Raw genomic sequence first — 258,277 nt, 5'->3', positions numbered from 1 at the left:
AGGAACACAACAGACAATGGTGCTGACTCCCTTGAATATGAAATCCTCCCAGTACGCCAAGAGGAGGAGTTTCATCAGGAATCTGAACACCTCGGCCAAGTACAGCCCAGGGGCTTCTGCAGACACAGAGACCTATCTGCAGACAGTGCACTTCCAGCAAGCCACTGTGTCAGGATGGCACTACAAGAAAGAAGAGAAGCCACTTAGTACTGTATTCGTGAATATTGGTCAGCCAGAGAAGAACTCGGAGTAGCAAATGGCGCTCCCTAGAAAGGCAGTAGGGTCAAAATGCCTAAAGACACAGACATTGACTTTTGTTTTTGCAGGTGGGTGTTTTCCACCTTTCAGTTTCACTGTGTGCCATGTACATGCTCCTGCCACCTACTGGTGGCTCGTGGGTGCTGAACAGCTCTGGTTTATTTATTTTTGTGGTGGGTGTTTGAGCCCCGGAGCACCCACAGAGTTGGCCCCTATGCCTAAAGACCTGCATCCCGAAATGCTCACTCCAGACTTAGTTGTACTGAAGCAAGGCTAGGGAGAGCCCTGTATTGGCCCAACGTGAGCAGTGAGGAGAGCGACTTCATAAGCCAGTGCAGTCTCTGCAATGAATTCCTTGCAAATCAGCAAGAGGAGTTACTCGTGATGCACGAAATACCTGCTCCGGCTAGGTGTGGAGTGCTGTACAGTGGGAGATCACGTCTCCCTGCTGACGGCTGATCGCCGTTCGGGTTATTGGGAGACAGATCCCTTCCGCTACACACAGCTGCATCCTGCTCTGCGTGCAGCACAGCTGCGCTTGCCTAGTGTGGACCCCCCGAGGCTGTTTGCCTGTTGGGAATGTGCACAGTTTGTAGCCTCAGCAGAACGGAACAGATCACGCGCTCCCTGCATCACAACCAGTCTAATGGCAAAGCAGGAGTGGCTCTCATAAAAAGGCATGATAGAGAGCCCTGGCCAGCGTTACTGGACTGCAGAAATACCCGCAGAGCAGGCCTGGGCCCGCTCTGTGCAGCGCCTCACGTCACGTGGCACACGCACTGCACAGCAGCTGCAGGAATGGCGACCAAACAAATCAAACCACGGTGACAGCAAACCACATCCTGCTGTGAGAGAGGCTCCAGAGAACCCCTGCGACAGCTGATGGCAGTCACTCAGCTCCAGCCAGCATCTAGTGACACAGACAAGAGAGGGGGCAGGGACACGGGCACACCAAGGTCAGAGACGGTAGAAACACAAACACACCAATACAAACACACACTAATACTTCTGTTAGTCTTAAAGGTGCCACAGGACCCTCTGTTGCTTTTTACAGATTCAGACTAACACGGCTACCCCCCTGATACAAACACACCAGTGCCCCTGCAACCGTTCGCTCCCAAGAACAGCTAAGGAAGAGTTGCCCGCATGGATGCAGGAGTCCCCACACAGATGCAGGATGGTGTGTGCCTGATTTCTGTGCTTTCTGGCATCCAGAGTTTAAGTTTAGCCAACTCTACATTCTGGGGTGAGGCCAGGAAGGGGGGAATCTGCCCCCCAGGGTACAGACAGGGGGTGGAGGGTGGGTGGCCTCTTGGGAACGTTCAGCCTCCTGGAGGTTTCTCCGCTGGAGCTCAGCCACTGGGGAGGGCTCTGGCGGTGGAAAGCGAGGTGTCTGTCAGGCAGTGGGGCTAGTACTTGGGCAGCGAACATGAAGGTGAGTCCGGTCACTGGGGAGCCTGCGTAGGGAGCAGTGAATTGGGGTGATGTGTTCCTAGGAACCTATTAGTGAACAGACGAGCCGCAGCGCTCTGGACCAGCTGTAGCTTCCGCTGGGATCTGGCTCTGGTCGAGCCTAGAAGCTGGATCAGCACAGCCAGATCTGTGTGTGATGGACAGGCTACGCCGTGTGGCCAGCCACAGATGGCTTTGGGTACTCCGTGTGACGGGTGCTGATTGGCTGTCCAGATTCGGGTAGTCTGGGGCAAAAATATGATTAATGGTCATTTTTTGCTGTTATTCTTCATAACTGAATGTTTCGTCGTCAGCAGGGACTAGTGAGCGGTGTTCTTGTTCAGAGAAACCCACCGGTTTTCCACCATCTCCCATTGTTTTCAGGGGGTTTGAGGCCCAGTGTTGCTGACTCTCACAATGCCAGTCTCACAATATTTATTTTTGTTTTTTTTCCCAAGCCCCAGGTCCAGGAGTCAGATGATTGCAGGTGAGAATCTCTACTTGCATTTTGCTTAAAGTGAGTTCTGCCACCTGAAGGCTAGAAAATTAGCTTGCAAACATCACCCCAGTGTAACCCTCTAGGAACTGAAATCAGGCGGCCAATGAAAAGAGCCCAATTTTTGTTATTTTTAAAATTCTCTTGATTTTTAAGCCAGACTTACAGTTTTTGGGGTCTAACTTGTGCTTTTGGAGTTTGCAATACTGCTCCCTTAGCAAAGACAGTCGCTGCCTCTACTCTCTTGCTCCGCCTAGTGCTTCCTGACAGCATATGAATACCAGCATTGTTATTTATTTGTAGTACCATAGCATCTAGGTGCCCTAGTCACGGACCAGGGCTCCATTGTGCTAGGCGCAGTACAAACACAGAACAAAAGGCGGTCCCTGCCCCTGGGATCACTTTCTTCCCTGAGGGCAGCTTGGTTTCACTGCTATTGGGAAGATTAGGGGACAGTGGCCATCTTTTGGAAAGGCAATGTGTGGCCTTAGTCCTCTCCCTTAACAACACCGTGAAGGAAAAGAAATGAAGCAAACTGTGTGTAACCCTCAGTTTGTTCTAATCTAGGCCCACAGGCAGTGATATCCTGTCATTCTACGACTAGTGCATGGTGGGGCAGAGTTAAGGGTACTGGAGTGCATTTACATCCTTCACATGGTTTCTTGAAGATTACCCAGAACTGAATTCCCTGGGGTTGTAATGCTTGTTTGGGATCATTACAAATCCTCCCCCCCCCCCCCCCCCCCCCCAGTGTACCTAAGTCACAGGCATGGGCTCTCGACCTTACCTCCCAGCTAAGATAGTTTGTCTGGGAACATAGCTGTTGAGTGAGTGGGCCGGATGAAGGCTGGCCTGCACAAGCAGGGATGTTTGCTGATCAGCGGAGTCAAACGCTGCAGAATGGTCCAGCAGCATGAGGGGGACGTGGACGACCTCCCATTGTCATGGCCACCTACCTACATGCCAAGTGCCATGCCCTGATCCAAGGCATGGCTGGGCTGGGAGTCTGGCAGCAGAAAAGTGGCCTTTGGTAGCTTCTTGGGGTCTTTGCTGAGGAAAGGAGGGCAGGACCCTAGGCAGGAGGGCACAGCAAGGAGCGGCTTAACACATAGCTAACTGTGCACCTGCTTCGCACGGAGGGGAGCTGCGGGACCAGGCTGGAGGCGGGGCTGGGACAGGAGCTGAGGGCCGTTGGGGTGAGCAGCTACTGGGGATCAGGGAGCAGGAACACCTGCCACTTTCAAAGGTCTTCAGACCCTTCTGTGGCAGGATGACTCCGGGGATCTCTAGGGAAATCTCTTCTGATTGGCTGCGCTTCCCCATTTCCCCACTTCCTGAGGAAAAGCAGCCAATCAGAGATGCTCCATGTGCCAAGGGACCGCCTGTCTGGCCAAACTCCTGCTTTCCCAGTGGATGGGCAAGAGACGCCACTCAGAGCTGCAGCCGGTCCGGAGGAGGCTCCTTGGAGTGTGGGAGAAGAGCCTGCCTGTACTGCCCCCACCATGAGGGGGAGAGATGGGACTTTTAGGAAGCCCACAGAAAAGCCCTTGCCATCCAAGTGCAGATAGTCCCTAGTGCAAGCCCCAGCTATTGGGCCTGCTCTGTCCCTGGGGCGCAGGGTGGGCGTTCCCCAAGGCGGGAATTGCTGGGTGGACTCTGGCCTGTGGGATCTGGCCTTAACACCAGTGGGTTGATGCGCAAGAGCCAGGGGTCATCCCCAGGAATGCAGAACGCCTGCCACTTCCACAGTTTGCCTGCAGCCCAGGGCACGGCTAATTCCTGCTCCGCCCCGCGTGGCCCCTGCGTCCCAGGCTCATTAGGGATGTTTTCGGCCCGTGCTGCGGATGTTCTGCGGGGAGGAGTGGGTTCGGGGAAGACATTAATGCAGTAACGAGGGAGGCGGCCCCAGGCCTGCACTGAAAGCTTTTTAATCTGCGGGAGAAACGTCCACTCGATGCACTTCCCCGGCATCAGTAACGAGCTAAATGAGCCTCCACCTGCGCTCCAGTCGCTTCCAGGAAAAGCAGCCCCAGAGAGCGGGGACAGCGCCGGCTTTGTCAACACAGCCTGTTTTTCTGAAAGCCAGTGGGAAGGGAAGGGGAGGCCCATGGTGACCCCACGCAGCAACGTTTCCCCATGGTCTCTGCTCCCAGCTGTGTCCCCAGGGCTCCTCACAGGGCCCTGCTGTGCCAGCACTGCCCTCTGCCCTGCTGCCCCCTGCCTGCAGCAGCTCCAGGGAGCAGAGCGCTGGGCGGGAGCTACGCCCGCTCCAGGCACAGCTGGGAGGTCCCCTGACTCATACCAGCACTGCAACATGGAGCTGAGTGCCAGGGCTGGTTGGCACCATCACATACGCCCCCTGCCCCCGGTAGCCTCACGGCCCCGTCACCACCGGCCTCCCCTTGGGAGTTCTTCTCTCGGACGCCGGCTCCAGGCTGCGCTGACTCTCTCATGCCCTCGCTCCTGGGGCTTAGAGTTGCCACCTGTCTGGATTTTACCTGGGCAGTCTGGTTTTGGCTTCTGTGTCTGGTGCCATTGAGGGTTGCCAGGTGCCCGGGTTTTGACCGGACTTTCTGGTAGAAACCCAGGCATCGGGTAGCCCGAAATAGCTCCTAAACCAAAGATCTGGTTACCGCAGGGTGGGGGAAGGCGCTGGGTCATTAGCCCATGTCAGCCCCTGCTCAGTTGGAGCTGCCTCCTACCTGCAGGCGGGCTCCTTGAGATGATCCAGTGAGTGATGATCCAGTGCATGATGGGGAGAGTAGCTAACGATGGGGCGGGGCCTTGGGGGCAAGAGGTGAGGCAGGAGGTGGGGCCTCAGGGGTCCAGTTACCAGCAATGAGAAAGGTGGCAACCCTACTGTTGCTGTGGACCTTAACCTTCCTCACCATCACCTTCTTAGCCTGCTCTCCCCTTGTTCATTGCCTCTCGCTTCTCGGCATCCCCTGGCCCGTCTCCTGCAATGCCCCTCCCCCAACTCTGCTCCCTCTCCCGGCAGCATCCTTGCTTCTCTGCCCTGCCCTGTCCTCCACCCTTCTCTCCCCACTGGAGAGCGAGACCTTTAGCGCATGAAGCCGACACAACACTGCACAAATGTGATCATGTGCCTGCCCAGGTTTGACCCTGTGTGATGGGGCATCCGTCCCACATTGGCATGCAAGGGGTTAATAGGCCCTAGAGAGGCTGTGCAGGAAGCAGCCAATAGGAGAAGGGCTGCAAGAACAGCCAATCAGGGCTCAACTGGCCCATACACGAAGAGCCGCAGGGCAGAGCAGAGGCAGTTACTCCCTGGAGCTCAAGGAGGGAGACCTGGGTACCTGGCAGGCAGAAAGAAGCTAGCACCCTGGACAGAACAGTGCTGCTAGCAGGGACCGGGGGAGCTAGAGAAGAGCTTCTGGCTGGCTGCTGGGATTTGCAGGCTGAGGCCCTGAGGCAAGGGTGAAGAGGGTGCTGGGGCTACAGGGAAGTGGTGGGACAGTTGGCCTGCAACACTCACCTCTGGAAGGGGGGAGCACAGATCCCAACACGACCACAGGGTTGTGTTGTGAAGAGAACACCACACTCCTTGGAGTGACGTGGGTCCAGAAGCAGAAGTGACAGTGGAAGAGGCACCATTGGGAGTGGGCGTACCGACCTGCAGAGCTAATCCCCAAGACCAGCAGGAGGCACCAGCGTGATGAGTGGAGCTAGACGTGGTGGAGAGCACGGGTACATGGTCACCCCTGCTATAAGGGGAGGACTGTGCGGACGATTGCCCGTTACAGGAATTTGAGAGACTGAGGGACACTGAAGGTTGAGACAATGGAGCCTGGGTATGCAGAGGCCGTCTTTGCTGAGGGTTCTTGTGCATTCCCAGGCTGGACTCCAGAGCTGGTGGCCCTGCAGAAAGGGGCTGACAAGCAGCAAAGGCGGCTTCAGGCCTTGCTGCTTCAGGTACTCGAAACCCAACAGAGACAGTGGGAGGCACAGGAGTACTTGCGGGCCTATATGGCACAGCTATCTGAGCAGCGGCTGTATCTACTCAAACTCTTGCAGGAAGGGGTCCCTAGAAGCCACAGAGAGCGAGAGGAGAAGCAAAGCCCCAGACTAGGGCCATGTTGTGCCTAGGGGCAACACAGACCGGGATGGTGGATAGAAGCCCCACCCAGAGAGCGGGAAGGAGCAAGAGCCCAAGAGAATCCCACCTGTGAGGAGAACAGGGAGGGGACGGGCATGTGGGCAACCGGGGCACTTGCAGAGACAGTGCCCTTACATGAGTTGTAGGGCCAAGGCTAGCCCAGGGGAAAGGGTTGAGCAAGGGAAGGACAATGGGAGTCCCATGGCCAAAGAGAGGCAAAAAGTTGGCTTTCGGTGCCTCAGTTTCCCTGGTGTGTTGCGTGGTGGTGGGAAAAGGTCGTTTACTCTTTTCAGAGACCTAGAGATACAGGTATGACCGACCCCTAGAGTCTGAGGCCTGGGCCCCATGTCCATGGACAGTCTGAGAAGACAATGCAACTAATCACCATGGATGGCCTACCCTTCTGCAGGAAGCCAGCCATGTTTGCCCAGGAACAAGAACAAAGGACTGAGGAGGAGCTAGGTAGGAGGGTGTTAAATGTGGGCTGATGGAAGCTGGAGACTCTCCTGAATTGGGACAAAAGAGGGCTCTTGGCTGAACAAGATGGCCCATGCTGTAACTTTGTTCTCTTTGCTAACCAAGGACTTTCTACCCTTTGTTCCAGACATCTAATAAACCCTACTGCTTTTACAATGCCATCTGAGAGTCACGGCAGATGCAGAAGGTGGGGGTGCATGGCTCTCTTGGGGTGTACACGTCTCTTTCAGGTCTCCAACTCAGGTGGACTTGCTGAAGGGAGCTCATGGTGTGAAGTAGGGATGCTGAAGGTGCCAAGGTTTGGTGCAAGGCGCTGGTGAAGCCAAGTGGCTAGCCCTAGCGAAAGAGTGAGCCCCTAAGGGTGGTCTGTCACTCCTCCAAGGGCTGTTCCAGAGCACTGGGCCTGTGGGTCCCTGACAGAAGTAAACAACCTTTCCCCACCACCTCGTTAGCCACACAGTTTTAATACAAAATATTACAGAAAATTCCCATTTTGTTCGAAAAAAATCTCTTCTCTTTCCTACCAGATCGCCAAGTTTGGTTTCTAATCGGTGTCTTCATTTTGTTGGCTTCAGGTGATCGTTTGCTAATGTTACTGCACAGGACACACATTAAAGCCGAATTTCTCTGTTAACTGCAATGGAAGTGAAATCAAAATCAGAGAATCTCCGGGTTGGAAGGGACCTCAGGAGGTTCTAGTCCCACCCCCTGCTCAGAGCAGGCCCAATCCCCAACTCAATCAAAGCACATGCATAGCAGAGGATGGTTCCAAATCCAAATATGCTTCATCGTATTTTCTTGGTTTTGCAGAGTTTTTTCTCTGTATTGACTTGAGTCGTTTCAGCCTCTGCCGTTCGGTTCAGAACACGACCATCTTTTGGCAACAAGGACCGATCCATTTTATCACCACATGATTTGAAGACGTAGCAAAACGCCAGCGGAACAACACTGCGCTGTTTGTGGAAGGACAGGACGGGAGATACTGAACCGGAAGGGGGGGGAAGGAAGCTGTTGCTCTGGAAATGGTTGTGGGTTCCACCACAATTTTGTCAGCTGCGATTTTGTGAGCTCCCACTATCAGCCCCGGTGGCTGCGGGTCCCCCCCCCGAATGTTCCTCCACGCAGGGCCGGCTTTAGGGGAAATGGCACCCTGGGTGAACTGGTACTTTGGCGCCCCCCCGAATCACTCCTGGCCCTTCCAGTCTTTAATTTGTATTGAAAGAGATGCCAGAGGCTAGAGCTCAGCCCTGTCATAAATTAAGCCCTGGCCGGGCAGCCTGATACTGGCGGGGGCTGGCCGGGCACCCAGCTCTGAAGACAGCACCACCGCCAGCAGCAGTGCAGAAGTCAGGGTGGCCTGGCACATGGTGTATTGCCACCTTTCTGCGCTGCTGCTGCGGTTTGTGATGCCTGATGCTCGGCCTGTGGCTCAGGGCTTCGCGCTGTCCCGTGGAGGCTGCATCTTGCCAGAGCCCACGGCCTCCTGGCTCACCCCGGGCGCCACTTCAGAGTTTGGGGTGGGGGAGTGCCGGGGAGAGAGGAAAGTTTAACCATGATTCCATGGACTACTTAGGCACATGAAAACTCAGGTTTTTGCGTATAACAACTTAGGAATTAGCTGACAGGAGCACTGTATCTAATTGTTATTTTTTCTTTCTTTATATATGTACAAACTCCAATTAAAGCCACATTTAAAGTTGATATGTAAATTTAGAACAATCAGGAAATACAGCAAGATAGTACCCATCCCAAGCCTTGAGGGATCAGTTCTAGATCTCAGAGCACAGATCTCAGAAACACACGTTTGATCCATTGTACACTATCTTTATTAGAGATACAGTAAAATATCAGATCTGCTTAAAATCTGTGTTACTGCCATTATCTACTTTAGTCAATTGTTTTTCACTAAAAACATAATTTTAACATATGTGACTAAGGTTTTTTTTTTTCCTCTTTTAAGAAAGGGAATTTATTTTTCTAATTATTTTGGCATTTATGTTTGCCAGTCACAATCATGTATGTGACTCACTAACATTTGACTCCAATGTTGCTATCAGCATTTATTTTCATGCAAATCTTAAGATATTTTCACAGCTATAATTAAAAATACAATTTGAAAATAAGCGACTTTCATCTGCCCAGTGTCTAAAGTTGTGTTTGGCTAACAGTTTTTAAACTGGCACTGCTCAGGTTAGTACACGCTAACGTTACATTCTAGAAGGACACTATTATTTGATTGTACCACTTTAAATAATGAATGACAAAGTGCAATAGGTAATAATGATAATTACTCCCGCCAGGACAGGTTAGGCATTTCAGAACTCACTACTCAAAGAATTAAATGTAAGCATGAGAAAGAAATAACATTAGGAAATGCACAGACACAGCCTTGTCGCTAAAAGCTGTGTGGTGTAGACAAGCCCTCAGAAGAGTCAAGAGAACATTCTGCAAAGAGCAGGCAGCCAGCAGGACCATGCGTTATCTTCTTGGAACAAAGCTACAAGACACGTTCTAAGACCAGATGGGCCTCTGAAGTCAGTGGGCAAGGATCCCTTGGTGATGGTTCGTATGGGCACTAACGACCCCGTGTCACAGAACATCACCCAGATAATAGAGGACGTCAGGGAAGCGGGAAGGGTGTGGCAGGAGAAGAATGTCGAACCTATCAGCTCTGAGATGCAGCCTGTCCTGCGAGCAAAGACAGACGATTCTAGAAGGAATCGCTGGCTAGGTACATGGTGTAGAGTAGAAGGCGCTGGTTTTGTGTAATGTTGGTCAAAGTTCTGTGGGGAGCAGGGCTTGTATAGTTTGGATGGCCTCCATCTGAGGAGAAGAGGGGCCAATCTCCCTGGGGACCGGCTGGCTAGACTAGTCATGAGGGTGTTAAAGGAATAACTAAAGGGGAGGATGTGATCGGGTGTACTCCCCACGCTGGCCCTGCAAGAGTCTGGGAGGAAAGCCCTAATTAGGGGATGCTCACCTGTGTGAGAACAGGTGGGCTTGGAGAAAGTCAGGAAATTTGAAGCAGAGGGGTCTTGGGGGGGAGGGGGTGTGATGAACTGGGCCTGTTCTCACTGTGGTCTGTGAATGCTGACAGGGGAGTGTGCTGGGATAGTCTGCATTGGAGGATGGGATCTGCCCGAGGGCGCCCGAGGGCGCATACCTGAGTGTGTAACATGAGAACCCAGGAAGGGGTTGAAGGCGAGGCGACTCCTTAGCCCGGGAAACTGAACAAAAGCGGTGGGAGGTGTCGCTGAAGGGAGTGTGCTGGAAGCAGGCGGGAGAGAGGGCTGGGGGCAGAGATGGCTCTGACCTCCCAAGGGGGGCTGGGCTGGGATGCCCGGGGACCCCAAGATGGACCTAACTGAGGGGGTCCCTGTTGTCTGTGCCTGCAAGACCTGTCTTGGACTGTATTCCTGTCATCCAAATAAACCTTCTGCTTTACTGGCTGGCTGAGAGTCATGGTGAATCGCAGGAAGCCGGGGGTGCAGGGCCCTGAGTTCCCCAATACTCCGTGACAACTGGTGGCAGCGGTGGGATCTACTGCACCCCGTGGACGGCGCTTCCTGCAGTAAGTGACTGGGGAGCAGTAAAACGAAGGGGGATTGACGGGGACCAGGCCTGCTGAAGAGTGGGAGAGAGACGGTTATTACCCCTGGGAGTGTGTGACCAGCGAGAAGGACTTTTGCAGTAACAGGGTCCCCCGGGGGGATCGCAGCGAGTGGTCCCAGGGGCGGAGGAGTCTGCAGCTCGACCCTGGCAGAGAGGCGGTGACCTCGAGAAGGGCTGGCACACTAGGGGTCCCCCTGGGAACTGTGGGGAGCTGTGAGCACACAGGCCGGTGAGTGGCCAGCAGGAAGATGTATGCCAAGCGGCTTAAGAGCGACCTGGTGGAGCTGTGCAAGCAGAGGCGGCTGCGCATTGGGAGGCTCACCAAAGAACAGCTCATTGCCCAGCTGGAGGCGGAAGATCGCGCGAATGAACTGATCCCTGTGTCTCAGGGAAGCAGCCTGGCAAATGCAGCGCAGGCACCAGTGTCTGTCCCAGCTGGGAGTGGTCAGCCGGCTGCTGAGGGCTTCCCGAGACCCCTCCTTCCTATGCCTAGGGGAAGGGTGGGGAGGAGCCCAGCAAATACCGAAGGCGCCGTGGCCCCCCCGGCCAGCAGGGGACCCTCCCGGCGAAGCTCGCCGGCCAGCAGAGGATCCTCCCGGCGACGTTCGGCATCCGTGGAGCGGAATTGGCTGGAATGGGAGAAAGAGCTAAAACTGAGAGAGCTGGAGGATCGTGAACAACAGAGACAGCATGAAGAGAGACAGCGTCAGCATGAACGGGAGGAGAAAGAGAGACAGCATCAGCGTGAACGGGAGGAGAAAGAGAGACAGAGACAGGAGAATGAGAGACAGCGTCAGCATGAAGAGAGACAGAGACAGGAGAATGAGAGACAGCGTCAGCATGACCTGGAACTGGCGAGATTGAAGGGCAGCGAACCCCCGGCTGCGGTGAGTGAGGGGGGACCCAGGACTGCACGGAGCTTTGATAAGTGCATCATGGCCCCATACAAGGAGGGGGAGGACATGGATGACTTCCTGGAGGCCTTTGAGACGGCCTGCGAGCTGCACCGGGTTGATCCCGCGGACAGACTCCGGGTCCTTACCCCCTTACTGGACCCCAAAGCCGTGGCATTGTACCGCCAACTGGAAGAGGCAGAGAAAGGGGACTACAGACTATTCAAAAAGGCCCTGCTACGTGAGTTTGGGCTGACTCCTGAGATGTACCGGGAAAGGTTCCGGAGTCAGGATAAAACCCCTGAGATCTCATATCTGCAACTAGCCGCCCGCATGGAAGGATACGCCAGCAAGTGGGCTGATGGGGCCCAGACGAAGGAGGACCTGGTCAAACTGCTGGTACTGGAGCAACTGTATGAGCGGTGCCCATCTGACCTGAGGCTGTGGTTGGTGGACAGAAAGCCAGAGAACCCGCGACAGGCAGGCCGGCTGGCCGATGAGTTCGTAAAGAGCCGGTCAGGAGATAAAAGGGAGGAGTCCCAAAGGAGCAATCCCACCACAACGCAGAGAGAGAGTCACCATGGGACCTCCCCGTGGGAAAATACAGAAAAACCCCATCAGAGGGGAACATTCGGCATCAGGACCATCCGACCCACTCAAGGGGACCCATGGGACATGGGCTGCTACCACTGTGGCCAAAAGGGCCACATACGGGCCCAGTGCCCCAGGCTCAGGGACAGACTGAGCAGGCCGAACCCACAGAGGGTTGACTGGGTAGAGACCCAGCCCGGCGAGAGGCAGCATTCCCAGGGAAGGGGGGCTGGCAGAGTACCACCTGCTAAGGAGGGAGGAGAGCCCCAGGCCAGCTTCTCTGGGGGGCCAGATGCTCTGGATTCAAAGTTCTCCGTTTACAGGGTTGGCGCGGGGCTGTCCCTGCGGAGCGAGTGCCTTGTTCCCCTGGAGGTGGATGGGAAGAAAGTTTATGGTTACTGGGACACGGGCGCAGAGGTGACACTGGCCCGGCCCGAGGTGGTGGCCCCAGATCGGGTGGTGCCCAACACCTTCCTGACCCTGACCGGGGTGGGCGGGACCCCATTCAAGGTTCCCGTAGCGAGGGTACACCTGAAATGGGGGGCCAAGGAGGGCCCCAAGGACGTGGGAGTGCACCACCATTTGCCCACTGAGGTGTTGATGGGGGGGGACCTAGAGGACTGGCCAAGCAGCCCCCAGACCGCCTTAGTTGTGACCCGCGGTCAGAGCCGGCGAGGGGCACTGCGCCCTGGCCTTGGGGGGGGTGCCTTGCCTGAGGCGCAGGACCCTAACCTGGTGGGGAGGGAACGCCCAGGGACGCGGCTCAGGGAGGCTGCAGCTTCGGACCCAGCGGGCGAGAAAGAGCAGGTGGCCATCCCCATCCCAGCTGCTGAGTTCCAGGCCGAGTTACAGAGAGATCCCTCCTTGCGGAAGATAAGGGACCTGGCCGACCTCAATGCAGTACAGACCATGGGACGAGGTGGCCGGAAAAGGTTCCTGTGGGAGAAGGGGTTCCTGTACCGAGAATGGGCTCCCCCAGGGAAAATGGAGTCAGGGGGGATCAGGAGGCAGCTGGTGGTACCCCAGAAGTATCGCCGCCAGCTGCTGTGCCGGGCCCATGACATTCCCCTCGCAGGGCACCAGGGAACCTGGCGTACCCAGCAGAGGCTGCTACGGAGCTTTTACTGGCCTGGGGTCTTTGTTACTGTCCGACAGTACTGCGGATCCTGTGACCCCTGTCAGAGGGGGAGGAAGGCCTGGGACAAGGGGAAAACAGCTTTAGGACCCTTGCCCAGCATAGAGGAGCCTTTTCGGAGGGTGGCCAAGGTAAAAAGGGCGGCTCTAAACCAAGAGAGCCCAAAGCACAGACCTCCAGACTGGAGCGCTGGGAGAAGACCACAGCCCAGTTGGAGCCCCAGAGGTATGGGGGTGGGAAAAGGGCACAGGCCGCATAAACCTTCCCACATGCGAACGGCGAGTGCCATCAAGCACCCCCGACCTAAGGGGGGGCGTGAAACTGGAGGGACCTGGTGTAATTCTCACCAAGGAATGGGAGGGATGCGGGGGCATCCATGGGAACGGGGGTAGGTTCGAACTTCCCCGGGTCACTGGCTAAAGTGACCCTGCTCAGTTCGGTCTCGAAGGGGGGAGAGATGTGACGAACTGGGCCTGTTCTCACTGTGGTCTGTGAATGCTGACAGGGGAGTGTGCTGGGATAGTCTGCATTGGAGGATGGGATCTGCCCGAGGGTGCCCGAGGGCGCATACCTGAGTGTGTAACATGAGAACCCAGGAAGGGGTTGAAGGCGAGGCGACTCCTTAGCCCGGGAAACTGAACAAAGGTGGTGGGAGGTGTCGCTGAAGGGAGTGTGCGGGAAGCAGGCGGGAGAGAGGGCTGGGGGCAGAGATGGCTCTGACCTCCCAAGGGGGGCTGGGCTGGGATGCCTGGGGACCCCAAGATGGACCTAACTGAGGGGGTCCCTGTTGTCTGTGCCTGCAAGACCTGTCTTGGACTGTATTCCTGTCATCCAAATAAACCTTCTGCTTTACTGGCTGGCTGAGAGTCATGGTGAATCGCAGGAAGCCGGGGGTGCAGGGCCCTGAGTTCCCCAATACTCCGTGACAGGGGGCTATAGAGATAAGTAGCCCATGGTTATTCCCTGGCAGGGGGGAGCTGAAAGGCTGGCAGATCCCGAGGAGGGGGGAGGGCCAAGAGGTAAGGAAGATGCAGCAAGTGCAGAGGGTCCCTGAGCCAGAACCCAGAGGAGACGACAGGCCCAGGTTTCTGTGTGAGTGGCACCACAGGGCACCGAAAGGGAGCCCGCTGGGGAGCAGGGACTTTGATACATGCCCCTGGAGGGGAAACCACACAGTGACCTGCCCGGAGGGTCCTGGACGAGAGGGGGGCCGCAGGATGAGGGAATGGCGGAGTGTAACCGCTGGAAGGGGCGACGGCCTGGGAGAGCTAATCCCTGGAACAGCCAGGAGGAGGCGTCATCCTGCGGCGAGCAACACCCCGCCACACAGGGTAAAAAGGGGAAAGATACGAACACGCATTTAACAAAATCAGGATGTTGTTGAGAATAAAATTAATTATGGAACCAAAGGCCACGGAGAGGAAATTCTTTAATCGCCTACACACCAGTGCTAGGTAGGAGCCTGGGTAACAAACCAGAGGAATTGGAATTGCTCATTTATTAGCATAACTTTGATCTAGTTGGTACTGCTGTAACCTGGGGGGGGAGGCGCGGAGGGTGATTCACTTGATTGGAATGTGACAATCAGTGGAAGGATCAAGGGGGCAAAGGGGAAGGGCAGTGGCACTCTGTCAAAAATGGCATTACCTGTTTCTAAGTCACGGACAACTCAGAAGAAAATGATCTTGAATCTGTATCGATCAAAGTCCTAACAGATAAAGCACAAGATGGGGTGTTAGTTGGTGTCTGCTAATAACATGGTGGGACTCACCTTTGCAGCATCTCCTGCTGGCCGTCCTGGGAATTAGCTCTTGTTTCGCCGGAGCACCCTCATTTAGTGGTGTCTCACTCATGGTCACTCTCACCTCCACCTCTAGGACCCACATCGCTCCCCAGACTGTGGCATCCTCTTCTGGACACCATCCTCTCCCTATGCCCCACTCAGTTCTCTCCCCCCATTCCGGGGGATCCGACAGTCCTCAGTCCAGCCACTCAGTCCATCCGGCAAACTCTGGGTTAGCCACTTGCCTGGGTGGCAAACTGCAGTCCATGCACTGGCCACTCCCCTTGGTGGCAAGTGGGGAGGGGGTGAAGTAAAGGGGGGGGAGGCCTGGGCCCACCCGCTACTCCAGACCCCGGCCCAGGGACACTATAGCTGGTAGCCACGTACTGCCCCTCCTCCTACTCCACTGTCTGTTTCCCTGAGCCACTTCCCCACAGCCCCAGCACCTTCTCTGCCCTTGTATCAGGGCATCAGTCTGGCAGCCATCAGTCTGGAGCTCCCTCTTGCTCCCCTGACCCTGACCTTGCCCAGTACGTATGTCTGTCTGTCTGTCCGTCCGTCCGTCCGTCCGTCCGTCCGTCTCTTCTCCCCCTCCCCACAGGGCAGCCAGTCCTCCTCCCTTGCCCTCCAGGGAGAGACTGCCTCTGTTCTGCTCAGCAGCCCGTCTTATATGGGCCAGCCTAACCCTGATTGGCTACTCCACTAAGCCTTCTCCCTATTGGCTGGCTCAATAAGCCCTCTTCTAATTGGCTGGGTTCTGCGCAGCCTCCCCAAGGCTGCTTTCACCCTTCTTCTGCCTGTGTGGGGTATCTGCCCCACCACACTGCTACAGACCCCCAAATCACCCTAGAGAATAGGGTGACTGGCTCCTTGCACAGCTTCCTCTAATGTGCAGGAACAAAAGCTGTGTGATCATGGGAGACTTCAATTGGAGTAACACACACTGGAAGTCTCATGCTGCCAGTATTAAAACATCCTTGCAGTTTCTCAATGACAATTTCCTAACTCAGAAAGAGTTGCATCCTATCAGGGGGTTTGTGTCCGAGCCCGTGGCCACATTGCCCAGCAGCGAGAGTCTGTGGGGCTGACGGTAGGGGAACCTGGGCCATCCCTGATCGTCCAGGTTCCCACCCAGAGCCCCGTGCCTGGCAGGTTGGGTATGCAGCCTGGTGCAGCCTGCTCCCAGAGTCACTTCCTACTGTGGCCTCTGCCCCTCCAAAGGACTCACCAAATGAGGCGTTCTCCCTGACCGTGATCCGGAGGCTCTTCTCCATCAGTCGCAGGCTGCTGCTCCCTGTCTCCACAGGGCCCTTCGGTGGCTCAGCACCAGGTTCTGGTCCCGGTGGTGTTGTTGCCGGCACAGAGTGCCCAAGGAAAGCAACAGCGGGTTCGCTGCCCGGTGTGCGTCGCGCCAATGAGCATACCAGGGTGGAGAAGCAAACAAAGTTTATTTGAGATCTCAAAGCGGTGCAAGGAGTCTTGGCACGTCTCAGATCAAGCACACCAACATAAGCAAGTTTTCTCTTTTTATACTTTACTGTAACTAAGCTCTTCCCTTCCCACCCTTCCTTCTTCCCCCTCCCTCTCTCCTATAGTAGTTACATTAAGCAGTAGCAATTACATTTAAGCAGTTAAGTCATCTTGGCGGCTATAAGTCTAGCTCGTTAGTAACTCTTCTTTGAACCGTTATCTTGTCCTTTTCCCTTGGATCTGTTATCTTGCCTCTCAGCCAGAAGCATGCAGGCCTTATTACTACTGCTTTATACCGGTTTGAGCGGTGCTGCAACTGATAACTGCCTGTTACACATTCCATTCTCTGTTGCTGGCTTGTTAGGTCGATTAAAGTTCAAACATGGAGGAGCTTTGGTTCATTTAGGCCTAGTGCAGGAAGGCTTCATCGACACTCGTGGTCTTCCACCCTCCCGAGTTGCCTAGTGACACCAACAACTCCCTCCTTTGAGAATACTCAACAAGCCTTTGGCTGAGTTTTCTCATATTCTGTGGATGAGATACGATTGAGTGCCATGGAGCTGGGGTTATCAATGAGAGGGTATGTCGGGATTTTTGGGGAACGGGGGGCACAAAGCTTACGGAGGAGCAACAAGCAATCAGGAGGAGGGTGACCAGGCACAGTACCACACCTGTGAGGAGGAGATGCACAAGGCCACCCCCCAGTCCTCCCAGGTTGGGCAACCAATTCCAAAGGGAATCAAAAACCGTGGGTTCCCTTTCCTGGGCCTTCCACTGCTCGAAAGCCTGTTCGGCCGACAGGACATGCTTGTTAATGTCCTGTGAGTTTTCCGGAACATAAGTACAACATTCACTCCCAATAAGGGCACACACCTCTGCAAAAGATCTGACCTATCTCTTAACAACATAAACAACTGTGCATACATATGTTCGTTCCATTTACCCGTTCGCTGACAAAACAAAAGTAATTGAAGGATCGTATTATAATTAAGTGATCCCTCCGTGGTCACCTTTCCTGGTCCTCTAGTTGGTACTGAGGCCAGTCTATTGTACAAAACCTTTTCAGTTTACTTTTAGTCAATGGATCCGATTCAAACACTTTCCAGTTCACCAGAATGCATTCTAAGGGTGTACACCGTGCCCTGACTGTAGTACTCTGTCCCTGCCCCATACTCTAGGGAGACTCTGGGCGTCCCCAGGTCCTAACAGGCAAAAGTCCAGACTACTGGACTGTTCCTACCTTATCCATGGGACCGGTTCCTCACCGTCGCCCGCAGCCGCTTCTCCACTACTCGAGCGCATTGCACCGTTGTGCCCTCCGGGGTCGACCAAACAGCATCTTTGCCAAGGCCCCCGATGAAGTCACCAGTGCGTGCTGGGCATTGGTCATCGCTGCAATCCGTCGACCTCCGAGAGGGGTCCGGGCAAGGCTAAATTTCAGCCTCGAGCCCACCCAGGGACCCCAAGACTGTTGCCGGCACAGAGTACCCAAGGAAAGCAGCAGCGGGGTTCGTTGCCCAGTGTGCGTCGCGCCAATGAGCACACCAGAGTGGAGAAGCAATCAAAGTTTATTTGAGATCTCAAAGCGGTGCAAGGAGACTTGGCACGTCTCAGATCAAGGACACCAACATAAGCAAGTTTTCTCTTTTTATACTTTACTGTAACTAAGCTCTTCCCTTCCCCCCTTCCCCATTTCCCCCTCCCTCCCTCCCTCCTATAGTAGTTACATTAAGTAGTAGCAATTACATTTAAGCAGTTAAGTCATCTTGGCGGCTATAAGTCTAGCTCGTTAGTAACTCTTCTTTGAACCGTTATCTTGTCCTTTTCCCTTTGATCTGTTATCTTGCCTCTCAGCCAGAAGCATGCAGGCCTTATTACTACTGCTTTATACTGGTTTGAGCGGTGCTGCAACTGATAACTGCCTGTTACACATTCCACTCTCTGTTGCTGGCTTGTTAGGTCGATTAAAGTTCAAACATGGAGGAGCTTTGGTTCATTTAGGCCTAGTGCAGGAAGGCTTCATCGACACTCGTGGTCTTCCACCCTCCCGAGTTACCTAGGGTTCTGCCTAGTGACACCAACCGTGTGGAGCTCCTGCAGCCTCTCTACAGGAGCAAACACTGTAGGACTGCTCTCTTGCTCTGTCCACCCTGGGTGGCTCCATTGCGAGCACTCCCAGGAGGTGCAGCCGGGCAGGGTGTTCAGAGCCCAAAGCTGCTTGCCCTTGCTGTTCACCAGTATGCTGCTCGCACTGATCAACATGTCACGAGTGGCAGTGGAGTTATTCCTTAAACTGATGTAAGCAGAGCCAGGATGAGCTCTACCCTGACATCTGGTGGTGAATTATGGCGAGCGTGGAAAAGAACTCCAGGGGCTGATCTTGTTTGCATAGGCACACCCACTCGCCTGGCATGAAACAACAGCAACTCAAAGTGGTTACTTTGGCTGGTGTGGCATCCCCAGTTTCTCTGTTATTGGGGCAGGAAGAATAAAGTTTTGTTACCCTGATTCTGTGAATCAAGGCCAGTGAAACTGTTGTATGACAAAAGGACTGAGTGAGTCCTTCACCATTACCTAAGTAGCACTTGCTTGACAAGGGGCATGGGTTACAAAACCTAGTGAATTGAGAGAGGATGGGGACAGGTATTTGTACCTGATGGTATGGGTGCCATCTGAGGGCTTGAAACACCAATTGCAACACCTCCTCTCTCCAGTGTTGAATGTCAGAGCTAACCTTGATTCCATTATGAGTCTAGTTACAAGCTGCTAAGCTGAATTCACTTTGGGCCAAGGGTGCACCAGCACTGGGGCTCCCCTACTCTGAGCTGAACTCACTAAGAGCTGAAATCACAAAAGAGTTAAAGTTATTAAGTGCTGTGTTAACTAGTGGGGGAGCCTGAAGCTATATTGCAATTTGTGGGGATGACTGGAGGAGCAGCGAGCGGCGCGGAGCCTTGTGGGGACAGTTGGAGCGGCCCAAGGAATGGTGAGTGGAGCTGTTTGCGGGGGCGGCTGGAGCAGCTCACAGGTTGCGGAGTGGAGCAGCTTGTAGAGCGGAGCGGTTCGTGGGACGGTAGGAAGTGGACTGGCTTTTGGTGAAGGCTGCGGTGGAACCCCATGGAGAGACGGCCAGCCTCAGATCACGTAAGATGTCCCTTAACACCCTGCATGCCCCCTTTTTATTCTGGGGCTGCACTGACCAGGGACAGAGACTTTGGGGGTTGTTGGACTTTTGGGACTTTGGGTGGTTGCTGGACCCAAGAGACTTTGGGGTGTTGGACTTTGGGGACTCTGGGTGATTTTTGGGTTGCTGGATTCAAGAACCAAAGGGAAAGGACACAGCCCAGTTTGCTGGGGTGGGTTTTTTTGCTCATGGTTTGTGTTATGAATCCTGTTTGTGGTGTTTTTCCAATTTAATGCTGATGTTGTTTACCTCATGTTATTAAACATTTTCTGCTACACTCAGACTCCGTGCTTGTGAGAGGGGAAGTATTGCCTCTTAGAGGCACCCAGGGGGTGGTATGTAATTGTCCCAGGTCGCTGGGTGGGGGCTCAAGCCGGTTTTGCATTGCGCTATTGAAACGGAACCCCTAGATACAGAACCCGGCCCTTGTTGCTGCCAACTTAGATGGGCAGAGGGTTACACTACAAAGGCAAGAGGAGTGCGACATTGATCTCGCCACATGTAATAGCTATGACACAAGATTGCTTGTAGCACTCATGGAGGTGCTGACCACAGTGGAATGCTGCTTTTGGGCTCAGGAAACAAGCACTGAGTGGTTGGATCACATCGTCATGCACGTCTGGGATGATGAGCAGTGGCTGCAGAACTTTCGGATGAGGAAAGCCACGTTCATGGGATTGTGTGATGAGCTCACCCCAGCCCTGCGGCGTGAAGACACGAGAATGAGATCTGCCCTGTTGCTGGAGAAGCATGTGACGATTGCACTGTGAAAGCTGGCTACTCCAGACTGCTACCGATCGGTCACTAACCAGTTCTGAGTGGGAAAGTCGACCGTTGGACTTGTGTTGATGGAAGTGTGCAGGGCCATTAATCGCATCCTGCTCCGAAAGACCGGGACTCTGGGCAACATGCGTGATGTTGTGGATGACTTTGCACAAATGGGCTTCCCTAACTGCGGAGGGGCAATAGATGACACACACATTACAATTCTGGCACCAGGCCACCTAGCCTCCGAGTACATTAATCACAAGAGTATTTCTCAGTGGTTCTTCAGGCGCTTGTGCATCACCATGAGTGTTTCACAGACATTAACGCAGGCTGGTCTGGAAAGGTGCATGACGCACGCATCTTTCGGAACACTGGCCTGTTCAGGAAGCTGCAAGCCGGGGCTTTCTTCCCTGATCAGAAGATCACCATAGGGGAAGTCGAAATGCCCATTGTGATCCTGGGAGACCCTGCCTACCCCTTAATGCCATGGCTCATGAAGCCATACACAGGGCAACTTGACAGCAGCAAGGAGCGGTTCAACAACAGGCTGAGCAAGTGCAGAATGACTGTGGAGTGTGCATTCGGCCGTTTAAAAGCCTGCTGGCGCTGCCTCTATGGGAAGCTGGACATGGCCGATGACAATATTCCTATGCTTATAGCTGTGTGCTGTATGCTTCATAATATTTGTGAAGGGAAGGGTGAAAGCTTCACTCAGGGCTAGATCGTAGAGGCTCAGCACCTGGAAGCTGAGTTTGAACAGCCAGAGACCAGGGCTATTCGAGGGGTGCAGCGCGGGGTCATAAGGATCAGGGATGCCTTGTGGCAGCAATTTGAAGCTGAAAGTCACTAATATTTGTTGCTATGCTCGGGATTGCAGTGCTTGTAATGCTAGGAGGTGATTGATGCACATGATGCAAGAAGGGGCCTTAACATAATTGTATGTTGCTTTGCAGTGCTCTTTTTGCTTTCACTTAATAGAATAAAGATTACTTTCACACAAACACAATTTTTTTATTGAAAGACAACAACCAGAGGAGAGAATCAAATGAAGAAAATCATCAGCAGGGAGGGGGATGGCAGATGGGAAGGTCTCAAGAGGAGGAGGGGTCCTGGGACGGCTACAGATTTGTGTATGTCCAGGGATCATACCCAACCTTCTCCTTTGGAGTACAATGCAGCGGGTGCTTTAATTCAGCAGGGCCAAACTGCAGAGGGACGGGTGTTGAGTGCAGTGAGTAGTGGGAGTCCGCAGTGCTGGACTGTGAGGGTGGAGGAGTGGAATGCAGCGGGTACAGACTGGAGCCAGGAGGTTGATAAGAGTGGGTTGGTGGTGTCTGGGGGGTGCATGGGAAAGAGTTTTGTAACAGCGGCTGCAGGGGAGGGCAGGCACGGAGCTGCTCGGATTGGAGAGCTAGTATCACCTGGAGCATGTCCGCTTGGCGCTCCATAACTGTTAAGTGCCGCTCTGTGGCTTCTTTCTGGTGTGCCGCGTTCTCCTTTCGGTCCCTCTTCTCGCTGTCCCGCCACTCTTTCAATTCCTGTTTCTTGCTGGCGGAGTGCATCATAACCTCACGCAGAAAGTCCTCCTTAGTTCTTCTTGGAGGCTTCCTAATTCTTCACAACCGTTCAGCTGCCGAAAACGAAGAGGGAGGCTGGGCTCCCAAGGTCATCTCTGTGACATTTCAATGCAACATTTTACAGAAGCAGTATTGTTTGCAACCCAGACAACACTGTTTCAGTGCTTTAAAACACAGCCAGCACTCACACACCTGTCACTAACTGGCTGACCCCAGGCAAGCACACATGAGCCACAAGACCCCCAAAATGGTGAGTAGCTGCAGGGGCAGGGGAAATTCTGTTCCCGGACCCTGTTGTACACTGGGCACGTGGCTCTTGGGCACTTGGGGAGAGCCAGCACTGTAGGGTGGGCAGGATAATCATTCCTGTCCCCACACTTTCCACAGGCTGTGTTCATTATGGAAGATATCTCGCTGCTGAGGGTGAGCAGGGAATCAAGGGAGGGTCTTCTCCAAGCCTGCGGCTTCTGCCCTGGCCCTTATGCGGCTCGCCTGTGAGCAGCAATGGTGTCTCCCCTCCCCCCACCCTTCACGGCAAAGTGGCGTGGGAAAGTTACCATTAATGGGGTAAGAAGCAAAGCAGCTCTGTGGAGGAACCTGCGGGAGCGGATTACCCAGTTTCTCCAGGAGAGTTTCCTGGCGATCTCTGAGGGAGACGACCGGGAAGTGAGGGAGTCAATCAACAGCCTGTTCCGTCACTCAGACTAGGCATGATGTGGGAGACAAGCCTGCTTTCTGCAACCCTCCTGCCCCCAACAACTCGCTTCAGCAATTCCGAGAATCAGACCCACTTACCAGGGGCCTCCTCTCCTGTTTGCGCTTCACCATGATCCGACAGCTGTGACTGGCTAGGCTCCTGTGGGGTAGAGAAGAGCTCCTGGTTGCGTGCATCTCTGGCCTCCGAGTCATCCTCTGCCTCTGGGTCCCCTCCCCCTCTTCGTCCAAGATTGCCTCCTCCTGGCTCGGTCCACTCTCCACTGGCATGCAAGCCAATGAAGTATCCACAGTGGCCTTTGCAGTGAGGTGGGGTCGCCACCGAGTATCGCGTCCAGCTCTTTGTAGAACCGGCAGCTTGTGGGCACAGCACCAGAGCGGCAGTTTGCCTCCCGCGCCTTGTGGTAAGCGCTCCGCAGCTCCTTCACTTTGACCCTGCACTGCAGTGTGTCCTGGTCATGGTCCCTTTCCATCATGCATCGTGAAATCTGTCCATAGGTATCATAATTCCTATGGCTGGAACGCAGCTGGGATTGCACAGCCTCCTCTCCCCAAATGTCGATGAGGTCCAACAGCTCGGCATTGCTCCAAGAGGGGGATCGCCTGGTGCGTGGAACAGGCATGGTCACCTGGAAAGATGCGCTGAGACCACTGCACTCATCACTGAGCAAACAGGAAGGGGACTTTCAAATTTGCAAAGGAATGTATGAGGTGAGGCTGACGGTTGGTCACCTGAGGGCAGGACAGTAGAGTTCAAACCGATGGCCAGAGAGGCAAGAACAGGCATTGTGGGACACCTCCCGGAGGCCAATCGCAGCGCTATAATCACCACGGTGTCTACACTGGCACCGCAGCGCTGTAGCCCCAGCACAGAAAGCTCTACAGCTCTCATCGGGGTGTTTTTTTAAGAGCGCTGCATCTGTGCAGTTTCTGCGCACTAAGCGGCTTGGCAGCGTGTACACCTCGGGAGTTACAGCGCTCAGAGCTGCTTTACCGCGCAGAAACTTGCTAGTGTAGACGGGGCCTTAGATACAAGAGATTCATAGATTCTAAGGCCAGAAGGCACCACTGTGATCATCTAGTCTGATTTCCCGAATACCACAGGACATAGAACTTCCCCAGCAGAATTCCTAGAGCAGAGCTTTTCAAAGAACATCCGTCTTGATTTAAAAATTGTCGGTGATGGAGAATCCACCACACCCCTTACTAAATTGTTCCAGTGGTTAATTACTCTCACCATTAACAATTTACACCTTATTTCCAGTATGAATTTGTTTAATTTCAATTTCCAGCCATGAGATTGTGTTAGACCTTTCTCTGCTAGACTGAAGAGTCCATTGTGACGTTACACTCCATATTTTTCATAGAAATATGGTTATGATCTGAATATGGAGCAGGAGGGGCTCAGTGAAACCCCAGTACATTAGGTGGCATCCCAAAAGGGGGGGTCAAACCCGTCACAGTGGCGTAGTCAGCAGGATCCGAACCTACGCAGGGAACCCCAATGGATTTCCAATCTACTGTGATGGGTTGGACCCCCCTTTTGAAATGCCAAATGATGGGGTTTCACTGAGCCCCTCCTGATCCACCAGCCTGGATTCCTTCTCCCGGTTATGCTGAATTAGGCTCTCTGGCCTCTTGCAGCACATACACAGATAGGGCCACACCCAGCTGGGGACACAGACTGAAGTCAGCTTTGTGTGAGAGGCTCCCCCAGCACTCACATGCACACCCCCTTTGGGGAATAAACCCCAAATAATCCTGTCTTGCGCTTATAGAAAGATCTGCACAGCGCAAGCTCATAAAAATTCGCCCACTCCCTCAACGTGAAGAGAGATATGCACAGCTTCTTGCCCCCTCCCAGTTAGAAATTGCACAAACTGGGTTTAATAATAAACAAAACAAGTTTATTAACTATAAAAGGCAGGTTTTAAGTGATTGTAAGGGACAGCAAACAGAACAAAGCAGATTACTGAGCAAATAAAACAAAACATGCATACAAACTTAAGATCTTAAAGAGACTGGTTTCAAGAAATAATTTCTCCCCCTAAATGTTATTTTAGGCAAGCTGCAGAGTTTCTGTAGCTTAGAGTTCCAGTTATTTCTTCTTACAGAGTGGACCCCATCTCAGTCTGGACTCACCCCTGCCTTTCCCCTCAGGTTAGTTCCTTTGTCTCTTCGGGTACTTTGAGCCATCCTTCTTCTTGAGTAGGCAATGGAGGAGAGTCCAGATCAACCCCCTCCCCCAGCCTAAAAAAGGATTTACCTAAGGCGGGAAACCTTTGTTTGATCCCCATCCTCTTACAGAGGAAAAGTGTCCAAGGTGGTATTTTGTAGCAGGTGATTTTATCACCTGACCTTGTAGTGTCACAGCTAGGTCCCAGGGCACCTCTCAGGAAGGAGAGAGATTAGTATCTTCACAGTCTTGTTGTTTCTTCCTAATGGCTCATCAAGGCTGAGGGCCGGTTGTCTCATGGGTGTCTCCCAAATACACACCCAGTTGTAATTGTTACATAGTCAATATTCCTATATTTAGATACAGAAATGATACAGGCATACAAATTGGATAATCACATTCAGTAAATTATAACCTTTCCAATGACACCTTACAAGACCCATCTTGCAAAAAATATATCTTAGCTAGGCCAGAAATAAAATAAGTAAATGGAGATATCCTATCTCCTAGAACTGGAAGGGACCTTGAAAGGTCCTTGAGTCCAGCCCCCTGCCTTCACTAGCAGGACCAAGTACTGATTTTGCCCCAGATCCCTAAGTGGCCCCCTCAAGGATTGAACTCACAACCCTGGGTTTAACAGGCCAATGCTCAAACCACTGAGCTACCCCTTCCCCCTTCATATCATAACCATATTTCCATGAAGAATGTGGGGTGTAACATCACACCCATTATTAAGTGTTTGTTTCCCATGAAGGAACTTACAGACTGTGATCAAATCACCCCTTAACTTTCCCCTTGTTAAGATAAATAGACTGAGCAATTTGAGTCTATCACTATGAGGCAGGTTTCTAATCCTTTAATCATTCTTGTGGCTCTTCTCTGAACCCCCTTCAATTTATCAACATCCTTCTTGAATTGTAGGCCCCAGAACTGGACACAGGACTCCAGCAGCGGTCGCACCAGGGCCAAATACAGAAGTAAAATAACCTCTCTGCTCCTACTCAGGATTCCTCTGTTGATGCATCCCTGTAACATCCTGAGTCTTGACCCCAGCCCTGGGTATCTCCCGATAGCTGCCACATCCTGGCTTGCACCCAATCTCTGCTGAAACCTGGTGGGCTGAGAAGCTACAAGGACTATAGTCCCAGCCAAGGCATTTCCCACGGGAGCTCTGATTGGAGGATCGCCTTGCTCCACTGATTTGTCTAACCGCGCTATGCAAGCCAGGAGGCCGAGGAAGTTCGTTTGAGCAACAAAGTGGTTTCCTGTTGTGGCTGCATTGGCCCCTGCTTGTGCCTGCCCCCAGCCCTGTTCCTGATTCCTGCCTTCGCTCCTGTTCCCCGTGTGCTCCTGCTCCATGCTCGATCCTTGCGTCTCCTCCAGCCCTTACACCTCGCCTGCAATCTCAGTTACCAGTCCTGTCTCCTACCTCGGCCTCCAGCTTCTGACTCTGGCTCTGGTAACTGGCAGCTGACTCTGGTGCGGACCCTTGGCTTTGTTCATCAACCTGGCTGCCTGCCTCCCGCTCTGACTCCTAGGCCAGACTGCCTACATCCCAGTCCATAACAATCCCAGGGTCGCGTTAGTTCTTTTGGCTGCAGTGTCACACTGGGCGCTCATGTTCAGCTGATCATCCACCACGACCCCCAAATCCTTGTCAGAGTCACTGCTTCTCAAGGTAGAGTCTCCCATCCTGTAAGTATGGATGACATTCATTGTTCCCAGATGTACACGTTTACATTTAACTGTACTAAAAGGCATTTATACTATCTGCTCGCACCCACTTTAACAAGTGATCTAGATCAGGCTGAATCAGTGACCTGTCCTCTGCATTATTTACCATTTCCCCAATTGTTGTGTCGTCTGCAAACTTTATCAGTGATGTTGTTTTCTGCCAGGTCATTGTAAAAATGTTACATAGTGTAGGGCCATGGACAGATTGCTGCAGGAGCCCCCTAGAAAGAGACCTGCTCAATCACAATTCCCCAGTTTTTAATCTGGCTACTCTGTGCCATGTACATTTTATATTATTCTAGTTTTTTAATCAAAATGGCATGCACTACCAAGTCAAATGCCTTACCGAAGTCTAAGTATATTACATCAACACTGTGATCTTTACAACCTAACTTCTAATCCCATCAGAAAGATATCAAGCTAGTCTGACAGGACCTATTTTCCATAAATCCATGTCAACTTGCTCTAACTACATTACCCTCCTTTAGTTCTTTATTAATCAAGTCCCATATCAGCCACTCCATTATCTTCCTTGGGATTGATATAGGCCAGTCAGCCTGACAATTACCGTGGTTATCCTGTTTACCCTTTTTAAAAATAGGCACAATATTAACTTTCTTCCAGAGCTTCCCCAGTGCTCCAAGACTTACTGACAATCAACATTAATGTCCACCAAACTCATAAGCCAGCTCTTTTAAAACTCTTGGTTACAAATTATCTGGATCTGCTGACTTAAAAATGTCTAACGTTAGTAGTTTCTGTTTAACATCTTCCAGAGATACTAGTGAAATGGACAAATGTTATCATCCTGTTTGGTGAACCACATCATCTGTTTCCCCACCCCAAATATAGAACAGAAATATTTATTTTATTTGCGGGAGGGAGAGCTCAGTGGTTTGAGCATTGGCCTCCTAAACCCAAGGTTGTGAGTTCAATCCTTGAGGGGGCCACTTAGGGATCCAGGGTAAAATCAGTACTTGGCTCTGCTAATGAAGGCAGGGGGCTAGACTCAATGACCTTTCAAGGTCTCATCCAGTTCTAGGAGCTAGGATATCTCCATTAATTTATTTATATTGAACACTTCTGCCTTTTTCTGTATTATTATTGATAATTCTACCACTTCCATATAGTAATGGACCAATACCATTGTCAGGATTCTTTTTGTTCCTAATCTACTTAAAAAAACCCTCCTTATTGTCCTTAACTCTGCTGGCCATAGATTTCTCCTTGTGTCCTTTTGCATCCCTTATCAATTTTCTACAATTCCTAACTTCTGATTTATATTCATTGCTGTCAACTTTCCCTTTCTTCCATTTCTTATGTTTTATTTTTTAGAGCTGCCTTCAGTTCCCCTCTCAACCAGATTGTTTTTTTAACCAGCTCAGCCTTCTTCCTCATTTGTGGGATTGTGGCTTTTTGGGGCATCTAGTCAAATGTTCTTAAACCACTCCCAGTTACCATTCACAGTTTTCTGGTTAAATTCTTCATCACATCTATGATGTGCAAACTGAATTAAAGTTCCAACCAGCAGTAAAAAGACACTTGGCGCTTTTACAAGGCCCAATTTCCCAAAGCTGAAAACAATTATGAGCCAAATCAGCTGAGAGGAAGAATCTAAACAGAAAACTCTGAATGATAATGGCGAATGGTTTGACTAGATGCCCAGAAAGCCACAACCCCTCCATCAAGAAAGAAGGCCACACTGGTTTGCAAAGCGTGTGTTACCATTTGAGTGCCTCCTTGTAGCTGGGCATACCATAGTGGCTCTCTCCACCTGGTGCACCCGAGGGTCACTCTGGTCTTCCAGCAGTTTGCCTCTTCCTGTGACTTGGCCCTCTGGCTAGGTCACAATTCAAGTCCACTGCTTCCACGGTAACAAAGTCCAATAATCACAAATAAATAGTCCAATGCCCTTATAATAAGCTTTCAGCTCCCCCGCTCCAGGACCTGCTGTCTTCACAACCTTCTCTCAGGGCTCTCTGTCGTCCTTGCCCCCTTCTCTGGACTCATGCCACCTCGCCAGTGGGGGGTAGGGGAACCCAGGCCCTCCCACTACACCGGGTTCCAGCCCAGTGACCATAGAACCAGCCTCCAAGGCCTGCTCCTTGCTGCCGCTTCCCTGGGCGTCTTCCTGCTGTGGCCTTCTCACGCCTGTCCATAGCATCTCCAATCATACCCTTTGTGTGGAGCTCTCCCATGGAAACTGCCCACTCTCCTGAACTCCGTTTTCCCTTAGATTTTCTTCCCATGGGACCTTACCTACCAGGACTCCGAGTTTGTTAAAGAATGGGGGACTGTATCCTGGAAAGCAGTGACTCTGAAAAAGTTTTAGGGGTCCTAGTGGTCAAGAAACTCAGCACGAGCTCCTTGTATGAGTCTGTGGCAAAAAGGTCTCATGTAGACATAAGACCAGCCATACTGGGTCAGACCAAAGGTCCATCTAGCCCAGTATCCTGTCTTCTGATAGTGGCCAATGACAGGTGTCCCGGAGGGAATGAACAGAACAGGTAATCATCAAGTGATCCATCCCGTTGCCCATTCCCAGCTTCTGGCAAACAGAGGCTAGGGACACCATCCCTGCCCATCCTGGCTAATAGCCATTGATGGACCTATGATGGTTGGATCCACCTGTTGATGGGTCCTTGGATGTATAGACAGGGAGCAGTCAGTAGGACTAGAGGGAGGTAATTTGACCTCTGTATACGGCATTGGTAAGACCCATGCTGGCATACTGTGTACCGTTTGGGGGGTTATGTTTTACAAAGGATGTTGAAAATGGGAGACAGTGCCGAAAACAAACACAAAAATCATTTGCGGGCTGGAGAAAATGCCTCAGAGTAAGAGGCTTAAAATGTACAGCAAAGATTGATTTTTTTCCAGGGGCTAAACTGAAAAATCGGGGAGGGGGGAATGGTTTTGATTGAACCAAAACTGGAATTTTTCTGGATTCTCACCAAAACCAGACCCTCTCCCCCCAAGTTAATTTTGGAAACATCACCACATGGTGTTTAGAAAATGAAATTTGTTCAACAGCACCAGCATGTGCCTTGGATTCTCTGAAAGTTCAAACCAAGGTATTTCAGGCGAAATATTTCAGGCTTGATACATCGGCATTTTCCAACTCAACTTTCCAACCATCTCTATTAAAGTGCTCAGTCTGTTTAGTTTATTACATAGATGATTGAGAGGTGACTGGTTAAAGTGTATAAACACCTTCCCAGGGAGAAAACAGTGGGTACTGAAGGGTTCTTTAATCTAGCAGAGAAAGGCATAAGAAGAACCTATGGCCGGAAGAGAAGGCCAGACAAAGTCCAGTTAAAAATAAGACAAAGATTTTTAACAGTGAGGGGTGATTAACCCTTGAAAGAAATCAAACCACCAAGGGAAGTGGTGGATTCTCCATCTTTTGATGTCTTCAGATCAAGAAGGGATGCCCTCCGGAAGACACTTTAATTGAACACAAGTTATTAGGCTCAATACCTGGGTAGCTGGGTGAAATTCTCTGGCCTCTGCTGACAGCAGGTCAGAGTAGATGATCTAACGGTCCGTGCTGGTCTTCAATTCTCTGAATCGAGGAAGGGTGTGATGTGCGGTGCTGGGGTGTCGGGTCGGCGAACAGCGACGATGCGCTGCTGATTCCTGTAGTACTTCTGCAGCGTTGGGGAAGGGGCACTGCAGGAGATGGGCCAGGGCAATGTGGAGAAGGGGGGAGAGCGGCTAAGAGGGCGATGCTGAACAATGTTAAGGTCCCCAGCTCCAGGAGCGAGGGCATGAGAGAGTCAGCGCAGCCTGGAGCCGGCGTCTGAGAGAAGAACTCCCCAGGGGAGGCCGGTGGTGACGGGGCCATGAGGCTACTGGGGGCAGGGGGCGTATGTGATGGTGCCAACCAGCCCTGGCACTCAGCTCCATGTTGCAGTGCTGGCATGAGTCAGGGGACCTCCCAGCTGTGCCTGGAGCGGGCGTAGCTCCCGCCCAGCGCTCTGCTCCCTGGAGCTGCTGCAGGCAGGGGGCAGCAGGGCAGAGGGCAGTGCTGGCACAGCAGGGCCCTGTGAGGAGCCCTGGGGACACAGCTGGGAGCAGAGACCATGGGGAAGCGTTGCTGCATGGGGTCACCATGGGCCTCCCCTCCCCTTCCCACTGGCTTTCAGAAAAACAGGCTGTGTTGACAAAGCCGGCGCTGTCCCCGCTCTCTGGGGCTGCTTTTCCTGGAAGCGACTGGAGAGCAGGTGGAGGCTCATTTAGCTCGTTACCGATGCCGGGGAAGTGCATCGAGTGGACGTTTCTCCCGCAGATTAAAAAGCTTTCAGTGCAGGCCTGGGGCCGCCTCCCTCGTTACTGCATTAATGTCTTCCCCGAACCCACTCCTCCCCGCAGAACATCCGCAGCACGGGCCGAAAACATCCCTAATGAGCCTGGGACGCAGGGGCCGCGCAGGGCGGAGCAGGAATTAGCCGTGCCCTGGGCTGCAGGCAAACTGTGGAAGTGGCAGGCGTTCTGCATTCCTGGGGATGACCCCTGGCTCTTGCACATCGACCCACTGGTGTTAAGGCCAGATCCCACAGGCCAGAGTCCACCCAGCGATTCCCGCCTTGGGGGACGCCCACCCTGCGCCCCAGGGACAGAGCAGGCCCAATAGCTGGGGCTTGCACTGGGGACTATCTGCACTTGGACGGCAAGGGCTTTTCTGTGGGCATGTGGGGTTCCTGGCAGCCCCTCGTCCCTCCTGGGGGCAGGGCCCTTAGTCCTCCTACCTACCTCCTCAATCCTATTTCCTCACAGAAACAACTGCCCTGGCACATCACCAGGTTGTTACGTCAGAGCAGAGTGGCCCGGGGAATCTCTGTCCTCAATCACAAGGCGTTTAGTAAGGAAACCAGCCATGGCCACAAACAGGCTTTTGCCCCGCTTGGGAATTAGGAGGGTTAGGGTTGCCACTTTTCTAATTGCTGGTAAGTGGACCCCCGAGGCCCCGCCCCCTGCCCCGCCTCTTCCCCTACGGCCTCACCCCTGTTGCTCCCTTCTCTCCCCCCCTCCCTGTCACTCGCTGGATCATCCCAAGGAGCCTGCCTGGATGTAGGAGGCGGCCCCTGGCTGGGCAGGAGCTGGTGCATGTTAATGACCCGGCACCTCCCCCGTCTCCGCGGTAACCGGGCTTTCGGGTCGGGTGCCATTTAGGGTTGCTTAGCGCCCCAAACCAGACACCGCCCGCTTAGGAACTCAATGCAGCAAACCAAGCCGTGCAAGCCGCGATTTCCCACCCTGCGGAAGGAATTCAGCTGCCTAATTTTTATCAATCGAGTCATTGATTTTTAAGGCCCAAATAGCCTCTTTAGACCATCTAGAGTAGACTGACCTCCTGCATAACGCAGGCCAGACCATTTCATCCAGGGACTCCTGCTTTTCATATATTAAGAGCAGCTCGTTTAGAAAGGAATATTTCATCTCAGTCTGAAAAGACTTCACATGATGCCGAATCCTCTGCATCCCAGGTCATGGGTCTAAAGGTTAATTGCTCTTATTCTTAAACATTTGCACCTTCTTTCCAGTTTGAATTTGTGCAGCATAAGCTTCCAGCCACTGGCTCTCCTTCTGCCTTAGCTAGATTTGAGAGCCATCCGCTCTCAGAAATCTTCTCTCCATGTAGGTACTAACAGACGGTGGTCAAGTCATTTCTTAAACTTCTATTACGTAAGCTGAACGGATAAAACTTCTTGCATCCCTCCCCGTAAGGCAGGTTTCCCAGACCTCAGATCATTCTTGTAGAACTTCTCTGAGCCCTTTCTCATTTTTAACATCTTTTTTGAAGTGTGGACACCCAAAGTGTATACACTTCAGTAACTGTCTCTCACCAACGCTGTGTACAGAGGTAACACTACCTCCCTCCTCCTACTTGATATTCCCCTGTGAATACGTGCAAAGATTGCATTTGCCCTCTTAGCTACAGTGTGGCCTTGGGAGCTCATGTTTAGGTGCTTCCGTACCACGTCCTTGTCAGAGTCACTGCGTTGCAGGATATAGCGCCCCCTCCTGTATATGTGACTGAACTACATTCTTTGCTCTCAGTTGTATGACTTTGCATTTGGCTGTATTAAAATCCATAGATTGTGAATAAGCCCAGCTTATCAAGTGATCCACATCGCTCTGTAGAACAGACCTATTCGTTATCATCATTTGCCACTCCGTCGGTTTTGATGTCATCTGCAAATGTTACTAGCAGTGATTTTATATTTACTTCCAAATCGTTGATAAAGGTGTTGAATAGCTTTGTAGAGACCCTACTCAAACCCTCCCCTCCCTGGATGGTCATTCCTTTTAAACAGTTACTTTCTAGCTATCAATTACCAATCTCTAATCCATTTCACATGGGCTACATTGATTTTAAAAACAGTATTTTAATGGCATTTCTGCATTTTAATCCCCTACGTAGCTTTGAAAAGATCCACCTTACTGGCTCAGTAAAATATCAAGATCAAAGACATCACATCTTCCTCCTTTGGGATTTGAACTCACTACAGATGCTAGGGAGATGGGTGGACCTTAATGAGACAGACAAGGTAGGTGAGGAATATCTTTTATTGGACTAACTTCTGCTGTGTAGCTTTCAAGCTACACGGACCAATTGTTAAGCAGAAGGGGTAACACGTGGAGGCAGTCACTTGAAATGAAGTGGGCAGCGGGGATTAGAGTGTTATACTTAAAGGGCTTGAAATGGGCAATTAAGGGTAGCAGGCTATGGGGCGTGTTACAACTTGTTGTCATGAGCCATAAAACAAGCGTCTTTGTTAAGTCTGTGGCTTTTGATGTCTAGCAGAGTTATGAACTGATGTTCCCAGGCTCATCTTTTGAAGGTGTTGTGCAGGTTTCCCTTGAAGACAAGTACTGAAAGATCAGATATGGAGTGATCATTCTGTGAAAAGTGTCTGTGGATGGTTGGTAGGGTGTTTTTGTCTTTTATCATTTTCCTGTGTGAGTTCATTCAATAGCGTAGTGACTGTCTGGTTTCACCCACGTAGTTATTGTTGGGTCAATTGATGTACTGGATGAGGTACCCCACGTGTTGTGATAAGCATCTGTAGGAGCCTGGATCTTGACAGGTGTGTTGTGGGGGATCATTGTAGCAGTGGAGGTATGTCTGCAGGTTTTGCAACTATTGGACTTAAGAGGGACACTGATTTTTATGGCTCATGACAACTTGTAACACGCCCCACAACCTGCTACCCTTAATTGCCCACTTCAAACCCTTTATGCATAACAATCTAACCCTCAATTGCCCACTTCATTTCAAGTGACCATCTGCCACTGTTACCCCATTGGTCCCAACTTGTATGTAGCTCAGACACTCTGCTTCCTTCCCCAGCAGTGGTGGATTAACCACTGGGCCAATGGGGCCCATGCCCAGGGTCCCTGGCCAATTGGGGGCGCCCCTGGAAAAATGTGCACCCCCATACTCCGACCTGCTCTGCCCGCCCAGCACTCCTGCCAGGGAGCAGGGGAAGCCCCCATGCCACGACCCCACTCCCCAGCAGGAGCACTGGGCAAGCGGGACAGGCCAAGCCCCCGCACCCTGACCCCGCTCCCCGGCAGGAGCATGGGGGGACTGCAGGCTGAAGGGGTGGGGAGGGGCCCCCACTTGCTCTGGCCCAGGGCCCCACAAACACCTAATCTGCCTCTGTTCCCCAGACCTAAAGAAGAGCTCTGTGTAACTCAAAAACTTATATGTCTCATCAACTGAAGTTGGTCCAATATAAGCTATTACCTCACCCACCTTGTCTCTCTCATATCCTGGGAGCAACGCGGCTACAACACCACTGCAAAGCACGTGCCTTAGTAACAGCTGTGGGAGCACCCTACCCTTTTCAAGGTTTATTATCCATGTCACCCAGTTGCTTCTGTGCCATTCAAGTTTTCCTTTCAATCCTTCCATGTGCAATTTCTACAGTAGGGTCCAGGGCCAGCTCCAGGGTTTTGGCCGCCCCAAGCAGCCAAAACAAAAAAAAAAAAGCCGCGATCGCGATCTGCGGCGGCAATTCGGCGGGAGGTCCTTCACTCCCAGGCGGAGTGAGGGACCGTCCACCGAATTGCCGCCGAATACCTGGACGTGCCGCCCTTCTCCGGAGCGGCCGCCCCAAGCACCTGCTTGAAAAGCTGGTGCCTGGAGCCGGCCCTGGTAGGGTCAGAGGCTGCACAGCCACAAATGCTCTCTGGCTGCTGGGATCCGGCCCCGCTGGGCTAGCAGACTGCCGCTGGTTGTAGCACTGGGAGAGCAGACTGCCACTGGTTGTAGCACTGGGAGAGCAGACTGCCACTGGGTGTAGCACTGGGAGAGCAGACTGCCACTGGGTGTAGCACTGGGAGAGCAGACTGCCGCTGGGTGTAGGCACCGGGCTAGCAGACTGCCGCTGGGTGTAGCACTGGGAGAGCAGACTGCCGCTGGGTGTAGGCACTGGGTTAGCAGACTGCCGCTGGATGTAGCACTGGGAGAGCAGACTGCCGCTGGGTGTAGGCACTGGGCTAGCAGACTGCCACTGGGTGTAGGCACTGGGCTAGCAGACTGCCGCTGGGTGTAGGCACCGGGCTAGCAGACTGCCGCTGGGTGTAGGCACCGGCTAGCAGACTGCCGCTGGTTGTAGCACTGGGAGAGCAGACTGCCGCTGGGTGTAGGCACCGGCTAGCAGACTGCCGCTGGGTGTAGCACTGGGAGAGCAGACTGCCGCTGGGTGTAGCACTGGGCTAGCAGACTGCCGCTGGCTGTAGGCACTGGGCTAGCAGACTGCCGCTGGGTGTAGCACTGGGAGAGCAGACTGCCGCTGGGTGTAGGCACCGGGCTAGCAGACTGCCGCTGGATGTAGCACTGGGAGAGCAGACTGCCGCTGGTAGTAGCACTGGGCGAGCAGACTGCCGCTGGGTGTAGGCACCGGCTAGCAGACTGCCGCTGGGTGTAGCACTGGGCTAGCAGACTGCCGCTGGGTGTAGGCACTGGGCTAGCAGACTGCCGCTGGTTGTAGCACTGGGCGAGCAGACTGCCGCTGGGTGTAGGCACCGGGCTAGCAGACTGCCGCTGGGTGTAGCACTGGGCTAGCAGACTGCCGCTGGGTGTAGCACTGGGCTAGCAGACTGCCGCTGGGTGTAGGCACCGGGCTAGCAGACTGCCGCTGGGTGTAGGCACTGGGCTAGCAGACTGCCGCTGGTTGTAGCACTGGGCGAGCAGACTGCCGCTGGGTGTAGGCACCGGGCTAGCAGACTGCCGCTGGGTGAAGGCACTGGGCTAGCAGACTGCCGCTGGGTGTAGCACTGGGAGAGCAGACTGCCGCTGGGTGTAGGCACTGGGCTAGCAGACTGCCGCTGGGTGTAGGCACCGGCTAGCAGACTGCCGCTGGGTGTAGGCACCGGGCTAGCAGACTGCCGCTGGGTGTAGGCACCGGGCTAGCAGACTGCCGCTGGGTGTAGGCACCGGCTAGCAGACTGCCGCTGGGTGTAGGCACCGGGCTAGCAGACTGCCGCTGGGTGTAGGCACTGGGCTAGCAGACTGCCGCTGGGTGTAGGCACCGGCTAGCAGACTGCCGCTGGGTGTAGGCACCGGGCTAGCAGACTGCCGCTGGGTGTAGGCACTGGGCTAGCAGACTGCCACTGGGTGTAGCACTGGGAGAGCAGACTGCCGCTGGGTGTAGGCACTGGGCTAGCAGACTGCCGCTGGGTGTAGCACTGGGAGAGCAGACTGCCGCTGGGTGTAGGCACTAGGCTAGCAGACTGCCGCTGGGTGTAGCACTGGGAGAGCAGACTGCCGCTGGGTGTAGGCACCGGGCTAGCAGACTGCCGCTGGGTGTAGGCACTGGGCTAGCAGAGTGCCGCTGGGTGTAGGCACTGGGCTAGCAGACTGCCGCTGGGTGTAGGCACTGGGCTAGCAGACTGCCGCTGGGTGTAGGCACTGGGCTAGCAGAGTGCCGCTGGGTGTAGGCACTGGGCTAGCAGACTGCCGCTGGGTGTAGGTACTGGGCTAGCAGACTGCCGCTGGGTGTAGCACTGGGCTAGCAGACTGCCGCTGGGTGTAGGCACCGGCTAGCAGACTGCCGCTGGGTGTAGGCACCGGGCTAGCAGACTGCCGCTGGGTGTAGGCACTGGGCTAGCAGACTGCCGCTGGGTGTAGGCACCGGCTAGCAGACTGCCGCTGGGTGTAGGCACCGGCTAGCAGACTGCCGCTGGGTGTAGGCACCGGGCTAGCAGACTGCCGCTGGGTGTAGGCACTGGGCTAGCAGACTGCCACTGGGTGTAGCACTGGGAGAGCAGACTGCCGCTGGGTGTAGGCACTGGGCTAGCAGACTGCCGCTGGGTGTAGCACTGGGAGAGCAGACTGCCGCTGGGTGTAGGCACTGGGCTAGCAGACTGCCGCTGGGTGTAGCACTGGTAGAGCAGACTGCCGCTGGGTGTAGGCACCGGGCTAGCAGACTGCCGCTGGGTGTAGGCACTGGGCTAGCAGACTGCCGCTGGGTGTAGGCACTGGGCTAGCAGACTGCCGCTGGGTGTAGGCACTGGGCTAGCAGACTGCCGCTGGGTGTAGCACTGGGCTAGCAGACTGCCGCTGGGTGTAGGCACTGGGCTAGCAGACTGCCGCTGGGTGTAGGCACTGGGCTAGCAGACTGCCGCTGGGTGTAGGCCCTGGGCTAGCAGACTGCCGCTGGGTGTAGGCACTGGGCTAGCAGACTGCCGCTGGGTGTAGCACTGGGAGAGCAGACTGCCGCTGGGTGTAGGCACTGGGCTAGCAGACTATCACTAGAGCCAGGCCAGTTTTTGTTCGTTGCTCAGTGGATATTTTCAGTATCCCCGTGCCAAAGAAGCCTTGCGTATCTCCAATCCCTCTTTACAGTGCGCTGGTCACTCTGTGTCCAGCAGGATCGCAATGAATTCCTCTTCTCTCTCGCTGCAGCTGAACTCGCCCGTCCTGTCTCTCCATCCAGTTCAGCTTCTACTGCCTCTTCCAAATGCCAACACCCCTCCAGTGTAGGGACTGGAGCCCTCGTCCGTCTGCCCATCACCACTGAGATGGGGCTGCGTTAGCCAGCACTGTCAGAAGAGCTCTGCTGGTTAATAAAGCTAAGACATGGTCTTCCTGACGCAGGATTCCCTTTCTTGCCCGCCCGGCTCTTTCAGCGTCTCCCTGTGCTTGAGGGCAGTGCGGGAACTGTGGTGTGACTGTATCTTACCAGGAAAGCCTCACAATCCCGCATGAGATGTGGGGCAGCATCTGTGAGCAGCTCCACCCAGACCCCCCAAAGAACGAACACAGACTTCACCTTCCCGGTGACGTGCTGGCAAACGCGCGGTCCCCAAGTAGGTCGAGTAACAGTCAATGACCATGGGCGATGGGTGACTAAGTCACACATCTCTGGAGCTGGGCAGGTAAGGGCGTTTGTGATGGGGCGCACAAGCCCTGCACCAGCCAGGGGAGAGTTAAGGAAGAGCTGTAGGCTCAGACAGCCCTGCCCTGCCATACTCACAAGGCGGATCAGGCCTGGAGGGAAACACTACAAGAGGCAAAGCCCAGCTCAGTTAGCAGCAGCCCTGGGAGGAGAACAGAGGGGAAGGAGGAGAACCTCCGTTCCTCAGAGCCCAGAGGAGAGCACGGCTGAGAGCAGGGAAAGCCCGTCAGAGCCCCCCAAGGGGCGGGTGGGTCTGAGTCTGAGGACTGCTTTGGAACCCTTGCCAGCCCCACCAGCGGGTGCTGGGCGGGACCCAGCCTGACAGAGGGCCCTTGAAGGAAGGGAGGGAGTCCCCCAGTGGACTCGCATCAGTTTGTTTGTTTTCAGATGGCTCCTGCTGGACTCAGCTGAAGGGCTGAGTCTCCCCAGCCAGGACCTGCTTTCTGTCTGCCCAGACACTGAGGACCGAAGGCAGGGTGAGTACAGGACACTGTCGTATCACAAGGGGGCGCGGTGGGAGACCATGCCCCAACAGTGCCGCTATCCCAGCATGCTCCAGTGAGCCGGCAGGACACGGACGGTCACTACTCTCCGAGTGGCTCTGCTTATTCCTGGCCAGCATCCGGTCAACCTAGCTCATTCATTGCACTGGCTAATTCCCTGTATTCTACTCAAATGCAGTCCCTTGGTGCTGAAGGCTTTATTGTCCTGTTCCCCGCAGTGACAAACCCCCGAACTCGGTTAACCAGTCTCTTGGTCGGGCTCCAAGTTGCAGTGAGGAGACGAGTAGCAGGATGGGGCTGAGCCGGCAGGATGCCAAGGAGTCAGGGTCCGGCACCAGGTTACAGACAGCGAGCAAGTTGTAGAGTCAGGGACAAACCAGAGTCAGAAGCCGGGGTCTAGGGTCCATGGCAAGACATGGTCTGGAGCAGAAGCAAGCAGCCATGTGCATCATTGTTCAGACAGCTCCCCAGGCTGGCTTCCTGGTTTGTAGAGCAGTATGAGCCAATTGATGGGTTGCAGGGGGCTACCACTCAAACACTGCTGGGCGGTACTTCCTGCAGTGCCTAGCTTCACAGGACCCTCCAGCAGAAACCCAGCCTAAGCTTCCAGTGGTGATGTGGAAGTGTCTATGGTGCACAAGCCCCATGGTCCCAGGTTCCAGTCCTGCAGGTTCTTACATTGTTCTGCCCGTCAGGGTGGTGCTGGTCCGGGTGAGTCTGGTGGAATTTCCCCAGCACGGCAGGGGCATGGGACGCAGGTTTCCAAGTGTGCTTCTTGGGGCTGTAACCTTCTCAATCCACCAGACAGTACAGGCATCCATTGGGAATTCAGGACTGCATGAGCATTGGCCTGCTAAACCCAGGGTTGTGAGTTCAATCCTTGAGGGGGCCACTTGGGGATCTGGGGCAAAATCAGTACTTGGTCCTGCTAGTGAAGGCAGGGGGCTGGACTTGATGACCTTTCAAGGTCCCTTCCAGTTCTAGGAGATGGGGTATCTCAATTTGTACTCCTTGTTACCCTGGATTTGAGAGGAGGGTGTGGTTCAGTCAGGGAAGGGGTTCTCAGCTCAGGACTTCAGAAGAGAAGCCTGAAAAAACTGGCTGTGTTTGGAGACGGGGGAAGCTGTGGTTTAAAGGTAACTGGGGGTTGATCTGCTGGCGTATTGGACTGATAGTCCAATTTCCGGGAGGGCTGACTGCTCTGGAGATGCTTGTCAGCAAACCACACCTACTGTGCACACAGAAACTTCTTGTCCCTGATGGTCTGCATGCTTCTTAGCCTCTTCTAGGACTCAGTTGTGGTGGCTGGGTTTGGGGAGGCTGCTGCTAATGCCAGGTGAAAACTGGGCTGGAACCCATAATTAGCGAATGGCTCCGACCTGTAGAGGCATGGTCAGTATTATATGAAAACTCTGCATATGGCAGGAACATGGACAAGTTATCTTGGTGCTAATTTACAAAACACTTCAAGCTCTGCTTCCGTATTAGGTTCACCCTTTCGGTTTCTCCATCTGTTTGTGGGTGAGGCCTGTGGTGGTGGTGGATATGTGGATGTCCAGTCATCTGAATGCTTCATGCCAAAAACAAGAGGTGGACTGCAGGCGTGGGTCCGAAACTATGGTCTGTGAGTCTGTGGAGCTGGACCAGGTTTTGCACCAGGGGTTGGGCAGTAGTCTCAGCAGAGGGCAGGTGGTTGCAGGGATGAAACGGGCCATTTTAGTCAGATGATCCATGACTGTGGTGTGGCCAAGTCTAGGCTGATGGCAGACCCAGGCCTAGCTGGACTCTCCTGAGGCACTAAGGTGCCGAGCGGTCTGGTCTGGGGTGACTTGGTTCATGCACAGCACTTGCAGGAGTCCACATAAGCTTGGACCTCAGCCTACATGCAGGACCACCAGAAAACATGGGCGACCATGTGGGAGGTCTTCTGGCAGCCAAAGTGACCCAGGCATTATGACACAGCCATAGGTCCTCCAGTCTGGGGCATCAAGGTGGGACATATATGTGCTGCAAGTATGTGATCCCACACAGAAAGGTGCATCTCAGCCCCTAAGGGCACAGACTGTGTTCCTTGGGCAAGTGGGTCTTCTTTCAAGACAGACAGGGTGAGGGAGAGCAGATCTTGCTGGATTGCGGCATTGACACAATTACTAGGCTTGAGGAGGTAGGGGAGCTCGGAAGAAGGTTCCTCATTTTCCCTGTAATCATCCCTCTTTAGCAATAGCACGTTGGCTTTCCCATTTTGGTTTCCTGTAATCGTAAACTTGAATTGAGAAAAAACAGGGCCCACCTTATCTGCCTCTGGCTCAGAGCTTGGGCCTTGTGGAGGTACTCAAGGTTTTATGTCAGTGAAAACCGGCACTGGAGGCCAAGCTCCCTCAAGGTGGTGATGCTATTCTTCAAATTCAGTTTTGATGGTGAGCATCTCCTTGTCCAGTATTCCATAGGGCATCACTGCAGTGGTGAGATTCCAAAAGTAGAATGCATGAGGGTGCAGAATGGACTGAGGTCACTGCGAGAGTACTGACCTGCAGCCCAGGCTGGATGCATCTGCTTCCATTACAAATGGGTGAGTCGGGTCAGGGTGTGCCAGAATCAGGGCTGTGGTGAAGGTGGCCTTGAGCTGGTCAAAAGCGAGCTGGGCTTCAGGCAACCAAATGAATCAAATGGCTTTATGCAGAAGGGAAGTCAGCAAGCTGGTTGTTCAGAGAAGTGGTGATGAATCGCCTATAAAAATTTACAAAGTCCAGGAAGCTCTGAAGTTCTCAGAAGGTCCAGGGTGCTGTTCAGTTGCAGATGGTGCCCATCTTCTGCAGGTCCATCTGAATGCCTTTCGGGGAGATCATGTAACCTAAAAATTCAATGGTGGCCTGGTGGATGGTGTACTTCTCTAGTTTGGTGAACAAACCGTGCTTCCGTAGTCTGCCTAGGCCTGATGACAGTGCTGGTCAGAGTTCTCAGAAAACACCAGTATATCAAGGTAGTACTTGTGTACTGCTCCAGGATGTCCTTGAACACATCATTTATGAAATGTTGAATGTTGTGGGGGGATTGGTTACGCCAAATGGCATAACTATGTATTCAAAGTGCCAATATCAGGTACGAAAAGTGGTCTTTCTTTCGCTCCTTGGCCTTACGTGCACTAGATTGTATGCCCCCCAAAGAGCTAGTCTAGTGAAGATCCTGGCAGTCCTCAGGCATCGAACAATTCCAGGATGAGGGGTAGGGGGTACAGGTTATGAATAGTCACTTGGTTCAATGCATGATAGTCTACGCCAAGACATAGTGGCCCGACTTTTTTTCACACAAAGAGGAATGGTGCCTCCGCTGGGGAGGTGGATCTTCAAATGAAGCCCTTTGACAGATTTTCCTGGGTATACATACATAGTGCCACCAGCTCTCGTTCAGACATGGTGTATATCTGACCACTGGGTTTCTTTGCCAGGACTGTAGGTCATAGTCCCTGTGTGGAGGTAGTGAATCTATGTATTTCTTTTCTAATTCAAGTAGTCTCAGTACCTGTTGGGAAGCCGAGGTTCTGGTCTGGAGCTGCTTCCTTCTGGTTAGTCCCCGCCGTCTGGGGTCTCATTTCCGAGCATCTTATCCAGTCCTGGGGCCTGTGGTGCAGATCATCAGGCTGGTTTGTTGGTTTGTTTGAGGCAAGCTTTCTGGGAATATTTGGAGGGGAAGCTAATGATCCTCCACCACCAAGAGAAAATAGGTCATGCTGCTCCAACCAAGCAGTGCCAAGAATGATTGGGAAGAACGGAGAGTGAATCACATCAAAGCATATTATTTCCTAGTGCCTTCCACTACGGCCTCTAAGGGGATGGTTTCTTGGGTCACTAGTCCTGATGATAGGGCTGATCCATCAATCATCTCCACCAGGCCTGGGATGGATTTTGGCAAGATTGGGATCAGGAGGGATTGGACTGCCTCAGACTCTGGGGCTACTGCCAACTTTATAGATGCTATCATCACCATTTACAGGGGGATCTGCTGCACCTGCCCCAAGACCCACAACCACAGCAGCAATTGGTGAGAAGGCTGACAACTGGCCCCACCTTTGTTTAGATTGTGGGGTACTGTAGTGGGACAGAGTGGGAAGAGCAATCCGCATTAGTTCAGAATTTCCCCCGAGGACTGGAGAAGGGCACACATAGCACCTGTCTTTAAAAAGGGGAACAAAGGGGACTGGGGAATTATAGGCCAGTCAGCCTTACTTCAGTTACTGGACAGATACTGGCATAAATTATTAAACAATCAGTTGGGGAGCACCTAAAGGATGATGGGGTTATAAGGAATAGTCAGCATGGATTTGTCAGGAACAAATCATGCCAAACCAACCTAATTTCCTTCTTTGACATGGTTTCTAGCCTAGCGGATAGGGGGAAGCAGTAGACATGTAGACCCCCATTTTGGAAGGGGTGCTCCTGAAATACCACTTGGATCATCTTGGGGAGTCATCCCTGGACTACAGCAACAATGGTAGCAGAGGTTTAGGACTCCATTTCCCAGATAGCCTAGGGTCCAGGGCGGAGACAGAACTGGACCCATCATGAGCTGGAACTCAGAGACAAATGGGTTTGATTTTCCTTTCGGTTCTGGCTGTGTGTGGAGCATAGCAAGGAAAGAAGCATCACAGCCAGAGAGGATCCTTCTCCCCTCCACATTCCTACCCCAGGGAAGACTCTGGGTCCTTTTAGGATTTCTGGGACATTGAACAGTTTCATCATAGCAGAGACCAGAACCCCAGGAGGCTGAGGAGAGTAATAATCAGGCTACCATGAGCCAGGCTAACTACACATTGGACTCCAGACCAGAGAGCCCCAAGGATGACCTTACAATCCTTGGTGGGAATACTTTGTAAGAACACCCTTGTTTATTTTCATATTTTGTCCTAAGTCCGCCACCAACTCCAGTGCTGCACCACCCACCAAAACCCGAGCCTAAGTTCACTATTTGCCTGGGCAGGTACTAGGAGGGAGCCCAGCATGGTTGGTACTGGCTGTAATTGTTGGGAGGGGTAGAGTTTATGTATTGTTGTTTTTATCTTTTCTTATCCTGATTCTTTTTTCCCCATTGTCCTGTATCCTGAATTCCCCATACCTAATAAAGCTCTGGATACGGTTTTATTACTCTGGAAATTGTGATAGCTGTTTTATTCACGTGTGCTCCGACTGACACTCCTCTGTATGAGATTGTATGTTAAATATTTTCTCCAGGGACAAGACCTTTGTGTTCTATGCACAAGGAGGGGTTTCCATGGGTGGAGGCACCAGGTGCCTTTATAGAGGAACTCAGGACCCGTACCCCTGAGGAGAAAAGGGGTAAGGCTGCAGCCATGATTCAGGGATGGGTTACATGTGATATATATTGATTTTAGTGAGGCTTGTGACACAGTCCCACATGACAATCTCATAAACAAACTAGGGAAAATGGTCTAGATGCAATTACTATAAGGTGGGTGCACACTTGGTTGGAAGACTGAACACAAAGAGTAGTTATCAATGGTTCAGTGTCAGACTGGGGGGGTGTATCTAGTGGGGTCCCGCAGGGGTCTATCCTGGGTCTGGTACTATTCAATATTTTCATTAATGACTTGGATGATGGAGTGGAGAGTGTGCTTAAAAAAATTGTGGATGATGACACCAAGTTGGGAGGAATTGAAAGTACTTTGGAAGACAGGATTAGAATTCAAAATGATCCTGACAAATGGAAGAAGTGGTCTGACACCAACAAGATAAAATTTAATAAAGACAAACTGGAACAAGTGCAGAGAAGGGCTACTAGGATGATCAGAGGAATGGAGAACCTACCTTATGAGAGGAGACTTAAGGATCTTGGTTTATTTAACCCAACAAAATGGGAGGGGGAGATATGATTGTGCTCTATAAATACATCACAGGGATAAACACCAGGCAGGGAGATAAGCTATTTAAGTGTTGACGCAAGAGCTAATGGCTATAAACTGGCCATCAACATGTTTAGACTTGAAATTAGATGAAGGTTTCTAACCATCGGAGGAGTGAAGTTCTGGAACACCCTTCCAAGGGGAGTAGATAGTGAGGGCAAAAACCCTATCTTGTTTCAAGACTGGGCTTGATAAGTTTATGGAGGGGATGGTATGATGAGGTTGCCTACAATGGCATATGGCCCATAGTGTGACTGCTTTTAGCAAATATCTCCAATGGCCAGAAATGAGACATTAGATGGGGAAGGCTCTGAGTTACTGCAGAGAATTTTTTCCCAGGTGTCTGGATCTTGCCCACATGCTCAGGGTCTAATTGATCACCATATTTGGGATTGGGAAAGAATTTCCCTCCTGTTCAGATTGGCAGAGACCCTGGCCATTTTTTGCCTTCCTCTGCAGTGTGGGGCCAGGGTCAGTTGCTGTTTTGAAACTAAAGTAAATGGATTCCCTGTAACTTGAAGTCTTTAAATCAAGATTTGAGGACGTCAGTATCTCAGCCAGAGATGAGGGTATCTATTATAGGAATGAGCAGGTGAGGTTCTGTGGCTTGCTATGTGCAGGAGATCACACTAGATCAGTGATTCTCAAACTTTTTTTTCCGCGGACCACTTGAAAATTGCTGAGGGTCTCGGCGGACCACTTAATGCTCTTTCCAAATGTTGTTTGTACTATTAGCTAACTATTGTCAAGTGCTTTGGGTAAAAGCTTTCTATAAAAAAAACTTAATAATAATTAACATTTTTTTGGTCTACAAATAAAAACACACAACTCATCTTATAATATCAATAGTCTTATCTTTCTAATACGATGGATGTGTCCTCTCTCCTCTGCCGTGGCAGCCCCCGAGCTGGGGATAGGAAGGAGGGGGATCTCTCCCTCACCACAGCAGCCATAGAGCTGAGGCTGGGAGGGAGGGCCATCTCTCCCTGGCAGCCGCAGCCCTGGAGTTGGAGAAAGTCGCCTCTTTCTCTGACCACCACAGCCCTGCACATCCCAAATTCCCCCCACCCCCTCTTCTCACCCCACTGCCCCCTCCTACCTGCCCCCTATTCCCCCTAAGGCCACCACCTCACCTTACATGTGCCTCTTCTCCAGGGTCCAGGCACCTAATTAGCGCAGGCGCGGCTCCACTAATTAAGTGGGTGGCCCTTCATTGTTTCATGTGCAGCCGCCCAGGCACACACCTTAGAGGGAACTATCCGCAGACCACCTGAATGGAGCTCACGGACCGCTGGTGGTCCATGGACCACAGTTTGAGAACCTCTGCACTAGATGATCATGATGGTCCCTTCTGACCTTAAAGTCTAGGAGTCTAGGAGTCTAAATGCCAGATCCCTAGTTGGTGTAAATGGAGGTCTCTCCTTTGGAGTCAATGGGACCAGTCACCATTGGAGTTAGTGGAGCACCACTGATTATACCAATTGAGGTCTGGCCCTTAGCTCTTTAGATGTTCCTTCACACTGTCAATTTCTGTTGCTCTTCTTAACTCCCTGTGGATGACCCCGTATTTCTGGTTAGGTGGTGCCCAGAAACAAATGCAGGATTCCCAGCAGGGTCATGGCAGGGATAATGCCTGCCTTTGGCATTGTGTGGACCATGCTTCTGGGATTGCAGTATATCCATACATGTAGCAGCTGGTGCCGAGACAGGGCTTGTTTGCATCAATGAGAGTCTGTGATTGAATTTGGTGCGTATGGCAGTGAGGGAGCCAGTCACCCTCCTTGGACCCAGAGCCTGGCAGGGTGTAGAGAAGTATACAATTCTCTGCCTCCCCATCCCCCCACCCCCACCTCCCACCCCCCAGCCCTTCCCCCAGCTGTAGAAGGATATGGACATAGATCTATTTGCAGAGAAGCCCACCTACCTGGTAGGTTAGCACAGTCATGTGGCTGGAGTACTTAATTACAGAAAGCCAATATAAACCCCACTCAACTAGCGGAGGGGAAATCTAGACACAAAGGCACAGCATCTTTCCCAGAGAGATCAGCAGAGTGGAGCACGGTAAGCCCCGTGACCATGTTAAAAAGCCTGTGTTGTGCTATGTCTCGGTTTTGTGGCATGTGCGGATTATGTGTGAAGGTGTATGCAAACGCACGGTGACCGTGCTGCGGGCGCGGTGGTGTTACACGCCTGGGGAGATGGCACGCGGGTGTGCATGTGTATTTCATAGGGGTTTGCGTACCGGTCTCTGACGTCTCTCGAGTGGAGGTTTCCTGGAAGCAGGGCAGGGCTCTGGGAGTTCTACAGTGAATGGGATGGGGGAAATTCTGCTGGGAATGGAAACGTTACAAGAGAACAAGTGAATTTGCTCTCAGACAGCTGGACTGGAGAGAGCCGCGGGCTCTGTGTGATTCCCACTCCAGTGCTGATTACACAGCTTTTAAAACCACCCCGATCTGCCACAGCAACGGAGAACTACCCTGTTTCCCCGAAAATAAGACATCCTCCGAAAATAAGGCCTACTTACAGTTTTGCCTCTCGTTGTAATATAAGGCATCCCCCCGATAATAAGACCTCCCCGATAATAAGGCATCCACCGATAATAAGGCATTTTTCATTTCTGAAAAATAAGACATCCCCTGAAAATAAGACCTAGCGCATCTTTGGGAGCAAAAATTAATATAAGACACTGTCTTATTTTCGGGGAAACAGGGTAGTTCCATGATACTTGGATGCAGGGGTCAAAGAAGTGAAGGAGAGGTCGGGTCAGTCCTGTCTGGTGCCCTTTCATCCACCCAGGGGCCAGCCCAGCGTCCTGCCACTGGAGAGATTTTGTAGTGTTCTCTTTGCCATGCAGTACTACCCAAAGGGACTGGTCCAGGGGCTGGAGCCCATTGTGCTGGGAGCTGCACAGACACCCAGGGAAAAGCCAGTTCCTGCCCCAAAGAGCTTCTGGTCCAGATCACGACAAGAGGCAAGAGGGGACTGAGATGCACCCACAGGCGGGGAGGGGAATGGGAGCCAGAGGGCTTTGCCTAGGCTTGGTTTAGACATGCCAAGCGACTAGACTTCCACCACTTCCCTGAGGAGACGATTCACCGGCTCAGTACGGTGCCCTGGCGGGAAGGTTCCCCCGCATTCCGTGTCTGTTTTGTTCACCTTAATTCCCTCCCATTTCTTCGCCTCACTTCCTGCCATTCTCCTGGGTTCTTCCCTCACTTCCAGTCTTAGAAATTCCTCCTGCACCTCTGGGCTGATTTACCTGCTCAGAAACGTGCCTGTCCCTAGTGCTCTGCTACCGACGCTGCCGAGCTTTACTCAGTTTCCTCTTTAAATAAATCCGTTCCGGCCCCTCGTCACTGCTTGGCGCCCCACGGAGCTTTCCCCACGCTGTTTCTGACACTCAGGCGCAGAGGCAAGCCCAGCCTCGTCTGCACCTGCACAGAGCCTTTTACCCGGCCTTGCCTCAGAGCACGTGAGACGTGAGAGACGGGCTGCGGGGAACCAGGGACACCGTGAGGGGCGGGTCATGGGGAATCATGGACGACACAAAGGGCAGGCCACAGGATATCAGGACGATGTGGAGGGAAGGCCGTGGGGAATCAGGGACAATCTGAGTGGTGGGCTGTGGGGAATCAAGGATGACGTGATGGGTGGGACAGGCTGCGGGGAATCACCCCATAGTCTGCCCCATGCCCCCCCTCTGCCCTGCTCCACAGCCTGCCCCATATCCCTCCCTGCCCAGTCCCACAGCCTATCCTATACCCCTCCTTGTCTGGTCCCACAGCCTGTCCCATGCCCCCTCTCTGCCCTGCCCCACAGCCTGTCCCCTTCCCCTCCCTGCCCAGTCCCACAGCCTGCCCCCACCCGTGCAGTCCCACAGCCTATCCTCTCCTTGTCTGGTCTCACAGCCTGCCCCATACCTGCTCTCTGCCATACCCCACAGCCTGCCCCCTCCCTTGCCCTGTCCTGCCCCACAGCCTGCCCCTCCCCCTCCCTGCCCAGTCCCACAGCCTATCCTATACCCCACCTTGTCTGGTCCCACAGCCTTTCCCGTACACCCTTCTCTGCCCTGCCCCACAGCCTGCCCATGGAAGATGATGTGTTTAATTTATGGGAGTCTGAGGGGTCTCTGAGGGGTCAGCACTGAGCTCGGGGGCTGGGCAATTGCACCATGGGGTCTCCGCTCTCAGGAGGGGGTGCAAGACAGGTAGTGAGAGGGACAAAGGCCGTGAAGCAGCACGAGCACTCTCCATGGCTCTACTCCTCTTGGGGATGGGATGAATGCCCCAATACTGAACCAACTGGGCCCTCTGGAGCAAAGCCGGGCATGTGTCTGGGAAGGGCGAGAACCCACTTGTGAAACAGCCAAAGTGGGCAAGAACTCTAGGGACTGCCCCAGATGAACAACCCCCCTCCCCCATTTATCGGCACTAGAACAGACCCGATGGGAGGACACCACTCGGCCAAGTCCCCTGGGGAGAGGCAATTTTTCCCTGCAATGTGGTGCAAACAGGCAGAGAGGAGGCCTGTCACTGGCTGGCCACCAACTCATTGTGGCTTCTGGGGGAAGCGGTGCTTGTAGCCTGCCCCGCAGTTGTACCTTGGCAGGAAACAACCCCCTTGCGTTCCTCACTGAGCAACTGGAGGGCAAGATCAGTGCCCTCACGGAAGGCTGGTGCTGGGGGTCTCCCACCAAATGCAGCTGTGAGGTCCTGGCTACTGGACTTGCAGTCGGTATCCCAGGTATGGAGCCAAGTGTTCCTCTTCACAGCATCAGGGGAGAGCAGCTTGAGACACAGGGAACATCACATGAGATGTCCTAAAAAAGAGGCACCACGAACCAGAGCTGTCGCTATTGTGAGCGAGTCGAGGTGTCTGCATTTGTCCTATGAACTTGAGTCAATGCCTGGTGACCCCAGTTGGTCAGGAAAATAGGGAGGAAAGGGTGCCTACTCCAAGGTGACTCTAGGGACAGTGGCCTTAGAAGTGGCCACATCAATGGAGTGGCTCTGAGAGCTGGATTGGAGGCCTCATAATCCCTCTTCAACAGCAGGTCTGTTTGCTTGTCCCTTAGAGCTTTCTGGCCTACCAGGACAATAGGTTCCCTAATGAGGCAACCAGCAAACATCTCAGATGTGTCCTGTGAGAACATGGTGTGACCGAATGCACCCCGTAGTCACTCCTGACACACTATTGTACTAACCTTTGCACAAAGGATGCATTGTAAGGTATCATTTGAAAACTCATAATTTGCTGCTCAGTATCGTCCCGGGAAAATATGTGTGGCAAGATTATATGTGAAGTTGTAAGATTCCACTGTACGGTGTTATTAACACATGAGGTTGGCAAACAGGTCTGTTGCAAACAAAGGAACGTGTGCTCTGCTTAGTATGCATTTAAGCAGTAAACTGAGTCATCAGGCAGGAAGGGGAGACAAAAGAAGCTCAAGGAGGTGAGAACAAAGCTGCAGGGAACATCCTTCCACACAGACTTTTTGTCTCCTGGTTCTCAGATGAAAATGTTTTTCAAAAGGGGGACTGAAACTATACAAATGAGGGACAAACACCCCAAGAGACACCCCTCTCTCCCCCTGCCCATTGATTCACTGCCCCTGAAGGGATATGAAGGAAGCAGCCATTGGACTCAGGGTGGGGTCCTGCCCTAAGAAGTTTGGTCAGTAACGCTGCTAAAAGCATTTGGTGAGAAAATTTTGCTTTGAATTTAACATACACCTCTACCCCGATATAACGCGGTCCTCCGGAGCCAAAAAATCTTACCGCGCTATAGGTGAGACCGTGTTATATCGAACTTCTTGTCCCCTGACTGTCCCCTCCAGAGACCCCCGTCCCTAATCATCCCCAAGACCCCACCCTCTACCCAACCCTTCTGCTCCCTCTCTCCTGACTGCCCCGACCCCTATCCACACTCCCCACCCCCTGACAGGCACTCACCGGCAGCAGCGGTGAGTGCCTGTCAGGCACTCCGCTGCCGGTGAGTGCGGGGAGGTTGGGGAAAGGACGCTCCCCGTACTCACCTGCGGCAGGAAGCGGAGCGCCGTGGCCCCAGCCTACTCCGCTTTCCTTGCCCGGCCCCAGCCGTGTCGCTGGCGGCGGGGGTGGGGTTGGGGAAAGGTCCCACACTCACCGGCAGCGGTGGAAGCTGAGCAGCCCGGCTGTAGCCCGTTCCACTCTGCCAGCTCCCAGCCGCGGTTCTCCGCTTCCCGCCTCAGGTGAGTATGGGGGGCGTCCTTTCCCCAACCTCCCCGCACTCACCGGCGGTGGGAAGTGGAGCACCGTGGCTGGGAGCTGATGTGCCGATGCACCCGAGCGCTGCTTTACCGCGTTGTATGCGAACCCGTGTTATATCGGGTCGAGTTATCAGGGGAGAGGTTTAGTTTTTCAGTTAAGCACCAGTAGAGTTTTATCTTTATAACCATTTCTGACTTTTATGCCTCATTACTTGTACTCATGTAAAATCTCTCTCTCTAGTTAATACACTTGTTTTATTGTTGTATCTAATCCAGTGTGTTTAAATTGAAAGGTCTGGGACACTCCATTTGGAGTGGCAAGTTGTGTGCATAGTATTCCTTTTAAAGAAATAACAGACCTAACATAGCTTGTATTGTCCAGGAGAGGGCTGGGCAGTACAGGACATACATTTCTGGAGGAAGATCTAAGACTGGGGGTGTATTGGGGTGACCCGACAGTAGAACCAAGGCTGGTGAGAGCCGGAGTGTAGCCCAAGTGTGGCTGGCAGGCTGCAGTCACACACAGACACTCAGGGTGTGGCTTGCACGCTAGAAGACTGTTTGTGAGCGGCCCGGGTGAGATCTATTACAGCAAGGCATTCTGAGGCACCCAAGGGTGCAGGGCAGGGGTGCCACAGCTGCTCATTAGTCTGGATTGGACCCTGGTACGTTACACATGCTGGGTGAGCTGCACATCTTCACAGACGCAGCTCAGGCTGCATTGTTCTCTGAGAGGGCTCCCCTGAATCTAAGAAATAGAGGCCGTCACGAGTCCCCTAGACCAATGCTTGTTTTCTCTAGAGAGTCAGGGCTGGGGTGCCCAGGCCCTCTATTTCTATTTCTCTTCGTTCAAGTGAATAAACGTGTTGAGCGACTCTAGGACTTGCCTGTTTGCAGCCAGCCAGCCACCTTTCCCCTCGGTACGGCGTCCACCTGAGATGATCGGTTTAGTGATTCATTTAGCAGGGAATGGAGCTTGTGTTTAATCCATGTCCTATCATTCTGCCTGCAGAGCAGACGTTTTGAACTTCGGCCTTTGTGCCCAGCCCCGATCCTCCCCCCGTGGTGCAGGTTCTGGGGGATCATGCTGAATATGCTGTTGCTGAGTTGGGGGGTGCTGCAGGGAATCCAGGCCATCCTCTCCTCTGACCTCGGCAGCAGTCACCTGTCAGAGATGCGCCCCAGTCTGGATGGGGCAGACAGGTCCAGCTACCCCAGCCTTCTGCGGAAACTCAAGGAGGCCCCCGTGGGGCCCGCAGGTGAGTGTTTCCCTCCTGCAGGCTGCCCTGTCTCCCCGATGAGAGCAACGACCCGTGAGCAGCGGCCACAAGCAGCGCTGCCACGTTGTTCCAGTTTGCAAGCAGGAGGTCAGACTAGATGATCGTGATGGTCCCGTCTGGCTGTAAAGTCTATGAGCCTAGGAAAAGAGAAACCATTTAAAGAAACGCAGCCCCTCACCCTGGGCGAGCCCAGCTTCCCTCGAGGGGCGTGATGTTCAGAACCGCACCCAGGGTCTGCTGTGTCAGGAGAAAAGGCTCACCCCTCCGCTCCAGCCCCAGCTAGGGGAATGTCTCACTCACACAGGGCAGGAACACAGTCGGTCCCTGGTTGGCACAGCATCCCTCACAAGCGTAGTCATTCCCATGGCAACATTGCATCCCCTAATTACCATAGCCACGCCCAGACTTGTAATTTAATACCTGGCTGACTCTGACAACTTACTGCATGTTATCCTATGGGGTAAATACGGACCCTCCTGCCCTGCAGGGTCTCCCCTATCCCCCGTGCCCGGGGATCTGCAGGGAGTACTGGGCGGTGATGGAGATCCCCTCCTGCCCTGCAGGATCTCCTCATTGCAGCTGTGACTGACAATAACTAAGAGTGTAACAATATTGGACTCTTTCTCCCTTGTTCGGATCTGTCTCTCCCAAGCCTGTTGGGCAGGAGAAGTGCCACCAGCTCCCAGCTAACACAGGAAGGGCATGATAGAGATCTGGGGGGCTTCTTTCCCATTAGACTCAGCTGGGGGCATTGAGATCTGCAGGCCGCACCCAGTGAAGGTGGTGGGCAGATGGGAGCCGTTCTGTGTGTGTTTAGGCACATCTCAGATTGGTGAGTCCTTTGCACCTCTGAGGCACATCATTGTTTAGTGACTTTTGTGACCATTTAATCTCTCCCTGTCCCCCTTCACTCTGGATTGTAGAGAAGTGTGTGTGTGTGTGTGTGTGTGTGTGTGCGGGGTGGGGTTGGAGTGGAGCTCTGGCTCGACCAGTCCCCAGGAGCCAATCAGCAGCATCCTTCACCCTGTCTGTATTCCACAGGGACTTTACCAAGGCCTGGGTTTGACAGGATGGCTATGGAGCTCCGCGTAGCTGATGAGGACCTCATGCAGGAAGCCAGTGTACTGGAGCCAGAGGTAACTTCCTATGACCCCTGTGATCATCTAGTCTGACTTCCTGCAGAGCACAGGCAGTGTTCTACCGCTGAGCAATTCACTTCTTGCCCCACTTTTATGCTCCAGAAGCTGAGATTTCATTGCTACTTTTCATGGTTGTGAAGAAAATCTTATACATGATTCTAGTGTAACAGGTGCAGTATTGTCTGCCTAAGTCTGTAGAGAGCCTGAGACCAGTGCTGTGTGAGGTGCGAATTACACCATTCATCTCTATGACGTATTCATTCCCAAACCTAAAGATGACAGGTTAAATGTCAGTATTGTTCACTGCTTCACTGCTGATCATTTTAGCAGAAACATCCAGCAAATGACTTCCCACATTCTCCTGGTGCCCCAAGCCCTAACTGTCCCTATCATCCCCTGATGCTAAAACCTCCAGCTTCCCCATGCCTGGCAATTGCTGAGGTGTGATATGGATTATCAATACAAAAATCCACGGCACACTGAAAACTAAAATGTGAGGCAAGTATAAAACAAATTGAAATCAATAGCAAGATAACCAGTCCGGAGGCTGCTGCATGGATTGGGTCACTATCTGTTTACATGGTTAATTCATTACAAACCTCACTATTATCTGAAGCTACCACCGAATGTCACCAAAGTCCAGGGCCTTGCTGCAGAGAACACGGGGTCTGGACTTTCAGGCCAGACTCACCAGGTTTGTGTACCCTCCCCTGGAGACAGGGGGACATACCCTGACACAGTGCACCCTGGGGCAGCTGTAGTTCAGACCCTCTGGAAATGGATATCATCTTCAGGACACTCTCTTCCCCCTGTGGAGCCAGTTCTGGCATATGCCTGTGCACCTGCCCCATGTCCCTTTCTGGAGATCTGATGAAACCCATGTGCAGCACAGCACCCCTAAATCAATCCAACTTCAGTGCAAGCACAGCAAATGTTTAACCCTCTGCCCTCACAGAGCATGCCGATGGGGGTCCCAAGAACACACTGAGCGGTTCTCCATTCATGTGCATGGTTGTCCTGTATGAAACCCCTTTTCTTTTGCTCCTCCTGCAGGTGTTGTCTGCTGCACTGGGGGCTCAGGGACGAGAGGAGCGCTCTCCACGCAGATGCGTCCGCCTGCTGGAATCCTGCCTTGGGCACCAGCTCCCCTGCTGTGATCCTTGTGCCACCTGCTACTGCCGCTTCTTCAACGCCTTTTGCTATTGCAGGAAAATCAATGCCACGTTCCCATGTGGCAAGAACTAGCTTTGGTTTGTTCCCCGCCAACCCCTTTTTTTGCTCGTTGGATTAGTAACTGTTTTTCCTTACGCCCATGTGCCCTATGCAGTTCCAATAAACCATCTACTAGTAAATAGTGTCACCAAGTTCAGTCCGCCCGCCCCTGGCTTTTTCTTTGCCTCTCTCAGGGATATTCTCCTTTAGCGGGAAACAGCAAATATCTTCAGGCCCATTAGCAAGAAACATGTTACAGAGACCTCCTGTGTCTGATTTAGGGAGTGCTGTCTCAGAGAGGTGACCGCTGGGGAAGGCAGGGGCTATCAGTCTTGTGAGAGTGCCGACAGCCATGTCATCAGTGTCCTGTTCCACCAGATTGCCTGTGGCATGGGATTCTATGGACCTTCACAAAGGGCTCTCTCCACACTGGAGGTGGAGCGGCTGGAAAACAGAAGTGGTTCCCGTCTGGGGGAGCAGCAATCCTCCATGGCACACAGATGGTCTCATACAACAATGTTTGAAATCAGGTGACCTCAAGAAACTCCTCACAAGTCCACCACTGTGATGTAGAACAGACCAGCTGGGCTCATAGACCATGGCGTTTAAGGCCAGAAGGGACCATCATGATAATCTAGTCTGACCTCCTGCACATTGCAGGCCACAGAACCACGCCTGAAATAGACCCCTAACTGCTGGCTGAGTTACTGACGTCCTCACATCATGGTTTAAAGACTTCAAGTTACAGAGAGTCCACCATTTACACTAGTTTAAACATGCAAATGACCTGTGCCCCACATTGCAGAGGAAGGAGAAAACCCCCCAGGGTCCCAGCCAATCTGACTTGGGGGAAAATTTCTTCCCAACCCCAAATATGGCGACCAGTTAGACCCTGAGCATGTGGGCAAGACCCACCAGCCAGACACCTGGGAAAGCATGCTCTGTAGTAACTCAGAGCCCTCCCCAGCTAGTGTCCTATCATCAGCCATCAGAGATATTTGCTGCTAGCAGTTGCTGATCAGCTACATGCCCTTGCAGGCAATCTCATCATACCATCCCCTCCGTAAACTTATCAAGCTCAGTCTTGAAACAAGTTAGTTTTTTTGTCCCCACTGCTCCCCTTGGGAGGTTGTTTCAGAACTTCACTCCTCTGATGGTTAGAAACCTTCGTCTAATTTAAAGCCTAAACTTGTTGATGGTCAGTTTATCTCCATTTGTTCTTGTGTCAACATTAGTGCTTAAGTCAAATAACTCCTCTCTCTCCCTGGTATTTATCCCTCTGATGTTTTTATATAGAGCAATCATATCTGCCCTCAGCCTTCGTTTGGTTAGGCTAAACAAGCCAAGCTCTTTGAGTCTCCTCTCATAACTTACGTTTTCCATTCCTCAGATCATCCTAGTGGCCCTTCTCTGCACCCAGAAGCGCTGCCAGCTTTTCCGCCGCCCTAGGCAGCGGAAGGTCCCACCCCCAAATGCCGCCCCCCCACAGAGGCGGCGGAAGGTCCCGCCACCGAAATACCGCCGCGGTTGCTGCCCCCCAAATTGCAGTGCCCTAGGCGACCGCCTAGGTCGCCTAATGGATTGCACCGGCCCTGTCTGCACCTGTTCCAGTTTGAATTTACCTTTGTTAAACATGAGAGACCAGAATTACAAGCAGTATTCCAGATGAGGTTTCACCAGTCCTTGTATAATGGTACTAACACTTCCCTGTCTCTAGTGGAAATACCTCCCCTGATGCATCCTAGGAATGCATTAGCCTTTTCCATGGCCACAGGGGGCTCATAGTTATCACATTCGTGGCTCATAGTCATCCTGTGATCAGCCAATACATCCAGATCTTTCTTCTCCTCTGTCACTTCCAACTGATAAGTCCCAAGTTATAGCAAATTTTTTTGCTTCATCAAATGCCTTACTGAAATCCAGGCAGATTAGATCTACTACATCTCCTTTGTCTAAAAAAATCAGCTATCTTCTCAGAGAAGGAGATCAGGTTGGTCTGGCACGATCTACCTTTGGTAAACCCATGTTAAATTTTATCCCAATTACCGTTCACCTGGATGTCCTTACCTACTTTCTCTTAATTTGTTCCAAGTCCTTACACACAATTGGAGTCAACCTAACAGGCCTGTATTTTCCCAGATCGCGTTTCCCCTTTCTTAAAAACAGGAACAATATTAGCTCCTTGAGACTTAACCCAAGAGCCGTATTAGGAATCTACCAACAGGGCTCATTATACAAAGTGAGGATACTGATGTAAGCACTTTTAGATTGGTGTGACGGTGTCCACAGTAGGGGCAGGGCCGGCTTTAGGCCGATTCAGCCGAATCGGCTGAATCGGGCCCCATGCCTAAGAGGGCCCTGCAGCTGTCCACCCTGCCAACACCCCCAGCTCACTTCCCCATCCTCCCCTCCCCTGAACACTCCGCCCCCTGCTCCTCCCCCTCCTCTGCTTCCCGCGAATCAGATGTTCACGGGAAGTCTGAAAAGAAGCAGGGGCAGGTGGGAAGCAGCAGGTAAGTTGGGGCGGGAGGGGGGGCGGGAGGAGGGCTCTGGGGAAGACGCGGCATGGCCCAGTCCGGCCCTGGCCGAGCACCCCCAACCCTGGCCCCAGCGGCTCTGGCTCCAGCCCGGCTCGGGCCCCGGGGCACCGGCCCTGGCACCAGCCCCAGTTCCGGCCGAGCGCGCCGGCCCGGCCCGGTGGCTCCAGCCCGGCCCCGGCTGAGCACCCTCAGCTCCAGCCCGAGTGGCTCTGGCTCCGGCCTGACTCGGGCCCCGGGGCGCCGGCCCCGGTTCCGGCCGAGCGCGCTGGCCGAGCACCCCCGGCTCCGGCCCCGGCTCAAGCAGCTGCGGCTGCAGCGGCCCCGGGGTGCCGGTCCCGGTTCCGGCTGAGCGTGCCAGCCCGGCCCCTGGCTCCAGCGCCGGCCAAGCACCCCCGGCCCGGCTCGGGCCCTGGCCGAGCAGCTCTGGCTCCGGCCCGGCCCAGGCCCGGGGCACTGGCCCCGGTTCCGCCCGAGCACCCCCGGCCCGGCCCCACGGCTCTGGCCCCGGCTGAGCACCCCCAGCCTGAGCGGCTCCGGCTCCGGCCCCGGCGGCTCTGGCTCGGGCCCCGGCTGAGAGGTGCCGGCTGAACATCCCCGGCCCCGGCCCCAGCGGCCCCGGCCCCGACCCAAACCCTGCGACCCTGGCCGGAGCGCAGCCCGATTCCTGGGGGCAGGACTTGCCGGCAAGCCCCACCCCCAGGAATCGGGCCCCGCTCTTGCTAAGGCCGGCCCTGAGTAGGGGATGGTACCAATTTAACTACATCGGTTTCTAAACTGTTCAAGTGGTACAAACGCTGTGAGAGATCCCCTCTCCCTCAACTGCTGTTGCACCCAAGGCTAATTAGGCCAGGAAGAAAGAACTGGTTAGCATGTGTATCATACAAGCCAATGCTGCCAAGGACAAATACTAATGTGCCTAATGTATTCATGCAAGGACTAATCTAAAATGACAAGTGAAAATGAACTTAGTGTTTTTCTCACCCTACTTCCTATTTGTGTACGTCACAAAAAAGTCACAATTGACTGAAGAGAGGCCCAGACCGGGCACAGAAGGTGCAGAGCATACTCGTAGGGGCACAGACAGGGCTACAGCATGGGAGGGAAGTCTGTTTATTATTATAGCTGGTTGGAGACACTTGGGGAGAACCATTTTCCATTGGAGAATGCAGCTCTGTTGAAACTGAAACGCTTTGTGAAACTGTGTCAATCTCATCAAAATTTTGGAGAAAAAACGGGATGGGGGGGCAATTCTAACAATGCTGAAACATCCTCTTTGGACTTTTTTGGAACCAAATATTTTCATTTTTTGTTTGAAACAATGAAGCCACGTTTTGAAATCTTGAAATGGTTTGTTAAATGGAATTTCCACCTTCTGCACAGCTCTTGTGAATTCTCAGTGTCCCAGTAGGACTTCGAGGCTCCCTCCAGGGTGGGAGGGCTATTGTAGTAGCTGCTATACATGCTAATACATGGTCCCTGCCTCAAAGCGCCTACGGGCGTGATGGACGACGGACCAACCAATGCAACACACGCAAAGTGATCAGGGCAATGGGGGGAATGTCATGTTAGTTCCACAGGGCAGGCTGGCTTTCCTTGTGCTTGTTTAATACCCACAGAGGGACATTCACATACTGTACAGGCGTGAGCCAGCACAGCACAGCACACACCTCTATTTATACCAGTGGGAGCGACACCCCCGCCATCAACAACACCCCCCCACTGCCTCCTCCCCTGCCACTACCCCAACCCCTGCCAACAGCCCCGCCCCCTAGCCAGCCACTACCTCACCCCCTGCCAACAGCCCCTCCCCCAGCCTGCCAACAACCCCCACCCCCTGCCAACAGCCCCTCTCAAAGCCTGCCACTACCCCACCCCCTGCCAACAGCCCCGCCCCCTAGCCTGCCACTACCTCACCCCCTGCCAACAGCCCCGTCCCGCACCCTGCGACTACCCCCAGCCTACCAACAACCCCCACCCCCTGCCAACAGCCCCACCCCCTAGCTTGCCACTACCCCACCCCCTGCCAACAGCCCCTCCCCCGGCCTGCCAACAACCCCCACCCCCTGGCAACAGCCCCGCCCCGCACCCTGCGACTACCCCCAGCCTGCCAACAGCCCCGCCCCCTAGCCTGCCACTACCCCACCCCCAGCCAACAGCCCCTCCCCCAGCCTGCCAACAACCCCCACCCCCTGGCAACAGCCCCGCCCTGCACCCTGCGACTACCCCCAGCCTGCCAACAGCCCCGCCCCCAGCCTGCCACTACCCCACCCCCTGCCAACAGCCCCGCCCCCTAGCCTGCCACTACCTCACCCCCTGCCAATAGCCCCGTCCCGCACCCTGCGACTACCCCCAGCCCCTGCCAACAGCTCTGCCCCCCACCCTGCGACTACCCCCATCCTGCCAACAGCCCCCTTCCTGCCAACAGCCCCGCCCCCTAGCCTGCCACTACCCCACCCCCTGCCAACAGCCTGCCACTATCCCCAGCCTGCCAACAGCCCTGCCCTCAGCCTGCCACTACCCCCAGCCTGCCAACAACCCCCACCCCCTGCCAACAGCCCCTCCCAAAGCCTGCCACTACCCCACCCCCTGCCAACAGCCCCGTCCCGCACCCTGCGACTACCCCCAGCCTACCAACAATCCCCACCCCCTGCCAACAGCCCCGCCCCCTAGCCTGCCACTACCCCACCCCCTGCCAACAGCCCCTCCCCCAGCCTGCCACTACCCCACCCCCTGCCAACAGCCCCTCCCCCAGCCTGCCAACAACCCCCACCCCCTGCCAACAGCCCCGCCCCCTAGCCTGCCACTACCCCACCCCTGCCAACAGCCCCTCCCCCAGCCTGCCACTACCCCACCCCCTGCCAACAGCCCCTCCCCCAGCCTGCCACTACCCCACCCCCTGCCAACAGCCCCTCCCCCAGCCTGCCACTACCCCACCCCCTGCCAACAGCCCCGCCCCCTAGCCAGCCACTACCCCACCCCCTGCCAACAGCCCCGCCACTAGCCCCGCCCCCTGCCAACGATGGCTCCACCCCCCGGCCGAGCCCCCGCGGCCTCCTTGGCCAATGACTGTCCCCACTTCAGGGCCGGGCTCGCTGGGGGCGGCCCCGCGCGGTGCATGCCGGGATCTCTCCCCCCCCACCCGTCCCTGTCACGTGAGCGCAGTGCGTGTCACGTGATTCGCAGCCGCCGGGTTCCCCCCCGTAGTCGCCGGGATCGAGCCGGGTCCGCGGCCGCCGCCATGTCGTGCTTCCCCGAGCTCTACTTCAACGTGGACAGCGGCTACCTGGAGGGGCTGGTGCGGGGCTTCAAGGCCGGCGTGCTGAGCCAGGGCGACTACGTGAACCTGGTGCAGTGCGAGAGCCTGGAGGGTGAGTCCCGGCCCCGGCCCGTTCCCGGCCTCGCCTCGGCCCCCGGGTCGCTGGGGCTGGGCGGCGGGCCCCGGGGAAGGCCCCGGCGGGTGTGTGCGGGGCGGCCGGGCAGCGGCCCGTGTGACAGAGCTGACAGCCCCGGGCTGTTACATAAGCCAGCCGCCCCCCCCCCCGGCTCTGCGGGCTCGGCCCCCCCCCCCAGCTCCAGCGCAGACTCGGGCTCCGAGATGGGGGCGGGGCACGGCCTGGGGATCGGGGATCCGGCCTGGAAGGCCCGGGGCTCCGGCCTTCACCCGCCAGCCGTGACTGGGGCAGGGAAGGTGGCGAAGGCCTTGCGCGTCACCCTTCTCCTCACCCAAGAGCAAGGGGCATTCCCAGAAACGGAAAGGAGCAAATTTAGAACTCACCCAAGGAAATACTTGTGTGTGCAATGAACTGGAACGGGAATTCACTGCTATTAGTTATCGGAGACCAAAAGCTTAACAGCCCAGGGTATCTAGATGGCTAATACAACTCTGAGGTTTGGGGATTGATGTGAATCTGCATAGTTCAGGGCATGAGCCAACCTCTAGGGGCTTGTCTGCATGGGGAGGTTATTCTGGAATCGGGTTGTGTGAATTCAGAGCACTATAGCTATTCCAGAACTAGTGCACGGTAGTTTATTGCAGTCAGTTTGCTAAGTAGACAAACCCTAACTGATAGAAATGAAGAAGAACCTTTCTGTGGGTTATCCCACCGCTGCCTTTGTCTGGATGTTTGCACCTTCCTCTGAAGCAGTTAGTTTGGTTGCTCTTGGAGGCAGACTAGTGGAGTAGATGGACCACTGGTTGGATCCAGTCTGGCAATTCCAGTGTTCGTGTGAAGTCCTAAAAGCTGGAAAGGCATTCTCTGAGTTGCTAGTGTGTACGGTTCCTTCTCATATTGACTTCTTTCTTACTGTCTTGGGTGCTCTTTAGGCCTAGTCTCTCAAATATGTCTTCCACCATTTCACATGCCTCCATCCTGTTTCTCACTCCTAATCAGTGAGCGTTCTTCTCTATGTGCCTGATTTGAATAAGGTTAATATTAGAACTATTTAATGTAACCTTAGTTGTGATTTGCTTAGGTTTTAATGTGTTTTTAATTATGCATAATGATATATCTTCTTCTGAATTGCATTTAGCAACCTGAACGACCAGTAATGAGGGCTCTTGTATGTGAATTTACTAGCTTTTAAAAAGGAATCCTGAAAGTTAAAATCAGGCAAGTGTATGTTAAAAATGCTCTGAGTATGTGGAGTTTTATACAGTGCTAAGCATCTCATTTAACACACAAGCTGTTTGCTGTATACAAGCTTTCTGTGGTGGAGGAGTCTGTCCTGAAGAGTTTCTGGTACCTTTTCCTGCAGAGAAGTGTGTGGAGGTTTTTCAGGTGACTTGGTGAAAGGGTTCTCAGAAGTGAAGGGCGTGAGGATTTACATACTAAAAAAGGTTCTGGAATCACCTGACACTGTGTGTGTGTTAATTTTTAATCCCCCTGCAGTGCGGCGGTTGCCCCACGCCAGGAAGAGGAAAGGTTAAAGGAGGCCAGAGGGAACCTGTGCAGAACCCTTCCATTAGGGAGATGCTTTGTTGCAGTGGCCAATCGGCCAGCAGGGGCCATATATATAAAGGGCCGCTCAACAGAGCAGGGGGAGTCTCTCCCTGCGTGCTGGGCTGCGTAGCCGAGCTGAAGGAGCTTCTGGCTGACCACTGCCAGACTGAGGCCCTCGAGGAAGGGCAGATAAGGTGCTAGGGCTGCCCCTACTTGCCGTGAGGGAAGTGGCAACACAGACTGCAGTTTGTCCCTGGAGCAAGGGACTAGACTGGTGATTGCAGCAGGCCACTGAGGCAAGTGGCTAACTATAGACTGCTGGGTCCTCTGAAAGGGGGGAGGCAGCGGGGCACAGTCAGAGGGCAGTACCCAGAAGAGGACGCCGTGATCTGGGGAGTGACGCGGGTCCCAGAGTGGTGGAGACACCAAAGCGGGAGTAGACACCGAGTAGGCGAGCAAGACACCACCGGAGGAGGGCGCCTTGCGGAAGGACTTGAGCTAATTCCAGAACAGCCAGCAGGCAGTGTCGTGGTAGGGAGTCTGGCTCCACTACACCCCTTTCTACACAGTTCCTTTCCTTTGTGAAACTGAAAAGCATCTGGTCAGCTTCACTCTGCTTAGGGTGAAGCTGGGGAGGCTGACTCAGAAATGAAGAACGTGTGGGGAGAAGAGTGGGAGACACCTTTTGCAGCAGCCAGGAGTGTTTGGAGTGAGTGGGAGAAGGTGGGGAGAGAATGCATCTCCCTGTGTCAACCAGATTGTTTGGGCAGTGAATGGGGGGAAGTGTGCTGCAAAATTCAGACTCCAAGCGGCTGGAAGCTGATCCAATATACAGATTCTTTGTACAGGGTCTAGGAGCAGCACTCTGAAAGGAATCCCAGCAGCTTGGGAGGGTCGGCATCTTGCCTGGTTGATACCCTCTCTGGGGTCTGTGTGTGGGGGTGGGAGGTTGGTATCTCTTGTATTGCTCTTGGCTAGCAGACCTAGTTGAACTCTTACATCATGGGGGCTTTAAAACGAGATTAGGTATCTTTCTAAAAGACCTGCCTTATTCCAGCTTCTGGGGGAAATTCTACAGCCTGTGTATCCAGGAAGTCAGATTAGATGATCCTAGTGGTTTCTTCTGGCCTTGGTGTCTGAAGTTGGGAAGGAAAAGCAGAAGAGAAAAGCTAGGATGGTGCAATAAGTGGGACTTTTTGAGTAGTATTTGTCAAATACATTATCTGGTAGACTTCCCCAGTGTCTGTTCGGTAATTCACATGATAAATGCTGCATTCAACAGCTAGCTCTGGGAGGTCGTTTTCTGGTGGATTTATTATGCAACAAATGTGGGAGAAACTTGTCAAATGTATGCAATAAATATTTGTTTGTCCAGCCCATTAGTGAGATACTAAACCGTATCCAGATACATTATTGCACATTGCAGAGGACATGTCCTTTGGGCAGGGTGTGCCAGCACAGGTATTTTTACTCTGGCTAGTAGACTAAGTCCTCGGGCTAATAAGGGTCAGGTCAGTTTTTTTTTTTTTTTTTTTTTTCCCCAAGACCTGTTCATAACAGCATGATGCATCTCTTTGGCATGTTTTCTTTCTTCCTCTAGGAGGCTCTCTGTGGCACCCATCACTGTACTGCCTCCAATGGGAGTATTTCTAGAGGGGTCCCACGGGGATCTGTATCTGGCCCAGTTCAATTCTATATCCAATGATCTGCAAACTTTACTACTAATCTTGTTTTCTTCCCAGGTGACATAAAATTGGTGGAGTGGTAAATAATGAGAAGCCAGTTTAGTTTCATAGAGTTGAAGGCAGAAGAGACTATCAGATTATCCATTTTGACCTGCACACCCCACACCATCACCTCACCCAGTGCCCCTGTGTTGAATCCAATAACTTGGGTAGATGAAGGGATCTGAGTCGTCAGGAGGCTAAGTTCTTGTCATAGGCAGAGGGCAGGAGAGACCGAGATACCACCAAAGCCCGAGGCCTCTACAGTGGCAGGGACCTGATGAGGTGAGAGATGCCCACGCAGTTCATGCTCCATGCTGCAGAAGAAGATGGGTGTGGGGGATGCACGGGCTTCACCAATCTGATTTAGAAGAAAATTTCTTCCCACCTCCAACCCTGGTGCTCAGGTTGACTCTGAGCAAGACTCACCGGACAGACATCTTTTCTTTCCACCTTAGAGCACCAGCCCACCCTGTCCAGCATCCCATCTCCAGCTGTGGCCAGCCCTGATGCTTCAGAGGAAGGCAGGAAAAAACCCAGAACACATCTGACCAATTGTGCTTTAGGGGAGGGAAATTCCTTCTTAACCCCTGCAGGGAACTAGCTGAAGCCCTGAAACCTGATACTGAATTACAGTCAGTGTTATAAGACAGAGCAGCAAGTGTTCAGGGCATTGCAGAACTTCTGTTCTCGCTGTGGCCTATGAAGGGAGAGGACGAATAGGGGGGTTAATACAGATTCAGACTCCAAGGTCATAAGAGACCACCGTGGTCATCCAGTTCAAGGCCCCGCACACGCAGATGGTAGGATTTCTTCTAGAAACTGGATTAAAGCTTGTCTTTTAGAAAGATATCTAATCTCAGACTCCAGCTGATGGAGAGTCCACCACCTCCCTGTAAACTGTTCCATGTTTAATTACCCTCACCCCTAGGAAATTGCATCTTATTTCAAAGCTGAAACATTCCCCACTCTCCGGGGATCCCCCACTCTTTTTCCATGTGTCTGAGCCTGTACACAGTGATCAAATCTCCTCTCAGCCTTCCCTTTGATAAACTGAATAGATAGGGCCCTTCGTTTTCAGTTTTGATTTTATTTAATTTTTCTTGGGATTTTATCAGTGATTTTACCACAACAACAAAAACAGGTGAAAATCAGGGGAAAAAAACTATTAATTTTTCTGGGTAAGTATCAGGGTTTTTTTGTGTGTGTGTGGACAGAAAGATGGGGTGAAAAGTATTCAGTAGATTAATGCTTTGAATTCCATTCATCGGTGTGGTTTGCTGCAGAACTAAAACAGAATTCAGAACACAATGCTGCCACTTCTGAGTTTAAGAAAACAATCTCTCTAAATAAAACTTTTCATCTGAATAAAGAGTTTACTGGTGTAGACTTAGAACTGTTATTCAATGCAAATATTTCTAGGCTAATTGGGCCACACCATTTGCAGCGCATACACTCAACTTCATCCTTTTCTCCTGTTTTTGTTTTTTTAGAACTTTCCCATCTTAGTGTGTCAAATCTTTAAACCATTATCTCCTAACAGCTTGAAATGTGTACGTGGTGGGCATGAGATTCATCAGTACGTTCAGATGCGCACGCACTTCAGAGGTTGCCTGTTTGTTTATTGTGTGTCTCTTCTAGACAAATACAGAGCCTTACTTCACCAGGCAGCTTTGCATAGACCCACAGACTAATGTATTATCGTAATACACCTTTCTTATGCCATGTACTGTATTTTCCTAATAAAATAAGTTATTTTTTATATATTTGAATGATATAAAAGTAGGGTGACAATGGGGGGTGGGGGGAGGAGAAGAGGGAAGAATACATTTATTGGTAAAAATCGGTTTAAACTGAAAACTAAGGGGCTTATGGACAGACAGCTTAAGGCTTGTTTTCCAGCCCCTGGGTCATTTGTGTGGCCCGTCTTTGAACTCTCTGCACACGCTTTTTGAAGTGCAGACGCTAGAACTGGACACAGTACCCTATTGTCTTATCAGTGCGCTGTGTAGAGGCAAGTTCACTTCCCTAATTCTGCTTTTATACATCGAATAATTGCATTAGCCATTTTTGCTACGGCATTGCACTGACCGCTCATGTTGAGGTGATGATCAGTGATGGTCCCCAAGTCCTTGAATCACCACCTTCCAAATCAGTCCCTATTCTGTAGGTATAACCTGTGCTCTTGGTTCCCAGAGGTATTACCTTGCATTTGGTGGCATTAGAACACATTTTGATGCATTTAACTAGGCAATTCAGATCACTAACAGTAGCCTGTCCTCATTATTTACTACCCCACTGATCCTTGTCATGTGCAAACCTTATTAGTAAAGATTTTATATTGTATAAATGATTATTTAAAATTTAACACTTTTATCAGCATTGAATAAAGAATCAATCACTGGCAGACCTCGCTAGAAACAGCCCTGCTCATTCACATCTTCCCATTAACTGGTTTTGGAGATCAGTCAGTGAGCCAGTCTTTAGTCCTCCTAATGTGCCCTGTTAATTCGATGAAAGTTTTTTTTTTTTTTTTTTAAATCAAAATGTTCTGTGGTACTAAGTCTAATTACTTAGATTTCTCCGGCTACTGTAGTTGCCTTTATCAACTGGACTTGTAATCCTGCATCTCCCTCCCACCAAAAGCAGCCTATCATCTCTGAAACTGGGCTGACTAGTCTAGGCGCTGACACCGTGGGTGCTCCGGGGCTGGAGCATCCATGGAGAAAAATTAGTGGGTGCTCTGCACCCGCCGGCAGCCAAGCATGAGATCAGACTAGATTCCAAGGCCAGAAGGGACCACTGTGATCATTTAGTCTGACGCCCTCTACAACACAGACCAGAGAACTCCCCAAAATAATTCCCAGAGCAGATCTTTTAGAACAACCTCCAACTTGATTTTAAAATGGTCAGAGACGAGAATCCACCACAACCCTTGGTAAATTGTTTCGATGCTTAATTACTCCCTGTTAAAATATATTCCTTAATTCCTGAATTTGTCTACCTTCGACTTCTAGCTAATGGATTGTTAGGCCTTTCTCTGCTAGATTGAAGATCTCACTATTAAATACTTGTTCCACATGTAGATACTTATAAACTGCAATCAAGCCACCCTTAATGTTCTTTGTTAAGCCAAATAGATTCAAGGAACTCAATCACTACAAAGCAGGTTTTCTAATCCTGTAATCATTCTCATGGCTCTTCTTTGAACCCTCTATAATTTATCAACCTCTTTCTTGAATTGTGGGCACCAGAACTGGACACCGCATTCCAGCAGTGCCAGATGTAGAGGTAAAATAACCTCTCCACTCCTACTCGGCTTCCTCCCCCCTCTCCCCCATGCATCCCAGGGTGGCATTTGCTCTTTTGGTCACAGCGTCACACTGGGAGCTCACGTTCAGCTGTTTATCCACCACCACGCCCACATCTCTTTCAGAGTCTCTGCTTCCCAGGATAGCCGCCCTCCTGTAAATTTAGCCCACGTTCTTTGTTCCTAGATGGAAATATTCACATTTAGCCATATTTAAACGCATGATGAGGTGATCATAATGGTCCCTTCTGGCTTTTACACCTGTGCATTATTGTGTTCCCATCATGTCCATTCCCTCCCCCATAAACAGTCCCGGCCTTTTCATTTCCTCTTCATGGGGAAGGTTTTCCAGGCTTGTAAAGGGGTTCACTCATCGCAGGAGTGCCCACTAATCTCCAGGTGGGGCATCTTTCACGTTGGTGCCCCAGCCGACAGTTGCTCCTTGCTGCACTGGTCTCTTTTGTAATCCGGCCCTCCAGACAGGTCACAATCTTAATGTCCACCCCTTTTGGGGTAATGAAATTCAGCAAATAATTCCAAGACCCATAGGTGTTGACTTCTGCTCACGCCAGTGGGTGCTCTACCCCCATCTGCCCCATCCCACTCCCATTCCAACCCCTTCCCCAAACTCCCTGCCCCTCTTCCCCACCTTCTCCCCTTAGCGTGCCACGTTCCCGCTCTTTCCCTCCCCCCTGAGCTTGCTAGCACTGGGAAGTAGGAAGAGCAGTAGGGACGTGGTGCGCTCAGGGGAGGAGGTGGAGGAGGAGGAGGTGAGGTGGGGCGGGGAGGGGACCTTGGCTGCTGGTGGGTGCAGAGCACCCACAAATTTTTCCCTATGGGTGCTCCAGCCCCAGAGCACCCACGGAGTTGGCGCCTATGCCAAGACCTTGCGTCAGATCTCCGGCCCCTGACTCTGGGCTCATGCCACTTTGCCAGTGGCTGGTAGGGGAACCCAGGCCCCCCTCCTACGCAGGGTTCCAGCTCAGAGACCCTATAGCCAGCAGCCAAGTTTGCACAGCTGAAACAAGTGTTATGAGCACAGCGTGTGACTGAGCACACACTGACCCATCACTTTGAAGTTAACATTCGATTTCCTGTTTCAGAGTCGCAGCCGTGTTAGTCTGTATCCGCAAAAAGAACAGGAATACTTGTGGCACCTTAGAGACTAACAAATTTATTTGAGCATAAGCTTTCGTGGGTTACAGCCCACTTCATCAGATGTATAGAATGGAACATACAGTAAGGAGATAGATATAGATATATATACACAGAACATGAAAAGGTGGGAGTTGCCCAACCAACTCTAAGAGGCTAATTAATTAAGATGAACTGTTGTCAGCAGGAGAAAAAAAACTTTTGTAGTGATAATCAAGATGGTCTATTTCAGACAGTTGACAAGAGGTGTGAGGATACCTAACATGGGGAAATAGATTCAGTGTGTGCAATGGCTCAGCCATTCTCAGTCTCTATTCAAGCCTAAGTTAATGGTATCTAGTTTGCATATCAATTCCAGTTCAGCAGTTTCTCGTTGGAGTCTGGTTTTGAAGCTTTTCTGTTGCAAAATTGCCACCTTTAAGTCTGTTACTGAGTGACCGGAGGGGTTGAAGTGTTCCCCTACTAGTTTTTGAATGTTATGATTCCTGATGTCAGATTTGTGTCCATTTATTGCATAGAGACTGTCCAGTTTGGCCAATGTACATGGCAGAGGGGCATTGCTGGCACATGATGGCATATATCACATTGGTAGATGTGCAGGTGAACGAGCCCCTGATGGTATGGCTGATGTGATTAGGTCCAATGATGGTGTCACTTGAATAGATATGTGGACAGAGTTGGCATCTGGCTTTGTTGCAAGGATAGGTTCCTGGGTTAGTGTTTTTGTTGTGTGGTTGCTGGTGAGTATTTGCTTCAGGCTGGGGGGGCTGTCTGTAAGCGAGGACTGGTCTGTCTCCCAAGATCTGAGAGAGTGAGGGATCATCTTTCAGGATAGAAGAACAGGAGTACTTGTGGCACCTTAGAGACTAACAAATTTATTTCAGCAGAAGCTTTCGTGGGCTACAGCCCACTTCTTCAGATGCATAGAGTGAAACACACAGAAAGAAGATATTTATACATACAGAGAACATGAAAAGGTGGAAGTACGCATACCAATTTGTAAGAGGCCAATCAATTGAGATGAGCTATAAGTAGCAGCAGAAGAAAAAACTTTGAAGTGATAATCGAGATGACCCATAGAAGGTGTGAGGAGAACTGAACATGGGGGGGGGGGGGGGAAATTTCAATTAATGTAATGACGCAACCATTCCCAGTCTCAGTTTACGCCTAAATTAATTGTCTATAGGTTGTAGATCTTTGATGATGCGCTAGAGAGGTTTTAGTTGGGGGCTGAAGGTGACGGCTATTTCCTGTGCACACGTTACATAAGGCAACTGCCAGTCATTCATTATAACAGGGAGAGAGAAGCTGAAGACAGTATAGGTAATGACAGGTTATTAGTTTCATGCAGTGTCTCACATCTTTGATCTTAATGTTATCTGAACACAGTTGCATACATAATATAAAGGCAATTAGGGCATGAAAGGGACTTGTCACCTACAAGCTAATTCGGTTGCTTCTAACAGGACATAGGTAAACACCCACAATGGTTAGAGAGGGCTAGCCTAATTACCATTTCTTTGATATCCACACACAAGTGAATTGTCCTGATTATAATTGCAATGTCTCTTGTTAAGTTATGGGTCATACATAAGGCTATGATTTGGTCATGGCAGTCACGGGTTCCGTGACTTTACCAACCTCCATGACTTCTAGGGCTTCAGGAGGAGGAGGCAGGACTGTGTTCCCCTGCCCTGCAACTGGGGCTGGCGGGAACCAGGACCCTGCAGCCTCAGCCCTGCGGCTTCTGCCAGGGGCTGTAGCTGGGGCCTACACCTCAGCCCCGCGGCTTCCACTGGGACCGTGTGCCCTAGCCCCGCGGTGCCCTGGGCTTGGCAGGGGCTGCAGCCGGGACCGTGTGCCCTGGGCTTGGCAGGGGCTGCAGCCGGGACTGTGCGCCCCCCCCTTGCGGCTTCCCAGGGCTGTGTGCCCCCGCCCCGCTGCAGCTGGGGCTTGGCAGGAGCTGCAGTTGGGGCCGCATACCCCTGTCCCACAGCTGCAACCAGCTCTGGAGTGGGGGCTGTGTGGCCCCTGTGGCTGCGCCCCGCAATGCGGCCATGGAGGTGGGCTCGGCCTGTTAGTCCTCCCCATGGGACTCCATTCCTCCCCCCTACCTAGCCCTGCCCCCCTCCGCTCCCAGTTATTTTTAGTAAAGTCACAGACAGGTCAAGGGCTCTGAATTTTCATTCATTGCCTGTGACCTGTTTGTGATTTTTACTAAAAATAACCGTGATAAAATCAGCCTTAGTCATACACAGGTTAGCTGGTTTGCCACCCCCTACCCTCTTTGCTTGGCCTCTGTACCTCTCTGCCCCAGGGCAGACATGCTGTAGCTAACTGCCTGCTGCTCAGATCATGTGGCCACCTCCAACATGTTCTGGTTTCCCCACTGGTTCTGCATCTTCACTTCCTAGGCTCTGTGCAGTGCTGGCTTTGCTTATTGCGCATGGCTCTCACTCCTGCTTGCACTGTGGTTCTGCCACCTCCCAATCGCCTTCTCCACGTGCAGTTTGTCACACGGACCCTTATGTCTGAAACAGCTTCCTGAGCACACCCTGTGCTCACTTATCCTTTTATTTCAACTCACATGACCGGCTAACGCCTCTGATGCTTTTCCTTCTATTCTCCCTTAGTCTCTAAAACAGGTTCCTTACACTCATCTTAATTTAGCGACTCTCCTGGCTCTGCTCCTCTTTGTAATCCTGTAGCCTCGGCTGGGAACCTGCGGCAATTGCTTCCAGAGGAAAGCAGCATCAGGAAAGTACTGGTGAATTTGTAGCTGTCTCTAGTGCAGTAAGTGGTGGTGTCTCTTGAGGACAGTTTATCACACTCTGTTTCCTCTTCGCTCCAGCTCTCTGCTCATCTGAGACTGGAGGAGGGTCAGCACTGGTTGCCATTCTGGGGAGGGGTCTGACTACAGGTTGGAACCACTGCTCATAAACGAGGACATTTTAATTCCCCCTCCTCCTCTGCGCGATCACAGGAAAAGATCTATTTGATTGTGCAGCTCCTCTCATGGCCAGTGCAGCATTGATCCCTTTCATGAAAAAAGATAACCGGACACAAAGGGGAAGAGTGAGGGCACATAAGTAGGTCACTGTATGTACCTCTTCCATATGTGAGTGGATATTATTGTACCCTTTCCTGAGGCATGAGTTAGTTTTTTCTCCAAGGGTGCTACAGTAGGTAACTCTTTCTATGCTGAGTGGTTTAGTGTCTCTTTTCTCAATGTTGTTAGAGAGGCTGCAGCCGGTTTCTGGATGTTGATTGTGAGGCATCTCCTATCCCCAAAGTGCATGCACACCTGGTGAGCTTCCTGTATGCTCTCCTAGTTCCTGTGCAGCCTTCTGCGGCTGTGCCGAATCAGAGAGCTGGAAATCCCTTGTATGCACCTCCAACGCTAGGGCTGTTACAAGACCTGCCTGTAATAGGCATGTGGGATCCATCATAGTCTGTTTATAACGTTGAGAATATTTTAGTAGAGCTAATAGTGCCTTTCGCATTTGGCCAGCTTTGGGGCTAGATTCTACGGTATCTGCTTCAATATTTTGGCAGTGGGTCAGGTTTTAAGTCCCAAATAAATAGTGCTTTTGGCCTTGTTTGGGGAATGACTCCAGAACCTGATTCACCTTGCTGTTAGGTAATACTTCCCGATACTTGGCCTGCATTGTTCCTTCCTTATCCTAATCCCTGTGAATCACACACAATTCTTCTCTTCTTGGTGTTTACATCCAGCCTGTATTTGTAGCCTTTTAGCCATCTGTCCCCACTTAGCTATTGCTCAGCCAAGCTCTTTAAATTGGAGTGGTGCCTCCCTCCATACTGACTAGTCATAGAATCATACAAGGGTAGGGCTGGCAGGACCTTGAAGTCCAGTTCAGACCCCTGCGCCGAGGCATAACCAAGTAAACCTGGACCATCCTTAACTGGTGTTTGTTCAAACTGGTCTTAAAAACCTCCAATAATGGGGATTCCACAGCCTCCCTTAGGGTACGTCTATACTTACCCGCTGGTTTGGCGGCAAGCAATCGATCTTCTGGGATCGATTTATCGCGTCTTGTCTAGATGCGATGAATCGATCCCGGACGTGCTCGCCGTCGACGCCGGTAATCCTGCTCCACTAGAGGAGTAGGCGGAGTCGATGGGGGAGCCTGCCTGCCGCGTGTGGATCTGCGGTAAGTACCTTTAAGTTCGAAATAAGATACTTCGACTTCAGCTACGTTATTCATGTAGCTGAAGTTGTGTATCTTCGAACTGGGGGCTGAGTGTGGACCAGCCCTTAGATATTAGGAAAAACTTTCTAATCTAAATCTCCCTTGCTGCAGATTAAGCCCATTTTTGCTTCCTTCAGTGGAAGTGGAGAAAAACTGATCATCGTCATCCTTTATAACAGCCCTTAACATAATTGACAATTATCAGGTTCCCCCTCAGTCCTCTTTTCTCAAGATGAAACATGCCCAGTTTTTTAATCTTTCCTCAGAGGTCAGGTTTTCTAACCCTTTTCTCATTTTTGTTGCTCACCTCTGGACTCTCTCCAGTTTGTCCTGATCTTTCCTAAAGTGTGGTGCCCAGAATTGGACATACCACTCCAGCTGAGGCCTCATGAGTGTCAAGTGGAGTAGACACAAAAGGGAATTTTCCTAACACACAATGCTCCTGTTAATCTACCCCAGAGGATTAGCCTTTTTCACAACTGCATCACATTGCTGACTCCTAGTCAATTTGTGACCCACTGTAACCCCCAGATCCTTTTCAGCAGTACTACTGCCTAGCTAGTTATTCCCCGTTTTGTAGTTGTGCAAAATGTGTAGTTTGCTTTTTTCCCTTCTTAAGTGGTTTATTTTGTACTTTGTTCTTTATTGAATTTATCTTGTTGATTTCAGACCAATTCTCACATTTGTCAAGATCATTTTGAATTCTAATCCTGTCCTCCAAATTGCTTGCAGTCCTTCCTAGCTTGGTTTAGCCTGCAAATTTTATAAGCACACTCTCCACTCCCTTATCCAAGCTCTTAATGAAAATGCTGAATATACCAGACCCAGGTCTGACCCCTGCAGGTACACCCTCCCAGAATAACAGCAAGGCATTGATAACTACTCCTTTAGTACAATCTTTCAACCTGTTGTACACCTGCCCTGGAGTAACTTCTTCTAGACCACATTTCCTTAGTTTGCTTATGAGAATGTGATGTGGGCCTGTCAAAAGCATGAATAAAATCAAAATATGTCTCATCTGCTGCTTTTCCCCCACATCCACTAGGCTAGTGACCCTGTCAAATTCCAGCTTTCTGGTTTTCCAAGCACTACCTGGATATGATCTTCTTTCTACTGATCCCTCCATCCCTGGCTGCCTCTCTCCTCCTCCTCTATGACTTTAATCCATTATTAGCCTTTGACTTCTACAAGGTATCCTACAAAAAGTGGAAACAGGGATGAATTGCTAAGGAGGAGTACAAAAGAATAATGTAAGCATGTAGGGACAAAATCAGAGTAAGGGAAAAATGTTATACCTAGCAAGGGACATAAAAGGTAATAAGAAGAGGCTCTATAAATACATTAGGAACAGGGTGGATTTGATTTAAATCACTAGTCAGGAAGACTCAATTTAATCATGGATTTCTACATAAAAGTGCATTCTTGTTGGTTGGTATAACCTTAATACATATTCTTCACAACTCAGATGTCGGTTTCATTTTTAGAAGGCACACCCTATACATTTTAAAAGTGATTTATTTTGAAAGCTTTTCAGATTAGTTTTACAGCTATATCAGAAATGAACGATAGTTTGGTTATTTCATTGACCAAAGGTAATTGAAGCAGGTATTTATGACGTCATTGGGAGGTGAACTATCTCCAATTCAACAGGTTAATCGTTAATATTTGGAGGATTTTCTTGCCACGCTGTATTAGGGGGAGAACATCACCAGACAGACATTTAAATTGTTTTATTTAACTAAAACAACAATGTTCTGTATTCCAAATTTTTTTCTTCAACAGCAAACATAATATTTTAACAAAACAAGCATATGCATTTTTGAATTTAGTTAAACATTCAAGTTTTTTTAAATCAGGTTTGTTTTTGTTAAAATTGTTTAACTAAAATAGTTGATTTTAATTTTTTTTTAATTTAATTTATGTCAGCTAATTCAACATGAGTAACTTAAAATATTGGCTTCTGCAGCTAACTCAGTCATCTTCACCTTCATTTTCCTGTTGGTTCATAATCTGGAAAAGAAAAACAAGCTTTCCTGCTTTTTCAGGTTCCAAACGATTTCTCAATTTGGAATGAATTAGTCCAAAGGAAGAAAATATTCTTTCTACGTTGGCAGAAGAAGCCACTGCTGTTAAAAGTGAGATTATCGCTTCAACGGTGTCTGAATCCAAGTGCTTAAGTGACTTCCACCTGTTCACTGGTGTGACTTTCTTTTAAAACATCATCAGCAAACATATTTCTTGAATGGTTCTTATTCACGAACTGGGTCTCTTTTATGGCCTGTTGCCATTATAGGTTTTCCCTTTTAGTGTTAGAAAAGTATGGTAGATCTCAAATCAATGAAGACTACACTCAGAAAGATCTCGAGACTGGAATATGCTGCTCAAACAGTTTCACTTTTGTTTCTACTGCCTGTCCCTCCCTTCTCACATTTATCTCCAGACTTCTTTTCCTTGTCTAGATCTATTCCGCCCCCAACAATCTTCTATTCATTGAACTTTTTGAAACTTTGCACTTTTAGAGAGAGGTAAGGGATTGACTGTGTACACAAATTTGCAGAGGGACAATATGGTTGAGATCTGTTATTTCTCACCTCTATATATTCTTTCTTTATTTAAAAACATTTTTGCTGTTAACAAGCATGTTATCTCTGGAGACACAAATCCACAGTTTGAGAACTGCAAAACTAAGCACCTCTGATGGTATCTTCTAGACTGAGCACTGAGTCCCATTGGGTCGATAGAAAGATTAACCTAAATAATCTATACAGAAGCCCCCGGATTCGCATAAAAATGGGTCCCTAATCCATGAACTATTGGCACTCATTTACAAAACTTTTCTTAAACATGACATGAATATATTGTCTCATACTATAGAATTAGAATTTATAATCCCTATTCCATGACGAGATACATTATAGCTCAAAGATACCTTAATTAAAACTATCTTTAGATTGTTTTTCCTCAAAAAGCATTTTATCAAAAAAATCTGACTTTTTTTTTAAATCATTGATATTTTTATCCACTCTGAATAGAAACGAGAAAAGCAATGGACCTACACTTTCCTTTGTTTATCAGGGAAAGAGAGCTAATAACAGATTACATCAAGATGGTTAGTGCCTGTTTTGCTTCAGTCTTTAATAAAGCTTAATGGTGACCAGATACTTAACGCAATTAATATTAACCACAAGGGGGAAGGAACACAAGCTAAACCAGGGAAAGAATATTTAGATAAATTAGGCATATTAAAGTCATCAGGGCCTGATGAAATTCACCCTAGAGTAGAGTACTTAAGGAACTAGCGGAATCAATCTTAAAACCATTAGCGATGATCTTGAAGAACTCCTGGAGGATGGACAGGTAAGGTACTAGAGAAGGGTGAACATAATACTAGCTTTAAAAAGGGGAACAGAGAGGACCTGGGGAATTGTAGACTATCAGCTAAACTTTAATACTCAAAGATACTAGAACAAATAATGAAACAATCTGTTTGTAAGCAGAGAGAGGATAATGGGGTAATAAATAATAGCCAGCATTGATTTGTCAAAAACAAAGTATAGTTATCAAGGGTTTGCTGCCAAACTGGGCGGACATATCTGATGGGATTCTGCAATGGTCTATCTTGGGTCTGGTGCTTGTCAAAAGTTTTTTATTAATGACTTGGAGTGGAGCATATACTTATAACACTTGCAGATATCACCAAGTTGGGAGATGTTCCAAACACTTTGGAGGATAAAAATAGAATTCAAAAGGACCTTGACAAACTGGAGAATTGGTCTGAAATCAGCAAGGTGAAATTCATAGAGACAAGTGCAAAGTTCTGCACTTTGGAAAGAAAAATGAATTGCAGAGATACGAACTGAGGAATAACTAGCTAGGCAGTGCCACATTTGTTGTACCTAGAGCCCTCTAGCGTTCGACTCAATCACTTCATCAAAATTTCAGAACAGAATGTGTCGTCACAATGGCAAACAGGCTGCCCGATCTGCGGGCTCCTTGGTGTTAGCATTGGAAATTTGCTTTAGCTTTAGTTCACTGCTCTTAGTAAGATGGAGAAAGGGGACTTACAGTTCCTGCTGCTCTGCCGCTGGGATTGCTTGCTGTCAGTCTCAAATGCTGTGCCCTCTAGCATGTTCAGACAGGATGTGTGGTCTAATGATCCCATAGTGTTTCCCCAGCCTTCTAAAGGAGGCAACTGATTATTGTCTTCTCCTGAGTATTCCCTGCCCAGGAAGCCTTCCCCACCTTCGATGCAAAAGCAAATGAAGGTTATTTTTACATCTTTAGATTAATCTTATTTTTTCATCAAACTCCTGGGGCACGCACTAGGAAAGCTTGTTACCATCCCCTGTTTTATTGTGTGGACAGGGGCTTGGCCATCGCTCTGAGAAGGGTTTTATTGGAACCCTCCAAGCTTAGAAAAGAATTCAAGTTTAAATACAGACCAGCGAGAGCCTGCTAGTAACTGCTCTTCCTATGTAGACTTGTGCGCCGCGTGCAGGTGCACAGGATTAATATCACTGCTCTCTGCCCTTCTCACCAGTAAAGTGTAAGTTCTTGTGTCCAACACAAGGTGGCGCTCATGTACTTCTTATCTGACTCTGCCCAGTTCTCCTGTGTGCTTGAACCAAGCATATTGGAGAGATGTTGTGTCCCTTTGGGGACCTTGTCCTAGATAAGGGCTCCTGAATCTGCTGTCAGCCTCTGTTTCGTCAGAGGATTCCCTTCAGGGGCTGCTAAAAGCGGCTGCTGACAGATTTTGCCTGGAGCAACAATGTACGGTGCTCCTTCGGCATGCCCGGTTTCTGCTGCTCTAGAACTGAAAACATTTGGCATGATTGCCTAGCACTGTCACTGAACTACTGGACTGCCTTCTGCTATGCTGCACTGAGCTTGCAGAGAAGGAATTTCTTCAGGGAGAACCCCAGAAATTCTCCAGGCCCCCTAGAAATCAGTTGTCAACAGAAAAATTGTGTTGCTTAGAGCTGCTCCTTTGGAGAGGTAAGGCACGCAGCGTCATCTGTGTTGCAACTTCAGTGATCTCGGATCCTAAAGCAGAGTGAAGAACATTTTATAAAACCAAGGCTATTGGAGAAATCTTATTTTAAGCCCCATTTCTCTGCTTATTCCATATGCAAAGACTTCCTCCCACAATTGCTTCTCACTCCTGCCTCTTCATTCCCTCATGTGTGAACAAGGGGTAAAGTTGCACGCAAAAATGTTGTTAGGGTTGCGGGGGCTCAACACTGCCTCATGCTCCTTGTGCCTATCCAGAGCTCAAATACTGGCAAGCCAGGGCCTTCCGAGCTAAGGTGACCCCTCCCTCACAGCCTTAATGCTGCCCCTGTGCTCCCTGTCCTGGGGAGTCCCTCAGGGACATAACAGTACCTTTACCCTCCCCCCCGCCTCTGCCAGCCAGTAGCAGGTGTTGCCCAGAGCATGGCACGTGTCTGTGGGCTGTGTGATTAGGAGGGCTGACTGGGCGTTATGATGGGCACAGACAGTGGCAGGCTGCGTTGGGGAGAAGTGAATTGTGATATTCCCAGTTCCTATAGCCATCCCCAGGCGGGCAGAGTTAAGGCACCCAGCACCGCCCATGCTCCCCGTGTCCTCGCAGAGCATGAGCATTTGATTCAACACTCCTCCCAAAGCCCCAACTCAGTGTTGGGAAATGTGGGAAATGTCACCCCAACTCAGTGTTTCCTGGCTTTGGGAGGAGTGTTGAATCAAATGCTCATGCTCTGCGAGGGCACAGGGAGCATGGGCGGTGCTGGGTGCCAGCACCACAAACTCTAGTCAAAAGGGGGGAAATAGCCTGTCATTGTAATCCCCTCAGAGGTGCATCGGTCCTCACTAAGCAGTGCCCCAGGGCACTACTGGGTACAGATGCTTCTGGTGCCTTCCAGTGGAATCTGTCACAGGGGCATGAGTCCTTGCAGGGGCGGCTGCTTTTTAGGAGGAGCTGTATCCATGAACAGGGCGGGAGTAACAGAAGTGTGGCCTGACCCACCTCCACTAACACAGGTGTGTTCCCTGCACAGGAGCCTGGTGTGCAGTGCTCTGCCTTGACCCAAGTAGGCTCCACCTTTTAAAGGCACAGTGTGACTGTGATTTGCTCTGATGCACATTAGTGGCACTTCCTAGTGATTTTTCCAATGCAGCCATTGTGGGAGGATCTGTGGGACAGAAGGGCTAACGTGCGCTCTCCTGTTTCTGTAGGGTGAGGGGATGTGTTAGTCTGTAAGGGTCTCTCATGGTCCTCTCCTGTAGTGCTGTTGTCGTAATGGCATCCCCTGATGGCTTCCAACAAGGGGAGGATCCTGGAGCTATTGGACTTGCTGTGGGATTAATGCAGTGGGTGCCGCCTTGCATCAAGCCCTGCTTTTCAGCCAATCATTTCCATTTCTGGCAAATATTCCTATCTCGACACTGGAATTGTTTAAAGCTTGGATTTTTGGACCTACAATCCTGGGTTGTAGTCCTTGAAGTTAAAATGTCGCTGTATCTTCCTCAGGGATGTTCCATGGGATTCTTGTTATGTGGTATCCACTTCCTGTCCTCAGATGTGGCGCAGTGTGCTATTAAATCCTTGTCACAGAGGTAGATGAATAAAGCTCTTATGTTTATTAACTGCCCCAAACTTTGTCAGACATCCATAAGCGCCTTCTTACCGGTCCGGAACACAGTTCGGCAACACTCAAATCTCTGAACCAGGAAGTGGTTAAGCTACACCCCATCCCTCAATGCAACATTAACTCTGCTCCCTGGAGCTGGCAGTAGTCACTGGGAAAGGTTTAGTGAGGGTGGGTGCAGTAAGCAGCTGTGAAGAATGACTAAGAATGTGCCATTGTTTGGTTTGGTTTTTGCTCCACCTGTTTGAATTGCAGCAGGTGTAGCTGTATTGAGTCGTGGAGGGGTTAGCTGGAGCAGGTTGGCCCAGCTTCTTGCTGTGAGATGATGAGGAACGGAGTAGGCATTGTTTCCATGCTGAGCTCTCTAGGCTGTCAGAGGTTTTTCTTGCCTTGGATTGCAAGCAGTCTGGCAGCGGGCTCAGGACGTCGTGAAGGCAGTGTCTCAGAAGGAATACAGAAATCCTCAGGAAAAGGGGTGGTAACACTGCAAGTCTGAGAAGGTTTGTGTGGCATAGGCTCAGTGTTTGAATGGAGGCCAGGTGCAGTAGCTCCTGCATGCCACACTTGACCTAAGCCTGAGTTCTGCCTTAACAACGAGGTGTCGCTCTGTGTGTTCGGTGGCAGCGGTGAGGGCCGAGCGCTGACATGTGAGCTGTTGGTATGTTGGGCCATCGCTCAGAGGGCAGAGTTACTGTGTTGTGGGGATGGCGTTGCCTTAACTCTTCATTTGCTGGTTTTCAGAGATTTGCGCGTAGCGGAAGTCAGCGTTCTGGAAGGATGCAAGGCATCACCAGGCAACCTCACCCCTGCATTAATGAAGCTTTTTGAGCAGTTAATTTCCTTGGTTTTTAAAAATAAATCTCAGCACGTCCATATTCAATAGTCCATCTCCCCCTTTCCACTGCCTGTAGCTCCTTGGCAATGAGAGAACCAGCCACAGCACAAACTGGCTGCATGTCAGCCCATCAGTGCCCCTGCATCGCCCATGTCTCTCTGCCAATCCAGGACACCCCAGTCCTTTCTCCTGCCCACACGGGAGGGCACAGGCATTGGTGAGAGACTTGCAGGCCAAGGCGCTTGGCAGAGGGTGCATGGAGTCAGCAGGGGCATGTTTTAAGGGGAGACAGAAATGGGGGTATGGATATGGGGAAGTGGAGAGGGTAGAACTAAGGACCTCCCTACATTTCCCCCCCACCGCTGCCGCCGCCACTGCACAGCTGACCCCACGCTCCCCTGCACTGCTCTGACCTCCTTCTTCCCCTGGAAGCAGCAGCACGGGGGGTAGGGTGAGCATGTTGTCCCTTCCCCACTACTGGAGGCAGATGGGGAAGGAGAGGTCTAGGTTCCTTCCCTTGCCTTGGGCAGTGGCAGTATTCATAGGGGAGATGGCACCATCTGTATCCTTAGCCACTACTATCCACTTCCCTTTCCCACAGGAAAATGCTCAGCTGGTTTTTGCTCTGTCAGCACATCTGAGCTCCCAGAGAACAAAGGTCCCTTTGATTCCTTATTGGTTGAGGGATCATAAAAAAAAAAAATACAATTGGAAACCCAGTTCTTCATCAGCGACCAGCCATCAGACTGGGTTTTCAAAAACAGTGGCTGGATGGTATGTAGGCAGTGCTCTGGCACAACCACTCAGGGGCCAGTACAGCCCTGGGGGCTTTTGGGAAGACGCCACTCTACCAGTGGAAGAGGCGGTAGCTCTGTCGATGGGAGACTCTCTCCGGCCGGCGGAGCGCTGTCGGCACGGCAGGTTAGTTTGGTGTAACTCTCTCGTTGAGCAGTGTAGTTAATGCCAATATAGGTCTGTAGCGTAGACCTGGCCTAGATGACGACCCGTATTAGTGAAAGGTATCACTCGGTCACCGCACTGCTCCAGCCCTCCTTTCCCGTGCTCTGCCCCCAAAGATAAGAATTGGAAAAGTTTACCTTGTGTAACCTTTTCAGTCTTGGTTCCCCAAAGGGACTGTGGGTACAGTGCTCTAGCTGAGATCACCCTGAGTGGGGGAGATCAGTTTGAGGAGGATCAGAGCAGTTTGAGCCCCAAGTGAGGGCAAAACCCTTATAAGAACCAGGTGACTTTGTAAGTGCCTGGTTTTCTTTTTTTGAGGGGGGAGGGGGCTGTATTTTGGAGCCCCCATGCTCACCTGGTTCCAAATTTGGACCACTAACTTTACCCCATGCTCCCATGAGGCACAGCAAATTTCAAGACTGTCTGAGTCTGCATGTGGCTTTTAAAGCTTTTAAAACAGTTGTCTTTTAAACAGTAAACTTCTCAACCTTAACTATACCTGATCTGCTACTGGGCTATAATTTACTGCATTTTATCCAAAATGGTTCCAAGATGGACAAGAACCTTATCTGTAGAATGAATCAGTCAATGCATTTACAACCTGAGCCCAGTTAATGTGTGTGATAAATGAAGGGGGAGGGGGGGTAGCTCCATTTGATGGACACCCAGCCAGCCAGTAGCTATAAAATCCCTCTTAGTAGCTGTTCTCTAATTACTCTACCTGTAAAAGATTAAAAAGTCTCACTGCTGCATAGGCAAAAGGAAGTGAGTGGGCACCTGGCCAAAAAAGCTAATGGGAAGGCTAGAACTTCTTAAAATTGAAACAAGACTTCCCTTTTGTCTGTCTGTCTGGTGGTTCTCCCGGAGAGCAGGGACAGGGCTGGACTGCGCTGTAAGAGCTTGCGCCAGGTATGAAAAATCATTAAATCATACCTAGAAACTCCTCATCTAAAACCCCAGCTATGTAACTAGATCAGGAAATGTCTAGGAAGATGCGATTAGGTTTATCTCTTTTATTTCTTAATGGCTTGTGGACTCTCTGTGCTAACCCCAGGTGCTCTTGTTTTGCTTGTAACCTTTAAGCTGGACCTCAAGAGAGCTATTCTTGATGCTTAATCCTTGGATTTGTTTTGTTTAAAATCTAGCAGAAGCCTAAATTCCCAGATGAATTTTCTTTCTTTTTTTAATTAATAAAATTTACCTTTTTTAAGAACAGGATTGGATTTTTGTGTCTTAAGAAGTTTGTGCACGTTGTTTAATTAACTGGTGGCAACCACTGATTTCCTTTTTTCCCCCCCCCCCCCTCTTCCCCTCAGCTCTTCCCTGGAGTGGGGGTGAAAGGCTTGAGGGTACCCACAGGAAGGAATTCCCAAGTGCGCCTTCCTGGGTTCTCAAAGGGGTTCTGCACTTGGGTGGTGGCAGCATCTACCCATCCAAGATCAGAGAGAAGCTGTAACCTTGGGAGTTTAATACAAGCCTGGAGTGGCCAGTATTAATATTTAGAGTCCTTGTGGGCTCCCACCTTCTGCACTCAAAGTGCCAGAGCGGGGAATCGACCCTGACAACGTGTGTGCGCAGCAAACAGTATATGATAAGAGTTGGGCAATTAAAAAAACTAAATGATCAAGCTGCATTTTAAGTTGCATTTTGTAGAGGGTTGGCTCATTCTAAATTCCCTTGGAGTGTAGTTCCAGTGTTGCTCTCGCGCAGTGGTGGGCAAACTTTTTGGCCTGAGGGCCACATCTAGGTGGGGAAATTGTGTGCAGGGCCATGAATGTAGGGCTGGGTAGGGGGGTTAGGGTGCGGGAGGGAGTGCGGAGTGTGGGAGGGGGTGCAGTGTGCAGGAAGGGGCTCAGGGCAAGGGGTTGGGATGTGGGGTGCAGCAGGGTGCTCAGGACAGGGGGTTGGGGTGCAGCAGGGGGCTCAAGGTAGGAGGTTAGGGGGCTCAGGGCAAGGGGATGAGGTTGCGGGGTGCAGGCTCCAGCCCGGCACCGCTTATCTTGAGCAGCTCTGGGGTGGCAGTGGTGCGCAGCAGGGCTAAGGCAGGCTCCCTATCTGCCCTGGCCCTGAGCCGCTCCCGGCAGTGGCCAGCATGTCGGGCAGTGGCTCCTCGGGGTAGGGTGGGGCAGGCGACTCAGCCATGTGCTGTCCTCGCCTGCGGGTACCACCCCCAAAGCTCCCATTGGCCGCAGTTCCCCATTCCCAACCAATGGGAGCCATGGGGGGCAGTGCACGGAGCCCTCTGCCTCCCCTCCCCCAGGGGCCGCAGTGACATGGTGCCGGCCGCTTCCGGGAGAGGCACGGAGCCAGGGCAGGCAGGGAGCCTGCCGTAGCCCTGCTGTGCCACATGGCTGGCAGTCCCACGTGCTGGATTGAAAGCCCTGACAGGCCGGATCCGGCCCGTGGGCAGTAGTTTGCCTTCCCCTGCTCTAGCGGCTCGTGTGGGCTTTCCAAAGTTTGGTAGCCATGGCGGTTAATGGAACAGGCCACTTTAACGTTTTTTAATTGACTAGATTTAAACTAGCTTTTGGATATTACATAGGGTGACCGTATTTCCCAAAGGAAAAACGGGACACCACCTGGGGCTAGCCCACTGTGTGGGCCTGGCCTGAGCAGCTCATCTGAGCCCTCCCCACTGCACATGAGGCTGGGTTGCTGCTCACTCAAGCCCTGCCTCTCCCTCCCCCCCCCCCTCCCCCGGGGCCCTGCTTGCCCCCTCTACACAGGGCTGGCTTCGCCGCTCACCCTCTGCACCTGACTTTTTTGACGAAAGTGGGCATTTGGCTGTTTGCTCTTGCCACTGATCAGTTGGCAAGAGTAAATAGGACAAATGCCCACCTTTGCCAAAAAAGTCGGGACAGTCAGAACAGGGCTTAAAAAAAGGCCCTGTTCCGGCTATAATGGGTCACCTGGTCACCCTAGTATTATAGCTTCCCCTCTTGCTGTGTGAAAGACCCATGGAAACAGGGCAGATGTTGAAATGGACTCTGTTACACACAGCATTGTCAAATGTAAACTGAAAAAAATAGGTGACTACATTGCTCTGGCGTCTCTCAGTTCCAGTGACCTTAGGGGTTACTTGGAACAGTAGGTGGTGAACGTTAGCCAGAAGTGTGCCTTTTTATAAAAGCGGAGCGTGTCCAGACGTTTAGGGTATTTGTAAACTGCAATAAAATCCTGCAGTCCTGAGTCTCGGACCCTGGTCAGTTGACTTGGGCTTGTGGGTCTTGGGTTCTGGGGCCAAACATTGCAGTGTTGCCATTTTGGAGTTGGGCTGGAGCCTGGGCTCTGAGACCCCGCCAGGGGTTTCTTATTGCAGTGTAGACCTACTCAGTCCATCACCCTGTAAGGGTATCTTCACGCTCAGACCCTGGTAGTTGGCCTACCCCGTCACTTACCCACAAGTGCAGAGCACCCATAACTGGCTAGTGAACAACATGCTGCTGGCTGTGGGTTGGTTCTGAAGGGCAATCAGTAGTTACGTGCCCCCATCTGACAGGGGGGCTAATGAACTAGCAAATGACCTGAAGAAGAGCTCTGCATAAGCTCGAAAGCGTGTCTTTCACCAACAGAAGTTGTTCCAATAATAGATATTACCTCACCCACCTTGTCTCTCTAGCAAGTGATGATACAAATACAAAGGCCTGACTGTGCAGTGAATGAACATGATGCAGTCACGTTCTAACAAAAGAATGAAGTCAGTCACTTCCCAGAAGTAGGTGCCCTGGAGGGCATCTGTCTGGAGAATGTCCTACTGCTTTGTGGTCCTCTCAGTGCTGCCTTTTTTACTGGCGTGCTGAATCCTGTTATTGTCTAGAGAGCCCGGGGTGACTAATTTTCTTGTCACTGGGGTCTAGAGCATCCTGTGACATTGCACACTGAGGGCTCTCTACGTCTGAGGGAGCGTGGAAGAGTTAAGCTTCCCCTTTATTCATCTACTTATGTGCTGCTTCTCTGTTCCTGCGGTTATGGAGCTCATGAACCTCGACTGAGGGTTGTTCTGTTCTTGTAACCCGCTCAGTGTGGCGCTCCCCAAAGCCCTTCACCTTCTATCCTTAGCTAGCATGTTGGGTTGATCAGAGGTGTAACATGGTTCTGCTCTATGCGGGGGCAAGCTAATATCTGAGTTGTTCCAGCTGCCCCTTTCATAACTCATATCGTCTTCTGCATCTTCCGGATTGGTTTCCGGCCAGAGGGCACCAAAAATAGGGGAACTCTGGCTCCTTTCCCACGCCACATGTCACTGCCAATAAAACAGTCTTGAAGGAGAGTGGCTGGTGGGAGCTTAGGTTGTTGGGGGTCAGAGAAGCCACTTCCCTGGTGCACATGCGAGTGTGACAGTGCTTTACCGCAGGAGGGAAAGATTCCAGAGGGGCGAGAGCAGTGATACTTAGACCTCGGATTCAGGAGCCAAATTAGCATTCCCCAAACGAGCTACAGGCGTGTGAATTCATTGAGTCATTTATTATTTCTATATGATCACAGCAAAATGACTGACCAAGTATTATTATTTTATTAGCTACAGTTGGCTAATGACATCGTAAAAGCATCCTGATTGGTTAATAATTAAACCAGTGTTTTAATAGCATGTGCTGCAAAGAGCCGCAGGAGACACATTAAAGAGCCACTTGCAGATGGATAGATTACCTGTGCATGAGAAGACCATTTTGTCCTTACCTGAAAGTTTCTTAAACAGGGACAGTTGGAAGCCCTCAAACCCTGACAACTGTTGAGTGAAAATCCAAACAGTGGCCATTATATGTGGGGTGGATAGTCCAAGCTGAGAGCATATGTCTGGATAGCAGCTGGGTGCCAAGCTTTGACCCAGTGAGCTGACTCCATGAGTACCTGTGACTGTGGTGGCCCAATAGTCTCCTTCAGACTGGTGGGTGACTATGACAAAACAATCCTACAGGTAAGGACAAAATACTGGCTGTAGATTGCAAGCTCCACATGGCAAGGACTGGGTCCTCCGTTTCCTTACAGCACTGAGCCTGCTGTTGTCACAATTTGTTATAAATTACATATAAATAACTACAAGGTTGTACAGTCAAACGTGTAAAGGTTAAGAAATGCTTGGTTGAACGCAACCATCATTCAGCCCTCTTGTGTGCGTGTTATGGCAGTCTTTATATTCTCTGCGTGGGATCAGCAAACAAAAGGGCAGGTCTCTGACAAGTTGTTGAACTCTTACAAATGACAATTTTCTGGCACTTACGGCGCTGCCATAGCTGGCCATGCTCTTCCCCTGAGCATGGCCATCTATGGCAGCGCCGTAAGTGCCAGAAAATTGTCATTTGTAAGAGTTCAAAGCCACTTCTCTGACTCAAGTGGATGCCCCGGCCAAAATTCAGGTTCCTCCTCCCCAAACCCTTTAAGGGTTAGAGCCATTCACAGAATGTCAGAGCAGTCTGACCTGGTGAAAGTACCTCCTTCCCTTAATGTTGTTTTCAGAAATGGCTGAACCGTGTGTTTTCCCCCTTAACTTAACTTAATTTCTTGAGGCAGAGGCCAAGCGTGGGAAACTCCCACCTGAATGGTTGCTGTTTGGCAAAGTCACAAGCAGCTGAAAAGGAGGGATTATAACGGAAGTGTGAGGAACCCAAAGAAAAAGGGTCATTGCCAGTCGTCTCCCGAGGTATCCCCCATGTCTCTGCTGCCTTATTGGGGCAGCTAACGTCAGCTAAGATGCTCTTGCTGCTGCTCCTCTACACGTATTCTGCCGAAAATTCATTCCCACGGAGTGTCCCCGAGCCAGCGTTCGGCACGCTTGAGACTTGTTCGGCAGTTGGCTCTTGCGGCAGGTTCCTTCATGATTGGGTGGTGCAAGCCATTAGACTGAAGTGATTGGCGATCGGTATTCTAAAATGACTGGTCTCCTTGGCTGAGAGCAGGTGACTGGCCCCTGTGGGTGAAGGAACGCAGGTCGATGTGGGGACCACGTATGCCTGTCTGAGGCCTCTGGGCCGCAGAGTTGGGCGTTAGAAAGCAGAGCTTGTTCCAGCCGTCGGGAGAGTGCGCAATGTGCTTGGATACTAATTCATAGGCAGCGGAGGTGCCCAGTTGAAACTGATTCCTAGTTTCCAGAATTGTTGGACTGGCTCCCCCCTCACAGAAATCCATTCCAGTGTTACATAATGTGCTCACAGCTCCAGCTGGCTTTCGCGCCACTGAAACGAGTTCCTCTCGGAGTAGCTCCGCACGCAGTGCAGAGGGGCCCAAACAAATGGCTAATGGAAGCTTCCTCGGAGCCTTCCGGTTGAGAGGTTGCTAGGCAGAGCTTGCTGCTTGGACTGCTCCTTCGTCTGTTATCTCGAACAGGATTCGAGCGATGCTGATACAAATAAAACGCACCTGTTGGGAGTTAATAGTGCAGCGATCCGTGCGTGTCTGTAGGGGGCCCGGAAATCACAGCTAATGCCTGGGGGGGGGGGAGGCAGCTCCAGTCAGGTCAATGGGGTCGTGCATGGGGGGGTGGCTGCAAATTCCACACCTGACTGGGGCTTGCAGTTTGGCAATGTCCCCTCCCATGAGCAGGGCCTAGTTGTGTGATCTCCCTCTCCGCTGAGGGACGTGTGGGGATAGGGGACAGGTTTCTGACAGGTCCCTGAGGAAAGAACTAAGTATCTGTTTAGGGAGCATTTGAGCTGAAAGAGGCATCAGTGTATCAGTCAGCAGCATAGCTACGCAGTGATAAGGGTCTGGTCCCAATAGCATCAAGGATGGAGCTGGAGGATGGTCCGGTGCTCTGGGCAGGCCCTGATATTCCCAGTAGTGGGTAGGGCATGACTTTCTTGTCTGTTTTATTTCTGCCACTGAGACTGCTGTGTGAAGCAGCTGGGAGGCTGAACAGAGGCAACAAGTGCTTCCTGTGGGAAGTGGAAAAGCAGGGGTGTTGTCCAAGCCTCATTAGCTTGTGACTGAGATGAGGGTTCGCTGACTTGTGAGAAGGAGCTCACTGTGTGAGTTTGGAGCAAGCTTCTTGCGTTCTTCATGTGGGAAGGTTACCAAGTACTTGAAACCAATTCAGCTTAAAAAACGTGACCTCCTGGAATCCCCCTCTTCCTTCCCTCTCTTGTGGTATGTTTGCTCTATGCTCTGCCAAGTGAAACATAGATGAGACCAAGTTACGCTTCCAGGTTTGCCCTAGGATGTCAGGGCCCAAGACAACACTCACTTGGGCTTCAAACCAAGCAAGTGTTGTTCCTGGTGGACCAGTGCCAGCCTGGCACTGGGACTGGGAGCCAGTGCGGAAAATGAGGGTGGGGACTGGAGACAGTTTACTGGGATGGAGGGAATACTGAGATTGGATGAGAAGCTGGGGGAAGGGAATGAGATTGGGACTAGGAACCAGGGTGGGGTAGGAGGGAAGGAGACAGATCTACCCCCTGCATCCCAGCTCCTTGTCAGAACTGGGTCTGCCTGGGCAAAGAAACGGGGACAAAAAGTGAGGGAGGTTGGGTGAAGAGCTTGGACAAGGGAACTGGGATACTGCTCCTGAGTGGAGACGGGGACTAGGTAGGCAAAGAGAATGAGAGTGTGGTACGGGTCGGGGTGGGGAAAGAGGACAGGAACAAGGTGGAGGGGTTGCCGCAGAAGAGGTCAAGCTTGGAAGTGGGCAGAAGTCTGTGCCCACTGGAGCACACTCCCTTCTAGCGCTTGGGATGGAACTCAGCATCCCTGAGTTTCACCATTCCTCTGCCCCAAGGGTTTCCCAGGTACCTGCTGATGGCAAAGTATCTGTCACATCCCATTCTAGGGCTGGCCCAGCTAGAGGGTAACGATCTGCTGTTGCTATCCGTCCATTAGCTCAGATGACAGAGCTCTGTTTGGTGGGTCTAAAGATTAACCCTGCTGTTGAACCATGGGGCGTCGATGAGATGGAATTTGTGGTGTTTTTTTCAGTTTTCTTTCTTAAAAACCTAGGAAACTGCACAACCGCCCCTGCATTACAAGAACATTAAAGTTGCAAACACAGGCACTCCAAAGTTAGGAAATACCAGATGCAAGTTGCCTGTGCTACCGTAACTCAGTCCCCTTGTGTGTGTTCCTTATGACATAATCTAGCTACATTATCACATACTGTTACACAGGACCCCGGCCTCATTCAGTGCACAGGATGGAGCTGTTGTGGGGATGAATCAGGGCTGTGTAGTAAAAGGTGGGGTTATCAGTAAGACCCCTGCCTCATTTGGGGCAGTAACCGGGAGGTGTGCAGTCAATGAGGCAGGGGATGCAGGAAGAAAGGAGTCTCCTTGCTAACTCAATTGACTGATGCCCTGGAGAATTAGATTCTATCCCTGGCTCTGACGCAGATTTCTTTGGGGTGCTAAGCAAGTCACTACACCCTGGCTGCTTGTGAAGTGCTTAGCGCTCACAGCTGCAGCTAAAGTCAACTAGAGTGGTGCTTTGACCATAAGTGGTATAAAACACTCAGTACACCAAAAAATCATTTATTTTAAGCATCTCAAATTGGGCACCAAAATCAGTGGAAACTTTTTACCTTAATCTGCCTCCGTTTCCCCATATGTAAAGTGGGGATAATTCTGCCCCCTCATCTCATAGGGGTATGGTGAAGATAGATTAATGTTTGCGAAACACTCAGACACTATAGTGACAAGTGTCTTAGAAATTAATGATTCTCTTCCAAACAGGGTCTGACGAGTGTGCAGTAAATAAGACCTGGGGCTGCATAGGAACAGTGAGGCTACTATACCACATGCTACACTTGGAGCATGTTCCTTACAGAGCAGCTCTCAGCCCCAGAGCCTGCAGGAATGGTACCTGCGGGCACTGGTTTCTGAACTGATCTCCACGTGAAACCTAGAATCCACAGGTATCGAAGATAAGAAAGACCAAGTAGGCCTGCTTCTCTTCTCTCCCCACCCCTGAAGGCCACAGAAGGGTCCCTACTGAATATTCTAAACTGTGCATGTGCAGTTACTATAATTACAGTATAAACTGGGTAAATGCACATAGTATCACAGAAAATTAGGGTTGGAAGAGACCTCAGGAGGTCATTTAGTCCAACTCCCTGCTCAACTAAATCAGCCCAGCCAGGGCTTTGTCAAGCCGGGCCTTAAAAACCTCTAAGGATGGAGATTCCATCACCTCCCTAGGGAACCCATTCCAGTGCTTCACCACCCTCCTCGTGAAATAGTGTTTCCTAATATCCAACCTGGACCTCCCCCACTGCAACTTGAGACCATTGCCTGCTATCAAATCCCCCCTCACTCTTCTCTTCTGCAGACTAAATAAGCCCAGTTCCCTCAGCCTGTCCTTGTAAGTCCTGTGCTCCAGGCCCCTGATCGTTTTCATTGCCCTCTGCCAGTCTCTCCAATTTGTCCTCATCCTTTCTGTAGTGGGGGGGCCCCAAAACTGGACGCAATACTCCAGATGTGGCCTCAGCAGTGCCGAATAGAGGGGAATAATCACTTCCCTTGATCTACTGGCAACACTCCTACTAATGCAGCCAAATATGCCATTAGCCTTCTTGGCAGCAAGGACACACTGACTCATATCCAGCTTCTCATCCACTGTAATCCCCAGGTCCTTTTCTGCAGAACTGCTGCCTAGCCATTTGGTCCCTAGTCTGTAGCAGTGCATGGGATTCATCCATCCAAAGTGCAGGACTCTGCCTTTGTCCTTGTTGAACCTCATCAGATTTCTTTAAGCCCAATCCTCCAATTTGTCTAGGTCACTCTGGACCCTATCCCTACCCTCCAGCATATCTACCTCTCCCCGCATCTTAGTGTCACCTGCGAACTTGCTGAGGGTGCAATCCATCCCATCATCCAGATCATTAATGAAGATGTTGAATAAAACCGGCCCCAGGACAGACTCCTGGGCCACTCTGCTTGATACTAGCTGCCAACTAGACATCGAGCTGTTGATCACTACCTGTTGAGCCCGACAATCTAGCCAGCTTTCTATCCACCTTATAGTCCATTCATACAATCCATACTTTAACTTGCTGACAAGAATATTGTGGGAGACCGTATCAAAAGCTTTGCTAAAGTCAAGCTATATCGCATCCACTGCTTTCCCCATATCCACAGAGCCAGTTATCTCGTCATAGAAGGCAATCAGGTTGGTCAGGCATGACTTGCCCTTGGTGAATCCATGTTGACTGTTCCTGATCACCTTCCTCTCCTCCAAGTGCTTCAAAATGGATTCCTTGAGGACCTGCTTCATGATTTTTCCACGGACTGAGGTGAGGCTGTAGTTCCCCAGGTTCTCCTTCTTCCCCTTTTTAAAGATGGGCACTAGATTTGCCTTTTTCCAATTGTCCAGGACCTCCCTTGATTGCCATGAGTTTTCAAAGGCACATGCTAATGGACAGTTAAATTAATGGAAGGGATGATTATCTAGTCTGACCTGTACAGTGCAGAAGCTGGGACTGGACAACGGGATGGATCATGTTGTTCAATGCCCTGTTCTGTTCACTCCCTCTGAAGCATCTGGTGTTGGCCACTGCCAGAAGGCAAGATACTGACTAGCTAGATCATTGGTGTGACTCAATTTGGCTATTCTTATGGGTTTGATGCAGAAATCGTGTCTTTAATTTAATACTAGATATCTTTCTAAAAGATTCAATCATGGAGAATCCACCACATCCCTAGTTAAATTGTACCTTATTTTAGATGAATTTTTGTCTGTCTTCAGCTTCCAATCATCAGCTGTTGTTCTGTCTGCTAGCTGAGAACCCTTCACTGTCAAATCTTCTCCCTATGTAAGTACTTGCAGACCATGGTCAAGCACCTCTTATTCTTTTCTTGGATAAACTAAATAGACTCAAGGAGCTCAATCACTGTAAGGCAGGTTTTCCAGACCTCAAATTATTCTTGTGGCTCTTCTCTGAACCCTTTTCTAATTTAATATTCTTTGTTTGGACACCAGAACTGGACAGAGTATCCAGTAATGGCATTATCAATGCTGTATGTAAAGGTAATATCACCTCCTCCTTACCTTACTCGAGATTCCCCTGCTAATATGTCCAAAGACTGTTAATCTTTTTAGCACTCCATGATGCTATGGCTCAAGTTTGGTTGGTTTCCACCATAACACCCAAGTCCCTTTGAGTCTTTGCATTCCGGGATATAGTCCCCCTTCCTGTATGCAAGATCTACATTCTCTATTTTTAAATTTTGCATTCTGCTGGGTTAAAATATTCAAATGAACCCATTTTACCAAGCCATCCAGATTGGTCTGTAGAAATGACCTGTCCATATTTAGTGCTCCACTAATGTGCAATCTGTAAAATTTACTAGCAGTGACTTCATATTTTCTTCAGTATCTTTATCAATGATGTGGAATAGCACTGGGACAAGCACAGATCCCTGCCAGACCCCCACTGGAAATGCCCTCGGTGGATTAGTATTCTCCTTTTAAAATTACTTTGAGCTCCATCGGCTTTTCTTTTTTTTAATCCACTTGGTGTATGCTCCATTGAATGCTGGCTAGTGAAAACTTTACTCTGAATGTTGTGTAGTTGAGTAACTGCATGTGTAGCTGGCTGTAACTATGCATACAGGTTAAGGGCACAGTTTAGAAAAATCAGGCCCTTAGACGTACCTAACTCATTTCTGAGTCTGTCCAGTGGTGATGGATATGCACCCAACCTTGGTAGCTACTCTTATTCTTGGAGTAAAGCTGAGTTGCTACATAATTCAGCGCTAGGGCAAGAGTGTCTCAAATACTTTGGATTCCAAGAAAGCAGGAAGAAGTTTTTGGATAGCATGTTCACATCTGGTTCAACTAAACTTCCCTGCCTATCCCTTTCCACCTCCAGCCCCTTGAATCCCTTGGAGAACGGGCTTGCCCCACTAATGCTCTTTCAAGATGAAGCTAAAGGCAGAAGAACACTCTGTACTTAGAGCAGCTAGTAACCCGTTGAGAAATGAATGATTCTAAATGACTTAAAATTTTTGAGTTCAGTTACAGCCCCTGCATCAAAAATCTTACTTGAGCCAGAAGTGTTTATCTTGACAAAGGAGAGATTGTCCCATTGGGGTTATCCGATTGCTGGCAATGCAGCTTGCAGTGGGTCAGCTGGCATTGCAGGGGGAACTGAGGAACAGAACTGGTGTCTGGAGTTGGGGAGTCGACTTGTGCACTTGCTTTATCATTCAGATTTTCTTGACTCTCTTATACTAGGCATTCCCTCCCCAAGGAAATGCATTCTATTCCTCTTCACCAGCTCCATCTCGGACCCTTGACATAAGACTTTACCATAGTGCAGTGTTACTCAGATCGAGATGATGACCAGTACCTGCTTGCAAAACTAAACTGACTTTGCTGCCACTTCAGCAGATTCTGAAATTCCCAAGGTGGTGGTCTGTGTTCCCCTGGGTTCCGAAATTGGTGTCTTGATCTGTACAAGGCACCATGCACAGAGCAAACGCACCTCTTTACAGATGTATCCTTTTCATCATAACTGTATCTGAGCCACATGAGATCCTGACTTCTTCTCCCTATTAAAAACTCACTGAGAAGGGTGCCTGCAATGAAGCCTGAGGCCAAAGCACTGCTGGGCACAATAAAGCGCTTGATTTTCAAATGTGCTTGTAGATACATCTCTAAGAATGATAGTAGCCCTCAAACGTAGGCAGATTATCAGCACACAGGACTATAAACATGGGGGGTGCAAATTTAAATGGTTAAGGAGAGAAGACAGATGTGTTTGAGACATCTCAATTTTTTTTCTAGGGTAGCAGGGGAGGGCATTGCTTGAGGAAAACAAAGTTGGGACTAAGATAAATGGCTGGGCTCTTCCTGGGCGTGGATTTGCACTTGGTAGGAATGACAATGAGTGAATTACGCCCTAGAAAAGCAGAGGTACCTCTCTGAGCAGCAGGTGTCACTGTGTGCTCGCCTAAGGGAGGAAGGCTCAGCTCAAAGCACAGGGTTTGCTGGAGCTTTTTCTTTCCATAATAGTTCAAAACAAAAATATCCTGAACAGTGGTTTCTGCTTTTCAGATTTGAAGCTGCACCTCCAGAGCACGGATTATGGGAACTTCCTAGCCAACGAAGCCTCCCCCCTTACTGTGTCCGTCATAGATGACAAGCTGAAGGAGAAGATGGTGGTGGAGTTTCGTCACATGAGGAACCACGCGTATGAGCCATTGGCAAGTTTCCTGGACTTCATCACGTGAGTATGACCTGCTCCACAGCAGCACCTGGAAGCAGACTTTGCTGAGCTTCCTAACTTGAAAGGGCCTTTCTCACCTGATAGGCAGAACAGCTGTAGGCTCGCAAGTTGGTGAGTGAAATTGCCTTGGGATCCTGCTGACAGCGTCCTCTTTGGCTGCACAATGCCTTGGGCAGATGTGTATTCAAAAGGCTTCCACTCCAAAGATTCTCCAGGTGTCTCCCCTGCTAACACAACTGCCAAGATCTGCTTCAGTACAGACTGACTTAATCTTCCTTTTCGAAGCTTTCCACGGGCATTGAGATCTTCCAGTTTAAAATAAACCCCAGGAGCTGCCATGCTAGTGTGGTCACACCAAAGCAGCCTTGTGTGCGTGGGTGGCTCTGACCCTTAACAGACGATAAGGCAGCGTACGAGTCTGACTGTTCACTTGCACTAAGGTTAATCAGAGGCCAGCTGCAAAGCCTTAAATAGTTCAAGACTCCTCCCAGACCTCTGGGAGTGGTGACCCATCCCCCCTTTGTATTCTCTATCCACTCCCAGTTGTACTGGTCCCCTCCTCACATGTAGATGAAGTGAACGGTACAGCCATTCCACAGTAAATCTGTAGGAAATCTTTGCTGGAAAGTGAGTGGGCTGAAGTGGTGGCTTTTTTTTGCAAGTGATTCGTAGGTTTTAAGACCAGAAGAGTCCATTATGATCTATTCTAAAATCTTTGTGATATCTCCTCGTGGATGTCTAGCTGTTACCTCAAGCTCCACCTGGCAAAGCGAGAGCTCCTAATCTTCCCCCTCCCCTCTCTACTGCCTTTCTCCATCTCTTGGGACAACACCTGTGTACCCAGGTCTGTAACCTGAGTGCCATCTTTGCCTGGATGCTAAGGGAGAGCTCCGAGTCAGTGTCTCTAAATCTTGCCAATTCTTTCTGCATAATATCTCTAAGATCTGGCCTTTCCTATCCGTCCACACAGCTAAAACTCTTGTCCAGGTTCTCACCTTGCCTCTTGATTACTGCCAGCATCCTTCTTCTCTGGCTTTGACAAATGCACTCTTGCTCGCTCATATGCATTCAAAATGGTGCTGCAAATGTCATTTTCCTAACCTGTCGCTTTGACCACAACGCCCCTGTATTTGAATCTGCCCCTGGCTCTTCTCTGAACCCTTTCCAACTTTGGACACCAGCACTGGACATAGTGTCCAGTAACCATCTCAACAATGCTATATGCACAGGTAATACCTTCTCCCTGCTCCTTCTCAGAGATCCCCTGTCTATGCATCATGGGTCACAGCAGCTGCTTAGCACAGCACCATGCTAGAAGCTGATGTTCAGTTGGCTTTTACCGTGATCCAAGTCCTTTTCAGAGTCACTGCTTTCCAGCATGCAGCCCCCCCCAACCAGTAAGTGTGTCCTAGATTCTTTGTTCCTAGATGTACAAGTCTGCATTTAGCTGCAATAAAATACACGTTTCTGTGCTCTTCTTACCATGCAGTCCAGATTGTGCTGTGTATGTGATCAGTCCTTATTATTTATCACCCAACCAGTCTGTCTACAAGCTATATCAATAATTCCCTCCCCCCCCCCCGAATATTTGATGGAGCTTTTGAATTGAGATTGGCCAAGGCAGATCCCCGCAAGATTCCCCTTGAAACACCCCCCCACCATTGACAATTACTTTTTGAGACATGTCAGCCAGTTTATAATCCCTTGAATATGTGCTACACCAGGGGTTCTCAAACTGGAGGTTGGGACCCCTCAGGGGGTCACGAGCTGTCAACCTCCACCCTAAACCCCGCTTGCCACCAGCATTTATAATGGTGTTAAATATATAAACTGTGTTTAATTTATTTGGGGGGGGGGGATCTCGCACTCAGAGGCTTGCGATGTGAAAGGGGTCACCAGTAAAAAAGTTTGAGACGCACTGTGCTACGCTGATTTTATGTAGTGCTAGTTTTTAATCAGTCTTTCTGTGCTAAATCAAAGTATATTTCATTACCTTAATAAACCAAACTTGTAATCTCTTCAGATACCAAGTTCATTTGACCAGCTCTATTTTCCGTACAATCCTATTGATTGGTACAGATTATATTTCCATTCTTTGATAGTCCTGTATCACCCCCTTCATTGTTTTTACTTGGGTTGGATGTCTGATCAATAACTGCTTGGCTTATCCCATTTGTCCCTTTAAAATATTGGGACAATAGTGGATTTTTCCCTGTCCCCAAGAGCTAACCCTAGTTCTTGAAGATTTATTAAACACAATCAAGATCCATAGAGCTCCTCGGTGAACGGTTAACTCGTGTGCAAGTTTTCTGTGCTTGCTGATTTTCAATAATCTAAAGTGAATAGATGCTGTTTATAATCCTCTTTACTATTGAAATAGAAAGTGCCGTCTCATAATGATACATCATCCAGCTTTTCTAAATACCGGTAATAGATATTCGGCCTTCTCTGCTTTATTACTGACAACTTACTGTCTGTAACCGGAATGGACCCATACCAGTGTTAAGATTCTTTTTGTTTTGTTTTGTTTTTTGTGTTTTACCCTACAGGCCAAATATTTTCCACAGAAACCTTTGTAGCTTCCTTTATTAACTGCGCTTCTTAAATTATAATTTATATTCATTGCCATCAACTGATCCTAGTTTGTTTTCTGTGGTGCTTTGTAAGTGTGAAAGGTGTGTGTGTGTGTGTGAATTTTATATATTTGCCAAGATGCCAGTTAAATTTTAAAGCTGAAATCTAACAAACTAGGTTTGCCAATTTTGTTAGATTCATTTGAATATTGGCTATAGCACTAATAGGATAACCCCTTCTTATTGAATCCAGGAATCATTAGCTTACTAACTTTAACACTAGGTTCTTTTCAGGTCAACTTTTAACTTGAACAGTATTTCTGAAATCAAAACACTTGGTTATTCTTAACCAGTCAATTTATTAATGCCCCCAGAACCACATCAACATACCATCAACACTTCACCAACAAAGTGTAGACACAACCAATGTTCTAGGTGTGTGCTGATCACACCAGTACTGTCTTGCAATCAATTGTCCCAGACTGCGACTGCGTCTCAGCAGTTATACCAAGGAACACTGCGAATCACCAAGATTTCTTATTGTAGTTATAATTCTGAATCCTCAGTTCTTTAGTACCTAACACACTTATCACACTTCCAGTATTTATCCAAGGAGTAAGGATGTACTTGTCTTTAAGGCACTTGTGGGAATATGTGGGCCCTGCTATTTGAATGCATTGGTCCAAAAGGGACAAATTTAGAATATCAAAAGCAATTGCTTAAAGTTATGGCTCAAATCTTTCTAGGCCTATTTGCTTGGACTTATAAAGGAGGGAATGCATATAGCACTAGTTAAAATCTAAAATATGGTTATGTGAGGTCTCACTAAAGAATGCGGACTCAGCAAGGTAGCCCTCAGTTATATATGTTAAAGAACAAAAGAGGAAATAGTCTTTGAAATTATAGAATCGTAGGACTGGAAGGGACTTCGAGAGGTCATCTAATCCAGTGCCCTGCACTCAAGGCAGGAGTAACTATTATTTAGATCAGGGGTCGGCAACCTATGGCACGCGAGCCGATTTTCGATGGCATGACGCCACTCTGGGGTTCCCGCTGCTGGCCCCTTGCCAGCCGGAGTCCCGCCACCGGTCCCACTCAGCACCCACTGCTGGCCTGGGGGAAGGAACCCCAGGCTGGCAGCGGGCTGAGACCCCCACTGGCAGGAGCCAGTGGCTGAAACCCCAGAGGGGGGGCTGGCGGAGACACTCAGCCCACCCATGAAATCCCAGAGCTGGGCGGGCTGTGACCCGCTCAGCCCGCTGCCGCTCTGGGGTTTCAGCTGCTGGCCCCTTGCCAGCCGGGGTTCCCACTGCAGCCCCACTCACCTTGCTTCTGGTTGGAGTTCCAGCGCAGGCCCCCTGCCAGACAAGGTCCAGGCCTCCAGCCCTACCAGCCGCCAGCTCCCCTCCCCTCAGCTGCCGATCTGGGGTTCCAGCCGCTGACCTCCTGCCAGCTGGTTATCAACTTATAACTCAGAAGCCTGTGTGCAGCTTAAAGTATCTAAATACGTGCCACCAGACATTGGAAAACTCAGCAAGGAAAAGCAAAGACAAGGATCGCACTAAACTAATAAGATCAGCATTTTAATTTAATTTTAAATAAAGCTTCTGAAACATTTTGAAAACCTTGTTTACTTTACATATAACAGTAGTTCGGTTATATATTATAGACTTAGAGACCTTCTAAAAAACATTAAAATGTATTACTGGCATACAAAACCTTAAATTAGAGTGAATAAATGAAGACTCGGCACACCACTGCTGAAAGGTTGCTGACCCCTGATCTAGATCGTCCCTGGCAAGTATTTGTCTAACATGCTCTTAAAAAATCTCCAATGATGGAGATTTCACAACCTCCCTAGGCAACTTATTCCAGGGCTTAACCACTCTGACAGTTAGGAAGTTTTTCCTAATGTCCAGCCTAAACTGCCATTGTTGCAACTTAAGTCCATTGCTGCTTGTCCTAGCCTCGGAGGTTGAGGAGAACAATTTTTCTCCTGCCTCCTTGTACCAACCTTTTATGTACTTGAAAACTGTTATCATGTCCCCTCTGTCTTCTCTAGACTAAACAAACCCAATTTTTCAATCTTTCCTCATAGGTCATGTTTTCTAGAACCTTAATTGTTTTTGTTGCTCTTCTCTGGACTTTCTCCAACTTGTCTTTCCTGAAATGTGGTGCCCACAACTGGACACACTACTCCAGTTGAGGCCTAATCAGCGCAGAGTAGAGCGGAAGAATTATTTCTCGTGTCTTGCTTACAACACTCCTGCTAATACATCCCAGAATATTTGTCTTTTTTGCAACAGTGTTACACTGACTCATATTTAGCTTGTGGTCCACTATGACCCTTAGATCCCTTTCCGCAGTACTCCTTCCTAGGCTGTCATTTCCCATTCTGTATGTGCGCAACTGATTGTTCCTTCCTAAGTGGAGGACTTTGCATTTGTCCTTATTGAATTTCATCCTATTTACTTCAGACCCTTCCTCCAGTTTGTCCAGATCATTTTGAATTTTAATCCTGTCCTCCAAAGCACTTGCAACCCCTCCCAGCGCCTTCTGATCCTGTTAACCCTGGGATGAGGGTCGAGCCCTTTTTTCATATGGCTGATCCAGGCACCTGTCACACTGGGATTCTGCAGCTTAGTAGATTCAGTCCATGCTTGGTCATGGGACGCTGGACAAGGAGCGAGGCTGTTCATGGCGATCCAGTGAGCTCTGGGGTCCCACACGCCACAGCTCTTGGGAGGGGACCACCAGCTGATTGCTGCTGGCCATTTTCCAACTGAGTGCTCAGATTTCATCTCGCTGCTTCTGTTGGCATCCAGAAGACGGCGTTGGTGTATAACAAATTTCTTCAATCCTTGTCTTATTGGAGGCTTTCTACATTTGATTCATTTTAAGGATTGTATTTTGGTATTGGCTCATGTTATTAATTGGAATCAAGCAATTTCTTTTAATAAATCAACCTTATACCCTGGTTTGGAGATTCTTTAACTTTCCTTTTTGTGCTATACAATGCCTGTGTCTCCTGGACTGCAACAATCATTTAAGAACATAAGAACGGCCGTACCGGGTCAGACCAAAGGTCCATCTAGCCCAGTGTCCTGTCTACCGACAGTGGCCAATGCCAGGTGCCCCAGAGGGAGTGAACCTAACAGGCAATGATCAAGTGATCTCTCTCCTGCCATCCATCTCCACCCTCTGACAAACAGAGGCTAGGGACACCATTCCTTACCCATCCTGGCTAATAGCCATTAATGGACTTAACCACCATGAATTTATCTAGTTCTCTTTTAAACGCTGTTATAGTCCTAGCCTTCACAACCTCCTCAGGTAAGGAGTTCCACAAGTTGACTGACTGCACTGCGTGAAGAAGAACTTCCTTGTATTTGTGTTAAACCTGCTTCCTAGTAATTTCATTTGGTGACCCCTAGTTCTTGTTTTATGGGAACAAGTAAATAACTTTTCCTTATCTACTTTCTCCACATCACTCATGATTTTATATACCTCTATCATATCCCCCCTTAGTCTACTCTTTTCCAAGCTGAAGAGTCCTACCTCTTTAATCTCTCCTCAATGGGACCCGTTCCAAACCCCTAATCGTTTTAGATGCCCTTCTCTGAACCTTTTCTAGTGCCAGTATATCTTTTTTTGAGATGAGGAGACTACATCTGTACGCAGTATTCGAGATGTGAGTGTACCATCGATCTATATAAGGGCAATAATATATTCTCAGTCTTATTCTCTATTTCCTTTTTAATGATTCCTAACATCCTGTTTGCTTTTTTGACCGCCTCTGCACACTGCGTGGACATCTTCAGAGAACTATCCACGATGACTCCAAGATCTTTTTCCTGACTTGTTGTAGCTAAGTTAGCCCCCGTCATATTGTATGTATAGTTGGGGTTATTTTTTCCAATGTGCATTAAATTTCATTTGCCATTTTGTTGCCCAATCACTTAGTTTTATGAGATCTTTTTGAAGTTCGTCACAGTCTGCTTTGGTCTTAACTATCTTTAGCAGTTTAATATCCTCTTCAAACTTTGCCACCTCACTGTTTACCCCTTTCTCCAGATCATTTATGAATAAGTTGAATAGGATTGGTCTGAGGACTGACCCTTGGGGAACACCACTAGTTACCCCTCTCCATTCTGAGAATTTACCATTCATTCCTACCCTTTGTTCCCTGTCTTTTAACCAGTTCTCAATCCATGAAAGGACCTTCCCTTTTATCCCATGACAGCTTAATTTACGTAAGAGCCTTTGGTGAGGGACCTTGTCAAAGGCTTTCTGGAAATCTAAGTACACTATGTCCACTGGATCCCCCTTGTCCACATGTTTGTTTGACCCCTTCAAAAAACTCTAATAGATTAGTAAGACACGATTTCCCTTTACAGAAACCATGTTGACTATTGCTCAACAGTTTGTTTTTCTATGTGTCGGACAATTTTATTCTTAACTATTGTTTTGACTAATTTGCCCAGTATCGATGTTAGACTTATGTTAGACTGTAATTGCCGGGATCACCTCTAGAGCCCTTTTTAAATATTGGTGTTACACTAGCTAACTTCCAGTCATTGGGTACAGACGCTGATTTAAAGGACAGGTTACAAACCTTAGTTAATAGTTCCGCAACTTCACATTTGAGTTCTTTCAGAACTCTTGGGTGAATGCCATCTGGTCCCGGTGACTTGTTAATGTTAAGTTTATCAATTAATTCCAAAACTTCCTCTCATGACACTTCAGTTTGTGACAGTTCCTCAGATTTGTCACCTACAAAAGCCAGCTCAGGTTTGGGAATCTCCCTAACATCCTCAACCGTGAAGACTGAAGCAAAGAATCCATTTAGTTTCTCCGCAGTGACTTCATCGTCTTTAAGCGCTCCTTTTGTATCTCGATCATCAAGGGGGCCCCACTGGTTGTTTAGTAGGCTTCCTGCTTCTGACGTACTTAAACATTTTGTTATTACCTTTTGGAGTTTTTGGCTAGCTGTTCTTCAAACTCCTCTTTGGCTTTTCTTATTACATTCTTGCACTTAATTTGGCAGTGTTTATGCTCCTTTCTATTTGCCTCACTAGGATTTGACTTCCACTTTTTAAAGGAAGTCTTTTTATCTCTCATTGCTTCTTTTACATGGTTGTTAAGCCACAGTGGCTCTTTTTTAGTTTTTACTGTTTCTTAATTTGGGGGATACATTGAAGTTGGGCCTCTATTCTGGTGTCTTTAAAAAGCGCCCATGCAGCTTGCAGGGATTTCACTTTAGTCACTGTACTTTTTAAACTTCTGTTTAACTAACCCCCGCATTTTTGCATAATTCCCCCTTTTGAAATTAAATGCCACAGTGTTGGGCTGTTGATATGTTCTTCCCACCACAGGGATGTTGAACGCTATTGTATTATGGTCACTATTTCCAAGCGGCCCTGCTATAGTTACCTCTTGGACCAGCTCCTGCGCTCCACTCAGGACTAAATCTAGAGTTGCCTCTCCCCTTGTGGGTTCCCGTACCAGCTGCTCCATGAAGCAGTCATTTAAAGTATCGAGAAATTTTATCTCTGCATTTTGTCCTGAAGTGAAATGTTCCCAGTCAATATGGGGATAATTGAAATCCCCCACTATTATTGAGTTCTTAATTTTGATAGCCTCTCTAATTTCCCTTAGCATTTAATCATCACTATCACTGTCCTGGTCAGGTGGTCTATAATAGATTCCTAATGTTATGTTCTTATTAGAGCATGAAATTTCTATCCACAGAGATTCTATGGAACATGTGGATTCACTTAAGATTTTTACTTCATTTGATTCTACATTTTCTTTCACATATAGTGCCACTCCCTGCCCCCCTCCCACACGACCTGTTCTGTCCTTCCAATATATTTTGTACCCCGGAATGATTGTGTCCCATTGATTGCTCTCAGTCTACCAGGTTTCTGTGATGCCTATTATATCAATATCCTCCTTTATCACGAGGCACTCTAGTTCACCCATCTTATTATTTAGACTTCTAGCATTTGTGTACAAGCACTTCAAAAACTTGGCACTGTTTATTTGTCTGCCCTTTTCTGGTGTGTCAGATTCTTTTTTATGTGAATGTTTATCATCTGATCTGGCCCCTACTTTATCCTCTTCCATCCTCTGCTCCTGACTATAACCTGGAGATTCTCTATCATTAGACTCTCCCCTAAGAGAAGTCTCTGTCCGATCCACATGTTCCTCTGCAGCAGTCGGCTTTCCCCCATCTCCTAGTTTAAAAACTGCTCTACAACCTTTTTAATGTTAAGTGCCAGCAGTCTGGTTCCACTTTGGTTTAGGTGGAGCCCATCCTTCCTGTATAGGCTCCCCCCATCCCAAAAGTTTCCCCAGTTCCTAATGAATGTAAACCCCTCCTCTCTACACCATTGTCTCATCCACGCATTGAGACTCTGAAGCTCTGCCTGCCTATCTGGCCCTACGCGTGGAACTGGGAGCATTTCTGAGAATGCCACCATAGAGGTCCTGGATTTCAGTCTGTTCCCTAGCAGCCTAAATTTGGCCTCCAGGACGTGTCTCCTACCCTTCCCTATGTCATTGGTACCTACATGTACCACGACCACCGGCTCCTCCCCAGCACTACACATAAGTCTGTCTAGATGCCTCGAGAGATCCGCAACCTTCGCACCAGGCAGGCAAGTCACCATGTGATTCTCCCGGTCATCGCAAACCCAGCTATCTACATTTCTAATGATCGAATCTCCCAAATCTCCCATTACTAACAGCTGCCTTTTCCTAGCAACTGGAGTTCCCTCCCCCGGAGAGGTAACTCAGTGCGAGAGGCAACCCCAGCACTATCTGGAAGGAGGGTCCCAACTATGGGAAGGTTTCCCTCTGCTCCCGTTGACTGCTCTGCTTCCTTGGGCCTTTCATCCTCCTCAACAGCGCAGGGGCTGTCTGACCGGAGGTGGGACAATTCTACAGTGTCCCGGAAAGCCTCATCAACATACCTCTCCGCCTCCCTCAGCTCCTCCAGTTCCGCCACCCTTGCCTCCAGAGTCCGTATGTGGTCTCTGAGGGCCAGGAGCTCCTTGCATCGAATGCACACATATGCCTCCCGCCCACAGGGCAGGTAATCATAAATGCTGCACTCAGCGCAATAAACTGGATAGCCCCCACTCTGCAGTTGGGCTTCTGCCTGCATTGTCTCCTAGTTAATGAAAGGGTTGTTTAAGCAAGAAGTTTTGAATGTAGTTTGGTTTATAGGTTTTAAGGGGAATAAAGGAGAACAGATAGAACTGGCAAGGGACCGCCGCTCCCTTCCCACTCCCCTTCCAAACGCCCTTGCGAAACTCCCTGTTAGCAGCCCCTGTTTGCAAAAGCTTCCTGGTATTTGTATTTCATACATTCTTTGACTGTATAGGAGCTTCTCACATTATTTAGGGCTTACAATAGAACAATAAACATTATTTTGTCTGAGTCACAGGCAGACATGTGCAGCTTCTGATTTGAGGTGAAGGACATGACTGGAGAAAACACGGTGTATGATTTATAAGGCAAACAAATATATAGTTTTGTCACTTGAGGTGAAAACATATGATTTGCATTTCTTGGGTTAACAAGCAGTGCCTATATGACCTCCAATCTCACAAGTTATTTCTAGTTGGCTTAACTCGCAGCTTCCCCACCCATCTCTTGATCTACTGATAGTGGGCCACTTTGCATTGCAAAGCATAGTGTTTGGTAACTTGTTTGGAGTTTTTTATTAGGTTGAGAGGGTGAAAGAGATTTTATCCATATACGAATTGAGAGACTCTTGCCAAAGCAGTTAATACTCAGCCATTTTTCTGTTTTTGGGAAGTGGAAATCCTAATCTTAGCTGATCTGTGGTTCCTTAGACAAAGTGTCTCATGATGTGAATTATTTTCCTATTGTCTTTACTTACTAGGTAGATCCTATTTTGGGATAAACAGAGGTGGAGAGCTTTTCTAATTTTTAAGGGCCAGAGGGAATTAATAGTTATTAATCATTCAAGTTCTCTGTACTCCTTACAGCTTGTCCTTTTTTTTTTTTTTTTTTTTTTTTTTTTTAAATTCACACTTCTGATTAAACTTTTCTTTCCATTTTTGGTTTGGGAAATTGGCTGTTTTAAAAAAATCAAAGTACGGCGGCACTTAGTAGCAACTGCATAAGTAGGGTTCCAAGCCAAGCTTAAAACAGTGCGTTGATTCTAGCTTTTCTTTTAGCATGTGGCCTTTTGGTCTGAAAAACCCCACTGTTGGTTCACGCTCTTTCAATTGTCTGTACAGGTTTTCCTTTTCACATCCTTCTAAAAAGAAGCCATTTAAAGTGGGCTCTGGCTGAAATTTGTTCTTGACAGTCCAATCTTTCATTGTTGACTGTCTCTTTAAAAAAAACCCATGGTCTACGCACAACACGGCAGAGGTGGCTCTTGAGAAGATCTGGTGCAATGGGTAGTGGGATTTGGGATAATATTTTAGCTGCTGTTGGTCATGACCAGAAGCTTGTGAGCTGTGCCCCTAAAGTGGACTGAGGGCCAGCCCTGTGAAACCACTTCCATCAGCCACTATATCGGTCAGATTTTTTTCCTATAGCGGAGGACGGTCTGTGCGCAGTTGCTGAAGGACTGTCCTCCACCAGGATGGGGAGAAGAGATTCAGCTAACTTAAGCAATAAAAGAATCCCCGGGAAACTAAAGCACAGACTTGGTTGTGATGTAGTTCGGGCTGTACAATGTACCTGTTACAAATCCACAGAAGCAGGGACATGTAGATAAGCCACCTAACAAACAGTACGTCCTTCAGTGTCCATTCAGACCCTCCTTACCACTAACGCAACTACTGTACACCATAGACCAAATGCCATAACCTTATCCCCGCCCCACTAGAGGTGTCAACTTTCCAGCACTGCTGTAACTGCTACCGAACTACCCTCTCCCAACACAACCAACTACAGCACCAAACATCCACCACTACTGGTGCTGGGGGAAAGTCACGTAATGAAGGGTCGTTGATGTGGGCAGAGTTAATAGATTCATAGTTTAAGGCCAGAGGGGATCATCAGACCTCCTGTCTATCACAGGCTAGAGAATTTTGCCCATTTATCCCTGTATTGAGCCCAGTAACTTTGCATTTGACTAAAGTATCTTCCAGAGAGGCATCCCATCTGGATTTGAAGATCTCCTGAGATGCAGAATTCACCACTTCCCGTGGTAGTTTGTTCCAGTGATTGACACCCCCACTGTTAAAAATGTCTGCCTTATTCTAATTTGAATGTATCTGGCTTGAGGTTGCAGTGCACAGCTAGGGCTGTGACCGTGGAAAGAGGTGGAGGAGTAGAGGGACATCCTGTGAGATGGATTAAATGTACACTTACCTGCTTCTGTGAGTGTCTCAGGTATATTGGGTAGCAACCGGAACTGCTTCACAGTGGAGTTGTGTGTGTGTGTGTGTATATATGTTACTGGCTGGGATTCTGTTGACACACAACAAATATAACCGTGTCTTAGTCACTCATACCTAAGGCTACAATTTAGTCAGAGGTCACGGATTCCATGACTTTACCAGACCTCGGAGACTTCTAGGGCTTCAGGAGGAGGAGGCAGGACTGTGGATTCCCTGCCCTGCAGCTAGGGCTTGCTGGAACCAGGACCCTGCAGCCCCAGCCCCATGGCTTTCTCCGGGGGCTGCAGCTGGGGCCACGTGCCGGGCGCCCCCCTTGCAGCTTCCCAGGACCATGTGTCTCCTCTCTTCTCCCCCCCACCCTCCCACTGTGGCCAGGGCTCGATGGGGCTGCAGTCGGGGCCGCACACCCCTGTCCCGCGGCTGCGGCCAGCTCTGGAGCCAGGGCTGTGTGCCCCCCCGTGGCTGTGCCCCCTGCTGCGGCCACTGGAGCTGGCCCTGCCAGGGTGCCCCCCGCCCCCTGGGACTCCATTCCTCCCACCTACTTAGCCCTGCCCCCACCAGTTATTTTTAGTAACGTAATGGACAGGTCACGGGCTCCGTGAATTTTTTGTTTGTTGCCCGTGATCTGTTCATGACTTTTACTAAAAATAACCGTGATAAAATTTTAGCCTTAATCATACCTAGGTGACCATTGATTACTCTACTAAAAATCAATGGTCATCTGTATATGAGAATGAGGTCTAACGCTGAATCACCCCATGTCGGGAATAGTATTACTTCAGTTAGAAAACTCACCTGGAATTTGCAGACACTGGAAGGAGATTGTACTACTGGCAGCATGAGGTCTCCAGTGTGTGACCCTGGCTGAAGGTCCCTGTGATTCGCTTTTCACCTTTAAACACAAGAGATGGTGAGCTCCTATTTCCCCCACCGCCCGCCCCTCCCGAAGGTGGCAGTGAAGTCATTTGCACTGGTATTTTTCCGTCCCTAAGTCCCACTTAGGTCAACAGCGAAATCTCAACATCAGACATGCTTGTCAAATCTGGCAGTGAGAGTGACCTGGAAAACATTCTTTCCTTGGGCCTATTGTGACCTGCAGCTGTGCATGCATCCCAGTGCCAGAGGGGGAGGACTGCAGTGTCCCCTCTCGGGGATGGGGGGGACTCAGGCAGCACTGGGACAGGCCTGTGTCATGTAGCTCCCAGGTGGTGGTACGCTGACCCCATGTGTTTGCACCTCTGGCAGCAACAGCCGGCTTCTGTACTGTGACTAGAGCTGAGCATGGGGGTGGCTTTCTCCATGGCCTGGGGCAACCAGAGAACCACAGAGATGTGGGGCTGGAAGGTCCCTTTAGGAGGTCATCTAGTCCAGCCCCCTCCACTGAGCCAGGACTGCTTACACCTAGACCATCCCTGGACTCTCTCCAGTTTGTTCACATCTTTCCTAAAGTGTGGTGCCTACAGTTTGACCCAGTACTCCAGCTAACGCCTCACCCGTGCCAGGTGGAGTGGGATAATTATTACCTCCTGTGTCCTACTTAGGACACTCCTGTTAATGCACACAAAATATTCGTGGTTTTTCAGAGCTGCATCACGTTGTTGACTTATATTCAATTTGCTATTTACTCTAACCCCCAGATCCTTTTCAGCAGTACTAACGCTTGGTCACTTACTCCTCATTTTGTAGTTTCCTTCCCAAGTATAGTAAGTTGCACTTGTCAATATTGAATTTCATCTTGTTGATTTCAGACCAATTCTCCAGTTTTCTCAAGGCTGTTTGAATTCTAATCCTGTCCTCCAAAGTGCTTGCAGCACCTCTCCCCTTGATGTCACCCGCAAATTTTATAGGCGTACTCTCTCCACTCAGTTATCCAAGTCCTTAATGAAAATATTGAATAGGATCGGAACCAGGACTTCCTTCTGTGGGATGCCACTAGATACACCCTCCCAGTTTCCCAGTGAACCATTAACTACTCTTTGAGTACGGTCTTTCAACCAGTTGTGCACCCATCTTATAGTGATTTCATCTAGACCACGTTTCCCTAGCTTGCTTATGAGAACATCATGTTGAGACTGTGTTGAAAGCCGTACTAAAATCAAGCTATATCCTATCTACTGCTTCCCCCATCCACTAAGCCAGTAACCCCGTCACAGAAGGAAATTAGGTTGTTTAGCATAATTTGTTCTTGACAGATCCACGCTGGCAATTCTTTATAACCCAATTATCTTCCAGATGCTTACAAATTGTTTAATAATTTGGTACAGTATCTTTCTCGGTAATAAAGTTAGGCTGATTGATCTGTAATTCTCTGGGTCTTTTTTGTTCCTTTTTTTTAAAGACAGGTTTGCCCTTGTCCAGTCCTCTGGGACCTCACCTATCTTACACGAGTTCTCAAAGATCATAGATAACTGTTCTGAGACCTGTTCTTTCCCTCTTTTGGCTTTCATTCCTCCCTCCCTGCCCCCGTTAATATTGTTTTAAGTATGTGGTCACAATCAATGTTTATAGTGAAGACAAGCAAAATAGGCATTAAACACCTCCGCCTTTGTGATACCATGAGTTATTAGCTCTCCTTCCCTGCTAAGTAGTTTACCTATACTTCCGTCATCGTTCTCATGTTCCTGAAGTGTTTATATAACCTTTTCTTATTGCCTTTTATGTCCCTTGCGAAGTGTAACTCATTTTGTGCCTTGCCCTTTCTGAACTTAGCCTGGTGCAGTCCTGATCTTGCCTGATCATTCCAGATTTTATTTGCCAAAGACAGTACAGCGTGTTCCTTTGCCCTGTCATTGGTTTTTTTAATAGTTGCTTTGCCAGGGAATGGCTACACTAAAACAAACATCTCTACAGTGAAAACATTTTACAGTTGATTGCAAATTGAACTGAAGAGCGTAAAACCATCTTTCTTGGCCTGTCTGTCTGTCTTTCGTGTTAGTTTACTTTTGGTGCCCTCACGCTAGCCTTTGGTGTTGGTAGAAGTGCTGCCGTAGTAATATTCCCAGCCCCTGCCAGCTGGGGAGCTTGGGAATGAATTGGGCCGTGAATGCTGCTCCCCTGAGCTGGCCTCCTGTTTTATCCTGCCCTTGTCAGGGTATTGGGTGGTCTTCCAGTTGTGCACTAAGTGAGGTGACTCTCACCTGTCACACCTGTGGCTCATTTTCTCCCTTCCCTAGAGGGAGAATTGTGTGCGCGCTAGAAGGTTTTGTTTTGGTAGGATTTTGCTTGGGGGATTTTTTTAAATGTCCATACTGCTCTGTGTCTGTCAGAGAAAAGCAGTTGGAGATGTGAGCCTGGCACTTACAGTAGAAGGTGGGGAGGTTTGGGGTGGTCCTTTACTTCCCGAGGTGATTCGTTCCCCAGACTGCCCCCCCCCCCAAGAAAGCGGTCTCTTGCCTAGACATGTTTTGCCCTGATGATCAATAGGTCCCATGGTGCCTTAGGAGCAGAGATGTCAACCAAGTTCCTCATTTCAGAGCTTTGATTTCTAAAGGAGACAGCCAGCGAAGTTGGGTTGCGTATTAACATATCAGCCTAGCCCACGGAGCTGTGTGTAGTCTGTGCTGCAAAGCCAGCCAGGGAAGTTGCCACAGGTCTCCTGTGTGGACTCTGCGCTGTGCAGAAGCACTGGGAGGGGGGAGAAGCTTCTCATCAGCAGAACGCTGCAACGGGATCTTGCAGAGGATTTTTCTTATCAGATTATATTAATCTACTTCATCAGCGCTAGTGACCTGCTAGCCCAGCGTAAGGGAGAGCGTGCTGCACGCTTCACACCAGCCACTTTTCAGCAAACGTGGCCCCATCACTCAGCATGTGGCACTTGAGAGTTGATACCGGGTGGGCACGGCCGAAAGAGACGGCCATCTGAATAGACCAACATGGCAAGCAAAGGTAACAGGCACTGGGGTGTTTGGGAGGGAATGGACGTAAGTTATGTTGTGCCGGAAGTAAGTCCTGGGAGCGCTGAGCTGAAGTAGAGGGGGATGTGGCTGGGGAGAGGTGCAGACAGCGTGGGATTGTGGTGAGTGGTGGAAGTGAAGTGGGGTTTGAAGAGAGCACTTGAAGCATTGGAAGAGGGGCAGGAGCAGCATGAGGCATAAAGATGACGGGAAGAGATGGCAAAGAGGGAGGAGATGTGCCTTTCAAAGTGCAGCTTGTCAGTAGGTGGTGCCCAACTCTCATGTGTCTTTGAAAATCTACCCCAAAGGGGAGAGAAGGTATGAAGAACGGACAGAGTACAGGGCTGAGGTGGGGAGTCTGCAGAGCCTCTACTGAGGACAGAGGGTTCAGGTCCGTAATGCCCAAAGAGGTGGGGAGAATGGTTGACCCCTTCTGTTGTTAAAAGCACAGAATCAAGGTTAAACAGGAAATGTCCTTGTTCAACAGTGATTCTAGGCAAAAGGTCTAAACGTTGGGAGTCCCTTGGTGTCACTTCCAGATCCTTGCTTTTGCCCATCCAGCAGTAGTTCTCTTCTCCTCCCACTTAGGGGAGTAGCAGTGATTTGTTTGTGTCTCAGGAAATGCCCCCCTCAGTTAGACTTCCAAGTGGTGGGAGGGCCATTGTTCGTTGTGATAGTCTTTCAACACAGGGCATGTTGGAAATTTGACTGTTTTTTTTCCCCCTTTTTTCTGATGTGTCCACTGTAAACTCATTTTATTTTATTTTATTTCCTTAGTGAGTGTAGTTTTCCATCCTTGTCTGTTACTAGGGAGACGATTTCTGACTCCAGAGATTAACTTTTATACTGTTCTTAGAAGGCGCTGACTGCAATCTCTGATCAAACTCCTGATAGCCTCTCGTCAGGGCAAATCACTTTGTTATAGAACTCTTCTGTGGTTGATAATCAATCTCTTATTACAGGGAGTGTCTCTTCCTGAGTCTTTTATGCCTTTTGTAACAACTTTCAGACTCAGAGGCACAAGCTGGCTGTCAGAATCCTAGCTCCCACCAAATAGGTGACTGTTTGGCTCAGAGTATTTATAGAGTCATGTTGTAGGGCAGCTACCACAGGTATTAAGTGTACTTGAAGCAGCAAAACCACTTCCTGAATTCAACAAATATATATATATAATAGACTTGCGGGATACTCAATGTTCTGCCACACTGACTTTATGTAAAGACTTTGTTCTGTCAGGCTAATACAAAGAACAAACTGTCCTGTTTTTTTTTTAATGTTCCTTTATACATAAGAACAGCCAGACTGGGTCAGACCAAAGGTCCATCAAGCCCAGTATCCTGTCTGCCGACAGTGGCCAATGCCAGGTACTCCAAAGGGAATGAACAGACAATTTATCATCAAGTGATCCATCCCCTGTCACCCAATCCCAGCTTCTGGCAAACCGAGGCTAGGGACACCATCCCTGCCCATCCTGGCTAATAGGTCCATCAATGGCTATCTTCCATGAATCTATCTAGTATACATTTTGGATAGATTCTTTATTTGTTGTTTGTTTGGGATAGCTCCCGAATAGTCCGTTTTAACCTGACCAGGTTGTCTGTTGGGCTAAAAACTTTTCTGAAGTGGATTAGTGTGTCACTGTAACATAGGGCTGTCATTGGTGGATTCCCTCAGATACCACTGATGCTACAGACCTAAGGTTAACACTCCCAAACTGCCTTCTGCATTTGCATAGCTTAATGTCTTCATCAGAGCAGAGTCACCTGGTGGGGTCAAACTCCCTGTAATAGACAGGTTCCTTACTTTGGGTCCTCCGTCAATGGAACTGCGTCTTTGCTCAGAACTCCCATTGTGTCTCTTCTGTCAGTGCCTTCCTGATGTCCAGAGATATGTATATCTCTGCCTCCTTGGTAGATCCCAGAGTTGGCGGTGGTGTGGAATCCCCTTGCTCTGGCTGGTCCTACAGCTCCCTTTTTGTGGGACGGGACATTATCTTTCACCTAGGAGCCACGCTTAATATATTAAAGATCTGAAAAGGGGTGGGCAGTAAGGTGGTTAACTTGTCAAATCGTGCAGTCATTTAGGCTAGTTGATTCTGGAGAAGACCGAGGCTCAGTTAAAAGGGCTCTCCTCCCTGGGTTCTAAGAAACACCCAGGGAAGGGACCTGGCATTACCGCCCAGTGCGCTGCAGCATTTATGACGAGCCAGCAGTCTCGCTGTGTGTGAGGAATAGGGTGGAGAATGCAGAGAGCATTGCTGTGCCATTCTATAACCTCACCTGGAAGGCTGTTCGGCTCCAGTCACCGTACCTCAGAAAGGGAGAGAGTAGCAGTAGGGAAATGAGATGCCTGGAAGGCTTCTGTGTGAGGGGACAGGATGGTGTCCAAGCTAGCGAGGGAGGCTGGGAACTTCTGATTCCTCTTTCCCATAATATACGAACAAAGATATTAACTGAAAAGCAGAACATGTTAGAAGAGGGATTTGAATCTTTGTTTTGGAATGAAAATAAACATTCCAAGAGCTCTGCAGCTCTTGGAATAAAAGCTTTACAAGCCACTTTGGCAGAAATGAAGAGGCTGGTTGAAGAGGGGTTGTTCAGGAGAACTGTGGAAGATGATCCAAGGACTTTGAAGGAAGAAGTAACAACACTGTCTCAGAACCATTTGCATACAGCCAATGGTTTTGAAAAGGCTTGTAGCAGCAGTTCTCTGACAATGCCATCCTGAATGGCAGAGACCCCACTCCTTCCATATCTGTCCAAAGGAAACGACGTTTTCATGGACATTAGGAATGAGCTTCCACATTATGTGCCGGAAATTCTATAACCTCGCTGCCTCTAGACCTGAGCGATGACTAAAGGAGCTATTTTCCCCGATGGGTAAGAGAGCAGGCATTCCAGTTTGCTACTACAGTGGCTGTTAGTTCTTTAGAAAAGGGCCATGGAATTTGTTGAGGGTTCACGTCCCTTCCAAGGGGGAGAACTGTATGACAAGTGCGGGATGAGAGGAGAGTTTACACTTTTTCACTACTAAACTTTCAGCGCGCACATGGAGAATTGGCCTGATCCTTCAGTCAATACACCTGCACTGTTTTTCTTAGAAACTCACAGGGTTGGTGATGTTTGTTTGTTTTTCACCAAGGTTCAGTGGGCAATAAAATTACATAATTCAGTTCAAAGTAAGCTTAGAGAGCATTACCTGTGGTAGTTGGTAAATACAGAGCAAAGTATAGTTCAAGTTATTTCTTTAGCAAACAACACTGGGCCTTGGTAACGAGCTATTACAGTACCGAGAGCAGGGCTTGGCGTGTTAACTGCAAGCCCTCTGAGAGCCCAAAGGTGCGCTGCTCTCCCCGGACTGCCAGCTCACCTCTGCATCTGGCTCTTGATATGGGGCAATGCTATGTCCAACTTTTCTCTGCAAGATTGCTTTCTTATGCCAGAAGATCAGGCTCTTTGACACCTTCCTTTCGTCTTTAAAGCCACATCCCACTAGCTGCTTTTTGGATTTACAGCACCAATTCAAGCATCTTTTACACTTGTAAAACGCTGTCCATGCATGCTTGTAAAATGTCACAAACCTCCCAAGGGCCTGCCTGAGGGTGCCAGCTTGGAGCAGGTCAAATACCTTGCTCTGCCTGGGCCGCTTTAGAATATCCCCGTTCAGTGCTAGTAGAGACTAGAAAGTCTTACCGGCAGAAGTTCTGCCAACAGCGTTGTGGGCAGACTGTTCCCATTTGGCTGCCTTTGCCAGTGCAGCATGTCCTCACCGTGCCAGGTAGCACCAGCAAAAGACATGTGGCACTGTGGGTTTGCCTCCCAGTGTTTCAGTCACCACCATTGGGTGCATTATGTTGTGGAGAATTGTAGCATATTGTGGGATAACACCCTGCTCAGAATTGTGGGTGTTTGGGTTAAAATTCCCCCACTTCCCTCTGGTCCATCCCCGAATCCACTCTTCCATGGCAAAATTCTATTAGCCATCTTGCTGTCAAACACAGATGTGAAACAGATCAATTGAGCGCTTGTCTGTTTTAGAGACCGGGCGACTGACTTTGGATTTTTGTGTTTGTGGAACCGCAGCTCCCAGCAGTGTTGCAGGGATACTGAGAACACCGAGTGGATGATGTGGACAGTGAATGAAACTAGCCAGATGCCGCAGGCATTCACTGACCAGCTGCCCGGACAGCTGCAGCTCTGAATCAGTGAAACAAGCACGCAGTAGTGGGATCAGATCATGATGCAAGCCTGGGATGACTGAGTGGCTGCAGGACTTTCAGGTGCAGAAGGCCACGTTTTTGGAGTTGTGCAGAGCTGCCCCAGCGCGGAGACTGAAGTGAGAGCTACTTTGACAGTGGAGAAATGGGTGGCAATCACACTCTGGAGGCTTGCTAACATGGGGGCAGTTGTCATGCAGGTGTGCAAGGCCATTAAGTGTGTCCTGCTGCGCAGGACTGTAATTCTAGGCAACACAGAGGAAATAGATGGATTCAATGAAATGGACTTCCCTAGCTTGGGGAATTGGGGACACACACCCCGATTCTGCTGCCCTCTTAGTAGTAAATGCAAAGGGGTGCTTTCCCCAGGGTTATGCAAGCGTTGGCCATTCACCAGTTGGGGAAGGTGCATGACACTTGCATCTTTAGGAAGATAGGATTGTCTGGCAAGCTGCAAGCAGGGACTCGCCAGACTGGCGCATTCATATGAGTGGGATTGCAAAGCTAGCCATGATTCTCAGGGACCCAGTCTGCCCTCTGCTTCCCTGGCTCCGGAAACCCTGAACAGCCGTAAATCAATATTGCCTCCAGGATTGCAGAGTGTTCCTTGGGCAGATTAAAGGGAAGCGCAGATGTCTTATGATGACTAGGCTGTATCTCAGTGAGCCAGAAATTTCTATTGTTGCTGCGTGTTGTTTTGCTGTGAGGCTAAGGGTCAAATGTGACCTGCCAGGGAGAGGTGGACAGGCTGTCACTTCACTGTGAGCAGCCAGACACAAGGCCGCTTACTAGCACCAGCTGAGGGGCTGTGAGAATTTAAAAGTGCACATTTAGTTTGCTATAGCAAGACCGTGTGCTGCTGTGTGTCTTTTGTGAGTATACGCTACTTTGCCAGGCTAGGAATTATGATGAACTGTTATGAATCTGGTATGGGGGTAAGCTATTGAGTTTGTATTCTGCAGAGCCTTTTGAAATCCCAGTGCTATGTCTTATCAGATGCACAGTTCTCTCTCAGAATGCTACTCCCTGGGAATAGCGTCTCCTAGCTGGGATGCCAGGTATTCGTAGCAGTGGTGGGAACTTTGGGGTAGGTACCTTAGAGAGAGAGAAGGTGGGTGAGGTAATATCTTCTCTTGGTGAGAGAGACAAGCTTTCAAGCCACACAGATATAGGCCGCGTGTAATAGAGGCTGGGAGAGGCTAAGCCTCCCTAAACCTCTGCTAACGCTCCCTGTCACGGCCCCAGGGCTCCTGTCCCTAGACATTGTGCGGCGGGGGGAGGGGGGGGCAGGCCGGCCCCAGGCCTCCATGGGTGGGGGGCGGGGGGGTGGGCCACGCTCAAGGTCTGTGGGGGGCAGGAGCAGGCTTGGGGGGCAGGGAGGAAACCACTCCCTAGCACAAGCCTGCGGAGTGGGTTGTGGCTGGGTTGCTCCACTTCCTGCCGCCCGGTGATTGCAGGGAGGGCCCGACCCCACACTCACGGGATGGCAGGAAGTGGAGTGACCCAGCCCCAACTCGCTCCGCTCTGCTCTCCTGGCCCCCAGCCTTGCGACTTAGGGGGCAGGGGGAACCGCCTCACCAGCAGCATGGAGCAGGCTGGGGCTGGGTCGCTCCACTTCCCGGTGAGTGCAGGGCATGCCTGATCCCTGCTGCAGTCCCCCAGGACATAGCTCAGGGGAAGGGGTTGGAAGAGGCAGGGCGGGGGCTGGAGCAGGGGCTTTGGGGAAGATGCAGGGGCGGAGCAGGGGCGGGGGAAGCTTTCCTGGCTGGCTCAGCCTGCCGGGGGATCGGGCTGGCTGCTGGAGCAGCACGCAGCCGTGCGGGACACCAGGAAATTTGGGGCAATTTGGTGTCCCAAATTTCCTGGTGCCCTACGCAGCTGCGTAGTTTGTGTATGGGTAAGGACAGCCCTGGCTCCTCGGGACTCCTCTGGCCCCAGCAGGCGGAAGTGGGGGCGTGGCCCCAGGCAGAAGGGGTGGTGCAGGGGCAGGGTGGGCAGGCGGGGCTAGCCTCCCCAAACGGGGATGGGGTGGGGGAGTCACATGTCGCCCATGCGCACAGAGCTCTTCTTCAGATCTGGGAAAGTTACTCCCGGCTCACAGCAAAATGTAAGGTGAATCAGATTGTTTAGGCCCATTCAAGGCAGAGCGGCCTGTTCACACCTCTGAAGTCATAGACACAAAGAGAGGGTTAGTGAGTTACAGATTGTTGTAATAAGCCATAAATCCAGTCTCAGTTGGTACCGTCACAGACGCAGAATATACAGATACACTAGCAAATGGATTTCCAAACACACCCTGTGGCGGCATGGCTAGATATCAAATAAAGGTGACAGTCTGATATATTGCCAGAGCAAGTTCCGGTGTTTGGCCTTTTAAAAGCCTAGCCCAGGCGGCTGCCATTTTACAGAGCCAAGGGGTGTATGGATGAGCCCTTACAGAATCCCTTGCACGCCAGCCTGGCTTACTAGGGTACAAGGATTCAATGTGTCCAGCTATTGACACCCCCTTCGGATGGTGGCACTACCCTGCAATTGGAGGCCTGGACCACTTCTGGAGCAGATGCAGAATGTGTGTATAAAAGGTCTGCTTTTTAAAAAGTGCATATGTTTAAGCAGGGGTAGAATGAGGGGCACAGGTCGTGGTACTCACCAATACACCACAAAGTAAGCAGTACCCTCCTGAGAAGTCTCTTGAAGTAGGCTGCGGATGTTCATATGCATATTCTCTGGGTTTTTGGCCTCGGCTCCAATTGGGATCCTCCTTAACTAGGGGAAAAATAAATTAATAGATTTTTAAGGCCAGAAGAGACCATTCTGGCCATCTCGTCTGACCTGCCTGACGCTGGCTGGAGAACCTCATCCAGCAATGCCTGCGTTGAGCCCCATCACCTGTGGTTGAACATAAGTGTATGTCAGTGGTGGTGTCTCCCACTGCCATTCAGCCATCACCCAAATGAGCAGCGGACTGTGCACATCTTCACCTGTGTATTAGTGTCATGCCTGGCAGGCCCTGTCATGGACCTGGACCCCGTTGTGCTAGGTGCTGTACAAGCACAACAAAAACTGTCCCTGCCCCAAGGAGCTGACGAGTGTAAGATGAGACAACAGATGGAGTACACGGAGTCGGATGCGCTATGGTCTCTCTCACCAGTAGCCTAACCATTGTCATGTTTTTGTAGATGCTACAGCAAAGGAAACTTGAGGAGGGATGGGAAGGAAGGATGTTTACGGGAGCGCCTCCCAGGTGTAGGGGCAGCATGGGAGAAAGCACGATGGTGCTTGTTTATGGACGAAACAAGTGGGTGATGGAGATGCGTGATATGGGTCATCAGAGATGAGCATTGATAGTTTGACAGGGGATGAGAGATGATCGGGTGGGGACAGACTGTGAAGGGCCTTGAGAACAAAGACCAGCAGCTTATGTTTGATGCAGTAGAGAAGAGGGAGCCAGTGGAGGGGGATGCAAAGAGAGGGGTGACATGGTCAAAGTGATGAGCTAAGAAAGTGATCTCTGCAGCAGCATTTTGAATGGATCTGAGCAGGGCACGATGACATTTGTCAAGGCTAGAGATGCTGCAGTAATTGAGACATGAGATGTCGAGAGCTTGGATGAGAGGGTGGATGGATAAGAGAGGCTGGATCTTACAGATGTTCTTATGCAGGAAGAATCGGCAAGATTTAGATGCAGCTTGGATGTGGGGACCTAGAAGGAGGTCCGAGTCGAAGATGTCCAGGTTGAGAGCCTGAGTCGCAGCAGGATGGGAGCGGTGGCCGCAGAGATCAAGAGAGAAAGGTAGTGGTGGGAGGGCTCTTCCTCTCTTTTCTGTCATGCTATGATCAGCAATTCAATGGTTAATGTTGTTTAAATTCTCACTCAGCATCTGAATGTGCACTCGCTGCGGTGAACAGGGGTGTCTGCACCTCTCTGAGCTAGCATCTCTGGCGCGTTGCTGTTTAACCACTGTGGGAACCAAGTGTCTCTCTTGTCATGAAAGCCTAGATTTTGGAGTGCTAGGCAGAAGCTTGAAAGAAGTGGCAGTGCGGCCCCCCCTTCTACCGCCACAGACACCTGTGCCCCAATTCACACCCTGAGTGTACGATGGTCGTGTTACTCGTGAGTGCGCGGATCATCCCAAACGGGAGCTGAGTGAACTCTCCCCGAACCGTGCCATCTTGTAAAAGCCACAGGAAAGCTATTGTACAAATGTAATTGTACTGACTTTTACTTGTATCTCTCGATCTGTTGAGCCAAGAACCTTCGTTCCCATGAGTCGGCTGTGCCGGTTATACGGGGGCTGCATAAAAGCACGAAAATGGCCTTTCTAGACACTAAAACGTTATGCCATGAGCCTTCTTTAGGCATTTCCAAGGCTACAGCATCTGGGGTATGGTGTCCGCCCTGGAAAGCGGGGACTCTCGGATCATTTGCAGACCTGCTGGCGTGAGCTTGGGCTCCGAGATCATGGTTTTATGCCCAGAAGCGTGTATGTGTGTAGTCGTACAAGAAGGTTCAGGTTGCAGGGTAAAATACTGGCATTTCCTGGTCTGAAAGTTGAGTTGCCTGGTCAGTCTCACTCTGACCCGTGCGCATATGCTTTATGATCCGGTGTGAACATGTAATGATCATAGATAAGTGTTCCCATCCTTCAGCATGCAGGCTGTAGAGTGTGCAGTAGTAACGGAGCCGATCCCCCAAGGCTGCGGGTGTACGGTCGCCTGTCTTTGGAGGTTTGGGGTTTCCGTTGCTTGCTAGGGTAGTCATGGACTCACATTTGGGAGTCTCCCGGACAACAAACTCACTCCCGTGAGGCAGGTTTGTCTCTTTCCAAGTGCTGAGGTGATTAGTGACTTGTTCATGGTGTCCTTCAACAAGGAGAAGTTGGTAGTTAAGAGACTCTAGACTCTGCTCCTGACTGCATCTTGTGCCTTAACAGCAGCCCTAACCTTCCTATGCCCCAGTGGAGCACAGCCTCCAGCTTTTGTTGGGTCTGCGTTAGTTGTTTGTCCTCGTCACGCCTTCCTGGAGGACAGTGCTTGGGACCCTGGCATGTGGCAGCTGTTCCAGTACAGTGTGGCCGAGGTCACAGAAGATTCATGAGACACGCAGGTCATCCAATGTTCCGTCCTTAATCCTGCTCTGTAGCCACTTGCAATGTTTATAGGTTCCCTGGTATCCTGGGACAGAGAGCAGTTTTAAAAAAATCAACCTGTTGTCCTGACTGTTTGAGACTGAGCCCTACGTGGGCTTGGAAGGGCTAGATTTTGGGTTGATTTCACCGTGCACATGAAAGAGATTTCCATCAACAATAGAATTTTGAAGACGGGCCAAATAAGAAGAATGTTGCTTGCAAACTTAGTCAAAATCCGGTGATTTAGACTTAGACAAATGGGCTAGTAAATGAATAGTAAAAATAGGTGATTTGCTGACTTAAGGCTATTCCCTTTGCATACTTTGACGTGATGTTGACAGTGTTTTAAGGTTTACAAAACTTGAACTTTTTGACTCTTTGAATCTTTTTGAATGTCTGCTGTCATTAAATTGTCTGACCCACCCATCATTTCCTGCTACTGTGAAAACTGGAATAGATAAAAATCTAAAACCATAATAATAAACATCAATATTTGTCAAAGTAAAATAAATCCAAGTCTGCCGAGCCTAGCAAGAAGTGCTGGGATCTCTTTGCTCACATGTCATCTCCTCCTTGAGGCCAATGCAATATTGCGTTCTCCAGTGCCTCTTCCAGTCTGTTTGTCAATGTCCCAAGCCATGGAGCTCTGTCTGGTTCCCTTGGGAGACTGCACAGTCAAACACGCTCCTTTTTCTGATTGTCGCCATATTTTCCTCCTGCTTGGTTTTATCTCTTTTCACCACTCTGCTCATCTCAAATAATCCTTCTCTTTTGGACACTTGCATCTTTCAATATTTATACATAGTTATTGCTTCCTTTCCTCAGCCTAACTGCTGTTCGGCCGAGGTCAGTTGTGGGGTTCTCTTTGCTAGTTTCTTCAGCCCAATACCCACATAGCTTTGCTCCTTGCTTAGTGATCTGACTTACTGACATCTTTGTTTATTAGGTATCAGAGTAGCAGCCGTGTTAGTCTGTATCCGCAAAAAGAACAGGAGTCCTTATGGCACCTTAGAGACTAACACATTTATTTGAGCATAAGCTTTCATGGGCTACATCTGAAGAAAGCTTATGCTCAAATAAATCTGATACAGAGTCCAGGAAATGTGTTGCTTCTGCTGTGAACCACACTAGGTCTTTTCCTTCGGCTACTGTCTGTCATTGCAAGCCTGTCTAATCTGCTGCCCTTCCCTACAGCATCGCTGCTTTCCAGGTTTCTAAATAGCTTGGTGCCCCAATGGTCTCTCCAGGTCCTGTTACATTGCATGCTCCCACCATTGGTTTTCCTGTCCACTCTGACACAGCTTGGCCCCTTTGGATCTCTGTCCTCTCTGGCCACAACATAATTTACCTTGCTGATTTTATTGTGCTCTTTGTATCTTCCAAAGTTACAAGGTTACTGAAGTTGGGACAGTACCAATCCAAAAGGCACTACCTCAAATGTCTCCTGGGGATAAGTCTGGGCATTTGCATTGGTGCCTGTGGATTGACTGAAACGTGACAGAGTTGTACTCCTGGCGGATTAGCTAGTATGAGACGCAGTTTAGTGAAAATAGCAGCGCACTGTCACAAACCAGTGCCTGCCATGGAGCAGAGGCCAGCGTTTGTCAGCGAGCGGGTGAGCTATGGATTGATGTGATGAGAAAAGGAGCCATGACTGGGTCTCAGCTGGGAGTTGCCTATTGTGGAACGCCCTGGTTCTGATGGCTGGTGAAAAAGTACGAGCTTACTTGCTGGCTTCTCTGTGCTGTATTCCATCCATGTGTTGCGATGGGGGGGATGCGGGAGCCTCAGAGCCCGGACAGTGGGGAGTTGGAGCATTACCAAGGGGAGGTGCTGTGTCAGTAACAGGGAGGTCACCGCTTGTGAGACTTCTAGGTAGTGAACAGAGCTCTGTAGCAGGCCTGGTTCCTGCTGTCAGCTGAAGGCTGCGGCTGTTGTGACATGAGCCATGATACAGGGAGGGAAAAGAACATTCCTTCTGGGCCAGAGGGGGGCAAGACTGTACCCTGCTGGTGCAGGGAGGGATGGAGAATGGGGGTGAAAAGGGAGGGGGTAGTAATGGGGCATTGAAGTTCACCCTGGTAGCAATTTCCTCTTCTTCCTCTCTGTATGTTGAGATGATAGTAGTGTACAGAGAACAGGTTGAACCTGCAAAACCGAACTCCTGGGTTCATTAAGGGATTGCTCTGAAACCAGAAGTGAAGCTGCTTTCCAAGGCCGTTTGGTCTTCATGCTCCCTCTGCAATGATATTGTATACTTGACTGGATAGAGCGTGGGGGGGGGGCACACTGCGGTGCTGAAGGGGGCACAGACGTCTGAGCCATTGCTGTGATAGTACACACAGAATTTCAGTGTTTGGCTGGGCCAGTTCCAGCGGGCAGAACGGCAGTTTTAGACTGCTTGCTAGCCAGCTAAGTAAGCTATCTGCCATATCTCCTGGACTGGGGAGAGATGAAGGAGTTGCAGTCAGTATTGCATGTGGTTTGACCACCTTCCTTCTGTGCAGTACTTGCTTTTAGCTAGTCTTTTCTCCGGTGCGCCTAGCCTTGGTGGAGGAGCTGAGGTTTCTGAAACTCCACATACCAGGTCTCTTGGCTGTGGCTCTCCAAGGTGATTAGTTGCTCGCTTGGCTGGAACCCTGATACATTTTTGTTTTGTTTCTGTAGATTCTTGGCTGCCTGCCCAGAAGGTCAAAGTGAAGTGAAGATGAGGCTTACCAGTTAATGTTCTGCTGTTAACAGTCATTGCAATAGGAGAGCTTTGCCAGCCAAGAACATTTAAAAATATGTCCCCTTATGATCAGAGCTGTTTGTGAGGTCTGCGAGGGTGACAAACTAGCTGTAGCCTTGTGATCTGTGGCTTTTGTGAGCACCACTGCAAAACCTACTACTTTTCGCGTAGACTAGGAGACCCTGTGACTTGTCTTCACTGCATCCAGCTGGCTTCCCCAAACCATCTGTCCCTTACGCTGTGGTCTCCTCTACCAGACAACTAAATATTGACACATTTTATAAGTGCTTGTCTATAAATGCTACAAGCCTAAATACTAAGATGGGTGAACTTGAGTGCCTGGCATTAAATGAGGATATTTATATAATAGCATCACAGAAACATGGAAATGATGACAATCATTGGGCCATGGTAATCCAGGGTACAAATATATCGGAATGACAGAGTAGGTGACACTCGTAGGGGAGTGGCACTACATGTGAAAGAAAGCAGAGTCAAATATAGGGGGAAAAAACGTAAATGACTCAAACTGTACCATAGCATCTCTATGGATAGAAATTCCATGTTCGAATAATAAGACGATAGCAGTAGGAATACACTATTGATCACCTGACCAGGATGGTGATAGTGACTGTGAAATGCTCAGGGAGATTAGAGCGGCTATAAAAATAGAAAACTCAATAATAAGGGATGTCGGCTATCTCCATATTGACTGGGAAGAGTTACAAAGGGATCTCCCAAAACTAGGTGACTGGGCAAGGAAATGGCAGATGAAATTATGTGTTGATAAATGCAAAGTGATGCACGTTGGAAAACATCATCCCAACTACACATACAAAACGATGGGATCTAAATTAGCTGTTACTACTCAAAAAAGATCTTGGAGTCATTGTGGATAGTTCTCTGAAAATATCCACTCAATGTGCAGCGGCAGCCAAAAAAAGCTATCCATGTTAGGAACCATTAGGAAAAGAATAGATAATAAAGACAGAAAATGTCATAATGCCTCTCTATAAATCCATGGTACACCCACACCTTGAATACTGCGTGTAGTTCTGGCCATCCTGTGTCAAAAAAGGTATACTAGAATTGGAAAAAGTACAGAGAAGGATGACAAAAATGATGAGGGGTATGGAACAGCTTCCATATGAGGCGAGATTAAAAAAGACTGGAATTTGTCAGCTTGGAAAAGAGACGTTCAAGGGGGGATATGATAGAAGTCAATAAATCATGAATGCTGTGAAGAAAGGGAATAAGGAAGTGTTGTTTACACCTTCTTGTAATAAAAGAACCAGGGGTTACCCAATGAAATTAATAGGCAGCAGGTTTAAAACATAGATAAGGAAGAAGTACTTCACCCGATGCACAGTCAACCTGGGGAACTCATTGCCAGGGGATGTTGGGAAGGCCAAAAGTATAATGGTGTTCAAAAAAGAATTAGATAAATTCAGGCTATTAGCCAGGATGGTCAAGGATGCAACCCCATGCTCTGGATGTACTGAAGCCTTTGACTGCCAGATGCTGGGACTAGATGACGGGATGGATCACTCGATAAATTGCCCTGTTCTGTTCATTCTCCTTGAAGCACCTGGCATTGGCCACTGTCAGGAGGCAGGATACTGGGCTAGCTGGACCATTGGTCTGACCCAGTCTGGCTGTTCTTATTCGTTGATTCTTGCCCTCAGGCATAGGTCTGCTCCTTGCAGACTTCTTAGTTTGCTAAATCTGCTATAGACCTAGGATGGGGGTAAGTTAGGTCCCAGTCCTACATAGTCGTCCCCATCAAATTCATCATCCCTGCTAAGTCTGCAACAGGTCCTCTGGACTTTATTCTTGTTCTCCTTCCCAACTTTGCCTCTTTTCTAAAGTTATGGAGCAAAGAAGGCTGGAGAATGAGCAGCTGGCTTTCAAAGTCTGGCTGGGGGCATCAAAGACCATGTGAAGCTCCTAAATTCCTTAGGGTTTCCTGCTCAGTTTCCTCCCAGTGCATGCCAGACCATTTAGAAAAGGTTAAAAAGCCTCATCTAGTTCAAATGTTTCCCAGGATGGGAAGGGTGAAAGTCCATCTGAATGCATTACTGAAATGTACCCACTATGTGATTGTGCGGCACTCCAATGACGGAGGCCACAAAGGATAAAAGGCCCTACTACTACAGCAGTGGGAAATCTGGAGTGCAAGAGGCAGAGAGGTCTGTGGTTTTTGTGGCTGTAGGAGCAAGGTGTTTGGGCAAAGGCTGCTGTATACGTGTTTACCATTCTGAGAGAACTCTGACATGCAGCCACATGCATGCTTCGGTTCACGCCAGGACTCCGGGTTTATTGTATGTAACCATCAGCATGCATAGGGTGCTGCACCTTTTAAACTGCATGTCGTTGCACCAGCATTGAAACCTGTAAGTACAAGTGTCAGTTAAAACCGATGGCTTCCACCTAGCACCTGTTAACACCAGCCCTGGTGATAAAGGTCCTGCTGACTTGCAAGAGAAACAGTGCCATGGCCCCATGAGCCTGAATTGTTTGAATTATTCAGTGTGTAACATCTCATCGTTGACCTTTCATTTGTAGGCTGAATTTAATTGGTATTTTTGTATAATTCAAGCTCGGGTACTTGTCCTACATTACTGTACAAAAATGTTAGCAGGCTCTGGGGTGGTTTGCTATCGGATATGCTGTTGTCTTGCATCATACCTTCCTCTCCTCCACACACACACAACTCTGGAAGGCGGGGTGGGGGGGTTTGCTGGGCTGAACAAGAGACTGTCTCTTTCAAGAACAAAGGTCTCCCTCATGCCAAGTGCAGGGTCTGGAAAGAGCCCTTCCAGTTGTTGCTGTGAGTCTCCATGGTTTCTGCAGTTTTGGCCCTTTCCTTGTTTTGCTAACGTTGGTGTCTGAGAATTTCCATCTCAGACATCTGACCGGTTCTCAAGGAACTCCAAGAAAATATTTCCGAGTTAAGAGACCAATTACAGGTCTGTGGATGCAGGTGATCTACGGCTGGCATCTTATGTGCTACAAGGTACAGGGTACAGGTATTCCTCTGGCTGTGCCAGTGACTCTCTAGTCTATTGTCAACTGCTTTCACAGCCACAGGCAGGCAGACTCCTGTTCTGTGCCACTGGAAACCTCGTTATGCCCTCGGCGAAGGTTTAATCCTGACTTCAGAAAGGGAAGCGATTTAAGTGAGGAGTGTCTGTCAGGTCCTGATTCCTGTTCTTCAGTCCCCACCACAACCCTCTCCCATTGCCAGATACGCTACAGGATGACATCAGAGTTTAGCTATTGTCTAATGCAATCTCTCCCGTTTCTTGCTGCTTGCCTGCTCCCCGTTCTTATTTAGGTCTCCCTAAACCTCTTGTGCTAGCCCTCGATTCAGCTTTCTTGGTGCTTACACTAGCCTTTACACTCCCTAATTATCTTCTGGTGCCTGTTACCATTTCACTGGGGACGAGTTTCTGTCTTATCAGCTGTCACCATCTCCCCCTCTTCCGCAGTGGCTTTCCTGGTTCACCTCACAGTTCTTGGGGAATCCCTCAACCCAGTGGCCCACTTCCCAGCACAAGTGGGAAGATGGGCATCTTCCCTCTAAGCCCCTGTATTCTCCTTGCTGGCTGAGAATCTTGATGTTCCTGAACTGTTCCTCTTACGAGGTGCAGCATAACCTGACTTGTTAAAGGGAGTGCTGGAGGGAGCAGTCCCATATGACTCTAACATGCTGCTCCCATTGTTCTTCACATAATAAAACCGGGGAAGTGATGATCCTCTGGTGGCATCTTTTTCGAGGCGTGGAGGTGTGAGCACTGATTAGCTCTGTGAAGCTGCTGCAGAATTCTGTAACCTCTGACAGTCTGGTTGTACGTGTGTCTGGCTCTCACCAGACTAGTGGCATTGCCAGCTGGAAATCCTCTTGTTCCCAAGAGATCGAGCATGACCTGAAAATGACACGTACACAGGTGCTGAAGCACTCCAGGCCCGAGGAAGGTGTGGGGCGGGAGCTCAGGCAGATAAACGTGGGCATTTGGGGGTCACCGGGAAACCTTCACTGCTACCCTGTTCCTTTGTAATAAATCCAGCCAAGCAAACCCCATAGGGCTGGTAGAAGAGACCGTAGCAGAGGCGAAGGAGGTACTGCTGCTTCACTCCCTGTGCTGTACCTGGTATACAAGAAGGCAGCTGCATTCTCACCAGACCCTGCACAGGAAAGCAGGTGCATCCAGGCATGGCTAGAGAGAGGCTTTTCTGACCGCATCCCAAACACTGGGTCAGTGTGTTCTGGCTTAATTCTCTTGTTTAGTCAGAGCTTTGATTGTCACCTGGAAAGGGAAACACTAAGAGCTGAGTCTCCTGTTCGTTTTATCTGGAATGAGCGAGAGAGAGCTGGACTAAACACAACCTGGGCTTGCTGGAAAGTGGCACTACAGCGCATGTTTAGCCAGCACTATCGCTAAGGCATGTACTCAGAGCTGGCCGGTTGGCCTCTTCCGGACCGTTACGTTAGGTCCCATACAGACGTGTCTTGTCTTATCTGGCTTTATGTGCTCCTCCGGGAGAGCTGCAGACAAACAAAAGACGAGTTCCTTTTCCTGTTGCACCGCTGTCACCCCGATGGATCGATACCTGTGCTACTATTCTAGCGGTGAACCGGAGCTGTCAGATACTGAGAGCATTGCCTTGTTTGTGGGGAGTGGACCACATCCACCCTGACTAAATTGGCCTTGTCAACATTGGTTCTCCATTTGTTAGGTAACTCCCTTTTCCATGTGCCAATATATATTTATGCCTGTATCTGTAATTTTCACTCCATGCATCTGAAGAAGTGGGTTTTTAGCCACGAAAGCTTATGCCAAATAAATCTATTAGTCTTTAAGGTGCCACCAGACTCCTTGTTGTTTTTATGCACACCCATGCTTCTGTGCACGTATCCAGGGACCTGTGGATACACACTGTGCACATATGAAGCTGGTCCCCAGGCTGATTTCACCTGGGACCAGTAGTAACAGGTAGACTTGTGAATCTGAGAGGCTCGATTTGGTGTCCAACGTCGTGTGATGAATTTCTGTCCTCATCAGAGACTGGTGCAGGAAACTCGAGTGGGTGAGGGACACTTTCAAAATGGAGAGTGGGAAAGTAGTGTAGGTGTGTGCTCGCACACTTGTGCTCCTCCCCGAGCAGTGGCTCTGATGGTCTCTTTCCGGTCAAATCCTTTTACGCCGCCTCCTGGATCTACCAGCTTCCTTGGAGACTGTCCACCATGCCCACCCCAGTCTTGTTATCCTATGGCTCCATCTTCTCCCTGTTCTTCTCCTACTTTGCAGATTGCTCCTTCAGGACCTAGTCATCCTCCCTGCTCACTGAGGCCCATCAGGGCACTGTGCTGGCACCCTCCTCGTCTCCCTTACGCTCCCTGGGCGTCTCCGGGCAATGTTTGCTGATAGACTCCTGCCATCTCTGTCGGCCTCTGCTTTGCACTCATCTCCCTCAAACTGAAATTTCAGCCTGTCTTCCTGACCTCCTTGTGTATTTCCAGCTCTCGGCTAAAATGGAACATGGCCACAGCTGAGCTGCCGATCTTCCCCAAAGCCCTTCCCCGTCTGCCTCTGTCATGCTGGGCAGCACCTACCCACATTCCTGCCTTTGCCTGCCCTCTAGTCCAGCATCCAGGCAGTGTCTAAATCTCACACGTCTCCTTCTGTCTAGGCCAGGGGTTCTCAAACTGGGGGTCAGGACCCCTCAGGGGGTTGCCAGGTTATTACGTGGGGGATCGCGAGCTGTCAGCCTCCACCCTAAACCCCGCTTTGCCTCCAGCATTTATAATGGTGTTAAATATATTAAAAAGTGTTTTTAATGTACGGGGGGGGGGTCGCACTCAGAGCCTTGCTATGTGAAAGGGGTCGCCAGTACAAAAGTTTGAGAGCCACTGCTCTAGGATGTCAAAGCTTCTGTCGAAGCCCTGACCTTGCTTCTTGATTGCTGCAACTTCCGCCCCTCCGGCCTGTCTTGTCTTTCAAGCTCGAATCTTTGTGGGAGGGGCTTGTGTGTCCAGTGCCTAGCACAAGGCAGCCCCTGTTGGGGTGCGGACGATAGCCTCTGCTGCAGTAGAAATGATTCATGGGTTAAGGACAGAAGAGCCCCTTTGGATCCTGCAGTCTGAGCTCCTGTAATAACACAGCCATCGACCCGCACCCACTGATTTCTCCATCAAACCCATCAGTTCAGGTCTTCTGGAAACCTCCAGTCTGGAGTTAAAGGCTGCAAGGTGATGGGGATTAATAACATGCAGTTTTCCTCTTACTGGGTTTTTAATAAGGCTGCCCAGTGTATGTGCTTCCAAGTGAGTAGCCACAAGATACAGGGGCCAGACTTGGCACAGGGCTGCAGGAGCGCTGCCTTCTCCCGCTGCATCTGTACAACGGCACCCGTGCTGCTGCTGCACCGTGCTTCCCCAGAGGCAGCAGCTGAACGCTGCCAGAGGGATGAAGACTGGTCAGCATCATCCCCATCGGTTTCCCTGGCTCCTGCTGGCCTTGCTGAGGCAATGCTTTGTACAGCCACAAAAGGAGGAGTCTGCAGTGGGGCGAGTGACATGAGGGGGTCCCAGTGGCTTGGAAGAGGGAGGGGAGTGGCAGGCAGAGATGTGTGGATGGCTGGGATCTAGCGGGAATGATCTCAAGTTGGGAGTAAGCTTGGTTCCTCTCCCTCCAGGCTGGTAGACCTGCGAGTGTTGGAAACGAGGCTCCTCTGGTTCCTGGGTGCACCTGGCAACTTCCGACAGAGCCTTCAGGTTCAACATTGACTGGTTCCAGAGGGCGTGGTATCTTCTGTGAGCCAACACGTGCACCCATCTTTCTGCCCTGATGTCCATATCAGTAACACGCTTCCCCCTCTCCTGTTCCTCCTAGCTACAGCTACATGATCGATAACGTCATCCTGCTAATCACCGGGACGTTGCACCAGCGCTCCATCGCTGAGCTGGTGCCCAAGTGCCATCCGCTAGGAAGCTTTGAGCAAATGGAAGCTGTGAATATTGCTCAGACCCCTGCGGAGCTCTACAACGCAATCCTGGTGGACACGCCCCTGGGTGAGCAGTGTTTATTCAAAGTGCCTTTCAGCTGGCCTTGGAACCAGTCTGCCCATTCATGCGCTAGGATGGGCACAAACCCGTGTTTCTGAATCCGGGACTGCAAAACAGTCTAACCACCGAGACAGGCATGGTGGGTTTTACTGCCTTGTATGTCTGTCTTGAACTATCTTGTGCATCTACAACTCAATGATCCATATAGCGACCCCCTTAGTTCCCCATCATCTGCTCTACAAACACTCTCTTATGCAGAAACCTGAAGGTAGAAAGTTGAAGCGTGTTAAGAAATGTAATCTTCTTTTAACACTAGTTGTCTTGACTGACACACAGGTAACGCAGGGCAGTTTAGGAAATAATCTGAAGTCCCTCTGAGGGAGTGAGGTAATTTTACTTAATTTAACAAGTTTGTAGCACAGATTTACTATTCCCATTGGAATACTGAGCAGTTTGGTTGGTATGCTGGGCAATTTTCTATGGGCATCTTTCCCGATAGCTGCCACTTCCATTCCTCTCTGCCTGGACTGGTACTGACGCAGGCAGTAAATACAAGCCGGCGCTCCATAAACCAGGAGTTCAGGTTGGAAAACTGACGTACCTTCTACCGAGCTGTAGAATGTGGAAACTAGCAGAAGCGTTACTGTTATGCATCACAGGTTGGCTGGAAGAATGGCCTTCTCTCACCAGCTGTGAGACATAACAGTAGAGGGGAAAAGTAACTCTCCCAGTGGGAGATGCCACTAATTTTGTTAAATGTTGGTAATTGCTGTGGTCTGCAGAGCCAGACTTGCCTATGTCCCACTGTGAAACAAGTACTTTAAACTCATTATCCCAGTGGTCTCTTATCCCAGCAAGAGATAGACAAGACCTATAGCCAGCATTGGAGCAGTCTGGGAGGAGATGAGCGAATGCTTCCATTGTGCACAGTGGATGTCTGGACACACAGGCCTCCGGGGCTAATGTTGGCAAACAGAGTTAATGGAACATAATCGATGGGATGATCCACGAGCAGTTCTTCTAGCTGCTCCAGAAAGGATGCAATTCCCCAAGAGACTGAGTCCTGGTGGTACAGTTGGTAGCAGCCTAGATTTTCATAGCTGGGAAAGAAAGTGCTTCCCACAAACACAACCTGGGACGATGAGGCAGAGAAATAGTTGATGGGAAAATGACTCATTAGACAAGGAGCCAAGAAATTGGACAAAAACCAAACCAATAGCGAGAGCTCTTGCTCCCATGTCTTGTGTTCAGCTAAGGAAGGATCACCTGCAGCAAAGCCAAAACGTTGACATACGTTCCCTGAACGTGAGCGTGGGGAAACAGAAAGTGAACCCTAGCATAAAAGGGGCAGCAAGATGGGAGCAGAATGAAAACCAGGACCCTTAACGCAAATAGCAACCACAAGTGTAACGGAAGGTACTGCAAACTGTAGTACGTGGGAAGTGTGTTCTCCAGTTACTGGTGTCTCACAGGATGTCAAATTCCCAAAGCTGAAATGCATTGTTTAAAAAAGTCTGACCAGCTGTGCAGTGTGTCCATCTCTAGGCTCTAAGTGTCCAGGGTTTATATTGAATGAAAATGACGATCTCTTGCTGAGAAACAAGGTGATGTAGAACATTCCTGTAGGTCAGAGTCTTTAATCCAGCTCTTCACCTTCCTAGAAGCTTAACATCCTCTGCCCCCATGAATCTCCCATCACCATTACAGGCATATGGACTTTCCTCTTCCCCATTTGATTGCATATGCCTTCTTTTGTTGCCTGCGTTTGTTCACCACCATGGCTGATGCTGGCCCGGTCCTGGGGAATAGCGAAGTGCTGCCTAACAAACAAGCACGCTAACTGCAACTGCAGTCTGACGTGCGCTCGAGTCTAGGACCTAATAGCCTTGCAGCTCAAGGCACCCTAAGAAATTCGATTTCTAAATGGCACTAGTGTCACCACCATAAAACTACTGGTAAGACTTCCCCTTCTTGCAGAGCTCTGTGGTTCCCCGGCTTTGCGGCACCATAACTCCCCGGGACTAGAAAAGGCACAGCCAGTCTTTTTCAGAAGAGTTCGGCACCCATCTAAGCACCAGAATACAGGCCTGATTATTCCGAGCTCAGCTCCCAATCCGAGCACTTCTGACCATCCAGCCGTAAGGGTCATGCTGGGTGCTGTGCCTTTGGAAACCTGGCCTCCTGCATGCAGAGGTCTTGCACTCTACTCCCTCTCCGGGGAGCACAGTGTGCAACTCGGAGCAGCAGGAGCACGCTGCAATTTTGCTCATGGCTTTCTGTGTCTGTTTCAGCTGCCTTCTTCCAGGACTGCATATCCGAGCAGGACCTCGACGAAATGAACATCGAAATCATCCGAAACACGCTGTATAAGGTAAATGTGGCCCTCGCGGGGAGGGAAGGAGCTACTGAAACAGCTTCCTGGAGTAACAAACATCAGTGACTCGTGCTGTGAGAGGGTGGGGCATTGCTGTCTGCCTGGTCGCTCTGTGTGGAGGGAGCTGAGTAGGGGAGCGCTCATGGAGCACTGTCCTAGCTGGCTAATTCCAAAGACAGCTTTTCCAGGCTGGGTAAGGAGAGAGTTGTTAGTGTGTTCGCTGTATATCGTAAAGCCAGCTAGAAGCATCTCCCCCGGGGAGCAATAATGCAGTTAAACATGACCGAGAACAGGGTCTGTGTCCAGGATGGAATGAAGCAGTGTGCCAGGCTGGGGGGTCTGGAGGTTGGTTCACGCAGTGTTGTTATATCCAGCTTGCTAGTGCCAGCTGCTTCCAATCTCTGCTGCGGTGTCAGCTGGCTGGCAGCGAGGGGCTCCTTAAAGTACCCTTTGACCTCGCCTCTCTGAATAACCTTGCATGAGTTGTGCAGGCTCTGGTGGAGGGCTGCTCCGGCTGACAGAGGTGGCTACAGAATCCATGTGAAGTGGAGGCTTGACCTAGCCAACGTGAAGAGACTGCTCCCTCGGGCCTGGCTCTGAGATCATGGGCCAGTAATGTGCTTTCTTAAAAAGGGAAGGTTTGCTTGGGAAAGGCTTCAGCGCCTCAGCCGAGCTGTTGGAACAATGGATACCCCAGCAATGCAGCAGCATAGAGGAATAAGGAGATGGCATGTGACTTGGAACCCAGAATCCCCCTCCTTGGAGGGCAAAGAGGTCTTTACTCTGAATAAGTTTCCCTCATGGAGGGCTGGAATAGACATGGGGGCTGAGGGTCTGCATTGAGGGGCACTGGCAGAGCTGTGTGTGGGGAGCACAGAGAGGGAATGGCTGTGGGTCTGCATTGAGGGGCACCAGCAGAGCTGTGTGTGGGGAGCACAGAGGGAATGGCTGTGGGTCTGCATTGAGGGGCACCGGCAGAGCTGTGTGTGGGGAGCACAGAGGGAATAGCAGTGTGTGTGACAGATCAGGATTGAGGGGCACTGGCAGAGCTGTGTGGGGAGCACAGGGGGAATAGCAGTGTGTGTGGCAGATCAGGATTGAGGGGCACCGGCAGAGCTGTGTGGGGAGCACAGGGGGAATAGCAGTGTGTGTGGCAGATCAGGATTGAGGGGCACCGGCAGAGCTGTGTGGAGAGCTAACTGCAGCTCCTACCAGTACGGTCTGGTTCTAGCCAGCACTATCAGGAACTTCTCATTCATATGAAAACCAGCTCCTGTGCTTGTCACAGCCAGTGCTGCCATGCGGCTATCACTCCATCTTGAGTGTCTGGGTGAGGGGTGGGATCCAGATTATATCTGTCTTCCTTGTTTTCTGGAAATTGGAACTAGCCAACAGCTGGGGTGTGACCTCTGCTTCTGATGGGTGGTAGTGAAGGTCAGTTTCAGCATGCAGGCTAGTTAGGGGAAAACCTGCTAAGCTGAGCATGGTCTCTTGCATGCAGCACATGTGCACACGTGTGTGTATGCCTGACATGTGCAAACAGCTTGGGGCAGTGTATTTGTGTAAAAAAACCACACATCCCTGCATGTACTCTGGTCCTTCTCAGTGCTCTTTTCTAAACCCCTCTGATTCTGCAGAAAAGGACCTGGGGATTACAGTGGATGAGAAGCTGGATATGAGTCAACAGTGTGCCCTTGTTGCCAAGAAGGCCAACGGCATATTGGGCTGTAGAAGTAGAGGCATTGCCAGCAGATCGAGGGAAGTGATTATTCCCCTCTATTCAGCACTGGTGAGGCCACACCTGAAGTACTCTGTCCAGTTCTGGTCCCCGCACTACAGAAGGGATGTGGACAAATTGGAGAGAGTCCAGCAGAGGGCAACAAAAATAATTAGGGGGCTGGGGCATGTGACTTACGAAGAGAGGCTGAGGGAACTGGGGTTATTTAGTCTGCAGAAGAGAAGAATGAGGGGGGATTTGATAGCAGCCTTCGATTACCTGAAGGGGGGTTCCAAAGAGGATGGATCTAGACTGTTCTCAGTAGTGGCAGATGACAGAACAAGGAGCAATGGTCTCAAGTTGCAGTGGGGGAGGTCTAGGTTGGATATTAGGAAACACTATTTCACTAGGAGGGTGGTGAAGCACTGGAATGGGTTACCTAGGGTATGTCTACACTACGGGATTAATCCGAATTTATATAATTCGGATTTGAAAAACAGGTTGTATAAAGTCGAAATGAATGCGGCCACACTAAGCACATTAATTCGGTGGTGTGCGTCCAAGTACCGGGGCTAGCGTCGATTTCTGCACCGTTGCACTGTGGGTAGCAATCCCATAGCTATCCCATAGTTCCCGCAGTCTCCTGCGCCCATTGGGATTGTGGGTTAAGATCCCAGTGCCTGATGGGACAAAAAACATTGTCGCAGGTGGTTCTGGGTACAGCCTCACCTCCCTCCCTCCCTCCCTCCCTGCATGAAAGCAACGGACGGCAGACAACCATTTTCGCGCCTTTTTTCCTGGGTGGGTGAACACTGCAGACTCCATACCACGGCAAGCATGGAGCCCGCTGAGGTCAAGACAGCAGTCATGAATATTGTAAACACCTCGCGCGTTCTCGTGGAGTTTATACTCAGCCAGGACCAGAAAAACGAGGCGAGGAGGCAGCGGCGGCAGCAGCGCAGCGACAAAGCATGATGAGGACATGGACACGGATACAGAATTCTGTGAAACCACGGGCCCCGGTGCTTTGGAGATCATGTTGTTAATGGGGCAGATTCTATCCATGGAACGCCGATTCTGGGCAAGGGAAACAAGCACAGACTGGTGGGACCGCATAGTGTTGCAGGTCTGGGACGATTCCCAGTGGCTGCGGAACTTTCGCATGCGTAAGAGCACTTTCATGGAACTTTGTGACTTGCTGTCCCCTGCCCTGAAACGCCAGAATACCAAGATGAGAGCAGCCCTCACAGTTGAGAAGTGAGTGGCGATAGCCCTGTGGAAGCTTGCAACGCCAGACAGCTACCGGTCAGTCGGGAATCAATTTGGAGTGGGCAAATCTACTGTGGGGGCTGCTGTGATGCAAGTAGCCAAAGCAATCACTCAGGTGCTGCTACGAAAGTTAGTGACTCTGGGAAATGTGCAGGCTATAGTGGATGGCTTTGCTGCAATGGGATTCCCTAACTGTGGTGGGGCGATAGACGGAACCCATATCCCTATCTTGGCACCGGAGCACCAAGCCACCGAGTACATAAACCGCAAGGGGTACTTTTCAATGGTGCTGCAAGCACTTGTGGATCACAAGGGACGTTTCACCAACATCAACGCGGGCTGGGCGGGAAGGGTTCATGACGCTCGCGTCTTCAGGAACACTACTCTGTTTAAAAGGCTGCAGCAAGGGACTTACTTTCCGGACCAGAAAATAACCGTTGGGGATGTTGAAATGCCAATAGTTATTCTTGGGGACCCAGCCTACCCCTTAATGCCATGGCTTATGAAGCCATACACAGGCAGCCTGGACAGGAGTCAGGAGCTGTTTAACTACAGGCTAAGCAAGTGCAGAATGGTGGTAGAATGTGCATTTGGCCGTTTAAAAGGTCGCTGGAGATCATTATTGACTCGCTCTGACCTCAGCCAAAGAAATCTCCCCATTGTTATTTCTGCTTGCTGTGTGCTCCACAATCTCTGTGAAAGTAAGGGGGAGACCTTTATGGCGGGGTGGGAGGCTGAGGCAAATCGCCTGGCTGCTGATTACGCGCAGCCAGACACCAGGGCGATTAGAAGAGCACACCAGGAAGCGCTGTGCATCAGAGAAGCTTTAAAAATCAGTTTCATGGCTGGCCAGGCTACAGTGTGAAATATCTGTTTGTTTCTCCTTCATGAAAACCCGCCCCCTTTATTGACTGATTTTCTGTAAGGAACCCACCCTGCCCCTTCCCCCAGCTTTCTTTCAAACCAAATAAAGTCACTATCATTTAAAAATCATTTATTCTTTATTAATAGATTAGAAAAAGAGGGAGGGAACCCGGGTGGTATTTGGGAGGAGGATTGCTGGGAAGGAAAAAGCCACAAAGAAAAGGTTAAAAAAATGACAGCCTTTTGCTTGGGCTGTCTACTGGGGTGGAATGGGAAGGTGTACGGAGCCTCCCCCCGCCCACGTTCTTACACGTCTGGGTGAGGAGGATATGGAACATGGGGAGGGGGGAGGGGGGTACAGGGGCTGAAGCGGCAGTCTGTTTTCCAGCAGCCGTTCCTGAACCTCCACCAGACGCCGGAGCATGTCTGTTTGCTCACGCAGCAGCCCCAGCGTTGCATCCTTCATCCTCTGGTCTTCCTGCCGCCACCTCTCATCTCGAGCGTCCCTCCTGTCCTCACGTTGGTCCCTCCTGTCCTCACGTTCACTGACTTCTTTCCTATACTTTGAAACTGTTTCCTTCCACTCATTCAGATGAGCTCTGTCACTGCGGCTGGATTCCATAATTTCAGAAAACATCTCGTCTCGCGTTCTCTTCTTACGACGCCTTATCTGTGATAACCTTCGGGATGGAGGAGGGAGGCTTGAGGAATTTGCAGCTGCTGTAGGGAGGGGAAAAAAGAGAGAATTGTTTAAAAAGCTACATTTTGCAGAACAATGCTTATACTCTTTCACGGTGACCAACACTATTCACATTACATAGCACATGTGATTTCTGTGCAAGGTCGCATTTTGCCTCTTAATGCTGAGTGCCTGTGGCTTTGCTGCTAGAGATCACAGGTCTGGGCAACAGAATTCGGCTTGCATGCGGCCATGGTAAGCCATTGTCTTACAGCTTCTGCGCCCTCCTTTCCCACATACCAAGCATAGCCTGTAGAGTGCTGCGGTTTTTCTGTTAACATTCAGCAGCACCAGAAAACAAACTAACCACCCCCCCCTCCCGCCATGAATTCTCTGGGATGATCGCTGTACCCCTCCCCCCCCCACCGCGTGGCTGGTATCAGGGAAGATCCCTGCTAGCCAAACGCGAAAAACTCAGGGCCAATTTCCCATATGCGCTTGGCTAACTGCAGGGAAGGATTTATTTTCCGCCACAGGCAAACAGCCCAGTAGGAACGGCCACCTCTGTCCCCTTAATTAAGTTCCCGTATTTCAACCAGGTTACCAGGAGTGATATCACTCTCCTGAGGATTACACAACAAGATAAAGAACGGATGTTGCTTGAATGCCAGCAAACACCGGGACCATACGCTGCCAGGCTTTGTCAGGCAATGATACCAGATTACTTGCTGCAAGCATGGCGTGGTCAAGTGTCCTACCATGGAGGAGGGAATAAGGATGCACTGCCCAGAAACCTTCTGGCAAGGCTTTTGGAGTACCTCCAGGAGAGCTTCATGGAGATGTCCCTGGAGGATTTCCGCTCCATCCCCAGACACGTTAACAGACTTTTCCAGTAGCTACAGACTTTTCCAGTAGCTGAACTGACCGCGAATGCAAAGTCAGGCAAAGTAATCATTAAAAACCGTTTGCTTTTAAAACAAGTTTTATATTTTAAAAGGTAAACTCACCTGAGGTCCCTTCCATGGGGTCAGAGTCTTGGGTACTGGCTTGGGAGGGTACTTCAGTCAGGGTGATAAAAAGATCCTGGCTGCTGGGGAGAATGGAGTGCTGTGTGCTCTCTGCAAGCTCATCCTCATCCTCCTCCTCCTCCTCTCCCCCATCGGCAGAATCCTCAGGCGTCGCTGATGAGACTATCCCCGACCCAGAATCCACGATCACAGGTGGGGTAGTGGTGGCAGCCCCCCCTAGAATTGCATGCAGCTCGGCGTAGAAGCGGCATGTCCGCGGCTCTGACCCGGAGCGACCGTTTGCCTCCTTTGTTTTTTGATAGGCTTGTCTGAGCTCCTTGACTTTCACGCGGCACTGCTCAGAGTCCCTATTGTGGCCTCTCTCCATCATGCCCTTGGAGATTTTTTCAAAAGTTTTTGCATTTCGTCTTTTAGAACGAAGTTCTGCAAGCACTGAATCCTCTCCCCATACAGCGATCAGATCCAGTACCTCCCTCACGGTCCATGCTGGTGCTCTTTTTCGATTATCAGCCTGCATGGTTACCTGTGCTGATGAGCTATCTGTGGTCACCTGTGCTCTCCACGCTGGGCAAACAGGAAATGGAATTCAAATGTTCGCGGGGCTTTTCCTGTCTACCTGGCCAGTGCATCCGAGTTTAGATTGCTGTCCAGAGCGGTCACAATGATGCACTGTGGGATAGCTCCCGGAGGCCAATACCATCGAATTGCGGCCACACTAACCCTAATTCGAATTGCTAAAATCGATTTTGGCACTACTCCGCTCGTCGGGGTGGAGTACAGAAATCGATTTAAAGGGCCCTTTACATCGAAATAAATAGCGTCGTTGTGTGGACAGTTGCAGGGTTAATTCGAATTAAAGCTGATAAATCCGAATTAAAGTCATCGTGTAGACCAGGCCCTAGGGAGGTGGTGGAATCTCCTTCCTTAAAGGTTTTTAAGGTCAGGCTTGACAAAGCCCTGGCTGGGATGATTTAGTTGAGGTTGGTCCTGCTTTGAGCAGGGGGTGGGACTAGATGACCTCCTGATGTCTCTTCCAACCCTGATATTCTATGATTGTGTGTGTGCGTGGTGCGGTGACCAATACTGTGCACAGTATCGAGACAAGGCTGCTCCAGTGATTGATACAAAGTTGTTAGAATGTTCTGTGTTGTTCTCCATCCCAGGCCTTATGCATCTGAACATCTTTTGCTTTTCTGACCACAGCTGCACATGGAGCAGCGGTCTCTGTTGAGCTGCCCATAGCAACATTGTTATGTGTTGCCCATTCTCCCGGGTTGGTCAGTTGTCTATGAAGTTCCTTGCTGCACGCTCCCTTTCCAGATGTTTAATAAATACATTAAACAGCACAGGACCTTGGACAGTGTCTTGAGGCCCTGCTGTTCGCCGTTCAACCCTACTCATTGCTTTCTGTCTCCTAGGCAGTTTTTGATGTGTGATAATACTTTGCCTCTCACCCCATGACGATATCAATTCTGTTTGTCGGGTACAAAAGGCACACAGGTGTATAATTCCGCAGGTCACCCCATGAACTGCTTAAATATGGGCACATTTGCCTCCCTTCAGTTCCCAGAAACAGTGGCTGATGCCTGTGATGTCAAGGATCTCAGTCAACTGCCAAACATTCTACAGATCCTAGTTTTGTTTTTAAACTCCTTGCATTTGTATAGAAACTCTTCTAGACGCCTTCCTAGTCTGGGCACAAGACTTTCCCCTGGTACAGCCCTTGTTCCAGCTCAGGCGGTAGCTAGGGGATTCCTCTTTGTTCTGTTTTACCCATTTATAAATCTTTTGCATAAGGCGGGAATCCTTTGTCCCTCTGGGTGTCTCTCTTTTCCCCCAATGGAAAAGCACCAGGTTAAAGATGGATTCCAGTTCAGGTGACATGATCACATGTCACTGCAAGACTTCATTACTCACTTGCCAGCACACACACATACAGGAGATTCACAGGTAAAACAGAGCCATCTGCTGTCAATTGTCCTGGTTAATGGGAGTTATCAAGATTCCAAACCACCATGAATGGCCCACACTTTGCATAATTACAATAGACCCTCAGAGTTCTATTTCAGATTTCTAGTTTCAGATACAAGAGTGGTACATTTATACAGATAGGATGATCACACTCAGTAGATTTGATACCTTACAAGAGACCTTTTTGCATGAACCATATTCCAGTTACATTAGCATATTTTCGTAAAATCACAGAGTGCAACATCAGAGTAGCTTTGCATCTCTTGTATCTTATCAGACAGCCTGCCCCATGGGAGGCAAGTTGGTAGGCACAGGGCCTTCAGCAGGAAGTGCCTTCTGACCTGGAAGTGCTACACTATGAACTGTGAAGCATGTTAGCACAAATTCAGGCAGCCTGTTACTGGCTAGACCAGAGTGAGTCACCCTCCACGAGGAACTCCAGCATACCCTGCCTCATTGCCTGTTCGTTTGGTTCATAGTCTGGAAGACAAGAAGGGGCCAAGGAGAGGAGCCGTAGATGTATTCACAGCTGTCAGGGCACCCCTTGGGTTTGAACTCAGGACCTCTGGCAATGCAATGAGGCCCATGCTGCCTAGCTACTTCGGAAATCAAACTGCAGCCTTTCTCCTCTTTAGCCTCCCTCCACTTCCACGGACGCATGGTGATCGGAGTGGGTGGAGCTTAATGGGGATGTACCAGATGAGCAGTAGTGACATGAGACGTGTGCCGTAATGCAGAGGTCCTACTGGGCTCATGTCTTGAGGCCTTTTGACACGTTCGGAAATGCTTGGGGATCACGTGGGCTGTAGGTAAGTGTCACTCATCCTCTCATCTGCTTGGCTCTCTCCTCAGGCGTACCTGGAATCCTTCTACAAGTTCTGCAGCATCCTGGGAGGCACGACTGCAGACGCCATGTGTCCAATCCTGGAGGTAGGCTGCAGACGGGACATTCTGCATGGTATAACGTAACAGTAATCGCACCATGCGCTGCTCAGCGCACTCCAGACAGAGCAGAGCTGCCGATTGACCGCAGAGACGTTGGTTTCTAAAATTCCTTTGCACCTCCGTGCATGTGGCTAGCGGGCTTGGTTGGGGAGCCAGGAGAAGTGTTGCTAGCACTGGGAAGCAGGTGATGTCGCAGCAGGCCCCACAAACACCTTCCCACTTTGCCCTCCGGAAAGGCCTGGGAGGTGGTGCATTTTGGCTCGGAGAGGAGCCCGGGGACAGAGCAAGTTATGAAGCAGCTGGAAGGGCAAAGGGTGGGATGTAGCTCTCCTCAATCCTGGCAGCCAAGCCCATGAGTATTCCTCCCACGAGTCTCTGCCCAAGTGGCCCAGCACATACCTGTCCTTGGGCACACTCTGCCCCTCAGCCAAAGGGGCTGGTGGACACCTCGTCAGGACTAATTCCCCGCTCTGGCACTTCGAGTGCAGAAGGTGGGGGCCTGCAAGGATTCAAAACATTAATACCGGCCACTCCAGGCTTGTATTAAACTCCCAAGGTTACAGCTTTCCTCTGTCCTTGGCTGCGTAGATGCTGCCACTACCTAAGTGCAAACCCCTTGGAACCCAGGAAGGCGCACTTGGGAATTTCTCCCTGTGGGTATCCTGGAGCCCTTTATCTCACACACACCCACACCCACCCCCCCATCCCCGGGGAAGAGCTGAGGAAGAAGAAAAAGGAAATTAGCTGTTGCCCCCAGCTAATTAAACAATATGCACAAACCTTTTAGAACACCAAAAATTCAATCCTGTTCTTAAAAATAAATAAATAAGAAGGTAAATTTTATTAAAAACAAAAAGAAAATACATCTGGAACTTAGGCTTTGGCTAGATTTTAAAAGAGCAATGCCAAACATTAAGCACCCAAAATAGCTTCCTTCGGAGTTCAACTTAAAGGTTACAAGCAAACAGAAGCACCTGGGGTTAGCACAGAGGAGTCCACCAGCCAATAGAAATAAACAGAAATAAACCTAATTGCGTCTTTCTAAACATTTCTGATCTACTTGCACATCTGGGGGTTCCAAATAAGTCATTCTAGGTATGAGCTGATGCTCTATGGTCATACCTGGCTTAACGCTTCTCATAGCATAACTGCTCCCTGTTCCTCTCTTTCCCGGAGAACAGCAACAGACACAAAGGGGATGTTTGTTCCCCATTTTAAGAAGTTCTAGCCTTCCCGTTGGTGCTTTTGGTCAGGTGCCCACTCCCTTTCCTTTACCTGGGGGACTTTTTAACCCTTTACAGGTAAAGCAAGCGGAGAGCAGCCACCAAGAGGGACTTTATAGCTAACTGGGTGTCCATAAAAGGGAGCTACCCCCCCCCCTTCCTGTGGCCAGAGCTTTCCCACACCTTGTCTCCATTGCGAACTCCTAGCAATAGAGTGCAACGCTGGGCCTCTTGCAAGGCTGTCTCCACCAGTTCAGCCTCGTTCCCTGTGACTATTGCACACGAGTGCCAAGGAGCCGGAATCTGAACCGGGATTCTGCAGACGGGCTGCACAAATCTGTGCCTGGCTTTAGAAAATCGACCCTGGGGCAGTGACTGCGTGCGGCACCCGAGTGCAGCAGATGGGACAAGCAGTTCATTTGCTAGCACAGAGACCAAACCGATTAGTCGAGACGTGGTCCCCAGGTTTTCAGACCATCGCTCCCAGTTCCCGAGCGCTCCTCAGCCCGGCTCCTCAGTAGGAACGGTGACTCTCCTCTGACACCCGGCATTCTGCCCCGCAAATGGCAGCTGGCTGGGGGGCTCTGGCCACGTGTGCCAGGCTTGTGCCACAGGCTGTGTAGCCTGGCCCTGCCAAGGGTGGCAGAACTGTGACTGGGTTGTGCCCTACCGAAGCTGGATTTGCTCTTTATATCACTGGCCTGGCCTTGCTCCATTCATCAGCCTGCGGCTTGAGTGCTGTATTTGCCAACTCCTAGCTGAAGGTTTGCGCTTTACAAGGGGGACGGGCACAGCACTGCCTAACGCCACGTGTTGGTCTCTTAGTTTGAAGCTGACAGGAGAGCCTTCATCATCACCATTAACTCGTTTGGCACGGAGCTCTCCAAAGAGGACCGAGCCAAGCTGTTCCCTCACTGCGGGAAGCTCTACCCTGAGGGGCTGGCCCAGCTAGCCAGAGCAGATGACTACGAGCAAGTCAAAACAGTAGCAGACTACTACCCGGTAAGTACCAGCGGCGGGTCCCAGGAGCTGACCGCTCTCCGCGGATTGATCGGCGAGTTTGTGGCACCACATGCATGGAGAAGGGGGATGGGGGCGGGATACCCTGGTGCGTTTCAGGATTCGTCTGGCAGGGACTCTTGTCACAGCAACGCTTCCTTTGGCTGAGAGAGGGCTGGACCGGGCTCCCTCGGTGCCGTGCCGGTTGCAGGGTGGGATACAAGGTGCTATTTGTATTTTTTTTCCTCTGTTGAAGAACCTGAGTCATCTGCTGCACAGGGGCATTCGGACCCAGTTCTGAGCCCCCATGTCTCCATCCAGGCTGTTCTCCAGACCTGGCTGGGGTCACGGAGCAATAAGGGGGGCACTCGTGGAGGTGGTGGCTGAAGGGACACCCCCCGCCTTATGACTGGACCCTAGCGTTAGAATGCTGTATGGCGAGTGCCTGGAAACCTGATGGGAGCCTGAGGATGGAGACCCGTCTCCTCTAGAATGATGCACCCCCCGGCAGGCATCTGTAGCCAAGGGCTTGTCTCAACACACACTGCACTGGTTTACTGAAAGGTGCAACTGGTGGTGTGCCCTGATGTGCATGGGTTAGCTTGCACCTGTAAACGCTCCAGGAGCCGGGTTTAAACCAGCGAATGCCCACACAGGGCAGCCCTGGTTTATTCATAGACTCCACGGCCAGAAGGAACCACTGGCTTCACCTAATGTGATCTCCTGCATAACATAGACCAGAGAACTGTCCTGAATTAATTCCTGTTGGAACCAGAGCAATGAAATCCGTTCCATATTTGCACTTGTCTACACGCAAACCAGGCCCCAAATCTGCTGTCATTGACACCTGTAGTTTCAGTGCAAGCCTGTGTGGACGCTCTCACTCCAGATTAAGTGCCCTATTTCCAAATAATGTAAGTGGGTGGTAAATCATCAGTGCTTGCTGCAGAGAATCCTGGCCTTCCTCCGGGAGCCAGCCCAATGCTGCTGCTGTCAGCCTGGTGGAGGGACAAGTCTGTTTCACTTCTGACCGTCGTTTCTTGCCGTCTGTGGTGCAGGCTACTGTGAGAAATTGCCCGGGATGAAAGGGTTTCTGTCTGGAGCTGGCACTTAGCTTAGCTCCTCTCTGCAGGGTGGGAAAGAGGACACCTCCCCCCCCCCACCCATGGGGGCTGGCTGATGTCTGAGCGTTCTGCAGGGAGGGACAATGCTGAGCCGGGTTCTTGCTTTGTGTTCCTTGACCCCTTCCTCTTGCCATAGGAGTACAAACTGCTGTTCGAAGGAGCCGGCAGCAACCCTGGAGACAAAACCCTGGAGGACCGTTTTTTCGAGCATGAGGTGAGGGAAGGACCCTCGGTGCTGAGCCGTGGGAGCTGCTGCAGCGCTTAGCGGAAGTCTCCAGACCATCTGCAAGCAGAGTCGCAGTCACACGGTGGGGGCGGGGCTACTGGCTCAGATGTTCTGGGCCGTGCCACCTGCCCCTGCTTTCCTTCCCCGTCCCTAGCTCCCTGCCAGGAGAACCTAGGGAGCAACAATGAAGCTTGCAAAGGGCTCTTGGGGTTTCCCTGGAAAGACAGCGGTAACCCAAACCTGGTGGGTATGTCCCTGTTCTCCTCCCCCACGCTACCCTCTTGCCCCGCTTGAGCTGGGAGCTGGTGCTCGGGGCCAGGCTTCTCCTACGGACTCTGCACAGGCACTGAGCCTGCACTGCTGGTTGCAACAGGAGCTCCACTCTGGCTGGGGCCATTCACCCCAGGAGCCCCGTTCTCCGGAGCTGTGGGGCTGGGAATGGGAGTCTCTGAGGGGGGTGGCCTGCTGCTGGGAGGGGCAGTGCTGCAGGCCGTGACCCGTGCTCTTTGCTCTCGAAGGTGAAGCTGAACAAGCTGGCTTTCCTCAACCAGTTCCACTTCGGGGTTTTCTACGCCTTCGTCAAGCTGAAGGAGCAGGAGTGTCGCAACATCGTGTGGATTGCCGAGTGCATCGCGCAGCGGCACCGCGCCAAGATCGACAACTACATCCCCATCTTCTAACTGCCCTCGGCCCTCCTGCTGCCGGGTGGAGCCCAGTGGAACTGTCCTTCCCCCCCACTACATTCGAATGATCACTAGTCCTCGCTCCGGGGACGGCACCTCTCTGGAACTGGCTCGGATGGAAACTGGACACTGTTGTTCCGGAGCTGCCGTTGTTTGTGTGAGTTCTGTGTGCTGTGAGGGGCCAGCGGGGCCTGGGACAGGCGCTAGGCCTGTGCAGCCATGTAGCAGGAGGGCTCCAGTCCATGTATTATAATTGTACCTGTGTCACTGTACTGATCAGCTGTGTGCGCTTCACTGAGCGAGCCAGTGCTGATCTCTGAGGGAACTGGCATCTCTCAGCCATTAACCCCTTGCTCTCGAGTGACTCATTAGACATGTGTTGCCTGAGTTTAAATGTCCCCTTTACCAAGGCTGAGACTCGAGCAGTCTAGCTCCAGTAAGTATTGTCCCCCAGAAGCTTCATGTGAGTGTTTCTCTTGCCTCCCTTAGCGTAGCGGATGCTGCTGTGTAATTCCTGCATCATCTTGTCTGACTCCTCCGAGGGCAGAAAGCCGAGCCGCCCTTGTCCAAAGAGCTGAGGCAGGAGCGGAGGTTCCTGCTGGCTATTTCAGGGCTCTGAGCAGCACACAGTGACTGTCCTTCCCCCTGTCGCCAGGCAGCACTTGCTTCCCGGGGACCTGCTGGTGCTGAGGCAGGCCAGCCACCGAAGAGGGGACCTGGCCAGCAAATGTCTTTGCCCCAGAAAGATTCTTGCTAACCTGCCCGCAACCTGGGAACAGGTATCGAGCGAGGTTGGCCCTGCAGTGGCTGTGGGGGTGGTACGTGCCTACTGCTGTGTGTGGGTGCTGCCCGCCCAACCCCCGTGGCTCCCCCAGGGTCCCCACCAGCTACCACTCTTCTTCTGGGAGCCCCTGGCCTCTGTCCATTCCTGGGGCCTCTGAGCCGGCTATCCTGCCAGGCCAGCTGCCTATATCCCGGGAACAGCTCCCTGCTTCCTATACAAACTGCAGTGACACGTCCGTGTGTGCAGTGAGCAGGCACCACGCCCCTCTGCTCCATGGTTAGGAGCACGGGTCCCCTAACAACTGCAGGCTCATTCCCAGGCTCTGGGGGCAGGGGCTGGGCTAGCAGCTCTTTGCCCAGGTGGTAAGATGGTCATTCAAAGGGATCTAGAAGGCTCTTGAAGTGACCTGTTCCTCTTTCTGGGCCAGGGCTTTCTGGGAAGCTGCCAAACCCCACCCCACCCCTGCTGGGCGTCTGTCACGAACACTGGGGTGTTGGCGGTCAGTGCAGGTAACTGCCTCGGCCTGTAATCGCCCTGCGCAGGTGGGCTGGCTTGAACGCTGGTGTGTTAGCGGTCACTGCAGGTAACTGCCTCAGCCTGTAATCGCCCTGCGCAGGCGGGCTGGCTTGGAGAGTGCACCTGCCTTCAGAGACATGGTTTTTGCAGCCCGTTAATGGAATTGAGATTGGGGGAGTGGGAGACCTGAGGCACATGGGCTTTGAGCTTCTCCTGCCTTCCCTGCTGGCTTTGGGTCACTGCTGCTCTGCGCGGGGGTGGGTGTGTGTGTGTGTGTGTGTGTGTGTGTGTGAGAGAATTCTGGTGCCCTTAGCTACCACCCACCCACACTTGCTCTCTGCTCAGAGCCCCCTTGGCCCGTGCTGAGCTCCACCCTCCTGTCCCCAGAGCACCCTTCTTCTCAGACGCTGCAGCCCAGGCCCTGCTCTGCTGCTCCCTGGAGTCAGGCCCCCGCAGATGACCGTTGCTGGAATTGCACTGTCCCCAAAGCAGGGCGCTCAGCGGGGTAGGGGTGGGGGTGGTTCCAGGCCAGGCTCTGGCCCAGCTGTTTTGCTGGCTTGCTCCAAGCTGGCACTAGACGGCTGCATCTTCCCAGCTTTGTGCTGCTCCCACATGCATGTGTAGGAGGCTGGTAAGAGCAGCCTGGACGCCCTGGCCTTGCTGCTGTCCTGGATCCCCTCCCCCTGTGACAATAAATATCTGCCTAAAGCACCATGCTGCCTCGACTGGTTTCTCGCCTGCAGCTCCAGGAGCCCTTCCCATGTGCAGCGGTGAGACGGGCGGCCCTGTGCTGGGATGGCTGGGGCAAGGCTAGCGCTCAGCGTCTCACTGAGCCCCTGCTTCCCCCCGGGGGGCTTGAAGTGGCCTTGGAGCCACGTGTCAGCTCACCGTGGGACCATCACAGCCCCTGGCAATCCTTGGGCAGGGTCAGTCCTGCTGCCAGCGTACCCGTGTTGCCTGGGCCAGCTCTCCCCCTGCGGTGCAGGCCTGCGGGTATGGGACAGCAGCCTGTTCACGTGCTCATGCTGGCTGGCTGGGCGAGTGCCTCCCCAGGACCCAGTCCAGGCAGCTGGTTTCTCTGACGAAAGGGCTGTGGGTGCAGGCAGGAGGTAGTTCAGTCCTGGCTGTGGGCCCAGGGATCGTGGGGAATGGGACCAGGCTGGGGTGAGCTTGGTCGAAGCCTTCAGCTTCCCCGGGGTCTGAATTTGTGTTTGGAGCCATCCAAGGGGAGGTAGCCACGCTGCAGAACCGCTGCTACCCCATGGCCCTGCGGGGGTTGGTGCTGCCTGGACAGATCTGACACCTGGGGCAGGATTATCCCCATTTCAGAGCTGAGTGACTTGCCTGAGGCCTAACTCTCAAACCCCTTCCTCCTAGGCCCTAGGCCCCAGCCTGCCCATCCCCCGTCACCAAGCGGCCCCCCCGCAGGACTCCGGCAGCAGCCGTAGGTCCCGGTGCTGTTTCCCACATCAGTAATGGCCTAGTCCCTTGTCACGGGCTGGGCTGCCCCACTGGGGCCATGCAGGAGACTGACACTTGGGGGTGGAGCTCCTGCAGCCTGGGCCAGCACATCAGTCACAAGCCCAGCACCCCCTCACTGGCTCTACTCTGGGATGGCACCAGGTCCTGCTGAGTCTGGGGGGTGCCCTCCTCCACCCTGCATGGGCTGCCTGCTGCTATTGCTGTCCCCTGGCGAGGAGAGGCGAGAGGCAGATCCTGGGGGAGTGCCCTCCCCCTTCCTGGGGAGACTGGAGCCAAGTGGGCCCCCAGCCTTCCTCCCCTACTGGTAGTGCCTGCCCCCTGCCCTTCCCGGTCCTCAGCCCTGCCCTCTGAAACGTTTCTCTGGGGGTCATCAAAGGGTTGAGCGTAGCCAGTGATTCCCAGCTGGGCTCCTGGCCTTACTGGGGCTCTCGCTCTCTAGACGACATGAGCACTACAAAGGAACCACACAGAACTAGACCCGAACAGGCCAGGCCAAGCTACGGCCGCACGCTGCTGCTCTGGCTGGGGTCTGGTGCCATCGACAACACGGCTGGAGCTGGCCTGGAGACTGAGGTAAGTGGTACTGTAGACCTGGCCTAAGAGAAAATCTGAGCGGTGGGGGATGTCTCTGCTGCACATCCCCTGTTCCCCATTGGAGGGGTGCGTGGGATGGAGTGTGAGCAGTGCCGTCTTGTTCAGTGGGGGTTGGACGCAGAACTGGGTGGTAATCCTTGTTCTTTACGTTGTAAGGCTGTGACTGGGTTCGCTCACCAGTGGTGCCTCCTGCTGGCCGTCTCAGGAATTAGCTCTCTGAGCGGCATCCCCTCTCCTGTTGTCATCTCCCCCTGCACACCCGCATGAGTCCAGGGCCCCCAGCGTCCTCTTCATGACTTAGCCCTCAGGCTCTGTCACTCTGTTTTTCCCCCTGCCGGGGGAGGATTTCACCTCAGTGGCGGGACGGGTGAGACCGAGTGGGCTACTGCAGCCAGGTCTGGGCTACGTTTTAAAAAGGGTTCTGGTGAGGGTGCAAAAAAGAGCCACCCCAATGAGTTGCAGGCGGAATAAAATGCCTCAAACGTAGGGCCTTGAGGCCCTCAGTAGGTGCAGCTTGGCACAAGGAAGATTGATGGACGTACAGTGCGCAAGTACCTTCACGTGGTGAAAAGGCTGGGGCCAACCAGGTGCTTTAACGCTAGCAGAGGACGGCAGCTGGAGAATTAGTGGCTGGATCCAGACCCACTGAAATGGGAAACGGGGCCCCAATGTGGAAGTGGGGTGATCAGCCACTGGACGGGGTGGATTCGCCGGCTCTTGAAAGCTTCACATCACAGCCGGCCACCTTTCTGGAAGATGTTTTAGCCAAACAAGTTACACTTTAGTCAAATGCAAGTTCCTGGGCAGGCTCCATCCAGGGTGAAATAACAGGGCCTGCCTGTGTGCTACAGGTCAGACCAGATGAGCGAGTGATGGCTGGGGGCCGTGACTGCCCTCAAGCTGTGCCAGTGCTGAGTGCGCCGTGCACACGGGGTGACATAGCCCTGCCTTCCAGAGCTCCTGATGGGGTGTGGAGGGCCAGGGAGTGTTTGCTGCACTGCAGCAGGACGCTGCTAGCTAGGCGGCAGATGCAGAATGGCACAGCCTGGCACTAGGGCAGCCACCTCACGTTTGGCTTGTGCCTCTCACGGGCGGGGTACTGGAGTGCTGGGTGAAGGCCATGGAGCAAAGGACCTCTAGGACCTGATTAGTGGACTCGGTACTGGATGGCCAAACTGGGTTAGTGGAATGGGCAGTGGGCTGGTCTGGCTTGGGTTTAACAGCAGCACTGTGGGCAGCGAGTAGGAAGGTAACTGGAGTCCAGTGAAACACCTGCTGGTGAGCCTCTCAGGAGGGTGAGGGACCAGGCCTGACGCATTAGCTGGGAAGATGCTCCGTCTGCCCAGCTGTTGTGCCGGGGGGGGGGGGGAGATGAGCAGAGTCAACGCACCGGGGGCTGCTCATGAAGACCAGAGTGACACAGAGGTGCTCCCGTGGGTGTGGGGGGGCTGAAGACACCAGGCCATTCTTAAGTTTACCAGCACAGCTGGCACTCGGCTAGGCGAGCCCACAGCCTGCTTAGCCTGGCCGAACCCTTTTCTCCCCACTTTGTCTCATTTCCCACAGGGCTTTGGGGCGAGGCGCTGTATGCACCTAGGTCACCGCTCCCGCAGGGGTGAGCTGCCCGCGCCGACCCTGCTGCGTAATGGCGGCTGGCTCACAGGATGCCATAGACTGGTGGCCTGGCCTGAGAGTGGGAGAATCAGGAGCTGTGGCCCAGGGAGGAGCAGGGCCTGTCGGGGAGGACGTACCATCAGAGACCAGTGTGGGGCCATGGGCCCCAGGTGCACTGAACTGCACCAGCATGCATGGGGCAGCAGCTCGCTGGTGCTTGCCTTGTGGTCATGGCTGGGCCGCTGTCACGAGAGCAGCACATCCCCTCACTGAGGTACTCCCAGCACCTGTGCCGCTCTGCCCACAGCCCCAAAGAGCAGGCTGTGCTGGGAGCGCACGTGTGTCAGGACAGGGACATGTTTGCTTCAGGCTTGGAAGCATTTGCCCTGGGGCCTGGCACGGGGTAACAAGAGGCAGACCCTGAGTGCTCTCTGCCAAGCTGCAGGAACAAGGGCAGGGGGACCCCTGCGTAGCAGGGAGAGGAGAAAGGCGGCCAAGCCGAGACAGCCACTGGGGTGGCACTACTGCTGCCAGCACTGTGGCTGTTCTGGGCAAAGCAGGTACTTCTGCCCCCCGGGATGTCACTCCAGTAATAACAGGCACTGGAAGTCCTAGAACAGCCCCTGCTCTGAAGTTCAATCAACCAGGCTCCCAGTTCACTGTGAGAGATGAACCCTTCCTTGTGGTTGCAGGCCCAGACCCAGGCACTGGAGTGGTCCCATGTCCAGCCAGTCCCCTCGCTCTATATTCATACATGCTGCTGGCAGGTTTGGAGCACAGGCAGCTACCCCTGTTGCAGGCCTTGTATGGCGGCTGTAAGCCCTGTCCCAAAGAGCCTGCAGGCGCTAGAGCCCAGCTGCAGTGAGTGACTCGCACTGTGTGGGGGAGAGAGCATGTGGGGGTACCAGCCTGGCCCCGTGGCTCTAGTACTCTGGTGCTCTGTTTCCGGAGTTAGCATCACGGCTTAGCCAAACCAGGCCCGTCCTTGCAGAGGGTGTGGGGCATATAAGTGAGAGGCCAGGCCTGGGGAGAGGGACAAACAAGGCTCTGCTGCCCTTGGCTACAAGCACACAGGAGGGCAGAGCTGGGCATGGGAACCAGTTCCGCTCTCCAGAGCGATCAGCCTGGCCCAGAGCAATTCTGCAACCCCAGGCAGCTGTGGGGCTGCGCCCTGCCCCAGTTAGAGACTGGAAGACGGCTGGGGCCCTGGAGTTGTCCCAGAGCTCCTAGCCCAGCCAGCGCCAGTCCCTGGTGGCTGCATGAGCCGTGCCACTGGGCGGGCTGGTAACTGCTGCCATGTGGGGGAGCAGCCTGGGGGCAGCAAAGGTCCCAGGACCAGGGGGGTGCTGAGTTCGCTCGGCCTCACCCCCCAGGAGGAGCTGTGGAGCGGGGGCCTGGGACGGGACCAGGTGCTGAAGCAGCAGCATCTCCTCCGTGCCATTGCAGTGCATACCTGCAGCGGGCTGACGCCATCACCCTGTGCCTCAGGGAGAGGGGCTGGGCTGCCCCAGCTGTGCTCAGACTGGGGCATGCCCCCCACCTCACAAGCTCCCTATCCTGTCAGTGGGGTGCCCCTCCCTAGGGCCTGTGCATCCCACTAAGCCCATCTCACAGCCGGGCTGTCCCCGCAGCAGCACCTGCTCACATGTGCCACCACATGCCAATGCGGTGGGCAAGTGTCCTGGAGATGGTTTGGCAGAGCTAATGATCCCCGCTCCCTGGCTAAATGGGCACTGGCTGGCCAGCCTGCCCACGCTGCAACGCATCCCATAGCAGCCACAAACCTGGACACACACACTCACCCCTGTATACTGCCCCCCCTCCCACCGCAGAGACCCACAACCACTGCCCTGGCCGGCAGACCGACAAACGGGTGGATGTGCCAAACGCTGGAGCATCAACACAACAATCACAGGGCCACCCACACGCACCCACACACCAATTCGCAAAGAACCCGACACACACAACAGAAAACAGCATCGTCAGCAGGCGAGCTGCACCCCTGCAGGGCTGTCATCACCCAAAGACTTTCCTCCCCCTTCCAAGGCTGGTAGGGCCCAATCCTGCACTGGGCGGGAGATGGACTTAATGACCATTTCCAACACCTCTGGGCGTGGACTTCCCTGAGGAGGCCCCACCGCCTCCCGCCCGGAGAGAGCGAGACCTCAAGGGTTTAGCTGAAATACAAATAACCGGTTTATTTAAAAAGTGACAATCACATAATTCATCCTGTGAGAAGAGCTGTAGAGCGTCTGCTCAAGACTTGGCCACCGCAGTCCCGGCTGACGTCGAGGAGCACCAGGTCCTGGGCTGGAGTGTGAAGAGCTGCACAGAGAGGCAGACACAGGTTTGATCCATTGACAGGTAAAAGCCACCACCCTTGAGCCAGTCAAGAGCCAGTGGAGAGGTTAACACTCACATCCCAGCAGCAGCAAAGAAAAATTCACTCAGCTGAGAAAAATCACTGAGGTACAGGACAGGGTGAGGGGCCGATGACCCAGCCGTTAGTCCGCGTATCGCCAGCGGCCTCGTCATGAGAGACACACGCCGTTAGAAAAATAATACAAACCGAGATCTCTAGAGCACTTTGATTCTTACACAGTAGGAAACAGATCTGCAGCCGTTTGATTCAGAGAAAGCAATTTGATTGGTGAGTGCTGATTATCCCTGCCCGGCCCCCAAGAACAATGCGGCGGCTGCGTCATGCGCACGCGCTCTTGGTTTTACCGAGGTTTATGCCTAGGACTATAAAGCGAGAAGACTCCCTCCACCCTGTCCCTGCTTTACAATAGCTCCGGGCGCCTTCCTGCTCCCCCCAGCCTGCGGGCCAGGGTCATTCGTGCTTGAGGCCGTTCTGTGGCTTTGGCTGCAGGGCCCTGGGCAGTTTTTGGTTGATGAAGAAAGTTTTCAGGAAGAGGTCTCTGATGATGGAGGGCAGATAGTGGTGGATGAAGTAAATGAGCCACATGCCCACCCCCGGGTAATAGCGTGCCGCCGGACTGGCAGCGATGAGGGCGTCGGTGATGCTGTTCACCACTGAACTCAAATCCTCATTTGCAGTCTTCATAAATTTCACAAACTGCTTGTTGATCTCATGGATGTACTCCTCCCCGTAGGCCTGCAGCAGGTCGGCGGGCAGGCTGGCCAGGAGCTGCTCCTTCTTCTCATGCCAGTAGGCAGGGTCGCAACTCGTACCTAGAACGAACCAAACATCCTTAAGCCCTAGTCCCTGCTGCCCCGGGGGAATGCAGAGAGCACAGCACCTCCCTCCTCCAGCCAGGGCGGCCGTGGCTAGCAAACCTAGGGAGCCGTCCCTCCTCCCAGCCGTGGGGTCAAGAACCGGCCCCGCCAGCCTGTGCTCACGGCAGGAGGGGGGGTCATGCAGCAGTTCTCATCCCATAATCCCTTCTAAGGGCCAGGCTGCTCAGTGAGCAACGTGAACACGCCACTGCTTAGGAACGGCCTCCGGTTCTCAGGGGCCATCTACACAGCAAAACTGCCGCGCGTCCCAGAGCCTGGGTCAATTGACTCTGGCTTGTGGGGCTCTCACTACAGGGCTGAAACACAGGGAGTGGGTCAGAGCCCAGGGGGTCCAGCCCCAGCCGGAACATGCCCAGTGCTTTCTCCAGCCCCGGAGCACGAGCCCCGCAAGCCCAAGGCAGTCGGCCCTGGCTGAGACTCGCTGCCATGGGGTTTTTGGCTGTGTAGACGTACCCTCTGGACACAAGTTGGTGACCCGTCCCTGCTGGGTAGGGCCCTATCCAAGTCACGGTCCAGTTTGGTCAACTTCATGGTCATAGGAATTTAAAATTAGTCAATGTCACGGTTTCAGTGTCTACACCTGAAATTTCAGTGTTGTAACCATGGGGGGCCTGACCCAAAAGCAGGTCACAAAGCTGTTGTGGAGCAGGGGGTGCCACCCTCACTTCTGAGCTGCCTTCAGCCCTCATCCTCAGTCCTGGATTCTCCACTACCTCCGTGTCCCCCGCATGCTGTCTCGGCATGCACCTCATGGCCACGTAAGGGTTCGTCTACACAGGAACCTTATTCCGGACTAATATGGGGCATGAATTTACAGTAGAACAGCCACTCCAGAACAGCTCCATGTGCGGCCAAGCCCACGCTCCTCCTTTGGGCAATGCAGTGCACGGATTTTTAAAAGTAACTAGTGGCACCCAGCGTGCAGCCCTACCTCCGGCTGACATTTCCCCAGGAACGTATCTCGCTGCCCTTGCTCTCTTTGATCTAGCTGTGAGTTGTGGATTGTGGGGTTTCTGTTTTTTCCGGGACAGTCCCTGCCCACCGTTGCTCTTATACAATAACTGTTAAGTAACAGCAGCATAATGACAGGGCGAGGCAAATAGCACACGGACGACACGTGCAGATGATGACACTAAAGTGACAGGAGTTGCTAACATCAGTGAAATCCAACAGCAGGCCCCAGAGAGACGAGACACGCGGCCGGCAGGTAAAGTGAGAGTCAACCTGCAAAAAGATTGCTAAAGAGCTGGGGAAAAGAACCCCAAGCCTAGATCCACCCTGGGAAGCAGAACTGCTGAGACTTGGGGAGAGTAAATTAGACAAGGTATTGCAGAGTGAAAGCACCACTTCATCCAGGAGCCAGAAGGCTGCTTAGTGCCCCATCGAAATAGAGCGAGGACAAGATCTCTGGCCCAGAGAGACACCACACGGCCAGGGAAGGAGCAGCCAGCTAAGTTAGTTCCACGATATTAACATCCCATCTCCCCTGCTGACCTGCCCCCCACGTTTGGACTGGCTGGGGTTCGAATAGCAAAATCTGTCCCTGGTGCTCTCCCCGGGAGCGGAGCAGAAAAAGCCCGGTGCAGTTGTGGTCGGAACTCGTGTCAATGCAGCCCCGCTCTGTACAGCTCCGGGGAGCGACCAGCTGGCAGGTCTCCCCCCACACCAGAGAAATGCTCCTCTCTAACCCGGGGTGCGAACACACCTGAAATGTGGGGCTCCGTTCTGGGCACTTCTATGGCCAACGTGCAGATAGTTCAGAGCAGAGGAACTGCCGTGACCGGGGCCGGAGGGATGGTTAGCACAGGACCAGAAAAGAGCGAGGTGCGGCCAAGGGACAGCTAAGGCCAGACGTTCTAGAGAGGCTCAGCATCGCACCCAGCAGCTCCCGGTGTTCTTACTGTGGCCATGAGGGGGACATTCTGGCAGCCTCCCCCTTAGGCTCTGGGCAATCAGACAGCACCGCGCAGTACACAGAGCTCCCAAAAGGGAAGCAAATGACAGCTGGGGCTGTGCCATTAGAGAGTTCGGGGTTCTAGGCCTGGCCGTGCCTGGAGTGATCTGCAGCAATCTCTCCGTGATCTGACCTTTAGCGAGAGGCGGACGCGGCTGGTCCTTTCCTCCTCTCCTGTACAGACAGAGGCTTTAGTTAACAACGGCTGTGAAATGCTCAGTAAACATTCGGGGGGCCAGCTGGGACTGGGCGTCTTCCCACGCAGCAGGTTTTTGGGAGCCGGGCGTGCGCGGCGTTCCCTGAGACACGCACCCTTGTGACAACCTGCCCAACGCACCACGTGTCCCCCCAGCACGGCCCGGCTGGCAGGCGAGGGGCTCTTACCAGTTTTGAAGTAGCCGGGTAGGATCACGCTCACTTTGACCCCCCAGGGCTCCAGCTCGCTGCGGAATGTGTCCATGAGGAGGGTGAGGGCAGCTTTCGAGGCTCCGTACGCTGCTAAACAAGGGTACGGCATGTCGCCTTGGGGAGAAGAAAACACACGGGCCGTTACTGCGGGGGCACAACCGTATCCAAACCCCTGGGGCCCGGTCCTGTGTGGTCCAGCACTTCCACACAGCACAGCTGGGCACACAGATCGGCACGGCCTCTCCAAGAGCCACGGGATGAAACTCGGGACTGTCACAGCCGAGACCCGAGTTTGAGTCCTCACTCCCCCTCCAGCTGAGAGTGCCTCAGCCCCGGCACGGCAGCCCCCACTGGCTTCCGGCTAGAACAATGGGCGAGTGTCAGGAGGTCACTTCTCCTCCCTAAAGACCTCCGGGGCTTTGGAGCAAGTTATCTAAAGCCACGCCACCCGCCCAGGGCGCCAGCTCTCAGAACAGCTCCATTCCCCAGAGAGGATGGACCCGCCTGCCTCCAGGGGGAGACGTGTGGGAACTTTTTGGCAAGCAGCACAAGGCTACAGACCTGCCTCCAGGGGGAGAGACCGACCCCAACGCTTGGAGCTCTGCCTTCAGAACAAGATGCAAACCTCACAATGGCAGCTGGGGACGAGGGAGCAACAAAAATAAAACCATTCAGCAGCTTTCTGGGCATGAAGGAGGCAGCTAGCCCCCTTGCTGGACTCTTCGTTGTGTTTGCTACTCAGCATGCTCAGATGCTGCGGCCACAGGAGGGTGACCAGGTGGCCAGTTTTCGACTGGAACACCCGGACGAAAAGGGACCCTGGCGGCTCCGGTCAGCACCGCCGACCAGGCCATTAACAGTCCAGTCGGTGGTGCTGCAGGGTTAGGCAGGCTAGTCCCACTCTGTCCTGGCTCCTAGGCTGGGGGTGGGGGCTGGAACGGGGCCAATGGGAGCTGCAGGGGCGGTGCCTGTGGATGAGAGCAGCGTGCAGAGCTGCCTGCCGTGCCTCCGCCTAGGAGCCAGAACTGCTGGCTGCTTCCAGGGCGCAGTGCGGAGTCAGGACAGGCAGGAAGCCTGCCTTAGGCCCCCCACCAGGAGCCGTCTGAGGTAAGCCCTGCCCCAGCCCCCGCAAACCCAGAGCCCCCTCCTACACCCCAAACCCCTCATCCCCGGCCACACCCCAGAGCCAGCACCCTCAGCCGGAGCCCCCTCCCGCAGCCTGAACCCCTCCTCCCCGTCCCCACTCCAGAGCCTGTACCCCCAGTTAGAGCCCTCACCCCCTCTGCACCCCAACCTCCTGCCCCAGCCCAGTGAAAGTGAGTGAGGGTGGAGGAGAGCGAGCCACTGAGGGAGGGGGAATGTAGTGAATGGGGGGCATGGCCTCAGGGAAGGGGAGGGGCTAGGGTGTTCGGTTTTGTGCAATTAGAAAGTTGGTAACCCTAGGCCACAGGTGCCAGATAAAACATACATTATTGGGGATCGGGGCAAACTGGGCTTGATATCTACTACCTGAGGCCAGTATGAAAAATACTGGGACCCTACGGAGAAACTCACCATCAAATCTGCCTCCCAGGCAGCTAGGAGAACAGTGCCTGTTTGGTTTCTGTTCAGGGCTATTCTATGGGATAACTCCTGCTTTTGGCCCGTAGGCTGATAGCCAAGTCCCCGGGGGTGGATTGGGGGAAATACATGGCACATTTCAACTTTTGGGAGAAAAAAAAATCCAAATCCAAAATATTTGGGCTGAAAACCAAAATATTTCAATTCCAACGTGGTGCCTCATGGGAGTTGTAGTGCGGGCAACTCGTGCTCATGTTCTTTATCAGCCAGGCTCCCTGGGTCGGACTACATCTCCCATAACACACCATACTCTCTTGTGGGTGGGATGGTGCATCGTTAGTCACATGGCTGTTGTGCTTCATGGCTGATGAAGTCTGGCTGGGGTGTCTGGCTCATAGAGAACAGGGACATGGGCAGAAGTTACATTCAGCCGGAGCTGTCAGAGCCGAGCTCCGGTAAATATTTCCAAGCCCGATGGAGTTTTCATAGCATGTTGGCTCTGTGTGTGTGGGCTGGGGGGGAGCGGCTTTGGGAAATACTCTATGAGAATTTAAGCCCTGGACATCAGGCAACCAAACTACAGCTCCTATGAAACCTCTGTCTGCCAGAAACTGGGTGTGGACGACGGGATGGATCGTTCACCAACTGCCTGTTCTGTTCATTCGCTCGGAAGCACCTGGCTTTGGTCACTGTCGGAAGACTGGATACAGGGCTAGCTGCACCATTGGGCTGACCCAGTATGGCCGCTCTTATGAGGCCCTGTGGCCCCGTTCCCACCCAGCCCCACTTTTTCCCCACCGGGTGGGGACCGGGTCTTTACCTGCCGGGCTGCTGACAGTCACAATCCTGCCCCGGGCGGAGCGGAGCAGGGGCAGCAGCGCTTTGGTGAGCTCAAGCGTGCCGAAGAAGTTCACGTCCATGCAGGTGCGGAATTTGCAGAGGGGGGAGAGCTCGGCGTCAGCGATGGTGTCGTCGAAGCCCGCGTTGTTCACCAAACCCCAGAGCCCTGCGGGCAGGGGCCCGGAGAAAGCGAGCATCAGCAGGATGCAGGCACGGGACCGGCACGGCCTGACGCGACCCCCTGTTCGAATGCCCGCGCCGATCGGAGCTGCTTAGGGAGCTCAGTTCTACCCTGAGGCAGGGAGGGGACCCACCATGATCTGTGAGCGATCTCCTCCCCCTAGAGAGTGCTCCCCAGGTCAGGAGGGGACAGCGGTTCAGAGCCAGGCATAGATCATTTCCATGCACCTGCCAAGCTGCAGCTGGAGCCCAAGGGTGAGGGGAGAGCTGAGTTGGGGGCATAGCCACGGCCAGGAAGGAGGGGGAGAAACAAACACCAGCCTCCCGCGTGGATCGTGGCGGGAGGCCGTGGGTGCAGCCTGAGCAGCGTAACCAGAAGGGGCCGGTCTGGGGCCCTGCTCCACAGGCTGAGGGCACCGAGTGGGGCGTCTCGCGACGGGCTGCCCCCGGCGTTCTGCCAGGGCTCCTACCTGTCCTCGCCGTCTGGGGCTGGACGAGCTGCTGGGCTTTCCGGATATCTTCCGGTTTGGTCAGGTCCATCTGCAGCAGTGTGAGGCTCGGCGAGCAGCGCTGCCGGAGCTCCTTGGCGCCAGCGCTCTGCAGGTCCAGCACGCTGGCAAACACCTTAAAGCCCATGGAATCCAAGTGGCACGCGGCCTGCTTTCCAAACCCGGAATCGCACCCTGCAAGAGCCCAGAGAAGACTTAGAGAGAGCCAGGGTGCCAGGCACTACCCGCTGCCTACAACCCGGCCCGGCTGCACCCTCCACTTCCTGAGCTCCAGGAAACAGGGGCGGGCGCACCCCCCCGGGAAGATGCCCTGAAAGGGCAGCCAGGATTATCTGTGTCGGGGAGTTTGGGGGTGGGGTGAAGCCATGACAGCTAGATCGACACCACGTCCTCCCCCTACACCTAGAGGAAAGGTAGCTAAGCCATCTTGCCCTCTCACTCCCCACCGGGCACAGCCGAGGATCTGGCCCAGAGGCGGATGCGTGCACAGAGACCCTCTGCTGCAGCGGCACCTGTGCGCCTTGTGGGTAGGGGGGCAGGATCTACTTCATGGGGATTTCGTAGTGACAATAAAATCTTTCATGAGAACCATTCAAAGGGCCTTCGAAAGGTGGGTAAGTCTCATTCTGCCTAGGCCCAATGACTTGCCAGGTTGTCATAGGGAGCTGATGATTGAGGGGCAGAGGGGGTCCCTAGCTGTTAAGCAGAACTCCCCATTAATTACAGCAAAGAATGGCACCACATGGTCCAGAGCCAGGTGCCTGGCTCCCCGTCTGTTCATCTAGCCATTGGGCAGCACTGCCTAGAGCCCAGCAGCAGCTCCCAGCGGAGTGCCAGCAGTGCCTGGGAGCCCAGCTGTGAGATTTGGCAGCCAGCGTGGGGCAGGGATGTTATTAAACCAACGTACGACGCACCCCAGAGACCCCACTGCTTTCATGGGCCTCAGACGGGGTGTCTAGATAGAGTTTCTGGTCCTGGGTTAACTTGAGAGAAGTAGCACAACTGGAAATGCTACTCGAGACGTTCCAGGTGTTTGTGTCCCCCGTGGCTAGGAGCGCTCCCGCGGCGTGCGAGTGCTGGTTCGTGGTGCTGGCAAAGCACTCCTGCTGCGAATGCAACTACAGTGGCAAAGCTATACCCATAAAAGGGCAATTTCCCAGTCTAGCTCCATTTATACTCTGGGCTTTTGCTGATCAGGACTCAGATCTCTTCGCACCCCAACCAACACCGCTCTTCTGGCAGAAGCCTGCAGTGTAGACTTGGCCTTAATTAAGGACTTAGGGCTAGTCTACACTGGCAACGCTAAAGCTAAAGGAAGTGTTGCTGACTTTCATTGCTAGTCTTGTGAGATTTGGCACATGTCACAAAGCCCCAGCTTCTGGAGTCAGGTGATTATGTGAGCGACTTTTTTTTTATTTTTTTAATGAAAGTTTCTAGCCCTCGTGGTTGTGTGAAAATGTGACTTGAAAAGCCAGATGATGAATTAAAAGAATCCCAAATGTCCACATTTTTAAACCCGCCTGACTTTGTAGCCAACCTCTGAGTGTTGAATGCCTGGGGCTGGCAGTGCTGAGTGGGGAATGTGGTGCCAGCAGGAGCCAGCCTGGGACACGGTGCTAGATCTGACCGGCGGTATCATCCGGCTGGCCCCTGAGCCTTCCCACTCTCGGCTGGCAGTCTGAATGATCTAGGGTGTGTTTATCTGGGGCTATTTTTAGAGCTGTGCTCGGTGATGGGTTTGGAGATAAATGAGTGTTTTGTTCCTCCTCCGTGAGGTAAAAACAGCAGCGGAGTGACCTAATAAATCTCTGTGCCAAGGTCACGTCCTCATGGGACGGGGGCCTCCTCCCTTGCTGCTTGTCTGCTGATGAGATCGGAGGGGAAGATTAGGGGGGAGGTAGAGTCGGAGCAGGGCTTGGCTCCAGGGCATGGTGGGAAGGTGTAGACGGGCAGCAGGAGGTTGGGACTGATACTGCAGGCCCTGGGAAAGCTGTGTGCATTTGGAGCTGATGACGTTCAGGTAGTGGCAGGTGCCCTACTGATAGCCCTGGAGGCTGACGTCCTCGGCTTAGTCCCAGACCAGGTCCGGCCCGGACAGCAGCGTCTGCCACGTGCTGCCTCACCAGTGTGCCTCAGCCTGCCCTGCAGGAGGAGAGGGGCCAGGCTTGTTTGTTCCTGAACCTCGTTGTTGAGCCTAAAGCAGACCCAACCGCTTGTGGGGAGGTGAGGGGGCCGGGACGGACAGACCGGCGCCTTCTGCGTGCTGGATTTGGGCGGCCATGACCGCTCCCACTGGAAAGAAGGCCTCTGCACTGCTGGGTTTGTGCCATGTCTGTGGGCTGGGGCTTGGTGCACAGGTATTATCCAGTAGCAGGTACGATAAGTACATTTTAGACAGTTCCACATATCCAGTCCATGGTAGGCATTCTCCATAAGAAACTGTTATGCGGGAGGTTGGGTGGCTCCCAGGAAATGTGTCTTTGATCTGTGAGCAGCAGCAAAGTAGTTTGAAACTGGTGGACTAAATGGGAGAGCAGTTAAATGTCCCTTTGTTTAGTGATAGCTGAAACAGTAGAAGCCACTGCCCAAATCACAAGTCAGTGTGGCGAAACTGGAATAGGAGTTGAGCCATGCAATCTGAGGGGTTTTCCCAGGGGTCTTACTGCAAACACAAGGGGCTGTGTATGGTTTGGTGGAGCTGTATGTGTGCGCTAAACAGAAACAGCAGAAAAGAGGAGAGGGCCCAGAGAAACCCAAGGAAGCAGCTTCCTTGTTCACAAATCCAAGCCTCTTTCCAGAAAGCACACTGCCCAAAAAGCTCTCTGTCTCAGCTTTCTCACAGGGTCGTGCTCTTAGCACTGAGCACAGCAGAAGTCAAACAGGACTTTCCATGTTCTTTGTCAATAAACAGGATTGCATCACAGAAACACCTGACTTCATCATCAATGTCTCCTCTTAACAAAAACAACCAGCAAGGACCTGAATATTGGCTAACATCTTGGGCTAAAAAGGGGAAGACTAAAGCTTGTCAACATGGGCACTTTACAGCGCTGCAACTTTCTCGCTCAGGGGGTGAAAAAAAAAAAAAAACCCTGAGCGCAGCAAGTTTCAGTGCTGTGAAGTGCCAGTGTAGACAGTGCCCCAGTGCTGGGAGCTGCACTCCTCGTGGAGGTGGGTTTTTAGAGCGCTGGGATCGCTGCCAGTGTAAACCAGGCCACAGGCTCCAATCCAACACCACCCACTGAAACACATGCTTCCCTATAGGCATATGGGCCAGAATTCACATACAACTAACAAGCTGCAAGAACAGTGTTAACGACTGTATCAGAACAACGCAAACACACAGGAGTCACCTGCCCTGGTTCAGCCACCGCCCCGCCCGGCCCTGCCTCCTCGCTGGGTGGTAGCAGCAAAGGTGCGTTGTGAGGACAAACTCAAGCCACACCTTTCTCAGGGTTCTCTGTGTTCTTCAGACAGGGCGGCGTGCAAGCACAGCCCAGCAATTCTCTGGCCACGTGGCATCTGTGAGGTTTAAACTCTCCCATCTAGCAATGCAAAACCAAACAGGGCATCCCTTCCAGCTAGCCCCCTCCCTGGGAAGTGGCCAGTGCACTCCAGACAGTCGCATTCACGCAGCAGCCGCCAGAGCCCGAGGGACTGTTACTAAGAGCGAAGACGCTGTTCGCAGCACATTAACACTCACCAACTGCAATTTTCAAGCCCTCCTACCCAATCAAACCAGCCCCGGGGAGGGCTCTTCCCCTGCCACACTCCAGCGTCCCAGGCCCGGTCCTTCTGGGGCTGAGGCTGGTCAAGAATCGCTCCCTTCCATTCGATTGGCCCAGCAAGGTGTCTTGGATCCCTCTCGGAAATCAGACTTCCCGGAAAAACTCCCCGTTGGGCAGAGCCCAGGCCTGGCCAATGTCTACCTGACCGGTGACCGCTGAGACCGGTGCGCATGGAAACACTCAATTAACTCTAGCCGTGCTAGTGCTCCAGGTAGAGTAAGCGGTTAGCACCCTTTCAGCACGTTGTGTCTCCGAAGTGTGATGCAAAGACGAGCGCGAACTGCTGGAATCTCCGTCATCTTCACTTTGATTTGAAACCCGCCACGCCGCTGCAGAGACCGTCACTAAAGTCAACAGCCACTGTTTATGTAGGGCCTTCAGTGCTGTGCCAGCCAGGCAGCAGTGGAGGGAGAAGAGGTGGCCTCAGATGCTTGCACCAGGATTCACTCTTCTGGGGCCAAGCTGCAGCCCCTCCCGCCGGCAGCACGCAGCAGGGCAGACAGGTGGCTGCGGCCCCCGGGGCTGCACAGGGACAGAGGGTGGCACAGGATGAGGGGCTTGTCCTTTGAACAAGCCCTCCCTCCCCCCCCCTTGCTAAGCATGATTCAGGAACCTTTATTTTCTGGCTTGTCATATCAAGGATGGCGGAAGACTAATGTGGGGCTCCACTCAGCCCCCTCCATCCCCACTGTCCCTTAGCAAAGGCTCTGACTGCGCTCTCCCGGACAGGGCACATTGCCTGTAGGACAATGCAAACCGCAGCACTGCTGGGAGCTGAGGGACTTATACCAGCAAGTGAGTCAAGCACAACCACGCCCCACGCCCCCCCTTTCCCAACAATTCCTTAGCCAGTAGGACAGACACCTGCTCTCCAAGGAGCCAGGGTGCCGCAGAGCAGGGACAGGGTGTCTTGGGTGCTGGGGGAGGGCAGGGACTGCTCAGCAATAAGGATCTCCTTTCCGTCCACGCGCTCTGAGCCCCCGGGGCAGGAAACGCTCAGTCTGCAATGGTGAACACCGGGCTGGCCTGGGCAGTTCTGGGCCCCCAACGCACTCCCCTGCTGGGGGCTAGGGGGACCAGAGAGCAAGTGTGAAAAATCGGAACGGGGGGGGGGGGCAATATAGGAGGCTATATAAGAAAAAGACCCAAAAATCAGGACTGTCCCTCTAAAAATCGGGACATCTGGTCACCCTACCGGGGACAGAGCAGGCCCCAGGGGATTTAAAACAGGAGCAGAGCCCAAGGGCAGGCCAGAACGCGGGATTGCACCAATGGGGCAGCACCAGCGCAGAGCCCTTGCAGTGTAGACGCACCACCCCGGGGTGAGGAGTGACTCGCCCTGGTCTCCCTGTGCCTCCAGGCTGTGCTGGGGGAAGGAGGGGACGCCAGGCGAGAGGCCCAAGAAGAGCAGGAAAGCCTAGCACCACATCCCAGCTCTGCCTGCTCCAGCCACACGCCCCCCCTCACAGCCCCGAGAAAGCAAAGGCTCCCCCGACCCGGGCAGGACCCCAGCACCAGAGCCCCCCCCAGCACCGTCTAAGGCTGCCCAGTGCCAGGCAGGACAATGGCTCGGTGTGCTCCGGGGCCCCGTGCAGAGGGAGCTGCGGGGCAGCAGCGGGGGTCAGTTAGGGGTACGACGCTGGAGCCAGGCCCAGGCCCCGCTGGCCAGCCCCACGGCTGATTCTGCTGGGCCAGGGATTGTCTTGTGTCCGGCTCTGGCTCTCACGCAGGAGCCAGCGTCTGAGGGAGCTGCCGGGGATCAGGGGGTGCAGGGTATTGCGTGTGTGTGTGTGTGGGGGGGTGTTCTAACGCTCTTCCCCACATGGGTATGACCAGGCGTTACCGACCAGCACAGCCTCCTGGGGTAGCTTTGAGCTGCAGCGCGGCTCTGCCCGCTGGAGGCCCGGCCTGCCCCGGGGAGTGGGCTAGCACAGGGGGCAGGCCCAGAGAACTGCCCGCACTCCCGCAGCTCAAAGCAGCCTGGCCCGGCAGAGGGGCGACCCCGTGGGGCGCTGGGAGGGGACTGGCTGGAAGAGGGCTGAGCCGAGGCCCAGGCGGGGGCCAGTGCGTGGCAGGCGGCAGCAAGGGGCTAGCGGAGCCTAGCACCGGGGAAGATTATAGCAGTGCAGAGCAGCGATCCCGTGGGGCCGCTTAGCGCTCTGTGCACCTGCAGGTATCATGTCCCGGGGAGGAGAGAAAGGAATGAAAACAAACAATCCCACCGAGGTACAGTGTGTTCTCAGTGCTGATGGCAGGGCTGATAGCTCCTGGCGGGAGGCTGTGCACCGCTGGCTGGCAACATTAACCATTAACAGGAGCGGGACCTGGCCAAGGATCACAGCTCTTGTAATGCAGTCTGCACGCTCCCACGCACACACACCCCGCCCCCGCCTCATCCCAGCCCTGCACGCCAAAGGTGTACACGGTGCACACACCCACTCACGTACTTGTGCAAATATCAGCTCCTCCCCAAGACAGCCCCCAGCCCCTACTGTCACACTGGCCATGGGGTGCGCACCATCCTCCACTCCCTATCCACACATGGAGGAGTATGCGCCAACCCACACATCGCACCTGCTCTCACCCCCTGCTGGGTACGTACCCCCACCCGGCCCATCCACTCACTCAGGCTGTGGGGAACACGCCCCCCCCACCCCCCAGTACTCAGCCCACCCTTCCCTCCCCACCCCACTCCCATGCATTCCAGAGGACACAGAACGCATGCCCAGGGAGCCCCCACTTAACTCCCTGCCCATTAACCAGCCCCCTCGCTCCCTGCCCAGGACGGCCAGGGCAGGAGGCAGGATTGAGAAGGGAGCTTGTTGTCCTCAGTCGCTACAGCAGCTGAAAGCATGCAGTGAACGGGGCAGCAAATACCTTAAGAAAACAGATCCCTTCGGGCTCGGGCCCCACGCGTGCTGGGTTCTGGCCCTGATTCTGCCAGCGGCTCCCTGGCTGATGTGACCACTGGGGTGCCAACCAGAGACGTCTAGGGCCTGATTCTCAGGAGTGCCGAGTGCTGCATGTGAGCCCCCAGCTGTATAGGCACCCAAAACCGGTGGCCCACTTGAAGCATGTGCCTGTCTCTGTAAAGCAGAGCGGGATTGTTCCATTTTACAGACGGGGAACGGAGGCCGAGTGTTGGGAAGATATGAGGGATTCAGCTACTACAGTAACGAGTGCATTTGAGAACCCCCCACCCCCACCCCGGCAATGATACTCCATCTTTAGCGCAGGGTTTGGGGGGGGCGGAGGGGCATGAAATAATGCACAGGCCCATGCACCGAATGACCCCGGGAAGGTGGAATACCGAACAGTGGCTTATTCAGTTAGCACCAGCAACCTTGTTCCCGGACTGTAAAAACGCCACCCCGTGAGCAGGGCATTACAGGTCGTGTCCAAATGCGTGTGCCCAGGGGAGCTGAAGGAAGGTTGCACGGATGGGGGCAGTGTCTGGTAACTGCGTCGTGTCCCTTTAAACAGCGAGAGCCCTCTCCGGGCACGCCCTGTGTTTTATGTTCATTGCCCGCCCAGAGCAGCGGGATAGATGGAACTGGGCTGTGCATGGTGTAGGTCATTCAGACCCCAATGCGCCTGGGTGGCTCCTTCTTCCTACATTTGTCTTTTGCTCTTCACAAAACACATCAGGCAATCTTTAGCATTGGGCAGGGGTGTGACCCCCCCCCCAGTTATGCCACCAAATCCCCCAGGGAGAAGGCAACAGAACAGTGCTTCTGTCAGCACAGCTTCCTCCATTCAGGGAGGTGTGTTACTCTGCCTGGCGCCCGGGGTGCGTCGTGCCAGTTTTATAATGCAGCGGGGTTGTAGCCATGTTGGCCCAGGATACTAGAAAGACAAGCTGGGTGAGGTAGGATCTTGCCCAGACCTAAAGAAGAGCTCTGCGTAAGCTCGAAAGTTGGGCCAATAAAAAGAGATTATCTCACCCACCGTGTCTCTGTGACGTTTTTGGTCAGGCCTGCAATTTTTCACTTGCATGCAAAATGGCATCGGCCCTGTGATGTGATGTGATATGGCAGGTACGGTACACGGGTGGTTATGTTGTACAGAGGACACCATTTTGTTCTACAAAATGGCGTCCTCCATGCGTGTCTGGGGGCTGCAGGCACAGCCAGTCCTGCACTGATGGCACGCCACTGCTGTCAGCGTTCTCTGCCTCCTCACTAGGGGGCCATGCTGGTCTAGCTTCGCCCGTAGAGCTCTGCCCACATTGGCTCTGGCATCTGGACGTGGCCTTGCTGTCCTTTACTCAGAGCTGTTTGTACATAGTATTTGCTTTCTCCAGTCTCCTTGCATCTTCCCAGGATTTTCATAAGTCATGGCCAGGGCCCAAGCCCTGTTCCCTGACCCCTCCTGGGTGGGTTGCATCTATTCAACTTTCCAAAGACCCTCTCTCTCTCTCGCCTGCTTTTTATCCGTTCGTTACAGGGTTACATTAAAATCGTATAGTTGGACTAACTCTTGAGATTTCCCTCTCAGTCACCAGTGGGGCTTTGAGTCAAGGCCTCAGCTAAGTTTTTAGGGTTCAGAAACTAACCTGAGACGCGTGGGCATGACCCCCTTGAGAACCAGGGGTTTCACACCGTGGCCAATATGAACTCCTCCATACTGCCAGTGTTTCATAATGGCGGTGAGCTGGCCCTGACTCTTCCATAGCGACCCAGAAACTCCATAAAGGTGGGGATGGAACGGCTAATGTTTGCAAACTGATGGTTTCTTAGAAAGCCGGCTTGTGACTCCTGGCAACACATTGTACCAGCACTGCCGGCCACCCTTGCAGTGTTTGCCAAGAGGTTACGGGGGTTTTGAATGGCACCCTGCTCTTAACCACTTCAGTTTTGCCAAGCACTTCACATCTCTGCTCTGGGGAAGGACTTTTCCTAGCTACCAGTATGGCCCCAACCCAGGCCCTGCTGGCCACGTTCTCCCTGACCATCTGCCCTTTCCAAGCCTCTCCCTTATGGAGATATGGATGAGCCAAATCTGAGGAGATTAAGCCGCACCGGACAGGGAAGCCACCCGCTGATCTTCCTAAATTTTCTTAAACCCACCTTTGGGTTTTAAAAATTCCCCAAATACGCTCAGGCCTGAGACTAGCCCGGGGAATCTGCACCTGAACGAGGTTCTAGAAGAGCAAGGGGAGAGGTCAGACTCCACATGCATTATCCGCTGCCACGACCTTGACTATGGCATTTCTCAGGGAGCTCCACATTCCGTGTGAATCGTGCATTTATTGCAGAGGTTAGATATGATCTGGATTGTGTCACAGGTCAGGGCACCTGCCCCTCTGTTTCCCCTTCCGTGGTCCAGCCAGGGCACCCACTCTCCGGTTTCTGGCTCCCCTGGCCCTCCCCTCTGGCCTGGCTGATCAGCTCCTTACCTTCACTGGGTTACTCCCAGCAGAGTCTGCTTAACCAGTCCTGCTTGCTCTCTCTCCCGCCACTGAGAGCAGTGCCAGTGCCCACGGTTATAAGTCACTACAGTTTTTCCTGTGCAAGCTTAAGGTAAAAGTACTACTGAGAAAACACTAAAAGCACCTACATGCCTGAAAGCTTACCCGAGACCCCTGACCTGGATTCTCGCTGGAGCAGTCCAAGACTCCACCCAAGTCCATCACAGCTTCAGCTCAGAACACGTACTCTCATGAACAGGTGAATCCACCTTTTATACAGGTTGGGGTCATTGGCTGGAGTTTGCAGGAGCAGCTGAGGAGTCAACAACAGGACTCTCTCCCAGAGCAGAGCTGCAAAAGGAGGCTTGGAAGTGGGTCATTTGCAATCCCCCCTCCCACCCATCCCCCAGTGTTTCCTAGGAAATCCACTTTACACTCCTTGACCCCAAAGGTCCTTGGACGTTCCTAACATTTCCCCCCCAAGGTTGACGCTGGCTAGTCTCCTAGAAACGTTACACACAGGCCCACGCTAACACGTCAACAATTGTATTTGTAATACACTGGACCCCCACAGGTGTTAATCCTAACTCAAGAACGTTTCCCTTTATTCGATTAAGTTTAGGTTAATTGCATAAGGTTTGTCCAGGCCATTGTCGGTCTGTCACAGTAACCACCCATAGAACCTTGTTTCAATTAAATGTCATTGCAAAGTTAATTTCTCCTTGGTTTCCTCAGGCCTCCTTTGCCAGTCCTGCAGTCCCCTGTTACCCACGCCTTGGGCTCCCACCCCCAGCTCTGCCAGTGTCCCTCAATCCCAGCCCCCTGCTGTGCCATCCCTGACATGTCAGTACCCCCCCAATCCCAACCAGCAGCCCCCACTGCTCCTCTCATCCGCAGGAGCTCTTGATCCAACTGGAACCACCTCGTGGTTTTACGACAGGCACAAATGGGAACTAGAACCGGAGACACCCCGGCCTGGTTCTAGGGCGGCATGTGATGGAGAAGGGCTGGTGCATTCATTCGGGGGTCGTGGAACCCCTTTTCTATTCGAACACGAGGCTGCGCACAGGAACACCGTGCTGCTGTCGGAAGGGGAGCGACCAACGGGAGAGGCAGAACTGTAGCATTTTTGTCAATGAGCTGGGAGGAAACAGTCAGTAACGAAGACAATAGGTCATGGATACAGAGTGATGGGGGATTCTGTCCTGGGAAGCAGTGACTTGGATAGAGATTGGGGGTCATGGTGGAGAATCAGTTGAACATAAACACCCAGTGCAATGTTGTGGCCAAAAGAGCGGAGGTGACCCTGGGATGCACAAACAGGGGAAGGGAGAGTAGCGGTAGAGAGGTTCTATTCCCTCTGTTTGGCTGGAGCGACCGCTGCTGGAATCCTGGGTCCAGTTCAGGTGCCCACAATTCAAGAAGGATGTTGATCAATTGAAGGGGGTTCAAAGAAGAGCCAAGAAAATGATTAAAGGATCAGAAACCTGCCTTAGAGTGACAAGCCACATCGATTGAGCTCCTCGAGTCTAACAAAGAGAAGGTTACGGGGTGCTTGATTACCATCTATTAGTATCTACACGGGGAACAAACATTTAATAATGGGCTCTTCAGTCCAACAGAGAAAGGTCTAACACGAGCCAATGGCTGCAGTTGAAGCCAGACACATTCAGCGTGGAAATGAGGTGTAAGTTTTTAACAGCGAGGGTAATTAACCACAGGTACAATTTGCTAAGGGCCGTGGTGGATTCTCCATCACTGACCGTTTTTAAAGCAGGATTGGATGTAGCTGTAGCCCAGTGCTGCTCCCGAGATCTGGTGGTGCCAGGGAAGCCCGTGAGGTCAATCTCCATGCTTCTGGCCATAAAGCTACTCAGCCCTGACGTTCCCTTGTACTGTGGGGATCCAGGGCAGAGGCCAGGTCTGCGTTACACCGCTAGGAACGAGGATCAGTTGGTTTAAGTGCTGAATCCCGACTACGTGGCAGCGCAGGCCCCAATCCTGGCTGGATCGGCTCAGCCCACGCTCCCTGCCAGGGAGAGATCCCAGAACTCTATGCCAGAGCCCGCCTGCCCGGGGCCACGTCCCATGGAGATGGAGTTTGCCTGGCGCCCTGGCTTCTCCAGTCACCGCTGGGGCCACCCCGCCAACGTTTCCAGACAGAATGTTGGTCGGGGAAAGAACGCCGAGCGGGCGACACCCAAATAGCGTGTGAATTCACCCAATTGTCAAAGTTTCGATTTGAAACTAATCCATTTAAAAAAAATTAAAATGGAAGGAAAGTTTGAAATCAGTGTTAAAAACGCTCAGCGTTGACAGAATTGCTTCATTCCAGGCCAAACACCATGTTTTGTTTGACCCCAAACAAATGTTTTTCCGACTCTTTGTTCCCACAGCTAAGGGACTGAGAGCAGCCCATTCTCTGGGCACCAAGACACCCTAGGGCCCACAGGCAGGCTCCTCAGCTTAACAAGGAGAACGTGGCTCCCAAGTCAGAGAAAAAGTTAGCAGCACAGAGACCAAGCCCTCTCCAGCCCCAGTTTGGGGCATGGCTCTCCCCAGGCCTGGCTCAGCCAGAGCCTGGTCCCCACCCCACTCAGCAGCTCACCCCACCCCTCAGCTTGTTGAGTGCTTCCCGGAGGGTGAAAATCTCTAACTGGGCTGGAAAATGGTGACCGAGGGTCAGCACCTACTGGGGCTTTGCTCACAGGACTCCAAGTCCCACCTCCCCCCGAAGCACGAGATGCATCAGCACTGGAGAGCTCCCTAGGAATCCCATATGGGCGAGGGAGAGCCAAAAGGTTAAGGGAACCAGGCTCTGGGCAGAATTGTGTAGACGTTGGGTGGGACCAGTCTGAGGGACATACGGAGAACCAGCCGCCATCAGCCTGATGGGTCTTCCTGGCCTAGTATTGGAGCAGATAACAAGGGAGCGTTAGCCTCAATCAGGCAGCAGCAAACGCAAATAAATGACGCCAAGCCAAGCCAATGGAGCCCTTCCTTCTCGGTCGATCTCCGAGATAAGCGCCATCTGTGGCTAGAGTAAACTGGATTTCAGTCCTGTGCTCCACTGACTTTAGTGCCACCTCATAAACCTAGAAAGAAATTGGATGAACACCTGCCAGATAGAGGGCCATGAATATGGATGGGAAGTTACATACTGAGCAGGAACCAGCTACTGATGGTAACCCTGCACCCCCACCACCAGTGCCAGCTGCATCTCCTGGGCCCTCACAGGCACGGTTATGGGGCCCTCCCTAGAGCTGCTTCTCCATCTGCAGGGGGGTGGATCTGGGATCAACCCCACCGCACACACCAGCACCAAGAGGGGAGTTGCCCCCTGGCACTTGGCAGCATCCCAGGGAGACACCGACAGGTGCTGCAGGCAGAGATCCAGGGCTAACAAGTACCAAGTCTTCCACCCGGGGTGAGGACACCCACAGCACGGAGGAGGCAACTAAAAGCCAGGGAAGGCGGGAGGCTGCTGTGAAGCAGCCAGTGTTGATCCCAGGGGCACTCTGCGGAGACAGGAGCAGGGATGCAATGGGTCTGCGGTGACCCAGGCCCCCTAGACAGGGAAGCAGGGACAAGGATGAGAGAAGGAGACACGCCTGAGGGAGCGAGAGGCGCCGTCTAGACAGAAGGGAACTCATCAAGGGAACAGAGCAGTTCCAGAAAGCTGGTGACACAAGAGGTCGGGTCTCCCCCAAAATGCCAGAATTTAGCCGCTGCCAGGCTGGGAAGATGGGACAAGAGGGCCTGACCTCCGGAACCTAGAGCAGTGTTTCTCAACCTTTTGGATACCTGGGATTGTCTCGCTGCCTTTCTACACTGCGTCAGGGAGATCTCAGGGACCAGCGCTGGTCCACAGAGAAACACTGAGCTCCAGCACCCGGGAAGGGAGCAGCTGAGTGCAGGGCCCTGGCCACCTGCCCTCCAGGGGCTCTCTAGTCTCTCCATCCCCTTTGCCCTGCGTGAGCTGCAGTTACCAGGGAGCCTGCGTGAGCGCGAACAGGCCCGACTGCCAGAAGCCGGCAGAGATAAGGTGCATTATATGGTTCCCAACAGGCAGGAGCAAACGGCAATAAAGAGAAGATTTAAAAATGAAAGCGCACGCAGCCGTGTCCTCAGGGCCCCTGCCTGGCCTTTATTGGCCATTAACCTTCTCGGTGCCTGCCATCCTGCCTGCCCGCTCCCAGCGTTCCTAATGCGGTTAGACGCCAGCACCCAGGCCCCCGGCCCATCTGGACCTGCCAGCCGAGCTGCTTGCGGGAGAGTAACTTAATTTCACAAGCCAAGAAAGTCATTTGTCTCCCCAGGCCAGCGCACAGGACGATGGGCTCCAGCCTGTGAATCCATCTGCAGCCTGCACAGGACAGCCCTGCTGCTGGGTCACTACTCACAGGAGAGGAGCATTTGCTGACCAAGAGTCAGCCCCTCGCTCCCAGGCGGGCCATTAACTTGTAGCGGCAAGAGCTATGCACTCATGCTGGGGGGCAGCCTAGAGCGACACCCAGTCCACACATCCCCCCGGCAAATCACATCTAGGTGGCCAGCGCTCCATGTAAAGTCTGCAAGAAACACCAGAGAGTCTGAAACCCCCTCGGAGGGGGGGCCTCCACACCCCTGGTTTCCTTTGTAACAGTCATCCCCGTGAAGGCAGAGCCTTCTCTTCTCTGGGTCCTGGGGTCTGCTGCGCCTGTCTCCAACAGCAGTAGCTAGCCGCAGTCCCCGAATCTCACCCATGCTTAGGAGTTCCATAAGGAGCTCAGGTGACACCAGCATCACACAGGAAAATCCAGATAGGGTAAGAAGGACAGAAGATGTCCATGGCCCATGAACGTGGGTGGACACATAGTCAGCAGTTATCTGAGGGCAGTGATGTTTTTACCAGAAAGACACCCAGGGAAGAGACAGGAACTGCTCCCTTGTGCCCAGGTAGAAGAGCAGGGTTACAAAGACAGTCAGAAAGTCCTGGTCAAGTCCTCCAAGAGATTCATAGATTCCCAGGTCAGAAGGGGCCTGACCTCCTGTCTAGCACAAGCCAGAGAACACAGAGGAGCTGCTGCAAGGCATCCCCATGAAAACAAAGCCGCCCTCACCTAAACAGCCTCCCAAGGACTAAATTCTCCAAGCAACCCTTTCCTCAAGCTCCATGGCTTGTTTCGTAGACACCCAACACACATCCAGCCTTCCTGGGGAGAGACAGAAGCAGCCCTAGAGGCCTTTCCTAGGGCACTCGGGACAGCCAGCCTGCCCCGTATCAGGCACAGGGGTCCCCCTGCATCCAGGATCTCCTTTCCCGGGATTTACCAGCACTCATCCCAGGCAGACGCTTCTCCAAGCACTTGCATTAAACACAATCAAAGGCGATGCTGTCAATCAATGCCAGACCCGAGCTCCAGCACGACTCCACAGCCGCCGTCAGCTGCAGCCCTTGGGAGGCCGAAGCCCATTAGGGCTCTCCCAGCCCTACCTTCCCACGCAACGCTCCAGCTCGGTGCCGCGCAGGACGTGTTCACAGCCAGCCTGCACAGTCACCCTCCCCAACACGCCCGGGCAATAGGCCATTAACGCCAACCGGGCAGCAGTGCCTAGGGTGCTCCCTTCGTGCCCGTCTTTGGGCCGGCACTGATCAGCACCACCCTTTGCAGCAGCATCAGGCACACAAGGCGGGGAAGGGGACATTTTGGCTCCCTTGCCGTTTTTGATTTCACCAGTAAGTGGCATCAGCCATTTGCCTCTGCTGCAGAGGAAAGAATTGTAGTAGCAAGTGGCTTGAACACAGGAGCTTTGGGCTTGTCATATATTCCGTGCGTGAAACTGGCAACGCCAGTCCTAGCAGGGAACCCACCGTTAGCCTTTGCCACAAGGAAAGCGGACTCCTTTCCTACGCTTAGTTGCTTACTCCATTTCTTACCCACGACAATATTTTGGCTCCCGCCCCTTGATTACTTTCCTTACCAGTATCAACAGTCCAAATAAACATTCATCAAATCTCCTTCGTCCACTCTTCCGTTGACAGGCTCAACCCATTCTAGGAGATTAGCGAGGCGCGATTCTCCTTGGCCGAACTTGTGCGGATTCTTCCCCATTGGATCATGCTCATCTAGGTGTTCTAGAACTTGAGTTTGAATTATTTCATCCAGTTTGCCAGGCCCGGACGCAAGGCGCCGGGTCTGTAATGCCCTGGATCACTAGTGCCTTGCTCCAAAGAATAGCTACGATGGTTGCTGCCCTGGAGTTCTTGGGTACAGGAGCAGATTTGAAATGTCAGACCTATCCCACGATGCCATTGTCTTAGGTGTTATTTGCCCAGGCCCCGAGACTGTAGAAGGCAAAGGCCTTAGTTACAGGCCTCGGTTGTTTAACGGAGAGTTTGATCTGAACTCTCAGCTGTCCCCCAGACAAAGAGATTGGGCTTTCTGAGTTCACATATTTAATCACTATTAAGCACTTCTGGACACAGCCTTCACCTCTTCCTGCTCATGCCACAGGGGGTCAAAGGTTACGAGAGCAAGGTGACCTGCTGCCAGTCTAAGTCACGAGTAAGAATCTACTCCTGCCCTCTGGCTGGGGCACCTGCAGAACAAACCACCCAAGCAGAGCCAGACCGGTCCTAGCTACCTGGGTTTCGCACAGAGACAAAGGAAAACAGCCAGGGAGGGCCCATAGCAGGGGAGTTAGACCAGACGCTCAGTCCCACTGGTGGAGAGGACCCGCCTGCCTCGCTGGTGCCTCGCACGTCTGGGCTGGCAGCTCCCACGAGCAGCTGGGCAGGAGTTTATGGCAGCAGCGGGGATGCTGTGGGAACACCTCTCCTTAGGCTGTGCAGAGGCAGCCGGTCAGGGAGGAGTCGTCCCGGGGCAGGCTGGGACGTGGTCCAAACAGCAGAGAAAGTTTGGCTGAAGCAGGTCTCCTCACCCTCCAGCTCAGGGCCTTGAAAACCATCAGGAGCCCACGGTCCCAGAGCCTGCAGAGCACAACGCACCCCCCCCCCCCCGTGCGTCCCGCGGAGTCGCCCCGGCTGCCTCCCCTCCCTGTCCGCACCCTCAGCGACACCGCCAGAGGCCGAGCCAGGCATTTCACACACAGCGTTACAGCAAGACCATCCAAGGGCGCGACAGCGACGGACGGACGGACAAACGAAGGAGTTCGGGGGCGGCGGAGCAGCAGCCAGGCCTGGTCAATAGGCTGCTGACAGCATCACGGCCACTTCACCTTCCGCGGCGCCCCGGCTGCTGGGCCCCGCTTAAGAGGCGTTTCCACCGCCATGACACCACGTGCTTTTTCTTCCGGTTCGAGATTGCCAGCCCACCTGCAAGCCAAGAGACGGCACCGCTCAAACCTCTGCCTCGCCCAGCCGCCAACCGCCCCGCTGGGCACGGGGCTGAGAAAGGGAGTGAGCAGCTCGGTAGCCAACGCCTTGGGGGGCCGCCTGGCTCAGGGCTCGCTATGGATGGGGTGATGAGCGCTCCAGGGGGAGTCCAAATGTCACCCAGGCATCTGGTGACGGCATTCGGCCCCCCTGCAGTCCAGGGCCAAACCTTACAGCTGCCTGAAGGGTGGTTGAACAGACTGTCTCCTCTCAGGCAGGGCTGTCAATTAGTGCTTACGGCTCCTGGCTGGGGTGCCTGCCCAAGGCCGGAGAGAGCCCCGTGATCTGGGGACAGGGGCCTCCCCAGCCCCAGGCTGCAGGAACACCGGATCCGAGCTCTCTCCGGCTGCCTGTTGCAGTGGTTCCCTCCAATCAGTCTGCAAAGATCCCACAAGGTGAGACGCCTCCGCTCCCCCACCACCCCATCCCAGTCACAAGGGGACACAGACTTGTGCACACACAAGGGCACACACAGCCTGGGTCCCCATCACACATCATTTGCGCAGGGAAAGGTTGCACAGATGCTCACGCTTGGTTCTTGACTCTTCACCACGGACTGCCGGGGCTAGTTAGAAGAGCAAATCAAGTCCCAGCCGAGCCCAGCAGCGGCATCCGAGAGCGTGGGGGCAGCGTAGCCCCCGGAAGGACATAGAACAGGATAGATTCCTAACGCCCCTTCAGAGCTAGCAGGCTAAGCACTAGAATTGCCTCTCTGCTTCATTTACCAAAATCTTTCCCTTTGGAAATGCGAGTCTTTAATTACCCAATCTCAGGCTACTTGCCTCATTCAGCGCAGGCCACCTTCCTTCGAGGGGTCACGGCACACCCCACTGATCACAGACAGAGGGATTTCATTGTGCGTATCAGAGTTCCCAAGCCTCGTCCAATACGCACAAGAGATTCAGCCGTGCCCCCAGCAGGCTTGGCTGGCCGGACCTGCCCGACATGGACACTACGCAGAACACAGTGCTCTTCCTGGCCTACCCTCGCCCCTTCAAGGAGGGGCAGGAGGACACACCGCTCTGAGCTGAGCTTTGGAGTGTGGAAGAGGCTCAGAGACCTTTGCTCAAGTGTTGTTTCAAGAGTGTGTGGTTGTGACTGCCGGATTCTCCCTGGAGAGCGGATGCAGTACAAGAAGGGCTCTCCGAGAGGCAGATTTGCATTTAACACCTTCATTCAAAGACCAGGATGAAGGTTCCTTCAGGAGAACAGAGCGAGGGTTCTTTGACCGTGACCAGTTGGGTTTTCGTGACAGTTGGTAACTCCAAGAAAAACAGAGACAGCCACACGGAAGATTAAGAGACTTCCAGAAGAGCTGTCCTACAGAGTGAGAGTCATATGAACCCACAATGATCATGAATCCCCTGGGATACGCCATCCACATGGAGAAACCAGACAAAGCCCAAAGCTGCAAGTGCTCTGCAGGTCTGGCTGTGCGCACCCAGGCATGGGGTGGAATCTACGGGATGTGCCTTGGCCGAAACCGGGAACTGAACCGGGGACCTCCAGCGCGAAAAGCAGAAGCTGCAACAGCGTAAGCTAGAGAGGCAAGACTCTACTGCTGGGGGCTGTAACAACTCATCCTCTGGGGATCAGCACAGCCGGGCACTACAACGCTCCCCAGCGGCTACCTGGGCGTGTGCCGTGGTGAGTCACGTGGCACAGTCTTGAGGGAGGCAGGGTTTGCAGGTGACGAGGCAGCCTGCGAACCCTGCTCTGCCAAGGAGCAGAGGGCCCACCACAGAGAAGATGGGGCTGCTTGGTCAGGCCAGGCAACTGGCACTGCCCCAAATCCCCAAGGACTGTGCAGTGGCAGCTCCCCGACCTGTGTGGCCTCCACAGAAACAGTGGGGGTACGGATTGCAGCTGCTCCTTGTAGCCCTGGCTTGGCTCGGGCCCTGTTGCTTCACTGGCGCATGCAGGGTGGCGAGTCTACGGAGGTGCCTCATCTGGTGCTTAATAAATAATATATGGAGATTATACCTCTCTCCTAGAACTGGAAGGGACCTTGAGGTCATCGAGTCCAGCCCCCTGCCTTCACTAGCAGGACCAAGTACTGATTTTGCCCCAGATCCCTAAGTAGCCCCCTCAAGGATTGAACTCACAACCCTGGGTTTAGCAGGCCAATGCTCAAACCACTGAGCTAGCCCTCCCCCGCAATTATTCTTCTCCCCCAGAGATCAGAGACAACCAGAGCTGGGTCCAATTCCCAAGGAGGAAAGCAGCGCAGCTCGGTAGCTGCTACCCTGCACCCAAGCTCGCCACCTGGTCAAACAGGAGAATACAGGCCTGCCCGCAGTGTCATGGGAAGAGGGGCCGGGAGAGAACAAGCCAGGGCAGAGAGAGACAGCACTGGATTGAAAATAAAATCCGAGTGGATCAAAGGAAAGCGGCCGATGTCCTGTGTCTGACAGTGCCACTGTGTCTGACAGTGCCTCAAGAAAGCCTACTGGCACCAGTAACTCCTGCTAGCGTGCCTGGAAATGCGGACCTGTGGACCTAAGAGTGGTGAAGGGCTGCAGACACAGGGCACCGCAGGAAGGGGTGTAATAGGCTCTGATCTTATTTAAGATCTTCAGCAATGGCTGGAAAGGAGAAGTAAACAGAACAAAGCCCCAGATGACAGGCAATTGGCAGAGTCGCAAACACCAGTGAGAGCAGAGACATAGTGAGTCAAGTGCTGGGAACAGAACAAAAGCAAGCTTCGTCTTGGGGAAATGCAGGTAAAACGTCTGGGGCCTGGCGAGTCCGTGGAATATGAGCAGGGGGAGCAGCGACGTCTCCAGGGATGACAGCAGAGAGCAAGTGACCGGAGTGTGCGGAGCACCCATGCAGGGGCAGCCGCTGGATTCATGCGCGCGCGGGGCAACGTTCCCCTCGCCGGCACCTGCTCTTCTGTTCTCACAGGCTTGTTACCGGCTTCAGGCAAACTGAAGGGAGCTTAGAGAAGAGAAACGGATTAGTGGGCCTGGAGGGAGTCATTTACCGGGAAGATTTCAAGCACTGCCTAGGGCCAGCTGTGCTCGGCAGTAACTGACCGGGGAATTCCTGATTACCAGGGCACAGGCATATGACCAGGAGTCGAGCCAGCTGTTTGAGGGGGTCTGTGAAGAGGCAGAGCCCCTCCCCCACCCTCAGACCTGCAGCTCAAACAGTTTGAGTTTGCTGGAGTTATGCAATTGCAGACAGGGGGTTATAATGGTTTAGGCCTCACTGCTACTTCCCCCGTACTCTGGGGTGGTGCATTCTGGGAAGACCCCCTGGCCGGATTCACTCCTCTCTTGGCTTCGTCTCTGCCCAGGTTTCGGATCGCTGGCAGAGCTCATCTTTGCCCTCCGAGGGGCTGCAGCCACACCGCTGTTCTGCAATTGTGGTGCCGTGTCTGGGCTACATGGCACTTGCCGTATGGCGCTGACGGCACGAAGGCAGCCTGCAGGACGGAGGTTTTAATTGGTGGAGTTGGCGGGGTGGGGGGGGGGGGGGGAAGAAGAGGGGAGTTTAGTGGTTGCCAACAGGCCCAGGCTTGTTTGAAAGATATTTTGTTTACTGCCTGTCTATGCCCATACCTGCTGGCACATACGGGTTGTGGCATTTCTCATGCCAGATGGATCTGGGGAGGATTATTACCCAGCCCTGACTTCTGGCAGGCCTGGTGACATGCCAGGCACTCCCCAGATGGAAGGGAAGGGACCTGCCAGCCATCCCAATGGATTTGGCCACTAGGAGTGAGTGACTATGTGAGACGGGATGACGATGATTGTCTATGGAACAGGGCAGTGCCAGTTTGGCTTAGAGCAGTATCATGTGGATGGGGTGAGCGAGGAGGGGAAGGAAGCAGCAGGCATTCTCCAACCCAAAGACCCCACTGTTACACCCTGACACCCCAACAGCCCACTGACAGTTTGGACCCCGCCTCTGGGATGCCACCTGATGTGTTGGGGTCTCACTGAGCCCACCTGTTCCACCAGCTGGGGCTTCCTCACACTGTTTATGCTGTGCCAGGCCCTCAAACCTTCGCTCTGTCTCTCTCTCTCTCACACACACACACACACACACACACAGACAGGTAAGGCCACACCCAGCTGCAGACACAGAAAGAAGTCAGCTGTGAGTGAGAAGGTTCACCCAGCACTCACATGCACACCCCCTTTGGGAAGTAAACCCAAAGTAACAGCGTCTTGTACTGTTTAAAAAGATCTGCACAGTGCAAGCTCATAAAAATTCACCCTCTCCCTGCATGTGGAGAGAGATATGCAGAGCTTCTTCCCCCCCAGATATGTTATTAACAAGAAATAATTTACCTTTTATAGTTAATAAACTTAAGGGATTATAAGGGATAGCAAACAGATCAAAGCAGATTACTTTAGTAAATAAAAAAAAAAACGCAAATTGATCTTAACACACTAGATAGCAAGATATAAATGAGCAAATTCTCACGCTGAGCGATAAACAGCCTGGCAGATTCTTAAGGCCTAAGTTGCCTTGGCTTTCCCAGGTTTTCCCACAGTTCAGTCTTTGTTCCTCAGGTGTTTCCAGGTGTGTTGTAGGAAGAGTGAGGACTACCCACAAGGCCATTCCCCCCTTTTATAGCTTCTCCCTACTTGCTTGAAAGCTCTTTAACCCAAGTCACAGCAAAACAGTTCCCACTGTGTAGTGCTATCTCAGAGGTTTCTCTTGTACACAGTTCCTGAGATAATCCTTGTGTGCATTTCCTCAATAAGCCATTAACATTGTTCGGCCTTTTTACGGTCGTCCCTGAAAGGCTGCTGGTGGGTGTTTTCAACCTCAGGATGTGTTTCAGTAACACATACATAGCCAAACTTCATAACTTCACGTATGACGGTAGCACGTACAATCCAATGAGATATAAATGTCTAGCAGATCAAGACTTTTAGAAGGACACCTCACAAGGCATACTTTGTATAAGACATATCCTAATTACATGACAGTGGTGAATATCGGGGTATCAGGGTATAACGTCCCTATCGCTTCCCACGTCTGATCGTGATGCATGCCAAAGTGCACGGTCCTGGCACAGCCAAAGGAGAGCAGCTGGTCTGGCTTTTCACAGGACAATCGGCTTGTAAATTCCTAGCCAGTTCCTGCGATGTAGCAGAAAGGTGGTTCTGGACACTCTCAGACAAGAGCTCCACTATATAGAGAAATGCTGCCAGACTGCAAGCCGAGAGGAGGTTGTCCCTGCTAGGACTGCCCAAGTACCATAGGCGCCGACTCTGTGGGTGCTCCAGGGCAGTACCCGTGGGGGGGGGGGAAATATAGTGGGTACTCCGCACCCACCAGCCACAGGTGATTGATGGCGCTGCCAAACAGCCATTTGGCGGCTTGGGGGAGGGGGGGGGGGAGGGCATTTGGCCATATCAGATGCAGGTCTAATTGTGCCCGGCCTCCCAAGCACTCCAGACGGCTCTGTAGAACTGCCCTGTTCTTATCTACCATCCCACGAATCTGTCCTCTCCCTACTCAGTCAGCAATTCTCCTCTTCCAGATCATTGATACAGATATTGACTAGCTTTGGGCCAAGAACAGACCGCAGCAGGACAGCACTGGAGGATAATCCTAATTAACAGTTACGCTTTGAGATCGGTCACTTACCAAGCTACTAACCCAGGTACCATGGCCCCCAGTGACTCTGTAGAGTGCTACCCCTCCCCAGCAAAGCTAATCACTCCAGGAACCAGGGCCTTGCTCCTGAGCGGGTCTCTGCCCCTGGCTACTCCTGGTGTTGGAATCTGGGGCTGGCGTCACACGTCTCCACAGCCCCGGTGGTCCCACAGATGGACGCTTGTGTGTTTGGCTGAGCAGTCTGCAGTGGGGGCAGAGGGACTCTGAAAAGGACCAAGATCCTGGGCCTAACTCACTGTTCCCCGGTCATGGGCTGTCACTTGCACCAACACAAAATGAGTGCAAAGCGCTGCCGTGCGGATCGGGGATTGTTTTACCCCCACGTAGATAACAGCACAAACACAGGGCTGTGGGGAGTAGGCCCCGGTTCCCAGGGAAATGTCTCTGACGCTTAGAACCCCTGCAAGGAGCTCCAGGGCCTTCCCAGCGCCAGACTGTTTGTAGTTCCCCGCTGCCATTGCTAGTGTAGACAAGACCCGCAGCAGCTCGCAGGACTTTAACACCGTGTCTCTGAGAGCCAGTCCAAGTGACATGCTGCTTAAACTGCCGAGGTGACAAGGGTGCTTACTGCAAAACCACTGCCTCTGTTTCCCCTGTTCTGCGCACTCGTGTTTGGCGTGAAGAACATGGGAATGAAGTGGGCCACATGGACACTGAACCAAAGAAGCGGGGAGAAGCTGGCCCTACTTCTCTTCCAGCATTAAGCAGTTAATGTTGCTAGGCTTGTCTGGGAGCCGTGGCTTTGGTGTTATGTGGCTGTTCTAATGCTGGGGAGCATCGGGCGCTGTCCGCGCTTTCCCCGCTGCACCAAAGGAGGCACGAAATGGGAACGTGTCCATGGTGCTCAGTTAACCGCACCAGCTGTGCTGCGGAGGATTTCTCTGAGTAAGGAGAAAGTGGCACGGGGAATAGCAGGGGGAGTGGGGCTAGGCAAGTGGGGCAGGGCTCACAGGAGGGGACTCAAGGAATTCACTTGCACCACTGAGACATTTGCATTAAAATGCTGTCAAATGCATGCCGGTGGCCTCTCGTTCACCAGCTCTGTCGTTTCCTTCTGTGACTTTTGAAAGGCACTCTCAGGGCTGAGCTCGTGAGTCACATCTGAGCCAGGTGAGTCAATACCTGTATTCCTTACCCAGCAAAACGGATTCCAGCCAACAATTAGACATGCATCGGATATGGCCAAATGCAAAGTCATACGGCTAGGAACAAAGGATGTCGGTCAGACCGATAGGGTGGTGGGCTATGCCCTGGAAAGCAGTGACTCAGAAAAAGGAGGTTGGGCGCCTGGTGGACACCAGCTGAACAGGAATTGCCCATACGACGACGTGGCCAGGAAGAACAAGCGAAGGAAAGCGGAGCCGGAGTAGGGAGGAGAAGTCACTTCTCTATATGCACTGGCGAGATCAGTCCCGCTCTGGGGAGCCCATGACTGGACACAGGGTCGAGTTCTTGGGCCCCTGCTGCAAAGAGGACCTTCAAACCCTGGAAGAGGTTCAGAGACGAACCACGTGAATGACTCCAGGTCTGGAAAACCCGCCAGACAGTGAGAGGCTCAAGAAGGCCAATCTCGAATTTAGCCAAGAGAAGGCTTTGAGCCTTCTCTAAGTACCCCCAGGGGAGATGGGATCAGAGAACAGATACTTCATGCTAACAGGCAGAGGCAGAAGAACCAAGAGCTGCGAAATGTCAACATCATAGACTATCAGGGTTGGAAGGGACCTCAGGAGGTCATCTAGTCCAACCCCCTGCTCAAAGCAGGACCAATCCCCAGACAGATTTTTACCCCAATTCCCTAAATGGCCCCCTCAAGGATTGAACTCACAACCCTGGGTTTAGCAGGCCAATGCTCAAACCACTGAGCTATCCCTCCCCCCGCCAAGCTGGAGCTGGAAAGAAGGTGTCCTGGTTTCATCTGGGAGCCTGCCCTGCGGCTTGACAGGGGTCCTCGGTGGAGGCCTACAGTGGTTTGCAGGAGGCCGCTGCTAGCTCTCAGGCAAGGGCAGCAAGTCCACACAGCTTCCACAGGCCTCTCCCTGTGCTGAGTCCCATGGCGCTCCTCAGAGCACAGCCCAGGGCTGACTCAGCTGGGGGCTGGTCTCCCCAGGGAGTCCTGGCAGCCAGGATCCCCAATGCTGGGGCTGGTCAGTGGGAGAAGGGTGCTGAAGGAGCAGGGGCTACCTGATGTGGGATCCCAGGACTGGTTGGGAACCCCTGGCCTGTAGCCCCCCGGGGTCTGTGCAGGGCAGGTCCCGCACGGCGTTACCCTGGCCCCAAGCAGGGATCCTTCCCACCGAGAGACATCTGCAGAGGCCACCTGTGTGCTGCAGCTTTGCCTTGGGTTTCAAGCCGCTCTTGGCTCGTGCTCTGAGCTTGGTGGCTAGTGCTCGAAGAGAAGCAGTATCGGAATTCCGCGAGGGAGTTGAAGCAAGAGCGCCGCGACCTTGCAAGGTCCTTTCCTAGCCCCGGGGAGGCCGAGAAGCTGGTGTTTGTGTTCTTGGTTCTTTGTCACCTTCAGACCGGATAGTCTGGTTTGGATTCTTCCCCGTTGCCCCGCGGGCCTCCTTGACCTTTATGGAGATTCTCCAACTGGCTGGCTGTGACCAGAGTGCAGGAAGGAAGCCAGGAGCTCCAGCCGGTTTCCAAGCCCAGCTCTGCCAATGACTGCCTGCACCTTCCTGTGCCCAAGAGACCTGCAGCCAGGCGGCAGCGGTACCCAGCGGGCGAGCGCCTAGACAGCCACAGGCGTGACTTCTGTCCTGTTCCACAGCCCAGCAATGGCTTTCGGCTGCTTGGCAAGACCCAAGGTGGAGGTGGAGGGGAGGGAAGGGGGAGCTGGAGCTCTCTGGGGTCCTCGGCCTCCTGCGACAGCTCTTTGCAGCAGAGCCAGGAGTCCCAGTAGATGGCTTCTAAGGCTCCTGCCAGCGCAGCTCTCTCTAACGGGACAGGACGCTTGGGTGAATTCTGCCCTGCTGCAGGAACGGGCCCTGCTCTCCCTGATGGGGCGGTGCAGCCAGGTACGCTGCCGAGCCATCCAAGATCCCGGGGGTGTCACAGGGGAGTCGTCAGCACCCCAGGAAACAGAGTCGTGACTGGGGGCAGGGCCTAAACCCACAGCCCCCATGCAGCTCAGCGGTTCTGCCTTCACCGGTGGCCCTCCACAGACCACTCACCGGGGATCTCTGGTCATGCAGCCATTTCCCCCGCTGTGAGGCACCAGGCCCCCCCCCCACATCTAGGGGTTCTTTCCATACAAGGGCTGTGCTCCCCTTGACCCAGCAGCTACACAGGGACTGGGGAAATTTCCCCCACCCAGGAGCACTCTAGGCCCAGCGTAATCAGCCCTACACTACTCCAACAGACGGGGTGTGCCAGGGCAGGAGATGCCTCCGTGGCACTCAGTGGGACTGGGATTCCAGGTGGGGCCAGCCCAGCCAGCCCTCTGCAGGCGGCTGTGAGAGAGCAGCCCCTGGGGCATCAGCGCATTTACCCTCCACACCCCTAGGAGGCAGGGCAGCGCCCGCCTCCCCACTGTGCAGAGGGGAACCGAGGCACAGAGAGACTAAGTGACTGGCCCAAGGTCATACAGGAAGCCTGTGGCGGAGCAGTGACTTGAAGTCCGGTCGATCAAGTTCCCACACTAGTGCCCTGCCTACTAGGCCATCCTCCCTGCTCGGTCCTACCCAGGGCCACGTTGCCCAGCCAGCCCAGTGAGCACTAAAACGCCAGGGACTGTCTGCACCACGCCCCACTGCTGGCCTGGTCGAGCCAGGCTTTGTCCTCCAGGCGCTCCCAATGTCCCTGGCAGACCCAGTGCTCTGCTGAGTCACACCTGGGCTCCTCCCAGACTGAGCTCCTGCCCGGACGCTCTAAGCGCGCCCAGTGCGGAGTGGAGGCTGGGGGGGCAGGCCCACCCCTGCACATGTAGGGGGTGAACTACACACATGGGGCAGACAGGGTTGGGCATAGGCCCCCTAAGGAACCACTGAGAGGTGCAGCTGGGAGGGAGGGGAAGAGGGGCAGGTGGGTAATGCTCTGCCCTTGTGCTTCCAGCCCCAAATTCAAACCCCGCATCAGATCCGAAATGAAATGAAGCGAACCCTCGGGTCCCAGGAGCTCCTTTTGCTGCCGAGAGTCACCCCAAGGCTTGCCTGCTTTGAGGCAGGGAGAAGCTCAGAACCGGAATCGCAGGGGGCTGTGGGGCAGGCCTGCCCTACACCAGCAGTGTTCACCCCCACACTGCGAGGCTTTCGATTCCCCCTCTGGACACATCCGAGTGAGGGCTCTGCACAGAGGACGCTGTCCCTGGACATCATACCTGGCTTACAATAAACACCAAGGGCCTCTTGGTGCTGTCCTCAGAGGCTGGAGAATCTGTTTTGTAAAAGGAAATAAACAAAAACCCTGCCAGCTGCATTCTTTCCTGGAAACCCAACATGTTCTCTGGGGGTTTGCGTCTCGGGCTTTGCCGTGGCTCATCTGTTTGCGGATGGCTCAGCGAACAAAGACAGCTGGGATTCGCCTGTGCGGGAGCTTGCCCGGAGCGGGTGCCGAACGAGGCCTTGCCAGAAGGGCCAGACTCCGCTGGAATTTGATGCTTGCATCACGTGAGTAAAAAGCTCTGCTGAACTGGGGCCTAAAATCGCCACCCCTGCTGCGGGTAGCTCCCTGGCATACGCGAGGACAGGGAAGCTTGGACCCGGCGGCCACCGGCTAATGGCACTCATTACGTAGGGTTACCATACGTCCTCTTTTTCCCGGACATGTCCGGCTTTTCAGCAATCAAACCCCCGTCCGGGGGGAATTGCTGAAAAGCCACACATGTCCGGGAAAATGGCCGGCACTTCCTCTCCCCCTGTGGCTCTGCTCCACTCCTCCTCTCTCAGATTTACAGAGCCAAGCTGCCTGAGCAAGCGCTACTGGCTTCAGGCAGCCTCCGGACCCCGAGCCCCCAGCCAGGCACTTCTCCTACCCGGCTCCAGCTGAGCTGCTCCCACGGTGCAAGGTCCCGAGGCAGGGGGGGTGCTGCCTGAAGCCGGTAACGCTGGCTCCTGCAGCTCTGCTCTGTAAGTCTGAGGGGGCGGAGCCGAGCAGCTCGGCTGGAGCTGGGGAAGGGACGTGTCCAGCCAGCTCTGGGTCCTGAGGTAGGGGAGGGCTGCCCGAAGCCAGCAGCTCGGCTCTTACAGTCTGAGCTGGGAGGAGCAGCTCAGCTGGAGCCCAGGTAGGAGAAGTGCCTGAAGCCGGTAGCACTAGGGCAGCTCGGCTCTTAAACAGAGCCGAAGAGTCAGGGAGCAGCAGCAGTCGCCAGAGCCTGCTCTAAGGTAAGCCAGGGATGCCAGCAAAGCTGGGAGTACCATGCGCCGCTGATTGCACAGGTGGGGGGCAGCGCTGGGGGAGCTGCTCCGGGGAGTCGCCAAAAAGCACTGACTGGTGGGGGAGGAAGGGAGGGCAGTGTGAAAAAGGCAGGAGTGTGCAGAGGGATCAGAGCTCTGGCTGCGATGGGCATCGGGCTGCCTTGCCTGCAAGTGGATCAGAGCTCCTGGGGCTGGGGTGTGCTGTATGGCACTCAGCTCCCCATTTGTGATGAGACACAGCAGTGTGGTGGATCACTGCGAAATACCTGCCCAATCAGAGCTGTGGGGGCAGGACTTGCAGGGGCTGGCTCCGACAGCTCCCATTGGAGCTTTTCCCAGCCAATGGGAGCCACTGAGCTTGCCTTGTGGCGGGCCCAGCACGTGGAGACCCTGGCTGCCCCTGGTCCTAGGAGCAAACACAATGCCAAAACGAAAGTGTAAATTCACTGCAGAACTAAAGACAAAGTTCCCATGTTTTCGAAGTGGTAGAGATGAATGGGAAGCTGAGTGCATGGTATGTAGACCTGGTACTTACATCTCTGTGAAAAATAAAGGTGCTAATGATTTACAAACTCATGTGGACTCAGACAAGCACAAAAAAGCAGTTCAAGGAGAGAGCTCATCAACAAAATTGACAGATTATTTTGTAAAACCAGGCAGCGAATCAGAGGATGCTGTTACTGCAGCAGAGGGTGCGTTTGCATTTCACACTGTTAAGCATCATAATAGCTTTAAGTCAATGGATTGCACATCTGTCTTGTTGAAGAAGACATTCCCTGATTCTGAAGTGGCACGGAAATTTTCAAGTGCTAGAACCAAGACAGAAGCAATTGTTATCTCCGTGCTTGCACCACATTCTGTTGATGTTGTTCTGAAAACATTTGAAGAAAATGACATAGCTTACTGTGGAGTTGCTACAGATGGAAGCAATCACGGTTCAGTGAAAATATTTCCAGTAATTATTCAGTATTTCAACTGGAAGAATGGCGGTTTGCAGTCAAGTTTGATTGAGGTCCAGAACACACCTAATGAGACTGCCGACACAATTGCTCATTACGTAAAAGAAACGCTTGAAAAAAATGGTTTGTTTGAGAAGTGTATTGCATTTACAGGTGACAACTGCAATACAATGTTTGGAGGACTCCGGCGTGATGAAGATGGAAAGAACGTGTTTGCAAACTTAAAGAAGTTGTTGCAGAAGAGAACATTAATTGGTGTGGGTTGCCCAGCACACATTTTGAACAACTGTGTTCACCATGCAGCAGAAAGAATGAACATTGACATTGAGAACATTATTTTTAAAATTTACCAGTACTTTCATATCTACACTGTCCGAACTGAGCGACTGAAGGAGTACTGTGAGTTTGTTGATGTTGAATACAGAAAGCTGCTTTCTCATAGCAAGACACGATGGCTGTCATTATTTCCGGGCATTACAAGGCTGATACAGATGTTTCCAGCCTTGAAGTCATTCTTTCTGTCACAGGACAAACCACCCATAGTGCTTAAGACATTTTTTGAGTATGAATTAAGTGAGATTTACCTCTGGCACATGCATTCACTCATGAGTGTATTCCAAACTTACATCCAAGAAATCGAAAGGGAAAGCAATTCTGTTGTGGAAGTGCTGAACAGTTTGAACTCGGTTCAGACTATCCTTCTTGAACGCAAGACTCACAACTTTATGTCCCTGAAAGTTAAGGGACTACTGGCACAAAAGCGCATGGAAGGAATTGATGAAGAGTGTGACAAATTCTGTGCTGAAGTGAATAATATGTACAGCAGATGCTTAGAATATTTGGAGATGTGGCTTAGACCCCTTGAAGACTTCTCTTGTTTCAGGTGGATTACCCTGAGTGAGACACCGAATTGGAGTGATGTGGAACCTTGTATCAAGTACCTGACCGATAAGGGGATGCAAATTGATGACGTGAAGTGTTTTGATCAGTTCAGCAACCTGAAGAAGTTTACAGAAAGTTGCAACAGTGATGAAGAGTTCAGTAATTTGCTAGCACACCAGAAGTGGACCAAATATTTTGAGAAATCCAAAAACATTGAGTGTCATTCAGAACTGTTAAAGATTGCACAGTTTTTCTTTGCTATTCCTTCTCACAATGCAAATGTAGAGCGAATTTTTTCACTGATGCAAAGCCAGTGGACAAAGGAAAGGACCAACTTGAATGTTGAGTCGTTGAAAGGAATTCTACTTGTACAGTACAACTTCAGACAAACTTCTTGTAAAGACTTTCATGCCTTCTTAAAGAGCAATCAACCACTGCTGAGAAAAATGCGATCTGCAGAGAAGTATGCGTGGGCACATGAGGAGAAAGAAAACTGAAGAAAGGAAAGGACTCACTACATATAAAGAATTACGTTTTAGAATTAAAGAATTAAATAGCTCAAAATGTCCGGGATTTTACCCGGCAGGGAGGAGAACTGGGTGCTCCAAGGCATCTGGGGAGCTGGGAAACAGAACAGTGTGAGCTGCGTGTCCTGACCGCTCCCAAAAACGGAGCGCTGGGGCAGATCCTCCACTGAGCAGCTTCATTAAAGTCATGGGAGTCTATACTAGTGGAGTGCCTGACTTTAGAATTGGTGCAGTTGTTTCGTGTGGCTGGGAGGGAGGAGGGGGAATGTGGGGTGCTCAGGGGAAGGGGCGGAGACTTTGGGGAAGGGGTTGGAATGGGGGCAGGGAAGGGGCGGAGTTGGGCGGGGCCAGGGGCGGGGAAAGGGGTGGGGCGGGGGAGGGGAAGGGGCGGAGTTGGGGCGGGGCCGGGGCCCCGTGGAGTGTCCTCTTTTTTCAATGTTCAAATATGGTAACCCTATCATTACGCAGCGAGGGAATCGCAGAACACAGGCACATGGAGGCCTGAACAGAGTTGGATTTCCACAACCAGGCAGAGCAGGTTTCAAGGGCTCAGCACCCCCAGCTGGGGGCCAGCAGCTCCCAGTGGGACGTCCCTGCACAGATTTGCGGAAGCTGTTGGCTGTCCTGTTGGCTTTGAAAACAACGCCGCTCCTCCCCAGGAAGGTGCAGTGGAGCCAGGCCAGCACTCAGACTCAGAGACTTTAAGGTCGGAAGAGACCATTCTGATCATCTAGTCTGACCTCCCGCACAACGCAGGCCACAGAACCTCACCCTCCCACTCCTGTAACAAACCCCTAACCTATGTCTGAGCTACTGAAGTCCTCAACTTGTGGTTTAAAGACCTCAAGGTGCAGAGAATCCTCCAGCAAGTGACCCGTGCCCCACGCTGCAGAGGAAGGCGAAAAACCTCTGGGGCCTCTGCGAATCAGCCCTGGAGGAAAATTCCTTCCCCACCCCAAATATGGCGATCAGCTAAACCCTGAGCATGTGGGCAAGACTCACCAGCCAGACACCCAGGAAAGAATTCTCTGTAGTAACTCAGATCCACCCCAGCTAACATCCCATCACAGGCCACTGGGCATATTTACCACTAGTAGTCAAAGATGAATTAATTGCCAAAATTAGGCAATCCCATCATACCATCCCCTCCATAAACTTATCAAGCTTAGTCCTGAAGCCAGATATGTCTTTTGCCCCTACTGCTCCCCTTGGAAGGCTGTTCTAGATCGTCACTCCTCTGATGGTTAGAAACCTTCGTCTAATTTCAAGTCTAAACTTCCTGATAGCCAGTTTATATCCATTTGTTCTTGTGTCCACATTGGTACTAAGCTTGAATAATTCCTCTCCCTCCCTGGTATTTATCCCTCTGATATATTTATAGAGAGCAATCATCTCTCCCCTCAGCCTTCTTTTGGTTAGGCTAAACAAGCCAAGCTCTTTAAGTTTCCTTTCATAAGACAGGTTTTCCATTCCTTGGGTCATCCTAGTAGCCCTTCTCTGTACCTGTTCCAGTTTGAATTCATCCTTCTTAAACACGGGAGACCAGAACTGCACACAGCATTCCAGATGAGGTCTCACCAGTGCCTTGTATAACGGTACTAACACCTCCTTATCTCTACTGGAAATACCTCGCCTGATGCATCCCAAGACCGCATTAGCTTTTTTAACGGCCATATCACAATGGCGGCTCATAGTTGTCCTGTGATCAACCAATACTCCGAGGTCCTTCTCCTCCTCTGTTACTTCCAACTGATGCGTCCCCAGTTTATAACAAAATTCTTGTTATTAATCCCCTAATTCATGACCTTGCACTGTTCACTATTACATTTCATCCTATTACTATTACTCCAGTTTACAAGGTCATCCAGATCTTCCTGTACGATATCCTGGTCCTTCTCTATATTGGCAATACCTCCCAGCTTTGTGTCATCCACAAACTTTATTAGCGCACTCCCACTTTTTGTGCCAACGTCAGTAATAAAACGATTAAATAAGATTGCTCCCCAAACCCACTGATTTTGGGTGCCCAGCTTGAGGAACCCGGGGGTCTAAAGCCAACAGCGAGGAGACAGACAACCCAAGTCAGCGGGCATTTCTGAAGACATTGGCCTTCGGACTCCAATTCGGCACAGCAGGTGTTCAAGGTTTGCTAAGGGTCAGAGGAGTCTCAGAACCGGGCTAGAATGCCAAGGTTGCACTAGTATCATTCCACACTACGGTGTACTTGCTGGAGGTGCTGGTTGTGGGCCAGAGTGAACGTTCTGTGCCCAAATGCAAGGCACTGGGTGAAACCGAAACCAAACCACCAAAACCCAGGCAAGGAACGTCTCCGCGGAGGGAGGAAAGCCTGGTCATATTATTTAGAAGCGTGCAAGTCGGTGGATGCCCCTTGGTGCGGATGGACTGGGCAGCTGTGGATTTGACCAGCAAGGGGCTGGGAAGGGAGCCAGGCTGGGTGAACAAAGCAGGGCTCCTCTGTACTGCTGTCAGCTGGAGTGTCCGTCCAGCCTCCCAAACCTTAACCCTGAGGGAATAACCAGGCGCTCACAGGGGAGAGAGGAACCGTCCCGGGGACAGAGGGAATCGCTGCGTCGCAGGGGGCCTGGGAGGTTCTGGGAGCATCACCAACGCGGAACAGAGCCCCAGCCCGCCCCGCCCCCCCAAGAGGGGAGCTCGGTGGCTACTACCCGCAGAATGGAGCCTGGCCTCAGAGGGGAGCTCAAGGAACCAGAGCTCCCTGCTCAACACGAGCTCTGCTCTTACTCCAAAAGCCCCCACGCCCGACCTCCCCCCCAGCACAGAACCGGAACCTGGTTCACCAGCACCACAACCTGGTGTCAAAACTGCACATCACCAATAAGTGCAAGCAGCAGAGGAGGGGTAAGCTAGTGAGACAAGTGAAGGAGTGCAGGTGGCGTCACTAGGGATTGGCCCGAACCGGACCTCCCAGTCCGAACACCCCTGGTATGGAACTGGATCAGAACCGGACAAGCAATCTGCAGCTTGCGTCGAATGCTAGGTTAGCCCCCTTTGAACCACAGTTCCCAGCAGGTGCCCGTGCTTGGCCTCGGACATCAGCCCAGGAGATGGGACTCCCGTCGTGCAGGCCGCTCGTTCGGTGGCGGCCACTCCCAGCAATGGTTTACTCAGCAGCTCGTGAACCATACAGTAGCGTAGCTAGCAGGGTGCAAGGGAAGCAGCCGCTTCCCCTCAGCACATTCCCCAAAAGCGGCGCCTGCCGGGCCGGCGCTGGGGGCAGCACAGCTGGAGGAGTCATGGGGGGGGCGGCAGGTGTGGCTGGAGGAGCGAGGGGGCCGGCTCCTCGGCCATCGCACCCCATGCAGCCCCAACATCGCCACGGGCGCAGCCACCTCCTGCGGCGGCTCAGGGCTCGGCGGCCAAGTGCTCCCCACCCTGAGCTGGAGCCAGAGCCAGGATCCGCCAGCAGCGCGGGGCCGGGATCGGCCGGGGACAGGCGGCGGCGCAGGACAGAAGGTGAACGGCGGGGGTCCGGTGCCTTGCACTGGGGGGTCCTCACCGGGTGAGGGGCTCCCTGGGGCTGGGCCCGCAGGGCAGGGGCGCAGGCTGCGCTGTCTGGACGGGGGGCCCTGGCGCGGCGCAGGAACCTGGAGCCCGGGGCGGGGAGGACGGGACCCCGCGGGTGGGGCCGGGCATCGCAGTCCGGCGAGGGACACCTGCAGAGCGGGCTGGGCAGGAGAGACTCTCCCGGGACCATGGGGGGGATGGAGGTATCCGCACCCCCAGGAAGCCCACAGGAGTCCTGAGCCGGGCCCCGGGGTTAATCTGGGGAGGGGGGGGGGGGGAAAAACAGGAGGAGCCGGGGGGGGCGCCTTTTTTATGTTTGCTCCCCCCACACTTAGACCCCGGCTACACCACTGGAAGCATACTGGGTACGGCCACACTGAGGCTGGCCCAGGTCAGCGGATCAGGCTCACGGGGCTTGGGCTGTCAAACTGCAGGTGTAGCCAGGCTGCAGCCTGAGCTCGGGCGTCTGTGCTGCAATTCAAGAGCCTGTAGCCCCGAGCCCAAGTCCACGGACACGGGCCAGCGCGGGCGTTTCCCTGCCCCGTACCCGGTGAGTGCTCGCTGACAGCCTGAGACACGGCCCAGGAGCAGGGAGCTGACCGGGCCGCAGCCCGGCCACACTGACCGCTTCCTCCACAGCTGCGCAAGGCTGTGATCGGACGGCTCTTGTGCAGTAAAACCCTGGCAGCTCAGCGCCCGGCTTGCCCCGGGCCTGCAGGGAGCGGTACGGGGAAGGGCCTGTGACCAGCCTGCCGCCTACTGCCGGATTTGCTTTTGGCTTGGGGGCAGCCTGCCCCGTAGCACACACTGCTCTATGCAGCACCCAGCTGCATCCTCTGGAGAGGACACCCCAGACGAAGCAGGTCCTCTCTACCAGCCCTGCGGGCTGCCCCGCTCATTTACCCTGGGGGGGCTCCCCTCACTGCCCAGCTCATCCCAGAACAGGTCACTCAGACCTACTGCAAATGGACAGCTGCTGCTGCTAGAGAAACACGCCAGGTCCCCAAGCAGGCAGCCCCCAGCCTGGGAGAACGTCCTAGTGATGGCAGCCATGGGGGAATGCACAGGGGTGACCAACGGCAGGAGGAAGCACTTTAGGCTAAGGATGGGCCACGCAAGTCACACAGACACAGGCAAAATCCAGGCTCAGGCCTTTCCAGCTGGAAGGACCCACCAAAGAAAAACGTGGGCACTTGTGGAGAGAGAGCCGATGGAGCCACGCACGCTGCTGCTGTGCCCAGGGCCGAGGAGGTAACAGCCCAGGGGCCTTCAGACATGAGTCATGCAGCATCAGCTGTACCTGCCTCCATGTGTCGTGTTCTGCATTTGCTCTTTAACCCACTGGGCAGCTCCCACGCCTGTTCCATTCCACCGGCGCCGGCTGTTGGCTGGAATAAACCCCTCCCTTGGCACACACCTGTACGCCCTCGTCTGCGATTGCCCAGGACGGCAGACACGCCCAGTGAGGTGTTTATTCCTCGGGATTACAGTTTGCCGTGGTAAGCGAAACCGAGTCCTGCTCTAGCCACCTGGGAAAGAGGCAATATTGGGATTGATACAGGGACGAGTGTCCAGAGACAATGCTGGTGCTAATGAGACACCTGGCCTGAGTAAGCAGGTCCGAGCCGTGTGGATCAAGACTCCGTGCATATGCCTAACCCTTCAACTATTGTCCTGGCAGACACACACCCAGACTGTACTCCTGCACTTCACTCATGAAGCACCTGCTCTCGGGGTCAGCCTGCCCTGCCTCTCACGTGCCAGCCGTTTGGCTCACCCCTCTTCCTAGATGTCAAGTTATTGCAAGGCAGCTACTGCAGCCTTGGTGAAAACTAAAGAGCACAGACCTCCTTACTCCTGGTCCCCCATGCTTCCTCTGACGTGCACCCCTCCACACACCCTCCTGCTGCCCGTGACTGAACCTTGCTGCATCGCAGGATGGTGAAGGGAAAAGCCGGCAGCTTCCATCCCACTGACCCTCTGCAATCCAGGCTGGGGGAGGAGGAATATTCTCAAACCAAAAAGTTTAGCGCTCTCGAGACCCTCTGCCAATGCAGAGAAGATTCGGATGCACATTAGCCCTTGGCAAAGTGGCCAGTAACTGAACAGATCCTAAAACTGATGGGTGGAGATCACCCTCCCAGACTGTCCTGCCTCCCCCCAGATGGAGCCATCCAGGAAAGGCCCCTCCAGGCTCCAGCAGCGAGCCTGTTGCAGGTTACACCTTTGACTAATCCAGGGCCTCCCAGAGGTGGCTCTAGTTTTTTTGCCACCCCAAGCATGGCAGGCAGGCTGCCTTCGGCGGCATGCCTGCGGGAGGTCCCCAGTCCCGTGGATTTAGCGGCATGCCTGCGGGAGGTCCCCAGTCCCGTGGATTTAGCGGCATGCCTGCGGGAGGTCCCCAGTCCCGTGGATTTGGCGGCATGCCTGTGGGAGGTCTGCCAGTCCCGCAGCTTCAGCGTACCCGCTGCCAAATTGCCGCCGAATCTGCAGGACAGGCGGCCCTCCCGCAGGCATGCCGCTGAAGGCTGCCTGACTGCCGCCCTCGCAGGGACCAGCACGCCGCCCCCTGCGGCTTGCCGCCCCAGGCACACGCTTGGAGTGCTGGTGCCTGGAGCAGCCGCTGCTCCCCTCTCTAAACAGCCAGTGCTCCGTCACAATCCCTTAGGACGCTCAGCATCACCTCCCGTCCCCAATGCAGCCGGGAGGCAAAGCAACAGGCAAACTGGGCTGAGGCCGAGGCTTACAGACCAACAGCAGGGCCTGGACGTGCACTCTCGGGCCCCGGCGATCTCGGGCTCCCCTCGCTGGCAGCCTGGGAATGGCTCAGGGGCAGCGAGTCTGGGGGACTGCCAGGCATGGGGCAGAGAGGCCATGCAGATGCCAGGCACTGAACACACGGAGGAAGAGGATCTCCAGTGTCAGGTTTGATTCTGGGAAGGGGAAACAGGTGAACAAAAGAGCGTGTGTCTGTGGGGGAGCCGCAGAGCCAGCGCCTCCTGGCCGCAGCTCAAGTCTGGAGCACTGAGTGATAAATGGGCGAGGTGAACTCGAGCTGGAGAGAACAAATTCTTGGCATGGCCCACGTGGAGGGAGAAGGCGCAGAGCAGCGCCTCTGACCCGAGCAGCTGAAACAGAACAGCCACAGGATCGGACCAGGAGGCATAGCCAGCGTTAGCTCCCTCTCCATGGGCTGAGGTGGGGAGCGTGCTGCAAAGGGCTGGTTCTACGGGTGGGGGGGGGTCACCTGGATGCTTGGGGGCAGGGTGCCTAGAGTCCATCTCTAGTGCTGCCCTGTGGCCTCACCTCCTGGGAGGGACTGGGGAGGCCTGGGGCAGCCCCTCCAAAATTAGAGCGGTGTCCGAAAAGGGGGACCGAGAAGGGGAAATGATCCAGGGCTGCTATGGGTAATTCTGAAGGGCCATACAAGGAAAATAGCAGTGTTAGAGAAACTGAGGCAGCACTGAACGCTACCATCCCTCAGAACAGCTGTCGGGGATCAGACCGAGAGTCCATCCAGCCTCCTGTCTCCTACAGCCGCTGGGACCGAATGTTTCAGACGGTGCAAGAGCCCCTGGTGTGGGGAAATGATGGAACGAGCACTCCTGCATACGTATTCATGCAAATTTCCACCACGCGCGTCTGAGGAGGCGGGTGTCCCCCCCCCCCAAAAGTTCACGCTCCGATACGCCTGTCAGTCTGTACGGTGCCACAGGGCTCTGTCGCTTTTCACAGACCCAGACTAACATGCCACCCCTCTGATGTTCCAGAGATACTGCAGGCTGCTGGCCTGTCTCCCATGCCAGGAAGCATTAACCACCACTTCCAGAGCCCGCTCAGGCCTTTCTTCAGGGCACCAGCTATTGAGGGCACCAACAATCTGTAGCAACCCCCCAAACAGTTCAGCATAAACCCCACAGCTTCTTTGCCAGGCCCCTCTCCCCCCCCCGTCTGCCAGATGGAGAAGGTAGAATCGTCAGAACGACGCAGAAAAGATGGAAGGGTCAGAGTGATCCACAAATGGACGTAGGTGCCCAAGCAGGGCCAGGTCTAGGGACGAGCAGTTTCCCTGGGCACCGTCTTCAAGGGGCTGCTGCAGTGTTTGTTTTTTAATGTTTTCTGCCCTGGTCTGTGTCGCAATTTTAGATGATCCCTGAAACCCCTGCTTAGCCGCTACCCAGCCCTGTAGGCAACTACGGCTCTGCTGGAAGGGTTCCCTAGGCACCTACCTCAAGACCCCTGCGCTGCTGCCTCACTGTAGGCGCTGGGACGCCTATCCCCCACCCGAGCCACGTGAATACGGGCATCCCTCCGCCTGTCTTCTCCAAGGGCCGGCCTCGGGCGGGGAGAACGCCTAACTCTGCACAGAACAGCTGGGGGGAGCCAGCTGCCTCCAGCAGAACCTTCAGCCCAGGGCTTAGAGCACTCCCCCGGGGGGGGGGGGGGCGAGACCCCACAATCGGCCCTCCTCCGTCTGAAGGGGTCTCCCCCATCTCAGGAGTCTAACCACTGAGCGATGGGATACCCGGACATCAGTCTCTCTTGCTGAAGCCGTTCCACTTGAATTCAGTATTACCTGGGCCAGAGAGAGCGGGAGAGACGCTCTCGCCCAGTGGTGAGGGGGGCTCATTTGTGAGGTGGAAGACCCCTGGTCAAGTCCCTTCTCCTCACCAGGCAGAGGGAGGAAACTGAACTGGGGACTCCCGCATCCTGGGGGACTGGCCTAATCACTAGGCTAAAGGTTATAAGGGAGACCCCTCCCTGACCCACCCACCCTCCTCAGGCGTTTTGAGCACAGTTAGGTAGGTGCCTAAGTTATTTCGTGCAAGAACAACTTGGGTACCAAAGCAGCCTGACTCCTGGTAGGGGATTGCTAGCAGAGCAGGGCACCTCTGAGAAGGACGCCCCTCTCCCTGCGCTAGCTTCAGCAGGGCTTTGGGGGATCCCAATCTAAGGTGCCGTGCTCTCCCCGTTCATCGTACGGCGAGCCTGGGCTCAGAGCTCAGGTTCTGTGCAGCACTGGGATTTTCAAGGCAGCTGACGCTGCCTGAGCCCCTTTGGGGATCTGGGCCTGAGCGATAAGCCACGTTTCGGATCTCTGCTGGACACGCTTTTCCAACAGTTACTAAAGAGGATGTTAAACAGCATCTACTAACGCGAAACGCTCTTCAGTTTGCAGGACCAGATAACTTGCACCATGAGTTTTAAAAAAATTGGGGAGGGGCTGCCTGGACTGTTGGATTTGAATAATTGTAGGCAAACTGGGGAAGTTCCAGAAAATTAGTTGATTTTGTGCCTCTCTTTAAAATGACAGGCCAGATAGCGGTTCCACTATTTTGTTTCCTGGGATGGATGTCAGGCGGATGTGGGACTGTAGCAATAGAGAACTAGAGACAAATAGAATTAATAGAAGTCAACATTGTGTCATGGGAGATAGGTCTCATCAAGTGACCTTTAGATCTTTTTTTTTTTTAAATGAGATTACAAGTTTGGTTGATAGCAGTGACTGCAATTACACTATAACTTTGATTTCTGGGAGGCATTTGATTTAGCATGATGTAACATTTTGATTAAATTATTAGCCAGTTTCTAATCCAGTTAATGTCACTTTAAAATAATAATAATAATAATGCTATCGGATAGATCTGAAAATGTGTTATGGGACATTTGTAGCAGAACCCTGTTCTTAGGCCAATGAGATTTCATTCCTTTATCAGTGATCAGGAAGATGATATGAGCTTTACAACTGACACAAAGATTGATAGGGTGGTAAACTACACAAGGACAGGTCGTTGACACAAAACAATTGGGATTGTCTGGTAAATAGAGTACATTCAGACATGCATTTTGATATGGCCAAATGCAAGGTCACATATCTAGGAACAAAGAATACATGCCACACTTAGAGGATCAGGACTGTATCCTGGAAAGCAGTGTATGTGGAGGGACTTGGAGGTCATGGTAGATAAGTGCAATGCTGGCTAAGAGGGCTAATGACATCCTTGAATGCTCAGTACACAGTTCAGCGGAGCACTTAAAAATAGGACTTAAGGAGCCCAATCTATGCAGTGTATCAAAGAGAAGGTAAAGCAGTAATTTGATCACACTCTATAATTACCTACAGAGGGAGAACAGATCTGACGCTAGAGGGTTGCAATCCAGGAGGCAGGTTCCAGTGGGTGGAAGTTGAAGTCAGCAGAGTTCAGACTGGAAAGAAGCCCTTTTTCAAATAGTGAGGGTCATTCACCATGGGCCAGCTGGGCAAGGCAGGGTCGTCGGCAGGACCGGATGCCTGTCCAAGAGATGTGCTCTACCTCAGCCACTGGTTATTGGGATGGATGCAACCGAGTTGGTGTGAAATCCTCTGGCCAGGTCAGGCCAAATGAGCACGTTGAAAAGGAGACTGTCGGGGCCCAAAGCAACATGAAGCTAGAGCTGCTCAGGAATTTTCTGACAGCATTTTTGGATGGAAAATGTAGTTTAAACAATGTTGAAATTCTGTGGGGGAGGTTGGGATTTCCCAACATTTTTTTATTTCTCTCCCTGGCGGGTTCCTAAACCACCGGGCTACGGAACCAGTCTCATACAGTCACTCTCGGATTGTTCCGGAAATACTGAACTAGTCATTCGGCCAGAAAGAAGGACTCTGGAGCGTGGTGTTTAGGGCCCTCAGGGAGGCAGGAGACACAAGGTCTGGTCCCCCTGCTCCAATCACCCTTTCATTACTAATCCAGAGCGGAACAGCTTCCACAGGAGAGAATGAGGCAGCCCCACGTCAGACTATCCCAGAGCCAGGCCTGTGTTTCGCCAGCCATGAGGGTATAAGTGAGAGTCGACACCAGAGACAGAAGCTGCATTTTCTCTTGGCTTCTGCATGTTTGTGTCTTGCAGGAAATGCGATCGGACTTTAACAGCAGCAACAAAACCAACAGCTCCAGCCCGCCTCTACTAATTTCTGATCTTTGCCCCAACAGGACAGTTATTCCTATCTTTACACCAGCGAAAGGACTGTCAGACAAAGGTTTTTTCCTTCTAAAGGCTCTCTCCAGCTACAAGGGAAAGGGAACAAGGGCGGAAGCCTGACTTAACACCTTACATTTCAAAGACTTGAACTGGGTTGCCTTCTTCTGTATCTTTACTAAAAGGTTAAATGACGTTTAATGCTGGGTTTGCCATGGGACTAAGCAGGCAGAGATCTCCATGTACCAGCCCCTGAGCTTTGTTTAACGTTGTCATGTTGGACAGTGGCAGGGTCTTGTTAGCACCTGTTAGTCTTTGGGCCCGTATATTCCATCTAAATACAATAGATCATTAGATCCTCTAACCTCCTGTCTATCACAGGCCATTACATTTCACCCAGGTACCCCTGAACTGAACCCAGTAATTTGTGATTGGCTAAGCTTGGTCTAGAAACATCCAGTGTTGAAGACTCCAAGAGATGGAAGGCCTACCATTCCTGTGGTCACTTATTTCACTGGTTACGCTCACCCATTGTTGATATAGTGGAGGTCAGTTAAAGTTCCATGTAACCGGATGAATTTGCTCATAGATTCATTTGTTTATTTTCAATCAATCTTGGAACACAAGGGAAGTGTCAGAAGACAGGAAGAAAGCTATGTTATGCCAATATTTAAAACGGGAAGACAGGGTGACCTGGGTAGGTATACGCTGTGAGGCTGTATAAAAAGGAAGGGGACCGTCTTCACGAATATTGTCACAGCTCTTATACAATTGTGATAAATCTTGTACAAAGTATGCCTTGTAAGGTATCATTGGAAAAGTTAGCACTGTTCCACAGATCACATCTCAGGGAAATGTGTGAACCGTCATTGGGTATGAAGATATGAAATTTTATGGTTTCTAAACATACTTGTTACTAAAGATGTTGTGTTCATGCTTAACACCCACAAGACAGATTGGCTAGTCTTGATGTCAGTCAGGTGTCAATGGGGCATTAAGGAGAATCAACTCTTCCAGTGGACCCAGGGGCATGCACAAGAATAAAAACTTGGCTGCATATGGACAGGCACTTTTTGTGCCCCCTGCAGCCAGAGGAGCTCGCTCTCCCCACCCCAGCCCCAGAGGAGTTCTGTGCCCCCACTGATTGGGGGAGCAGGCCCCTGCTTTCCCCCTGCCCTTGTGCATGCCCCTGAGTGGACCCCTCCTGAAGACGCCTCAGAGCACAGAGACAATGGAAACCCCATGTTTCAGCAAGTGATGCATAGCTCCGTGTCTGAGCCATGGACTGGGGGGGGGGGGGGGAGGTGACATCATCTCCCAGCCTCATTCCTGCCCCACATGTCTGGACTGTGATTTCTAACCAGGAAAGCTTTGAACAATGGACTGAGGACCATTCTTTTGGGTAAACCAGAAAGACATATTGCAAGCTAGCCAATTTAACATCACTGCTATTGTACTGATCTACAGACGCTGAAATCAACTGTAATATATACGATTCACTTTAAAACAAAAGGTTTTAGTAATAAAAAGAGTTATTAATAGGTTAGTTTACTAGAGGATTGGCATCAGCGCGGTTTTTTTGGTGAGATCCTGAAGTCCATATTGCCCTGGGGTGAGTGGGTGCCTCTCTGGGACTGGAAGAACCTAAGATGCGACGAACTTTGGTTTTAATAGCCTTTCATCATAAAGTCTGGTTTGTCTGGGTGGTGCATGAGGGGCGAGGCCTGAGGGAGACTGTCTGTGGCTTCGTAATAACTAGTATAGTATTTTGGAAGGACATTTGTTCCTGGCTTGGTGAAATCTTACGATAGAGATTACCACCAGTTTGGGGAACATGCTGCTGGCATACTGTCCAGTTCTGGTGCCCACAATTCAGGAAGGATGTTGATGAATTGAAGAGGGTTCAGAGAAAAGCCACAAGATTGATTAAAGGCTTAGAAGACCTGCTGTATAAGTGAGAGTTTGAGCTCCTTGAGTCTGTTTAGCTTAAAGAGAAGGCGAAGGGGTGACTTGATCACGTGTAAGTACCTGCACAGGGAACAGATATTGAATAACAGACTTCAATTGACAGAGAAAGGTCTAGCCTGATCCAGTGACTGGAAGTTGAAGCTAGACACACACAGCCGGTGCTACCATTAAGGCAAACTAAGTGGTTGCCTAGGGCGCCAAGATTTGGGGGCGCCCTGCAGCAGCTCCCCACCCTGCCCATCTTGAGACAACCCCACCCCCCATGGCAGCTCCCCACCCCCCCGGCTTGGGGAGCCGTGCGGCAGCTCCCAGCGCCAGCTCACCTCTGCTATGTCCCCTCCCCGAGCATGCTATCGCTGCTCCACTTTTCCCTCCTCCCAGGCTTGCGGTGCCAATCAGCTGTTTGGTGCCGCAAGCCTGGGAGGGGAGGAGAATTAGAGCGGGGGCGGCGTGCTCGGGGAGGAGGCGGAGCAGAGGTGAGCTGGGGTGGGGAGCTGCCGCATGGCTCCCGGGGGGGGGGGGGAGCTGCCATGGGGGGAGGAGCGCCTCAGGGCGGAGGTGGGTGCAGGGAGCTGCCGCAGGGCTGGGGGGGTGGGGGGGGCGCAAGGTGGAAGTTTCACCTAGGGCGCGAAACTTCCTTGCACCGGCCCTGTAGACACATTAAAACCAGAAATACGGAGTATTTATGTTTAAACACAGAGTAGTTAGCCCCTGGAAATGACCAAGGGTACGGATGTTCTGTATTGACCATGGGGAACGTTGGAGGTGTCCAGGAGGATGCGAATGGACGTCTGCCCACCTTCCAGCCGCTGACAGCAGCGGCTCATCCATCCGTGCTCCTGCTGCTGCTGGATTCGGGGCCTGGCCGGAATCCAGACTGGGCCAGCTCTAGTGAACCGCCTGTGGCTAGAGGAGACTGAAGGGGACCTTTGGCCAGCACCTCTGGCGGTTCGGTTCAAACCCTGCCCGGTGTTTGAGCAATTCCCGTTTGCCCTCCAACGTGCACGGCTTTGCAATCGATCAACACTGAATTTCACCGGCCATCGGTTTGGGTGGGTCCTGACGCAGCCGCCACGACCATCAAGCAGCATCTCAGGCCCAGCGGCCATCCGGGGCTGAGCTCAGGTGTCGAGTCCGAGTCTCTGCCGGAGCTGCCACGTCCACACTGCTCTTTTTGGCAGGCTAGCTTGAGCCCACTTAGTGCCAGCCCCTAAGGGCAGCAGCTCAGCCGTTCCCAGAGCCCTGCCCTGGGCTCCCAGGAGTCTCGCAGGAGTGGTTGTTCCCAGGGCTTCCATTCCCCTGTCCAGAGTGGGAGGACGATCTCCTCTCTCCCTGCCCCCTCTGTATCTTTGCAATCAGGGCAAAGAGCTCTGCTCTTTCCCAGGGCAAGAGAGTTAACGCTTCCTTTGCCACTATGCCGGTCCCATCCTATCACACCCTTCTCGTTCGGAGCAGAGACAGCAGTAGCCGGGCTCCCTGCGCATCCAGGGCTGAGGTCTGTGCTCCCCACTTACAAGTTACTAAGAACTGCTAAACACAAGGAGGTGCGACAGCCCCAGAAGGGTGCCGCTAGCTTCGCTCGCCTCCCAAAACACACTGCAGCCGCCCATGGGCGCCTGGAACCCGACTAGGGCCAGGAGCAACTGCCTGCCTGCACATCTGCCAGCTCTGCCCTCCCACCTGTGTGGATCCTGCCTTTCCGCCCACGAGCAGGTGCCCCCACGACCCAAACAAACATGCAGGAGGGATGGCCACAGGAACCCCTGGAGTCTGCTACCACAATTGCCCAATCCTGGTTTAAACAATCGGTTTTAAAGAGATCTGTCTGTGAGTGACAGCCCTCCCCCAACCACATCCCCCAGAGATCAGCAGCACGGCCTAGAGTCTGGCAGATTCCCAGCTCAGAGCCGTACCACTTGAGCTGCAGGAGGAACGGCTTTCCGCTTTGTGGACCAGCCAGTAGAAGAGGCTTTCACCACCCGTTCCCATTGGGTTACACAGCTATTGTGTTCTAAAAATGCTCTATAAACAAGCAGTCCCGCCGTCTATCCGCTCCGGTCTGAATCAGCGCATGACGCGGCAACACCGAGCAGCAAAACGCAGATTCTCGTAGCGTTCACACAGCCTGCAACAGGGGTCCAAAAAGTGGGGTACTCCTGGAAATAAACTGAATGCCACTTGAACCACCGGCCGGCGCTGCTGCGCCCACAGTAGCGACAATCCTGCTTTTACACACTGCATAGGTAACTTGTGGAACTCACTGCCCAACGGGAACCTCCTGAGCGAGTGAGGGCCGAAGACAAGGGCTGCTAGCCAGAGGCTGGCTGTGCACGCCACACGCTCCTGTGGCCGGCATTGTGTAAGAAGAGAGGAGCCCCACTCCTCTGCCTCAGGCTGCCCCGCCCCCAGGGCATGGGGCGGGGGAGAGACATGGCTCTCCATGGCTCGGGTCAGACACACAAAGGCCCCCACCTCTTCCTGGGGACTGGGTGCCTCTGGCTGAGGGAGTGACACATGCAGAGCCGGAACCTGTTTGCCAGGAGTGGGCCCTGAATTAACTCACCAGGGAATGGGGCCACTTATTATGCAAATGCTAAATTGATTTGATGCCCGTCCTGCCTGAATGAAGCACTTGGCATCCGCCCCTGCAAAGAGGTCCGGGCCAGGGCACAGCCACAAACTGACCCGGGTCACCAGCTGCAACTGGAACCTCAAGGAAATGGCAGCAAACGCCGCAGGCCTGCAGAGTGTCCCTTCCAGGCCCTGGGGCAAGAACACCTCGTTCCACTCACTGACTCACCAGTTATATAAGCAGTGCCACACACAGGCCTTGCTCGACACGCTCTGCGGCATCCCAGGTCAGCACGCTGCATCGGAGAGCTGGAGTCACTGGCGCTTTGGCAATGCCAAGGGACCCGCCAGAGACATGCAGGCGAGCATCCATGTGCCCACGCAGATCACGCACGGCGGCTTTCAGCGAAGAACACGCTTGCTCTGCCCTCCCTAGCATGGCCTGTATCTGCAGCCGCCTCGACCTTCACTCAGCTGAATCATTCACACCTGCTGCATTTGTCAGCTCTCACCTTAAGCTCTGTAGCTCCCTCTTGAGTACAGGTGTCGTCCCAGATAAGTCCCTCTGGCCTCATCTCCTCCCAAAGGCTCCCCCTCTCTCCTCCACTCCCACCTTCTTCTCTTGGCAAGGCCGTCACCACTCCAGACACTGCGGGACCTCTACCCCATCAGACTGCCGTTGTTGGAAACGGCCAAAGAGCAAACTCCACTCTTCCTGCAAGGAGAGGGGCCTTGCTCCCTTGGGAAGTACTCGCCCAAACATTCAGCATCCCACCAGCTCCCGGACCACGGCTCTCGCCCGGTCGGAGCATATCGTGATTTGCATCAGTCAGTGGGCTCCTTCCAGGAGGGATCAGGATCCAAGAAGCCAGGAAGTGCTCATGGAGGGCTACCTTGGCCCGCCCTGCCAGCCCCTGGAGAGGGAAGCCCTGGCCATTACAATAGATGGCTTGGAACTCTCCAAGGGGCATGGGTGGGTGTGCACATGAATGGTCCCATTTTACAAAAGGGAAAACAGAGGCCCTAGGAGATTCACTAACAAAGCTAGCTAAGGGCAGCGCTGGAGCTAGGACCGAGGTGCCCAGGCTCCCATGACCTTGCCCTCCACACTGGTGCACACCTTCTCCCATAAAGGGGCATCTCACGGTGTTCACCGTCAGACAAGTAAGCACAGCCATGTAGTACCAGTAGCCCACCAGGCTGCAGAGAGCAAGAGGGAAGTGCCAGAGACTCATCCCCGGCTGCGGCACAGCCCCAGGCTAGCCAGCCATACAGCTGTGGGGCAGCGTGCCAGCATCACGCTGGAGACGCCGCCTTCGAGGAACAATTCTCGTGAGGCTCAGGCTGTGGGGCTGTTTCATTGCTGCAGAGACTCCCGGGCTCGGACTGCGCCCAGGCTCTAGGCCCTCCACGGTGGGAGGGTCTCTGAGCGCAGGCCCAAGCCCAGACGTCTGCACAGCAAAGAACCAGCCCCGCAGCCCGAGCCCCTTGAGCCCAAGTCGGCTGGCCCGGGACAGCCGTGGGTTTTTCTTTGTGTCGTAGACATGCAGTCCTTCAGCCAGGGAAGCACTTCTACGTGCAGGTCCAGCTCTCCGGGACAAGGGGCGACTGTCTGTTCTGCTGGGCCAGGCAGAGATCGCCGAGTGCAGGAGGAGGTGGAAGGAAGGTGTTTTATGGGGCAGCCAGTGGTAGGCCTTGCCCACGGAGTGGAGCCAGCTACTGTCCCCACCTCCCGCCCTCAGGACCCGCCAGGGGCCATGCGATACAAGTGTAACTTACTCTGGGTGCTGGGAGGAACACCCGGTGTCGAGCTATACCACCACCAGCAGGGGAGCCCTCTGATGGCAGAAAAGCCTCCAAGCGGACCCCGAACGCACCCCCATATCCTGCTCCAAGGGGCAGCCTGCCTCCCTCCGTCCCAGGCCTGGCAGCAGCCCATCCAGTGGGCTGGATCACCACGGCCCTCACGACCAAGCCACGTGCAGATCCGGGACGCCACACCGCAGGCATCCGCACGGCCCATCTCACGTTGAGCCTTCAGAACCACGGCTCTGCTGCACAGGCCGGGTGGGCCCTTTCCACAGGACATCGGAGCCCTTGTGCAGGAACCTGGTGTGAACGCATGCCGTTGACATCACACCGACGTGGGCACACGCACACACACACACGGAATCACCCGCCCGGCACTGCAGCCGGGTGCACGCGCTGACCGGAGACGAGTTCACCCAGCTCCTGGCACAAGCAGGCGTCCCAGCTACAACAGGCCGATTAAACATTAACCGCCGGGGAGGAGGGAGGCTGAGCCCTGGGCACGGATGCCAGGCGCACTCACCTGTGATGAAGACGGCTTTCCCCACCACGGGGAGCCTTCGCCCCTGGGCCCCGCGCCCCAGGGCCAAGCAGCCGGCGGCGGTGAGGGCGGCGCCGAGCGGCAGAGGCAGGCACGCCTGGCACAGGTACTGCAGCAGCACCAGCAGCCCCAGGTGCAGCAGGGCCCGAGTCAGGAGCAGCTGGGAGCGGGAGAGTCGCAGGAGGAGGCTGCCCGCGAAGACGAGCCAGAGCGAGCCGTAAACCCAGCGCTCCATGGCTCGGGGCCAGCGGTGCCCGGCGTGCGGCACAGGCAGCGGCCAGCCACGGCACCTACTTATAGCGGGGCCGGCCGGGAGAAGGCGGAGCCGGCCCTGCCCTGCCAATGGGAGCCGGCCCGCGGGCTGGGCTGGCTCTCCGCGCCCCGACACACTCTTGCCCCAAGTTGGCTGCGGCCGGGGCGCGGAGGCGCCCCCGGGGCTAGAGCCCGGCCGGCCGCGGAGCCTCTCCCCCCGCCGGCTGCGGGAGCCCTGGCCCGGCCGCGGAGCCTCTCCCCCTGCCGGCTGCGGGAGCCCTGGCCCGGCCGCGGAGCCTCTCCCCCTGCCGGCTGCGGGAGCCCTGGCCCGGCCGCGGCTTTCGAAGAATCGAAAGGAAAGTGCGCGGCGCGGGGCGCTCTCTCCGCCGCCTGCGCCCCCGGGGGCCGGCCGGGCAGTGCCAGCCCCGGGGTGCCCGGCTTGGCAGGACCCACTCCCCGGCTCTCTGCGCTGGTGGCCCGGCTACCCCGGGGCGCGGGGCCAGGGGCTGGGGGGGGCGCAGCAGGGACAGCGCCCCCCCCTCTCCCCCCGTGCGCCCCTGGAGCTCCCCGGCCAAGCGGCGCTTCGCTCTTTATTTCCTCTTTGGGGAGTGAAAAGTGCCCCATTGTACAGCCCTGCAGGGGCCCCCCAAGCCAGGGCAAGCGCGCCCCCCCCGCGCTTTCAGTCCTTGGACTCTGCTGCAAGGGGGGGGGTGGAGCCCAGCTCTAGCTATCCAGTGGGGCCAGCTCTCCTGAGTTTACTGAGAGTCTCCCATTACTGGGTGTGCTTCCTAAAGCCCCAGCTGCTGGAGTCAGGTGAGCCAAAGAGACTCTCTGCTTTCATTCACTACAAAGTCAAGTTGGTAGACCCCCTGGCCTGAGCTAAGCGCTTGGGACAGTGTCCATTCCCCTACGAGCTTATGTACCAGAAGCCGAGGAGGGAGCGCCCACCCTTGTTGTTTTTGTAAACGGTCGTGGGCTGATCGATGGTTCTGTGAAAGGGGGGGTTGGGAATTTGGTCTTTTAGGTTCTAACAGGACCCTCATCACCGGAGTAGCCAAGAGCCTCACAAACGTGGATGCGTTTATTGTCACAACACCCCGGGGCAGGGCCTTACCCCCGAGTCTCAGCTGGGGAACTCAGGCAGGGAGAGGCTAAGACTTGTAAAGCTATTTAGGTGCCTAAAGATGGGCTAATAGTCTAGCCTAAAGCAACTTGTCCAAGGCCCTGGGCCAGATGTTCCGAGTCCTAGGTGAACACCCTAACCCCTGGGCATCCTCCCTCTGGCCCATGATCTGTCTCACACAGGCTACTGAGCGGTCATTGGACAGTGGCCATGGTTCTCCACCCACCCAGTTTGGATTCAGCTTGGTGAGTAACCCCCTATGCCCCAGAGAGAAGCCTGTAGAATCCCTGCCCAGAGCCACCCTGGAAACAAGAAGAGAGATTTTTAAAAAAGAGAGCGTGTGCAGCGCGAGCTCCCAGCCAGGTCCCGCTGCCAGTGGCTGGGGCTGACCCTTGGGTTGATCAGTAATGCATTCGTACAGGACACATGCATCCAGCCTGCACGGAAGGGACAGATTCCCTTGTCCAAAGTCTCATTACGCACGTTCCTGCTGACGCTGTTGCTGCCCCTTGAAATAGGCTCCCCTCCTGTTCCTGCGGCGAGACCTTGTGTCCCTCTTTGCAGCCGAGCCGAGCTTCACCTGTACGCCTTCCGTCCATTAATGGAGCTCCGTGCCCGGTGTTCTGCAGCAGGAAGGCAGTGAAAGTCCCACCTCTTGTGCGCTCCACCTGTATCCATGTCCCCACACCAGGCTCCAGGTGAGGAGGAGTCCTTTGTCCTCGGGCAGTGCTGTCTCTCCTTTCCTGCACGCTCTTTCCCTCCTGGGGCCCCGAAATCAGTATGGGGGCATCTTGGGTGATCCCGGGAGCATCTCTGTCCGTGACACTCCCGAGGTGGAAGCCCACACAGCGAGGCTGGAGTCACACCAGCCACTCTTCTGGTGGCCCAGAGCTGCACAGCTGTGCCCTGGAACGACCCAGCTGGGCACTGCCACTCTGGGGACTGGTCTGTACGGAGCTCTGCCTACCGCTGGAAGTGCCAGAGGTCAAAGGGAAAGGGCCTTTCAGCTCCATTTATAAAGGCCCAAGCCCAGTGCTGGAGCAGCTTGAGGGGCACAGTCCTGGGCTGGGGTAAAGGTTCCATCCTCTGCACCTTTCAAAGTCTGATTTCGCCGCCCGTTGCCACCCACCTCCCCACACCCTGCACTCCCTCCTCTCCACCAGGCAGGTGCAGCGAGGTGTCCCGGGGGGCTCCTCATGGCAACCAAGCCCACAGGCGGGGCCCATGTCCATTACTAGGCCAGGCCGGGTTATTTCCCTGCTCCTGGGCTGTGGTTAGGTGTGAGGGTGGCAGCAGACCTGGATTCTATTCCTGGCGGCTGCTGACTGACATGCCAGGCAACCTTGCGCAAGCCACTTCCCCTGGCTGTGCGATGGGGGTAATGACCCTGACCTGCTCCCAGGGATGTCACAACCGTTGACAGCTGTTTGTTCAGGGCTTGGTACAGGCAATACGCTGCATTGGTGCCAAGTGTTATTTAAGAGTTTTAGCTCCCACTGGTGAGCCAGGACGGGGCCCTGTTGCGGCAAGCTCTGTGCAGACACGCAGGAGACATCACCCGGTCCTCGCCCTAGCAGCTCCCAGTACAGAGCAAGCAGGAAAGGAACTGCCCAGGAGGCCATGCAGCGGAGGCGGGGGCTGGCGAGCAGCATTCGTTGTGTGCGTGTGAAGATAATGACGCTCAGCACGCGACTCAGCGAGCAGGGCTGTTCGTTAGTTTGGCTGGGGGCGGGGGGGATGTAACAAGGGGGGCTGGGAGCAGGCGGGGAGGTGAGTGTGGTGGGGAAGGGGGCGTGAGGAAGAAGGCAGAGAGAGAAAAGGGCAGCAAAAAGCCAGGGCTGTGAACTTGAGCAGAGCTCATCAACTGCGGGTAGGTGTCTGCTCTCAGGAGGCAGCTGTGAAGCAGATTCCAGGGGCCAGAGGCCGCCTCAGAAGCTCCCCCAGATAGTCCCAGCAGGTGGATGGGAGTTGGGTTGCGTGGAGAAGAGAGCCAGGTGTCCAGGGTCTCTGAGGTCAGGCAGACGGGAGTGGCTGGTGGGGGTTCAGGTGAGGCTGGGCAGGCTGTGGAGGGGGCTGGAAGGGCACCGGGTGCTCTGAATGATGAAGCGTGACAACACTGACCCATTTTGGGTAGCCACAGACAAATGGCCAAGTTAACCTAAGTGCCCCACTTTGCCTCAGACTTTCTTCTTCGCATCCGAACGCCCTGGCCCGTGTGCCGGTGGAACCCGGCCAGCTCAGAGTGATGGCGCTCTGCCGTCAGGCTGGGCAACGGGATGGGCAGAGCGCTGGGACGGGGCCGAGTCTGTGTGATGAACAGCGCGCCGAGTCAGGAGCTCCCCACCCAGGCCCTGTGAGACAGTGGGTCAAAGTCCCTTTTTGTCTCCTTATTTATTACACAAGGTAATTGCTTTTGCCTCGTTCACTTAATAAAGCGCCTTTTTTAATATTTCACTGAGTCAGTTCTCAGTGATCCTTTGCCCTTCTCTGCCCTGGATCACCAACCGTCTCCTGCAGCAAGCCTGACCTTGGCACCCTCTGTGTGTGTGTGTCTGGGCGGCAGAGACACCCCCGTGTGCCAACCTCCAACTCACACACGGTTCAAGGAGCTCTGCCAAGGCTCTGCCAATGGTTCATTGTCACTGCTGGCTTACCACAGAGTTGCCAGTTCCCTCGCTGGTGGGCACAGGCGGGGGAGGGAGCAGCAGCAAGCCAGGGCCATGCGTGCTAGCACAGCCTGAGAACCAGGCCTGTCGAAGAGAAGAATGACGTTTGCATCCTTCTCGGGAAAGCTGCTGGGCATGTTACAAAAACAAACCCCATTGCAGCGGGGGAAAAACACATTTCACAACCCCCAGCAGCAGCTCGGCAGGAGCCGCAATGTCAAACTGGCCTGGGTGGTTTTTCCTGGGCGTGGTGCTGGAACCCAAGGTTCCAGTTCACAGCCTTTCCATTTCAACAAAGCCAATACAGGAAATGCCAGCGTGTGTGTGTGTGTGGGGGGGGGGGGGTGGATGTTCTCAAACAGCAGGTGACAGGCATTCCCCAAGAGGAATTCAGGCATTTTCTGTAGGTGGACTTGCGCATGGATGAGATGCAAAGCTTTCCTGCCCCCACCCCTGACATGGCACGTAGCACTCAGATAGACCCATTAAAATCAAAGACACTTCCCCAAGCCACCAGCTACTGGTCACTCAGAAGGTGACTAGCAAGGCATCCGCCAAGGGGCACTGTGACGGGTTGGATGGGCTTCAGAAGTTGGCCCAAACCGGGGGGTTGGACAAGTGGAACGTGTTGGGTTCCAGGGGACATTCTGAGCTGACCCAGGCCCGGGGCACTGGGCTGGCTAGAGATAGGATGTGTTGCAGCAAGGTGGGTTGAGTGTTTTGGGCTAGACTGGCAGGTGAATCAGGACTAGTGTTGCCATCTGTCCCAAGTTTGCAGGCTAGTCTCTAAGTTCAGGAGACTGTCCCATTACCATGAGCTCCAGCACATCCAAAATCCTTCTCTTCCAGCTCTCTGAGGGAAAAAGTGTAGGGAGGAAGAAAGAGAGACCCATTTCTCCTTGTGCAGAGACAGGTCCCTATAGCCTCAGGGTATGGTGTATGGAAAATTGTGTTAGAATTCTGCTCTATCACTTTAAATTCTCTGGGGTTTTCCTGGTCCTGCTTGCAGGTGGAGGGCTCTGTAAGGAAGCATGTGACCTAGGCCAGACACCCCAGCGTAAGGAGGGGTGAGTTATGCCTCTGCCTGCCTTAGGGAGCAGCCTGCTTCATCTCGCTCTGTTTTTGAATTCTTGTGTGTTATCATTTTGGATTCTATGAAATATAGTTATGTTATGGTGCAACCTTCCTGCAAGAGTATTTATGACACAGGGAAGGTGCACTGAGCTAAGAGCCCAGAGACCATGAGTTTAAGTCATCCCTTCAGCTGTTAGTATCTCTGGGTAGGTCACACCCTTCAATATTATGGAAAGCTTATGAGCTCCCTATTCGGCAGACATGTATCATCCTCTCTCCCCCTTCCCCCCACTTTACACATATTTGTAAGATGAAGTCACAAGACTCATAGACTTTAAGGTCGGAAGGGACCATTCTGATCATCTAGTCTGACCTCCTGCACAACGCAGGCCACAGAACCTCCCCCACCCACTCCTGTAACAAACCCCTAACCTATGTCTGAGCTATTGAAGTTCTCAAATCGTGGTTTAAAGAGCTCAAGGTACAGAGAATCCTCCAGCAAGTGACCCGTGCCCCACGCTGCAGAGGAAGGCGAAAACCCCCAGGGCCTCTGCCAATCTGCCCTGGAGGAAAATTCCTTCCCGACCCCAAACCTGGCGATCAGCTAAACCTTGAGCATGTGGGCAAGTCTCACCAGCCAGCACCCAGGAAAGAATTCTCTGTAGTAATTCAGATCCCACCCCATCTAACATCCCATCACAGGCCACTGGGCATATTTACCGCTAGTAGTCAAAGAGGAATTAATTGCCAAAATTAGGCTAGCCCATCATACCATCCCTTCCATAAACTTATCAAGCGTAGTCTTGAAGCCAGATATGTGTTTTGCCCCCACTGCTCCCCTTGGAAGGCTGTTCCAGATCGTCACTCCTCTGATGGTTAGAAACCTTCATCTAATTTCAAGTCGAAACTTCCTGCTGGCCTGTTTATATCCATGTCAGTTGGGAAGAGAACCCAGGTGTCTAATATCGCAAGGGTAAGTATCATCCCCCCCGCAGAGCCACCTGTACTTGGCCAACCTATTATTAATTGCTGCTCTAACTCCTGACAACACTCCCCTCCCCGAGCAGGGAACAGAACAATGGATTTTGGATACCCACGGTTCTACTGTTGCTGGCTAGCAAATAGTGGTGTGATTCACTTGTCAGGTGTGTGTGTTACAGCCCTCTTGTGAAATTGGTCCACATAGAGGATAACAGCCTACTTCTGTTAGGAGCTGCTCTTTTAGCTCATGTAGTAGGGGACTGTGCTGTGGATCTGAGAGGCTTAAGTTCAAACCTTCATGCTGATCCATGTGGGAAAACGTAGTCTGCGCTCCCGCAGTTGAAGCCTGTCTTACGGGATATGTGCGTGGAAGCAGAACTAAGGTGGCGTGGGTAGCTTCTCTTTGCACCCTTAGCGTTCTTTTCATGTCTTTTGGTGCATATACTAGCTAGCTATGAGTCCTCCCCTATGCTAGCACTTTCTGGGGCTCCAGCTGCCTGAGTGCATTGCTATTGGGGTACAGACCCCATTCCCTGGCGCTCACCCCTTGGACTCCAGCCATGCTCAGTAGAAACTAAACTTGCTCCCAGTTAGTGGATATTTTAATGTCCTCTTCGCCCTGCACTGGGGGGGGTAAAAGCCCCTAGATCCCAAAATAGCTAGTGGATCCGGTTACCCTCTGAGATAAAACTCCGGCCCCCTGGGAACTGCCCAAACAGACCATTTGCCAATGGGAGAAGCAAAGCTAAAAAGTGAATGAAAGCTCAGTGTCACCCTCACAGCCACTAAAATAACTGTCTGGCGGTGGGGGGCATTTCCTCTGCTACAGCATCCCACTGCAGCAGGCAAAGCACACGCTGCCCATTGCCACTAGGGGCCAGAGCGACAAAGGGACTTAGACATCTGCCATAGGCGCCTACCTCCAAAATGTGGATCTTCAACACCCTGTTCAGCTGCCCCCGAACCCCACCGGTTCCTAAATCCCTGCTGGCGAAGTCCCCTAGGAAGCTACTTTTCTGCCAGTGCCCATTGACAAAGCTGCCTCACTCCTACCCCGGCTCAGCCCCCTGGCTGACACCTAAGCCCTGGCAGGATTCTCAAACTAGGCGTTCCTCTGGCTCCCTCACCCAGAGGGCCTGATCCTGTAGGTGGGTGCTCAGAGCACACCTAGCCCACCCCCCATTTATACCCAGGGCTGGATTTCTAATTAGGCACAGGAGGCACGTGCCTAGGGGCGCTGGCGTTCCAGGGGCATCGAAACGTGGGTTAAAAGTTTCATTTTTTACGGAAAACATGAAGGTCAGCAGTAGGCAGGGGGGCACTGAAGATGCTGTGCCTCGGGGCGCGTAAGGGGTAAATCTGGCCCTGTTTATACCCAGTAGGAAGAACGCTCACTCAGGATCTAGGAAACCCAGGTTCTAATCCCCACTCATCTTGCTGTGGAGCAGGGCTCTGAACCCAGTTCTCTCACCTCCCAGTTGTGCACCCTGACCACCAGGCGAGGGTACGTTGCCTTCTCAAGCCCTGGTGCTGAGCTGTGCCACTTTGTTTGGAGAATCACTGGGCCAGAGAGCGGGGGAATGACTGCACAGTACAGCTCTACCTCCCATGCAGGTAGGAATTTAAAGACGCAGCGCCCAGAAAACAAAAGGCGAGATTACATAGCGTGTCAGCTCTTGGGGGCAGAAACTGTTTCCTATGTGTGTTCGCACAACGGCTCGCACAAGAGGGGCGTGATCCTGGTGCAGGCCTCTATGTGCGACCATAATACAGATGAACAATAATCCTACTCACACGCAGCACAGGGCTCTAGGATTTTATACGAGGTCTTATGACAATGTCTATTGCGGCACTTGGCGTGTATTTTTCTCCATCGCGTTCCGTGACAGGCACTCATGACTTAGTGGAACATAATGGTGTTTTCGCTCTGATTTTTAATTCCTTCGGTTACTAAAGTTCTCTGCGCACAAAACCATCCCGTGTATTTAGTTTCCCATCAAGTCTGTAGCTAACCTTGTATTAGCTCAAAAGAAGGAGGCAAAGCACACAACAGCTATTCAGCCATTTTCTCTGCATTTCAGACAGACCCTTTTCTAGCGAATGTGGTTTTACAAATCTCATTCCAACCTAGTGAAAACGCCCGCTTCACCCTGGCCGCGAGGCCTCCGTTTTCACAGAAGCCCAGTCAGTCGAAGTGCTTCCCTGTGTCCGTGCCCATGGCCTGGTTTTCACAAGGGCTGAGCATGCACAACTCTGCAGCTGACAGCCACAGTCCAGCGAGCGTCAAATCGCCCTCCACAATGCAGGGAGTGCTGGAGAGTTGTCTCGTCAACACCTTATCAACGATCTTCCTCAGTCGAAGGGCCATTCCAAGCCGAACCCGAGTGACAACTGGACAAAGCCTCAGCTTCAAAGAGACGATTCCCTGGGCAAGGCCTAACAATTGCTTCTTTAAGAGACGCTGGCGTGATGCCCTCCCTCAGCCAAGTGCTGACAGCCCCCTCCAGGAATGGCCCCAGCATGTCCCAGCCCAGGGGTACAGGTCACAGCCTCCACATCTCAGCCCCCACTCAGCATCTGATCACATACCCCAGCTTAGCGGTATGAGTCCGATTCAAGACGCACTGGGTAAGGGTAAGTGGCCCCCGTGTGAGGCTCTCTGCCCTAACACGGGTTGTGTCGGCTAATGGCAACATATTCCGAACATGTGTAACCTACATCACAATGGCAGGACTACGTCTTGAGCAGAGACAGCTGTCAGATGAGGCAAGTTCCCACTGCACCTGGAGGTGTTGGGCCTGCATTTCAGACATTGTCTGTGCCGTTATCGAACAAAGAACATCATGGGCAAACCGGCACGACACAGACATATTGATACTGGAGCAGAATGAGAGCCCAGCATTGAAACAGCAGCCAGGGAAATTGATACATTAATTAGTCACATTCTATAATCTGATCCTGGTAGCAAATTGACTCGTTGGACTGTCTCCTGCCCGTCCCCCACGGAGGCCTGGGGCCCCAGCCTGGTCTGCTCCCCTGGCTCCCAGGCTTGGGGGGAGGGGGGAACCGCCCCGCCCCCCCACACTCGCCAGCGTGGCTGGGAGCCAAGGGAGCGGAGCAGGCTGGGGCCGGGTCACTCCACTTCCCGCAGGAAGTGGCCAGCCCCCCTCCCCTCCATCCCCCATGGAGGCCTGGGACCAGCCCCGCCCTGTCCTGTGGAGGCCTGGGGCGGGGCCCCACACAGCCCCCCCCCGCGGAGGCCTGGGGCCATTCCTCCCCCCCCTCCCCGTGGAGGCCTGGGGGGGCTGCGTAAGGCACCAAAATAGCTAGGGGTGGCCCTGGCTCCCCGGGCCAGAGGGGGGGGCGCAAGGTGGAAGTTTCGCCTAGGGCGCGAAATATCCTTGCACCGGCCCTGCCCTTACCCCATCCTTGGGTAAGTCCTCTCACACCTGCTTCCATCCTCTTGCACAACTCACCAGAAACGGTGCCACTTTCTGCGCCTCCTCCATCCCACTACTGGTGCAGAGGCTGCCATGTCATCCACCGCTACCCCTGCGCTTAGTCAGCGGGTCTCTAAGCAACACCTTGTATGGTACTTCATCGCAAGGTGAATGGGGCAGCAGCCTCGCTGGCGCTAGCCCAGTGACTCTCAGACCTCAGTGGTTCTGGAGCCAAAGTAGCCATCAGCATTACCCAAACGAGCCACGGCCGTGTGAATTCATTGTTCCACTCACTATAGATCCATAGTTAAACAGTATGATGGGGACGTATTTGAGATTATATATCTATTATGCTCACAGCAAAATGACTGAGCAGGTATTCTTTTATCAACTACAATTATCAAATACAAAGTCTCCTGATTGGTTAATCACTTGGCCTGGTTAATAATGAAATCACACCGCGTTTTAATATCACACGCTGCAAAGAGCCGCAGGGGAGACATGAAAGAGCCACATGCGGCTCGTGAGTATCCCCGAGCTGGCCGGTGCCTGTAAGTCCCCAGCCTTCCTTGGATTCGGGGGCGGGAGGCCCAGACCATTCACGAGATTCTCCCCCAGGCAGGAGGGGGTGGGATAGCTCAGTGGTTTGAGCATTGGCCTGCTAAACCCAGGGTTGTGAGTTCAATCTTTGAGGGGGCCACTTGGGGATCTGGGGCAAAATCAGTACTTGGTCCTGCTAGTGAAGGCAGGGGGCTGGACTCAATGACCTTCAAGGTCCCTTCCAGTTCTAGGAGATGGGATATCTCCATTAATTAGATTAGATTAGATGCCACATGTCTCTGCCCTGGAGCACAAGGGCAGGGCTCCTGGTTGCCCCACTACGGGGGTCTGGACTGCCTTAGCAGGAGGCCAGTGACATCCCGCTCCATCCTTTGCACTCTGCACATTTCCTGCTCTCGGGGACCATTTGCCGCGTGGTGCAGAGCTGACATGTTGCTAGGATAGACTCAGTGGCTATTCCTCAAACTGGAGAGTTCCGCCACATAAGCCAGTTCATCTTCTAATTGCACAAGCTTTCCAGGTCCCTCCAGAGCTGCCCGGAATTCGTTACAAACCGCTGGGGTTTATTACCATCACCAGCTGTTCCGTCCTGGCCTTGGGCTGCTTATCATAACTGGTTTTCTGCTTTGCCTGAGCTCGGCCTAGTTTGATCACAGCCTCCTCTGTTCACTCCTCAGATGTTCTGGATCCTTTAGCACCTCAAGTAGCTTGGATTCCCCAGGCCATAGGATGGGCTCTGCCCAGTCGCATGGAACTAGAACAATGCCCCCTTGCTCTCCTCTCCTCATATCTAGGGGACACCCAGTGGGTTCCTGCACAGCCCCCTCAGAGGTGACCGGCAGGTGCTGGGGTCCTTGCCACGCTCCCAACTCAGACCTGCCAAGGTTCATTATGTTGTTTTCAAAAGGCCACAAAACGTTTCCAGAGGCCCTTGGCCTGAGGGCGACATGGGGATACTTGTTCACTCCACATGGCTCCCACGAGTAGCTAACCACTTCTGAGGTAAAACATTCTTCACAGGAAATGCCACCCAGCTCACCAGGGTAATGGCCATTAACGCTATCCCTGGGCACAGCCCCCTGTATCATCCCTTTTCCCTGAACCTGCAGACACTTTTCGTCATTCTGTGAGGGTTACGTGCATCTTCTCTAGAATAAGCGTAGGACCACAGGCCAGCGCTCCCCCTGCTCTGCGGTCCCTCACGTGCCCCGCACGTCTGCAGAGCTACGTCACAGCCAAGCACTGGTTCCCTTTCCCTCCAGGAGCCCAGGGAGAGACATGGCTTGGGCAGGTTTGGAAAATGGTTCCCAGTATGGCTGGAGTGGAGCCAACTGCCATTGTGCTTCTTGGTCGGTCACCTTCTAATCTGTCTGGCCCTCCGGCTCGGTGTGGTGGCCCACTCCTCTGAAGCAACTGTGTGTGTCCCATTTCACCCTGGGTACCCTGGAACCTTCCACGAATTACCTTAAATGGGGGGGGCACTCTTCAGAGCCAAATTAATTTCCTCCTTGGTGCTGAAGACACAGTGTACCATCGCTAGGGCTTCATTCATGTGCTGGACTTCTGAGGAAAAGTCATCTCTAAACCTACCTTACTGAAGCTGTAGGGCACTAACTCCCAGGAGCTCTCCTGAACACCACCCCGTTCAGTCAGAGCCTGGATCTCTGTAAGAGCCACCATCTCCCAATCCCCTCATGGAGGACGTCACCCAGCATGCCTAGCTCGGGGACCTCACGGCCCCATCCTAGATCAGGACTGTTCATGGAATCTATGATTCCAAGGCCAGAAGGAACCACTGGGATCATCTTGTCTGACCTCCTGTATAACACAGACCAGAGAACTGCCCTGATTTAATTCAGAAAAACACCCAATCTTGTTATAAAAATTGCCAGTGATGGAGACTCCACCGTGCCCCTTGGTAAATTGTTCCAACGGTTAATTACTCTCATTGTTAAAAATGTACACCTTATCTCCCGTCTGGGTTTGTCTAGCTTCAGCTTCCACCCGTTGTTATACCTTGGTCTACTAGACTGAAGAGCTCATTATTAAATATGTGCTCCCCATGCAGGGACTTACAGACTGTGATCACGTCACCCCTTAGCCTTCTCTTTGTTTAGCTAAATAGATGGAGCTCCTTGAGTCTATTACTATAATGCAGGTTTTCTAATCCTTTAAATGTTCTTGCGGCTCTTGTCTGAATGAACCCTCTCCAGTTTATCAACATACTTCTTGAATTGGGGACATCAGAACTGGATACAATATTCCAGAAGCTATCACACCAGCGCTGAGCACAGAGGGAAAATAACCTCTCTATTCCTTCTCAAGATTCCCCAGTTTATACACCCCAGGATGGCATTAACTCTTTGGGCCACAGCATCACACTGGGAGCTCATGTTCAGCTGATCACCCACCACCACGACTCCCAAATCCTTGTCAGAGTCACTGCTGCCCCAGATAGACTCCTCCATCCTGTAAGTATGGTCCACTGTCTTTGTTTCTAGAAGTATACATTTAGCCATATTCAAACATATTGTTTGCACCCAGTTTACCAAGCAATCCAGCATGCTCTGTATCAGTGATCTGTCCTCTTCATTATCACCTGGGAGCTTTTTCGGTGAAGACTTTATGATTTCTTCCAGCTTATTGATAAAAACGTTAATCACTGTGGGACAAGGACAAGTGCGGAGTCCTGCACTTAGGACGGAAGAATCCCATGCATCGCTACAGGCTGGGAACCAACTAGCTACGTGGCAGTTCTGTAGAAAAGGACCTGGGGGTTACAGTGGACGAGAAGCTGGATATGAGTCAGCAGTGTGACCTTGTTGCCAAGAAGGTCAACAGCATATTGGGCTGCATTAGTAGGAGCATTGCCAGCAGAACGAGGGAAGTAATTATTCCCCTCTATTCGGAACTAGTGAGGCCACATTTGGAGTATTGTGTCCAGTTTTGGGCCCCCCACTACAGAAGGGATGTGGACAAATTGGAGAGAGTCCAGCGGAAGGCAACGAAAATAATCAGGGGGCTGGGGCACATGACTTATGAGGAGAGGCTGAGGGAATTGGGCTTATTTAGTCTGCAGAAGAGAAGAGTGAGGGGGGATTCGATAGCAGCCTTCAATGACCTGAAGGGGGTTCCAAAGAGGATGGAGCTCGGCTGTTCTCAGTGGTGGCAGATGACAGAACAAGGAGCAATGGTCTCAAGTTGCAGTGGGGGAGATCTAGGTTGGATATTAGGAAACACTATTTCACTAGGAGGTGGTGAAGCACTGGAATGGGTTACCTAGGGAGGTGATGGAATCTCCTTCCTTAGGGGTTTTTAAGGCCCAGCTTGACAAAGCCCTGGCTGGGATGATTTAGTTGGGGACTGGTCCTGCTTTGAGCAGGGGGTGGGACTAGATGACCTCCTGAGGTCCCTTCCAACCCTGATATTCTATGATTCTGTGACCTACAGGACCCCATTAAAAACACTGGAAACACACCTACTCCATGATGATTCCCTATTCGCAATTATATTTGGAGAGCTATCAGCTAGCCAGTTTTGAATCCATTTAATGTGTGCCATGCAAATTTTGTATCGTTCTAGTTTCTTCATCAAAATGTTGTGCAATACCATGTCAAATGCCTCGCAGCAGGTTATTACATCAAACATTATTAGCTGTGTCAACCGCACTTGTAATCTCCTCATAAAAAGATGTCAAGATTCTTTGATCCAGGTCATCCCCGGAGCTGGCACTGGGGAGGATAAAGGGCAGCATGCTAACCCAATGGAGGGGGCTGCTGAGGAAATGCAGCGAGGGGATGCGTGCCCTCTCCACCCTGTCTATTCCCCCTACCTGCCTCCCACTCATTGGGCTGGGCTTGGTCTGCAACCTCCCTCCCAGGAGCCAGGCTGCCTCGGGCCCTGCCAGCTCCTGCCCAGTGGCTCTGGCAGGCAAGCGTGTGCTGGCGCCGGCTGTCTCGCCCTGAAGACTCCTGTCCTCACTCCTCTCCAGGAAGCACAACTGCGGGCTCCAGCACATCCCCGTCCTCTCCCACAGGGCCTGTAATGCCTTGTCTGCCCTGCACCATTAACCCTTGCATTGCTGAGCTGGTGCTGGCTGCTTCCACGGTAGTTATGAGCCCCAGCCCGCCCCCATTCCACCCCTTCCCCCAAGCCCCCGCCCTGTCTCTTTCCGGCTTCCGCCCCCTCCCCCAAGCGATGCCAGGAGCCAGCAGGGTGGAGTGGAGCGGGCTGGGGTCGGGTCGCTCGCTGCTGCTGGTGCCAGGCCCCCCACTAGCCCCCCAGGCCTCCCTGGACCCTGCATCCCACTGAAGTGCAGGGCCCCCTAAAGCAGGGTCAGCCCAGACATTGGTGGAGCTGGGTCCACGTTCCTAAATATTGGTGGAGCAAATGCTCTCTGTCACGGACTCACAGATCGTGCCCACTTGTGGCCCCGTGCGGTCCGTGCGGGGTGCCCCTTTCAGTGCGACAGCCCTTCTCGGGGGTCCACTCTCTCTCGGGGTCAGGCCCCTCCACCTCCTGGAGCCGCACCTCTCTGAGCCTTAGCACGTCTGTCTCTGCCGTGGGGCCCCTCAGGGAGTCCACTCGTTGTGGACCCCCAGGGCCTCCACCCCCGAAGGGGTTGATGCCACCCTGTTCTCTCGACCGGAGTGACTCTCAGCCAGCGTAAAACAGGAGGGTTTATTGAGAGTTGAACACAGCACAGGAAACTCTCAGGGCCTCAGGCCTGGCCTCCCTCAGCCCAGCACATCCCAGTCTCTCTGCATCCAGGTGGGCTCTGCCTGCTCCCCCTCTCCAGCCCAGAGCCCCCCTGCTCCCAGCTGGGCATCTGAGATCAGCAGCCCCAGGCCCCGCCTCTGTCCATTGTCTTCTCTCCAGGTAAACAGGGTTGTAAACTGGGGCCTCCTCTCCTCGCTTCTGTCCTCTGGCTGGAACCGACTGGTTAGGTCACTGGGTCCTCACTCTGCAGCCCATTGTCCACCCACTGGCCAGAACCAGCTGGGTTCTGGGTCGCCAGGTCACCAGTTGCTGGGGTATCCATCCTCCCGGCCATTGGCTGGGGTCCCAAGTTCCCTCTCCGGTCCTCTGTAACAATAAATTCCCTCTCCCCTCACCTCGTTAAACCAGTAACACCCAGGGAAACTGAGTCCCACCCCCTCCGCATGCAAACCATTGAAACTCCACAGAAAACAAGAAAAACCCCCACTTCATCACACTCTCTGACAGTCACCATTGCAGGGACATTTTCACTAGGTTCTGTTGTTACAAAATGCACCCTTAAAGTCATTTGTTCCATATGGCTGATGTCAGGTGTGCAGTCCAGAATAACAGAGTCATATCTTGCTGACTTCAGAACTGCCACAATCTTCTGTTTGACTTTTGTTGCTAGTAACTGTATGAGCTCATTTTGAATTGTTTTTCCAAGGTAGTGGTGTGTGTACATTTCTTGGGTGGTGATTCTTCTCAGATGCTCCTGGAGTACAGCATCAAACTCAGCCATCAGCTCCACAATTTTCATAGAATCATAGAATATCAGGGTTGGAAGGGACCTCAGGAGGTCATGTAGTCCAACCCCCTGCTCAAAGCAGGACCAATCCCCAGACAGATTTTTGCCCCAGATCCCAAAGTGGCCTCCTCAAGGATTGAACTCACAACCCTGGGTTTAGCAGGCCAATGCTCAATCCACTGAGCTATCCCTCCCCCAAAAGTTTCCATTGTTTGGCACATACAGCTGATCTGAAGTGCCACACAGTGCTAGGTTTTGGGTAGCAAGCATTCTCACAATAGCAATGAGCCTTTTCAGAACATTTTGCCAGTAAAGAGACTCTGATGGAATCTTCTCTTGATGCTGATCATCTATGGCGGCCTTTAACCTTAGTCTCATCTCAAGCTCTTTCCACCTATGGAATGCTCTCTGGTGATTTGCTGCCTTCTCATGGCATGCCAGATTTCTAGACAGATTTTTCCAGTCCTTTGTTCCTGTAGAACCCAATGTGTCTGGAACATTAGACTGGAAGAGTTTGCAACAAAAACAGTATGCAGCATTCTGGGTTTTTGAGTACATAAGCCACGGCCTCTTCACTTTGTCACCATTGGGGATGTCACACCAGTAATGTGTTGGATGGAAGCTACTATTTTCATTGTCTTTGTGGAACATGAAGTTTTTCACTTGCTGTGGCCCATGCAGTACAAGGAAGGCCCTCAGGCTACTGATCAAATGGGTCCACAGTCCTGGATCATCTTGACTTAAGGAACTAAACTCAGCAGCAGCTGTTTCTTGTGCCTCCACCACACTCTTCTCTGATCTACACTTTTCTTCAGGAATGGGCATGGTTACATCCATTTGAGATGGAGATATGGATGCTGCAGTAGCTGCCAGGTCACCTGCACTCTGACTAACTGGACGATCAGGCATCTCCTCACCACTCACATCCTCACTGGGGCCGGAAGGCTCACCGGGAACATTTGTGTCTGTGCATCTCAGGAGAGCTCCTTCCTGCTTAGATAGAAAAGCTTCCTTTGCTTTCCTTCTTTTTCTGAATGCTGCCCCAGAGGGGCGTTTTCTTCTTTCACTCATGACGGCTGTTCTGTGCCAGCTAGAGTGGCTCTCAACACTCAATTGAAGGGGACAAATAAGCAGGCTGGTAGCAGGGCCTGGGTGAGGGAAGATATCAGCGTCTTAAGGGCCTAACTGGCTCCTACTACTTCAGTTGATGCCTGTTCTCCTCAAGTGGGTTCAGGGAAGCAGCAGGAAACAGGAAGCTCCCTGAGAAGCTGGTGTGAATCAGTCCAGGCTCCTGGGGGTGCTGGAGAGGTACGTAAGAGGCTCCTCCTCCTCTCTCTCCCTGCAGCTCCTGCTGCTTTCTGTTATTCCCTCTCACCTTTTCTCCTGCCTGCCTGTTATGTCTCTTGTGCCCTCCTTCCTCCAGCACAGCACTCCACCATCTCTGTGCATCTCGAGCAGAGAGAATACATAGGCACCCACAGCAGACACAATTTTCTACACTCTGGGGCCTAGTGGTGCCTCCTCACAGTCTGGCACCTGAGGCGTCCGCCTCCGTTTGCCTCATGGTAAGGCCAGCCCTGCCTCTCTGACCCGCATCCCCGCCCCGACCACCAGCCCCACGGGAGGGCAGGAACTCCACAGGCTGGGGCCCTCTCTGACCCCCAGCCCCTCCCTGGTCCCCGGCCCCATGGGGATGGCAGCGACCCTACAGGGCACCCACTGAGTCGGTGAGTGGGTGGAGGATGCATACAAGCCAGGAGCACACCAGTCACCCACGGCTGCCCACCCTGTCATGGAGGACGGCTACAGTGCAGCTGCCCCCGGCTGCCCCAGGTCGGGGGTGTGACTCCATTACACCCATGGGCCCCGTCCCGGCCCAGGCCTTTCAGAAACATTCCCACAGGGCCTGTAGTGCCTTGTCTGCCCTGCACCATTAACCCTTGCATTGCTGAGCTGGTGCCGGCTGCTTCCTAGGGCCAGGCCCAACCGCCCAGGTGGATAGGAATGCAGCCCCCTTCCTGGGAGCTGCACGGAGCCGGGCAGGGAGCCTGCCAGCCCCGCACCAACCGGACTTTCAACGGCCCGGTCGGAAACCGGACACCCTACCCCTGGCTCCTCGTCCCATCCCACTTCTCAGCCCCTCAGCTCTGCGCTCCTCTTGCCTCCCCTGTCTTATCACTGCCCCATCCCCCAGAGTGGATCAGGCTTCACCCTCCATTTCCTGGGGAGCGATATGGCTGAAGACACTTCCTGCACTGCTCTCCCCCCTTGCACAGCAGGGCCCAGGACCAGCTCAGCACAGCTTGAGGAGGGGGCCCCCCTCATCACTGTCCGGCCTACCTGGACCACGGGCCCCTCCTTTGGGTCCCACAGCTTTCCGTTTCCCCATCTGTCTCCCAGGCCCTGTGCCCAGACAGGAAGGTCATTGGTCTAGATGGACGGAGGATAGGCGCCGTAGGAGCGGAGATGTGCCCTTAGTCCTTGGAGGCAGGGCCGGCTCTACTGTTTTTGCCGCCCCAAGCAGCGCGCCGAATTGCCGCCGTCGCGGAAACGCGCGTGTCGCCCTAACGGCGCACGGACTGCCCCCGCCTTCAGCAGCGGCAATTCAGCGCGCTGCTTGGGGCGGCAAAAACACACGGACTGCCGCCCCTTGCAGATTGCCGCCCCAAGCACCTGCTTGGAATGCTGGTGCCTGGAGCCGGCCCTGCTTGGAGGGGTCCCTCAACTGAACTGCGCTCAGACAGGAGTGGACACGGCTACGCCCTTAGCTGGGAAGGGACTGGGCTGTGGGCGACTGAGCCACGGGGGAAGGTTCTGAAGATATCAACAGTTCCACTTCTGTGGTGGGGTCCTGCCTTCCTTGTGCCCTGGGACCAGGCTAATGACCATGGGAGCAGTGGTGGCTCCAGGCACCAGCGCACCAAGCATGTGCCTGGGGCGGCAAGCCGCGGGGGGCAGCGCGCTGGTCGCTGTGAGGGCGGCAGTAGGCAGCCTTCAGCGGCGTGCCTGCAGGAGCTCCTCCGGTCCCGCAGCTTCGGCGGTACTTTGGCAGCGGCTATGCTGAAGGTGTTCTGAGGACAGGACGTGCTTCATCGATTCCTAGGGTGACCGGACAGTAAGTGTGAAAAATCGGGATGGAGATGGGGGGGGTAATAGGAATCTATTTATGAAAAAGCCCCAAATATCGGACTGTCCCTATCAAATCGAGACATCTGGTCACCCTATAGATTCCAAGGCCAGAAGGGACCATTGTGATCATCTGGTCTGACCTCCTGCATGACACAGACCCTTGAACTGACCCAAAGTAATTCGTACAGCGGATTTTTTAGGAAAACAGCCACTCAAGAATTAAAAGATGGAGACTCCACCATGGCCCTTTGTAAAGTGTCCCAGTGCCTAATTACTCTCCGTGCAGAATAAATCAACCAACCCCTGCGCTTAGTCAGCGGGTCTCTAAGCAACACCTTGTATGGTACTTCATCGCAAGGTGAATGGGGCAGCAGCCTCGCTGGCGCTAGCCCAGTGACTCTCAGACCTCAGTGGTTCTGGAGCCAAAGTAGCCATCAGCATTACCCAAACGAGCCACGGCCGTGTGAATTCATTGTTCCACTCACTATAGATCCATAGTTAAACAGTATGATGGGGACGTATTTGAGATTATATATCTATTATGCTCACAGCAAAATGACTGAGCAGGTATTCTTTTATCAACTACAATTATCAAATACAAAGTCTCCTGATTGGTTAATCACTTGGCCTGGTTAATAATGAAATCACACCGCGTTTTAATATCACACGCTGCAAAGAGCCGCAGGGGAGACATGAAAGAGCCACATGCGGCTCGTGAGTATCCCCGAGCTGGCCGGTGCCTGTAAGTCCCCAGCCTTCCTTGGATTCGGGGGCGGGAGGCCCAGACCATTCACGAGATTCTCCCCCAGGCAGGAGGGGGTGGGATAGCTCAGTGGTTTGAGCATTGGCCTGCTAAACCCAGGGTTGTGAGTTCAATCTTTGAGGGGGCCACTTGGGGATCTGGGGCAAAATCAGTACTTGGTCCTGCTAGTGAAGGCAGGGGGCTGGACTCAATGACCTTCAAGGTCCCTTCCAGTTCTAGGAGATGGGATATCTCCATTAATTAGATTAGATTAGATGCCACATGTCTCTGCCCTGGAGCACAAGGGCAGGGCTCCTGGTTGCCCCACTACGGGGGTCTGGACTGCCTTAGCAGGAGGCCAGTGACATCCCGCTCCATCCTTTGCACTCTGCACATTTCCTGCTCTCGGGGACCATTTGCCGCGTGGTGCAGAGCTGACATGTTGCTAGGATAGACTCAGTGGCTATTCCTCAAACTGGAGAGTTCCGCCACATAAGCCAGTTCATCTTCTAATTGCACAAGCTTTCCAGGTCCCTCCAGAGCTGCCCGGAATTCGTTACAAACCGCTGGGGTTTATTACCATCACCAGCTGTTCCGTCCTGGCCTTGGGCTGCTTATCATAACTGGTTTTCTGCTTTGCCTGAGCTCGGCCTAGTTTGATCACAGCCTCCTCTGTTCACTCCTCAGATGTTCTGGATCCTTTAGCACCTCAAGTAGCTTGGATTCCCCAGGCCATAGGATGGGCTCTGCCCAGTCGCATGGAACTAGAACAATGCCCCCTTGCTCTCCTCTCCTCATATCTAGGGGACACCCAGTGGGTTCCTGCACAGCCCCCTCAGAGGTGACCGGCAGGTGCTGGGGTCCTTGCCACGCTCCCAACTCAGACCTGCCAAGGTTCATTATGTTGTTTTCAAAAGGCCACAAAACGTTTCCAGAGGCCCTTGGCCTGAGGGCGACATGGGGATACTTGTTCACTCCACATGGCTCCCACGAGTAGCTAACCACTTCTGAGGTAAAACATTCTTCACAGGAAATGCCACCCAGCTCACCAGGGTAATGGCCATTAACGCTATCCCTGGGCACAGCCCCCTGTATCATCCCTTTTCCCTGAACCTGCAGACACTTTTCGTCATTCTGTGAGGGTTACGTGCATCTTCTCTAGAATAAGCGTAGGACCACAGGCCAGCGCTCCCCCTGCTCTGCGGTCCCTCACGTGCCCCGCACGTCTGCAGAGCTACGTCACAGCCAAGCACTGGTTCCCTTTCCCTCCAGGAGCCCAGGGAGAGACATGGCTTGGGCAGGTTTGGAAAATGGTTCCCAGTATGGCTGGAGTGGAGCCAACTGCCATTGTGCTTCTTGGTCGGTCACCTTCTAATCTGTCTGGCCCTCCGGCTCGGTGTGGTGGCCCACTCCTCTGAAGCAACTGTGTGTGTCCCATTTCACCCTGGGTACCCTGGAACCTTCCACGAATTACCTTAAATGGGGGGGGCACTCTTCAGAGCCAAATTAATTTCCTCCTTGGTGCTGAAGACACAGTGTACCATCGCTAGGGCTTCATTCATGTGCTGGACTTCTGAGGAAAAGTCATCTCTAAACCTACCTTACTGAAGCTGTAGGGCACTAACTCCCAGGAGCTCTCCTGAACACCACCCCGTTCAGTCAGAGCCTGGATCTCTGTAAGAGCCACCATCTCCCAATCCCCTCATGGAGGACGTCACCCAGCATGCCTAGCTCGGGGACCTCACGGCCCCATCCTAGATCAGGACTGTTCATGGAATCTATGATTCCAAGGCCAGAAGGAACCACTGGGATCATCTTGTCTGACCTCCTGTATAACACAGACCAGAGAACTGCCCTGATTTAATTCAGAAAAACACCCAATCTTGTTATAAAAATTGCCAGTGATGGAGACTCCACCGTGCCCCTTGGTAAATTGTTCCAACGGTTAATTACTCTCATTGTTAAAAATGTACACCTTATCTCCCGTCTGGGTTTGTCTAGCTTCAGCTTCCACCCGTTGTTATACCTTGGTCTACTAGACTGAAGAGCTCATTATTAAATATGTGCTCCCCATGCAGGGACTTACAGACTGTGATCACGTCACCCCTTAGCCTTCTCTTTGTTTAGCTAAATAGATGGAGCTCCTTGAGTCTATTACTATAATGCAGGTTTTCTAATCCTTTAAATGTTCTTGCGGCTCTTGTCTGAATGAACCCTCTCCAGTTTATCAACATACTTCTTGAATTGGGGACATCAGAACTGGATACAATATTCCAGAAGCTATCACACCAGCGCTGAGCACAGAGGGAAAATAACCTCTCTATTCCTTCTCAAGATTCCCCAGTTTATACACCCCAGGATGGCATTAACGCTTTGGGCCACAGCATCACCCTCGGAGCTCATGTTCAGCTGATTACCCACCACCACGACTCCCAAATCCTTGTCAGAGTCACTGCTGCCCCAGATAGACTCCTCCATCCTGTAAGTATGGTCTACTGTCTTTGTTTCTAGAAGTATACATTTAGCCATATTCAAACATATTGTTTGCACCCAGTTTACCAAGCAATCCAGCATGCTCTGTATCAGTGATCTGTCCTCTTCATTATCACCTGGGAGCTTTTTCGGTGAAGACTTTATGGTTTCTTCCAGCTTATTGATAAAAACGTTAATCACTGTGGGACAAGGACAAGTGCGGAGTCCTGCACTTAGGACGGAAGAATCCCATGCATCGCTACAGGCTGGGAACCAACTAGCTACGTGGCAGTTCTGTAGAAAAGGACCTGGGGGTTACAGTGGACGAGAAGCTGGATATGAGTCAGCAGTGTGACCTTGTTGCCAAGAAGGTCAACAGCATATTGGGCTGCATTAGTAGGAGCATTGCCAGCAGATCGAGGGAAGTGATTATTCCCCTCTATTCGGAACTAGTGAGGCCACATTTGGAGTATTGTGTCCAGTTTTGGGCCCCACACTACAGAAGGGATGTGGACAAATTGGAGAGAGTCCAGCGGAAGGCAACGAAAATAATCAGGGGGCTGGGGCACATGACTTATGAGGAGAGGCTGAGGGAATTGGGCTTATTTAGTCTGCAGAAGAGAAGAGTGAGGGGGGATTCGATAGCAGCCTTCAACGACCTGAAGGGGGTTCCAAAGAGGATGGAGCTCGGCTGTTCTCAGTGGTGGCAGATGACAGAACAAGGAGCAATGGTCTCAAGTTGCAGTGGGGGAAGATCTAGGTTGGATATTAGGAAACACTATTTCACTAGGAGGTGGTGAAGCACTGGAATGGGTTACCTAGGGAGGTGATGGAATCTCCTTCCTTAGGGGTTTTTAAGGCCCAGCTTGACAAAGCCCTGGCTGGGATGATTTAGTTGGGGACTGGTCCTGCTTTGAGCAGGGGGTGGGACTAGATGACCTCCTGAGGTCCCTTCCAATCCTGATATTCTATGATTCTGTGACCTACAGGACCCCATTAAAAACACTGGAAACACACCTACTCCATGATGATTCCCTATTCGCAATTATATTTGGAGAGCTATCAGCTAGCCAGTTTTGAATCCATTTAATGTGTGCCATGCAAATTTGTATCGTTCTAGTTTCTTCATCAAAATGTTGTGCAATGCCATGTCAAATGCCTCGCAGCAGGTTATTACATCAACATTATTAGCTGTGTCAACCGCACTTGTAATCTCCTCATAAAAAGATGTCAAGATTCTTTGATCCAGGTCATCCCCGGAGCTGGCACTGGGGAGGATAAAGGGCAGCGTGCTAACCCAATGGAGGGGGCTGCTGAGGAAATGCAGCGAGGGGATGCGTGCCCTCTCCCCTCTGTCTATTCCCCCTACCTGCCTCCCACTCATTGGGCTGGGCTTGGTCTGCAACCTCCCTCCCAGGAGCCAGGATGCCTCGGGCCCTGCCAGCTCCTGCCCAGTGGCTCTGGCAGGCAAGCGTGTGCTGGCGCCGGCTGTCTCGCCCTGAAGACTCCTGTCCTCACTCCTCTCCAGGAAGCACAACTGCGGGCTCCAGCACATCCCAGTCCTCTCCCACAGGGCCTGTAATGCCTTGTCTGCCCTGCACCATTAACCCTTGCATTGCTGAGCTGGTGCCGGCTGCTTCCACGTTAGTTATCAGCCCCAGCCCGCCCCCATTCCACCCCTTCCCCCAAGCCCCCGCCCTGTCTCTTTCCGGCTTCCGCCCCCTCCTCCAAGCGATGCCAGGAGCCAGCAGGGTGGAGTGGAGCGGGCTGGGGTCGGGTCGCTCGCTGCTGCTGGTGCCAGGCCCCCCACTAACCCCCCAGGCCTCCCAGGACCCTGCATCCCACTGAAGTGCAGGGCCCCCTAAAGCAGGGTCAGCCCAGACATTGGTGGAGCTGGGTCCACGTTCCTAAATATTGGTGGAGCAAATGTTCTCTGTCACGGACTCACAGATCGTGCCCACTTGTGGGCCCGTGCGGGGTGCCCCTTTCAGTGCGACAGCCCTTCTCGGGGGTCCACTCTCTCTCAGGGTCAGGCCCCTCCACCTCCTGGAGCCGCACCTCTCTGAGCCTTAGCACGTCTGTCTCTGCCGTGGGCCCCCTCAGGGAGTCCACTCGCTCTGGACCCCCGGGGCCTCCACCCCCGAAGGGGTTGATGCCACCCTGTTCTCTAGACTGGAGCGACTCTCAGCCAGCATAAAACAGGAGGGTTTATTGAGAGTTGAACACAGCACAGGAAACTCTCAGGGCCTCAGGGTTGTAAACTGGGGCCTCCTCTCCTCGCTTCTGTCCTCTGGCTGGAACCGACTGGTTAGGTCACTGGGTCCTCACTCTGCAGCCCATTGTCCGCCCACTGGCCAGAACCGGCTGTGTCTCCTCTGCTGGGCCTCTGGGTCGCCAGGTCACCAGTTGCTGGGGTATCCATCCTCCCGGCCATTGGCTGGGGTCCCAAGTTCCCTCTCCGGTCCTCTGTAACAATAAATTCCCTCTCCCCTCACCTCGTTAAACCAGTAACACCCAGGGAAACTGAGTCCCACCCCCTCCGCATGCAAACCATTGAAACTCCACAGAAAACAAGAAAAACCCCCACTTCATCACACTCTCTGACAGTCACCATTGCAGGGACATTTTCGCTAGGTTCTGTTGTTACAAAATGCACGCTTAAAGTCATTTGTTCCATATGGCTGATGTCAGGTGTGCAGTCCAGAATAACAGAGTCATATCTTGCTGACTTCAGAACTGCCACAATCTTCTGTTTGACTTTTGTTGCTAGTAAGTGTATGAGCTCATTTTGAATGGTTTTTCCAAGGTAGTGGTGTGTGTACATTTCTTGGGTGGTGATTCTTCTCAGATGCTCCTGGAGTACAGCATCAAACTCAGCCATCAGCTCCACAATTTTCATAGAATCATAGTATATCAGGGTTGGAAGGGACCTCATGAGGTCATGTAGTCCAACCCCCTGCTCAAAGCAGGACCAATCCCCAGACAGATTTTTGCCTCAGATCCCAAAGTAGCCTCCTCAAGGATTGAACTCACAACCCTGGGTTTAGCAGGCCAATGCTCAATCCACTGAGCTATCCCTCCCCCCAAATTTCCATTGTTTGGCACATACAGCTGATCTGAAGTGCCACACAGTGCTAGGTTTTGGGTAGCAAGCATTCTCACAATAGCAATGAGCCTTTTCAGAACATTTTGCCAGTGAAGAGACTCTGATGGAATCTTCTCTTGATGCTGATCATCTATGGCGGCCTTTAACCTTAGTCTCATCTCAAGCTCTTTCCACCTATGGAATGCTCTCTGGTGATTTGCTGCCTTCTCATGGCATGCCAGATTTCTAGACAGATTTTTCCAGTCCTTTGTTCCTGTAGAACCCAATGTGTCTGGAACATTAGACTGGAAGAGTTTGCAACAAAAACAGTATGCAGCATTCTGGGTTTTTGAGTACATAAGCCATGGCCTCTTCACTTTGTTACCATTGGGGATTTCATGCCAGTAACGTGTTGGATGGAAGCTACTATTTTCATTGTCTTTGGAGAACATGAAGTTTTTCACTTGCTGTGGCCCATGCAGTACAAGGAAGGCCCTCAGGCTACTGCTCAAGTGGGTCCACAGTCCTGGATCATCCAGACTTAAGGAACTAAACTCAGCAGCAGCTGTTTCTTGTGCCTCCACCACACTCTTCTCTGATCTACACTTTTCTTCAGGAATGTGCATGGTTACATCCATTTGAGATGGAGATATGGATACTGCAGTAGCTGCCAGGTCACCTGCACTCTGACTAACTGGACGATCAGGCATCTCCTCACCACTCACATCCTCACTGGGGCCGGACGGCTCACCGGGAACATTTGTGTCTGTGCATCTCAGGAGAGCTTCCTGCTTAGATAGAAAAGCTTCCTTTGCTTTCTTTCTTTTTCTGAATGCTGCCCCAGAGGGGCGTTTTCTTCTTTCACTCATGACTGCTGTTCTGTGCCAGCTAGAGTGGCTCTCAACACTCCGTTGAAGGGGACAAATAAGCAGACTGGTAGCAGGGCCTGAGTGAGGGAAGATATCAGCGTCTTAAGGGCCTAACTGGCTCCTACTACTTCAGTTGATGCCTGTTCTCCTCAAGTGGGTTCAGGGAAGCAGCAGGAAACAGGAAGCTCCCTGAGAAGCTGGTGTTAATCAGTCCAGGCTCCTGGGGGTGCTGGAGAGGTACATAAGAGGCTCCTCCTCCTCTCTCCCCCTGCAGCTCCTGCTGCTTTCTGTTATTGCCTCTCACCTTTTCTCCTGCCTGCCTGTTCTGTCTCTTGTGCCCTCCTTCCCCCAGCCCAGCACGCCACCATCTCTGTGCCTCTAGAGCAAAGAGAATACATGTGCACCAGCACCAGACAATTTTCTACACTCTGGGTGCCAGTGGCGCCTCCCCACAGTCTGGCACCTGAGGCAGCTGCCTCCGTTTGCCTCATGGTAAGGCCAGCCCTGCCTCTCTGACCCGCATCCCCGCCCTGACCACCAGCCCCACGGGAGGGCAGCAACCTCACAGGCTGGGGCCCTCTCTGACCCCCAGCCCCTCCCTGGTCCCCGGCCCCATGGGGATGGCAGCGACCCTACAGGGCACCCACTGAGTCGGTGAGTGGGTGGAGGATGCATACAAGTCAGGAGCACACCAGTCACCCACGGCTGCCCACCCTGTCATGGAGGACGGCTACAGTGCAGCTGCCCCCGGCTGCCCCAGGTCGGGGGTGTGACTCCATTACACCCATGGGCCCCGTCCCGGCCCAGGCCTTTCAGAAACATTCCCACAGGGCCTGTAGTGCCTTGTCTGCCCTGCACCATTAACCCTTGCATTGCTGAGCTGGTGCCGGCTGCTTCCTAGGGCCAGGCCCAACCGCCCAGGTGGAGAGGAATGCAGCCCCCTTCCTGGGAGCTGCACGGAGCCGGGCAGGGAGCCTGCCAGCCCCGCGCCAACCGGACTTTCAACGGCCCGGTCGGAAACCGGACACCCTACCCCTGGCTCCTCGTCCCATCCCACTTCTCAGCCCCTCAGCTCTGCGCTCCTCTTGCCTCCCCTGTCTTATCACTGCCCCATCCCCCAGAGTGGATCAGGCTTCACCCTCCATTTCCTGGGGAGCGATATGGCTGAAGACACTTCCTGCACTGCTCTCCCCCCTTGCACAGCAGGGCCCAGGACCAGCTCAGCACAGCTTGAGGAGGGGGCCCCCCTCATCATTGTCCGGCCTACCTGGACCACGGGCCCCTCTTTTGGGTCCCACAGCTTTCCGTTTCCCCATCTGTCTCCCAGGCCCTGTGCCCAGACAGGAAGGTCATTGGTCTAGATGGACGGAGGATAGGCGCCGTAGGAGCGGAGATGTGCCCTTAGTCCTTGGAGGCAGGGCCGGCTCTACTGTTTTTGCCGCCCCAAGCAGCACGCCGAATTGCCGCCGTCGCGGAAACGCGCGTGTCGCCCTAACGGCGCACGGACTGCCCCCGCCGTCTGCAGCGGCAATTCGGCGCGCTGCTTGGGGCGGCAAAAACACACGGACTGCCGCCCCTTGCAGATTGCCGCCCCAAGCACCTGCTTGGAATGCTGGTGCCTGGAGCCGGCCCTGCTTGGAGGGGTCCCTCAACTGAACTGCGCTCAGACAGGAGTGGACACGGCTACGCCCTTAGCTGGGAAGGGACTGGGCTGTGGGCGACTGAGCCACGGGGGAAGGTTCTGAAGATATCAACAGTTCCACTTCTGTGGTGGGGTCCTGCCTTCCTTGTGCCCTGGGACCAGGCTAATGACCATGGGAGCAGTGGTGGCTCCAGGCACCAGCGCACCAAGCATGTGCCTGGGGCGGCAAGCCGCGGGGGGCAGCGCGCTGGTCGCTGTGAGGGCGGCAGTAGGCAGCCTTCAGCGGCGTGCCTGCAGGAGCTCCTCCGGTCCCGCAGCTTCGGCGGTACTTTGGCAGCGGCTATGCTGAAGGTGTTCTGAGGACAGGACGTGCTTCATCGATTCCTAGGGTGACCGGACAGTAAGTGTGAAAAATCGGGATGGAGATGGGGGGGGTAATAGGAATCTATTTATGAAAAAGCCCCAAATATCGGACTGTCCCTATCAAATCGAGACATCTGGTCACCCTATAGATTCCAAGGCCAGAAGGGACCATTGTGATCATCTGGTCTGACCTCCTGCATGACACAGACCCTTGAACTGACCCAAAGTAATTCGTACAGCGGATTTTTTAGGAAAACAGCCACTCAAGAATTAAAAGATGGAGACTCCACCATGGCCCTTTGTAAAGTGTCCCAGTGCCTAATTACTCTCCGTGCAGAATAAATCAACCAATTGCAACTGCAGGAGCAAGTTTAAGGAGGCAGAATATAATTACCAAGCTGGAATTTGGTCAGGACCGTGTGGTTAACACCCTGGCTCTTGCAGACAGGGCTATGACATCTCCAGCCCATAAACAGGTCTGGGGGTTATGTCACATCTCAGCAGAACAGCACATCCTGTACACCCACAGAGCGCTTAGAACAACTGGGCTGACATAACTCCTAGCCCCCTCCTTACCATGATTTATTTCCTTTCTGCCACTGACTAGAGGCAACATGCAGCACTCTGCTCTGGCTAGCCTGACATCAGTCCCGGGCAAGATAATGGAAAAACTGCTGGGAGATTCAATCAATACAGAATTAAAGGAGGGGAATATATTTTATGCCAATCAACATGGGTTTATGGAAAATAGGCCATGTCAAACAAACCAGAGTGTATTTTTTTTATGAGATCTCCGGTTTGGTTGATAAAGATAACTGCCTAGATGTCCTAGATTTAGACTTTGGTAAGGCGGTTAACACAGTACCACATGAGATGAAGATTAAAAAACTAGCACTATGCAATCCCAGTAAAGCACACGTTAAATGGGTTCAGAACTGGTTACCCGAAAGATCTCTGCAAGTCAGTGGAGCATCAGCATCAGAGATTTCTAGTGGCGATGCCCAGGGATCGGTACTAGGCCGGATGCGATTCAGTATTTTCACCAGTGACCTGGAAGTAAATATAAAATCGCTGCTGCTAACATTTGCAGACGAGCCCAGGATTGGCGGAGAGTAAGTAATGATGAAGACAGGGCAGCCATACAGAGAGCTGGATCGCTTGGGGAGCTGGGCTCATTCAAACAAAATACATTTAAATCCAGACGGATGGAAGGGCCCCAGGTAGGAACAAGGCATGCAGGCCAGACCTACGGAATAGGGGACTGTATCCTAGAAAGCAGGGACGCTGAAAAGGACGTAGCAGTCACGGTGGACAAGCAATTCAACAAAAAGAAGAACAGGAGTACTTGTGGCACCTTAGAGACGAACAAATTTATTAGAGCATAAGCTTTCGTGGACTTATGAACATATGTTCCATTCTATATGCATCCGAAGAAGTGGGCTGTAGTCCACGAAAGCTTATGCTCTAATAAATTTGTTAGTCTCTAAGGTGCCACAAGTACTCCTGTTCTTCTTTTTGCGGATACAGACTAACACAGCTGTTACTCTGAAGCAATTCAACGTGAGCTCCCAGTGGGATGCTGGGGCAAAAAGGGCTCAGGTGATGGACAAACAGGGGAACAGTGAGCAGGACTAGGGAAGTGATTTTGCTCTGTGTACTGAAAAACTGCATCGAGCTCTGGATGTTGCAAATCTGGGGAGAGTGCCGAAGAGAGCACAAAAGTGAGCTGGAAAGAAGCTTTATAGTGAACGACTTCATTTGCTCTCTGGGTTTAAGCTTATCAAAGCGAAGATTGAGAGGTCACTCAATTACGGCGCATAAGTATCTCCATGGGGTGAAAATACAGGAGTCAACAGTGTGCCCTTGTTGCCAAGAAGGCTAAGGGCATATTGGGCTGTATAAGTAGGGGCGTTGCCAGCAGATCGAGGGAAGTGATTATTCCCCTCTATTCCGCACTAGTGAGGCCACACCTGGAGTATTGAGTCCAGTTTGGGGCCCCCCACTACAGAAGGGATGTGGACGAATTGGAGAGAGTCCAGCGGAGGGCAACGGAAATGATTAGGGGGCTGGGGCACAGGACTTATGAGGAGAGGCTGAGGGAACTGGGTTTATTTAGTCTGCAGAAGAGAAGAGCGAGGGGGGATTTGATAGCAGCCTTCAACAACCTGAAGGGGGTTCCAAAGAGGATGGAGCTCGGCTGTTCTCAGTGGTGACAGATGACAGAACAAGGAGCAATGATCTCAAGTTGCAGTGGGGGAGGTCCAGGTTGGATATTAGGAAACACTATTTCACTAGGAGGGTGGTGAAGCACTGGAATGGGTTACCTAGGGAGGTGGTGGAATCTCCTTCCTTAGAGGTTTTTAAGGCCCAGCTTGACAAAGCCCTGGCTGGGATGATTTAGTTGGGGTTGGTCCTGCTTTGAGCAGGGGTTGGACTAGATGACCTCCTGAGGTCTCTTCCAACTCTAATCTTCTATAATACTAACAGGATCTTGAATCTGTCAGAGAAAAGCGGAACAAGAACCCGCGGCTGGAAGTTAAAGCCAGACCAATTCAATTAGCAATAAGTCACTTTTTTTTAAATCAGTGAAGGTGGTTAACCATTGGAACAGGAAAGTGACGGACTCTCCATCTCTTGATATCACCACATCCACCCAGATGCCTTCATGGTAGACCCGCTTTAGCCAAAGTTATTGGGCTCAATATGGGCTAACTGGGTGAAATTTAATGGTCCGTGCGTCACATCAGATGAGCGATGGACTCCTCTGGGACAGCCAGGTCCAGCTGGGAACAAAGGTAAAGACTTCACTTCTCAGCCCCAGGAAAGGTAACACCAACTCTTTTGCCCGTGTACTGAATGTTTTCTGCTGCTCCAGTGGCACCCCCCCTGCCTCCTTCCTTCTCTGATTACTCTTCCAAATCTCTGTCCAAGCAGAGCTGACGCAGCCAGCCCCTGGAGCGTGTGCTGCCAGCAAACCCAGAGGAAGAAGATGGCCTAGGTTTAACCCAGAGATTGTCATGTTGGAGCTCTGCTCTGAACTGTGACGTGGTGGGGCCCACGTTCAGTGTCACTCTGTCACCGCAGATCAGATTCAAGTTCTCACAGTCAGTCCTGCAGACTCAGCCTGAGGGCAGAGAATTGCATCATCTTCAGAAACGGAAGGCTGAGGACAAATGATGCTCTCGGTGACACATGAGCCAGCCCATGGCCTTCTAGAGGTTTGCCCAGGTGCAACCAGCTGCAACAGAGTAAACAGCTGTGTTGATGATGCCCAAGAAGGAGCAGACTCTGGGTCCCTCTCCCAGGGCTGGGCTGGCTCTGCAGAGCCCATGGGAGTAAAGGGCAGGAAGTCAGCAGCCCTGACTCTGAGATGCCTGGGGAAGCAGAGCTGTCACCCATTGCTCAAGCTGGGGGATGGTCCCAGCGATACCCTCAAGCCGTGCATAACTGAGAACTGCAGCAAAGGACACGGTCACAAGAGCCTCTTCCCCTTGCAAACCAAACCCGTTGTGTATCACCCATCCTCTCCCATCACCGTGTGCAATAAACCCGTCCCCGTTCCTCATGCTGGGAGGGATGTGACAGCCCCACTAAGCCACACCCACCTCGGCAGCCACTGCCTTTGGGGAGTCATTTACTGGAGCACTTCTTTGTACAGGTAGTTTGTGGGTTCCTTATGTCCCCAGTTGAATTGTGATTCTGTCTCTGCCACGTCCCTTGAACTACGGGCGCATCTAATCCTCTCTGCGACATGACACGCTCTGACCTCGGGGCCTGGCCATGCTCATGCCCTCCCCTACACTGGGAGTACAGCACAGGGATCATGGCCAGGCGGGAGTGCTGGGGCAATTACAGTGGGCCTGCCCCTGGCGCTTGGCAGAGGATATGGCTGCCCAGTTTGGGGCACTCAGAAGCAAAGTATTGTGGGATTTTTCTTCTTTTTTTTTTAATTGTGATTGTTTTATTAATTTTCATACAGAAACAAGCAATCAAAAATATAACAAAGTAAACGACTTACAGCTTGTCTCTGTTACCAAATACCGCACATTTCACGGGATACAGCTGGTCGTAATAAGCCCTAAATCCAGTGGCTCTATTCAGACCATTGTTTTTAGTATCTAGCAAACCAGGACACTCCAACTCAGGACTGGGGCAGAGGTTTGGGGTGTAGGAGGTGAGGGCTCCAGCTGGGGGTGCAGGCTCTGAGGTGAGGCCAGGGATGAGGGGTCTGGGGTGTGGTAGGGGCTCAGGGCTGGGGCAGAGGTTTGGGGTTCAGGGGGTTCAGGGTCCAGCTGGGGGTGAGGGCTCTGGGGTGGGGCCGGGGATGATGGGTATGGGGTGCAGGCTGCCCCAGGGCTGTGGTGGCCCTCTCTCGCCGCAGCAGCCCAGGGCCGGGAGAGGCACCTCTCCCCTGCTGCGGCAGCTCCAGCCAGGCTGGGGCCAGGGGGAGAGACACCTCTCCCCACCTGCATGGCCCTTGATATCCTGCCCAACTCCCCAGTCCCCCACTCCCGTGATGGGAGCGGTGTTACTGGGCCGCTTCACCTTGAATGGGCCCCTGAAATATGTTAACTACCGATGCTAAACGATCTGTTCCCCCTTCCACTTGTGTTTAGCTGGGACACTCAGATACATTTCCCAGACCTGAAGAAGAGCTCTGGGTAAGCGCCAAAGCTTGTTCTCTCACCAGCAGAAGTTGAGCCAATAAAAGCTATTACCTCACCCACCTTGTGTCTCTCATATCCTGGGATCAACACGGCTACACCACCACTGCATTGAAGCGAAGAGGTTAGGAAGTGACTTGATTACAGTCTATCAGCAACTACACAGGAGAAGATTTGTGACAGAAGATGGCTCTTTAATTTAGCAAACGCAGAATGAGCGCCAATGGCTGGAATATGAAGTCAAATTCAGACCTGAAATAAGGTGCAATGTTTACAGTGAGGTAACTAACCATTGGAGCAACTTACCAACAGATGTGGTGGATTCTCCATCACGTGGGAGTCTTTAAATCAAAATTGGATGTTTCTTTCTAAAGGAACTACTCAAACTCATTCAGAAGATGTTGGTTGGATGGAGGAGTCACGGGACGGGTTCTTTGGCATGTGATATGGAGATGAGCCTGGATTATCATGATGGTTCCTTCTGGCCTAGGAATCTATGAATCCATAAAATAGCTTCCCAAATTCTGTTGCAGAAATGGATTGCAAATGCTATTATGTAAAGCAACTGCGTGCCCTTACCTGGAGTACTGCGTTCACTTCTGCACCCCGTCCGAACAAGGATGTAAGGACCGCAAGGCCTGGAAAGAAGAGAGACAGCAACCATTAAAGCTGTTTAGTTGGGGAGGAGACGAAAAAGAGGCCACATGGTAGAAATAAAGAGATGAAGGTAAAGAGACGGTCAATTAGGTCCTCCTGCTTCCCATTCCTCGTAATACACGAACAAGTGGACAGTCCATGAAAATTAAGGCAGTAAAATTAAAGCTGAGAAACAAAAATATTTTTTTATACAACTCACAAAAAGCATGTGGAACTCCTTGCCACAAGAGAACACTGAGGCCAAAAGCTTCAGACGATTGAAGAGAATTAGACATTTTGACGGATGATGGGAACATGCAGAGATCGATTAGCAAAGAAACATTTTAGAGGGTATAAACCCTGGTGCTCTGGGGCATGACCCAACCACTAATAGAGGGGCTAAAGAAGAAACGTCCTCTATGGGCAGTTTATCCCATAAATGACAATTATCGGTATTCTTGGATCTTCCTCTAAGTATGTGGTGCTGGCCAGTGTCGATGGGAATGACCAGTAGATCCGTTACCCAGCCCTGGGCTCCCCTGAACCAGAGCTTTGCCAGTGCCCCTAGTTTTGATAAGTGGCCACACCCACTGTCTAGTCCTTGGCCTCCTTTGAGCAAAGGCTGTTAGTTGTGCCAATGGGGTAGTTGCTGCATGATGGACAACTGACTTCCAGGGACGGACTAGGTGATGCTGACCAGATTCATTTAATCCGTGACCCATTTCTCCTGTTGGACCCGGGGCTATGGGAGGTGGCTGCCCAGCACTTGCAAAAGTGCAAACAGGCACTGGAGCCCCATCCCATGTGCACAGGAGCTCTGCCAGCCAGATATGTGGACGTTCACAGTATGTTAGAGGGCAGAGGCCTCTCTGGTCCCACCTAGCCCGGTCTCCTGGCCAGAGCAGGACTGTCCCCAACACAGTGGTGTGTTTTTAAGTTCTTAGGCCATCCCATTCTTAAATAAGCCAAGAGATTGCCTTGATCCCTGGGGAGATTATTGCAATCACAGAATACCAGGGTTGAAAGGGACCTCAGGAAGTCATCTAGTCCAACCCCCTGCTCAAAGCAGGTCCAATCCCCAGACAGATTTTTCCCCAGATCCCTAAATGGCCCCCTCAAGGATTGAACTCACAACCCTGAGTTTAATAGGCCCATGCTCAAACCACTGAGCTATCCCTCCTCCCCAAGAGCTCAGTGTCAGGAAACGTTTCTTGAGACCCAGCCTTTGCCCTTGCTTTGGTCAGTGTATCACTCTGGCGCTAAGCCCCTTGCACTACCCTGCCCCGCCCGGCTGTCCACCCGCTGCAGATATGGGGAGGTGTCTCTCAGCCCCCCCCCCCCCCCCCGGCAAGGTACAGTGCACGGCTACGAAGAACTTTCTGCTCATATCCCCACCCCTGCCAGCCCCAAATCACTTGGCTGCCTCTCTGCGTTTCTTCCCTTCAGTCACCCACGTGTGACAGTAGCACAGAAGGAAGAGCTGGCGCTGCAGGGGTCTCCCCTGGGAGGCTGGTAGTAGGGCGGCTGTATCCAGGGTGGCCACTGCTTCCTCTCCCTAGTACAATGGGTGTGCTGCCTCCTAGTGGTAGGCGTAGGCAATAGCAAGGGTAACTGTGAGAAGTTTTCCGGGTGGAATTTGGGTGCTTCGGCGCTCCAGGAAAGCGAGGCCAGTGCCCTGCCGGCCATTGCAGGCGCCTGTTTCCAAGCCAGCGTTGTTGGTTTTGCTCAGACCTCGGCGTTGTGTCTAAGTTACGGAGGCCCCAGGTCAGCAACCTGTCTAACTGCGGGTGTGTCTGGACTGGTGCGGCTACAAACCATAAGAACGGCCAGACTGGGTCAGCCCAATGGCCCATCGAGCCCCGTGTCCTGTCTGCCCACAGTGACCAATGCCAGGTGCCCCAGAGGGAGTGAACAGACCAGGCCCGGGAGCCTGCCCCTGCTCCAGGAGAGGCCTTGTGCACCCACCCAGCCCCATCGCTCATTCTAGCAGTGCTCTCCGCACCAAGACCGTCGCACGACTGATGCTTTATTAGCCAGGCTTTATTTTCATCAGCGCGAATTCAAGCCCCTCAGGCACCATTCAAGGCCAGCGTCGGCTTGGAGCCTGGGGGACAGGGTTGGGGGAGGGAGGCAAAGCAGCACCAAGGCTCCAAAGCCGAGATCTGCAAGAAAAACAAGCCCTTGTTCACACAGGCCCTCGCTCAGCACGTGATGGCAGGGGTGGGCGGCTCGCCTGGCATGTCCTGCTGCCTACCGCGGGCCAGGCTGCCCTTTACAACCTGCGTCAGAGTGGTGGAGCAACCTGGGGAAAGGCCGGGCGGGGGAAAGGTGCCAGCCCAGCAGAGCAGCATCCCCAATGCACAGGCCTGGTGTAGCATGGGCAGCGGCAGGGCAAACGCCCCAATGTGCCACTCGCGGGCGAAAGGAGAGCATCAGCCCTTGGCCGCTGGGCTGAGTCTGCCAGAAGGGCAGGTCGGGTGAGGTGATTAAACTCCCTGCCACCCTCCTGGCTCTTAGTGCTTCTGGCGGGATTTGCGTCCCCTCCAGCCACGACAGTGCCAGGGTTAGACAGAGTGCCCCCGTGAGCCAAAGGGGCACAATGGCTTTATTTTGGGTTCAAGCCAGCCCAACGCTTCTGGAGCCAGCCTGCCTCCCCATGCACCAGAACACTGAGCTGTGACCTGCCCAGCGGCTAACGTCTTACCCTCCTGCTCTTCTACGACCTCCAGTGGGTGGCTGTGTCATAGAATCATAGCAAATCAGGGTTGGAAGAGACCTCAGGAGGTATCTAGTCCCACCCCCTGCTCAAAGCAGGACCAATCCCAACTAAATCATCCCAGCCAGGGCTTTGTCAAGCCGGGCCTTAAAAACCTCTAAGGAAGGAGATTTCACCACCTCCCTAGGGAACCCATTCCAGTGCTTCACCACCTCCTAGTGAAATAGTGTTTCCTAATATCCAACCTAGACCTCCCCCACTGCAACTTGAGACCATTGCTCCTTGTTCTGTCATCTGCCACCACTGAGAACAGTCTAGATCCATCCTCTTTGGAACCGCCCTTCGGTAGTTGAAGGCTGCTCTCAAATCCCCCCTCACTCTTCTCGTCTACAGACTGAACAATCCCAGTTCCCTCAGCCTCTCCTCGTAAGTCATGTGCCCCAGCCCCCTAATCATTTTCATTGCCCTCCCCTGGACTCTCTCCAATTTGTCCACATCCTTTCTGGAGTGGGGGGACCAAAACTGGACACAATACTCCAGATGTGGCCTGACCAGTGCCGAATACAGGGGAATAATCACTTTCCTTGATCTGTTGGCAAGGCCCCTACTAATGCAGCCCAATATGCTGTTGGCCTTCTTGGCAACAAGGGCAAACCGTTGACTCATATCCAGCTTCTCATCCACCGTAATCAGAGTGTGCTGCTAACCTCCACACAACTTGACCACGCTCTTCACGGGCCTAGTCCCTAGACTGCATGTGCTGAGCAACCTCGGTGATGCCTCTAGAGTGGAGCAGTAGCCTGGCATTGCAGACCATCCTTTGGCATCCATGCAGTGATCCCAGGAGGCTGCTGACAGTGCATCAGAGATGTGATTGGGAGGTAAAGGGGGGGAGGGGCTGTGTGGTGAGACTTAAAAATGGATGTTAACAGCGTAACTCCCTTTGTGGAAAGAACAGGAGTACTTGTGGCACCTTAGAGACTAACAAATTTATTAGAGCATAAGCTTTCGTGGACTACAGCCCACTTCTTCGGATGCATCCGATGCATAAAGCTTATGCTCTAATAAATTTGTTAGTCTCTAAGGTGCCACAAGTACTCCTGTTCTTTTTGCGGATACAAACTAACACGGCTGCTACTCTGAAACCTCCCTTTGTGGAGTTTGCTACAGGAACACAGGAAATGTAATCCTGGATGAGGCCAGCGGCTTTCAGTCCAATACCCTGTCTCTACCTGTGGCTAGAACCACTGTTCAGAAGAAAGTGTGATCCCCCAGAATGGACAATTGTGCAATAAGTCCCATGGGGAACATTTCTTCCTAACCCCAGGCCGTTAGTGCTCGGCTTAGACTCTCAGATGTCATGGTGATGGGCCTGGTAGAAATACGGAGAGAGATCGAGAGCATTGTCCTTAACTACGGCGGCAGTGGAGCTTAGGAGACCTGGGTTCTCCTCCTGGCTCTGCCAGTGGTCTGCAGGGTGACACTGCCCAAGTCACTTGCCTTTGTTGCAATAACTGAGCCTTCAAACTAACCTTCCTTGTGAACAGTGAAAATCCATAAAATGTCACAATAACCAACAGCAAAAGATGTTGATGGGAAAAGGGGGACAGAGCCTGAATTAGTCCAAACAAAGCAGCCAACGGATAGAACTCAAGGACTGTGTTAAGATCATGACTGGTAAACTGACAGCCCTCAGTCAGGGCACGCCAAGCACCCTTCTGCTGCCCCCACTCACACAACCTTTCATCACCCCTGCAGCCAACACCACAGTGACTTGCAATCCAACACCAGCCCAAATTAATCAGATGCGCTCCATCATACTGCGCACCTAGGCAGAGCAGACCTGTCTAGTCAAACAAGGTTGGTTCCTGAAGTCTTTTCCCCCAGCTCATCACTAGATGTCAGGGGAGAGCCAGTTCAGACCCTGCTTACATCAGCAGAGACGGTTTGTTAGATTTCAGCCATAACAAAGAAATGCAACCCTGGCAAACCCCGTCACACGTCCCCAGCAGAGAGTAACTCCACTGCCACAGGACCTGACACCTCCGCGGAGGTGACTGGCAAGATCCCAGCTCCCCCCTCTCGGGCCTTTGCCGCTGGAGCTGCTTGCGTCAGTGCGGCAAAGGCTCCAGCCAGGGTGTGTGTATGTGTGTGTGTGTGTGTGGGGGGGGGGGGGTTATCACTTCAAAGTCAGCAGGACTCACACCTGCCTGGGCACGCCCCCTCCCCCCAACGGCAAGGACTGCCCATGGCCTTGTCCCGCCACACCCCTACATTGCCAAAGCAAGGCCCGAGGGTGAAGCAGCAGGCTCCTCCCCCCAATGGCGGAAAGGCGAGGGGTTCAAGGGGTCACCGTTGGAGGCTTTTCCACAGGCCAAAGGGCGTCTTTAGCAGAGCCGCTGCTCGAACACAGAGACGCATTCCCTCCCTCTCATAAGCTCTATGAGGAGTGGCTGCAGGGCAAAAGGACACAAAGCCCAATGGGCTTCTAGTCGAGTGCCTTAAGCTCTCAGGCATCCCACAACTGCAGGCCTGCTCCACTGGCGGGTACTGAAACTGACCTTGTACCTACCCGGGTGCTTCCCCACATGGGAAAGTGCAAAAAAGACCGTTGGGTTGCTGGATTTAAGACCTTGAGGGGAAAAGGACACTGCCCAACTTACTTGGGGGTGGAGCTTTTGCCCATGGTTTGTGTTTATTAGGGTTACCATACGTCCGGATTTTCCCGGACATGTCCGGCTTTTGGGGGCTCAAATCCCCATCCGGGGGGAAATCCCCAAAAGCCGGGCATGTCCGGGAAAATCAGGAGGGAGGGAGGGCTCGGCCGGGGCCTCTTTGGCCGGGCCGGTGCGGGGCCGGGGTCGCGGGGCCGGGCGGGGAGCAGGGGGCGCGGTGCCGGGGGCCGGGCCGCCGGGGGGTGCGCCGGGCCGCGGAGCTGGGCCGCTGGGGGGTGCGCCGGGCCGGGCCGCGGGGGTGCGCCGGGCCGCGGAGCCGGTCCAGGGTCGCGCCGGGCCGCGGAGCCGGGCCGCTGGGGGGTGCGCCGGGCCGGGCCGCGGGGGTGCGCCGGGCCGGGCCGCTGGGGGGTGCGCCGGGCCGGGCGGGTGCACCGAGCCGGGAGCCGCGGGGTGCGCTGAGCCGGGGGGCCGGTCCGGGAGCCGGTCCGGGGTCGCGGGGCCTGGGGGTGCGCTGGGCCGCGGAGCCGCGGGGTGCGCTGAGCCGGGGGGCCGGTCCGGGGCCGCGGGGGTGCGCCGAGCCGTGGGGTGCGCTGAGCCGGGGGGCCGGTCCGGGAGCCGGTCCGGGGTCGCCGGGCTGCGGGGGTGCGCCGAGCCGCGGAGCCGCGGGGGTGCGCCGAGCCGGGGGGCCGGTTCGGGAGCTGGTCCGGGGTCGCGGGGCCGGGGGTGCGCCGGGCCGCCAGGGGCCGGCCGGCAGTGCTGGGCGGGCCGGGTGTGGTCGGCCGGGGCCGGCCGGCACCCCAGGGCCCGAGCCGACCCAGACTGGAGCCGCGGGGGGGCCAGCCTAGGCCGCACCTCCTCCCCCCCCCCTTTTACCTGCTTCAGGCTTCCCGCGAATTAAATGTTCGCGGGAAGCAGGGGAGGGGGCGGAGACTTTGGGGAGGGGGCGGAGTTGGGGCGGGGGCATGGGCGGGGCTGGGGGCGGGGCCGGGGTCCCCTGGAGTGTCCTCCATTTGGAGGCACAAAATATGGTAACCCTAGTGTTTATGAACCTAGTTGCGGTGTTTCCCCAAATTAATGCTGAGTTACTTCCCTCCTTTTATTAAAAGCTTTTGCGACACTCAGACTCTGTGCTTGCGAGAGGGGAAGTATGGCCTCTGAGAGGCGCCCAGAGGGTGGTGTGTAATTGCCCCCGGTCACTGGGTGGGGTCTCGAGCTGGTGTTGTGTTGTATTGGTGAAAAGGAATCTCTACATACTGAACCTGGCCCTTGTTGCTGCCAGCAGAAGGGTGACATTTGCTTTTCTCAGGGCTGCAGTCCCTCGAGCAAAGGCTCTCAGGGAGATGCCTGGGTCTTTTTCCTGCATTACTATTAATGCAGAACCCAGCAATGTGTCTGAGAAGTCCAAATGGTTCCTCCCGGTCTACATTATCTTGCAATAAAGAAGGTGCAGTCGGAGCCACTCCAGCGACGCTTAGATCCCACCGATTTCCTTGATTTCTTTGTCTGGTTTCAGGCCTGGGGCTGGAATGGAAATTATGAGCCAGATTCACCATTTCACTCCGTCCGCTTTGTCTCACTCCAGTGATGCAGAGCAGCCGAGTCAGGTTTGCAGCAGCTTCACGTCGCTGACGTGGTGCCCAGCGGACAGAGTGCACTGTGGATCTGGCCCTCTACGGATACCGATGGGGGTTTGTCTCTTCTAGTTATGGAGGGTGGGAAGGTCTCCATGCTGATTTGATGAGATCTGCCAGCAGAGTTTGAGAACGATGACCCTCCTCTGTCGAAGGGGTTTTCCTGCCTTTGGCCACGGTCGTTCATTCCTTGGCGGGTCCCATTGGCGCCATCATCTCCAGAAGCAGCAATAGCCTGTAGTGTCCCCGTTATGTACAGCTGGCCGGGAGGCTGCAAACTTTCCTCTCTGACGTGGTCCTTGCAAATTCCTTTGTCACCTCCAGGGCACGTGAATGCAACACACCTGCTTGGAACTGCCCTTGCGCCACTCATTGTAGAGGAGGAAAACGAGTGAGTCAGGTGAACTTGTTCTTTGTTCCTTGAAAGTCTCAACAGCCGGGGCCGCTCCAGGGCAGGATTTAGGGGAGTGGCTGCGGTGACTCCTGACTGACTGACTGCCTCAGCCCTGTGTGATGGAGCCCATGGAGAGAGAGGGAATGAACGACACACCCATTTCATGGAGTTCACTATTAGGAGTGAACGCTGCAGGCCCTGGGTCCCTCCTGCACATACAGCTTTTGCGACACGGGGCAGCAGGGAAAGGACTCCCAGGAGGATTAACAAACAGTTGTTCCCCTCCTGGGCTGCCCACCCAGGGAACCCGGCATGCACAGAGATGATCTGTCAGGAAAGGTGGTTGATTTGGGCAGAGCAGGCCTGGAGATGGCTCCTGAAAATACTCCAAGGCACTGAGGAGGAGGTGGCTTATGGGACACATCCTTTCTCTCTGCACAATCCCTTGCCTCATTCACCACACACTTGCCCAACTTCTGCAACAAATGAGGCTGGAGTCTTACTACGCAGCCCCGCGTCATCCCCAGAGCAGGTCCGTCCTGTGCACTGAATGAGGCAGGGGTCTATGGGAAAAATCGTATGTGATCATGTCATTAAAGTGTGTATCATAATACAGATGCACAAGCGGTTGAATTAAGAGGTTGCAGAGAAAACCTTTACGCCAGCAAGGAGTGCTTGACTTTGCAACCTGAATATTCCTTTCATGATTTTTAATGTAATTTCTTATTTAAAAAAACAACTTAAATATTGAAAAAAACAAAAACGTCACATTCTGGAACCATATTGACCCCCACGTGGGATCTCTGGATCCACAGCACAGACCTCTGCTATGGGAGCTAACAGAGTAGCTGGTAGCAGTAGAAGGTTGTTATCTTCTACCTGCCACATGATGGGGATAAGACACACACTTTGCCAGTAGGTTCTGCAGCCATTACAGACCCTTTTGGTCTTGTCCCTTCCAGCCTCTTCCTGCCACCTACAGTTCCTGCCCCCATCTTGTTCCTATCCCTCCCCCATCTTCTGCCCCCCACTACTCCTGCTCCTGTCCACTTGTCTCACCTGAGCTCCTCCCCGTCACTGCCCTGCTTTCTCTGTTCCTCACTCTCTGCATTGGAGTCTGGGTCCTTTCTCCTCCCCCTCCAGGCTCTCTGTACCCAGCCGCAGGAGGACTGAGCGCACAGGAGAGGCAGGCTCCCCACTCTCAGTTCAGGTGCCCAGCAGCCCCCAGCCCCTGGCATTTGGAGGGAACCACTGCTGGGAACGTCCCACTCAGCCACTGCAGCTCTGGGCTGGAGCATGCTCAGTCGGGTCACACACAGGGGCTGTGAGGGGCCAGAGCACGCTCAGTCCAGACAAACTCTTCAGAGAATTTTGCTGCCGACCTCAAATAAGCCTCTACCCAACTGGGATTGTCACAGGTTTGTAACCTGGCCAGATGGGTACAGATTTCTGTGGGAACAGCGAAAGGCACGTCCTGACACCAGGGTGCCCTCCCCCCACCAAACCCTAAGTCCCTGCTTCAAAGCATGGCGGCACCGGAGCATCTCCACACACAGTTCTACAGATCGTTGGAACATGGCAAAACAACGCGGTTCCCTGCTCTTGTTCTGGGAAACAGCTGCGCTGTTTTAGCTGAAACTTTCCAAAAACGGAGCCTGAGGCAGACGCCCAGCATGGAAAATTTCAGCCTGAACAATTGAAGTTAGGCAAAGATATAAGCATCTGAAAACAGGGTCTTATAATGGGAACCGCTGGACAACCTTCACTCTAGCTGGTGCTGCTGATAATGTGCTGGGGTGGGTCTGCCAGTCCCACCCAGACACGCTGTCTGCACGAGCAGCCGGCGCTATCTGCCAGGCAGGCAGACGGGGAGGGGGGATGCCAGCTGCACGTGGTGCCTTAGCACTGGGACATTGGCTAAACTGTCCCCCCCTTGTGTCCAGGAGCAAACCAGACAACCTCAGGTTCCAGATTCCAGAACACAGAGAAAGAAAACGGGAGAAACAGAAAAGTGATGGCAAACAAGTGGTTAAAAATTAAGAACATAGGAACGGCCAGACTGGGTCAGACCAATGGTCCATCTAGCCCAGTATCCTGCCTCCCGACAGTGGCCAGTGCCAGGTGTCCCAGAGGGAGAAAAGGATGTTCAAAGCAAGCACATTTGCAGCGCTTGCTGTACATTTATGATTATGACACTGTGTTTGTCTCTGATCCCATGCGTTGGGTCACACTGCACAGTAACAAGGAATTGGTCACTTTCAGTACAGCTAGGCAGGCTGCAGTGTGTGTTGGGAACTAATAACGATGATTTATTTTCCAAATAATAGAATTTTATGGAGTAACAAAACCACTGCAAAAAAAAATATATATATCCATGCCATTTAAAAGCAAATACATTCAAAGCTTAATAAATGAATGGAACAGAACGTAACCAGGGAAAGAAGAGTTCTGTCCATTGTAGTTACACAGACAGAAACCGTGGCTCTCCAAGGCCAGTGAGTGAAGCGGTGTGGTCCCTCGGTGTGGAGCGCTAGGCGTAGGGCTGCCATGGGGAATGTTGAGTGCTATGTGAGCATTCCCCACACACTGCAAAGGGAGGAGAGCCTGGGATTGTTGAACCTGTAGGTCTGCAGCATCTGTGTTTCCTGGCGGAGAAGCCCCATTATGTCCTGGTGCATCTTCCTCTCCTTTTCCTGATGGGGCACCTGGGCCTCTCTCCTCTCCACTCTTTCCTTCTCCAGGCTGTCTGCAATGTTCATCCTCCAGGCCCTGTGCTCATGGTCTGAAGCAGCACTGACTTGCAGAATCTCGATGAACGGCCATCCTGAGTCCTCTTCCTCCTCCATATTTGGCTCGGGTATTCTGCCGATGTGGTGGGGGAACCTCTCCAGGCCGCAGCAGCACCAGATAAAACACCCAGAGAGGTATTGCAGGCAGTATAGTCACCAAGGAAAGGAGTCTGCACTGATTAGGTCTCAACTGAAGTATTGTGTCCAGTTCTGGGCGCCACATTTCAGGAAGGATGTGGACAAATTGGAGAAAGTCCAGAGAAGAGCAACAAAAATGATGAAAGGTCTAGAAAACATGACCTATGAGGGGAGATTGAAAACACTGGGTTTGTTTAGTCAGGAGAAGACTGCAAGGGGACATGATAACGTTTCAAGTACTTAAAAGGTTGTTACAAAAAGGAGGGAGAAAATTTGTTCTTCTTAACCTCAGAGGATAGGACAAGAAGCAATGGTCTTAAATTGCAGTAAGGAAGGTTTAGGTTGGACATTAGGAAAAACTTCCTAACTGCCAGGGTGGTTAAGCATTGTAATAAATTGCCTAGGGAGGTTGTGGAATCTCCATCATTGGAGATTTTTAAGAGCAGGTTAGACAAACCCCTGTCAGGGATGGTCTAGCTAATACTTAGCCCTGCCATGGGGCAGGGGACTGGACTAGATGACCTCTCAAGGTCCCTTCCAACCCTATGATTCTATGAATGCAAAAGTTAATATTCAGAACTCCCTTTCCCGGCTCCGGAAAGTTTTAAACCAGACATGCTTATTGACACTTCTGCTTCGGAGCGCTTGTCCGCGGTGCCACTCACAGCACCAGCCATGGTAACTATGGCCTTCCAGGCGCGAGGGAAATGAGGAGGGAATTGCTTGGTTGCATGAAACTATGAGTACAGGGCAATGACACTGAATACTGGCACCATTTTCCACAGGGGGTGGTGATTTTAGCTGATACCTCACACCTGAGGGTAACAAACACACAGAGAGCACATCTACTGCTGACGTCCCTGTGACGCTGGTAGACCAGGTACCAGCTCATGCCAGGGCCCCTAGGTCTCAACTGAACCCTGAGAAATACACAGCGGGAACCTGTCTGGCTCACCTGTGTGATCATTGTTCAAACGGGCATTAGAATTGTAAGAATGGGTTTAGACTGTGAAATGCCTGTGAGTGGCTGCCTGCATGAATCTCACGTACTGTATCTGTATGCCATGTGAGCAGGCAATATTTACGTGTAACTGTGAATCACCAGCCTGGAGGGAAGCGCTAACGAGTGGGAAATACTAGTTTCCAGCAGGAGATGATGTCTCCTGCCCAACAAAAGAGACCCCTCAACACCAGACAAACTATTGTGAACCATAGAAGACAAGAGACTTTGTTGATTGCCCCCAACCCCGTGAAGAGGAGACATGCAAGTGAATGGCTCCCCACAGCCGAATTTGCAACTCAAGCAGAAGCAGGATGGGGGAGGAATAAAAGGCCCTAACAAAGAGGAACTGTATCTTTCCGGCGGCTTGGATTCGGAGAGGCCAGGGTTACTGAGTATAAGTGAAAGATCGCCAGTGCTTCGCCGGGTTTAGCCCTGCTGTGTTGGTGAGGTCTCAGAATAGAACTCACAGCCAATGTGGGGTCTATGCCCTGGTTCGTAACAGTCTGTCCTGAGGTTGGTACCCCCAGTCCGGAGTTGGGGAGGGGGAAGGTGATGGAGGGGAACATTCAGGGCTGAGGGGAGGCGATGGAGGGCAGTGATGGGGGAAGGGCTTGGAGGAGACCTTTGTGTGTCCAGTTGCCTTATGGTATGTCTGAATGGTGTTCTGTATGGGCTTTGCATGTTATCTCCGGGGGGCTGGCTGGGTGTCATTCAGTCATGGTGTCAAGGGGTGTGTGTGAGGCCCCCAAGTCTCCCTCTGAACACAGGGATACTGGAGGGCTGGGCGTCCGGGAGAGTAGTTGCATTATTTATGAGTGCAGTGGCTTGGGCTGTGTGCTAAATGAAGGGGGAGGGGGTAGCTCCCTTTTATGGGCACCCAGCCAGCCAGTAGCTATAAAATCCCTCATGGTAGCTGTTCTCTACTTGCTCTACCTGTAAAGGGTTAAAAAGTCTCACTGTGATGCATAGGCAAAAGGAAAAGAGCTAATGGGAAGGCTAGAACTTTTTAAAATTGAAACAAGACTCCCCTTTTGTCTGTCTGTGGTGGCTCTCCCAGAGAGCAGGGCAGGACTACGCTGTAAGAGCTTGCACCAGGTATGAAAAATCATTAAATCATACCTAGAAACTACTCATCTAAAACCCCAGCTGTGTTAGTGGATCAGGAAATGTTTAGGAAGACGCAATTAGGTTTATCTCTTTTATTTCTTATTGGCTTGTGTATTCCTCTGTGCTAACCCCAGGCACTTTTTTTTGCTTGTAAGCCTAAGTTCCAGGTGTATTTTCTTTCTTTTTGTTTTTAATAAAATTTACCTTTTTTAAGAACAGGATTGGGTTTTTGTGTCTTAAGAGGTTTGTGCATATGTTGTTTGATTAGCTGGTGGCAACAGCTGATTTCCTTTTTCTTTCTCAGCTCTTCCCCAAGGGGGTGGGGGGTGGGATGAAAGAGCTTGAGGAAGGAATTCCCACGTGGAAGGAATTCCCACATGCACCTTCTTGGGGTCTCACAGGGTTTTTTATGCACTTGGGTGGTGGCATCATCTACCCATCCAAGGTCAGAGACAGGGCCGGCACTTCCATTTAGACGACCTAGGCGGTCGCCTAGGGCACCAGGATTTGGGGGGGTGGCAATTTGGCGGCGGGGGGTCCTTCTGCACTCCGGGTCTTCGGCGGCACTTCTGCAGTGGGTCCATCACTCGCTCCGGGACTCGCCGCCGAAGTGCCCCGAAGACCGGGAGCGCAGAAGGACCCCCCCACCGCAGAATTGATGACGATGACTGGGAGCGCGGAAGGACCCCCGCCTAGGGTGCCAAAAACCCTGTTGCCGCTCCTGGTCAGGGAGAAGCTGTAACCTTGGGAGTTTAATACAAGCCTGGAGTAGCCAGTATTAATTTTTAGAATCCTTGCGGGCCCCCACCTTCTGCACTCGAAGTGCCAGAGCGGGGAATCAGCCTTGACAGGCTGCAGCGGATTTTCTGGAGCGTAATGGAAGGCAGGAGGCCCATATTTCGTCTCGGACTCTGCTCGGGAAGCTGGGCGTCTGGGCAAGGATTGGTGCAGTCTGATTGCAGACGTAGGTAAGATTCCCATCACCCCAGTACGTGGGAAACAGCTTTCCAGGGGCTGGCTAGCTCCTCTCCTCTCCCAGGAGTGTTTAGTAAATGTTCTCTGTGGAGCTGTGCTTCTAGCTAATTGGTTAGCAAAGGCACCTGAACGCTGTGCAGAGCCCAGTGGGTTTTTATTGCATTTCGAGTGAGGAACAGGGCTAGTTCTCAGACGTACTGAGGTCAACGCAATGCAAGTGCAGACACTGTCATACCTATATTGACCCTAACAGTCCTCCAGCAGCTGTCCCACAATGCCTGACACTGACCCACTTTTACAAGGAGACGCATGCCATGCTTGGCAGAGACCCCACAAGCACCCTGCAGACCACCGTGGAATCCGAGACACGGACATCTGGCCTGAACAGTGAGGATGAAGAAGTGGAGAAGGAGGAAGAGGAGGATGGGGGACATGTGACCAGGGATCCAGCTATGTTGCGAGCAGGACCTGTTTGAGACTCCGCTGCAGTCCAGTCAGTCCCAGCCATCAAGCACGGGCCAGCCAATAATGATCTGGAGGATGGCGTGGACTGCACCCTCAGCAAGTTTGCAGATGACACTAAACTGGGAGGAGTGGTAGATATGCTGGAGGGTAGGAATAGGATATAGAGGGAGCTAGACAAATTAGAGGATTGGGCCAAAAGAAATCTGATGAGGTTCAACAGGGACAAGTGCAGAGTCCTGCACTTAGGCAGGGCCGGTGCAAGGAAGTTTGCCTAAATGGTAGCACTGGCCCTGCACTTAGGACGGAAGAATCCTATACACTGTTACAGACTAGGGACCGAGTGGCTAGGCAGCAGTTCTGCAGAAAAGGACCTAGGGGTTACAGTGGACGAGAAGCTGGATATGAGTCAACAGTGTGCTCTTGTTGCCAAGAAAGCTAACGGCATTTTGGGCTGTATAAGTAGGGGCATTGCCAGCAGATCGAGGGACGTGATCATTCCCCTCTATTCGACATTGGTGAGGTCTCATCTGGAGTACTGTGTCCAGTTTTAGGCCCCACACTACAAGAAGGATGTGGAAAAATTGGAAAGAGTTCAGTGGAGGGCAACAAAATTGATTAGGGTCTGGAACACGACTTATGAGGAGAGGCTGAGGGAACTGGGCTTGTTTAGTCTGCAGAAGAGAAGAGTGAGGGGGGATTTGATAGCTGCTTTCAACTACGTGAAGGGGGGTTCCAAAGAGGATGGAGCTCGGCTGTTCTCAGTGGTGGCAGGTCACCTAGTCCAGTCCCCTGCCCTCCTGGCAGGACGTTAGTTAGTGGGAAGAGCTGTTCTACAGAAATTGTTATGCCCCTTTCTCCATGTGAAAACGAGTTATGCACGTTGACTCCTCCTATCAGCCAAGCTTGCAGCTCAGAGCACATGGCCGGAGGAGCACCCCAAACCAAAGGAACTAGGTATCTCTGTGCTGCTTGTACTCTGGGGGGCTGGGCAAGGTGTTCCTAGGCATAAGCAAGAGATCCCCAGCTGCTTAGCCTGGGGTAGCCCTAAGGGACAAATAGAGCTTGCTGATGGTAGAAACCTATATTACCTTCTGAAACCTAAGAAACTCATTTGTATGTTTATGCTGGTTTGCTTTAACCTTGTAATTAACTCTCTAATTTCCTTTTCCTATTTAATAAATCTTCCTATAGTTTACTAAATGATGGCTAAACAACAGAGTAAAAAGTGGTCAGAGGCAAAAAGGCATCCTTTGAAAATTGGAAGTCAAACCCTACTGAGGAAAATAGAAAGAAGTGAACCCTGGCAAGTCAAGTAGAAGTAGGCAGGCCAAAAAAGAATTTGAAGAGCAACTAGCAAAAGACACAAAAGCTAACAGCAAAATAATAATAATAATCATAATAAATGAAAAATAAATAAAATTGTTGAGTACATCAGAAGCAGGAAATCTGCCAGACAATCAGTGGACAAAGGAGGTGTTAAAGGAGCATTCAGAGAAGACATGGCCGTTGCACAGAAGCTAAATGAACTCTTTGCATTGGGCTTGAGTGCAGAGGATGTGAGGGAGAATCCCACACAATTTATTCTTTTTAGGTGACAGATCTGAGGAACTGTCCCAGATTGAGGTGTCAATAGAGATTTTGGAACAAACTGATAAATTTAAGAGCAATAATTCACCAGGACCAGATGGGATTCACCCAAGGGTTCTGAAGGAACTCAAATGTGAAATTGCAGAACTACTAACTGTGGTACGTAACCTACCACTTCAATCAGTTTCTGTGATAGATGACTGGAGAATAGCTAATGTGATGCCAATTTTTTAAAAAGGTGTGACGAAGTGGGACTGTTCTTAATGTTTCCTCTGAATACTGTGTGGGTGCCTCAGTTTCTGATCGACCCTCTGTCGCCTAGCAACTAATGGCCAGGCCCTTCCCCCCTGCAAGTGGATGCTAAAGGTGTGGGAGAACAAAGAGATCAGGTGACCTCCCGGCCCGGGAAAGGAACTCAGCAGAGAAGGAGGGACTGGAGGGCGTTTCAGTTTGGAACTGGCTGGGACTAGGAGTGAGGGCAAAAGACTGGGGTGTCTGGCTCGCGGGACCCCAGGATGGATCCGGCTGAGGGGTCGGTTCTTTGTACCTACAAGCTCTGTTTTAGACCGTGTTCCTGTCATCTAATAAACCTGTTTTACTTGCTGGCTGAGAGTCACATCTGTCTGAGAAGTGGGGGTGTGTGCAGGACCCTCTGGCTTTCCCAGGACCCCGCCTGGGCGGACTCACTGTGGGAAGTGCACAGAGGGGCATATGCTGAAAGCTCCAAGGAGAGACCCAGGAGGTGAAGCCGTGTGAGCGTCTTGCCCTGAAGACAGTCTGCTCCATGGGAGAGGAGGCTCCCCAAAGTCCTGACTGGCTTTGTGGGGAGCAGTTCCAGAGCATCGCCCGGGGGGCTCTGTGACAAAAGGCACCAGAGGTGACCCTGGCAATTACAGGCCAACTTCAGGACCAGGCAAATTGATCAGAATTATCAGACACAGACTGAACATGATCTGTTGAGGAAGAGAAAACACAGTATTTATAAAGAGAAATCATGTCTCACCAATCCATTAAATTCTTGGAGATCATCAACAAGCATGTGGACGAGGGGGATCCAGTGGATATAGTGTACTTGGACTTTCAGAAAGCCTTTGACATGGTCTGTCACCAATGGCCATTAAGCAAACGAAGCAGTCATGGCATAAGATGGATCAGTAACTGGTTAAAAGATAGGAAACAAAGGGTAGGTATAAACGGTCAGTTTTCAGAATGGAGAGAGGTAAATAGTGGTGTCCCCCAGGGGTCTGTACTGGGCCCAGTCCTATTCAACATATTCATAAATGATCTGGAAAAAGGGGTAAACAGTTAGTTGGCAAAGTTTGGAAAAGATACAAAATTACTCAAGATAGTTAAGTCCCAGGCAGACTGCGAAGAGCTACAAAGGGATCTCCCCAAACTGGGCAACAAAATGGCAAATGAAACTCAATGTTGATAAGTGCAAAGTAATGCACATTGGAAAACAATCCCAACTATACATATGAAATGATGGGGTTTAAATTAGCTATTACCACTCAAGAAAGATCTTGGAGTCATTGTGGATAGTTCTCTGAAAACACCCACTCAATGTGCAGCGGCAGCCAAAAAAGCTAAGGGATTGTTAGGAACCATTAAGAAAGGGATAGATAGTAAGACAGAAAATATCATATCATCACTATATGAATCCATGGTACGCCCACAGCTTGAATACGGCATGCAGTTCTGTTTGCCCATCTCAAAAAAGATACATCAGACATGGAAAAGGTGCAGAGAAGGGCAACAAAAGATGAAGGGAATGGAACAGCTTCGGTATGAGAAGAGATTAATAAGACTGGAACTTTTCAGCTTGTAAAAGAGATGACGAAGAGGGGATATGAAGAGGTCTATAAAATCATGACTGGTGTGGTGGAAGGAAGTGTTATTTTCTCCTTCTCATAACACAAGGACCAGGGGTCAGCCAGTAAAATTAACAGGCAGCAGGATTAAAAAACAAACAAAAGGAAGTATTTCTTCACACAACGCACAGTCAACCTGTGGCACTTGTTGTGAAGGCCCAAACTATAACTGGGTTGAAAAAAGAACTAGATAAGTTCCTGGAGGACAGGTCCAGCAATGGCCATTAGCCAAGATGGTCAGGAATGTATGCAACCCCGTGCTCTGGGTGTCCCCAAGCCTCTGACTGCCAGAAGCCAGGTCTGGCTGACAGGAGATGGATCGCTCAGTGACTGCCTGTTCTGTTCGTTCCCTCGGAAGCACCTGGCATTGCCGCTGTCAGAAGACAGGCTGCTGGGCTAGATAGACCATTGGTCTGACCCAGTGTGGCCGCGCTTTTAACACGTCCCCATGAGACTGAGGCTCCCCTTCTTTTCCCTGAGACACTGGGAAAGCAGCATAGGACCCCCCGTCACCCTCCTGAGCAGCTGCAGGCCCCTGCTGTGTTAATTTCAATGGAATACATGGTCCCCGAGAGTCAAAGTGTTAACATGTCCCCGTCTGGGGCTTGGCACACAGACCTCAGCCTGCTTAGTCCCACGGCAAACACACCATTGACAATCCTCTTCACCTTTTATTAAAAGAGTTGAAGCATTTGCAACGTCAGGTTTTCCTTGTAACAACAGGCCTCGTTCCCTTTCCTGTTAGCTGGAGAGGGTCTTTAGAAAGTGTCCTCCCCTCCCCTCCCCGTGTTAAAGATGGTAATTACTGACCGTTTGGGGGGAAAGGTGGTGTTATGTGGCTTCCCAGCACTCTAAGAATAGGCTTGGTCTACACTACCCCCCCTAATTCGAACTAAGGTACGCAACTTCAGCTACGTGAATAACGTAGCTGAAGTCGAAGTACCTTAGTTCAAACTTACCTTGGTCCACACGCGGCAGGCAGGCTCCCCCGTCGACTCCGCGGTACTCCTCTCGCCGAGCTGGAGTACCGCAGTCGACGGCGAGCACTTCCGGGTTCGACTTATCGCGTCCAGACTAGACGCGATAAGTCGAACCCAGAACTTCGATTTCCAGCCGTCGAACTAGCTGGTAAGTGTAGCCAAGGCCATAGACTATCAGGGTTGGAAGGGACCTCAGGAGGTATCTAGTCCAACCCCCTGCTCAAAGCAGGACCAATCCCCAACTAAATCATCCCAGCCAGGGCTTTGTCTTAACTGGCACAGGCTAAGGCAACATGCTGCAATGGCACCGAGCTGTGGCAGGGAACAGACTAGATACTGGGGGAAGTGTCACAGCAACAAGGATGAGTGGGCCAGAGAGCAACTCCCCAGCAGGCACCCCAGAGACTCCGAGGAGTGAGGGGTCCTGCCGGACTTAGGTGTGCCAAGCTGCCACAAGGGTTGTTTTATGGCACCGTTAAATGCTGGGTGTCTGTAGAGACCCCAGCCCCATCCCTGAGCTGGCCTTTTTCTCCTGCCTACTGGCTCTCATGGTATGGTGCAGCTGAAGAGCTTTCCAGATCACACACCTTTTCAGGACCCTAATAACCTAAGTCACTTTTGAAAATGGGATTCAGGCTCCTAAGTCATTTAGGCACTTTTGAAAATTCTTCCCCTTGGTCCTACTGCCATAGATTTTTCACAGATACTTTTAGCTTCCCTTTTCAATTGTCTGCATATCTTACCCGCTGATACGTATTCCATGGTATCAGCTTCCCCATTTTTATACGTACATTTGTGTTGCTTCTTTCACCTCTCCTCTTCACTAGGATTTTTTTTATTAATTAAAAAGCCTTCTTTTGTGATTGCAGAACAGTGAGTGTCTGTTGTTTGGTTTTGCATCTAATAAAGCATTCTTAAACCATTCCCAATCATCATCCACATTTGCATGTTTAAATATTTCCTCCCCCTCAGTTTTGCTCATGGTTGTTTTCACTTTGGGGAAGTTGGCCCTTTTAAAGCATCAAGTATCTATATTCCTGGACTTGACTATATTCTGTTTGCACCTAGTAAATGAAATTGTCATGATGGCTTATGCCTACGCAACCATCAAATTTAGTTCTATGATCAATTCAGCTGTATCTGTCAGAATGAGGAATGACCCCAATTCTTGTGTCAGAAAGTCATCTATAATTTTTAGAACCTCCAAGCATATCTTACTAGTGGCAGCATGAAAGCTCCAGCATGTCTCCCCCCGGACAATGAAATCCCCTCCCCCCCGATAACACTGTCTTTCTCGCTACACATTAGGGATGGACGTTTAAGCAGCTGCTCATCCTGCTCCCTTGTCCGACTGGTCTCTGTAACAGACGCCGCCCAGTATCCTGCCTTGTGACACGTCGTTAATACACTGACCCAGTTAATACTCCTGCCCCTCTGAACTGAGCTGTCAGTCACTAGTGCAGGGGGCAGGATTTGTGATGTCCAGGCCACGCCCCTTCTGCTCACTCTGTCCTTCCTGACCAGGGGGTATCCAGTGACATCAACATCCCCGTCATGTGACTCCTCCCACCAGGGGCAGGGGTCAAAATCATAGCCGATCTCGTTTCATAACTGAGCCTAATCCCTTGTTTATTACCCGGCTTCCAGCACTGAAGCGTGCCTCCACTGTACACTCCACTGCCTTACTACATGCAGTGTTTTTACCCCCGGGAGATGACCCACTCGGCCACCCAGCCAAACCCCTTTACTTTTCTCCCACAGACAACGGTCCCCTCCGTGATGTCCGAGCAGGGATGGAGCTGAGATGTAGCACTGAGGGCCTCACTTGTGAGCATTAAATAGCCTGCGGACGCTTTCCTGAGAATTGTGTCACTGTCCTGGTGCTGCTAGTTATGCTCCATGTCTGCGAGCGCCCTCTGCGGTCTCCTACGACTGAACGCTCGGCCTGCTCTGTATGCCATGGGGAATCTTCTGAAATGTTTTTATAAG

General features: G+C 52.5%; 3 protein-coding genes across 3 annotated transcripts; 2 read left to right on the top strand and 1 right to left on the bottom strand.

Moving 5' to 3' along the window:
- Positions 1-51,602: 51,602 nt before the first annotated feature.
- AGRP (agouti related neuropeptide) lies at positions 51,603-54,182 on the top strand. Its single transcript, XM_054049453.1, has 3 exons — positions 51,603-51,777; positions 52,840-52,934; positions 53,991-54,182. The coding sequence occupies exons 1-3, from the start codon at positions 51,603-51,605 to the stop codon at positions 54,180-54,182; spliced, it is 462 nt and encodes a 153-aa protein (XP_053905428.1).
- A 5,658-nt stretch (positions 54,183-59,840) lies between these two features.
- On the top strand, positions 59,841-144,085 carry ATP6V0D1 (ATPase H+ transporting V0 subunit d1). The gene is made up of 8 exons (XM_054048585.1): positions 59,841-60,057; positions 93,435-93,606; positions 128,440-128,618; positions 130,904-130,983; positions 139,367-139,444; positions 141,508-141,684; positions 142,942-143,019; positions 143,550-144,085. The coding sequence occupies exons 1-8, from the start codon at positions 59,928-59,930 to the stop codon at positions 143,709-143,711; spliced, it is 1,056 nt and encodes a 351-aa protein (XP_053904560.1). The 5' UTR covers positions 59,841-59,927; the 3' UTR covers positions 143,712-144,085.
- A 6,797-nt stretch (positions 144,086-150,882) lies between these two features.
- Positions 150,883-205,035, bottom strand: HSD11B2 (hydroxysteroid 11-beta dehydrogenase 2). The gene is made up of 5 exons (XM_054048584.1): positions 204,735-205,035; positions 157,378-157,590; positions 156,708-156,893; positions 154,304-154,441; positions 150,883-151,899 (listed from the first exon to the last, which is right to left on the bottom strand). Exons 1-5 carry the CDS (start codon positions 204,985-204,987, stop codon positions 151,538-151,540), a joined length of 1,152 nt encoding a protein of 383 aa, XP_053904559.1. The 5' UTR covers positions 204,988-205,035; the 3' UTR covers positions 150,883-151,537.
- Between the last annotated feature and the right edge of the window lie 53,242 nt (positions 205,036-258,277).

This window comes from Malaclemys terrapin, chromosome 14 (assembly GCF_027887155.1).
Source record: "Malaclemys terrapin pileata isolate rMalTer1 chromosome 14, rMalTer1.hap1, whole genome shotgun sequence".
Lineage (NCBI taxonomy): Eukaryota > Metazoa > Chordata > Testudines > Emydidae > Malaclemys > Malaclemys terrapin.
Note: the sequence above shows the minus strand (reverse complement) of the source record. Positions and strands in the feature narration are given on the sequence as shown.

Bases quoted from the DNA above. Each gene is read 5' to 3' on its own strand.
- AGRP (XM_054049453.1), top strand. From the start codon at position 51,603: ATGCTGAATATGCTGTTGCTGAGTTGGGGGGTGCTGCAGGGAATCCAG. The intron at 51,778-52,839 runs GTGAGTGTTTCC...TGTATTCCACAG, and splicing joins GGCCCCCGTGGGGCCCGCAG to GGACTTTACCAAGGCCTGGG. The intron at 52,935-53,990 runs GTAACTTCCTAT...CTCCTCCTGCAG, and splicing joins CCAGTGTACTGGAGCCAGAG to GTGTTGTCTGCTGCACTGGG.
- ATP6V0D1 (XM_054048585.1), top strand. From the start codon at position 59,928: ATGTCGTGCTTCCCCGAGCTCTACTTCAACGTGGACAGCGGCTACCTG. The intron at 60,058-93,434 runs GTGAGTCCCGGC...TCTGCTTTTCAG, and splicing joins GCAGTGCGAGAGCCTGGAGG to ATTTGAAGCTGCACCTCCAG. The intron at 128,619-130,903 runs GTGAGCAGTGTT...TGTCTGTTTCAG, and splicing joins CCTGGTGGACACGCCCCTGG to CTGCCTTCTTCCAGGACTGC.
- HSD11B2 (XM_054048584.1), bottom strand. From the start codon at position 204,987: ATGGAGCGCTGGGTTTACGGCTCGCTCTGGCTCGTCTTCGCGGGCAGC. The intron at 156,894-157,377 runs GTAGGAGCCCTG...CCCTGCCCGCAG, and splicing joins GCCCCAGACGGCGAGGACAG to GGCTCTGGGGTTTGGTGAAC. The intron at 154,442-156,707 runs GTAAAGACCCGG...CTTCTCCCCAAG, and splicing joins GACTGTCAGCAGCCCGGCAG to GCGACATGCCGTACCCTTGT.